This window comes from Mytilus trossulus, chromosome 1 (assembly GCF_036588685.1).
Source record: "Mytilus trossulus isolate FHL-02 chromosome 1, PNRI_Mtr1.1.1.hap1, whole genome shotgun sequence".
Lineage (NCBI taxonomy): Eukaryota > Metazoa > Mollusca > Bivalvia > Mytilida > Mytilidae > Mytilus > Mytilus trossulus.
Window position 1 is genome coordinate 79376004 of NC_086373.1, and position 243793 is coordinate 79619796.

Consider the following 243793-nt stretch of genomic DNA (forward strand, 5'->3'; position numbering starts at 1 on the left):
GTGATATTCCTTTGGCAACATGTTACGGTTTTTATATTTCAAAACTTGTTCGCTATGCCTGTGTCTGTTGTGACGTTTTTGATTTTAACGAACGCAACCTATGTATTACTGGTAAATTATTAAACCAGGGATATCGTTACCATAAATTACATGTACTTAAAACCTTTACTTAATTTTTCCATAGATATAAAGATTTGGTTTTGAAGTTTGGTTGTACCTGTAGAAAACTTATTTCAAACGGGATAGCACATCCTCATTTTTACGGAAATGTTGTTAATCGTGCCCGGAAATTTAGAAATGATCCATGTAAACTTGTTGCTCCTCTAAATAAACTTATTCTTTAAGGTTACCTATTCAACATTGTAATAAGATCATTGAATATTGTTTTTATTGGTATAAATATTGACTTTGTTATCAGTAGATTAAAAGCTAACTAAATATTACTAGTATGTTATATACATATACATTTTCATGGATCTACAATCTGTCGATACCTGTAACTTGGCATTGCACAAGGTCATGTTTTTCTCTGGCTGTTTATGACGTCTTTACACTAAATCCAATGTATTTTGGATGTGTACGGATTGATTGCTTAGTCTTAGAGGCAAGAGTTGTAAATGGCTTTGAACTAGATGTCAGATAACTGCGAGAACTCTCAGATCTGTTCATTGTGTCTTTTTGTATGGGATGTATAAGTACCCGGCCACGTCCACTTTTATTTTTTGTCTATCAGATGAGTTAAGCCTTTTTCAACTGATTTTTATAGTTCGTTCTTATGTTGTACTGTTATACCACTGTCCCAGGTTAGGGGAGGGTTGGGGTTCAGTAACATGTTTAACCCCGACACATTATTTATGTATGTGCCTGTCACAAGTCAGGAGCCTGTAATTCAGTGCTTGTCGTTTGTTTATGTGTTACATATTTGTTTTTCGTTCATTTTTTTTCATAGATAAGGCCGTTAGTTTTCTCGTTTGAATTGTTTTACATTGTCTTATCGGGGCCTTTTATAGCTGACTATATGCGGTATGGGCTTTGCTCATTGTTGAAGGCCGTACGGTGACCTTTAATTGGTAATGTTTGTGTCATTTTGGTCTTTTTTGGATAGTTGTCTCATTGGCAATCATACCACATCTTCTTTGTTTTATATACAGCCCTCGCACGATCGGTTTGTGTACTGTTGTATATAAAACATTACTAACATTGAACTGTACGACTTACACTTCTCCAATGTCAATGCAGTAACATAAACTAATGATTGATACTGTTTAATACATTTCACCAACCTGTAGACGCATGTTTTAACACATTTTACACCTTTCTATCTGGTGTATATAACACATTAGTAATCGGTATTATAAACGCCCCTTGTTTTCATGTCCTGTATATGTTTGTTTGCACTTTACTTCACAAGGAGTTTATAGAAATAAAACATCAGTACAACTTAGATGTAATGATCAAAATCAATCAAGTGAATTATTGCAAAAAAATCTGCTCTTATGTTTTCTATCGTATTGTAAAGTACATATATAAGGTATTAGGAACTAGAGTTTTTTTTTATTTTCCTTTCATTCTGTTAATAGCAATTACAACAAAGAGTTGACTTATGTTTTGTATATATACCAAGATAAACATGCACAATTGTAGTAGTTACATATTTCATCCCGACACGTAAGGTGCAGTAAACTAAAAATGATACAATTCGTCGATGTCTTAACATGTTTTTTTAAGATCAGAAGTAGCGAAGATAGGATAAAGTATATCACTAATTAAAGTTTTACGTTTAGTGGTATATTACTTATTTATTTTACACCACCTTTGCGATTTTTTCAGTATATGAAAATGCTGAATAATGTTGAGGCATGTTTTGTTGTTGGAGTTATTTGTCATTTTAAATGTTCTAGCGGTATGATATAGTTCGTTTCTGTGTGTGTTGCATTGTCGGGTTTTTTTTTTGTTGGACGTCAGTGTTGCTGTTGTTTCGTTGTTTTCCTTTTAAAGGTGATGTGCTTCCCACGGTTTTAGAATGTAATCCGGATTTGTTTTCTCTCAATCGATTTATGAATTTCGAACAGCAGTATACTACTGTAGCCTTCATTTATAGATTTGATAGGAAGTGCATTGTTGTTTAAAAATTTTCAAGGGAAACTGGTCATAAAGCAACAGATTCTACGTTTTTGTCTTTCGTTCGCTTTTCGTTATTTTACCACATGACGTTTACAGTTAGACACCCTTTTGGTTTATTTCAGCAAGTCTTTAAATAGACGATTATTATCCAATACTTTGTTCTTTTTTAAACCTACAGGAATTAGAGGCATTCAGTAAATGAAACGAATGAGTGATTAAAATACAACTTTATTTGTATTAAAGTTATAATTCTTTGTACGTGTAACATCTTATATTGTTTATGAAAACAGCAATAGAATTAAGGACTTCACATAGCTTCCATTTTGGCATTCGTATCGCCGAGTCCATACTATTTCCCCGTATTTGGAATTCATTGCGTGTGCATCAGTTCTTATACTGCAATGTTCTGAAAAAGAAAAAAAAACATGTATGTTTTAATATAACTGAAAAACGTATTTGTAAATCTTTTTAATTTAAAAGGATTCAACAAAAAATGTACATTCATTTGATTGCATACCTCATAAAGTTAGGTTGCGGGGAAGTCATTAAATAAAGTATGTACATACCTATTACATATTAACTAATAAATCTATCTCCTCGGTCGTACAAAGTTTGTTTAAATGTTATTGATATAATTTCAGGTTTTCTCTACACGTCTCTGATGAGTACTTTGTAGACGAACCACTCGTTTGGCGTACAAAATTTAAATACTGATAAATGTGATGAGTTTATTTATAAGTTTATTTTTTAAATTTGTATGAAAATAATGTACATTCTATTTTGCCAAATACTGCATTGACTTAAGTTTAATGAAGCATTTGTACTTACCAGCAATATAAGAACATCAATTGAACCAAGCTGATGTGTGTTGCCTTTCATTTTGCAGGGTTTTGTTAACTAAATGAGTTTTTTCCTTGCTACTCATCAAACATGTATGCTGAGTGATTGTTTTGAGTCCATATTGTTTGTGCATTCATAGCCAGAATCGTCCGAGTCCTGGTGACATAAGTGTCTGCATGCCTCATACTCTTTAATGTCTGTGTCATTCTCTGACATGGTTGAGGTACTTTTTTCACTCGAGGTTTCACTGCTGGATGACACAGTTTACATACTCTTACTCAGCTAACACGTGCTGTCTTTGTTTAAGTATTGAATCATTCGCCATAGCCAGAGTCTTCGGAATCTAGATCTCTTTTGTTCAGGTCGGTGTCATCTTCGGATCCACTACATTCACAAGAATAGTCACTACCAAGTGACATGGTGGACACACTTTTACTCAGCTGACTCGTGCTGCCCTTGAGATAGTCTGCACTGTCATCTAAAGAATCTTTGCTAACACCATACAGCCTCTTGTTTTTCAGCTCCTCGATAGTTTCATTTAAAGTCAGTAGCTGTCTCATTAAGGAAAGATCTTGATCGACAAATGAAGTCTGTAATGGAAAAAAAATGTTGAATTAGAAAAACAATTAGTGTCTTAGGCTATAGTAAAAAAAATATTTAAAGCACTTTATACCTTATCTCAAATTATAATGTAATTAGTACAGTTTCAAGGTAGCAATATATTTATACATATTTGAAAGTATATAATATAGAGTAATATAATTGAGACTGAAAGTACGTTAAATCTCTACATACCATTTCAAGTCGTAATCTATCCATAGCCATTGACATTGAAGTCTTCTTCGGTTCACCTGCTCCATTTTTATTCTCCAACTTTTGCTTCAGGGTTTCAGTTGCTTTCACACGATTAAGGTAAAATGATCTGCAATCATTCTGAAGGTCCACCTCTTTTTCATATTTATCAACAGATGAAGTTGTTGTATGTTTGTTTGTAGACATCGCCTCCAAAACCATATTTAAATTCAGAAGTAAATGTATTTTACACTTTGATAGCAATATTATCACTGAAGTTATAGAAGCTTTAAACGAACCTTTTATACCAAACGGGACTAGAGTTGTTGTGATTGGATGAACTGATCAGGTAAAAATAAAGGTAGGATGTAGGCTAAAAGTAGACACGCTTAGTAATACTTTAAAATTCAAAAGATTTGATTATGAAACATTACTAATTTATTCAAAATTATTATGTTAATTAAATCTTGTTTGTAAATAAATATAAATTTAGATCATGTACTCATAGTTATTATAGAAACAAACCCATATAAAGGAACGGTTTCAATTTCATTTTCATTCAAATTACTGAGAAATTCAGTTTTTCAGCACATACAAAGCAAATACTAGAAACTCACACTTGGAACTAAGAACCAGCAGAAAAAACATTGTCAACGTCACTGACTAATGATCATCAGAGGATACCTGTTCGATTTGTTGCTACTACATTTTTCGGTAGCGTTTCTGGTGGACCTTTTTATGATGTGTACAAAATGCGTTTGGTACTGGAACTGTTTAAAATATTTACTTAGAATTAAGTATCTTATTTATTTTCCTAGTGATTTTATTGAAATTAATGTTGCATCTTCCTCGAGCGAAGATTTTATCCGGCTATTCTACTTCTTACTTCTTCTTACTTCCTTTTAAATGCAGAATTTGTGCTGTAGAAGAGATCGTTCTATGTAGAGTCGCGCTCGTTTGTATATACAACACAAAATATGCACCCAGAAAAAGGACATTACTAGAATATTTCATTAAAGAAGCAGATCATCACATTATATATGACAAAAAATCAATTATGAACCAATGGTGTCAGGGTTGCATTGACAGTTTTTCATCTACAAATGTAAGAAAGCATTACAAACCCGAATTATTTTCGATAGCTACTTCTGGATAGGTAACAAGAAATCTCATACAAATGTTTTATTCTAAAAATGAATATCTACAATAACATTCTTTGGCAGAATAATCTGTCATTATTAGACTAGTCCATGTTTATGCTGCTTGCATAAGAATAATCACAATTATGTTATAATAGTATTTGTCTTACTTTTTATTAAATGACTTAATGTATTAGGATGCTATTGAAACTATTAAGTGAAAATGTCAAAATTAATGGTACGTGAACATAAAATATAAATTGAAAATTGTCTACAAGACTTATTCCTCAATCATTCAATTATAAGAACGGGCAAACCTATAAAAAATTACAATTAAATCTTTTGACACAACATAAGGTACTACTTTCTTTTGAATCAGTGCAATTGTCGTTTTATTGGACCCAGAGCTTTATATCTGGGTTTTTTTTTGTTTATTCTTTGTTATTCTTGCACTATTCTGAAATAGGCGGAATATGACACACTAAAAATCAAAACTCAGAAGTAGAAAAGAGACAAAATCGAAACAAACAACAAACAGCGAATAACAGAAATAACAAAACATTACGCAAAAACCTGAGCAATACGAACTCCATCAAAGCCTTGGTGATCACAAGTTCTCCGAAAAGGTAATCAAATTCTTAACACATGTATTGCCCATGGTGAGTACAAATCTGGTGTCAGTTGTCATTCGGTAATTTCACAATTGAGAGAGGGAAAAAAAGATGACGGTTTTGATAATTGGAATATATCCATGGTCATTTTATATTTTATAACGGCCATAAAACTCGACATGGCATCCTTTAAACATACGAAGGAATGAATCAACTAATTGAAATTAAAAAAGGGGTTTAGTAGAAACTTTGACTTTCAAAACTTATTGACATTTAGATTTTTCAATTGTCTGCTGCTCTACCCAAAAGCCGAAATACATTCATGTCTTATACATATGACTGTGTTCAACTATATGTGTATGAAATTCGTATAAAATAAGTGACCGCTTCCCTTTTTGATAATGTTATGTATAATGAGCCTCTTCTTAAACTTAAGTTTATTTGATTGCACTATGATATGCACGGTCCTCTGCATTATCCAAGTATACATATTATTGATTCTGGTTATAAGAATTAAATATTGACACTAATTAAGGAAGTTTTTTAATTAGACAAATTAATACTGTAGTTATTGGTGATTCATACCTATTGTTTACATTCTGTCTGGTATACAGGTGTAAAAATGTCAGCAACAAAATTCAATCCGGTTGGGATTTTTAATTTTATTTAATTTAGTATTATATGCTTATATATAGTGTATCTCTCATTTCATCCCTATGCATTCCTTTGTCATCATTATGTCATTTAAATATCATTATACAAGTTATCCAAATTTTTGAGAGTTGGATTTCAGACACCTATATATCATATGTGTACTAAGAAAAACAACTATCAAATGACACAAGTAACCAGAAAACAAAGCTGCAAAAGTAGTTTAAACTTTAGTATGATTCTTTTTACTTTAATTTGTTTTCAGTATTCAATTGTTTTTCAACCAAAAAGAGTACAAAAGGAGGTGTTTGATTTCTTACATCAAGTACGGTTTACTTGTGATGGACAATGAGTTGATACTAGTAATGCTAGAAACGCTAAGGGTTGAACAAGTTGATACCAGTAATACTAGAAACGCTAAGGGTTGAACATATAGCAAATACTTTCTTTATAAGAATAAAAATGGTAGCCATTTAGACTTTGTAACACGGTCTGCGCGTTTATCTAGTTTTTAGAGCCATACATATGATGATATTTTAACCCCTTTTTGGTTAGACTGGTGTTGTTGAGTTGCTGTTTCACCCCCAACACATTTCTAATATATCTAGGAATGGTCATAGAAATAGCATCTAATAACTATTAAAGTATGTTTGAACATTGTCTTATATTTTTTCATTTACAAATTAGGTTATAATCAAAAGAATTTTTTCTTTTCATACCAATAGAAAACTGAAAACGAAAACAAATGACATTGTAAAACTGAAATGATATAACGCGTGTTATGATTTAAGGTACATTGTAATTGTTTGTTTATTGTTTGGCCAAACGAAGAATTCATTTGAACTGTACTTGTTAACATACTTATCCTTAATTCAACTCTGTAGTGTTACTGATTAGTTCAACTTCAATGCTCTCTTGAAATTTGTATAGTTCTATCTACGTCAACATTTTGATTTCGTACGTATTTTCATTAAAAATACATGCAACTACTAAATTTGTATTTTTGATAGGTGCAAGCATGGATATATAAATTCAAGCCAAGTTTTTTGCAATTATATGCAGTACGAGAAGAGGTTGATTTACGCGAATATATTTCCTGATTTTTATTTTAACTCATGATCTAAGCTAGACCAGCTTGATTTGTGAATTGATGTTACAGCTAGCCTCTGAAGAATTAGTTTCGAAATATTTTATTATTAATTATGGTAATTCTTATCTCTGCGAAATTCGATAATCGATCTACATATCCCTAACTATAAAGCATTTTGATCGTTTCGCAAAATATTTTAATACAAAATATACTCGATCACTAGCCATGAACTATTTAATATATTTGCAATAAATTTAAGTCGTCCGATTATTTGTGAAAAGCAGGCCTTGGCATCTTTTCACCGAACGAATTGGAAATCTTAAATCATCAGTCTTTTATCTTACAAATCCAAGATTCGCATCAGAAACTAAATGTTTCGTGCACTTTGTTCATAATTAACATTTGAAGATACTTAATTTCTTTCACACAATTAAGAAATTCATTTTGATTTGGCTTCATAAATGGTAAAGTTTTTATGCATAGTTTATTTATCAGTTTTATATGATTTCGTTATTCTTAAACAATATCAAAAGCAGATCAAGTTTACATTCAAACCAACATAGAGTCAGTTTTCATATAAAACAACACATAAACAAACATTACCAAAAAAGGACGGAACAGTTAACTTATTAAAACCTAAATACCCTACCCCGAAAATTCTTGATAAAAATTAGAAATACGATGTTGAAGCTGAGCTGGGAATAATCTGTGATTTGAATTTTCCTATTATATAATGGATTTTTTTTTTTAAACTGGAACAAAGTTAATGCGTCCGCTGCGCTTTTCTGTTTTTGTCATAATCAGAAACGCTTAATTTGACCTACCGAATTAGACTATTTACCGGATTTGTTATCACATAAGCAACACGACGGGTGCTTACCCTTCCGGAGCACCTGAGATCACCCCTAGATTTTGGTGGGGTTCGTGTTGCTTATTCTTTAGTTTTCGATGTTGTTTCATGTTTACTAGTGTTTGTCTGTTTGTCCTTTTTATTTTAAGCCATGGCGTTGTCAGTTTATTTTCGATTTATGAATTTGACTGTCCCTGTGGTATCTTTAGTCCCTCTTTTAATTCCGAAAACTAGTATTCGAAAGCAAAGGATATATGAGAACCCAAAAACAGATGAAGAGCTATATGATCCTAAATATGTTATTTTCGATTAAAAAACAATTAAGACATAGATGCCCTAGTTTTCGTAGAGTTAACACAGTGATTAGCTGTTACTTATATAAATTAAGTTAATTGTACGAAATAAAATAGATAACCATTATATATGTCGTATGTACCAGACCAAACAGGTATGAATCAGTTTGTAACTAGACTTGATGGTTAGCCTACTTCTGTGTTTCATAATTCTGTCATTCAAGTCAAGTTTATATTTTCATACTGGCTTATTTCTTTCAGTAAATATTGTGATTGCATAAACATATGTTTATTGGCCGATATTTTTTCAAATCTTTGTCACTTATTTTCTTAAACTATATGACCAACATACGAATTGCTGACGTTTCAAATGATTGGTGATTCCCATGTATGACCAGTACTTCGTAATTTTCAAACGATGGTATTCTTATAGGTTTTCAATAATTTTGCATTTTCATATCTTTGATCTTCTTTATGTATTTCATTAATTAACACGAAGGGTCATTTTTTTAAGTTGAATTCAGAATACGCTCTATTTCCAGCACGACTTATAAAATGGAAGGTACGGTGTAGTATATGATTTCTGATTTATTTTATTTCTTGATAGTTAGCAGGTTTTATTACGACATATGAATTAATTGTGCATTATAAAAAATGCATTCTTTTCCAATAGATGAAATGTATCCATGATAAATATCGTCCTGAACATGAAATATTTGCCACAGGATGTTAAGCAGCCAACAATCAATCAATCAATCAATCCATGAAATATACATTAGCAATAACATGAATATTGATTCTAAATCAAATACAAGTATTGTCAGGTGTGTGCTGTACTGGAGGACTCATTTCGTTGGTAATAAGTACTATTCATATTTATGAAACAAAGCAAGACCATGGTGATTATAGTTGCTAGCTAAGGGAGAAAAACTAAGAAATTATCAGAATGCAATTTTGCCAAATTTACACCAATTCGCTAGAAAATAGTTTATCCCAGGCATAGATTACCTTAATCGTATTTGGCACACCTTTTTGGAATTTTGGATCATCAATGCTGTTCAACTTTGTACTTGACTTGCTTTTTAAATATTTTGATATGAGCGTCGCTGATGAGTCTTCTGGAGACGAAACGCGCGTCTGGCATACTAAATTATAATACTGGTACCTATGATAACTATTGAAGAAGCCATGTTGCTTTTATTCATATTCATCAAATATTAAATTTTTATGTAATTTTTTTTATAGATATTTTTAAAATTGGTCTAAATGGCAGATCTTTGCTTGATTCTGCTTAAATTTAAACTTTTATACATTCGGGACGAATTAGAGCTTGACAGTTGTATACACATTTGAATATTCATGAAGCCCTGTAGATGTTTTTGAGGTTTTTTTGTTGAGTAACTGTCTCATTGATGTATACCCCAACTTCTCCATTTATTCATACTAAAAACCACAAAGATGATTTATACTTAAGTGTTGTATATGATAAATCAATCTTGGACTTGCCCCCTATTTCAAACAAAGGATTTTTTAAGATCAAATGCAATAGCATACACATTAGGCACGGGGATACATTCTTAAGCACTTAGAGATAAATGTATGTATGAAGTTACATGTAGCAGGATGAGAAAGTCAAATAACACAATTCTTGTTATAATTTTTGGAATTAAATTCCATAAAGTGTATGCTATATTGACGTTACAAATACTATAAAAAAGAAGATGTGGTATGATTGCCAATGAGACAACTATCCACAAAAGACCAAAATGACACAAACATTAACAACTATAGGTCACCGTACGGCCTTCAACAATGAGCAAAGCCCATACCGCATAGTCATCTATAAAAGGCCCCCATAAGACAATATGAAACAATTCAAACGAGAAAACTAACGGCCTTATTTATGTAAAAAAAAAAAATAACGAAAAACAATTTTTTAACACATAAACAAACGACAACCACTGAATTACAGGCTCCTGACTTGGGACAGGTACATACATCAATAATGTGGCGGGGTTAAACATGTTAGCGGGATCCCAACCCTACCCTAACCTGGGACAGTGGTATAACAGTACCACATAAGAAACGAACTATAAAAATCAGTTGAAAAAGGCTTAACTCAGATAGACAAAAAATAAAAGTGGACGTTCTTGCCAAAACTTCCGGGAAATATGAACAGCGTTTTGTTACACATGACTTTTGCCAGAAATGAATTTGTACCTTTTCACCTTGTACCCAACTGAATGGTCCTTCATCTGTTTTAATTGTGCTTTTGATAACTACTTCTTTCTTAATTGATTTCATAAACAAATAATATGTAATGAACAAATGACCATTCTATTCTTGACACGTGGATGTATATATAAAATACAAGTGTTATTTCATTTTTTATTTTGAAAATAATATATATCATAAAATGTTTCATTTGATACATTCATGAGGGTTAACGCCTTCTTTGTATCAGTAAGGTCCTTTGTTTAAGGTCAATCGTATAATTCACTTATATGATTTACTTGGATATTATTTTATCGGATTTGGTGCATCCCAAAGTTCGTAATATGTTATTATAGTTTGAAGAAATCAGTTACTCTAGTTTTATTGACACCTCAACAATATAAGTAAGTTATTGTACTTTTTAAGTTTAGTTGTGATGCTACGGGTTTTTCAGTTCCAAAACACCCGTAAGGTGAATTCAGTACATATTGAAAGAATATTTATTTGTTTTTAAAATCTGGGTATATATACTTTTTTGTAAACTCTTCTTGTATACTTATTTACAATTGTATCTCCCTAATTGTTGAAGGCATTCGAGTAAAATGATTATTGATTGGTGATTGCTTTACGCCGCATCAGCACAAGAAGGTTATATCGAGGCGAGACACATGCTGATAAATGTTAGGAACAAAGAAAATAAAAGTTCTGAAACATTTTATGAAAAACTACATTGATAAACATTCGGTTATAAAACTGCGATTTTAGATGTTATAAAAGAGTTTATTCCATATTGATAAAATTTTAGTAGGTTTTTCTATGTGAATTGGATTTTAGATAAATGAGTATATTGAATTGCAGAAAAGGTATATTCACCGCGCAAAACGTCGCGTATTTTTACTTACATAATTTTATAATTGTCATTGCATACATTTCCCTCGGAAAATGGAATTAAAAAATTGTCTTTTGTTATGGTAAATACGTGGTAAATTGACTTTTGAAAAACTTCGACCGTTGACCTCAGTGAATATCAGTTTTTCAAAAGTCAATTAAGCTACATATTTACCTCATCAAAAGACAGCAAATGTATGTTATTCTATATTTCTAAAACCTTAGTTGTTTTTTCTAAATGAATTGGATTTTGAATAAAATAGCATATTGACCTGCGGAAAAAAGTATATTCACCGCGCAAAACGTCGCATGCCTTTACGTGTATAATTTGGTAAAAACGTTTGATGAACAATTGGTTTTGGTAATAATTTCCATTATATACATTTCTCTCTGAATATGGGATAAAGCAATTACTGTCTTTTTTTTCGGTAAATATTTGGTTTTATTGGCTTTTGAAAAACTGATATTCACTGAGGCTGTACAGATCAGGGTTTACCTGGACAACAGAGATAGCATCGTCACCAGAATGTTAACAGACAATAAAAAAGAACAGTACGTATAATACAATATTGAAAGCATACAAACAAGCAACAGGAACGTCATTTAATCTAAAATAAGGGTACGTTTAAATAGATGTAAGCAAATATTAAAATTAAATCAAAAGTGCTTCATTTGGCATTTCTACATATTAGATGTGTGGAAAAATCAAGCTTGGTTTTTGTACAGAGAAATAAAAAAAATGTAGAATTTAGGAAGTCGATGTTCTAAAGTTTTTTTCCTGGAAAATTCAGCGTTTTTGAAAATGACTTTTGACCTAAATTTGTTTTCCTACAAATAATGTTAATCATGCAAACCTGACTTCAATTTGATCAAACCTTTCTGTTGCGGAACATAATTGGTTACTGTTTTCAAGATGTTCATTGTCAAATAGTTCATGATTTGACAATTTGCTTCTTCGAGCTATATCTCAATTAAATGTTTAAATTCACACATTCAAATGAAACGAAAGTGCATTCGCAAAAACAAATAAAAAAATAAAGACGTGGTATATATTCTCACCGCAGTGTTATAACTTTCGAACCAAGAAGATGAATAAACGACTTAACATAGTTATGGGACAGAAACATGATCACCGAATCTGATTATATTATGATATATTAAGTGATGAGTAACTTGTATATATATTTTTTTTATTAATTGTAGGCAGTTACATTGACAGTTATAAGGAAGTATATTCAATTAAACAAACCAATACTGTACTCTGCAGGTAAAGGTGATTCATAACAAATGTTTACATTGTGTCAAAATTTTCAGCTGTTAATAGAATTATACCACCTTGTTTAACTCCATGATTGATTCTTGATGTTGGTGCCTGTCAAAATTAAGCTGTCAGTCTGTAAAAGACATAGAACTATAAAGGCAACAGTAGTATACCACTGTTCAAAAGTCATGTATCGAATGAGAAAAAAACAAATCCGGGTTACAAACTGCGGAATACTACAAAATTATTCTGTTAACCACTTTCTTACTTCCTACAGCATATGTTATCATGTCAGGAATCCTCACGTAAGAAGTCAAAATAATTTTACAATTATTACATAATTTCCACGCTGAAAGTAGGACAAGTCTTTTTGTGTTTATCGTTCTAAATATTTTGCAATGTCACTTTTAGTAAGATGATCTGGATTATTGTTGAAAGATTTAGGGCGATAAACACACGAACGACTCACGATAGCATGTGATAAGGTTACAAGTATCTTACAAGTAGCTTCTATTTATACACAACCAGCAAAATATGATTCATAACATGTTAAAGTGACATTGCAGAATACAACAAAGAAAATTCGAAAGAAATGTTAGGGTCCACTTCATATAGGTTGCTTTCCTGTATCCCGAACACAGGTTTTCCCCATTTTAAACTAAAAAAACAAATTGAAATAATTGACCCTGCTTTGTTTCATGATTAAGAATAGTCAATGTAGATAGAAATATCTTGTCTTACGGAGGGGTATATCGTACTATATAACTAAGAAATCACTCTGATACAAACAAAATCTTGGAAATTGACTTTAATAAGATGCGTGATTTATTGATTGACAACATATTTGTTACGTTTGGGGTGTGTTATTCAACAAACAATTGACTTTTGCATGGGGAAAACTGTTATCCTCTTCTTGTTGACTTTTTTATACGTATGAAGCTGACTTCAAACATGTGCTTAATAGAAAGAATGAAAATAAACTTCCAGTTCCACTATATAGATATATCAACATTTTAGCAGCACCTATAAATATCTCCCATTGATACTTGCATTTCCTATCATGATTTTCTTGATCGAGGATTGCTGCGTTACAAAAAAAGTGTTTTAACCATGAGTACCAAGTGGGGATGTTAAAATCATCCCTTTAAAAAATTTATCAACGCCATCATGAGTTCTGTTATGAAATATCTGTTTCTCAGATGATGCTCATATTGTTTTAACGACAGTACCGTTTTCTTCTCATAATATATGTCATACCAAATAAGACTTATCATCGGATTTGTACTTTCATGAGCAACGCGAGAATGACACATATATAGAAGGTCCTGGCCATGAAGACATAAAACTTTGCTCAGTGCTTGGAGCACAAAAATCATGCTCGAAACATGAAATCCAGCAATTTGATTGGTTGATTTTTGAGTCTGAGTACAAAAATCATGCTCGAAAGTTTTATGACCGTGAGGCCTGATTACCCTCACAGAGCACCTGAAATCAACATCAGTATTTTCGTGGGTTCATTTTTCTCAGTCTCTGGTTTTCTATGTTGTGTTTTGTTTTTTTATGTTTGTTTTTATTTTGTCATGCCATTTCTTTGTCAGTTTACTTTCAAATTGTGAGTTTGAATATCGCTTTGGTATCTTTCGCCTCATTTTTAAAGCTATATCATACATATTTTCAATAACAAACATGTCCATAGAAGACAAACACTTGCACATTTTTATCATTAAAAGGTGTTCGTTTGCTGCATATCTATACATGTCTGATAATATAATTTAATATTATCTTGTAACGCGGATTCCTCCGGAACAATGAGCTACATGTGTAAAATAATAAACACAAGTCCCATTTTCAGGACAAAAATTATGTAAAATTGTAACAGATTTCGCACTACCTACGATGGAAGTTCCTGACACGACAATATATGTTTCTTTTATGCTTTCCGTAGAAGGTGGTTTTTAGAATAATTTAAGATGTTTTGATATCAATGATGCCACAGATAATTGCATATTATTATTATTGTTACAACAACAAGTGGTCTTCATTGGGATTAGAACTCAAAATATTCAAAATATTGTGTATGTGTTTCTTACTGTTGAGATTTACTGTTTATTATAAGATGCTGGTATCCAAAATTTGTAATATAGATTTGTTCATGGTATTTGATAAGCTATATAAACTTTATATTCTAAACTTAAGGACCCCAATATTTTTTTTCCTTAGGTAAAGGCATTACATATAAACTAATTGGTATGTATTGCCTTTACCCGAATAAAAATTAATATTTCTTATTAAAGAGTACTTCGTTGAGTGTTGTTTAGTTAGGTGTAAAATGATAAGGACAACGTTTCCATCTTAGTGCAAGAAGCAATTCTTCCTCCGATCATTAACTGAATGAGTTATGTGCCATACCAAACGCCCTTCTCACATATGATATTGATTATTTCCATGTACTTTATATTACAAGGAAATCAGTTGACATAAAATATCGGTACAGTTTAGATGCAAATGATACATACAATGCTCTACTGTTTTGAAAAATTCAAAATATGTTACCCTCTTGTTGTCTAATGATAATTTAAAGTACATTTAATTTTTAACATTTGATTAAGTATCATTATAAAAAAGAAGATGTGGTATGCTTGCCAATGTAACAACTATCCACAAAAGACCAAAATGACACAGACATTAACAACTATAGGTCACCGTTGTTTTCTTTTGAATGATGGAATGGAAAATGTCTAAACATTTTTAAAATCATTTTGGTTTGGTTAACCTTTTTGTAAGCCTACACATGTACCATTGAGGAGATAATAACAACTGTAGGGCAATTTACGACCTTCAAAATTAGCAAAACCGCTGTCGTAGTATAGAAAACTGAGAAATGTGAAAAATTTAAGAAAAACAAGAAAACTAACACCTTAATTTATTAAACCTAAAGTAACACACGTATAAACTGCAAAAAAAAACACACATTTTATAATTACATCATCAATATCTAAACATATATCTGAAACAATATACAATGTTTGATCATACATAAACAATGTCGGTGCTAGCTTAATATATATATATATATATATTAAGAGACAATGACTGAATAACAACAGGAGCTGTCGGGTGTGTTGCTCGTTGTGTCATACCCTGCAATTTTCTGGTGACTGTAATTTGCAAAGGTTAAACCGTATAAAATCTGCAAACCCGAGGGAAAGAAATTCTAATCGTTAAACTGTGTACTAGAAAAGAAAATTTTAAAATATTTGTAGTTTTAAGTGTCCTTTTAAAATATATTTATTTTACTTAATACTTTACATAAGAAAACGTTTAGGTCGTTACAATCCCACTGATGATTTAAAAGATATTCTAAATTTATTTTTCATGTCAAAGCCCACACGATGGTAAAGTTTACTAATACAAAATCAAACAATCACACAGGCTTTGTGATTTGTAAGAGCTTAGTCTAGTTTTAAATATTTTGATATGACCTATTAACATATTTTCTACATAAAATGCTACTTGGATTACGAAACATTTTTTTTCAGCAAACGAATGTTTGTCATTTGATGCCAAAACAATCAAAAGGATTTCATCTTTCTGGAATTTACATAGATTTTATTACTAAACATCCTGCGCAAAATATTTCATAGTAAGGATGCTCGATGTTTGACAAATTTATAGAAGTATATAAAGGGTCAAAATGATTAATGAACTTTCAGAACATTTTGTCTGTGAATTACCCTTTATAGCCGTTCAAGAGGACTGTCTTTATTACATGAAAACATGTCTTTGACGTTTAGGGATTTAATCTTCAACTGGCAATACCCACTTAAATACCCAAACAGATTGATAACGTGTTTACGTCTGGCGTATTAAACTATAAGCTTGGCACCTTTGATAGCTATTAACACCACTGGGATATCACCAGCTCAGTAGTCAGCACGTCGATGCTGACATGAATATCAATTATATTTAAGATCATTTTAATAAATTTGCTGTTTGCAAAAGTTTGAATTATTCAAAATACTAAGGATTGTCTTATACCAAAATCGCCAACTGACTTTAACAAACGAATCTTTCTTTTGGTTGATACGATAGCTTTACCCGGCTTTTATGTTTTGGTTATCAGAAGCATCGCAATAACTTTATTAAAGGCATTTGTATCAGCTATAAATCGTTTCCATATTACATTGAATAACTCGGTCTTAATTTTTGTCCTTACTTCCATAATTTTGATAAAAGATTTACTATATACTCTAAGGCTCATTATTTTTTAAACTTTGGATGTATATGTATATTAAGGAAACAAGCTCCCATTCTGATCGGCACGTGTTGTCAATGTATTCAGCATCTAAATACAAGCGTTATTTTGTATTTTGTATTCTGAAAGCAATATGTATTATAAATTAATTATTTTACTTGACACTTTTGGGTTAACGAAGGCAAACACCTTCTGACCAACAATAATACCAATTGTTTGCTGGTTTTTATATGTCCTTTGTTCCAATATTTTGGTAAATTTTTTTGATACAACCGACCGTGCGTGCAATACTGTCATGGATAGTCAAGGTCGTTAAAATCCACAAAAAATTAACCAAATTGTATGTTCATTAACTTCAGTAAAACAAACATTCATAATCGGACAGACTAATATACGAACGTAGCAATGAACGGTCGGATAGATTGAAAGATTATGTATGATACAAATTTACATGTATACATGTTTGTGGATGAGTTATTACTATTCAGATTTGTGTTCTACTGTAAAACAAAATATATTGAATAGGTAATTCATAACTTCAAAATTTACTTGGTATATAAAATAAAATAAAATTAGCTGATCTAAGTAGTATGAACAACTTCTTATGTAGTATGAACAACTTCTTATGAAAATAGGAGGAATGTGATATAATTGTCAATGGGACCAAAATATACCATTTAATTAAATGTTTATGAATAAACATTTTAAAATCTTTCATTTTGTTTCGTAATCAAACTTGGTTATTAGAAGATGTCCTATAGAGATTGATTACTATTTTTTTGTGGTTGGTAAATCTAGATACATGTATCAATGATTCGACATATGGCATGATTTATTTTGTACATCTTTCTGCAAACTAATTTAACTAATATGGAGTGATTCTGTCGTATGTTATTACGTTAGTGCATTAAGTGCAGCAAATCATGAACATTTTAAACGAAAAGTTGACTTTGGATGATTTCATTATTGATAAAGGTTCGTTTGTCAATAGTTCTTTTACATGTCTACTCTGAGATTGACATGAGTTTATAGCTACATTTAGACGCACAGTATGTTTAAAATTAGACATAGCCGGAAAATAAGCACAGGATTGTGGTTTTGACTTGAAATTACAGATTGCTTTTAAAAGAAACGCTGTATAATATTTGGCTGATTGGCTCCAAAAACATATATCTTGATAATATTAATCTTGAGCTTGTATTTCTTAATCTAGTGTTCCCCAACAGTTTTTTTTTCGAAATTACCTTAAGATTAGAAATGTTCAAAGTGTTCGGAATACATATTGAGCTTTCCTCAAATTACCTCCGTAATTGACTTGTATATGTGAATACTGTTTTTAAAGTAGAGCTCAATGGCAGAAATATTCATAAATTAAGGATCCGGTTCATTTCCATATTAGAAAATGTCTCATTTTGTTTTATTTCAATTCGGACTTGATTGGTTATATCTTTGATTTATCTTAAGTCTAGTATTGCAAAATATTTTGTTTCCTGTATCACTATATCTAAATATAACACGTGTTGTTGCAAAAATATGTAAACATGATTTCATTTACATATGTATGTATCTATTATTGAGCTGAGCAGCTTTGTAACAATGCAATATGTATAATGTATCTTGACTGACGGTAGAATTTTTTCAAAGCAGATATGATGCATCAAGTTGACAGAAAGAAAGGTACGAAGCCTGTATTGCTGTATAGAATTCATTGTCAATATTTAACTCTACGACTTATACTACTCCAAATAATTTAGGATATGTCGATGCAGTAACATACACTTATGATTGATACTGTTCAACTTCATTTCATCAACCTGTAGACGCATGTTTTAACACATTTTACACCTTTTTATCTGGTGTATATAACAAACACATGAGTAATCGGTATTATAAACGCCCCTTGTTTTCATGTCCTGAATATGTTTGTTTGCACTTTACTTAACAAGGAGTCTATAGAAATAAAACATCAGTACAACTTAGATGTAAGGATCAAAATCAATCAAGTAAAGTATTGCAAAAAATGTGCTTTTATGTTTTCAATCGTACTGTGAAGTCCAGTAGTACGTGCAAAGAATTATCCACAAGAGTTTTTTTATTGTACTTTCATTCTATTGCTAGCAATTACAACAAAGAGTTGATTACATTTTATATACCAAGATAAAGATAGTAAACACAGTTGTAGTAGTTACATAGTGTATCCCCCACGTTTTGTGCAGCATAACTGAAAATGATACAATTTGTCGATGCCTTGGTAGGTACTTTTTAAGATCAGACGTAGCAATGATATGATATATTATATCACTTATAAATGTGTTAATTTTGGTGGTAGATTTATTAGATATATTTTACAAGTATATGAAAATGTAAATCAAAAGTAATTTTGAGACATGTTTTGTGGTAGGAGTATTTTATCTTTTATTTGTGTGTACTTTGGTATGTTACTAGATTTACTGGTTATAAAGCAACATATGCTGCGTTGTTTGTCTTTTGTTCGTTTTTCGGTTTTGGCCATGGCGTTGATAGTTAGGACTTATAGTTGAATATTCCTTTGGTAATAATAATATTTACGGTACCAGTTTTTTTTTGCACCAGATGCGCATTTCGACAATACATGTCTCTTCAGTGTTTCTCGTGGCCAAAATATTTGAAATCCAAGGCTTATATAAAAGATGAAGAGCTATAATCTAACAGGTCCAAAAAGTATAGCCAAATCCGTGAAAGGAATCAGAGCTTTGCATGAGGGAGATACATTCCTAAATTCATAATAATTTCTAATATTTTGTAACTACTGGGCTGGTGATACCCTCGGGGAATAATAGTCCACCAGCAGAGGCATCGACCCAGTGGTAGTAATAAAATTAACGGCAACAATTTTCTTGCACCAGATGCGCATTTCGACAATACATGTCTCTTCAGTGATGCTCGTGGCCAAAATATTTGAAATCCAAAGCTTATATAAAAGAGGTAAGTTTCAAGAAAGATTGTTATCCAAAAAATTGTACTTTCTAAAAAAAAAGAATTCAATGGCATTTAGTTAATAAGTTGACTGAGTGATAGTAATGCAACTTTATTTGAACTATATCAATAATTGTTTGTCTTGTAACATTTTGAAATGTCAATGAAAACAGCAATATAATCTAGGACTGCATATAGAAAACGGTTGCCATTTTGTCAGTTGTTATTCATCACCGAGTCCATAGTCTAATATGTTCTTCCTACATCCGGTATGATTTATTTGTGCATCAATTCTTGTATTGCAACATTAACGTTCTGAAAAAAGAAATAATTATGTATGTCTTTATAAAACTGCAAACCTAATGTGCCTTACTGTAAGGATTCAACACAAAAATCACATGCATTTAACTACATACGTCATATAGTAAGGTTGCGGTGAAGTCATAAAATAAACTATGTATATATTTATAATATATTAACTAATACATCTATAACCTTGGTCGAACAAGATTTATTTAAATTGAATTGCTATCATGTAATAAGGTGTCTCTTCACGGTCTCTCTGACGAGTCTTTTATAGACAGAACGCCCGTCTTTCGTACAAAATTATAATCCTGATATAAGTGTTGAGTTTATTTATGACCTTAGTTTTTAAATGTGTATAGTCATGATGTACATTTTGTTATGTAAACATAGAATTTTCTTCAGTTTATTCAAGTAATAATACTTACTAGCAATGTAAATAAAACATCGAACCAGAATGTGTGTTGCATCTCATTTCACATGGTTCTGTCAACGCCTTGCGTTTTGTCCTTGCTACTCATCCAACTTGTTTGTTGAGTGGTTGATTTAAGCCAGCAATGTTTAGGCATTCATAGCATGAATCGTCTGAGTCCTGAAGACATAAGCCTCTTCATGCATTATACTCTTTTATGTCTGTGTCGTCTTCAGACATAATAGAACTGCTACATTCACTAGAGGTTTGACTGCTCAGTGACATGGTTGACATACTTTTACTCAGCTGACTCGTGCTGCCATTCAGATAGTCTGCACTGTCATCTAAAGAATCTTTGCTTACGCCATACAGCCTCTTGTTTTTCAGCTCCTCGATTGTTTCATTAAGCGTCAGAAGCTGTTTCATTAAGGAGAGATCTTGGTCGACAAGTGAAGTCTGTAAAAATAAATAAAATCATACTTAGGAGCGTTGAATTTCTTGCAAATTTGACACCATTAAATCTTAAAAGGCTATGAAATATACGATGGACAAATTAAAGTATAAAATACTTTATCTATAACAAACATTACTCATCTTGTTTTAAAAACGAACAGTGGTTTGTAAAGTTTAACACTTACCATTTCTTGTCGTAATCTATCCATAGCTGCTGACATAGATGTCTTTTTCGGTTTTTCCCTGTTCTGTTCTAATTTCCTCTTGAAACTTTCACTTGCTTCTACTCTGTTTAGATAATACGATCTACAGTTATTTTGAAAATCCACTGATTCTTCATATTTGTTTATTGACTGAACTGCAGTTTGGTCACTAGTATTCCTCACTTCCAAAACCATTTTGCAAAAAAGGTAGTCGAATATGTTAAACTTTAAATGTTTAGTGTGAATAATAACACTCTTCGTACCTTTATATACCTGACGTCCCCGAGGCGCGTTATGATTGGTTATAATAGTACAAGCTACGCTGGAGTAAACCTGCTAAGTAATGGTATACATTTAAAATTCAAATGATTCTGATTATTCAAAAGATTATTTAAAATTTATATAAAATTTATTTGCATGAGGTCTTGTTTGTATATAGATGTATTTAGATTCCACATTGTTCTGGTATAGATTAAAACCATAGGAGGTTTACTATACAGTAAAGCTACAATTAATTACACGTTAGATCTAAAAAGACCAAAGTTAATCTTTTTATCAAAATAGATACAAGTGATTCCACATTTGGAACAATAGAAGATGTGGGGTATACATTGATAAGTCAACACCTAAGACAAAACAAGACGTGTAGATATATCACTTGTGTTCTAATTTTGTAGCTATCTTTGCTCTGCGTCGTTTTTCTAATCTGGTATTTCTTTGTATGTGGTAGGAACCCATTTAGTCATCCGAATTAAATTTATAACAAGTCTAGAAACCTGGAGGAATTTTTCATATCAGAATAGTATATACTGTTCGGTAGGAAACTATTGATTAACAAAGGAACTATAAAATCATGAACCGCTTTCAGATGCGAATGTTGCAGTTCGTATAGTATACAATTATATAGTCTCACAATCGTAGATTTGTATGCATAGGTGATCAAACGTAAGGACAACTAATAAAATCTAAGTAATGTTTCGAGAACTCATAAAGATAGAAGTTGAAAGTTAATGTTACATAAAAAAGCATCGTTTATGTAGTATGAAATTTCGAAGATGCACAACATACAATTATACCTGAAATTTCTTCTCCATTAATTCAAGCAAAATGATATATTATTAAGGTATTTACTTTGTTGTAAGTGTTCTTAATATGCAGTTATCAATGACAATCTCATAAATCATTGAGGCGACTGATAAATGTAAAATTTAGCTTCATCATGGTGTAAATCTTTTCGTTTGAAAAAATCTCCCTTTAAAGTGATAAATATCTCTAATGGGAACATTATGTGATTGAGGACAATCTTATATTTTTATAGTTTCATTCTATTTAATATTGATACATTTAAAAAAAAATGCATCAATCTTATTTGATAAAGCATGTTATTTCTTTTAAGCAATTTGCTGAGTAATGTCTTAAAATTGTAAGTCAGTAACCATTCAATGTAGTGTTCTCAGTATCATTCGTTGTATTTACCAGGGGCTCGAATCAATCATAGAGACAAACCAATTCAGAAATAAACAGTCGCATTCTTTTGAATGGCGGTTTGAGTCCGAATAACTGTACAAATTTAACTGGAATTATAAAAAAAAATCAATTAACAACAAACTCATCTTACATTGGCAGTTATAACACTTCTTTTTTACTCTTTAAATATAACTTCCCGAATAAAATACATGGTTGTATAAAGCTCTGGAAAAAAAGAATTAAAGAGGAAGTGAACTGGGAAGTAACATTTCTACCTCCTGAAAGCAATTGTAAACAAGAATTTTCCCTCTAAGAAAAACCCCAAAAATGGTATTTAGAATTTAAAAACGTGAAATACAGAATAATAAATAATATTCTTGCATCAGGGATTAATTAAATATCATTTCCGGAAGGAAACAAGTTGTTACAATTTTTTTTACTATTTGCAAAGGATAAAGATTCAACACTTATTCAACATTATTTTTACGTCCGGTAGGTGTTTGCAGTGGCAGGTGCCGTTTGATAAAACGTAAATAAATTAACAGACTTGAACACGATGACTTGAAGGAAGTTTAGATAATAAATGTTCGGAAAAATCATATGCAATATGAAAACCACATTTAAAATACAAATGACTTTAACGAGACGTGACACTAAATAGAAAAATAAAAAAATCAATTAAAACGTTTTAGAAATTGAAAGATATGTACCATTTTAAATTTGTTTTGGCTGTATTGTTTACTTGTTGTGTATTTCCTGAAACAAATAGTAATTGTGGTTAGTTTTGTGCATGATAATATAAAAAGGGAGACTATATTACTTGACGATTTACATGTAGTGTCAATGAATTTTCCTTGTTCTAATATGATACGTCTCACTTTGTCATAACATTAATTGCTGCGTTCGCGTATATCATACACGTTGCGGTCTCTGAATGTTCTGTCTTTTAATTGTGTGTTTCCTATATTGCTATTAAGTCAATGTTCGAATGTTAATAGACATTGCAATTTGCTATATTACTGTAATTATATATATGTGCAATGGAATCCCTTTTGTGTTTAAATCATAAATATTTATCAAACATGTAACGGTGTTATTATACATATTTATATTTTCAATATATTGTATTGAAATGTAAAAAATGATGGTCACATAATGGCATCGTCTGGTGCTCAAGACGTAACGATTGACATGATCATACTATTTAAAATCACCGTAGTCTGGACACGACTAACATAAAATCTTTCGTGATTCTCAGTTTTCATATAAGTGCCGTGTTAAATATTTGGCAGATTGAACAGTATCTCAGTTAGTAGTTTCAAAAACAATAAGAAAAACAAATATTTGGCCATTTTACAAAAACAAATAGTGAACTCGTCATCCAATGGCTAGATAATGTTCACAATTATATCTCAGAATCCGTGCAATAGGGATTAATTTAGGTGAAAGGTGTAGATATGGTATGTTGCAAAATTACCATTCTCAATCGTTGTCTGTTGACTCTCTCATACGAAAGACCGCAATATTTACGCAACATGTGCAGTATTACGTGACAGAACATTGCTGTATGATAGATACTAATACATATATATCTATAAATATAGACATACAATGTCATTGTTTAAACAAAGGTAGGATGTAGCTGACATATTAAGTTATGGGTATTGGTCTAAATCTTTGGTTATAAATATATGTTATCCTTACTGAAGGACAAACATAAACTGCAACGTTAATATGACATAAAACGTACAATCGTAAGCCCTCCGTACTTTTCAATGACTTATCGCTTTACAGATGGTGTAAACGTTGGTATGAATAGCAAACTGATAACCTTTAAAGACGTTTAATAGGTTTAGTATTGCTTAAGAGTGTTTCTCTGAATAGGTAAAATAAATATATGTGATATCTTTTTGAATTTTCTTTTGATCCACGAATAAATACATATACATATCGCTGATTTTATCAGACCTCCTGCAAGTTTTATCAAAAGAATAAATATTTATATTGTATTTTAAAAACTTTTTATTTGTGATTTAGCACATTTGGCTCCTTGTAAGGTTAAACGTTCGCAATTTGTCTTTTTGAATACAATAATAATTAACTTATATACTTGTACGGCTTTGAAAATTGATAAGGTGTAAATAAATATAATTTGATAATGGTATACTAGAAATAATCTGTTTAGAAAGAACTTGACTTTGCTACTTTGTTATTTATGCTCTTGTGTTTTCTATACGACTTGTCTGAATTGATCTTCGTTATTGATAGTTTCACATGTTTTCGGTAAAACCCTCCATTAATCTAAACGGGTAAAGGTACTGTTATTGAATAATAGTGTTAAATGTTATAATAGTGCAAAAACACTAAGGTACTTTGGGTTTTCAGTAGATTGAAACAGTCACTTATAAACTTGAAAAATAAAGATACCAAAGAGACGCTAATCACAGGAATAAGTTTGAGATGCTAAGATATTATATTTGTATAGTATGTGTACTTATGATATATCCGAGATCTACTGATACACACACTTATTATAAACACTGAACAAATTTTCCAATTTATTCTATATCTTTTTGTCTAAAAGCGAGAGTATGAAACTGTTACGTTAGAAAACATAAAATGGAAACATGCTCGCTATATAAGTTTGTTAATCATAAGTAATAATTTAGTGAAAATTATGGACCAACTATCAAATAACAGAAATTCAAAGACACAAAAATACAACATAGATCAGATTACTAGAAGCAATTATAATATAGGTTTAAACAAAAAAAAGTTGTGTGTCTGAAAATGCTAAGTATAATTATATTTCATAAACAGCAATAGTATATACATCTTTCTTTAATATTTGTTTACATTTTATGTTAGAGTTTCCCGAGGTTGTTTTACAAAATATACGTGTGTAACTTGAGAAGATATACGAGAAGTGAGACATTTTCACAACATATTCTACATACATGTAATTCTTTATTTTAAGCAACACTAGTAAACAATTCTTGTTAAGCTTTTCGATTTACTTTGTATTTCAGGTTGTTTATTTTCGAAAAATGGAGAACCCACCCAGTACATGTACTTTCTATTTTACCTTAGTCATTATTTTCACATTAAAATTCAGACAGCGTTTAAGAATCGCTGCGTCAAGCTACCCGTCCTTTTTGCATATCATTAAACTTCGTGGGGATGTTGATAGATAATAAAACTACCCATCCATATTATTAATAAACAACTTTATAAATAAGAAATATTCACATTTGAATAATTGAAAATAAAACCTGTGACATAAACAACATGTCATGTTTGATTTCTTAAACTTACAAAGACTAACAAAATACTTTCCATTCAAATTTATGATTGGTACTTTTTTCAAATAATGCAGTACTTTGGTCAATCAAATACTATAATAGAGAGACTTGCAAAAAGTTCTATACTACGATATAATAAAATATCTTTGGAATAGTATTGTTATACTGGTATTTCAGTAGACAAACAGTATGTATGTATTGCACATCAAAGTGAAGCGTCATAGCATTTTTGTTTTTCTTACAAATATTATATCTGAATTTTCCACAATCAAAGGCGTTGAAAATCAAAAGCCAAAAGAATCTAAAAAAATTACTAAAAATTGTTTATGGTTATGAGGCAACTGAACATGACAATTTACTTCTTTAGGAACTGTCATGCTGTAAACGACTTCCTGATGTCTTCTTCTACGTTTTTTCTGGTTGCTGTGCTGGACTCATTTGTAAAGTACTTCGTCATTACTTTGCATGGTCCGTATTTCGATTCGATGTTTCCTTGGTTTAGATGACAACAATCTAGTCATTAGAAACCAAAATAAATGAATCGTTGAAGATGTAAAAACTATCAAAAATCACTTAACACAAGCAAAACCAGGCGTATAAAGCAGAACTTAGGATACATGAACACCCTAAATTCTATTTTCTAACTCAGTTCTAGATACCGATTTCGGCAACGTTATTTGCGAGATGACGACAAAACTACATATGTGCATCGAAGACCATATATTTTGGGGGCTGGGGGGACACCAGACTGAAACGGGGAAAACAATTTAAAATATTGTCATAACTTTCCTAAAAATCTTCATCAATTTCACAGAAACAATTCAAACATTAAGAAACACATAGGGCATATCAAGATAACTTGACAGTACAAATATGTAAGTATCCTAGGCGGCAAATAGTTTGGATGAACTGAATGATGATTTCTCGCAGCGACAATTAACAGACTCAAGTAAGAAATGGAAAATGGTTGAATGACTCGTGCGTGTTAACAATAATGAATCAATTCTTTAAAACACATAGTCTGATATGTCTATGACATAACCACGAATATGTTTGTGTTTGCAAAATCAGCAAATTATTTTATTAATGCTTTTTATTTGCCCCGACAATATAATTACAATTATTCACAATCACAATTTATTTATACGATTATATATAGTAATGCATTTTTATAAATGATTACTTTGAATACAAAAAACAAACTTACACGCACATAAAAGAGTGGAGGAAGGACAGCATATATACAAGTTTTAAAAATTTTGAAAAGGACTTTTGCTATCGTTTATGTTATTGTACAGTTTGTATTAAGTATTTTTTATTTTGTACACATTTTTCACATTTGCCTCGATAGTATTTTTATTTAAATGACTCAATGGTTGTAAACATTTCACCGATTGTCTTTACTTGTACATTAAAACATCCTAAAAGTATGTCTATGGTTTTAAGCCCATCGGTGTAGATGCCAATAGTTATCAAAGGTACCAGGATTATAATTTAGTACGCCAGACGCGCGTTTCGTCTACATATGACTCATCAGTGACGCTAATATCAAAATATTTACTAAGCCAAACAAGTAAAAAGTTGAAGAGCATTTAGGATCCAAAATTTCAATGAAAGTTGAACTTTGATGGTTAATGGTAATTTTGATATGCCTGTAATGAGTCGTGATAATGTCAACAGCGGGTTACATTTTGTTTCATTATTTTTTCATTTTTTTTCCACTAATTTTTTTTTTGTGTGTTTTATAAAATTTGTTTTGCGGCCAGATTTATTTCAATATATAGCATTTGTGGTGATACGACCTGCAGATTTTTTACCAATTTGTTGGTGTAAGCTTATTCTTTGATACACATTCATATACAAACAGATATCATACACTGCGGCATTCACTGCCTTCGATTTGTCGTCCGTTCATGTTTATATATTATTGGTTTTTATTTTATCATTTCCAAATATTCTTCAACTGCACTCTTGTTTTTTAACTTGTGGGAAAACTAAAACGTGCGTGAAACACATTGTGGTTTTACGAAAATTTTCATAAATATGTACATTTATTTGAAATCAATCAAACCTGATATAAGATAATTTATTAGGAATAAAACTAATTCCAAATTGTTAATTTGAAGGAAAAAATATTATCCAGATATAAGTTGTAAGCGTGATACATGAGAAAAATAACTTAATGAACGAAACACATGCATTCTTCCATTTATGAGTATCAATATACAATCAACAGTACTGTAGTATATTGCGTGAAATGTTTTCTTTGACCTTAATTTTGTTTACAAAGTTTAATGAAATGGATTTAATTAAACGGGGTGTCAACTCTTTTAAAATTTTCAGTGGAGCCACACAAACAATGATATGGGTTGTTGGGGGGAAATGACAGTATCAATGAACGTAAAACAACTTAGTTTGTACTTGAGTAAATATTCTCCCACAATATTAAGTCCATTCAAAACGTACTGAAGCAACTTTAACATAAAAATTACCCAAAATATTTCTTAAATCATAAGAACACGCTAATTTGGCACGAACAGGAGGATCATTAAAGATAACAATTTCTTCATTATTTCACGTTCTGGGTAGCGGAAAACATATTAATATTAGCAAATGACAGTCATCTATTGTGCTAATGTTAGTATGAATGCACTACAGTTACTTGCTTAGCATTTTTATGTGACGGGGAAATGTGCTTTATAAAGAAAGTCGTACTACACTAGGAGTTTTACAATAATATGTCAATTAAAGTGACATTTGCACTTTTACTAGTCAGAAAAGGTAAATTCACTAAGTAAAATCACAAAAATAGCGAACTCTGAGGTAAATTCAAAACGGACAGTTCCCAATCAAATGTCAAAATCAAATGATAAAAGACATCAAACGAATGGATAACAACTGTTACGCCTTCCTCTAAATTTACAATGAAAACAAAAAGAGTACCATCATCATGAGGTCTTTCATTTTTTAGTGTGAATCTTACTTTCACCCAGTTTCCTCTTCGTTAAAACAAGATCATGAGAACAACTAGTCAGAGATTACTCTGACGTCCGACGGCTGTTTAGCCAGACAAGCTGGGGCCGTGGGACGTCAGAGCTGGTTCCATATCAAAAAGTAGGTATTTGCCCACCCAAAATAGATGCGCTGCTTCCTCGCTTCTGGAGCCGACTGAAGGCCTTGGAATTATATAAATCGGGCATCAATCTCTTCAGTTTTCATTTATCTCTTCATTTGTGTAAGTTTTACCTACCTGCCAAACCTTTATTTTGCTATATTTTAACATTTTTCAAAGAGACCCATGATTTCTCCATTTTTGACTTTCATTTTCAAATGGACATTTAATAATAAATTCTTTTAAAATTTGGCTGAATGGTAAAGAAATTACATGCCAAATACTGCATTCATGTAAGTTCCCTCATAAAAAAGTGACATTTGAAATTATAGTTGGTATTTTGCATCTTTTTATATCTAGTGTTTTTCAATGTTTTGTTTATAATATGCATCAATTCAGTCTATAGCAATGCTGATGTTTGTTCGCATGCAGAACTTTAATGGTTATTAAATATTTGTTCAGTCCTTGAAACAATTGTATACAGTAACATATAACATATATCATATAAGGTAATGAGTAGGGTTTAATATAATTGATGATTCATTTCATTATACAAACTAATAAATTATCATTTCTTTCCTGATATATGTCAATTGAACATGCTATATGCCATGCTTTAATAATGTCAAGATTTTTGACACCTTTAATATTTATTCCGCTTAAGCATTCATAATTAATGTTTACCAAAACATATACAGCATCATTTTCAAAATCACTAGCTTAACATAATAAACTGTTTTGAAAAATTATTGCAATATCAAATCATGTATGGAAAAACATTTTACAAGAAAGGTTTTGAGAAATAAATCATACTTTATCATTTTGTTCTGTTCGAAGTATTATTCTGGATGTACCATCACCAGGAACACTCTTACAATGAGTCTTATGTCGACGAAACTCGCGTCTGGTGTACTAAATTATAATCCTGGAACCTTTGATAACTATTTACGCTATGGGAATATCTCAAATTGAAAATTAAATTTGTAAATTGAAGAAAGACAACAAACACTCAAATAAAAAAAGAAACAGTAAATTAAATCTCCCCCTCCCGAAAAAAATAATAAAAGGTAGAACAACACCAACACTTTGAACAGGTGGTCATATGGCGTGAACATTCTGTTCGATGTTGTGGCGTCAAATTATAGTGAATATTAGCTATGAAAGCATTGGTTTTTAAGCTTCTTTCTCAATCGATTATATAACTTCAGGTCGCTGGACTACTGAAATGCACTTGTTGAGTCGATTATTTTATGGTTAATGAATTAACTGTTCGCACGTCCTTGATTTACCATTTTGAAGACTGCAATAGTTAAGCATAGCGGTAACTTCGTTTTGTGTCTAGAACAACTTTTAGCACATATAAAGTAAAAATACATCAAGTGAGGGCAATCAAATAAAGGCAGCAGTAGTATTCCGTTGTTCAAAAGTCATCACTCGATTGTGAGCAAAAAATTCAGATTACAAACTAAACCCGAGAAAAACACATCCACTATAAGAGGAAAACAACGACAAATCATAAATAAATGAGAAAAAGGCATCAACATGTCCATGAACACAAACGAAAAGTAAGGTGAACTCAACAAAAAATTGATGTGAACTCTAATTCTTAAATGAAGACACCAATATTAAACCACTGTTTGAATCTCATAAATCGAGAAGGAAGACAAATACTGGTAACAAACAAAAACTATGGAAATCGCATGTACTCCAAAAGTTTCGTCGTAAGGGTAAGAGTCTTCTGCTAAGCATATATCCTCCTACACGCAAATCTACATTAAAAATGTCAAAATGTGGAAAGGACACAAAAGGTTAAATAACAGATCAGAGGATTTTTCAGCTCGGAAGAGTCCCAAGAATGCAAAAAACTTCGCTAGAGAGTTGAAACATCCAAACATTGAACATGTATTCGTCAACCAATTCTTAAATTTGACCGTAACACTTATGTAGTATCAAATTCAGTCATTATTCCCTTCTCGTAATACTATTGAAGCGTTTTACTCTTTTTTAAGAAGCACGACCCTCTTTATTAAGAAGAAAGTTTGTAAGTAAACATGCATGAGTGTAACGTATTAATTGAGTTATGCAAAGGCCATACGATGGGACACAGGGTATGGTACTAAGAAATAGAAATTGAAAGTTAACAAATTAAAAAGATTTAATTGGGGAGATCTAAGCACATATTATCGTTCAGTAATATTCAAATCGAAGAATTTTGTAAACTTTACAATTGACTTCCAGACAAATGGAGATATTGTCTCACATTGTGATGCCGTACATCAGTTGTATGTAACAAACGTTTTCATTAGTCTGTTTGCTTGTTTTGATTGTGTTGATTTGTAAGATTTCTGTATTATCTCATTGATGCTTCCAATGTAGTCGGTTTGGTTTTTTGTCAGACATTTCTGATAAGTTTAAACCGCAAAATTAGAACTGCACATACTCATTGAATACATTTTTCTCAATAAATTATGTTTCACTTTAATTAGAAAAAAACCCAAATGATCATAAAAGTCTTAAGGGGAGTTTTGTGGAACTTATCAAACTTCCCTGTAAGTTAAATTTGTAAATAATATTATATTCCTAGTACCTTTGATAACTATTAAATATAATTTTATCTTATTGATCAAGCTTTTATCTTTTTAAAGAACTTTAATTTTTGTTAAAAACGTCTTCCTTGTATACAAAAAGCAAAGGATACAAAAAAGAAAAACCAAACTGTTATACTTATCACGAAACTCCTTCCGTTTACTTTTATTGGAAATATCAGCACCATTTAATCCACTTCCAGTACATAAGTTAAACAATGTTTCACTATACGGTTGATTCCTTTGCAATCTGGCGTACAAAATTGTAATTCTGGTATTTATGATGAGTTTATTTGCTCACATAATCAATTCATAACAACATATTTTTTATCATAAAATATATATAAAGACAAATAAACAATAACAACATAATTAAATGAAAGAGCGACGAGTCATGGGTATTAAATTTCTATATAGTTCGTATGAGAAATTGTCTGCTTGTGAGTATCACTGCTTTGGACATGAGTATTATATTTCTATAAGTCCGGATAAAACATCGTCTATCTAAGACTATCACTACTTTGAATGCTCGTTTGTGGAACCAGAGTGTACATGTATAATGGACATCTGAAATGAAAAGAATAAAATATTATTGATTCTGGACAAAATTGAAACATATGGTTATCTGTAGAGTTGTATGTACAAATATGTTAACCCTTCACTAATTGAAAAAGTCTCAGTCTGAAAAATGATTTATTTCCATAAATTGTATATGTGTAATTATATTACATTTGTATACTTGATTCTGCTGCAATAAATGTATTATCTCAGTCAGTTTTAAGTGACGGTTTCCCATAATTTTGTATTGTAATTAAAAGAAGTTAATAAATATTTTACCTTACCCAGTTCAACTTTCCCCTTTAGCAGATCGACATCCTATTCAAACGTTAATCATATAAAAATACGTATACATTTTATTTCATATATACTTACAATGGACAATGCTGTTGTATAACTTATAGATGTTCAATGTTCTGAGATCAATCTATATCATCTAAGACTAGAATATCGATTCTGCTAGTTATCAATATCCAGAATCAGTAGCAGTATATTGGACCGCTGTTTTTTGGAAATCTCTGCGTCGTTTGCATTTTTACCATTACTATTTTAACTTCAGTGGTCACTGTTCAATGATAGAGTAGACATACTTTGGGGCATATTTGTTTCTCTCCTGTCAACACCATCTATACTTTCCGCTACAGAGTCTTTGCTCACGCCATACAGTCTCTTGGTTTTTATTTCTTCTATTGTTTCATTCAATGTCATTAGTTGCTTCATCAATGATAAGTCTTGGTCCACAAGCGAAGCCTGGAAAAAATATTTCATAGTTTTATTTAAAGGGAATGATATAGCAAGATTAAGTTTACCCGATGACTCATTATCTTAAGAAAGTATATATATATTTACATATACAGTGCTTTAAATTGATCCATACATGACTAAGGTTTAAATTTGAGACATATTGATAACAAAAACACTTATGTGTTATAACGACCATAAAGAAGACATTTCAACCAAATTTTTCAATGTTCTTTTATTTATTTTTCAATGCAATTATTATATATATATTCCTTCATAAACCTATTTTAATAACATAACGTATCGATGCTTGTACGTTACAAAGTATGCAAAATAAGAGTTCGAAAAGGTTGCCAATCGAAAGCAATTATCATTATTAAATCTTCAAACGTAATTTTGTCTGTTATTAGCTTGGTTTTAATTGGAAATCTATAACAGCGGGTAGATTTTGTTAAAAATATAAAGAATGAAAAGGTAGATTGACCATAACAAATACAAGATAGAATATAAGTATTAGTGAACTATTTGTATTGACTCACCATTTCTTCTCGTAGCTTATCCATAGCCGTAGAAAGTGAGGTTCTTTTCCCTGTACCGACATTCTTTTCACTATGTTCATTAAGTGATTGCTTGAAATCTTCTGACGCCTTCTTACGATTCAAGTAAAATGATCTACAATTATTTTGAAGATCCACATTTTCTTCATATTTGTCCACAGTAATATCAGGAATATTCTGATGAGACATGCTTAATTCCAAAACCATATTTATTAGTATACGTGTTGTAGATCTTTATAGTTTAAATACAAGATTAAATGATGTAAGCATTACTTTAGATGGTCTTTTTATACTTCAACAGCTACCCTACGATTGTTCTGATTGGTCAAAACTTACAGGTAAATATTATGTTCACGGTGGAGTAAGCAAACTTACGGTATTCCACTTTATGTAGGACAAATGCTTTTTGACTTAGACAACTTGTTTTTACTTCTTTGGCTTGTATCCAATAGCTGTAAATGTATATTTACCACATGATGGCAAATAAAATTAGGAAAAAATACTTTTAATAGTGTCACCATCTGCTAAGATATCATTATTAATGACGCATTTGCATGCATCCATTGAAAGTTTGATTTCTTCTGATTGATATTATAGTCTTGAATAAATTATTTGGTATTAGATGTTATAGGCTTTGAACTACATGTCAGTTACTTTGAGTACTCTCATATCTGTACTTTTTGTCTTTGTGTCTTTGTTTGTTTGTTGTGTATCGATATGATGAGTTTGTTACTTTTCGACGGATTTTTAGTTCAGTAAAGTGTAAATGTGCCAATCAAGATAACGTACAGATGTACGAATAAACAGAATTTTTATACATATTTTACCAAATATTATAAATCCTTGCCCTGCTTATTCATGCAGATAATCAAATCGGGTTGATTGTTATATGGATACTGACAAAGAAATAGTTCAAAGTTACAAAAAAACACTTGTTTAGTATTAGTAAGCTACAAATATTTTCAATAATTTTGAAGACCTGTTTGTTGATATATAAGCAATATCACACAAAACAATTATATTTTCATAATATTGTGAAACTGTGTTTGCCTTCATAATAAATATGTTTGTTGTTACAAGTTAATATGCCATTTAAAACGTGTTCACCTTTATTTATTTTAGTAAATTATATTTAAAACCCTTTTCAAAGTAATTCAAAATTTAAAGTAATTATTATTAAACTGTTGCGATTATTCCATTATCGACTCAGTGGTCACTATATGGATACTATTGGTCCAATCTAGATTGAGCAGGTGACTTTTATCCAAAAAAAGTTAGCTATGTGCGTTCAAACTAGTATCATTCGTGTCCAGTATCATGCTTATTATTATTAGTTTGGGAATGGCCAATGGCCAGTGTCCGATGGTTAATATAGCCAGTGATTCTTTTGAAAAAAAAATTAGATGTTAAATTACACATTCGCTTAATAGCTAAAAAGTAAAATCACAAAAATACTGAACTCAGAGGAAAATCAATTTGGAAAGTCCATAATCACATGGCAAAATCAAAAAACAAAACGCATCAAAAACGAATGGACAAGAACTGTCATATTCCTGACTTGGTACAGGCATTCTCAAATGTAGAAAATGGTGGATTAAACCTGGTTCTATAGCGCTAACCCTCTCACTTTAATAACAGTCTCATCAAATTCCGGTACATTTACATGATGCGTTAAATAAACAGTCACAATCAATAAAATAGTCAAAATATGGGAACATCAGTCATCATCGTATAACAATTTAACAGGACACAACAACATCTACTATCTACGAACACATGGATTGATTAGAGTGTCTGACGTCAGAAAAATTATATACGTCACATAAATTTGTCGTTCAATGTGCATACAATAGTTATCAAAAGTACCTGGATTATAAACAATTTTAAATTTTACATAGGCAATGAGCGCAGACAGGGTTAAAAAATCAAAAGTATGTAAGAATAAATTACAGAAATCAAACTAGTCCAAAAGTTATACATAGAATTTATGAGAATCCAAAACTTTTAAAAGGAACAATTTAACAGGACACAAAAACCTATCCACGAACACATGGATCTACTTAAGTGTCAGACTTCAGAAAAATTATATACGTCACATAAATTTGTCGTTCAATGTGCATACAAACAATTTTAAAATTTACATAGGCAATGTACGCATAGGGTTAAAAAATCAAAAGACACAATAACATCTACTGTCTAAGAACACATGGATAGATTTGAGTGTCTGACGTTAGAAAAATTATATACGTCACATAAATTTGTTGTTCAATGTGCATACAAACAATTTTAATTTTTTTTTTTTTTTTTTCCCATAGGCAATGTACGCATACAGAGTTAAAAAATCAAAAGTATGTAAGAATAAATTACAGAAATAGACCGAGATTCAAACTAGTTCAAAAGTTATACATAGAATTTATGAGAATCCAAAAATTGTCAATTCCACTACGCCATTGATTGATTTTGACGTTTGTGGTTCAACGTATATAGTAATTCATAATAGAAATTTATCATAATGACATATTATAGACAAATATTATACTGACGGGATCTTTTAAAGTACAGAGTCACGTTATAAGCACAAAAGAAATACAAAGAGTCACATATACAAAACAAATCACCAAAAAATGAAAGCCAATACAAACACATTGACGAGATGTATAAGTACCGAGCCACGTCAAACGGATATCACATAAAACCATTCAACAGTAAAAGTAATCTTAATAATAGATCAAAAACAAATAAAAGAACAATAAAACATGTTGTTAAGATGATACACAACATCAGTACGCAGAATCTATACATCAAGACCATCGTGTATTATTTGAGAAGTTGAGAATGTCCCTCTGTCAGAGAAACTCAATATTATCTATGACCATTTACAATTCAAGTCCTGTTGGATTTGTGCTCTGTATAATTTTGTGTATTTTACTTTAATACTGTCATTTGATATTGAACTCAATTGTTTGATATCATATGTTTTTAAATAAAGTTTTCGGCTTATTTCATGTTTTGAAATAAAGGAAACTATCTAGATTTAGTGGTTGACACCTTATTATAAGGGAACATTATTTGTCTTTACTGTTTGTTTTCAAAGTCTGATTGTTGCGGATTTTTTCCATATGTTATAACACGATAAAACAATCATATCTTATGTCAACAATTAAGTCAATTTGAGGGTTCATTTCAAAGGACAACTTTAAGGCTATCACAATAATGTTTTTTCTATGGACGAAACGTGCGTTTCCATTCGTTTTGTGTGTTTGAGCTGTTGATTTTACCATTTGATTGCGGACTTTTTTGTTTGAATCTTCCTCGGAGTTCAGTATGTTTGTGATTTTACTTTTAAGCGTAATAAATTATTATTCTAGTGTATTTGATGAGTTTATACTACCGACAATAATGGGTCAGGAAATAAAAGGACAAAAAATATGGTGGAAGTATCAATCGGTTGAGACAATGGTTTTTGCATGTCTTTGTGTAAACAATATAACAGTTTGTTCGATTTTAATTTGTTTACTGATATATAGCACTAGCATTTAAGATCAAGTTGATGATCGACATATTGAAAGCTAAGAGAAAAAAGTAAAAAAGTGTCTCTCAAAAAAATAAAGCATAATACTTTCACTGAAATTTTAAATTTTAAACCTGTGAGATATACCGACTTATATCATGGAACTCAATAACCTTAATATACATAACAAGCTTATGTCAAGGTCAGCTCTGACCTACACCTACATTATTTATTTTGTAAATTGTAATTTATATCAATTAGGACACCCTTGACCATAGTCCAATACACAAATATTATTGAAAATTATGTTTTTGTAAGTCATTCAACTATTGTAAACTAAAATTTAATGTCATCGTGTTTTGTGTTTTGAAGTTGTACGAACCCATTAAGAGTTTTTACTTTTGAATTGACAACCATAGTAGACCTAAAAAGATACAACACAAAGCAAATTTTACTTCGACATAATCCATTGCGAAATGTAGAAAAAGTCAGTATATTATATAGACAGAAGTCTTTCATTTGCTGAGCTCTAACGTGTTGATAATGGTCTTGAAACTGTGACAAATAAATATTAAAAACCATTAATAATTATAATCTGTCGTAGTATAATACAATAACATCAATTTGTTATCAATAAATAGTTTATTTCTTGTCGATGACATAATTTTATAAGCTTGAATGCAATAAAGACACAAATCTGTAATTGAACTCGTTCTGGTTTTGCAGAAATGTCGGAAATTCTTAATCTGTTTGAGAGACATTGTTTCAATTTAATTTAAGATGATCATAATCATAACTTGATTGCTTGGCCATTTACGAATGAAGTATATTTAAATTGAATATATACTTTGGCTACATGCCTTGTATATTATGTCTTGAAATACGACTGGTAAATGCTAAACAAAACTTTGTTTAATATTTTAGAACTTATGTTTTATGCACAAATGTTTTACATTTTAATAATTAACCAATCATTCTGTAGAATGATGTAAAGCTAATAAAAGCATATAAACTATTTGTATTGGCACTGCATAAGGGAGGTTTCTATTGTTGATATAAAAATTTAGTGAAAATATCAATGCGACAAAACAATCACGTCCAAACGAGACAAAAACACAAAGCAAACGGTATAAAAATCAGTAAACAGAAAATTTCAGAGTGTTCAAAATTATTCACACCAATATCCCGGGTAGAACTCAGGGGATGTTGATTTTATACAGAGAAAATGATATTACTTGGGTCAATTCTGGCCATTATCCATTGGACTAATATTAATCTCATTCAAGTATTGTGATCAAATTGTTAATGTCATCGTATTTTGTAATTTTAAATCGGTCACAACTTTCACGACAGTATCAAATATGTCCCATATAATACTTCAATGCACTGATGATAGCAGCATCACATATGGTCAATATAATACTTATATGTACTAATCATGGTGTATCATATATTGACAATACAAAACATGCATGGTCTGATCATATATTGACAATACAAAACATTCATGCTCTGATCATATATTGACAATACAAAACATTCATGCTCTGATCATACTGGAAAGTCATGACTATTGAATATAACAAACGACCACTTTCAGTTGTAGGATGCTTTGTGAAAAGCCCAAAGATATCTTTGAAGAGGTTTTGTTTCACCTTGAGATGTTCTCTCATAAATAGCATGTTTATGTCAAAGTTAGCTCTGATCTACATCAACGTTAATGAGTGATTGTACATATTGATATTTCTCAGGTCACCCTGACCATTATCCACTATACAAATATTATTGAAAAATTATGTTTATCTGATAGATGATTCAAGTGTTATGGTCAAAATCTAATCGTCATCCTATTAAAATTTAAATCGGTTTCATTAATAGATACTTTTACTAAATAATTGACCAATTTGATCATTAAAATTTAGTATGACCTCCTTGAATGCTTATGAATGTAAACATACTGTAAGCTTTCGTTGACGTTACCATTTGCATAATGTTTACACTAATAATATAGGATAAATACAATGTGTTTATCATTTGACCACGTACATATTGTTTTTAAGAGAATAACAAAATGAACAAGAACAAGTATCATAATTCCAATAAAAACAAACAAAGATGTTCAAAAAGGCATACATCAAATGTAACAACCTCATGCATTGCTTTTATTCCTGTCTTAGTATAGAACTTGCTTGAAAATAACCACGATTTTCATGATTTCGGTTAATAGAATAATACTTTTACTGTGAGACAATTTTGTTTCGAGGATGAAACTAATTTAAACAAATGTCAAAGTACAATTATAATTACTTTTGAGTTTATATATGAATCTCTTTGTCAGGAGCTGCTGTGCTGGACCACTGGTAATAAAAAAAAAGCTCGTAACAACTCAGTGTGTGTCGGAAAGTGGACTTTTAACTTCCCAATGTATCTGCCTCTATCATACATTAAATAATCAAAATGATTAACTATCATACAGCATTTTATCATAATTTACTTTAATTGTATTCTCGAATGATAATTCTTTTCCTACAAATAAAGAACATTTTAGGAAAAGTGGTTTGAAAATTATCGTAGCAAGCTTATTACTTCTCGCTATCTTTTTTTTAATGTAGGTCGCACCAACATTTAAGATAATCACATTGGAATTCGGATTATGTCTGGTAGAAATTCTTGGCAAAGACTGAATAAACAGTGCCTACATTCTGTAATTAGACTCCATGTTGTCATATACCACACAGCTTTTATGGCATATCGTTGACAATACATACATTAAATATCATCTCAATAATCTTATCGTTTTATATTGGATACTTTAATAAATGTAATACATAAACTATTTTATCTTTTATTTGGTAATTTCAGCTGTTATTAAATTAATCATATTTTTAAAGTTATTATAGTTTACTTTTGCAAAAGAACAAAACAATGCATTGATGGACATCATATAACTGTGTCAATTTAACTGTACTAGACGTGGGCATCGCCGACAATTGTCTCTGCATTGGTGCTCAATGATCAATACCAGACAATTTATAAAATCCGAACCTTCTATTTTTTTTATTTTTTTTGAAAAGCAGATAAAGACTAATTTCACAACCAAGCCTTGACACGAAGTTATGTTACATATGAAGGAAGAACATTTCATTTTTCCAAATGATATCCCAAGTTGTATTGCTGCAAAATGAATAAAAACTATATCAAAAAATGTTATACCGTTTATAAACTGAAATTAATGATTCAATTTTTATAGTTTCGACTAAAAGAATTGTTTGTATATTTGTAATGTACGCAATGATGATGCAACATTATAAAAAGAGGAAACAACCAACACGTATTCGTTGTTCTTGAATTACCCAAAGACAATCATATCATATTCGCTCTGAATAGGACAAGGAGCTATGAGCTTGTTTAAACTGTCCTTTTTAATATATTTTCTTTGATGAACATGAGACTTACAAAAAAAGGATTTCCAGGTATCTTTGATAACTACTCAAACCACTGGGTCGATGCCACTGCTGGTGGACGTTTTGTCCCCGAGTGTACCACCTGCCCAGTAGTCAAAATTTCGGTGTTGACATGAATATATATAATTTTGGTCATTTTTATAAATTTCCTGTTAACAAAACTTTGAATTTTTCGAAAAACTAAGGATTTTCTTATTCCAGGCAGAGATTACCTTAGCCGTATTTGGCACTACTTTTTTGAAATTTGTATCCGCAATGCTCTTCAACTTTGTACTTGTTTGACTTTATAAATTTCTCGATATGAGCGTCACTGATGAGTTTTGTGAAGATGGAACGCGCGTCTAACGTATTTAATTATAATCCTGGTACATTTGATAACTATTACAAAGAAAAAGGATTTTCTATGTATCTGGGGTTTATAGACCAATCAAGTCTACATCGTATTTCAAGTTTAAAATTTCGTGTTAAAATATTATGTATCTCTCTAACGACGATACCGCATAATTCATTCATGTTGAAATCTCTCTTTGTGTATGTAAAACTCTGCTCTTAAGAAATGAAATAAGTAAGATTAAAGACCATAACATCATTGTGTCAAGGTTAACTTTGACCAACACCTACATTTTGTAAATTACAATGGATATTACTTCGATCACTCTTGACCATTATTCGTTATACAAATATTATTAAAGGTTATGTTTTTCTAAGTCGATTAACTGTTATCATCTACATTTAATGTAATTGTATTTTTGTTTTGAAATCGGTCAAACTTATTAAGAGCTTTTACTTTAGTATTGACAAATATGGTTAGCATATCAAGGGTAAACCGTAGAAGGCCTAAATAATACAAAACAAATTAAACCTTTTCTGTGACGTAATAATTTGAGTAATGTACAAACATTATATTGTACCTCATTTGACAGAGTTTTTAACCAAAGTTTGAAGACACATTTCTGTAATCGGACTCGTATTCGTCTGGCAAATTTCAACAGCTCGATAATATATCTGAAATCACTATATCAATTTTGAGATAACCATAGTCATAACGAGATTTATCTGACCATATAATAATGAAATGTATTTATTTCAATATACCTTGGCTAAATGCCGTTTTTTTATGGCTGAAAAAACAGGTGGTAACTGAAAACTCTTCGTAAATGCTTTAGTATGTGACTTATAAAGTACCCACCTCCAATGTGCTAAACTATCAGAATTTTTTAATAATATAGAATCGTGAAGATGTGTAGTGATTCGAAAACATCAAATTTTAAAAATAGATACAAAATTAGTTCTAGGCTTGCAAACTGCTCATGCTGGTATTGCATAAATATTACAGACACCAGTACTTATTTACAACATAATATATATTTAAAGTTTATCGTGTAAATAATATGCTTCTCTCCGATCCCAATACAGCAGAATTCATTCATGTTGAAATGTGTCTGTGTGTATGTAATACTCTGCTTTGAAGAATTAAACTGAGTAAGATTAAAGACCATAACAAGCTTGTCAAGGTTAACATTGACCAACACCTACATTGGATATTTTGTACATTACAATAGATATTACTTTGATCACTCTTGACCATTATAAACCATTATTCGTTATACAAATGTTATTGAAAGTTATGTTTTTCTAAGTCATTTAAATGTTATCATCTAAATTTAATATCATTGTATTTTTGTTTTGAAATCGGTCAAACTAATTAAAAATTTGTCTATAGAATTGACAAATATGCTTCGCATATCAAGGATAACCCGTAGAAGGCCTAAATGATACAAAACAAATCAAATGTTGTCTTTGACGTAATGATTTCAGTAATGCACGAACACTATATTGTACCTCTTTTGATATGTTTTAACCAAAGTTTGAAGACACAATTCTGTAATCGGACTCGAATTCGTCTTGCAAAATGTCAACAGCTTAATAATATATCTGAAATCATTATATCAATTTAGAGATAACCATAATCATAACTAGATTTGTCTGACCATATAATAATGAAATATATCTATTGCAATATATATTGGCTAAATGCCGGCTTTTCTATGTCTGGAAAAACAGGTGGTAGATGAACAACTGTAAAATGTTTTATCATGTTACTTATAAAATACTCAACTTTAATGTGGCAAACTAACACATTTTAGTAATTAACAAAGAATGTTAAAGATGTGTGGTGGTTTAGAAACTTCAAATTAAAGAAGTATAAAAACATGTTCAACTCAATACAGAGAAAACTTAAGTCTGAACGAAATCAATGCCTCCAGGAACATGGGATGAACCAAGGTGCTAAGAAATGTTAACAATGTATGCCTAGTTTCATTTTAACCCAAAGTACAGTGATAAAAAGGAAAGTAAAAATTACAGCACTTCCCAAAAATAAAAATAAAACAAAGTTGTCGTTTAAACAAACAAATTACCAGGATACCGTCATATTTCTCAATTTATATGAACAATCTACCACTACGACTGCTATGACAATCAGTTGTACCTTTTAGATGAATACACATATGCTTTAATATAACCGGAAATTGTAATAACATTTCTGCATAAAAAAATGTCTGTACCGAGTCAGGAATATTGTTTTCAATACGCTTATTGTGTTTGAGCTTTTGATTTTGTCATTTGAGTTACTTTAGAGTTCGGTATTTTTGTTATCTTACTATAAAGTGCTTACAACACTTACTACTGTAATTATAAATATACGATAAATAGAAAAGTGATTCCTTGCGTTTGGGTAATATAGAAGGAAATTGTTGTTTAAACGGAACTAGCAAATAGAGTTGTCAGTTTCAAGCTCGCCGCAGACAGGACACATCGGCATATATTGTTCTCTTAGAGACTCTTTATTATTGGAAGAGAAAATGCCGTCTTTAGAATAAAGCAAGATTAAAACGAGAATGGAAATGGGGAATGTGTCAAAGAGACAACAACCCGACCATAGCAAAAGCAGAAGGTCATCAACAGGTCTTTAATGTAGCGAGAAATTCCCGCACTCGGAGGCGTCCTTCAGCTGGCCCCTCAACAAATATATACTAGTTCAGTGATAATGAACGCCATACTTATTTCCAAATTGTACACAAGAAACTAAAATTAAAATAATACAAGACTAACAAAGGCCAGAGGCTCCTGACTTTCTTTAAAAATAGCCACAAGACTGCCATCGTTCTTATCAAACATGAGACAATCACAAGACAATTTACAGTCAAAGATGTACACAATGGAATATCACTTTATTGAAATCAATCAGTAAATGTTAAACATAAGTATGATGTTACATTTCCGTTAAAGGAAGCGAAATCGCGCGTTGATTCCATACAAATAGCCAAATATAAAACGGCAAAAGGTATGAGATAAGTGCTGGAAAGACAGACGCTTATCAAAAAATAAGTTCCCTCAGAAATTGTTGGAAGGGTCTATGCAAATAGTATGCAAATGTTATCGACGTTTAATCGAAGGATGAAAGAAAATTTGTTTAGTACAAAACAGAAATCAGGAAAATACACCAGGAAAAACATCTTACATGAGAGAAAAAGAATACATTTCCTTTTTGAGTGGTATTTTAACTATGACACTAGGTTGATGAGTGACCAGTCAGAAAAAGAACCATTTTGTTGACCACATGTATTCTTGGCTATCTAAAATACTAAATGTATTGTATTTATGCATGCACTGAAATATAATACTAGTAATTGATATGAGCGTTTAGAGAATACACATTTACACATATTGATGCCATTCTAAAATTTTACAATCTTGTTTGAAACTGCTGTACAGTTCTGTCGATGGTTCACATTGTAATCAAAGCTCCAAAAACTATATTTGTCTAAATATCGATAATATTAAATTTGCCCTGATACAATGAGTTCAACGTTGCTTCTTTGGTGTTTAATTTGGTTTTTTTATATCCGTTTTTGTCATTAAAAGGGAGGGTGTTAAGCAAACGACATTTCATCAATCATTTTATTGAAATAGAAACCAAGCAAACAATTTCTTACTGTAATGAGGGATGATGGACATTACATTCAACCGTTATTAAACAGTGACGAATAGTTTCATAGTGTAATATCCTTATTTATATTATCTAGATATTGTACACCAATAACAAATAGTCAGAGTCAGCAACTTACTAATATAGAATGTGTCACCTTGCAACAATAGGGATATAAATCAGATACACAATAGACAGCAGAAACAAATGATGATTTGCTCTCCCCTTTCATCCGTTTGTACTTTGTCAAACTCGATTCTATTTTTGCGCAGTATCTGAATGATAACTTATTACGTTGTTTTGAACAAACAAAAAACAAGTTCTTCATATCTTGTAATGTCCTGTTAAATCACAATTCAGATTTACCACAAGTTTTATAATAAATGCTAGAAAATTACAATTTGTGTTCAAGTTGTAGGAGCTATTGAACTTGAGCTATCGTTCATAAATGACGTTCATGTATGTGATCTCGTTCGTAAAAGAGGGGGGAATCGGTGGAAATGATTAAAACATGTTTCACTTGCTCTCCTCTGTCGTACAAGCATTTAAAATCATTCTGCTGAAATTTGGATTTAATATTCATTGCAGAATAACTAATCTTTTTCTTAATTTTATATTAAGACACTATTAAAATGTTGTGTTGATTCCAAATGTTTTTTATTACTTGTAATTGAATCAACACCTGTTAAATTTGAAGACCGTCGGGTACCTTCAAATTGTTTGTTTGTTTGTTATTTTTTAGTATTGTAAGTTACAGTTCTCATCTTTACTTCATACTGTGTTGCCATAAATCGCATTGAATATATTATATACTGACATGGCACTGACAATGTATACACACTCAATACTACTTCCATATTCGTTATATTATGAAACCTTTTAATAAAGTCATAAGAAACCTCAAATTAAAAAAAAAAAATGCATGCGGTTTTTTTATAACTCATTGGATAGTTTTCATTATAAAACTTATGTACATATACTTTTTCTGAAGAAAATTCTTTAATTTGTTCATATTTAAAAGAAGTTTACTTTATGTTAAATGCTTCCTCCAGGAAGCAATTCCTCGACATATTTTCCGTATTCAAAGTGATCTTAGTATGACCCATCTCGTAAAAATCCGGTGATCGAAAGACGCATGGATGTCCTTAAAATAAACTATAATTATCTGAAGGAACATGTCAAACACGTTCTCAATATCCATGCTTTTTGTTGATTGTTGACAAACAGGTGACATTCATTAAACTTCGGCTTCAAAACACGAACTTTAATTGCCTGCCATATTTTCACAACAACACTGACCGATTGAGAGAAAAAATGACGATTATGCAAAATTTATGAGAAAAAAAGATAAAATCGTGCACAGAAGAGAAGACTAAGTTTATGATGATTCTATGCAGTGGTACAAGGATCGGAATAACATTATTGTTCACCGGTCACTCGTTTCATATGACTTTAAGAGATTTTTGCCAAATATATTCTAAATCGATTTAGGATTTTTGAAAATCGGTAACCTACTGATACTTAAATTGAGTTATTCTGAATGATCAATTTCATATTATTTCTTTTAGAAACAAACAGCATTGCAATTGTTAAAGTCCGGTTGCGATTCATGCTCTCATCATGGTGTACATTTGTGCGTTCAGAACTTTTGGTCTCAATTGTGCCTTCTAACATATATTCGTAAAACATGTGTAGCAGTGTTTATCTCGAATTTTGCGGGTTTGGTGTTGTTAATATGGGAAGGGTTACTATGTCTGTTAGTTTTTTGTAAAAGTAGAGTCAGTGTATCATGAAAATAACCATACATATAGAGATTGAAAAGGAAGGATATTTCAATATTCGACTGAAAAGAGAATATTGTTCATCATACCAACATTGATTTAATAATGTAAATAAATTCCATAGTATGTTCGAATCGAGCCACATTTCTGAGGTCAACGGTTTATAAGTCAGGAAATTAAAGTTTATCTATATTTGAAATGGAAGCTTGAACATATCAGCCTTAAGCAAGAAGACCACAATGATCTTTGTGACATTGTTAATTTATCAGACAATAGGACAAACAGTACGTAAAGGTTACTGATATATTATTTAACTTCCTAGCTGTAAAAAATTAGTATGGATGCTTGATATTGCAGAATTTAACATAGAAAGCAACACGGACACGAATACATGTTTTTTTCTCCCATGAGCACTTTCCAATAAAAGTGGTTGGAGAACTAGGTTAACTATGTCCCTTTCGCTGTATTGACTACAGTATTTGATACTGATTTTCAGTTCACATTATTTCTGCTCTTGGAGTTAACGTCATGAATTATATCTAACTAGAACATGCATTTAGACCAAATAGAAACCGCTCATTGAATGAACAGAAGTGTTAATGTTGAAATGGTGTAACAATCAAAGACACTGGCATATACCGTATAAAAATAAGATGTGGGTTGATTGCCAATTAGACAGTTCTCCACCAGATATCAACTGACATTGAAGTTAACAAATATAGGTAATTATACGGCCTTCAACAATGAGTAGAACCCCAACCGCATAGTCAGCTATAAAACGCACAGCAGGAAAAATGTTAAACAGTTCAAACAAAAATTGCAGCCAGATTTATGCAAAAACAATCAACGAAAAACAAATATAATATACAGCAACAGACGAAAACCACCCATTTAGATGTGAATATTCTGCACATCTAAATCATTTTTATGGGTCCATTTTGTAAGATCAGTGCATTCAGACAGCCGTTTGTACGTACTATATGCTCAAACAAACTGGACGCGATTACATATTTATACAAAAGACGAGATGCTCGCCTAAGTATCTCGTATACTTCCAAAAATATGTTTTGTATTTTTCTATTTACCAGAAGTTGTTTGTGTATTCAAAATAAACGCACAATGTATACTACAAACTACAGAGAGTAAATCATTGAATTATATTACCATTGTTAACACGATTTATCTCATTTTTTCTTTATTATTGCATCATTCACAGATTGGAAATTAAACAAATACCATTCAATGACCCGATCATGCTAGTTTTTTTCAAATATAATGTGTTCGCCATAACAGATTTTAGTACATGTTTTCCTTGTCGGATCGCAGGTATATTAAATGAAAGAAATATAAATATGGTAAAAACAATCCCTAAAAAGCATTCAGCGAAAACAAAAGCTATATTCAATCTTTGCCAACCCATTTTCATTGTTTCTTTGTTTTTTGTTCTTGCACAAAGCCGATGTATTGAGTTCCTTATTAAAGTGCGTGTTTAGGGGTTCTTTGAAGCTTATAATTATGTTTTACTAATATACTCAGGCGTGAGAACAATTCCAAATATGGACATATGTATTAAGTGTTTAACAAGGGTCTACTTCAAATTTGAATGAAAATGTTATTAAATTCATTAAATAAAAATATTTGTTGGTTTGCCAGGTATATGATCCTCCTACACAAACTATGGTTAGATGATTCGACCTATATCAAACGTAAAGGTGTGGACTTATTCATAAATTTGTTTCGTTTTTAATAAATGTCAGCTTTAAAAATTAAATCTTATTAAAAATAAGCATAGTTTGCATAGTTTATATAATCCTAATGAATTCGCTTTAATTTCATAATCCTAAAGTTGGAAAAACATATTGTGACCACTTGGGGTTTTTTTTAAATGCCTGCTCTGTTTTTGTCGAACTTCAAGTCTTCTCGGAATATGAGTATACTTAAGTACTTCTATCATGTATATAAATATATATGTGCGGAATACATAATTATAACAATTATAATCAGAAATCGTCAAGAAGTGTTCAGATTCTCAAACCACCTGTCATTCTTGACAATTTTGAAAATTTGAAATAAATTGCTGAAGCCATACTTTGTGATCAAACGCTGTTAGTTTAAACTCAGAAAACACACAAATCAAAATCGTCAAAACGTATACAGAACCACAGAAAACAATTTCTTAAATCTCAATAGTATTTGCACAGTGAGTATTTGATTAAAAAAATGGCTTTTGTAACTCGCAATAACTCCGGTATGAGTCGGCCGATGAGTTCGGTCATTTAACTTATTAGTAGATCTTGCCATGTTTATTGCTTGTTTCTTCTATCGAGTGCAATTTTACCAAATACACCAAAAATGGGCAAAACATTATAAACAGTCTACTAATAGTTATGGTCTCGGTTTATCAATTTGATTGCTGATATCTTAATAATTTTAGTGTTTTGCCGAATCACTTGAAGACTTAACGTAATTTAATCAGCAACACAAGATCTACAAGCAAGTCAAATGAGTGAAATCGTCCATTGACTCCTATTAGAATTATTGTCCCCAACTTACAATTGTTAAAAAAAATTCTACTATAACCCCAAAAATGGATCAACCTAAATTTATGTCTGGCTTAAATACATCAATATTTCCATTTAACACAAATATTCTAGTTCTATTGTGTAAGTTTTGTGCAACAATATATGCGATAAAGGTTCCTTGGAGTCTCAAGTTGATATATACTTGCTTTGTCGTCGTGTTTTATGGTAGATTACTATACGAAAACATTATATAACTCCGTCTTGGAATTGAAATATATGTTCTTTGTGGTAATCCAACATAGACCCTTAACTTTATATAGCAGTTTTTGTACAGAAACATATGAAAGAATGTTATCGGGGAGAGTGAAATACATGTTTTACTGTTGCAGTATTCCACTGCAGCATTCATCCTGTCGCAAATTTCGCATCATAATAATCATAGTATAGCTTCTGAATAAACATGCAGTATACTGGATTAAAAAAATGTTTTCTTAAGAAAATATTGCATGATATAATCCAAGATAAATGACTATATGAAGGATTATAAATGCCTTGAAGTCATGCACACCACTAAGTCTAGTTTTACATCATCTTGTGGTAGCTATGAAGTTTTATTCAGACAAGGTGTGCATCTTATGTTATTTATGAGCAATTTCATTTAAATTGGCATATTTGTGGTTTTCAAATTATTCGTTGAAAATAGGTTAGCATACATATTTCTATGTTGTGTGCTTAGGCATTCATAATTTCTCACCTTGAAACTTTATGATCTACATGTTGTTCTTAAACAATATACTCTTATCGTTTTCTTTGATATCGACTTTCCGATATTGAAAATTCTTGCATTGAATTGATTTGATTTGATTTTCTGTGTTTTAACGCCACTTTTAGGCACCGCTTTTGGCTATTTCGTGGCGGCCAGTTTTTATTGGTGGAGGCAGTCGGAGTACTGGAGAAAACCACCGACCTTCGATAGGAAAACTGACAATCGTAGTCAAGTGCACGAGCGGGGTTCGAAACTTAGTGTTGACAGGCTAGTGATTACAGTATAGTAACTACTTAGATCACTCAGCCACTTGTATCGAATATTCAGAATAGAAAAGATTCGATTTTGTTTTTATAGTGATTAGGATTATATTAACCCAATGTTAACTGCTGTGCCCGTATTGTTAATAACGTTGTCTGTTTGTTTTTCTTACCCTTTTTATCAATATAATGGAATTCTATATGACTGTCATACAAGTGAGAGGTGCAGCTAGATATAAAACCAGGTTTAATACATGAGGGAAAAAATAACTGTACCAAGTCAGAGAAAATGGCAGCAGTTGTTTTCATTCGTTTGGTGTTTTTAAGCTTTTTGATAGGAACTTTCCGTTTTGAATTTTTCTTGGAGTTCGGTTTTTTTGCTATTTTACTTTTTTTGTCGCTTATTAACTTCCTGACTGAATTCCAGATATTTGCACTTATTTACAGACAAACCACAAGTATATCTCCAAGCCACATACTGAATTAAGTCTAGTAATCATTATGTGACGCAAGTAAAATGTTTGGTTGAGAAAAAATGTTTGCATACAGTGTGATTATTTATTCTAAATGTCGCTTAGGTCGAACTTATCGTGTTATTTAAGCTTGCAAACATTATATGTCATTTGTGTTAAAACAATTAATTTTATACAATTTGTTCCTTATTTCACACATTGATATGACGTCAAAAAGTGCAATAGTAAAAAAAGAAAGCAAATGAAGTAATGCGGATATTTTGCATAGTATGAGCCTAATGAAATAGAATTAAAGTCCATTGCATGTAACATGTATTCCATTGATGCGCCAAAATGATTTAGGATTGATTATTATAAAACCTTTGATAAGTATTCAGATTTTAGATACCATACATGTTGATGGTAAATACTAGAAGATTAGTAGAAACACTATGAATTATCACAACCGGACTAGTAAACTTCGTACTTCTATAAAGCTTATGCATCTTAATAAAATGAAGCGTGTATGTTGTTGCTTTTATCTCAATTAAGCATTTGTATCATAATGAAACAATTTTATCGCAATTGATAAAAGAACAACAATATCAAACACCACGTGGAAAACTCAAAACGGAAAGTCCCGAATCAAATATGGCAAAGTCAAAACGACAAACACATCAAACGAATGGATAACAGTTGTCATATTCCTGACTGGTACAGGCATTTTAATCTATGAAAAACATTTGTTTCCTTTCCTCAACCTAGTAATATCTTCAGCTATGTATTCAGCAACAAAAAAAAACATTTAAAAAATATTAATTGTAACAAAAAGAATTTATTAAATTCTTTTTAAGTGTCGACTAAAAAAAATACTTCGCGGGCTATTGCTTCTCTTACTGGTTTGCATGTCTAGTACACAAACTATGTACTTTTGTTTCCTTAACCTTTTACACATTATATGGTCAACTTTAAGTGCAATGATGTTTACTTCGTTCAAGTTGTATAATAAAATGACTAAGGCTGTTGTCATCTATTACCGAAAGGACATATTTTGTCACAACGCATATTTACCCAGGAAACCAAATTGATACTTGAAGCTATCTTATATGCATTTGTTATCTTAAAGTGATCTCTGGAGTAACTTGCACTCGGATATAAAACCAGGAGGGCTAGATCATAAAAGAAATCCAATTTCAAGGACTCCTACTTTATTGATGAATGATAAGCTCACAAATACAAAAAATGATAAATTGTCAAAATAGTTAATCGCACTTTGGTATCAATGTCATTAGATTAGTTTGGTTTGTTATTTGACAGGATATGGTTCCTGCCCCGGGAAGTGGTTCCTCGGAAGTGGTATTGCTACCTCAAACCATATCCTTCTTCTTCTTGAAGAGGTTGACCAGAGTTCTTTTATTACACTATGATTTAGGTTGACCAGAGTTCTTTTATTACACTATGATTTTACATGTAAATGCAATTTATAAAATGTCTAGATGATAGTTCGTCCAACCCATAATAGGCGAGCTGGACTTAGGGTTGGTGCACAGGGATAACAAAAAAATGTATCTTATCCCCGAATAAAAAACAATGGTCTTTGCTGGGACTATTATACTAACTTAGTACTAGTATAATAGGCTCAGGTCTTTGCAACAGTCTTTTAATCATACAGGGGCGGATCCAGCCATTTTAAAAGGGGGTTCCTAACCCAGGACAAAGGGGGGGTTCCAATTACATGTCCCCATTCAAATGCATTGATCGTCCAAAAAAAGGGGGGTTCCAACCCCCGGAACCCCCATCTGGATCCGCGCCTGTCATATGTCAACCTTCTGTTTTGAAGGAACTGGTTTAAAAAATAATCTGTAAAGATTTTTATCTATATATCACTATTCTGCTTTCTTAAAATTAATAATTGAAAATGTGAAAGTTCGTTATACACGAAAAGTATAATTATTATTCGGTTCTATATCTTATTGAGTAAGGGTTGTTTGAGATAGTGAAATTAAGAATTGTATAAACCATATAATATTGATTTCAGATCATTTTTATCTCAAGTACAGATATACCAACCTCCGGAAGTATTCTTTAAGGAATGTCTCGAAAGGTTTTCTAATAATAATATTTTCGCTATTCATCTATATACTAAATAACATTTCTACATAAATGACCAATTTAAAACCCTTTCAACCGATTAATGTACCGTGAAATGCGATTTTCCGTAAAATAACCATAATCTGATGCTTGCATCTCAATTAAACAAACCACAAGAACATTTTAAGATAACGCGTTCAATGCATTTTGTTTGAACAGTTCAGTCTATTTCCCACAACAAAGACAGCATACAATCCCCCTTAGGTGTGTATTGTACATCATTTTACAAATATGCAGTAATTGAAGTAGACCTTTTTCCAACCGAGTACATTAGTATACTATATCCTTTCGTGCCGGGAACCAATGAAATCAACTGACCATAAGTCACGTGTAAACAGGTAAGTAATATATTCATTGTTATTGTATATTACCTTATTGTATATTATAGGTTAAATTCCAACAAGGGACACATAAGATATATTTCATAGCAGGTGAAACAGTTGATAATCTCTGTTAAAAAAGCTGCAGATTCTGCAATAATTAAAATGGAATATTTAGACACTGTAGATAAACAATGTGAAGCAATTGACTTTTCAAACTCATGTAGACAATTTTACATGACAAGACTTAAGGCTACGGAAGATTTTAAACGACAAGCTGCACAATCAAATGCATCTTGTCAGCAAGATTCTAAAAGAAAAACAACAAAAATTGATAGTGCTATGGAAACGCTTAGAACAGAAATGGTAAGCTTTTTTTTTTATTTCTAACACACCTTTGTAAATAAATTGTACGTATATGTAATAGAAAAAAATCGGATAGGTAGTAAACTTTTTACTCTAAACTTCATTATAGGTGACAATCTAAAGCAATTGCATTTGTATCCGTCTACGATTTATTTTGTCGTTTCCTCGATGAAATTAATGCAATGCATATATCGTTTGCCAAATAATGGTCTGATATATAGACTTTTTAATTAATATTCCGTTAATGCAATTTTGAAGAGTTTTCTTGTTCACAATTATACCATATCTTCTTATGTTCATATAAGCATCAGTAAGAAGTTTTATATTGCCAGTTGTTACTACAGGTCAACTATGTTCAAAATGTCTTGGTTTTTTTTTTACTTTCGTTTTATTTTGTTAAATATATGTCGACATGTGTTGATTTGTTCACAGTTTAATTGTCTGTAATTGGAAATTCCAGACATACTAGCAATCTGAGCAACAATTGCCCATTAAATCTTTTCCGATTTTATTGTGTTAATGCAACATTGTAACAAACAACTATGATATAGCAAATCTACATAAAAGGATGGCTCACAGGGGGTGTAACAAACTATTATGTAGGTATTCAAACTGGACCATCAAAGGGAAGGTAGATAACACATCAACAATATGTCACACCTGGACAGGTAGATGTCGCAGGTGAAGGGCCTTTAAAGCAATACACAATCTCAATAGACCCTACGTATCACTGTCAATCTCATATTATAATTGGGTATATTATACCTAACTGTAAACGTATGATCAAAGAGTCAGATAAGTTAAATGGATAAAGAACTGTGGAATTCGGATGATATGACATAGAAATTACCTTTTGACCTCTTTTTAAATTAGCTATATCTTTAAATCTTGACATACCCCCTACTTTGAGAATGCATGCTGATACAACAGAAGTTAGCTTCTGGCGACGAAAAACTCAGCTAAATAAATGTAGAACCTTCAAGTGATTCCAGAAATATTGAAATAGACAGTTCGTCCTGTAATTTTGATGTTTGACAAATGAAGTGTCCAAGTTCATGACGTAAGATTCATAAAAAAAAATAAAAATTAAAAAACAATATTTTATGACATGTGTGTAGAAGGATCGACTGGTAGAATTATTTTGAACACAGTGTTCATTGATGTTGTAAAAGACATTACAATCTAAGATAAATTATAGATTTAAACCTATTTGCAGAATATCAAAGATTGATAAAAAATGCTGTATAGGTAAATGCAAGTGTACCGTTTAAATTTTAATATATCTTTTATTTATATATTTTAGGCCTCCTTAATGGACCAAGATTTGTCTCTTATGAAACAACTGTTGACGCTAAATGAAACAATAGAGGAAATAAAATTCAAAAGGCTCCATGGATCTAATAGTAACTCCATGGTAACGAGCTCTTGTAATCTTGACAACAGTGATTGGTATGTGGGTGACAATGAAGTGCAAAAACAAAGTTGTGATACACAATGTGAAAGACTGACAGTTCCTCATATTCCTTCCATCAAAGTTACTTCAGACAGTTGTACAAGTGTAAAAAAATCTCAAAATCTGGACAATTATAAATTCGTAGAAAAAGAAATGGTTATAGATGGTACAAAAAGACGTATAATTCACGGTAGAGGTAATTTCTCTATGGATTCTGGTTATGATGAGACAGAAGACTATCAAACAGATGTCGAAGTGACCTTGTAGTGGTCAGTTGTAGTGGTCAGTCCCCGCCAAAATACAGACATTATCTAATATTCAATCATGTTGGCACATTAGTCTCGCATAAATCAATCAATTGAACACGATCGTGGTCAGTTAGTCTCGGATAATAATCTATAATTAATGAGCCAACCACAGACAGACGGGTAGAACAAGAAAAACAAATCTGGCGGAAGAAGATATAACCGGCAGGTATATTCAAACATTATCAGATAATAACTTAAGTTATCACATATTTAATCTAATTTTCAATCATTGTTTAATATTGTCCAATATAATCACAACCGGAGTATACAGAATTATATACTAGTTAATCTTTTCTGATATTAATACTTTATAACAATAAAGCTTATGGGTATTTTATTATGTTAAATTGTTTACAAAGAACAAATAGTTCATAACATTTCGAGTTTTATGGTTTTATATTGAATAATTCATCGAAATAAGTTGAAAAATAAGTTATGAGTGAAACAAAATTTCAGACTGTTATTAATTTTGTATTTAGATTTCTTCCTTTTAATTCATAATTTAATATAATACTTTATGTTATCTTTTCAGATTACTTCCCCAAAGAGTAGAAGACCGCAAGATTGGATGATACACGGCAATTTCAATTTATATATTTATTAACAATGTTCTAGTCAAAAATATTTATATTAAATCGATTATCTGATGAATTGTAACTCTATTATTTTGTCTGTGTACTGTTGCAATTATCGCTAAATATATAAAAAATAATATTTAGAACCTTTTATGCCATATTTTGGAGATCGGTTCATTTGCACTTTTTATGTGACTAAACATAATTTAATTTATTGAAACTGCGTATTCAATATTTTATTATAAACACACACGTATACTGTACACATGATTCTGGTAATAGAAATATTATAATTATAAATTGAATCTGTCCTAAATCAAGTGAGAAAAACTGAGACATGGTGGTTGTTATTCATTTGATAGCTTAAAACTTGTAAACCAAAAACTAGTAGTTCCAACCCAACGTAAAGTCACATTAGCAAAACTTTTATACGAGCAACTCATCATATCTGGTATAACAGCAGTCATGGATAACACTCTTTGTTTTAAAAAAAGATATGGTTCAAAATTGAAACAAAATCTGAAGACAGGGATACATATTTAAAATTAAGTCCGTGTATATAAAACTGTTCAAAGATGGTTATCACCGCGGCTGTGTTGAAGACCCATTGGTGGCCTTGGGATGCTCGTGTCAGGTTGTTGTCTCTTTGACATGCACATTCTCCATTGCTATTCTCAATTTTATTGTTTAGTTTAGTAAATCTTGTGTTTTCATGGATCGGTCCAATACGTTGCTATATCGTCTTACCAACACATGAACAATTGTGAAATAGAAATAGCCTATAATCATTTCTATATACACTATATATACATTTTCGGAAGTATGCAAACAGGTGCGAGCTTTAAAAACAAGACGAAATGCGATGCTCGCCGGACTTTTCTCTGGTTTCATATATATACATTTACAGATCTAACATTGTTGGGTTGATGTTTAGACGAGTTGTATATATATATATATATATATATAAACGCCTAAAAAGTGTACATAACAACACCAATAACACAAAAAGGAACTATAAATGTAATTATTTATAAATATTTCGGATAACAGATATCCTTCATCAGTATATATGATTGTGATGTTGAATGAATCAATTATCAGTCTACTTAGATTAAGCTGTTACAATCTTGAAGTTTATACAATTAAAAAGGTCAAACCGAACATCAGGTAAGACGCTTGCACAGTTCTAAAAATGTGTTAAACACGACATAGGTTATATGACTATTTACATCAGAGAGTTCAAATATATGCTTTAAATTAAAAAAAAATAATGTGCGATATGAACTAGCACAACTCCAAAGCTTTAACGGTATCTAAAATTATGATGTTACAAGAAAGATTGCGTCAGTTAGAATTCCAAATAAACAGCACTGAACGGTCTAAATTTGTCAATATTTCAGATTTGACAACGGTAGTATAGTTACATTAGAGTCTGATATGTTAATAACCAACGGCCGTTAAAATATAATAATAAATTTTGACTAAAGTAAACTAGTTGAACGTGGCTTGGTACTTATACATCCCTCAAAAAAATAAGCAATCTAAATTGTTATATTCAACAGATTTATTTTAGAGATGAGTAAGGTAAAGAAATAGAAACAGAGGCTGTAATAATAAGTAGTATAACCCAGATGTGAAGCACTGCATGATGTCGAACTACATCTTTTCATTTATCCCATTTGGTGCCAAAGTTGTTAATTTTCTTATCCAGAATCTTTCCCGAGTAAGTCTATCCTCCCTAGACCAAGCAGAGTTGTGGTCAATGATAGTAATGGTCAGTCGATTGAGATCTGCCTTAGTGTGGCCAGAGGATCTCAAATGTCGACTAAGAGGGAGGTCTGGCTTGCATTGGTAGTCGCTACGATGACCGTTCATTCGTTTGTGAAACGGCTGTTCTGACTCGCCAACATACTGTTTACCACATTTACACTGTAGGAGATACACAACATTTGTAGTCTTGCAATTAACATTGCAAAATATAGTGTATTCTGTACCAGTGGAGTGACTGTTAAAAGTCTGGGTAATCAGTATTTGTTTGCAAGTCAGACATCGTTTGTTTCCACAACCCTTACAAGAGCCCACTAACTAAGAGCCTGCTTGATATATATAGCGAGTAAAACACTTACTTTCTAGCAGTGTGCAATATATATATATATATATATATATTGTTATATACATAAGTACGTCAGTAGCATGGGTTCGAATCCCGGCGAGGGAAGAACCAAAAATTTGCGAAAGCAAATTTACAGATCTAACATTGTTGGGTTGATATTTAGACGAGTTGTATATATATTGTTATATATATATATTGTATATAGAAATGATTTTTACACACTCGTGGTCTATTCAAATGTATTCTGTGAGTAGATAAGACCATATTGTCGTGACCTATACCGACACTGTAACGTACGGCTTTCAACATAGATAAAAACGCATACCGTATATATAAAAATAAGGATATGGGGTATGATTGCCAATGAGACAACTATATCAACCAAAGTTCAAATCCAGTGGATTTAAGCATTTATAGGCCATCGTATGGCCTTCAACAATGAGAACACCCATACTGTACAATCGGTTTTATAAGAGGCTGCGACATGAAACTATGAACAATTCAATTGAGAAAGCAAAAGGCCTATAACTTAGTAAAAAAACAATTTACCAAAAACAAATATGACAGACATAAACCAATCACAACCACCGAAATATACAGTGATAGATAAATAGTATTCTACTAGACAAAAGTATCAATCAGTACGCATCCAACGTATTTAGTATAATTGCGTCATATGCACTCTGAGAAAAGTACAACCTTATGCAGTGCTAAACTATTATAGTTCACAGTATCGACAGGTTGCATTGGAACATACGTTTTTTTAATTTTTAGAAATACATCTACTTAGGTTTTTTTAACATTTTTCAATGTTAGTACCGAGAAAAACAATCTCGAAAGACATTGAAAATGTGTTTTATTCAGAAGTTTATTTAAAGGATCAATGAGCTTGCATTGATCTATTTTTAAAATGCATGGGCTCTTTAAACAACATCAGCATAAAAATGAGAATGAAAATCGACAAAAAGAATAACATTATGATACACTAATCCAACAAATACACCAAAATGACAGTTGGATGAATGAATAAATAATATTAATAATGAAAATTTATAAAGCGCCCTATATAAAAAATAAAAATTACTCTAAGCCGCTGTACATTCACATGGTAATTTAAACAAATCAATGACAATAACATAAAACATAAAAAATACATCGTGTCAGATTCAAATACTGAAATAAAAAATGCCTACCATGAAATAAAAGGTCAATACGAAATACATGTTAAAACAAAGAATTAAAAATTATTCTAATATGACGTCCTTATTACGCTTTGTTAACAAAGCCGTGTTCTAATGAGCACAAAAAATATGTTTGACACATGCGCACGCACTTTTTATATTAATGTTATTTCCATCGTTATCCTTTTAAATATCTACATTTAAGCAGCAAGCATAAACTTTATTATATATTTTTATCAAACAACATATATCTATCCTGGTCGTAGTTTTTAAACTTATCAAATATGAAATGTAATATACAAACTCCTCGAGGAGGAAACGGGAACACCCAAACAGTCTTACGGTATTTTCGTACGCTTCGACCTATAAATATACTGTATTTGTCATGTAAGAATCGAAATAATTCCTTCATGTCATGCTCTATGCTCATTTTAACATGGGTAGGCATTATATTTGACCACATTTTACACCTCGCTAACGCTCAGTGTAAAATATCGACAAATATAATGCCTACCCATGTTAAAATGAGCATAGAGCATGACATGAAGGAATTATTTCCTAAACAATATAGGCTAAAAGCATGCGGAAAAAGCAAAAACTCTAAAACGAAATACAAAGAGTAAAAAAGTCCGTAAAAGAGAAGAGAATTCCATCTATATATTATAATTAAAAGCAATGCGATAAAAATTAGTTTTTAGCTGTATTTTAAAACACTCTAGGGACTTGCATTTTTGTCTTAAACTGTTCGGGAGATTGTTCCATAGAGATGCCGCTGCCCAATCAAATTGTCTTTCACCGTACGTCTTCGTCCTCACTTATGGAACGGTGAGTAGTTTTGTGAAACATGAACACAAAGATCGGTTTGGCACGTGTAGATTGACTAGTTCCTGAATGTAAGCAGGGCCAATGCCATTTAAAGCGCAGTACACATAAGTCAGTATTTTGTATTGTGGTCTTTATTGGACGGGTAACAAATGTAAATCAGCAAGTATCGCTGTAATATGTTCATGGTTTCTTGTCTTGGCGATAAGACGAGGTGCTGTATTTTGTACTTTTTGTAATCTGTTAAATGTAGTCTTGTTGATACCGTTCAGTAGAATATTCCAATAATCAAGTCTGGGTGTTACTAGACTGTGCACTAGTGTTTTGAAAGCAGTTGTTGTTATAAAGCTGCGAATGCGACCAATATAACTGATTAGAACATGAGATGATGTTACTTTGGCAAAAACTGCTATGTTCTTTTTCTCTTTGTATGTTGTGCATAAACTGATTTTGTTCCATGGATAGATACCCCAGATCCTTTGTTATTCTATTATATATTTTTAGGTTCTGATGAACAGTATTTGTAACGGACGTGCATAAACACACTTTAGTCCTTCATTGTATGTATAGAAATAATACATCTGTTTCAGAAGTTAGTCATACTGTTTTTTTTAAAGAAAATAATCGATAAAACATCTCGGGGGGGGGGGGGGGTCAAATTCGTGTTGATATTTTATTTCATTTTCCCAAACTTTTATTCCATCTGAAGAAATGGCGTCTTTCTGTGAATATGTCACAAACTAGTAAAAGAAAAGAAAATTGCAATTTGTACGTTGGAAATTTTTTTGCACAAACATTATCAAATCATTTACCCGAAACCTTTGTACCTTCTGATGGTTTCGCTTCTTGTAATTTAAGGACAATGATAATATAATACGGTGAATATAGACTGATAAGCAAATTTGAGGAATAGTTTACGAGCCGATGATACAAAATAATGTATTCCCCGAAACATGGTACCTTGTATATCAATATTTTAGTGTTTTTATGTCTTGATTCTCTTAAATCAAAGTTATGTGGATAATTAAGGAAATTGACTGTTTTGATATCTTTATTTCAAGTGTCTTAGATAATGGACAAAATTTAGGTGGATTTGACAAAATCCACCTTTTTCTGTTTTGTTTGTAAACATGGCTAGCCCAAGGTTAAGCACCGTCCGTTCACATACTACAATTAATCATAATTTACAAGATCTAACGACAATCATACATTATTGTCGCCATTTTGACATCGTTTGTAGTAAAATTGTCATTAAGTTATTTCGTTATCTCTGTTTATACTTGTCCCTTCAGGACCAATCTGGACACACGCAAGTTTACAGTAAAATAGATGCTGTTCATATTAGTTTTTATCTGTTAATAGGAGAATGACACTTGTTAAAGAGAGAAGATTTTGTACTTTGAAAAAAAAATACAATCTGACATTTCTTTGTAACATCAAGGATTTGTATAGTATACAAATCCTTGGTAACATAAAAGAACAAAATAATAGTTATTATACTACATATATTACATAAATATAACGGTGTATATAGATATTTGGCGAAAGATTGTTGTAAGTCGAAATAACATAATATTGTCCATGCCTTCAGTGAATTTCTAAATCTCGACATACCTTTTCATATCATTATCATATATTTTTTTGCCAAAATTAGAGGCAAGTCAGCCCAAAATCTACCTTTTGAACAGGCTGCATTAATTTCAATGCTGTATCTTCTGCACTCACAAGGTAAAAATCCGTAAGGTAGGCTACTATATACTCAATTTATTTCATATGTATATATCCATTAAAAAATGTACTCAGTATAAAACAAAATAAGACAATTTTAAAACAGTTTCATTATGGCAAATCTTGTGGGGTTTTATTTGTTTGGATTTTGATGGTTCTTTATTTGCATTGAATTGCATAGATGAATGCAAGTATCAGAAAAACTATAATAGAATTTTAGTTTTGGTTATAGGAAATTGTTCTTTTTTGTTTAAAAAATATCGAACTTTTTTGGTCAAAATCGACCAAAGTTTGTTTTTTTAAGACAATTATAGTGTGGAAAGGTTTTCAAAAATACGTCGAAATGTTGTAAATTTAAACTTAATTAATACAACGAATTGATCACTACCTCTTTCTAAATGAACACATTATGTGGAAAAGATAAATTAATATTTGATTATAACGATGTGATTTTACAACATGAATTAAATATGCACAATGTTTTCTCTTGGTTAAAAAAAATATGTTTCTCAATTAAACTATTCAAAATGTTAAACGATGTCTTTCTTTCTAGTATGCTTCTCATGTAAAATATCCGAGGTACATCAGTACCATAGGAACACACATAATTGTCCACACTAATCGTATTGTAGTTCCTGTCCCACTGAAGCAGCTATCTTTACCTTCTGTAAATAGACAAACATGCATTTGCTTCAACTTAATGGGGTTTTTTAACCGATAATCCCATTGTTCATGCAAATATTTTTCAATTTTCCGAAACACGCGAAATCGCATCGTGAGAATATTTTTTTTTTTAATTTGCATTACCAAATTATTGAATACATAAAGTACAAAATGTTGAATGAATAAATTGGAATGTTTTGTCACGTTATTTCATTTGCTATTGACTCAATTTGCTTCTTTGTTTTTGTTTTTAGTTTTTGGTTCTGCTTTACTTTTTATTTCTTTTACACCAGTTGTGATACTGTGATAATTTGATTATAATAGGTTTTTAATTGAAAGTACATTAAGCCTGTAATTCAGTGGTTGTCGTTTGTTTATATAAGTGTTACATATTTGTTTTTCGTTCTTTTTTTTTTTGTATATAAATAAGGTCGTTAGTTTTCTCGTTTGAATTATTTTACATTGCCTTATCGGGGCCTTTCATGGCTGACTAGGCGGTATGGGCTTTGCTCATTGTTGAAGACCGTACGGTGGCCTGACTCTGCTAAAGTTGTTAATGTCTGTGTCATTTTGCTCTCTTGTGGACAGTTGTATCATTTGCAATTATACCACATCTTCTTTTTATATGTATTGACAAAGAACATTCGATACTCATTTCTCTCAAAATTTACAGGAACTTGTCAAGAAGCGACAAACAATAATCAACTTTCATCTTTCAATATATATTTTGAGGTAAAATAGAGACACAATTGGAAAGTACCATATTTAAAAAAAAATATCACGAGGCACTGTAGAATAATTTTCATAACAGCGTGAAAAACCGCAATACTTATGTTGGTAATTATACTGAATCATTTTCCTATAACACGTGTTGCATTTTGTCTTCGGCTTCCATATCGATAACAGTGATTTTACTCTCTGACACTCAGTCTGTCAGAGGCCTTCCAGTGGGAATTTAAAAAGAATAAAAAAGTGAAGTATTTATGCAGATGCGCGAGAAGAAAAAAAAAAGGATTAAGTATTCAACATTGAAATCAACACACGAGGTTTAGTTAGGTTTTCTGCTATTTATTCGTATTGTTTTATTCATGCGTTAGAACCTTTGGCGACCCCATATTTAAAGTGCCTATAACACATACGATTTGTAAAGTAGGTGTTACAGACATCTGACCCAGTAATCTGAAAAACCTAAGCGCGCCAAGAAATGGTCTTGTCTACACTGTTATGAAAATGATTCTACTAATGAATTAATGCTTATGGCAGACAACTATATTATGACCTTTAACCTTATAAACAAATTTGTTTCCGACTTCAAATGGTTGTTTTTAAGTTGTCTGTTTTCGTTCATTTGAAAAAAATATATATGAAAATAAAAGTTTACCTTCGCATATGTTTGAATTTTCACAGATATCTTTCATTTCTGTGAGTCTACTATAAGGCAGCTCAGCGCTGTACGTCCTATATAAAGGTGCACTCGGTACAAGCTCTCTTAAGAATAGTATGTACTTTGTATAATACTCGAAGTTGTTTTCAAAACATAGTCCATCACTGTGAGTACCTGCAGAAAAAAAATACATCAGTTTTAACATCAATTGATTCTTATACTCAACGTCTTCTCAACGGTTACAAAGCCATTTTCAAAATCAATTTAGTTTTGAATCAGGATAACATAGTCACTTTGCTTGATTGTCGTCGTCTCGTTTGGGTGAGTATCATACCACATCTCCCTTTTTTGAAGAATGATCGTGTCAAGGGCAATCATACCAGGTTTTCTAATTTGTTTATGTATCTACGCATGATTTCAACAATAAAAGAACGTTGTCGATTGGAGCTCCTTCTGGTAAATGTGAAATAAGACTGTCTTTTTACTTCTGCAAAAACTGTTCTTTTCCATGTGGCGCATATAGAAAAAGGTGTCATATATTTGACTTATATTAGTATAAAATAAGATAGCGTATTCAAGATTTTTCTGCTGTTACTCCAAATAGAACAACAATTGTTTCTCTAATTTTGTGATCACATGTACAAAGGAGCATAACTCAATGACGGGAGAGTGCTTGATCGTGCTCTAATTTTTCTATTTACAGAAGTGTATTTTTATTAAGTTTCCTTATATGTAAAGAACCATAACTCAAATTTTACATATGCTTTCTTTTTGGCTAGTTGTATAAGTTTAATTGATCCAACTTAATGTGTACTCTACATTTATGGATATCTATTGTTCTTTTATCTTTTTGGGTGCTTGTTTGTTATCTATATCAACCGCACTTGTAGTAAAAAAGTTACTCCAAATAGAACAACAATTGTTTCTCTAATTTTGTGATCACATGTACAAAGGAGCATAACTCACACGATCACAGCATCAGCAAAAAAGAAAGATAATACAAATACATTGACGGGATGTTTAAGTACCGAGCCACGTCTTATGAGTATCATCAAAAACAGAACAAACAGTAAACATAATATTAATAATAGAACAAAGACAAAAAAAGAACAATTTAACACGTTATTAAGATGATAAACAACGTCAGTGCACAGAATCTATACACCTAGACCATCATGTATTATTTGTGAAGTTGATACAAAATATTTATCAACAAGGTCTTGTAACCTTCCGATTAAATTTTTTAAAGAAAAAGGACGAGACGTAAAACACTGCGTAACAACTTACAGCCTGAGCAACATGAACCCCATCAAAAACTGGGGGCGCTATTAGGTGCTCAGGAATGGTAAATATACCCTAATCCACTGTTGGTTTCTGGTTAACTGACTTTTAAACAAAACGTACCATATGGCCATTATTGTCGATAATTATAAACGTTTATTTCCGTAACTTTTGCCGTCAAAACGGATGGTTATAAGAACAATAGGTTGTCTCGTCCGTATACTTGAATGTTTCAACTCCGTAGCTCTTGGTCACAGATTTTTTTTCACATATATTTAAAAGGTAACCTAGATATAAAGTTCTACATACCTTCTTTTGGAATTAATACATATCGTTCATTTAATCTCTTGCTGTTCTTAATCACACATAACACATTTGCCTTATAAAAAGTAACATTTTCACCAATGATCGTTGCACCTACGACAAGATGAGATGTTTTAAGATTGTCTTCAATAGATACTGTGTTCCTCTGGCTACAACCATGACACAAGGAAATGGTAAAGATCACTGTTAAAAATACCAACAGGAACATTGTTTACTTGGTTTATTTGTGACCTGGAGGTTAGAAAAAAATGAATGTATTCATGTATTGAGAATTAATACCATGCAGTGCTAGAATTGGTAGATATACGTACATTTGTTCATTACTCAGTATTTTCCACTTTCGTTAGTAAAGAAAGCGTAGCATTGATTCAACTTCGAGCACCGAGTTGAACGTCGCTATGCATTCTCGACAAACACAGATATGCATAAAAACAAGCGCTAAAAGTTCGACATTGAGCAAGAGAGAAGCCCAGGTATGTCATGTTCTATACCCAGAAAGAGTGACTGTGACAAATATCAAACGATTCAAACGAGAACACCAAACGGCCTGTTTTGTGAAACGAAAATATGATTACAGCATGTAACGAAAATCATTGAATTACATGCTCCTGCTTTGAACAAGCATATGCATAAAATGAAAGGATTAAACGTGTTTGTAGGCACGCTAATATTCGGTGGGACAGTGGGTGCAACAGCATAACATAAAAACAATCTTTTTAAATCAGTTGAAAGAGGTTACAAAACCAATGGCTAGATGGAAATCATAAGCTTTGGCTAGCAGCTTATCTAAAGGAAGAAAACCTTGATTAACAAACCCTGGCCCTCCTTGTAAGGGTGTTTGGCGTCAGGCTAATTACCTTGCCCTGTATAAAAAAAAAGATGATTACAAAAACTAATGAAGTCGTTAAACATGCTTGCCCTTCTAGGGTTGGAGCAGAAGTTGTTTTAATGCAAATGAGATGAGATGAGAAACTATGATATAAACATACTTTAGTCCGTTCTTTAACTTATAATGGTTTACTTTTTAAATTGTTATTTGAATGGAGAGTTGTCTCATTGGCACTCACACCACGTCTTCCTATATCTTTTGGCATAAATGAACCAAGATGGAACCAAAGTGGAGTTTTGACACTTGTAACAGGTGATGAGATTCTATACTCGGGAAACCAAAATGAAAACGATTACCACACCAAAGGAGTAGCAGTAATGCTTTCCAACAAATCAAAGAAGGGCCTGGTGGAATGGGAACCAGTAAGTGAGAGAATAATGTGGGTGAAACTAAAATTTAAGTGCCAAAACATAACTATCATACAGTGTTATGCACCAACCAATTGTAAAGGAATGTTTTATGAACAACTACAACATGTTTGGGACAACATCCCCAGAAGAGACATCAAAATAGTCATGGTGATGTGAATGCGAAGATTGGAAAAGAGAACAAAGACAGAGAGAAAACATTAGGAAAACATGGTCTAGGAGAAATATTTAGTAAATGAGAATGGAGAAAAGCTAGTTGAATTATGTGAGATGAATGAGCTTGTGATTGGAGGCAGTTTATTTCCACATAAGAAAATACACAAGGAGACCTGATGGAAAAGCAAAAAATCAGATTGACCACATCATAATAAGTCAGAGATGGAGAAGCTCACTACAAGACGTTAGAGTTATGAAAGGAGCTGATGTCAGCTCAAACCACCATCTTAACATAGCCAAAGTAAAAATAAAACGTGCAAAAGGAACCAAATTCGAACAAAAAACGTATAAAGTATAATGTGGAGAAGCTCAAAGACTTACATCTCAAAGATCAATTCCAAATCGAGCTCAGAAACCGATTTGAAGTACTTAAAGGTGGGCCAGACCTGGACATAAATAATGAATGGGAAGTGAGAAGACATCATCAAAGAAATATGGGAAGATGTACTTGGAAGAAAAACTAACAAAAAGAAAGATTGGATGTCACATGGAACATGGGATAAAATAGAAGAGAGAAGGAAAATGAAGGCAAAGGTAAACAATGCAAGAACAAGTGCTCAGAAACAAAAAGAACAAAACACACGACAGTTTTTCAACAAAGAAGTTCAAACGTGCTGTACGAAAAACAAGAGAGAATATGTAAATGACCCTGCAACAGAAGCAGAATTTGCTGCAAATTAGGGCGACATCAAAACCTTGTACAATATCACCAAAACTCTGAGTTGAAGTAAAACAGCTAAGTCTAAACCAGTAAAGGATAAAGATGGAAAAGTCCTAACCAATCTTAATGAAAAGATGGAAAGATGGAATGAATACTTTGATAATGTCATAAATAGACCAGAACCAGGCCAATCAGTAAGAGTAGAGCCAGCGGTGGTAGATTTGTACATAAAATTAGATAATATCAAGAAATATGAAGTGAAAAAGGCCAGCAAATCACTCAAAATTGAAAATTTGAAGGCATAGATGAAATACCACCTGAAGTTTTCAAATCTGGAGGCAATGAAATGATAGAATACATGTACAAACTCCTGAATAAAATCTGGCAGGAAGAAAAGATACCAACAGAATGGTTAAAGGGTTTGTTAGTGAAGCTTCCAAAGAAAGGAGCTATGTGAGAAATGGAGAGGCATTACACTTCTATCAGTAGCTAGTAAAATACTGTGCAAAATTATACTCAGCCGAATCAAAGATGCAATTGGTCTGGTACTAAGAGACAAGCAGGTTTCAGATTAAACAGAAGCAGCTCTGACCAAATAGCAACACTATATGTACCATAATTGAACAATCAGTAGAATGGCAATCCTCCCTCTACATCAACTTTTTCGATTTTGAAAGGGCATTCGCAACTGCTAAGCCATTATGGTATGCCAAACATAAATTGTGAACATGATCAAGGCGTTGTACGAGGATTTTAAAGTACATGTTATACATCAATCATCATTCACCAATCCTTTCCATGTAAATACTGACGTGAAACAAGGCTACCAACTCTCCCCTACACAACTCTTGATAACTATAGACTGGGTAACTAAGCAAGCACTAGACACTACACCAAGAGGTATACAGCGAAACTTCGTACAAAGGCAAGAAGACCTAGATTTTGCAGATGATCTAGCTCAAGTTAGGAATATGACAATTCTTGTCCATTCGTTTTTGATACGTTTTGTTATTTGATTTTGCCATGTGATTATGGACTTTCCGAATTGATTTTCCTCTAAGTTCAGTATTTTAGTGATTTTACTTTTTATCTCACTGTTTGAAAGACATGAGAGTCAAAACCATCAAACTCCAAAAAACTAGGGCTAAAAATCAACATCAAGAAGACAAAAATTATGAAAGTAAAGACCAGAAAAGGAGGACCAGTTTCAATTGAAGGTATTGAAGAAGTAGACCAATTTACTCATTTAGGAAGCATCATGGATAGAACTGGTGGGACAGGTGCAGACATCAGGACAAGAATAAGTAAAGCTCGACAAGCTTTTGCTATGCTGAAGCCAGTTTGGAAATCAAAAGCATTTACAGAAAACACCAATTTTCAACACGAAAAATCAGTCCTTTTTTATGGTGCAGAGACCTGGAGATTTAAAGCAGGGGTACAACATCAAATCCAGGTTTTTATCAACAAATGCCTTCGCCAAATTTGTAAATGCTGGTGACCAGAAACTATTAGTAACAAATGCTTATGGGAAAGAACCAACCAGGAACTAGCAATTAAACAGCTAAAGAGAAGAACATGACAATTGGATCGGGCACACTTTCAGAAAACCTGTAGGTACCATCACTATACAGGAATTAGAATGGAACCCTCAAGGACATCAGAGACCAGAAGACCATTTCACAGCTGGAGAAGATCAAGGCACAAGCGAAGCAAAAGGAATAGCCAAAATAAAGTAAGATGGAAAGCGACCGTGGCAGCCCTATATTCCACAAGGAACGTAGAGGATAAAGTTAAGTTAATGTAAAATCTTTTATATAAAATACTTAATTATTTTACAGTTACAAAGATGTTATTAGTAAAGTTTGCTGTACCTATAAACATATAAACATATAAACATATAAAAACGGTATTTCACATCCTAATTTGAACAGTAATATTGTACTATTAGTATAGAGGTAATCACTGTGTGAAAATACGTGTACATTAATTGAACCTTTAAACAAACTTATTCGTTCAATTTAACTTATTAGCATTGTAATAAAATCATTGAATATTGTTTACTCTGGCACAAATATCGATTTTATGTCATCAAGAAATTAAAACGAAACTATTCTTTTTAAATGTTTCTTTTTGGGATGTATCAATGCACATTCACGTTCATTTTCTATATAGAGATTGCTTTATCTACATATAACATTATACATATATTTATTATAAGGTTAAATCCTAAATATCGTACTGCCTGTCAATACTTTTATTTTGGCATTGCATTGCACGGCGTTCATTGAAGTCCAAAGCGTTACTACAGACACGCACATAGCGAATGAGTATGTAAACACCTCTATGATAAGATGGTCCCCCAAAAAAAGGAAAATTTACAATAAGGAACGGAAAATCGTTCATTTTATCGTAAATGTTTGCGTAAAGTTGGTCTTGTAAAACTAACAGAAGCTATAGCTAGAAAAAAGACAGTTGCTGTTGTTAATTTTTTTTATTTATTTCAAGTAAGTTTTTTGTCTAAAGTTTGGCAGTTTATTTATAGAAATCGAATTTATACAGGGTTTTATTATTGAGTTTGGTCATAATATGTGATTCATAACAGTACATGGTAGAGTCTGATAGTACAGGGATACTATTGGTGCCCATATGAATACCTAAAAACCTGTCGATAAAAGTTATTGCCGAAACGTATGAAATAGTTACAAGATAAATATCTACCATACGCATTTCATTACAAAAGAAGGCTTTATAAGAGCAGATAAATCCACAATCAAATTTTTTTTAAACGACCAAATTTAGTTAAATAGTAAAAAATAATTTGATAAGATTGTGTGTAAGTGTAGATTAGTCAATTCCTTTATGCTAAACACGTATAAACAGAAATAACAGCGCCACAGTCGAGCACTGTTCTTATAACTTCTATGATGACGACAAATGTGTGTTTTTATTTCAAAATGACGAGTGTTACGATATGGTTACCAATAGTTGCTTTAGCTTATTAATTGGACCAGTAGATTGTTTGAATTATATTGTGTATATACTGTATCTTTGTATATAAAACGAGATTAGGCTCTGATACAATTTTGAATCTTGAATCAAATCGAATCGTTCAATTATTTTACCGCTGCTATTACGCCTTTTGATGACAGTGAAATGTCCAAACGCAACAATTCCTTGCTTATGGTAATTTTGCATCGATATACGACATGAAGGACTCGAAAATTTATATAAAAAGTTGTGAGGTCTTTTAATCTCCTAGAAACTAAGAAGGTTTTTTTATGCATATTATTTCTACAAAAACTGACAGGGACGTTTCATTCTAGATATAACCTCATATATACATTTAGCAAATTAAAATCAGTTTAGAAAATCTGAACTTATCGTAAGCTATGATAAAAAAAAATGAGTGTCGACGGACGGACGGACGAACAGACACCAATTACAAGTCGACGTGACCTTATTAAGGAAACAATAACTAGAGATATGGCATTGAACTACCAAAGCCCTGTTCCCAAAGCAATAAACATGCAAGTACATGTTTGCGAGTTTATAAAAGACAGCGATACAGTTTTCGAGGAACTTGAAATAAAAAATAAAAAAGCAACATCTGATCTTTCATGATTATAAAACGGTATACCAAAAGTTTTACGATCAAATTGAAATAAATAATCTATTCTATTTTATCTCATTTTAAACTTGTGATTACAAGTAAGCTACAAGAAAATACTGTAAAGAATCATTTGAAACAGTGATACTGAACTACATTGTTCAGAAAACAGTAAGATAACTGTACAAATGTATAACTAAACTTTTTTTGTTTGTTTGCATTATTTATTTAATTGAAATGCCGATGAACAGTCTTCATTTAATTATGGTGGTCAGTTAAGACCATTAGGTTATAAGTTACGAATTCCATAATGAACATAAAAACATGCACGGAGGACTAAGTTTAGTATTTGAAGCATATTAGTATCATACTCGCTTGGTTATTCACGGGCCGGTCCATATGAGTATTTAGACTATATAGGTATCGAATACTATAGTACATTTTGATTTCCTTCACATGAACACACTGCTCTTTTTTTTAGCCAAAAACCGCGGAAGATATTTTATGAATTACTTTATCTTTAATATATATTGCCTGAATCTTGGAGTATATGCCTTATTTTGCCTTTACTAGACTAAATTTAAACAAAAACAAAAAACGAACAAACAGACAGACAGACAGACAGACAGACAGACAGACAGACAGACAGACAGACAGACAGACAGACAGACAGACAGACAAATGTTTAATTTGCCTAACACGGTGGCAAAATAAGCAAAATTATTACAATCCAAATACACATAAGATCCAGAACATTGATATGTATTGTTAGGTATAAAAATATATACATGATAATACAACGGAATTGTCATCAGATTTGCACATACAAAAACTTCTTTTTGATTCTTCCTGTCGAATTTCGGTGTTTCTCTCCTAGCATTCCCGCTTTCTCAATCATAGCAAAATAGCCACGAATAGCAATAGCGCAGAAATTATTACTTATAAATACTGTTGTAATTTTGTTCTGAAAATGCTTAAAATCAAAATTCTAGTTTATTTGAAGGGGAAAAAATCCGCTTATCTCTGTAAGATTTAAACAAATAATTCTGATTTAAGCCTTTAGAACAAAACAGTTGATTTCTATTCAGTTTTAGGAAATCTATGACTGCACACTTCATTATTACTATTATTAATAGACCATATTTGCGGTAATTGATAAATTTTGATCTAGTTTTTTTTGTATTCCATTTATTTATTATTGGGTGTTATTTATTTCAAAATTAAATATACATATACTTACAGTATAAATACTGTAGATTTAATTTATCCCCTGGTTTTTCTTCTGATTAGTTCTAAACCTTAAATTACAAATATTTATTTGTTGAATTTTATATATATACTATTTTAAGGTTGTTAAGAACCATCGTAAATAACTCAAAATAGACAGTTCTATAGAAAATCTTGTTGTGCAATTGTCGGTAATAATCTGTACAAGAAAATTAATTGCGATAAGATTTTTATTAACTTGCCAAAATACATTCGACGGTGATGTAATATGTGGAATAAAGTTAACCAGAGTTTTAGACCTTTGGCGTTTCAGTAATTCGTTTCAATTTAATAAATGGATGTGGAAAGTCCGGGTACGTGAATTTTCATCTTTAGGAAAAGCGATAGCAGTTATCTTTCCAATTTCCAAATATAGTTATATAAATGATTTGTAATTTAAACAGTTGGGTCAGATGTTAGAAACTGCCATGCATAGTTATATAAGCTTGTTATTGTTCAGACTGACAATACAGATTGAAGCGACACAAAAATGTCATTGAAAAAATATTCCAATGAGGCAGGTTCCAACTGCAAATTTTCATTAAGAAAATGAACGAGCAAGTAATAAATTCAGCTAACCCAGAAACAATAAGACACCTCGATCTTTATAAATATTTGCTAGCATACCAACAGATAACACAGAAACACAAATACAAATAATAAAAGCTGCTAACATACGCTTAAATAACACAGAAACAAGTAGACGACTCGATCTTTACAGAAAATAACCCTTCACTGCTAGCATACCAACAGATAATACAGAAACACAAATACAAATAATACTGTGACAACTGCTAACATACCAACAGCTAACCTATAACAAAGAAGATGCCTTGATCTTTACAAATTAAAACAACTGCTAATATATCAACAGCTAACACCGAAACAGAAAAAACGCTTCGGCCTTACAAATAACCATTCACTGCTAACATAATAACTGCTAAAACAGAACGAAAAAAGAAGCTTCAAACTTTACCATGACCAATTATAATCTCTGCTGACATATTATCAGTAGCTAACACAGTTAAAACACAGAAACAGAAAGACGCTTCAGCTTTTTTTTACAAATAATTATAGTTTTTGTACTATACATTTTGATTAAACCTGTAAACTTTGTAGACTTCATTTAAATGCTTAAATTAGTTTTCTACTAGAAGAAGGGTTCCATTGTCTTTAGTGGTATGTATAGGTGTGAAAGAATAAATAGTATGTGAATGTTGTCGTGTTCTTGTATAGATTGTATGAGAAGATCAGTCGGGTATATGCCGGACTACAAGATGGTGTACGAATTTGCAGAAGAAGAAAATGCGTGTTATTATTCGCCTTTTTTCAAGAGTTTTCCAATTTAGTGTTTGCAGCATTTCAGTGACTGAGCTGGTGCTACGGTATCTGTTGCGCAAATGTTGTATGTGTACCTTGCTGATCTGCGCTAAACCATCTTTAGTTGGCATGTTTGTGATTTGGTGTGTGCCTGGTTTCACATGATCTTGAAGCTAGGAATTCGTGTTGAAGGGCTTTTTGTCGAATATAAAAACATATACAGAATAAATAAGGCAGTGGCTATTTTGCCGGCTCTATTTAAAATATCTCATGTCAAGCCGGCAAAACAGTCTATATCTATAGAAATGGCTATTTAACCGCACCATAAATATATTAAATTTGTTGCTGGCACTGGAAAATTGGAAACATGTTATGTTCTGGTTCTTATAGGGTAAACGGGAGCAAAGTTAAAAAAAACTTCGTTTACACATATGCAATTCAATGAACTGACTATTATTTCAAAAGCAAGTTTAATGGAAACATTTTTAAATTAAGAAGGTATGTGATTGACTGTGTTATGTTGTATAATGTTTAATCAAATTTTGATGCAATGAGAATTTTAACTTTCATTTTTTTTTATATCAGCATACAATTAAAAAAATGAGATTATATTCGTACATGTATGCATACATGTAGCATTATACTGACTGATTTTAGATATAATTTCAATTACATGTTTTGACTTGACTACATTGCAATAAATGGATGCCAAAAAGTTGGTTTTTTTCTTGTTATAAATTTTTATTTACATTTTGACTGATTAATGTTTTTTAATCGATTATATATATCTCAAATATTGATAGCTGTTTTCTTTTTTAACTACTGTTTTGTATTCCAGTAATTATTTGATTCTTTTATGTTGACAATCTTCATTTTTTATAGTACTTTTCATGTAAACATTAAAATTTCACTCTATTCATAGAACCGCGAAAATAACAAATTTACTCGTCTCTGGTCAGCTGGCAAAATAGCCATTTCTATAGATATATGCTATTTTGCCGGCTTGAATCTGCATGTAGCATTATACTGACTGATTTTAGATATAATTTCAATTACATGTTTTGACTTGACTACATTGCAATAAATGGATGCCAAAAAGTTTGTTTTTTTCTTGTTATAAATTTTTATTTACATTTTGACTGATTAATGTTTTTTAATCGATTATATATATCTCAAATATTGATAGCTGTTTTCTTTTTTAACTACTGTTTTGTATACCAGTAATTATTTGATTCTTTTATGTTGACAATCTTCATTTTTTATAGTACTTTTCATTTAAACATTAAATTTCACTCTATTCATAGAACCGCGGAAATAACAAATTTACTCGTCTCTGGTCAGCTGGCAAAATAGCCATTTCTATAGATATATGTTAATATGCCGGCTTGAATCTGGACTAATTTACAAGTTTAATAATCCAAGCTTGAATTTAGATATTTTAATCAGAGCCGGCAAAATAGCCTAACTGCCTATAATTAAAACAAAGCATTATATGCACATAAAAAACTACGATACAGCAAAATAACGCCAGCACCGTGGCGCCATGACTATTTAGAATTTGTTGGCTCAGTCCGATTTGACGCATTTTTGCCTAATATAAGTTTAAACAGAAGAATTGTCAAAGGCGAAAGAGGTCGTCATAGGTCCAAAGTTCTTTGGAATATACACCCCTTGCATTGTAGCCCAGAAACACTCCAGGACCTCTGTCTCAGTTACATATAATTACATTAGATGTATGTTTCATTATAATACGTTATTCTGATTGGCTAACTAACAATCTCGTGATATTCCTAAATCAATTGCATTACACAATGCAACTTTTCATTCATGATGAGACGAGGTCCCACAATAAAGTGCACAGGTAAATGAAATACAACTTGATAAAAGGCGTGTTTTCATGATCCTTAATAGGTAAAAATGTAATTATAAGTATTGAATGCTCTTTTTTGTAAATTTATAGGGTTGTAAAAGCGTTGACCGCGCGCACATTTTTAGTATGAAGCGCTTCCGCGCTTCATACAAAATGTACTTCGGTCAACGCTTTTACACCCCAATAAATTTACAAAAAAGAGCATTCAATTCTTAAGTGATAACGATTTACGGATATTTGTGTATCCGACATTGATCTAAGTGTTATTTACTAAGGTCATTTTTTGGCACAGATTGCAACTTGATAGGATGTAAGTAAGGCAACAGTATTTTGTTCCTGGTAAGCTGAAGACCGTCGTAACAATGCATTTGCGTCGATTTAGCAGCTTCAAGAAACTGTTATCGTTGAAGTTCCCACAGTCACTCCCAATGCTTCAGCTAGCACAAATAAAGGCGTATCATTGGTACGAATTTATCAAATATAATTTTTCAGATACTAAGATTAGTCCAAATAATTATGACGTCTTGAAAGGCTATTATAATTTTTTTCTTTGACGCCTAAGGCGTCAAAGAAAAAAAATATAATAGCCTTTATAATACAAGACGTCATAATTATTTGGACTAATACTGAGATAGGCTTATAAAAAAAAAAGTACGTAAAATCATAGATATGATAGCTATAGATGAGGGTAACAATGGGGTCCATGACGAATAAGGGTAAATATCTTGTTTAATGACGTTAAAAGCAATAAATAATTTGGTTCATGAAGATTTTTTCTCTCTCTTAATTTTTTATTTCCCAAAACTTGGTGTTACTAGTTATTAAAATCAACTGTTCAACACTTATAAAAATCTTTGTATGCCTTTATGTCCTATTCATAGCTGAGGGGGGCATTTAGTTTTACCCTTGTCCGTCTGTTCATCAGTACATCTGTACACACGTCCCAAAATTGGTATCAGTTCTCTAACTTCAGTTTGCCATAACCAAATGTGAGGTAAGCAGGACCTTTTTCAGAAGTCAGGATTTCAGGATTAATCCTTTTGGGATCCTGGAATTCTTGATTTTAATTTCTTTAAATTCGGGACCTCTGGATTTCATGTTTTTAAGCCCTGGATTTGGGGATCAGGACTTCTCCAACCCTCCCAAATGTTATGCAACTTTATAAACCACAATGCTAATTATTACCACAAAACACAAATCGAGTTTGAAATTTGGTGGGGTCAGAGTAATGCCCCTTTACAAATGAAAAAATTGCAAAAACTTTTCTTGCAATTTTTCGTTTTTGTTCTCTGGCTTAAGTTTGCCTCAACCAAATGCTATGAAACTTGTCCTGTTGTACACCATGCTAATTACCACAAAACACAGATCAAGTTTGAATTTTGGTGAGGTCACTTTTACCGTTCTAGAGTTATGCCCCTTAAGTTAGGGAAAATTGCTTATTTTTTTGTTCTGTTCTGTAACTTTAGTTTGCCTCTAGATGCCTCTAGAAAATGTTATGAAACCTATCATAATGCTTATTACCACAAAGCAGGGCTCAAGTTTTATTTTTGGTGGCATCACCTATATGGTTCTAGAGTTAAGCTGATTTATAAATGGAAAAATTACTGGATTTTTTGTTTCTGTTGTCTAACTTAAGTTTGCCTCGACTAAATGTTGTCACATAAAACGTATACACAATGCTTATTATCACAAAAATCAGATCAGTTTGCCCCAAAAACACATTCACACCCAATCACATTTAACACCTTTCACTTTCGCACCCAACTTTTTGCACCCAAAGTCTGTTCACACTCTACACTTTCACACCCTTTTTATTGGTTTTGTAATAATTGGTAATCAAGTGTTGGTAGGTGATAAAAAAAAAATTTCATTGTTTCAAAATAAAGTGAGATTCCTACAACGTTTTAGTGTCACTGTGTTTGATGAATCTTAATCATGTTTTGGTTAGTTTATTGCTATAATTTTATATTGTTTCAAAATGATGTTTTGATTTAAAATCTTAAATTATGTTTTGCCACCATTTGTAAGAGTATTGCCATTAATTTTTTTTTCATTGTGTCAAAATGAAGTAACAAGAGCTGTTAAATTCAATTATCTATCGTGTTTTTCATTTAAAGTCTTTAATGTTTTACGCATACAAAGCTAATAGTATATTACATAAAAGCAACTTAAAACAACAATAATGATTTAGCTGTGTATAAATATAAATTAGCAGTAATCATACATCAGTAAGAATTTAATAAAAAAACACCAAATTGATAAAAAAAACAAAACAGTTCATATAATAATAGAGTGCAAAAACATGTAGGGTGTGAACAGACCTTAGGAGCGACAGTGTTTTGGTTGGGAACAGACCTAATACAAAATTTATGAAGCGTCACTCTACAGTTCCTGAGTTATGTCACTTTAAAACTTTATATGCAAGAGAGAGCATCATGTATGTACAATGGACACATTCCCAATTTTTTATTTTAATGTTTTTTAATCTTGATTAAAACTTTTTACTTTATATGGCCATAGAAAAAATTGACTCGGTTCGACCTCTTAACAATGTATACACTCAGTAAGCGACCTGTCTCCTCTTGTCAGTAATACAGATCTTATTTTCTGACTGCAACCAATGTAAGTGAACCTGTTTAGTCCATTGTCCTTAATTTCTTTATTTTCTTATTTCAAAAACAGCATAACCTTCTCATTTGTTGACCAATTTTCTCTAAATAAATTACAATCCAACCATTTTTTGGAACCAGATGCTGTTGATTGCTTCCACTTCCTGACATAATTTATCTAGTAAAGATTTTTTCAAAATCTAATTCTTACCTGAAGGAGATGTTTGAAGCTCTTTATTTGATGTTGTAGATTATTAAGAATGTTATATGTAAACATGTAACTTATTATATTTGTAACTTACATGTTTTATATTAATTCAGGACGGACAAGACAGAAAATCAAACAACTTCAGATGCTCCTAACAAATTCACTGAATTAGATCCAGAAGGATGGAATGAAAGATGGAAAAACAGGAATATTGCTTTTCACAAGGACCATATTAATCCGTAAGATTTATTATTAATATAGGTTATACAAAAACATGTAAAATCACTGAAGTTTATGCATCGTCATAACCACATGTTATTATTTTATATGTATAGTTTTATGTGCTGGTTGAAGTTGCTCTTATTATTCTGTCATTTTCTATAGCTATTCTAAATGTTCCATTAATAAATTTGGATGTGACTGTGAATGGACACAACATACCGGTACCTGATCTAGTTAAACTCTCTGTTTAAACATTGTTGATGCACAGATGATCATAACACTGTTGATTACACTTATAGATAGATCTATTTGAAACAACTAATATTTGGATAAATTGTTTTGGAAAAGTAATATGAAAAAACAGCTTCAATACACAAAAAATGATTTGAAGGGTCTTGACATCACAATAGTTATAAAATAAATCTAATAAACAATGAAATGACATGTTGAAGGTAAACATTAAACAAAATACATATTTTGCTTCATATTCAGATAACATGAATATATTCTCGTTATAAAATGTATAAAACAGGAGTCACCAAATCACCACAACAGACCACAGCAAACACAAATACAGGGTACCCCCCACCCCCTAAAAAACAGACAAGCAAACACAAATACAGGGTTCCATCCCCCTCAAAAAAACAGACAGGCAAACAAAATATGTTTAAGATAACTTGACTTGGTGAAGGCACAATCAATATGATATGGGGTTAAGACCAGTTTCACATGGTCACAAACCAGCTTCCCTTTACTGTTTTTTTTCATGTTTGAATGGTTTTATACTAGTCAATTTTTGGGCCTTTTATATCATGCTGTTCTGTGTGAGTCAGGACTCTGTGCTGATGATCGTACTTTGACCTGTAAGGGTTTACTTTTACAAATTTTTACTCTGATGGAAAGTTGTCTCATTGGCACTCATACCACATCTTCTTCAATAATACTTATATATATATATAGAGAGAGAGAGAGAAATGACAAACTTGGTTTAAAGATAAAAGACTGTAACACCGTTGTTTGAGGTCATCAACTGGTTACTTGAAGGTTCGATGTAAACTGGTTTCATGGAATTAGTTCCCCTTGTGCAAATGTAACATACACATCTATGTTTTCATGTCAACACAGAGTATAATAATGGAATCAGTAATAAGTGGCTTTATTTTTTCTGATCAGGGATATATTGTTCTATCTTTTAGTCTTGAATGTATTATCATGATTATTAACATCACATACATCATTTAGTATTTTCAATTTGATTGTAGGATGCTTGAAAAACATGTGAAAAGACTGGCCAACAACAGAGAAAATATAAAGATTTTTATTCCTTTGTGCGGCAAATCATTGGATATCAAATGGTAAATTGTTTTGACTTGTAGCTGGAGTATTTTTTTTGAGGTGTCATCTGTGAAAATGTCATACTTGTTTCATTGATAAGTTATTTACAGGTGTATTTTTTTTCCCTATCAAGAAATTTAATGATATCTACTGAATTGTATTTTATGTTGGTATAATTCTTTTATGATCAAAAATAAATATTTACAGTTTTTACTTGAAAACAATTATTTTGAAATTAAATGGAAAATAGTTTTACAAATGTTATAACATGTTTTGGATTTATTCATAAATGTAAGGAAGGTTGAGATTTATAGATAATCGCCAAATCATATTTCTTATTTTATAACAGAAACCAATGCATACACTGAATCTAAGGCTGGAATATTTGTAACTTATATACTTCACCTTCATTGTAACAGGTTAGCAGATCAAGGCCATACAATTGTTGGAGTTGATTGTGCAGAAATGGCCTTTAAAGAATTCTTTGAGGAACATTCTCTGGAACATACAGTAGAACCAGTGGAGAACCTTTCAGGAAAAGTTTACACTGTAGGTGACTAATTAATTCTATGTTTTAATGTGGGTTTGATATACTTTCTCCCTAACCTTTCAATGATGCAACTAATACAGATTTAAAATTCAATCAAAAACAAATAGGTCAACCAGATTAAACTGCATACTTATTGTGCAACTGCATACTTATTGTGCAACTGCATACTTATTGTGCAACTGCATACACAATGGTAAATAATAAATATAAACTCAGTGGGAAAACTGGTAATTTGAAAACCATAGAAAAGTATCACTACTTGTGGTCAGGATTTTTTTTTGAATTTTTACTTTGCTTACTTAGGTTACCATAACTGACATGATATTATTTTGAAACCCATGCATAAATTCTTATAAAATATAAAAAAAATAAGGAGATGCATGACCTAAATCAGATGTCTTTTAAATTGTTTGATTTGAAATATATTTTTAAATTATTCCAAGAAAAATGTATAATTAAAATTGAGAAAGGAAATAGGGAATGTGTCAAAGCGAAAACTACCCAACCATAGAGCAGACAACAATATAATTGCATGTTGCACACTATTTTTTTGAAAAACTGAAGATTTTATTGCATATTTATTGAAAAAAAGGAAAAACTATATTTTGGATGTTCCATACTAGTCCATGATGTTATCTTGATTTTCTGGCATTAAATGTTTGATCATCAGTGCATCAGTAACTTGATATTAAGGAAGATCGCTACTCAGTTTCAAAGTAACAAGCATTTCACAAAACTAAAATATATTGATAAAATTCTCATAAAGAAACCAATTATCGAAAAATAAATATAGGTCTGTGTGATTGTTTTCAAGATATAAGCCATTGTAATTTTGGTGAAAACTGTTCTCTCTTTATTTTAAGTTTTATCATTGACAAGTTTAAGTTCTCAAAAACTATTAAAAAATAACAAAGATTTTATTAGACTTTTACAGATGACTTGTAATTATATATGTGAAAGATTCATAAAAAGAAAAATGGCAGTTATTGGGCAAAATTTTTGAAAGCATTTTAATGTATAAAACCAGAGGATTCCAAAAAATCTGATGGAAATTCCCAAATATGACAAACGAACATCCTTAAAGGGATAAGTTAATCTTTGATACATTTTATAGTTGTTTGTATATTTCCTGAACTTTGATCTTGTTTTGTATGAGACATTGATGTGTATCTATCATATGTAATGACATTACATGCTATGTACTATTGGTTCTATGTCAAAATAAGGAAAAATGTGTTTAACAAATTGTGCATGTTCATCTGAATAAATACAGTGTAACTGAGTTACTCATAAAATATATTAATTAGTATTGTTGAATATTTTCAGACCAAGGACAAAAAGATAATGTTATACTGTTGTGATTTTTACAAGTTCAGTAGGTAGGTATACTCTTTTAAACAAGTAAGATAACACTTTTATTATCCTGTTTATCTTTATAATTAGATGTTCATGTACATACATATGAATAGGATAATAAACAATTGTTTGCATCTGTTCTATTTCAGAAATCTGATGTTCGATGTTTGGCATCTGTTTCATGAGTGTTTCTCGTTTCTCGTTTTTTGTATAGATTTGAACATTGGTTTTCCTATTTGAATAATTTTAAACTAGTTATTTGTTAGGCCTTTTATAGATTGCTGTTCTGTATGATCCTAGGCTTCGTGTTGAAGACCCTACCTTGGTTATAGAGTCATCTCATTGGCACATCTTCCTATACCTATTTAAAGCTCTATTGAACTATTATCTGCTCACTGAAGAATACATTCATACATGAAAAATAAATGTTGTATACACACATGTATTATTTTTATTTACTTTTTATATATAATTGACAGAAGAAGATTGGAAACTAGCACAATGATAGTTAGTTTGTTGAGCTCTTTTGCCAATGAGGAACACATTGCAGGAGCCAGCTGATATTCAGCAATTCAATACAAAAACCCTGATAATCTACACAAATTAAACCAATATATGAAATCACAAATTAAGCAATATGTGAAAACACAAATTAGCCAGTATGTGAAAATACAAATTAACAAGTATGTGAAAACACAAATTAGCCAGTATGTGAAAATACAAATTAACCAGTATGTGAAAACACAAATTAGCCAGTATGTAAAAACACAAATTAAGCAGTATGTGAAAACACAAATTAAGCAGTATGTGAAAACTCAAATTAACCAGTATGTGAAAACACAAATTAACCAGTATGTGAAAACACAAATTTGCCAGTATGTGAAAATACAAATTATCCAGTATGTGAAAACACAAATTAACCAGTATGTGAAAACACAAATTAACCAGTATGTGAAAACACAAATTATCTAGTATATTTAGTAAAAAAAAAAATCTATATGAAAACACTTATTAACTAATATGTTAAAACCCTCAAAGAATAGATTTACATGCCTAAATATATTTTTCATTTACAGAGAGACAGCAGGACAATTCAACGGCATTTGGGATCGTGGTTCTTTAGTAGCGATTAATCGACAAGACAGACAAAAGTAAGTATTATTATTTTGGGTTTCAAGATAGTGTCTGTACATAATTGAATATGATCTAGTTATGTTATGAAGTTTTTAAAATCCTGATTCTACTGTACAGAACAAAAAATGAAAGTTGTTCTACTATTTAAAATAACAAGGCATTTTTTAATAGAACATAATAAAAAATACATTGCAACAACTTTTCTGAGCCCTTTAGCTTTCACTTTATGAACAATGTTTTGGGTGTAAAATATCTTCATTATTACCGGTACATGTACTTTGAGTGAAATACAAATATAAGGTTGATGATTATAAATTTTGTGGATGTGCATATAATATTTTTATGAAAATTAAGGAAAACTTAATGAAGACTAGACTACTTGATAATAAAGTTTGTCTGCAACATTCCTTTGTTTTTTTTAAATACTAAAAATTTGCCAAAATTTCTCAAAATTGCAGTATTGGGCTATCTTTAGAGTTAAAACGATTATAGTTTGAAGACCTGTAAACAAAACACTCATAATATTGTTGAAACATAAAAGTACACAATTGGATGTGATATTAGTATTATGAATTTAAGTAAAGAATGTAACAGTTTAAAACATTGCATCTCCATCATACTTAACTTTTACAGATATTCCACATTGATGAAATCCCTGATGGCACCAGATTGTCAATACTTGTTAGATACCTATGATTACAATGAAAATTTATGGCCAGGTAAGATATCTATTTTTATAGTCAAGCAGGGGAAAGGAATTAAAGTATTATCATAATTTAGAACATTAATAAGCCATACATGTTTTAATCAGGGGAGACAACTCTTTACAGGATAAAAAATATTCATTTTCCTGTTGTAAACAGGTTTTTTTTTTTGTACAAATGCTTATTGCAGGAATTGCTGTATCAAATAGTTTCATTTTCAAAAAATTACCTTTGTTAATGATATGCAAAGGAAATTTAGTTGGAATTTGACAGGGAAAGTAAAAATGTATATTTTCAGTAACAGTCAATATAAGCATGATAAGAGTGATTAATTGTTGGTGTTGGACACAACTGTTAGCTATTTTAATTATTTTGAGGGGGCAAGTTTCCCTTTTTGCCAGAGGAACCTGAGAGCCTAGAAGAACTGAACAATTAAGATTGAAATCAAACAAACCTGCCACATAGAGGGATCAAACTCACACTCAGTGTGGACAGGCTAGTTATACAATAGATGAAAGGAAATACTTACAGGTACACCACTCTGCTACAGCTGCCCCAAATATAAGAGTGATTTGATTTGATAAATGATTTTCTGTTTTAGGACCACCACACTATGTATCTGTAGAACAGATTCAGTCTTTATATGGTATGTGTATAAATTATAATCTTAGTAAAGCAAACAAAAAACAATATATTCTTTGAAATTCAAGACATAAGTCAGGGGTAACACCATATAGTATTAGATCACCTACACTTATCTTCATGTTTTGAAGTCAAGATTGACAACATCTTCAGTAACAAAGATGTTATATTTAAAGCTCAGTATTATTTTTAGTGGCCAACATTTGCAATCTTAATTTTTTTTTTCAAGTTTCTTTGCTTTTCAACTATTACTCAAAAAAAAAATTCAGTATCAGTGACCATATATTTTGGATTTTTATAACCTCTTAAAGAGATCCAGACAACTTCACATTATATTATTTTTTTTTATTTAAGATCTGTCTTAAGGCAGAATGCTATCTTTAAAAAGTCAGCAAATAAATGTAGATAGAATCATATTCAAAACAGTGTGGCTGTGGTCGTTACAGACAAGCAGTCACCTAATTTGTCCCAGTCAATGGGATAATTTAGGTCGTCAATCAATGGACGCAACCACACTGTTTTGAATATGATTCTATTATTGCATTTTTTATTTCACTTAGGCTCAACAGAAGAATGTTATTTTAGCCTTTATTCAGTCATTTTCTTGACTTTAATGTTTTTCCATTTTTCCGAAAATATGTTTTGTGTTACTTATTTTAAAGAAACTATAAGTATTTTCAATTAAAAACTTGTAACTTTTTTAACCAAAACTCATTCTACAACGTTACGTTTTACAATGTTCCCACCTTCCAAACACCATATTCAGTACTAATGATACACACAGCTTAGACAATATATACAGAGCAGCAAGAGCACCTGTTGTGAGGGATCTTAAAAGTTGGACTGTATGAGGCTTTAATATAATAGTTCTAGTGATTTTAAACAAGTGTATATCACACATGAAAGTTTTGATTTCAATATTCCGTCATGCATTACAGAATCACGTGAATTAAAACCAGACACTAGGATGTAAATGATTGAAATAATGATGTTCAATTTTTAAAAGTCAGGAATTATAGAAATTAGGATTTTATATGATAAAGACTCAGTTCTCGTAATATAAAATTGTAGGAGATACTTGTAATATAGAGGATGTAGATACTGTAGATGCTATGGCAGAGAGACACAAGGAAAGGGGATTAGATTACATCAATGAACGATTACATGTCATTACTGTGAAGAAATAATGATATCAAGGACATTATTTACTCAGATGATTGCATTTAATATCCAGACCAATACAAAGATACTTGAACTCACTAATGTGAAACAACAACTAACAAGTTGTAGTGGAGATTCAGTGTGTATATATAACAACTTGTAGACACAGTTGATATCAAGTTTGCTTGATGAAAATATTAAAAAATGCAGTTATTTAGATTATTTTGAATTGCAAGGATAAAGCTTTTTATAACACTTGCATTATTCAGAATAACAAAATCTGCTTTTTATTTTTAAAAACTACTTAAACAGGGGATCAATAACGGTGCTTGCATATTGATTGTGAAGTGTATTTCATTAAATTTTGAAATATTGATCTTTTTCTGTCAATTCTATATAGAATAAAGTATGTACAGGTGCTAAAGACCCATTGGTGGCCTTGGGCTGTTTTCTGCTCAATTCCATTCTCAATTTCACACATTGGCATGCTAGACATACCCTGACTCATCCAAAAACAACAGCAAATGAGCACACTGTTGGGCTGCTGACTAAATAGGAGGTCAATCTGTTCAGTAATAATGGTGTAAAATCTGATGACAACTTTTATGTTACGAATAACATATTTTGAATAGGCTTAAATTTAAATACAGAGATTGGAAAAAAAACATGAAATCAAATATCCACGAATATGCAAGTTTTCAGCAATCCATGAAAATTGATACATGAAAAAAATGAATCCACAGTATATTCAAATCATATAACCAATTCTAAGTTCTTTGACTACAGTTATTCTGTGTCAGAAACCTATTATGTGTCAAATATTTAATTACAATCCAAATTCAGACCTGTATCAAGCTTGAATATTGTGTCCATTTTTGCCCTAACTGGTTATGATTAGACCTCTGCTGTCAAATCCAGCTGCATTTTGCGAAGCAATTTATTTGAAATTGTAAAAACCTTGCATTAATTTCTAGATTTACAGGTAAGTGGTAAAGTTTAACTCCTCCCGTCACCAAATGATGACAGATATGATTAAATAGTTGAAAGCATAATCTTGTCCTCTTTTCCTAGAAAAAGGATCTATAAAATTTTACTTCTATGACCAAAACTGTCACATATGAAGCATGATTTTCTTATTCTACAGGACAACAAATTATGGGTGGGTTTAGTGTTATTTAGTCATTAGTTTTCTATAATGTGTTTTTGTCGAAAAAGCGACCAATAGCAATCCTACATTCCGTCGACAGCGTCCACAAATATTCACTTTGTAGTTAAAGTTTTTGAAATTTCCACAACTTTCTTAAACTATCCTGGAATTCTACCAAACTTGGACAGAAGCTTGTTTATGATCAAAAGATAGTATCTAAAATTTTGTTCCTGTTTTTCTATATTTAACTTCTAAATGGACTCAGTTTCTCCCCCAGTTAACATAACATAAAGTCTGCAGTTAAAGTTTTTAAAACATTTATTAGATTTCTAAACTATCCTGGATTTTTACAAAACTTGGACAGAAGCTTCTTACAATCAAAAGATTGTATCTAGAGGAACATTTTATATTTTTTCCCCCTCATTATTGTTTATCCTGCAGCTTACAGCCATAAAAGGCGAGATACTGGAACCCTCAGTTTTTATACGACCGCAAATTTTGAAAAAATTTTCGTCGTATATTGCTATCACGTTGGCGTCGTCGTCGTCGTCGTCGTCGTCGTCGGCGTCGTCGTCGTCGGCGTCGTCGTCCGAATACTTTTAGTTTTCGCACTCTAACTTTAGTAAAAGTGAATAGAAATCTATGAAATTTTAACACAAGGTTTATGACCATAAAAGGAAGGCTGGTATTGATTTTGGGAGTTTTGGTCCCAACATTTTAGGAATTAGGGGCCAAAAAGGGCCCAAATAAGCATTTTCTTGGTTTTCGCACTATAACTTTAGTTTAAGTTAATAGAAATCTATGAAATTTTGACACAAGGTTTATAACCACAAAATAAAGGTTGGTATTGATTTTGGGAGTTTTATTTTCAACAGTTTAGGAATTAGGGGCCAAAAAAGGGCCCAAATAAGCATTATTCTTGGTTTTCGCACAATAACTTTAGTTAAAGTAAATAGAAATCAATGAAATTTAAACACAATGTTTATGACCACAAAAGGAAGGTTGGTATTGATTTTGGGAGTTTCGGTCCCAACAGTTTAGGAATTAGGGGCCAAAAAGAGACCCAAATAAGCATTTTTCTTGGTTTTCGCACCATAGCGTTAGTATAAGTAAATAGAAATCTATGAAATTTAAACACAAGGTTTATGACTATAAAAGGAAGGTTGGTATTGATTTTGGAAGTTTTGGTCCCAACAGTTAAGGACAAAGGGGCCCAAAGGGTCCAAAATTAAACTTTGTTTGATTTCATCAAAATTGAATAATTGGGGTTCTTTAATATGCCGAATCTAACTGTGTATGTAGATTCTTAACTTTTGGTCCCGTTTTCAAATTGGTCTACATTAAGGTCCAAAGGGTCCAAAATTAAACTTAGTTTGATTTTAACAAAAATTGAAACCTTGGGGTTCTTTGATATGCTGAATCTAAAAATGTACTTAGATTTTTGATTATTGGCCCAGTTTTCAAGTTGGCCCAAATCGGGGTCCAAAATTAAACATTGTTTGATTTCATCAAAAATTGAATAATTGGGGTTCTTTGATATGCCAAATCTAACTGTGTGTGTAGATTCTTAATTTTTGGTCCAGTTTTAAAATTGGTCTAAATTAAAGTGCAAAGGGTCCAAAATTAAACTAAGTTTGATTTTAACAAAAATTAAATTCTTGGGCCTCTTTGATATGCTGAATCTAAACATGTACTTAGATTTTTGATTATGGGCCCAGTTTTCAAGTTGGTCCAAATCAGGATCTAAAATTATTATATTAAGTATTGTGCAATAACAAGTCTTTTCAATTGCACAGTATTGTGCAATGGCAAGAAATATCTAATTTCACAATATTGTGAAATAGCAAATTTTTTTTTAATTAAGAGTTATCTTTCTTTGTCCAGTATAGTAAGCAAGAAATATCTGCAAGAATTTTTTTTAATTGGAGTTATCTTTCTTTGTCCAGAATCAACTTAAATCTTTGTTATATATACAATATACAATGTATATTCACTTTTTACTACATGTACCAACTGATAAATTTAAATAATCTTTACCATTCAGTGATAACAAGCAGTTTTTTTACATCATGTATTTAAATGAGTAGTAATTGTTGCAAACTCCATTAGAATATTTTAATTGAAATTAGTTTTGGAATAAGGGAAAGGGGGATGTGAATAAAAAATTGGGTTAAATTTTTCTCATTTGAAATTTCATAAATAAAAAGAAAATTTCTTCAAACATTTTTTTGAGAGGATTAATATTCAAGAGCATAGTGAATTGCTCTAAGAGAAAACAAAAATTTTAAGTTCATTTGAATACATTCATTCTGTGTCAGAAACCTATGCTGTGTCAACTATTTAATCACAATCCAAATTTAGAGCGGAATCCAGCTTGAATGTTGTGTCCATACTTGCCCCAACCGTTCAGGGTTCAACATCTGCGGTCGTATAAAGCTACGCCCTGCGGAGCATCTGGTTTTTGTAGTATTTGACTTTTCGTTTTGTCAGTTTGTTTTATGACTTAGAAGTTTGGTATCTTTGGTCTCTCCTATCATGAAGAATTCTTATCACAATGGATAACATTCTTTTAACTGACTTAGATGAATTTTAGCAGAACTTATCAAACCTCTCAGTTAGCTTACAAGTCAAAGAAAATCAATTGTTTAGATCGTTCAAACCACACAAATACAATTAGTTGATCAACAGTTTTTCCTTAAAAGGAATATTGCAAAATTTTAATATAGAGAAAACTGTTTCGCCTGCTACAAAAGTTGGAGAATGAGACAATAGGGATAACAATCTAGCAGCTTAAACTATTTGATTAAGGCTTTATATTACAGAAGGTGGATAACAGATGCTTCATACCTTGTTTAGAGTAACCTTATGTTACTCAGATTCCATGTATAACATGTTCATTGTCCTTGATCTTATTTTCATGCTTCAGTAACTGCTTGACAAAAAAGTGTGTTTGTTAAGTGAAATACTCACTTATGCATAATTGGATAACTATATTTGGTATGTGGTATCATAGATCAGAGGATTCAGTAGTCAAGGTAAAGTTGTGTGAGCAGGTCTGAACCTCAGATATTATATAAGTATTTATGGGTCAACTATATTTGATCTATGGAATGATTGTAAGTTGGGTTTCATTTTAATTTTATGGTTCATTGGACAATGTTAAGTTTTTGTGGATTGGTCTATTTCTATTATACTACAATGTATAAGTAATCAGGTCCCTATATTTGGTGTATTGAGTGGTTGTAGTTAAGGTGAACATATCAGTCTTTAAGGTTTCATTTGACCTTGTCCTCATTTTCATGGTTTATTTGAAAATGTTTTATTCTTGTGGTTTTATCTATTACTAACATAAGCAAAAATTCATTTAAATACTTATTGTATAGAACAATTGTAAGGTGAACATGTATGTTTGACAGGGTTTATATGACCATGATCTAATCATGGTTCATTGGCTGATTTTTCTGTGTTAATATTTGGTGATTTGGTCCTTTTTTTAGGTAATATAGGAGATAGGACTATTATATTTGTTGTATGGATGATTGTAAAATGTACTTGTCTGTCTGGCAAGGTTCATCTGACAGTAACCTCATTTTCAAAGAATATTAATACATGTAGTTGCATGTTTAAATTATATTATAGTGAAACCTTCATATTGCACACTTTCAACATGAATTCAATGATAACTATAACAGACAAACATTTGAGCATGTTCACTCTACTGAGTTTACTCTAATGTTGTGCTGTAACATCACTGTTCCACGTTTGGGAAAGGGTCAAGCACTCAAAAACATGTTAAACCCTGCCACATTGTTCATGTCCCAAATCAGGAACTTAAAATTCATCTTTGACACAAAATCTTTATTTAATATTAGCACCTCCTGTTTTACTTTATGATCAGAATGATTTTCCTCTCCAATTCAATTTATAGAGGTGAATTTATACCATCCACAACTCCACCTAAACCAGTGAATGGATTGCATTCCAACTTTTGCAGATTTTTCATGTCAAAATGTCATTGTACACCTCCTACTTTACTAATCAGCCTGACCTTTTCAGTTTCTTAGACTTTCTGTTATAAAGAAAAATATCTGTTTAACAGATATGTATAGATTATCAGGTTTTCAGCAAATATTTATTTTTGGTAAAACATTTTACATCAACATACTGTAAAAAGGTCTCCACTTGGATTTGATGAGTCAACATTGTCAATGTGACCTACATTGGTCTTTTCTTACCAAAATATCAGATTTTAAAAAATTTAATGAAGATTGGTTTTTTTTTTCAATTGGTAAATCAATGCATTACATAATAGTTATTAAAAGTACCAGGATTATAATTTAGATGCCAGAAGTGCATTTCGTCTACATAAGACTCATAAATCAGTGACACTCATATCAAAATATTTATAAAGCCAAACAAGTACAAAGTTGAAGAACATTGAGGATCAAAAATTCCAAAAGGTTGTGCTAAATACGCCTAAGGTAATCTATGCCTTGGATTGGATAAAACACTCCTCACAAACAAAATCGACAAGTGGGTTCAGTACAATTTATTTCTTTCACATGTACAAAATTCATATAAAATTAAAATGTTGACCATATTAAATTACAGTTTTCTATTTCCGTGTAAAGATGGACTTATGATTTTGATGATAAATACTTTTAATAGCTAGCATGTGAACTTGAATACTTAAATCATAATAGTCCATGGAAAAAACAAAGGTATCATGATGGTGAATTAAAATTGAGTAAAAAATGTAGATAAATATTTGTCTTCATTCATTGTTATTTGTTTCCTGTAATAATCGTAATAGCTCAGATCTATTTTTAGAACTATATGTTGTCCATTTGAAATTGCACATAAGTCTGTCATGTAATGATGAATGATGTGATGAGAAAATGGCCTCCACAGAATGCTGGTCACAACCTAGATTCAAATGTCCATTTTAGTAACAGTGTCTTCTTTAGGTGCTGATTCAGGAGTTTCTGATTTGGCCGGTGGAGATTTTTCTAAAAATGAAAACAATACATTTATTAGCAAATCTGACAAAAAAATATCCAGCTTTCTACTCATAAAATAAAACTTTCTAAAACTGATTGCTCAACATTGATTGTGGTGTAGGTAAACATTATAAATTACATCTTACTTCAAAACTTGTGTTCATCCTTAGAAGAAAAAAACTTTCAGAACAACTTGTACTTATAAAAAAGTCTTGTCTATAACAAAGTTTTTATGTGTGCCATTTTGATTTGACAAGTAAGAATCCATTGATTTTAGATAATTACTGTAAATAAGGTTGCAGGTAAGCTGTGATTATTGAGAAGTCACCTTATATGTACATGAACTGATTTGCAAAGAAAAGATGGTTATCTATTAACAGGAAGCAATGAAAAGATATTCCAATTTTGCCTAAGACTAGATCTGACATGTAAACAGTTCTGAGCATTGTGACTTCAAGACAAACAAGTCAAAACAGCTCTTGCTGGTGAATGAGATATACAGCTGAATAATTATGTATCAAAAGATCATTTGAAATGTGTATGAATTGGAAATATTCAGTGAAAACTTTTCAAATATATTTAATCAAATGCACCATACATTGATGCAGACAGGATAACAAAACATCATATTTTCTCTTAAATCATGAGGTCATTGCCATATAGAATAAGATATTATGGTATTTAATTAACTTTGCCTACCTTTTTTGTCCACTGTTTCTGTTTTTTCTTCCCTGAAATATAATTTTGTCATTAGCATTTAATTGGACAATTTGTTAACTATGTAAAACTTCTTGAATGATAATGCTAAATAATTACCAAGTCGGTTGATTCAAGAAAATTGTAAAAATCCAAATAAAACTTTTCAATAATGAGATTGAAATTTTAAGTACCCAGTTAGGAACGGGCAATTCAAAAGGTATGACATGTAGATACATTGAGATTATTTACACAATAGCTTAAGGTGAATTAACAAGAATGTGTCCAAAGTAAATGGATTGCCCACTCGCACTATCATTTTGCATGTTCAATGGACCGTGAAATTTGATAAAAAATCTAATTTGGCATTAAAATTAAAAAGATCATACCATAGGAAACATGTGTACTAAGTTTTAAGTTGATTAGACTTCAACTTCATCAAAAACTACCTTGACCAAAATTTTAACCTGAAACTCCCATTTTCATTTTCTATGTTCAGTGGACCGTGAAATTGGGGTCAAAAGTCTAATTTGGCTTTAAAATTAAAAAGATCATATCATAAGCAACAAGTGTACTAAGTTTTCAATTGATTGGACCTCAGCTTAATCAAAAACTTTAACCTGAAGTGTGATGAATGGACAGACCCACAGACCAGAAACATAATGCCCCTCTACTATCGTAGGTGGGGCATAAAAACAGTCTAAAAGATACTACATATACTTAGTTTTGTTAGTCCAGTTATTCAGTTAAATGAAGGAATTCCTTTGTGTCACAAGATAAGGTATGCATCTTTATTTTTTTAACTATGATGTACACAACATAAATATGTATGCAAATATTGTATCAGGATTCAAAGATCCTGGCTAAAACTTAAAACATCTACTTGTCAAGAAACCACTGTTTTAATATCATGTCTAATACACCTTCAAATAAAATTATAAATTACGTTTTTTCTTGTGTTGCTTTTGTTTCTTCTTTTGTCTCTGTTGTTTCCTTTTTAACTTCCTTCTTTTCTTCTTGTGTTTCAGCTGGAGAATAAAAAGTAAATATTATAAAGCAATCTGAGTAATAGTGGTATTCAAATAATTTCAAGGATATATAAACCCTTAATCAACACCCTCTTTCATTTTGATGATGTGAAAGTTTACCGATTTTTCAGTTTCCTATCATACATTCTGTGATATTTTCAAAACCCTGCAGTACATAATAGTTCACTTTTCGCAGATATAAGTACAGGTCAAAATTTTTGATGTCAATTCTTGCATGTTTAGATTTATAGTGTTTTTTCTCAAAAAAGGTCACAAATGATTGAAATTAACAAAATATTTTTGAATTTTAATTTATCTTTCTAAGATGAATTACGTTTGCATTCATCAATCCTTGAATGTTTACACAATTTTAGATAAATCATTTTCCAACTTATAAGTGCAAAGAAGTTTATATTTTTAGCTTGTCTTACCTTTCTCAGATGAGTTATTTTTATCATCATCAGTCCTTGGTCGTTTAGATTTAGGTTTATAATTTTGTTTATCTTTTCTGCTACCTTCACCCTCATCCTCACTGTCAGAGAAATCTTCATCACAAGCTATCCTCTTGTCACTGGCTCGGACTGAAAATATTCAAAACAATTCGATAGAGTTACCTTTATTACTTTTACAACTCCCAAAAACTGAAAACTATATTCCTAATCATAAGATGGGAAAAACATCTATCCTACTACCATAAAACAACTTATTTTTGTGAATTCAATATTTTTCATAATTTAGTTCTTGAGAGCCAAGTTACCATACATGTTATTTTAAATTTGTGAGAGAAAAAAAATCAATTTTGAGATATTCAAAACAATTTCTTATCCTGTTATTTTGTCCATTGCATATTATTTTCTTTAAATATTTGTTAAATGATTGTGAAATTCATTAATCTATAAATACAAATCCGACTATTTGTGAACATACTTGAAATTCTTTCATCAGTGTTATCTTTGTCTTCATCTTCATTACTTTCATCATTCAGAGCATCTTCAGGAATGGCTAAAATATAACAGAACTGCTGAATAAGCTTTTTTACATAACTTCAAAAAAAAAATTATAATGGTCACTTTACATTAAGAGTTATTTCTATTAAATTTTCCCCCGATTCAAAAAATACTTTGAATTATAAATTAGTCTTGGAACCTCTTGATATTTTTCAAAATGAGCAGCTTCATCGTTCGTAAAAATATGCATGAAATACTTGCCAAGGGACATGAATCAACCAATCAATCAAATCATTCACACAATACACATCCATAAGCCTTAGCTTTTATAGTATTTTGCAAATGATGTATCTGATTCTTAAATGGAGACTTTATAAAGCTAGTCATGTTCACTTTCCAACATTCACCAAAAAATTACTTTAATAAAGAATTGAATTTAAAGTCATGAGTTCAAACCACAAGAAAGGTTTTTTCTTAATGTTAGAGACTTTTTTACAATGTAATTTCCAAAAATATGGTAATTGTTAAAAGTATTACCTTGCATCTGTACACCAGGAGCATGAGGTAACATCCGAAGGTTTTCAAACAATCTTGTCCTAAAATAAGATCAACAGTTATACACCATGTTGTAAGTTAACTGCATTTTTATTGATAATAGTTAATCAATTGTGGAAATGTTACATACGTTGATATCATAAATTCATTAAATGAGGTTTACGCACATAACGGTAATTTTCAAATAAAATGCTTAAAAAGTGTTATGCCAAGGACTGTGTTTTACTATTTTATTGTTTTATATCCAATGTGCAGAAAAAACTTTTTTAAATATTCAAGGCAACTTACAATAAAAGTCAATTACAATTTGAAGTTAAAACTTACTTGATTTTGTCTAAATATTCCCCAGTGTTCTGGTTAGCCATGTTTGATGGACTGAGATTTAATTTGAAGTCTGGTCCATAATATTCAAAGTAATCATTGTATGGCAATTCTGAAATCATCAAAAATAATTTAATTTATGAAAGCCACTCAATGTTAGGTACATGTATTAAATATATAATATAGTTTGAAGGGTTTAAATTGAAAATATCAAGTTTTCATGCAGTTCAATAAATATGATGATATTCTACATCAGAGTTGTCACTTTCTTCTTCACATGCAGTTTAACAGATGCATCTCTGAAATACAAATCAAAATTTACAGATGTCTAATAAATTCTTTTTTCTTTTCTTTTCATTAAATAAATTCAAACCGGTTACTTCCATTAAACTAAATCGTAACCTTAAATGATTACAAGGACCAAAACAGTTTACAACGTTTTCATCTTTAAGCAACTTCAAGAAATGTTTGGTGTTACACATTTTTTTTATTTACCATTAGCTACATCTGCACCAAGTGCTAATGATGTCTCATATGTCCAACATCTGGCTACATTTCTGATTGTATATCCTCCACCTCCCAGTAGTAACAAAGGCAGATTCCATTTCTTCATAAACTCTACACACTTTCCATGTCCTAAAATATATTAAAGTCAATCAAAATACATTGACTCAATTCATGGCTTCTTTTTTTAACTGGCACATAAATGATAGGACAGAATATTGAATAAAAGAAATCTTTATGCTGATATCAATGAAAGGATTACAATGTGAGTAACTCTAAATTACAGGTTCAGTAAGACCTCTTTTGGCCCCAAAATACTGTAAACCAACTTATTTTCGCGGATACTTTATTTCGCGTATAGCCCTATCTAGCCCATTTCGCGGCGATTAAATTTCGTGAGGAAGTTAATTAAGAAATATTCTAAGTTTTACATATTCGCGACGATTTATATTCGCGATTTTTTTTACCCGCGAAAATAAGTTGGTTTAAGTATACTTCTAAATGCATAAAACGTTGGGTCTCTGTAAAAACTGTTGAAATATAGAAAAATAGGTAATTAGGTAATTTGCATCGTAAATGAACGAGGTGTTACATTATGTTCATTTGCACTGTTTTCTCGTGGTCACGTGATAATCTTTGAAAATGAAAGGCATAATGCATAAACGGATGGGTCTCTATAACTGTGTCGCTCACCTTGGTATATGTGAATTAAACAAAATTGTGTTTAGGTGATTGTGATGTGTTGTACATCTTACTTTACTGAACATTCTTGCTGCTTACAATTATCTCTATCTATAATGAACTTGTCCGTGTCGTTTCAGTGGAAAATGTTAGTAAAAATTTACAAATTTTATGAAAATTGTTAAAAATTGATTATAATGGACAATAACTTCTTAGTGGTCAATTGACCATTTTGGTCATTTTGACTTATTTTTGAGTCTTAAATTGCTGTACATTATTGCTGTTTACAGTTTATCTCTATCTATAATAATATTCAAGATAATAACCCAAAACAGCAAAATTTCCTTAAAACTACCAATTTAGGGGCAGCACCCTAACAACGAGTTGTCCCATACATCTTAAAATTTCAGGGCAGATAGATCTTGACCAGATAAACAATTTTTCACCTTATAAGATTTGCTCTAAATGCTTTGGTTTTTGAGTAATAACCAAAAACTGCATTTAACCTCCATGTTCTATTTTTAGCCGTGGTGGCCATCTTGGTTGGTTGGCCGGGTAAAAAAACACAAACTTTAAACTAGATACATCATTGATGATTGTGGCCAAGTTTGAAATAATTTGGCCCGGTAGTTTCAGAGTAGAAGATTTTTGTAAAAGATCATGGATATTTACGAAAAATTGTTAAAAATTGACTATAAAGGGCAATAACTCCTAAAGGGGTCAACTGACCATTTTGGTCATGTTGACTTATTTGTAAATCTTACTTTGCTGAACATTATTGCTGTTTACAGTTTATCTCCATCTATAATAATATACAAGATAATAACCAAAAACAGTAAAATTTCATTAAAATTACCAATTTAGGGGCAGCAACCCAACAATGGGTTGTCTGATTCATCTGAAAATTTAAGAGCAGATAGATCTTGACCTGATAAACAATTTTACCCCATGTCAGATTTGCTCTAAATGCTTTGGTTTTTGAGTTATAAGCCAAAAACTGCATTTTACCCCTATGTTCTATTTTTAGCCATGGCCGCCATCTTGGATGGTTGGCCGGGTCAAAACACACAAACTTTAAACTAGATACATCAATGATGATTGTGGCCAAGTTTGGAATAATTTGGCCAAGTAGATTCAGAGGAGAAGATTTTTGTAAAAGATCATGGATATTTACGAAAAATTGTTAAAAATTGACTATAAAGGGCAATAACTCCTAAAGGGGTCAACTGACCATTTTGGTCATGTTGACTTATTTGTAAATCTTACTTTGTTGAACATTGTTGCTGTTAACAGTTTATCTCCATCTATAATAATATTCAAGATAATAACCAAAAACAGTAAAATTTCATTAAAATTACCAATTTAGGGGCAGCAACCCAACAATGGGTTGTCTGATTCATCTGAAAATTTGATAGCAGATAGATCTTGACCTGATAAACAATTTTACCCCATGTCAGATTTGCTCTAAATGCTTTGGTTTTTGAGTTATAAGCCAAAAACTGCATTTTACCCCTATGTTCTATTTTTAGCCATGGCGGCCATCTTGGATGGTTGGCAGGGTAAAAAAACACAAACTTCAAACTAGATACCCCAATGATGATTGTGGCCAGGTTTGGTTTAATTTGGCCCGGTGATACAGAGGAGAAGATTTTTGTAAAAGTTAACGACGACAGACGACGGACGCCAAGTGATGAGAAAAGCTCACTTAGCTAAAAACTGTTAAAATAAAGGTTGGCAGGTAGGTGAAACCTACATGTATGAAAAGATAAATGAACTAGAGGCTCTAAAGAGCCTGTGTCGCTCACCTTGGTCTATGTGAATATTAAACATTGTACACAGATGGATTCATGACAAAATTGTGTTTTGGTGATGGTGATGTGTTTGTAGATCTTACTTTACTAAACATTTTTGCTGCTTACAATTATCTCTATCTATAACAGTAGTTTCTGTGGAAAATGTTAGTGAAAATCTACAAATTTAGTGAAAATTATTAAAAATTGACTATGAAGGGCAATAACTCCTTAGGGGTCAATTGACTATTTTGGTCATGTTGACTTATTTTTAGTTCTTACTTTGCTGTACATTATTGCTGTTTACAGTTTATCCCTTTCTATAATAATATTCAAGATAATAACAAAAAAACAGCAAAATTTCCTCAAAATTACCAATTCAGGTGCAGCAACCTTACAACCGATGATCAAATTCATCTGAAAATTCCAGGAAAGATAAATCTTGACCTGATCAACAATTTTACTTCCTGTCATATTTGCTCTTAATGCTTTGGTTTTTGAGTTATAAGCCAAAAACTGCATTTTACCCCTATGTTCTATTTTTATATGTGGCGGCCATCTTGGTTGGTTGGCCGGGTCACCGGACACAATTTTTAAACTAGATACCCCAATGATGATTGTGGCCAAGTTTCAATTAATTCGGCACAGTGGTTTCAGAGAAGAAGATTTTTCTAAAAGACTACTAAGATTTACGAAAAATGGTTAAAAATTGACTATAAAGGGCAATAACTCTTAAAGTGGTCAACTGACCATTTTGGTCATGTTGACTTATTTGTAGATCTTACTTTGCTGAACATTATTGCTGTTTACAGTTTATCTCTATCTAAAATAATATTCAAGATAATAACCAAAAACAACAAAATTTCCTTAAAATTACCAATTCAGGGGCAGCAACCTAACAACAGAATTTCAGATTCATCTGAAAATTTCAGGGCAGATAGATCTTAACCTGATAAACAATTTTACCCCATGTCAGATTTGCTCTAAATGCTTTGGTTTTTAAGTTAAAGGCCAAAAACTGCATTTTACCCCTATGTTCTATTTTTAGCCATGGTGGCCATTTTGGTTGGTTGGCAGGGTCATCGGACACAATTTTTAAACTAGATGCCCCAATGATGATTGTGGCCAGGTTTGGTTAAATTTGTTCCAGTAGTTTCAGAGGAGAAGATTTTTGTAAAAGTTAACGCAGGACGACGACGGATGACAACGGACGCAAAGTGATGAGAAAAGCTCACTTGGCCCTTTGGGCCAGGTGAGCTAAAAAGGAAGAGATTGATGCCCGATTTATATAATTCCAAGGCCCTCAGTCGGCTCCAGAAGCGTTGAAGCAGCGCATCCATTTTGGGTGGGCAAATATCCACTTTTTGATATGGAACGAGCTCTGACGGCCCCAGCTTGTCTGGCAAAACAGCCGTTGGACGTCAGAGTAATCTGACTAAAAGTCAGGCTAAATTACTGAAATCTTCATAATTCTGGCATTTTAGTTAAATTCTAGACTGTTTTCGTGTTAAACAAAAGTGGCCACTTCTGTGTTCATCCTTAATATTGAAATGTAAGTTGTATTTGATGATAATACATAACATATATAAAGGTTGAGGATGAACACAGTTTCGGCCACTTTCATTTTTACCAAAAACCATCAGAAAGGGACATTTTTCTGCATATTTGGTAGATTTTTCATATTTGAGCTTGAATCGGATCGTTTTTAATGACTCAATCAGTTTAAATCTTTCACATAAACTCATTAATTTAAATAAAATAGACACTTAAGTGTTAAAAAAGTGTTCAAAAGCTTTCGTCAGATGAACCTGAAATTTGAGGCTAAAGTTGGCCCTTACCGGACCTTCTTTTAACAAGCTGCAACAAAATGTATTTAATCTACATGAACATTATTTTGAAGATTTTTAAAATACCAATTAAGTTCCAGTGTCACTATCTTTATTAAAATAATATAACATCTTGTATTAGGTTTTTTTTCCCAAACATAACCTGTTACTGGCTTACCTTTCAGTGTAAGGTTAAAACATCCCAGTCTATCACCAGACAGGGAATCAGCTCCACACTGCAGTACAATTGCACTAGGTTGGTACATCTCCATAACCTTTGTCATCACCTGTAATCAATGGTTATATCAATTAAAGGTAAAACCCAAAATATTTCTCCATATTTCTTTTATTTAAATATTCTAAGGACACAATTAGGATTTAAGATCACAAGTAAAGTTGTGTATCTAAGCTCAATTCATCACAATTTAATTTTTTATCATAAAAATTATCATTATTATTTCATCATTTCAGCAGGTTTAGTTGACTTCATCAACTTTTTATACAATAATAAAGGTAAAATAAGCAAGTAAAGCAAGAGACATCCCAGAAAAAGAAGCACATAAAGTATCAAAATACTTCACAATAGACAATTCTTCTGTATACTTACTGGTTTGAATATTGACTCGTATGAATCATCGTCTATACCATCTCGGAGTGGAAAGTTTACAGCATAATATTTACCTTTCCCTGCACCTATATCCTACAACAAGAATTACAACAGTTGTCAAATGTATATATAAAATGATAACTTGGATTAACAAAAATATCTGACAACACAATAAACCATGCAACACATCAATACAATACTTGTATATCTACTGGGATTACAAGTAATAATTGTAATTCAACTTTTTAAATATGTATATATGAAGTGTACATAAATCTTAAAAAACAAACCCAAATTCACAATATTTATACCTCCTTGTTGATCTTGTGGAATTATGCTTGCCTTAAGTGCCAAGGGGTGGATCAATATTTTTGGTCAAACCAGACTTTACAATTGATAATTATTGCTCTCCACATTGCATTTAAGATCAAATCTTGGAATTAGACTAAAGTGTTTATTAGGGTCACAGGGTCACTGGTGACAATGCAAGTACTACCTTGTGAGCTAGCAAGTTAAAATTTCATCTTGGCATGTCCATTCAGTCAAACCAGGAGAATATTGTCAGTACTCACCCTGAGGTCCCCAGTACCAGGGAAATATTCCCCGTATTTATGGAACGAGACAGTCATCACTCTATCTGTTGTATAAAATGCTTCTTCTACACCGTCACCATGATGTATATCAATATCTACATACAGAACACGCTGGTGATATCTACAAAGATGTAAACATGACACATAAATGATCAATCTATTTTGATATTCCAGTGGCTGATACTTGGTATAATGTTATTCTCAATGAGGTTCTAATCTGCTCTGATTAATTATATTTCAATGGTATATTCAGAATTTTTTATTAATACTTTTAACATTATGAACATTTTCAACCAAAAAAATACAGACTTATGGTTGCCTTTTTGAACATTGTTAGTTTATGACAAAACGGTTTATTTATGGTAAGGTTGTTTTCATATCAAATTGACAAAAAGAAAACGCCAAACATTATTATTTCATTTTTTATCAATCATTTTCTAAGTCCACTCAGCTATAATATTGATACTCTAGAATTTGTATCATCTGTGGAAACGAATAACAAGGTACAATATCTCGACGTTGTATTTGACAAAACTTACTTAAGTAATTCTAAGATAGCCAGTACAATATCATTGACATAACAGAACCCTGAAGCTTCTGATTTCTTAGCATGATGAAGTCCACCAGCCCAGTTAATAGCAATATCTGCTGCTTGTTTGTTCAATTTAACTGCTCCAGCTGTAAGCAGAAAAATATAAATCTGTGAGTGACCTCTGAGAGCATACATGTATATAGTTAGTTGTAAGCAATCACAAATAGTTTGTATAGTGTACATTTGATAATTCCATAAGTGAAATTTGTATACACTGCATTATTGGCTGAATTTAATGATAATAAACTATGTGAGAATTCCTATTAAACAATAACCCTATCCCTATTGGAGCCCTAAATTCAAAATCTTAAAATTCAAAATCATAAAATCTTAAAAAAATGCATATGCTACAAATGCAAGTTTCTAACTACAACAGTCAAGGGACTTACTTAAATGAGTGATTTTCTAAATCACTGAGTCATTTTGAAATATTTTATATGAATTAACAGGATTTTTCTGAAAATCGTAAAAATTAAAATTGCATTCAAGTCTACAATGACAATATCGCAATAATAAATGCACGCAATAATTTCTGAATTACAGTAACATTATTTCCATAAAAATTGAAATTAATAGTTGTCTTTCTTTAAGAATCACCTATTTAAGTACAAATGTAGTACAAAATAATCACTAGAAGAAGTGATTTAATTTTACTGTAGCTTTAGATATAGAATACTAATGATCCAGGGACAAATTATGTTTCTAAACTTAGCAGAACCAACATCTATGTTGTCTAGGATGACCAGGTCATTACAGGTGATGACCTTGTACTGAATCTAGGATAATGACATAAAAATCACTTGTTAAATAAGTTTTACACCTCAATTTCCTTCCCAAAAATCACTTCTTAAAGTATCATTATTTTAATAACCCCCACTAATTTCAACACCCCTGAACAGTGAAATTTTTATCGCCAACAGTAGAATTTTATAACATAATCTGAAAGATGAAACCTTGAACTTTACAGGAAAAATACTCCCACTGCTGGGAAAAATCTGTCAAGAAAGTATCAGTTCATTATGTAAAGCCAATATTACAGCATTTTTCAACTAAAATATAATTTGCAGCTAAATGATTGCATCACCAGCATATCCTTGCAACTTAAAAGAAGCTAAAAAAACATTTTTTTTCAATTTTACTAATGAAAAGATAATATTTAAACCTATGTGTTTGAAATTTTGGTAAAACTACAAATACACAATTTCAGACAAAACTTCAAATTTGCTACTCAAATAAGTGATTTAAAAATCACTTATTTCAGTAAGTCTCCTGACTGTAAAAACTTTAAAAATCATAACAAAAATGTCCCTTGTTTATTCTGTCTTGAGATTCAGGGTCAAGAGAGACAATTTCCATATTTTATATATATTTAATCACATGCCAAGGCCATCTTGGACTACATGTACATAACTATGCATAAATGTATGAACTTCTTAAATTGCATTTTCAAAAATATTAAAACAAGAAAGTTGTTCTAGTCAGAGTATATAATACTAACCTACAGAGCCACCAGTTGACAGCTGACAGAATTCATACATTCCATCAAATACAGGGCAATCTTCTCCAACATTAACTGAAAAGATTTATAGATTCAATAATTTGCATTTATTTAATTTTTAATTGTTATATTAAAACATATTACATTGTTTAAGGCCCTAGGGTGACATATACACGTAGGTGGTAATTTCTGTGTCATTTGGTCTCTTGTGGAGAGTTGTCTCATTGACAATCATACCAAATCTTCTTTTTCATACCAGTATTATGAAAGTATTCATAAAAACTTACATCACACTTATTAGCTATGGCCTTCAATAATGTTCAGCTTTGAATTTACATGTGAAAAAAACATAAGCACTGAAGTAGCAGCAACTATTTAGTACACATTTTTTTTTCGGACGATTAAACTACTTGCTAACTTTGTTATTCACACATATATTTATAGTTTTAGTTGAAGATTTTATTATTCTTTGTCATTCAAAATTTAATTTGTTAATAGTAAAACTTTAACAAGTATGGACATGATGGATAAATGGTGAATGTTTCACTACCATGGGACACAGATAATGCACTGACTTGCACATAATATTCTTAAGGGACAAATAAACTCAAGAACTGTAAAAAGTGACACTGCCCAAAGGAGTAGGTTTCGGTAGGGCCCTAAAATGGCCCCTTTTTTGTTGCTTTTATTTCAAATTAGGATTTATTGACCAAATCGCAATGAATCATAGCAAATACATTGACTAGATCAGAAATAAGACACTTTGTTGAAAATTTACTTTTCCTGCGTTTTATTTATGACGTGATAAATAGTACTCATTTGATTTTCCATGAAAAATTCAATGAAAATGGTCAAATTTCCAACAATTATTGTACAAAAATCATAGAGCGCAATAAGTCGACAACAAAGATTTGTTAAGGTAAATTTAATGTTTGTAAAGACATTTTACACGTCTTGCTTCAATATTTAGTTTGTTGACGCCTGCGCTCTATGTTTCCTGGTTCTAAATTTGGGTGAAATCCAACTGATATTGTCAAATTTTGTAAAAATATCTCAGCTTCATCAATTTGGAGTATAAAAATCAAGGCTTTAAAATAAAAATTTGACAAAGACAGTTCTATCTAACTTTCTGACAAGCCTTTAGGTCAACTTAAAACATTTTTATTTTGTAATTTTGAACTTTATAACTGGAGCCAAATATGGCCCTTACTGAACATACTCCTTTGTGCTATATCTGATTTTTGTGGTCAAAAGCGTTGGGTATAAGTTTCATAACATTTGGTTAAGGCAAACTTTAAGTAAAAGAATAGAAACGAGAAATTCAGCATTTCTTTCATTTGTAAAGGAACATAACTCTTGAACTGATACAACTTATTTTAAGCATTGCATTAAAAGACGATTTTTGAATTGATTGATGCTTGCTTTTTGCTGCATTAGCTTTAAAAGGCTATACTGTTGTTGTCAGCTCTATGGTCGGGTTGTTGTTGCTTTGGCACATTCCCCATTTCCATTCTCAATTTTATACTGTGGAGATGTTACTTTAGAGAGATGAATTAGATAACATTATATATATTATTACATCTCTGCATCTGTTTGTTGTAGTCGGACATGTTATCTGGTCTTATACTCCGTAAAAACTTGATGTAGTCATCACTGTGGAACTTGGTCATTTCTTCTTGTGTGGCTTTGTGTGGTCTCTGTTGAAAAATAATAATTTATAAAAAAAATACTTTTCTAGATCTGCATCTCTTTACTTTAATATGAAAACTACATAGTCATCAATTAACGCACCAATGCTCTGAGAAAAATAGCTGAGAAGATTGTGGGTCACAATGTGATCCACCAAAATATTAATGAACTAGGTCAAATGAATTAAGTGCACAATACAATACTATTTACAACACATCATGAAGATAGTTTTGAAGGAAAGGGAAAAAAAAGTTTGGAATATAATCATGATAATATTATTTATACTTGTAGCGACTCTTATAACAACAACACTTTAGGGACTGCTGCAGAAATTGTATTGATTAACATTATTTATACTTGTACTTACATAAATTTCCATCTTCCTATAAAGTCCATAATTAAGTATAAGGTTGTGTGTCATACGTATCCTGTGTGGCTTCATGGGATGACCTTGGCCATAGTAGTAATTTCCAATGTCTCCTATTCAAAGGAAATATCAATTATTCAATTATGATTTCACCTGAGAAACTGAATAAAGATTTTAGTGGTTCAGACTTGGTATCAGAATATTAGATTGGTTATTCAAAACTCAAAACATTAAAAAAAGCTAGAGCATGGTTTTCCCTAAGCAGAGCTCCAGATAAGCTGCGTATTTGCGTGATCACGCAATACAAATATTAGAAAACCCAATGCAATTGTCCATTGCAGGGTTCAACAACCCAATTAATTCAACGGAAAACCCAATTATATGCCAAAACCATGAGTTCTCAACCCTTTTATTGACTACCGTTTGCGTTATTTACCCTTATCTGTTTAAAGTCGTCGCGTAAACTATTTTTATAATATTTATAATTGGAAATTTCCTGTCGTTCTAAATATAGATCCCTGCATCAAGTACCTGAAATGGGTCCCTGTTTGAGTTTTCCCTTGCTCAATAGGCACACATGTTTTTGTAAACATCGATCTTCTCGGCGTTTATCATGTAGTCATAATTTTTTCCATTGCTCGGGATTTATCATTACATACATTGAATTAAAACGAAAGAGAATGTCCGGTAAAAATATTTCATAGAAGCTTGTTTACGGCTTCTTTTGAAAAGCTGAGGGAAAGTTATGATGATAACAAGACTCATCCAGTGTTTTAAGGAAGCGTCCATCAAATGCACGGGCGTGTGTTACGTTCCATAACGAGAACATTTGCTAATAAACACGGGGTTTCATCAAAATCGAAATCAGTTGAAAAAAGTGAAAGGCCAAATCAATTATGAAATGATAAAGCATCAGAAACCAAAAGTTCTAAATAATAGACAACTAAACCCAGATTTATGTAAATTGAATAAAACAAAATCATTCAAGTATAATTAGAGTTTATATACTATTTTTTATTAATTTTACGGTTAATTAATGAATACACATACCATGCACACAGGCACTGATCAGGCACTGCATGGTCTCAGAATTTATTATATGAAGGTATAAGACGAGTGCCTGTGAATACACATATCTGTTTTTGTGAGAAAATACAAAACTGGCAAAAGGTTTGAAACGGGACACAATTTAAACCTACAATTGCTCCTCAGTGAATAAACCAAATAAAACAGCTAACCCTAACCATAATCTCAAACCAAATAAAACAGCTAAACAAAGAAAGAAACATATTTAAGATGGAAAACAATTGGGGTTGATATTGCCTAAATATTCAATATTGTGTCGATGAAAAAACCCAATTCATTAAGGAGCTTGGTGGTGAAAACCCCAATTTGATATTAACCTGAGGGGTGAATTGGAATTGATAATGCAATTAAAAAACTTTATCACCCAATTATATAAGAAAATGGTGGGTAAAAACCCCAATTTGTGAATTCTTATCTGGAGCTCTGCCCTAAGAATTATTTGAAAAATTCAGCAAACCAACTCATCACTTTGGACATCTTAAACATAGTTCTGACAAAATTAATACCTGTCATCTAGCTACTTATTCAAAGCCTCATCATTTATTTTAGACTTACAGTTTAACTGTTAAAAGGAAATACTTGTATAAAGTAAAACAAAATATTATCTTATGTTTCATTTTTTCATATAAATTTCTAATCTGATTAACAAGCCTCTATTTCAGCTTACAATAATTCTCCAAAATCATATTATTAGCTACTGGAGTTAAAAAAATATAAAAATTCATATTTGAAATGAAAAATCACCCCCCTTTCCCTTAAAAATAATTTGAGGAGACAATGACATTGCATAATTTATTTTAGTTTCACAATCCTTTGTCCTTTGGCAGCATAAAATATAAAAGAAAAATGGGCTTCCATAGATTGAATTTTAATGTTTTATCAGCAAGTTCAAAACTATTGATAATATAAGTAATACAATGATTGTTTCATATCATAAGGGTTGAAAAATGCTCTTTCCCTTGAATAATAAAGACAAAAACTATTTTTAACTGAAAAAAAGTGTTTTTAAAAAATTGTTACTTTCGTACGCCGAGCATGGGAAAATGGGCTTCCATAGTTTTTCAAAGGAAATAGGCGCGATTTTGTGTAATTAGTGTTTTTCTGCAAGAAATTAATTTGGAACTATACTAAAACAATAACAATATGGTTTTCATCATAAATTAACATAAAAAATGATTGAACAATACCATCTTTCTGATTTTTTCATCCAAACGTGTGCGGCTTTTTGGGGCCTGCATAGGGGGAATGGACGCTTCCAACCAAAATTTTTCCTATTTAGTGAGTATAGTGCCACTTTCAGTCCCCTTAAAGAAACAATCGATATATTTGAGAGGTCAGAAACTAAAATATTGTTTATGAACATACCATCGTAATAATAACAGACTCTTTTCTTGCTGTGTTGTGAGGCCATTGTTCGAGTCAAGCGATGTTTAAATGCAGCGCCCTCTATTAACAACGAACGATAATCAAGTGTTCTTCCCGGAATAATTTTTAAAATTAACTTGTATTGGAATTTTGACGAATCCGAAACTAGATGTTTAAACTAAAAGTATCCACGAAAACATTTTAATTGATTGATTAAATCTAAGAATAATAAGCCCCTTATTGAATTTAAGATTAAAACAAAAGGAATAATTATTACTTTTAAACGAATTTTCACTGACAGGCACTTTCCGGCCTCAGAGACATAATCTATATATATTTAAAATGTTACAATTATTGTATTATATGTCTCCGAGTATAACTTGTCACAGTCTTAGAATTGTAAAAATTCATGAGGGTCTGAATGGGGGGGGGGGGGGGGGTCTGTTATTCTGTAAACATTTAATTTTCACCCCTTTTTTCTCTAATCTTAAAAAAAATAAGTCTATTGAATTCTTTAAAAGTGATTTTTTACCCCGAGTTTTTTACGCATTATTTTGAGTCTCTATTTTTTTCCCCAGTTTTCTTTAATCTTTAAAAAAACATTCTTTCAAATGAATGAGAACGGTGATTTCCAAACAACAGCAATGCTTTCATTTGTTTCTCAACAATGACGTGTTGATGGCACGGTATTGTTCTGCATGATTAAAGTGTTAGATCCTTGAAGTAACAAGTCCAAGTTTTCATCAGTTCTTTCCAGTGATTTTGACTACATATATATGAAGATGTGGTGTAATTGCCAATGAGACAACTCTTCAAAGAGACCAAATGACACAGAAATTAACAACTATAGGTCACTATACGGCATTCAACAATGAGCAAAAGCCAATCGCATAGTTAGCTAGAAACAGGGGCGGATTCAGTTTTTTTTTAAAGAGGGGCCGTAGTTTGTAAAGATAGCCGAACGGAGCGAGGCGAAATTATTTTTTGGCCCCTTTTTAGGACTAAAAACATAAAATCAGTGAAATATGCACTTTTTAAACGGTTCCTGGTGTGGGGCATGCATATTTTGTAGTTGCTGGTCAGGTGTAAGGGTTGGTCATCATTTAGATGCTGTATCTTCCTATTAATTTCTAATCTTAAATGATAGTTTGGATCCAAGAGCTATGTACTGCTACATTTAATGTGTGATTTGTCAGTAAAACAAAGGCATGGAAAATTTTCGCACGTTTGTCGTAAGTTAAGTTAAAATAACCTCACAGAGTTCTTTTTGTTAACAAGATATACGCTGGGCTATTCGATTGAATTTGGAATAAGACCGACACGAGTTAAAAAAGACAAACAAGCAATTCTTATCCAACTGTTTGGTTGATACGTTTCACCCAACAACATTAAGGGAAGTAAAGGGTTCCAAATCAATCAAAGGCTAAGAATGAGTCTGAAATGACAACGAATTTATGAATGCCCGCTGAAAAATGAAGACATAAAGGCCACACCCAGCAGGCAGGTTGCAGTCTGGTCTTGAAAAAAGTATTCCATATTTATCAGTTCGGCGAAACAGACATTCCGGTCAGACAGGAAAACCCCTGCATGCCACAAAAAAATAGGCCCGCTTTTATTATTAAATAATTCTGTTGGGAATTTTCGTTTTTAAAAGCAAAAAACGTGGACAAGATTGTTCATTTAATGCTAAATAATTCTGTTGGGAATTTTCGTTTTTAATAGCAAAAAAGTGGACAAGAATTTTGTTTTACGTTTTTACGTCTAGAATTTTTGTTTAAGGCAAAAATCAGAGTAATTTTTTTTTTCTCTCAAATATCTAAGACTGTCTCCTCAAATCAAATGGTTCGTACTTACGACTTTAAATCTATATAGAGCTTATACTGACTGGGGATCATTATTCAGCTATATTATTTTAAAATAGGCTGGGGCGTTTAGGGTTAAACATGTTTCCGTAGTTAGATTCTATTGATGTGTAACTTTTTTTTCATGAGAGTGTAATAGTCTATAGAGCATTACTTTCTGTTTGGTGGAATAGTGAAATAGAAGTCAATATATTCGTGCTAAATCCTTTGTCGCTTTGAAGGTGTCATGATTGTCACCCTCAGCCTACACAAGGTGTTATTGTAATTTGAATTTCAAAATGACTGAGAGACGTTTTATTAGACGCACTGCAGGTCAACTACACCATGTATCGAATCACATGACTTTGATAATTAGTAAATTCCAGCGAAAAATATCTTTATAAGTCAAGAATTGTCGTAGTACACGGGAAATGGCAAAGTTCACCATGTTCACGAAGTATAGTCTGATTAATCATTTTTTTTTAAATCCGAGCAAAAAGGGGGGGGGGGCGTACGACCTCTACGCCCCCTCTGGATCCGCCACTGAATTAAAAGTCCGAGTAGAAGTATCGGAAACCAGTTCACATTGACTGAATCCTATAGTCTGTTATCACGAAACCAACAAAAAGGTTTACCAAGTTTGTTTTCACTTTTATCATATTTTTACAATGATAATTTTGATAATTTTCTTTAAATTTTAAGAAGGGGAAATTCTGTTAACAGTTAATTTTTAGCGTTTTCTTTCATTAATCATTCAATATTCATTATATTTTTAGACCACGCATTTCTCTAATCTTTATTTTTTTGCCCATTATTCTCTAATCTTCATTTTTTAAGGGCATTATTCTCTAATCATTTAACCCCATTCATGATGACATGGCTTCTTTTGAATATATCTAATCTGGATAAGTTTTACTGACTAGAGTTTTATCAGTCATGATTAAAAACGTTCGACCACTGAACTTCCTTTTAAATAGTTGTGAATATTTTAAAAGAATGCTATAGTGTCATGAAATATTTTGTTTGACCAGTCCTAACAGAGACATATATATACATATGTGCATAAATGTCTCTGGTCCTAATAAGAAGTCCAGTAACCTGTAATAACTATAGTGTATTTTCCAATTAAAGATCAGGTACTAGTCAACGAGGAAGACTGCGGACATCATACTAATGAAGCATCTTAATAAAACTTGAGCAGGAGTATATGGATATATGGCAATGGACAACTATACCGGTCATCAAAACATAAAAACTACAAGACATGGGGGCATCTTAATAAAAGGAGGAGTATGTGTATACGACAATGAGATAACAATTAACCCCAAAAAACAAAAAAACTACAAGACATGGGGGCATCTTAATTAAAGGAGGAGTATGTGTATACGACAATGAGATAACAATTAACCCCCCAAAAAAACAAAAAAAATACAAGACATGGAGGCATCTTAATAAAAGGAGGAGTATGTGTATACGACAATGAGATAACAATTACCCCCCCCCCAAAAAAAACAAACCCCAAGACATGGAGGCATCTTAATAAAAGGAGGAGTATGTGTATACGACAGTGGGATAACAATTAACCCCCATGAAAAAAAAAAAAAAATACAAGACATGAGGGCATCTTAATAAAAGGAGGAGTATGTGTATACGACAATGAAATAATAATTACCCCCCCCCAAAAAAAAACACAAAAAAACACAAAAAAACTACAAGGCATGGAGGCATCTTATTAAAAGGAGAAGTATGGATATACGGCAATGAGATAAAAACCGGCCATCAAAACAAAAAAAAAACACATTTTAACTTTTTGGGATTCGAGCGTCACTGATGAGGCTTTAATAGACGAAACGCGCGTCTGGCGTAAACACAAAATGAAATCCTGGTATCCATGATGAGTTTATTTAATCCATGATATTATTGTCGATGCAGAATGATATTTTTCACTGATTAAGTGGGGGTCTTTCAGTGATACAATATAAAATTGAAAACTTGACATGACGAATGCAGGGTATCCAATTTCATTTAACGACATCTTGATGTAAAACATGTATGTAGAAACCCTTGTATGTTGAACATTAAATGAAACTGTGAGTTTTCATTTAGAGTTTCAAGTTTTATTAATAAGCTTTACGTAGATGGAATGAGAAACATGTCTCACTCTGACAACACCAAGAGCGAGAAACCAAACTGAAGTGATGATCGACTATTAGTTTTCTACTAGTCACATTCCAAACAATTCAAAATTCCAAAATTGAAGCCCGGATCAATCACCTTATAAACATGGAATCTCGAGGTCCCAAATTAAAAAAATAATAAATCCCGACATCCCGGAATTCGAATACCCAAATCCCGAGCTTAAAAACACCCGATCCTGACGTCCCGAAAAAGGTACTGTCCCCTCTATAAACGTATGCTGTGTGTATATCTTTTTTATAATATCTTTGCATTTCTCTCCCAATTAAATGTAGCTTTATGATAGCAGTCAAGGGCAGACACACTAATAAATAATTATGTTCCTCAGTCAAGGATTATACATATTTAAACATCAATTTAATCCCTTTGGTCGTCTACATAAAGGAGAGCTCGTTGTTAGAAAAAAAATTACTTTATTTGCGATAAAGGTACTAAAAATGGGATATATTTAGTACAATTTGATGATTCTGATGAGAAGGAGTTTAGTCAAATGTTTATGTATATATAGTTAATCCTGATAATAGTTTTACGTATAGTGTTTTGCGGACTGTTGTTTGTTTCTAATCGCTTTCTTGTTTACCATGGTGGCTGTTTGTATTCCACTTCTTTAAATTGGACTCTGTTTTTGAAGAATGCAATGAAAAGGATGAGTTCTTTGTTGTTCACGATTAAAGATATAACTACACAACAGAGACCAAAAGTATGTAAACAGCCAATATAAAAAAGACACATCACGAAAAGACGAACATTGGACAGTCTTCAAAACATTGCATAAAAAACTAAAAACTGTAGCAACACGAAAATCTGTTGTAGCAACACGAAAATCTGTCGTAAAAAGTATAAATTCGGTGTTAAGTCAATGACATGTTCAATATTGTCACAATCGATGAATAAAGGCAACAGTAGTATACCGCTGTTCAAAACTCATAAATCCATGGACAAAAACAAAATCGGGGAAATAAAATAAAACCGTGGGAAACACATTAAATATAAGAGGAGAACAATGACACAACACACACAGAAACGGACCAAGCATCAGACAAAATCCCACGAGAATAACACATATAACATCTAAACCAAAAACATGAATTTGGGATAAACAAGTACCGTGCCACGTCTTTTCTTAATATCTCAAAAATAAGAGAAAACAAACGACATAATATTAAAATGCAACATACACAGAAACGAACAATAATATAACAATGGCCATCTTCCTGACTTGGTACAGGACATTTTTAAAGGGGAATACAAATGGTGGGTTGAACCAGGCCCTGTGGCATGCCAAACCTCGCACTCTAATGGCCAAGTTAAATACAACATTGAAATGACAACACAATATCGCAGGACCACATTACAAACAAATAGGAGAACATACCAGACAAAGAAACACATGACAAATAGACAACAAAAAGAATCGGGTTTATATTTCAATACGTCAAAAACGCCGCGCCTCTTCAACACAAGACTCACCAGTGACGCCCAGATATAAAAGATCGAAAGTGAAAAAAAGTACAAAGTTGTACAGCACTGAAGATCAAAAGTTGAAAAAGGTTGTGACAAATACGGCGTAGTTTTTATGCTTGGGATAAGAACATCCTTATTATTTAGAACAGTTAATGCTATTGTAAACAGTAAATTTTATCAAATGAATATGAAAGAGATATAAATAATGAAACTGAAGTATTAACTAATTACTGAAAGCTAAACCCGAACACATAATGCTAAGACCAAACAGAATAGACACACCCGACTCAGTTCAGGCCTAAACGCAGTAAATCATAAATTTTAAAACTTCACCTTTTCTATTTGGAAGTAATTGTTTCGATAGCTTTCCTGTAAGCAGAATATTCTATATTATTAGCAAAACAAACATGCTCGTGTAATAAGTAAGGTGGAACCCCGGGGTCTAAGAATAATATACAAAAAGTATAATATGTAATACAATGTGTATGTTAATCTAATTGTGTAGTACGATGCTCAAACACTGTCAATTATTAACAATTACCAGAGCTGCACTTTGTAGTCAAGAACTTTGGATGCATGTATATTGATCTGTCATTTTTAATTCAGTAACCCATATATACTACCGAATTAGACTATTAACCGGATTTGTAATAACATCAGCAACACAACGGGTGCAACATGTGGAGCAGGATCTGCTTACCCTTCCGGAGCACCTGTGATCACCCCCAGTTTTTGGTGGGTTTCGTCTTGCTTATTCTTTAGTTTTCTATGTTGTGTCTTCTGTACTATTATTTGTCTTTTTTTTCCATGGCGTTGTCAGTTTATTTTCGATTTATGAGTTTGACTGTCACTCTGGTATCTTTCGTCCCTCTTTTACTTCGATTTCTATAAAGTTACAAATCAAAGCAACGATCGATAGCTAAATTCAGTTAAAACACCGTTCTCTGAAACTATTTTTTATAACCTTTTCTTATCTGGTCTTCGTAGATACTGACAGACACTTACTAACGATCGTTTAGCAAATGTATGTATATTGCAATATAACCCACTAATTGGTTGTTTTAACAAATAGGCAAGATCATATTATCATGATTGTAATTTGTATTAAGTTGGGAATCATCATAAAAACTTTAGTTAATGGTTCTTTTCTTTGTTAACTACCTCGAAATTAGGACAAGAATAATAAAATAATGATGTTTCTTGCAGCCATAAGAGATGACACGCTTAACATATAGTTCGACTGGTTGTTGATCGCTTAAAGTCCAGTGGCAAATATTGCATGCATGTTCATGTCGATAAACTATATAGTTGTCTGGTGAAAGTTTTCTGTCTCTTTTCTAAGTAAACATTTTTTTATTGTATAAAACATAGTATATATTAAAATAAAGATAAGAAATTATATAACAATGAAATACTTTTAACAATTGACAAATATATAACATTCTAATTAGCAGATATTATCCCTGGAAGAACGGGCACTTCTATTTACACCTGAGTTGTCTGTGACGTTGTCTTTTTTGTTTGATCGCTCATTTGTTATTCTCATTTTCTTCGAAAAATGTGGTTTAAGATGAATTGAACGTTTAGTTTTTGCCTTTTCAGATTCTGAATGTTCATTTTCACTCTTCTCTTCTGGTATTTGTTCGCCGTGCAGCAATTTTTCTGTCTCTCTTTCGGCTGCTAGCCTTGTCAATTTCTCATTTTCTAAGACTTGGAGCCTTGATACAACTTGTTGCACTTTTTCATATTTTGAACTCCATACCTGGTCCTCACGCGAAGATATATACTGATCATAAATTCTATCTTGTTCGATTTCTCTCTTCTCTCTCTTTAGATAAGAGACAATTCCAATGATGATTCCAAGAGAATAGAACAAGAGAGTTACTACAATGTATAACAGTGCCTCGATTTCAGATTCTTCAACCACTTTCGGTGTCGTCTGAGTTAAATTAAATGGTTCAGTCGTTGTATTTGATTGATGCGTTGCATTTAGTTTTGCCAGCAGATGAAGGCAATTATATAGCTTTGTAGGAGCCATGATCCATCAGTTTATTTCGACCACCTGAAAAAGTACAATGAAAAATCTAATTAGAATACGAAGCATAATGATACCAATGTACCTCGTTCATGCTGGTTGTCGTCTGTAGGTTTGTAAGAGGAAAATGCAAAATTGGAAGGAAAATGAAAGAAAAGCTCAAAAATATTTTTGCTAACTACTCCTATGGAATGATGAAACCCGAATTGCAATTATGGCCGCTTCCGCCTTACTTTAAAAACATTTAAAAAATACAGCAGAGGTAAAGCAACTTCTTTTACCAATTAACCTCATATGTATTTTGCTCTGTCGCTCTATATATAACTTATAAGATTAAACACAATTTCCCTTCTCCATGCAGATTTTTTTCTTAAAGTTTGTGATTTGAAAATGACGAAACAAACCATTATGAACTTGAATTACGAAGCAACCCAATGAATATAAAAAGATTTTAACATTTCATTTGACCATGTTTTTCGTGTTCTCTCTAGCTCGGTTACATCTGCAGACAAAAACACGCACATAAATACTTGTAATACACACTAATTTATACTTAATTTAAATTAAAGGTTTGGTTATTGTACGATTAAAATACGATATATCTTTGTATTATTCTTAACATTTGTGAAAATACCCCAGAGGTTGTATGCAAATTATTGGAAGAAGGAGAACAACAACATGTTTTCAAGAGAAATAATAACGACTTAGATTGTTATCATTTCCACAATGCTATAGTTAACGAGCAATGATTCTATACATGGAGAGTGATACAAACACTATAAACACAGATATCTTATAAACGATTTCTCTTGTTACTATTCCATTTGGAAAATAGTTCTCTATTTCCATTTCGATTGGGAGTTGTTAAAGTTGTAATGTTGAGACAGAAAGATGCTATCAACTAACATCCCATGTCCATTAACTACTACATCCATTACCGGAATTAATAAAAAAGAATGTGTTGGAGTTCAGTTTGTTCATGTAGATGTGAAATCAATTCTTTAGTTTTATATCCTATTGAAATAATGAGAGATTTTATAGATTTTGTTCATTGTCATCTCACGTGAATGTCCCATATACACGCCTTTGATAAACTCAAGCTCATTTCAAAAATTTCTTTTATAATCTTACTTTTTTCTTTTATTAAGAAGTAGTGCTGTTCTCTCTCTCTCTCTCTCTCTCTCTCTCTATATATATATATATATATATATATATAACCCAATATGATGCATGATATCATTGACAGCTTAAGCACCTTTGGTTTGGAAATAAGAAGGAAATTCATGATCTAAGATTTGGCTTGAATGGATGAGGAGTCAACGATGGTCTTATTACTTACTACTAGTTCGTGTTAACGAATTAAAAGAGACTTGGTGTGATTAGAAATGAGACAACTATCCACACCTCGCCAAAGAGAAAGGACATGAACAACCTTGTATAGGGTTAGCATATGGCCTTCATTAATGAGCAAAAGCCATACCGTATATAAGACTATAAAAGACCCTGTCATGAATGACATAACGTAATGTATTTCAAATTCCAAAGGCCGATTTATGCTCAAAGCAAATCAACGAAAAATAAATATAACAGAAAGCATCCAACGAAAAACAAATATGGCAAACAGCTTATCCAACAAAAAACAAATATGGAAGACAGCATATTCAACGAAAAACAAATATGGCAGATAGCATCCAACGGAAAACATATATGGCAGACAGCATCCAACGAAAAACAAATATGGCAGACAGCATCCAACGGAAAACAAATATGGCAGACAGCATCCAACGAGAAACAAGTATAACAGACATCATCCAAGGAAAATCAAATATGGCAGACAACATCCAACGAAAAACAAATATGTCAAACAACATCCGACGGAAAACAAATATGGCAGACAACATCCAACGGAAAACAAATATGACAGACAACATCGGACGCAAAACAAATATGGCAAACAACATCCAACGGAAAACAAATATGGCAGACAGCATCCAACGAAAAACAAATATGGCAGACAGCATCCAACGAAAAACAAATATAATAGACAGCATCCAACGGAAAATAAGTATAACAGACAGCATCCAAGAAAAATCAAATATGGCAGACACCATCCAACGGAAAACAAATATGTCAGACAACCTCCCACGAAAAACAAATAAGGCAGACAACATCCTACGAAAAACAAATATGGCAGACAATATCCAACGAAAACAAAAATATGGCAGACAACATCAAACGAAAAACAAATATAGCAGACAACATCCAACGAAAAACTATTGTGGCAGACAGCATCCAACGAAAAACAAATAAGGCAGACAAAAGAGGGACGAAAGATACCAAAGGGACAGTCAAACTCGTAAATCTAAAACAAACTGACAACGCCATGGCTAAAAATGAAAAAGACAAACAGAAAACAATAGTACACATGACACAACATAGAAAACTAAAGAATAAACAACACGAACCCCACCAAAAACTAGGGGTGATCTCAGGTGCTCCGGAAGGGTAAGCAGATCCTGCTCCACATGCGGCACCCGTCGTGTTGTTTATGTGATTACAAATCCGGTAAATAGTCTAATTCGGTAGGTCAAATTCATGAAAGGGAAGGGGATTGTAGTTACGACGTAAGGAACATATCCGATATCATATGTGAAACGGTTATTCCATAACGGTCACCCAACTCGTGATGGCGTCTGTAAAATTTACGAAGGGATGATTTCAACTTCACCATTTGGAACTCTTGGTTTAATAGCTTTTTTGTGAGCAGTAACCCTCTATCAAGAAAATCATGATAGGAAATGCAAGCACGGGAATATCGTATCAATTGGGAGATATATACCCCGTATGCAGGTGCTGCTGGAATGTTGCTACTTAGAAATGGAAAGTTCACAATTGGAAAGCTGAAATCATCTCTTTTGTCGAAAAGTTTTGTCTTCAACCGACCCTCATTGTCAATTTCTAGATGTAAGTCAAGATATGAAGCCGACTTAACTGTATCTGTAGTATCCTTTATCTCCAATTCGATGGGATAGATGCGATCCACATAGTCACCAAATTTTTAATTGTTTAGTGAAAGAACGTCATCTATATTATAGCGGAAAGTAGAGTTAAAGGATATTGCTAACTTCTTATCTTTCTTCCTAAGAAGTTCCTGTATGAAGTCAGCCTCATAATAATAAAGAAACAAGTCAGCAAGTAGAGGGGCACAGTTTGTTCCCATTGGGATGCCGACAGTCTGTTGAAAAACACGTCCTCCGAACGTAACAAATATGTTGTCAATCAAGAAATCAAGCATCTTGATAATATCGGTTTCAGAGAATTTTTTGTTTGAATCAGAATGATTCTTTACAAAGTAGGATTTATCCCTCCCTAAGACAAGATACTTGTATCTACGTTGGCCATTTTTTTTTATGAAGCAAAGTAATACCAACTCTTTTGATTTGTCTTTTAGTTTGGAATGTGGAATACTTGTGTAAAGAGTAGAAAAGTCAAATGTTTTAATACTGTTACAAGATGAAAGAGAGTTAGATTGTATGTACTCTAAAAGATCTTTGGAATTTTTAAGTATCCACATCTGATTCACGCCACCTCTAGAATAGGCAGTTTCACAATAACTTTGAAGCCCGTCTTTGATTGCTGATAAAATGGATGTCAATAATTTAGAAAGGGGTTTCGTGGAGCACTTGGAAGACCCACCAATATACCGTTGCTTGTAAGGACACTTATGTAGTTTAGGTATCCAATACAGTGATGGAAGATCCAGTTCTTCATCTTTGGTTGAAATATGATTATCAAGGATTTCCTCTTTGGTAAGTGTCGTGAGGATATATGTTGGGTTTCCAAGTGAATTGTCTTTACCTAATTCGTTTATCAAGCAATTAATGTAATGACTTTTACAAACAAAAACGATGTTATTTGGGGCTTTGTCTGCGGGGACAACAACATATTTATCATGGAGGTCAGATAGGTTTTTAGCAACATTTGGATCTTTGAAGATTGACGTAGCATGGGCATTGATGGACCCATTCAGTTTCTTAATTCTGATTTGTATTAACGACCTCACTGTCTTAATCCATTCGGATAGAGGGTCTACGTCTTCCTTCTCGCGCTTAGCCCATAGCCTGGCATAATCCTCGACTGAGTCCATCAAAATTATAAAGTTGTATTTCCAATTGATGGATTTAGGCTCACGATATTTCGGACCTTTCGATAACACGTTTCGTAGAGAAGTGTTATTAACAATGTTAAGGTCACCGGTAATAACGTGGCCAGCAGGATTATATGTGAATTGGGAACTAGCACAAGTGCAATCAGGAGGTTTAGACTTGAAGTCGTCAATATCGAGATCCTGCAAAACGCGTTTGTAATTGAAAATTTTAGTTGCAATAGGTTTGGTATAGGTATAAGAAATTATTGGTACAGACTGGTTTTTGAAATATTAAAGGAGGTATTTTCGATTGAACTAATTTATGATGAAGGATATTGCCTAGGTTGACGCCATCGAGACCTTTGTTGGCAAAGGAAAGATTTAGAAAAGATCTTTTCTCTTTTTCATCTCTTCCAATGCGAACTGGCTTGTAAAGTCTGTGACTAGCAATATCCGAAATTATAGCTTGTACAACCTTCAATGAAAAACAAATATGGCAGACAACCTCCAACGAAAAACAAATATGGCAGACAACCTCCAACCAAAAACAAATATGGCAGACAACCTCCAACCAAAAACAAATATGGCAGACAGCATCCAACCAAAAACAAATATGGCAAACAACCTCCAACGATACCTATGCACTGGGTAACAGACCCCTGACTAGCGACAAACTAAAAATTGTTAATATATATATATTTCCAAGAACGTGAAATAATTCTTTTATAATTATTTACATGATTTCATTTGAGATGACCTGTAGGTCCATTGGACCGGAAGTATTAATATTTATCATATATTATATGTTTATAATCTGTTCATATTTACAAATGTCACTATAAAAAATAATTTATTTACTTATTACTTACTTAGAAATGCAGACATCATGCACTACATTAAAAATTTGTTAATGATGGGTGCATTGGCGGATCCCGGGGGAGGGTTCCAGGGGTTGGAACCCCCTTTTTTTGGAAGATCAATGCATTTGAATGGGAGCATATAGTAGAACCCCACCCCACTATACTCTGCGTTGGGAACCCCCCTTTTCAAAATGGCTGAATCCGCCCCTGGGTTGGATATTTTATGTTCAGTTGCATATATTACAAGTACATTCAATATAAGACATATCGTAAAATGTAATAAACAGAAAATGTAATAAACAGAAAATGTAATAGCTATATTTTGATTTTAGTACATTTCATTTGAAAAAATGTATTAAAAATGAATGAATTTTTATACAAAGGGATATTGAAACAAAATATACCGCAATTTCGTTATATATTAATCCATCTCCATGGGAATCAACTGCTTTTTAAAAGGTTATACTGTAAAGTTTCGTGTTTCAGGTCGGAATATGCCAACAGTTATCCATTTATGTCATATTATTTTGTTTAGCACAATTAGTATTTTATTTCGATATATACCGAAGGTAAAGTCGTTTGACGACCACCAATTCCCGGTCACATCCCTCTATTCAATAAATCAGATTACAAGAGAATAAAGCTAAAATTTGGGTAAAATATCCCTTTACCTATAGAAATAGATGCTATTTAAAAAAATACCAGACAATTTTATTTAAAACAAATAACCAATTTCGCTAGTGTTCTGTAAACTATAGCCAATCTGTAAAACCTCGTTATCCTGAATTATTAGTTAAATAATTAAGATAATCTATTCTCATGTGTAAACAGAAATTTGTAAATTAGATTTTCATCAAACGTTTCTGCTCTATTTGTAAAACAAAATGAGAACAAAAAGAGAAAGCATTGCATACCTCGTGATCTATATACATCTTTATTATTTGATCTCCTAGTAGTTTCATTGTTTGTCGATTTCCATTGGATAAACATCATTCCACATACCTCTTTACATGCTTATAATTATATTGTATTTTTTTAAATGCCACATCGTTGTACTTTTACACTGCTTTCTGAAGTTTTCTCTCAGACTTTGAAATGTTTGATTTTGTGAGTTGCGCCGATAACAGAATCGTTAAATTCTCAGAAAATTTATACACAGATCCTTTGTAAGGCATTTTATAATTTCTTTACAGTTATAGAGGTAAATAATAAGAACAAAATCGATTTTTATTAAAGAAAGAAACACCAATGCATAATTACATTTATCGATTATTTTTTTTACAGTAAATTTTGATGCACAGTGCACATTCGCATATCAAATAATTATTGCAAGTAAGGTGCACTCGAAATCAACAGGGTTAAGCTTTTATTTGACATTGACAGTTCCTATGTAATGTGTGATGATTATATGTTTTGGGTTAAATCGAGGTTTGGTTTCGGCTTAAAGTGTAGTCTCTAGAAATTCAAATGTTATATTGTCCAGGCACCCTTATTTTCCCTTTTATTTAACTAAGACCTTCTTTGGGATGGTTAACAATTTGCTTTTTTTTTTATCTTCAACAAATTACCACATGTTGTATATATGTGCTGAGTCAGTCTGGCATCATTTGTCTTTATTTCTAATTTTAAAAACAAATTTTCAATTAAAACTTTAATTGTACATTCAATTGGAAAAACTCGGTTCTAACAATTACAAAATGTTATTAAGTAAGCGGTCGATATATATCCATTATATATTATAGATTCAACTTAAATATGTGCGCACTGACAGTTCGAAAATCAAAAATATAACACAAAAACCTGGTTTAGAAGCACGTGTACTACCCATCACTAGGTGTTTCTATTTACACTGAATGTTTATTTTTTCGACAGTGTTTGTAATTAACGTCAGTACACATTCCTAAAGTGAGTTTCTAATTAGGTTTATGATTGCCAGCCGTTTAAGTTCTTTACATTACTGCTGCTATTGATGGTTGTTTTGAAACACACACTGTATCATCGGACTTTAAAAAAGTTTAATTAATGCTTCAAAAGTCAGTGTTTTTTTTTTATGTTTTTGTCCTTTTAAATTTACTTTGTTGATGTCCGTTCTTTTGTAGTATCATTTTTGATGACAATTTGTCCAGCTCGGAGTCTGGTCGAGATACTTTTAACTAGAACCAGTTGTTAACATACCATATATACGTTGGTCCCAATTTTTTTTAAAAGAGACCGCACTGAATGGTATTTGTCATAAGCAATTCTCCGCACGATACCACACGAAGACTATAAAAGCACTGCTACTAATTAGTACTGATTGATGGCGCATGTTCCATATCAGGAAAGTCGCTTCCCAAAACATCAATATAATAATAATAAAGTACTGATTGATTGTTTAATTTCAAAAATTATACTTTAAATTTAAAAGAACAAAAATTTTGGTAGAACATGAAGTGCCGCATTTATATTTCAATTATGTTGAAAATATGATTCTATACAAAACCCGAAACATACACATGACAGGCGCGGATCCAGAGGGGGGGGGGGTCCGGGGGTTGGAACCCCCCTTTTTTGGACGATCAATGCATTTGAATGGGGATATGTAATTGGTACCCCCCCCCTTTTTGTCCTGGGTTAGGAACCCCCTTTTTAAAATGGCTGGATCCGCCCCTGCATGAAAGTTTGTGACTTGATAAACAAACGCGATACATTATATTTTAAGTAGTGTGTATGGTTTCTTACCTCAAGCAGGAAAATACCTTAATTCCACTTCATTATTCTCCTCATAATCGAAAAACACTCTATGTTCAGAGAAAACTTTATCTCTTGTTTTTTCTCGTTAAATTTATATATTCATGTGGTGGAGATAATTAAGAATACTAAAAATGCCATTCTTTGGAATTATATTTAGTTGTTGGCACACGTTAAAGTGAAAATTAGAAGAATAATTAAGTTATTGTTGGTAAAAGTAAATCGTCATCAACTTAGTAAGCTGAGCTTGTAAATAATGCATGTAGATCGCAGCACTAATCGTGTTATAAAAGTTACTGGATAACCCAATCAATACCAGGGAGACATCAAATATGAAAATTTATTTTGATTGGTCCCGTGTATTCCCAAGTTACCCTGCCAAAATCAATTTTTATACACTATACAAATATAATGAATATATGATATTAATGATTACTTATAATTATCCTTTATATCTTTTATATCTTCGAGGTCTATGGATTATTTTATCATTTACTTTTCAAACCATTTTAAAAAATCAATGAATGCGATGTTTGTGAAAATATTTGATAAATAAAAAACTTTATAACATCATATTAGGATATTTTATAAAAAGTCTGCATGCCTATAAAAGAAGACTTTTTGGAGAACTATATATTTTTTCTACATTTTTTCTAACTGTTTATTCAATAAATGTGTGGGTTTTATGGTGTAATTGGGTTGTCTCATTGTCACACTGACATCCCCATCTATTTAACAAACATTTAGATTTTACAGTCGGTCTTTAGAGTATACTTTATAAACAATACAGTTCACTCCGGAAACGTGATAATTTAATAAAATAGTCCATGCCTGGAAGTCCATGTCTCATAAATCATGTCACTCGTTAGGAATGTCTGAAGGAAACACCCCATTGGGAAATCTCGTCTCACGCCAGCGTCGTAGTGAGACGCGACATCATGCGCAAAATTACACTCATAACTCCAATAAGGTCTTGTCACGATACTCAATGATAACACAATTATATAAATAAGAATTATTTCATTTCTATTGCTAATCTATTATTTTATCTCACCTGGGAAGGTGTGTTATCCCAACTGAATATCAATTTTTATCATTTGTCATCATATTGGATTATTATGAATGACCCATTATTATTATAAAATAATTGAAAAATATTAGCAATACCGTATGTATGAATTTATTGAAAGGATGTAAGACTTTTAATTGATTTCTATTTCAATATTTCATTACTGTTTCTGTTCATTTTATTTAGTCGATAAGTATAATACAAAACATGACACAATAAAATGTATGTAAAAGACAACACCGATTTTGGCCATTAAAAATCACAGATCATCATAGGAAAGGGTGGACATTTGGGAAAGGGAAAATGTCAATAATAGCAGCTACCAACCAACGTCAGTCAGTCAAAATAGGTACATAAAGAGTGTCGGCAAAGCCTCGGTTACACCTTCCTTACCGGTAAGCACGAAATGATTCTGTGTAACTGGTTTTGGTTTGTTCTTAAAAATTCCGTTAAAGGGCAGTGTCTGGCCTGTATAAGAACTGCTTGATTGTGAAGACGTGCCTATACTCTAAGATCGATTATGAATAATAAGAATTCATGAACCTTAAGAAATCTGATATACCAGTATTGGCATTTCTGACGTGAAATTTTCAATTGGCATTTATCTGTTTCAGATTCGTTTATCATCCGTTTTATCCGTTATACGTCCGGTAGAAGTTCGTTTCTCCTCCGTTCAACATCCGTTTTATCCGTTAAATGTCCGGTAGAAGTCCGTTGGTGAATTTAACTTCAAGACCTTCAACTGATGTATAACGGACACGTAACGGATACAAAACGGAAACGAAACGGACGAGTACCGTACAAAACGGACGTTCAACGGACATTTTATCCGTTGGACGTCCGTTCAAAGTTTTGAACATGCTCAAAATTTTCCACCGGACAGAACGGACGTCGACGGATAAAACGTACGCTTTAAAACGACCATGCAACGGATATGGACGGACGTCTAACGGATAAGAACGGACGCCTAACGGACATGAACGGATTGAAAAAAAAGTTATCCGCTAGGCGACCGTTCGAGCTATCCGGTAAGGTGTGACCGAGGCTTACAGAATATTTAATTGGTATTATTGTGTTACAAGTGTTCTTTTAATTCGCGTTCATCTGAAAGATGAACCTTTTCTAAGCTTCGTTTTTGTTGTAGCATGTTTTCTGCTAAAGTACTTTTAGTATTCATCTTATGCCTTTTCAACTGATTTTTAGCTCACCTGGCCGTCGTCCGTCGTCGTTATCTTTTAGAAAAATCTTCTCCTCCGAAACTACTGGGCTAAATTAAACCAAACTTGGCCACAATCACCATTGTGGTATCTAGTTTAAAAAATGTGTGGCGTGACCCGGCCACCAACCAAGATGGCCACCATGGCTAAAAATAGAACACAGGGGTAAAATGCAGTTTTTGGCTTATAACTAAAACACCAAAGCATTTAGAGCAAATCTGACATGGGGGTAAAATTGTTTATAAGGGCAAGATCTATCTACCCCGAAGTTTTCAGATGAATCGGACAACCTGTTGTTGGGTTGCTGCCCCTGAATTGGTAATTATAAGGAAATTTTGCTGTTTTTGGTTATTATCTTGAATGTTATTATAGATAGAGATAAACTGTAAGCAGCAATTATGTTCAGCAAAGTAAGACCTACAAATTATTCAACATGACCGAAATGTCCAATTGACCTCCTAGGGAGTTATTGTCCTTTATAGTCAGTTTTTAACAATTTTCATAAAATTTGTAAATTTTTACTAACATTTTCCACTGAAACTACTGGGCCAAGTTCATTATAGATAGAGATAATTGTAAGTAGCAAGAATGTTCAGTAAAGTAAGATGTACAAACACATCACAATCATCAAAACACTATTTTGTCATGAATCCATCTGTTTCCTTTGTTTAATATTCACATAGACCAAGGTGAGCGACACCGGCTCTTTAGAGCCTCTAGTTAGAGTTTGTTCTTATGTTGTAAAGTTACACCACTGTCCAAGGTTACGGGAGGGTTAACGCCTTTAAACTGGTTTAACCCCGCCACATTCGGTATGTGCCTGTCCGAAGTCGGGAGCCTATATTTCAGTGGTTGTCGTTTGTTGTTGTATAATTAGTTATCAAAGGTACCAGGATTATAATTTAGTACGCCTGACGCACGTTTCGTCTACATAAGACTCACCAGTGACGATCATATCATTAATAAAGCCAAACTGGTACAAAGTTGAAGAGGATTGAGGATCCAAAATTCCAAAAAGTTGTGCCAAATACAAAGTACGGCTAAGGTAATCTATGCATGGGATAAGAAAATCCTTAGTGTTTCGAAAAATTCAAAGTTTTGTAAACAGGAAATTTATAATATTTGTTATTCGATTATAATTTCAGTTGTATATGAATCAGGCCGTTAGTTTTCTCTTAAAGGCTTTCAGTGAATTGTTGTACATTTGTCATTTCGGGGCTTTTTACAGCTGTCTATGCTGCATGGGGTTAACTCTCTGTTAAAGGACTTACGCTGACCTACAGTTTTTACTTATGTGTCTTTTTGTCTCTTGTTGAGAGTTGTCTCATTCGCAATCAACATGATCAAGCCACATCTTTTTATTTTAACATTGCCTTTTATAATGTAAATCTATAATTAGCTTATATATAGCAAGTACGCACGGGTGGTTTTTGATTTACGCTATTCCATACTGTTTCCAATTCAAGGGAGGCCGGCTTAACGGTTAAAAATACCTAACCGCATAACCGAATTAACTCTATGCTAACATACATATATTTTTCGATTTTTTTGGCAAGCAAGAGTTGTCGCTCTTTTATAACTGAACATGAGTGGAACACAAAAAGGATTGCAGTTTATAAAACAAGTAGTAGAAGCAAGCGTAAAAACAAGATGCTTTGAAAGTGTGTTAAACAAGGTAAGTCGCAGTTGTAAGCTAAGGGTCGATGCTGTAACGAGAACACGATCAACGATTGAAAAATCTCAATGAAAGCCACACACATTATACGGACATGTCCATGGGAGATAACTCCGACGTTTCTATGGATATTGTTTTGATAAATTGATAAAAAAAAATGTGTGTTTTTTTGGTTAGCAAAATATGTTCTTTGAAACTAAACTCTAGATATGAAAATGATTTATCCAAAGTTTTTCTTGCATGCAGTTGAAGTTGTTTTAATCAGTCAATTAGAGTCTAGCTACTATCATGTATCAGGGAAAACGGTAGATTTTCATGTACAAATGAACAGGGATTCAATTTCAACTAAAAAAACTAAATATTAACTCATCAACTTGACTTGAAAGATTACCGGAGTAATATGCGACATTGATAAATAAATTATTCTTCAAAAACCATTATCATTTATTGACCGTTCTTTATTCATAATAAAAACCTGTTTACTATATGTATGCATGATTGAGAAACCCAAGAACCTGTTCACTGGATGACCACCCATTTAAATCTGAGTAAATATCCCCCGTATGTTACTAACTTGATTATATGGTTTGCTAAAATTTAAACTTGAACGTTCCCCTCAGTACAATTTTGTGGACGTAAAATTGATACACGACCCTGTAAGTTAATCAAATACTATCTTCCTCTCTTATGTATACATAGATCTAAGAAGATGTTTGATTGCCAATGAGACAATTCTGCAGCAGATACCAAATGACACAGATGTTAATTATTGTAGGTCGATCACCATGCAGCCGTCAAAACATATATCGCATAATACATGTAATAAGCAATAAAATGCATCGAAATGACAAATGTTAAAAAGTAAGAAAAAACTCAAACAAGAAAACTACGGACCTGATGTATGTGCAAAACAATAATAAAAAAAAAAAATTCGATATATCATGTATACGGGAATATTTAATTAATTACCAAACAAATCGAAGAATCACATCAACAAACGACAACCTCTGAACAACAGGTTACTTACTTACTACAGTTGTAAACAAATGCAGCGGGTTTGCACTACAATACTTTACATGAGTTATAGATTAATTATTTTTTAAAGCAAAATCCCGATGAGGACACGAAACCATGTATTTGCCAGATGAATTATGGTGACCACTACTTTTAACTATTGTGTTAAATTTCATCTGGAGGTACGTATTTACGCCATTTAATTTACAGTTTCTCGGTATTGTGTTATCAGGTTAAAGTTATAACTGGTGGAAATGGACAATGCGTATGTGAAATGATCGTCACTGAAGATGATCAGAATCGTGGTGGTACATTGCATGGAGGTATGACTGCAACATTAGTGGATGCTGTGTCTACATGGGCACTTCTTACATCCGAAAAACAAGTTGCTGGAGTGAGCGTTGATATGGGAATCTCGTAAGTTTATGCCATATGAAAATTTAATTCAGTTTTGCTTTTCGGATACTATCTTTGAATACAGATCTTCATGATAGGTCATGTCAATTCGTATGAAACCCCAAATTGGCAATGTCAATGACAATAGGCGCATAAAAACATGCATTCTCGATCGGCAATAAAACATTTCTAAATTGGGATGGTTGTATGACTGTGTGAAATGTGCAGTAATGTTTACTATCGTAATGAGAAAATTGAAGTCAGAAGACTCGTTTATATTGAGTGACAAAATGTCTGCATATTAATGTACCTTGGTCTAACTTCAACCCATATCCAACACGCCCTCATTATTCAGGGGCAGTCCTAATTTCTCGATTTTCATTTCGGTCTATAAACCTTGCATAATCTATATTGTATTAATTGTTTTGTTGGTTTTCGTTCTGAATATGCATACAATACATAGGTATATGTCCCCGGACGTTGAGCTAGCAACTAGCAATATATCAGTTATTCCGATGGCTAAATATGATATAGTGGTCTCTTTGATGTTTTATATACATGAGACTTCAAAACTTTAAATCACTCGATTCCCAATGCTATTTTCTATATTGTCTGACTAGCCAAACACAAATGTTCTTCTGTCATGTCTGTGACATTCAAACAGTATTATGAAGTATAAAGAAAAATATACCCGTGAGTTGACTGTAAGATTCTAAGGTATCACCCGCCAATTTAGCAATAGTTAAAAGGTTCTAACAAAATATATCTGAAACTGACATTATCAAGATGTTTGATTTCTTGATTGACGACATTTTTGTTACGTTTGGATGATGTTTTTTTTTCAACAAGCAATCGACTTTCCCATGGAAACCATCATATGCTCTTCTTGTTGCCGACGTGTTCCCTTGTTTACACGAGACTTCTTAAGTATAACGGGGGAAAGCTAGCATTATCCTTTTACCTCAAGTTCCGCTTTGTAGATGATGTCCTTTCACTAAATAATTCCAAGTTTTGTGACTGTGTTGAACGCATTTATTCCTTCAAACCTGAATTATAGGGTACCCCAGATACAGTCAAGTCTGCCTCATATCTTGACTGACATTTAAAAACTGACAATGAGGGTCGGTTGAGAATAAAACTTGACGAGACAAGAGATGATTTTAGCTTCCAAATTATGAACTTTCTATCTATATGAAGCAACTTTCCAGCAACACCTGTATATATATATATATCTCCAAATCAAATGGATACGATATTCTAGAGTAGCATTTCCTATCATAATTTACTTACTAAGAGAGTTGCTGCTAACAAGGAAGCTATTGATCAGACCGGAGTTCAAAGTGGGTAAGTTGAAATCATCTCTTAGAACATTTTACGAAGCCATCATGACTTGGTTGACAGTTATTGAATATTTGTTTAATAGATGACCACGGATATCTTTTAATAGTTGTATTCACAATCCTGTCCTTCTTTTCCTCGATGTTTAAGGGTTTGTACTGACACTAGCAACACGACAGGCGCCTTATGTGGAACAGGATCTGCTTACCCTTCCCGAGCACATGAGATCACCTCCGGTTTTTTTTATTGGGTTAATGTTGTTCAGTATGTAGTTCTCTCTGTTTTGTATTGTATACTGTCTTTTTACTTTATATTACATGGCCTTGTCATTTTGTTTTCGACTGAAGATTTCTTGATTATTGTAACGAATTATACATTATCAGTTTCTAAAACACACCGGCCTCTACTTCAACTTTCAGCTTGAAGTGTTATTGTCCCCCGTTAATAAATCAAGAGAATAAAGTGTTTACACCACTGGGTCGATGCCCCTGCTGGTGGATGTTTCGTCCCCGAGGGTATCACCAGCCCAGTTGTCAACACTTCGGTGTTGACATAAATATCAATAATGTGGTCATTTTTATAAATTTCCTGTAACAAAACTTTGAATTATTCGAAAAAATAAGGATTTTATTATCCCAGGCATAGATAACCTTAGCGGTATTTGGTACAACTTTTTGGAATTTTGGATCCTCATTGCTCTTCAACTTTGTACTTATATACTTATATACTTTATAAATATTTTGGTATGAGCGTCACTGATGAGTCTTATGTAAACGAAACGCACGTCTGGCGTACTAAATGATAATCCTGGTACCTTTGATAACTAATTAGAAACTTCAAGTTTAAACTAAACAATGTAACTGATTCAGACTGTTTACTTTTTTCAGATATATGAAGGCTGCTAAAGTTGGAGAGGAGATACTGATTGATGCCAAAACGTTAAGAGTAGGCAACAGATTAGCGTTTTTGACCGTTGATATAACTAGAAAAGCTGACGGAACATTACTAGCACAGGGAAAACATACTAAGTTTATAGGATCATGACCTATACTGCAGATTGCGTAAATCTAAATGTTCTTTCTTTTTTTTATATTCATAAAAAAATAGATCATCAGAAATAAACATAAATTGTCAGTATTTCAATTTGATCTCCATTTGACAGCGGATCATCTTAATACCGATATCTCGTCTCACTCTCTGTACGTAAGGGAATCTTCACAAATTTTTAAAACTGTATGGTTTTTTTTTGGGGTCCATAGTTCGCCTGTGCAAATTAAAGTCCGTCATTCCTATTGTTCCACTTCGCAGAACCAACATTTTGATGTGTTTTCTGCCCGAATATGCTAATGGACGTTAAGTTAACTACAATTTTAAGATTATTATATAAATCTATTATCATGAACATTTCCAGACGTAGAGCGGCAATTTTTGTTCTGGAAAAAAATCAACTGTCACGCAGATAAATTATGCACATTTGTTTGTCATTAATTGTCTGCTTCACTTAATGTTTCAAATATATAACTTACCTGTCTGGAAGCTGTTTAGATAAGTTTATCTGGTAATACGTCAATAGCTAAAAATCCATCAATTTTAGTAATTTGACTAAACAATAGCCATGTATTGTGTAAAAACTTTACCCATAAATACTAACATTGATTCGAAAAAGAATGAATGGACTAAGATAATTATACATTTAAGTTGCATAACTCACAAAGAGAAAATAAAATTGCACGAGGTTTATACAAAAGAGCTTTTTACAAAATTTTATTCATGGGATTCATATATTAGCTTCATTGTTTGTGTTCTTTTTCTTATTATTATAATCTTTTTTTCTTATAATTATTTAAGAAATTAAAAAAAAGACGCAAATAATTCATTGATTTTACTTGTATTCTGCTATCCTATCAATCTTCTTTATTACAATACCTTCTTGAAGACAAACAAGATATGCATTTGCAAAGTTCTTAAATTTCACTTTCAGATATATTGACAATGTCCTGACAATCAATAATCAACATTTCAATTTCTGAACTTCTGATAAAGGATTCTATATTGACACGATGGATCACAAACATTAAGATTTCAACATTCCAATTGTTTATTTTCCATTTCCTCTGCTGTAACATATCAGTCTGCCAATCTTTTGAAGATTATATCTCATTTAATATACATGCACACTATGCTACGCGCATGTTCACACTATACGACTATCATTCACTGGGTTGTGGTCTTTACATAAAAACTGCTACAACGATTGAGAGATATTGAATAAGTGTGGATTGGCATGGCGATGATGCATACATAACATAAGAAAAAACGTTTATCCTGATGAAACATCCACTCACCCTTTGTTTTTTTTTGGTGGGATGGGATGGAGTGGGTTGCGATTCCTTCAGGTTGTGTTTGTTTCCTTGATGAGTGTCTTCGGTAAACTCCCGTTGTCTTTATTTTATTAGTTATAATGTGCATATGATAAAAAAAATGTGGTACGCTGTATAGATTTGAACAACAAACACGTACCTTGTGATTTATTAAGCTTTTGAGTTGATCATTGTACCTTGAACAATATTACGAAAACGATACTTACCCGTTACCAGGACAAGACATAAAACCCAACACTAGCTTTATTTGACATGTTGCAGACATTCAATATCAAATTAGTATTTTTCTGTTATTTTTATCGAACCCATAGCATAGAAATAATGAATAATAAATTTCAATAGAACCAACAGCCATAGCTTTTGATGTCACGAGTTTAAGAAAAAAAAATAGCAATTAGAATAAAAAAAAGCTATACATGTCCCCTTATGGTGAATGTTTTGAAGAACAATACGAACTTTTCGTTCAACAAATTAGGAACACTTATTGTTAACGGGTGAATTGACAAAAACGATGTCGTAGGTATTTTGTGAAGTCCAAAAAACTAAAAAAAAATATTTTTAAACGAGTCAGTGCCATCACAAATATATACAATCTGTAATGGTTTTTCTTTGAAAAAATATGTTCTGTTCCTAGTTGGGAAAATGGCAATTGTTTTCGTATAGTCTGTGTGTGTTGCATTGTCGTAATTTTTGGTTCACTTCAGTGTTTCTGTTGTTCCGTTGTCGAAATGTACTACTAACATATTGTATTGTTTATTTGCGTAATTCTTTGTCCGATTTTGTTTTGTATTTGCACTGTATTCCTGTCATTTAAAGGTGTCATCTTAGTGTTATGTTTAGAATTGCCATAAACGTACGAGGTTTGGCTAGCCATAAATAGTTATCAAAGGTACCAGGATTATAATTTAGTACGCCAGACGCGCGTTTCGTCTACATAAGACTCATCAGTGACGCTCAAATCAAAATATTTATACCAGGTTCAACCCACCATTTTTGTTTATGTCCTGTACCAAGTCAGTAAAAGGGCCATTGTTATAGTATAGTTCGTTTCTGTGTGTGTTGCATTTTAAATAGTCGATGTTCTCTTCTTACATTTTATGTCAATAGATTTAGGAATTTTGAACAGCAGTATACTACTATTGTCTTTATCTGTATCACAACCTACCATTTTTTCATAAAATGCCCTGTACCAAGTCAGGAAAATTGCCATTGTTACATTATAGTTCGTTTCTGTGTGTGTTACGTTTCTTTGTTGTGTCGTAGTTCTCTTATATTTGATACGTTTCCCTCAGTTTTAGTTTGTAAGCCGGATTGTTTTTTTTTTCTATCGATTTATGAATTTTGAACAGCGATATACTGCTGTTGCCTTTATTTAGCTCTTAAGTAGACGAACCGCTCGTCGGGCTTATTTAATTATAAGCCTGGTACATTTGATAACTTTTTACGCCTTTCATTGTGCAAAGCCATTGAGAAATCCCAGCTTGTCTACTTTCAACATTGCTTAAAGAAAATCGCATTTGACTGGAAATGCTCAACTAAATACAAGGATCTAACATCGAACTAAGTTACATATAGGGAAAATAAATAACCCATATGAACTTATGACCATACCAAAGGCAGATCTATGATGAGTCAAAATTTCAGGTTTAAAGGGGAAAATTCAATAAACACACGCATGTACATTTGTCAATTTGAACTTACTTTTTCCCTTTTAGATTCATATATAAGCCAAGAGTATTGGTATCACAATGTCAGTTGTGCATTGGGCAAATATTTTAATTTCAAAGGAACAAAACGCCCATGAATGCAAACAAATCATATGGTTATGATTCCAGGCATACTTGCCAACACTCTATCCACCTGCCATTAATAAAGATTAAATAATGTAACACGTTTCATATCGACTTGATAGAGCATGCCCATAGACTCGCATTGAAAATTTGGTACTTAATTTTCTAGGTAAAAATTCCAATTAAAAAGGGCATAACTCTGGAAATATATTGAATGGATCGCTTTGAGGTAACGATGTAACAAGTTTCTTAAGATGAAATAAACATTACCACATCTTTTTTTAATATATATATGAGGAGTTGCAATGATAGGTGAACATTAGTGCCTTAAACGATAAACCCCCAAGTATGTCAGAAAGATATGCAATGTGAATTTACATAATCACATGTATGTTTTTATTCTGGAATTTGAACAGACTATACATTTTAGGTTTTAGAGAAGCTTAATTCAAGGCCATCTTACAGCTAGATACGTGAAATTTGGCAAAGCAGTTATAATGATCAGTTGTTCTATCAAACTTGAACAAAATTTGAGAAATGATAATATTTCCTAAGAGCTGGTTAACTTAAATTGTGTTCTTAAAATGTCCTGTACCAAGTCAGGAAAATTGCCATTGTTATATTTAGTATAGTTCGTTTCTGTGTATGTTACATTTTAATATTGTGTTTCTGTTGTATTGTAGTTTTCTTGTATTAGATGCGTTTCCCTCAGTTGCAACATGGATTTGTTTTTATCTCAATGGATTTATGAATCTCGAACAGCTGTATACTACTGTTGCCTTTATTTAACTGTAAAAATATGCACAAAATCCATATGCAACGATGTCCCATTTTAAAAAATATTCTATAAAGATCCTGTCAGCTGAGATGGTTTGGAACAAAATATCTATGACAAGAAAATATATCAAATAGGACATCATTCCCCACTGGCATCATGTTCACAATGTTCACAATGTTTTTGTGTTCTGTTAAATTGTCCCTTTTAAAATTGTTACACGATGATGACTGATTCATAAAATTCAGTATAAAAACTCTTATTTGATATACTAATATTTAGAAATATTTGCATAATAATGAACATATTGACTAAATTTCAAGTTGATGAGACCATAACTTCCTTGTGAAATACTTTAAACCAAAACTTTAACCTGATCAATGAATTGCAAAATCAGAGTTAAAATGCTTATTTTGGCTTACTTATGAAATAATTCACTTTATAGCGAACATGTATTCAAAGTTTCTAGTTAATATGACAATAACTTCATAGTAATCTGACATTAACCTGATTCAAGATGGAATAATGCGGGATGCATAGGTAGGAAAATACAAGACACATTGCTGTTATAAATTGTTAACAGTATACAGAGACAATATATCATGTCTTTCAAGACTTGACTAGTAGCTGTCAAGCCAAACATGCAGTCAAAAAATAATGAGGTATTGAAGGAAAAGCGAGTAAAAATTGAATGCTAATTCAATTATGTCTAGAAAAGTTTGGGATTTCATAAACTGAACAAAGCAGACAAATGAACAACAGCTGATATTTTAAGATTTTAATAATTAGATAAAAAGTATAAAAATTTCAGATAGATCATATGAGTGTATAAAATTGAATACATAACATCATTTACATATAGCACCCATTCTGTTTTACTACATTTTAATCTTTGATTCATTTAAAATATACCTTAATACACATATACAACATAAAATTTAACAAAAAAATTACACAATAAATTACTGTACATGTATAAATACAATTAACAATCACTACAATGCTTGTGATAAAAAATATCACATATATTTTTTCAAAACTGAATAAAAACTTGGTACCAGCTGATATCAAGTTTAATACAGGTTGACAGTATTACTTGTAAATATTGTTAAATATAGCTATCTACCATACTTCAAACATTCTTGGACAAGGAACTATGTAGATGCAACACTACTAGATAATATTGCATATATTTTTTTCTTTGTTTCTGTCTTGGATTCAGATCTAAAAATAGTTTTATCCTGGTACCTTTGATAACTATTTATCCACTTCTGCATACATAATTCTGGCAATTAAATAAGCATAATGAATAAATCTGTCCCACATTTTTCAGTTCTTAGGATTTTTTTCTTGGTTAAAAAGGTTCTTTTTCTAGATTAAATGTGATAACTTTTGTAGAATTAACAGCACATATGAGGCTGACTTATTCATGTATGCTCAAATATTATGGAAAGTATGTAAAGTATTACTAATGAGAAAAAAAAGCATGTCAAACAACCTCTTCTACAAATAGAGTAATTTGTATTGTATCTGTAATAAAACATTAAACTGGGATTTTTAAATATTTTTTTTTAAATATCCAACATGGTGACTGCTATTCACTATATGATTCTGCTAGTTAATAAACAGATGACAATGTATATTACAGTTCAGCATCACATGGATACTGTTATGCAGTGAATCCTTTTTTAAAAGTCCACTTAAACCACTTAACTTAAATGTTGATATCAGTAAAAAGATAAAAAAAACCAAACCAAATTGTACAGTAAAACGTTATCCTGGTAGATAGGTTGGATAATATTTGTCACAAGGAAATTTTAATTTTTAATGTTCAAGCATAATACACTTAAGGAATCTTGTTTTGCTTTATTTTGGATTGGAACATCCAATGAAATTAAACAACATATTGTATTAGATTGAAATACATGTTAACAAAAAAATGCAATTCAAGTATACAATAAAATCTTTTTTTTATTGTAAGGATAGTAATTGCTAAGTTACAGTTTAATATTGTCACATAAACCAACATCCTAGGGCCTATTTAAACATAGACTTACTTAATTACATTTATCTATTTTTTTTAAAGCAAAAACATGAAAACATTAACAATGTAAAATTAAATGCTTCTCCTGTAGGAGACACTCGAAAATAAAAAAAAACAAATAATACTACATAGTTTTGTTTCAGGAATAAAACATAATAGTGCCTAATTGTTATTTGTATTCTATTTACATCATTCACAATTTTTCATGTATAACATTATGAAACAAAGGACGGATGTAAAAAGGCACCAAATGATCACTAAATATATATTCAACAGAAGATTCTAAAAATATTTAAAAGTAAGAAAATGCCTTTATTTTCCCAATGAGGTTAATTTTTCACGAAGATAGGAGTTTTAAATAACTCAATGACTACAACATCAATATAACCACAATACAAAATGTCTTACAATCCATACTTTCTATACTTCTACTTTCTGTTTATAGACAGGAGTATATATAACTTTGAAAGACATGAGGAAATATGTCTGATTGTCATTAGCAAATCACAATAATCTTTTTGATTAACATCAAAGGTTATAAAAGTTAAGTTAATCAATGCCTCCAACCTGTACATGGACAGGTTAAAATAAGAAATCAAACCTAAAAACTGACACTTTCTCATTGATCATTTTGCTTACAATAAAGATGAATTGCAATCATTTAATGTCATCTTATACATAATGCCATTTAAAGTCAATTTTCCTTTTATAATAGAAAAGAATATTTCAGATTTGGTTCAACACAATCTGAGTTTATTATGTTAAAGTTGCTGATTTGCCCTGAGAAATTTTTCGTATATGGATTTCACAAAATCAAAATCCATTTATCTATTGCACTGTGTAGAAAGACTTTCTTAAACTGGACAATCTGTTTTATGGATGTCATATGATTGTACTAGATTGAAAAAGTCCACCGGGGCTGAATTAATCTTAAAGTTCCTCAGACAGCCTTCAAATCCTTGTGTTGTTAATGCTGCTTCCTGTTTCATAGTTGGACCTACAATAGGCAGAATAATAAACCCATTACAAATTCAAAAACATGTATTATTATTATTTTGGGAAATTCAGACAGACAAGGGTAAGATTCTTTGATTGTAAGAAGGTTCTGTCCAAATTTGGTAAAAATCCAAGATGGTTTATGAATCTAATAAATATTTAGAAAACTTTAACTGCAGACTGTATGTAATATTAACTGGAAGAAAAACTAAGTCCACTTATTTATAAAATTTCCTTTAGATACTTGAGATTTTGATCATAAACAAGCTTCTGTTCAAGTTTGGTACTAATCCAGGATAGTTTAAGAAAGTAATTAAATTTTTTAAAAACTTTAACCACAGAATGAATGTAATGTTTCCTGGCAGAAAAACTAAGTCCATTTATAAGTAAAATAGGGAAAAACAGGATTTTATTTTTAACAAAATGTACTTCTGGATACTATCTTATGATCATAAACAATCTTCTGTCCAAGTTTGGTACAAATCCATAATAGTTTAAGAAAGTTAATAGAATTTCAAAAACTTTAACCACAGAGTGAATAATTGTGGACACCATTTGTGGACACCACCACCGACAAAGAGTAGGATCACTATGTCTTGCTTTTACAACTAAAGTTGAAGACTAGGCAATAACAACTCAATCCTGAATAAGCGCAAAAATAAAGGCAAAAAAAAAGTGGCAAAAATTAACAAAATAAAAAAACAAATATGTGCCTAAATACATAAAAAGTGATATATAAAAGTTTGCACATAAATAACTTACTTATAAGGCCTCCAATAAATAAAGGTGCTGAGGTATCTATATGGTATCTTTAAAAGTTTAAACATAAATAACTTACTTATAAGGCCTTCAATAAATAAAGGTGCTGAGGTGTCTATATTGGTATCTTTAAAAGTTTACACATAAATAACTTACTTATAAGGCCTCCAATAAATAAAGGTGCTGAGGTATCTATATCTGTATCTTTAAAAGAACTAACACCATACAATGGATTGTTCCCATCAACTATCAGTTCTATAACATCTCCTGCAACCTCAGCCTCTACAGAGTGCCAGGATTTATCACATAATTCGAACTCAGAGTTCTCTGACACAACAGAATACCGGTCTCTATTAAATACACTAAACTGGATCTGGAAACAAAAATTAAAAAATTATAAAAACAGAACACAACAACGTTTGTTATAAGACGTTTTGAAACAGCTTTAAATAATCTATTTAATCTTCTATCTTTTTCATGTGGTGTTCTTTAAATCTATTATTTTCAGATCCTATAATTGTACAATTAAATGAGACCTTTTGTCCAAATTTGATTGTAATTTTGATGAACCTAATTATGCTGAGAGTTAACACGAGATGCGCACACAGATCCTAGAGCTCACTAGCGTAATTTTGGTCTGATGAGGTCAATTCATGAAATTTATTCCTCTTATGGTTATTGGAAATGATAGATATCTTACTTGTTTTTAATTGGAAATTATACTATTTGTGACATTTGGAATATAAACCTTTTTGATTCAATATAGTTTTTGGATTTATTAATATTCTAACAATGTAGCTTGTGATGGATAATTTTATCACATTGTCTGCAAACACTATAATTTCTCTCTACAAGATGATTTCTGTACAAAATATACCATATCCTGGGGAAATATCTCATTCCAGAACAATAATTAACCTGTCGTTTTCATGAATTTTGTAAACCTTGTTTTTTATAACTTTTTTGTTGAAGTCATTGTTACTAGACAAAGATATGAGTGGAACAGGTAAAAAGTCTGCATTAATCATAAATATAGCCCCATATAAGGGGTCTTGCGCCCTGTTCACCTTTAATCTATAACACTCAAGTCTTACCCTCCCATTATAAAGTTCTACTGTCAGTGCAGGTCCTAGTTCACCATTACTTAGCGATAATATCAATCCTTCAGATTTGTGTGTTCGAAATTCAAAACTAATCGCCATTCGATCACCTACTCTGTAGCTTGTATCTAAAACATAGAAAAGTATCATATGTAAACCTATGGAAAATATTTGTCATAAATTAGTATATTGAGTTCTTGTAAGAGGATTTTATACTGGTAGGATATTCATGAAATCAAGATGTATATATTTCATTACTGTATATACCAAATTTGGCCATGGTAAGGAATATATTTAATAATTGCTTTATAAGTTATATAAGGGTAAACATGTTTCATAAATATAACATATAATAATTCTCATGGAATTCTATGTTTATGTCTTCAGATAAAGATGCATTGATTTATACTGACAACAGACTTACACAGTTAATCAACCTTACAGTTATTGGTAGGTAGATGCTGGGGTTAAGGTGGTACCTAACACTTCAGGGAGATAACTCTGTAAAGTTAGCTAAATGTTTCAATCACGTTGTGTTGTTAAGGGAATATTAAGTTTCTCAATGACCAAAATTGGTGTCTGTCAAACTGCTATATAACAAGTGAAATTTTTCTGATATATATGTATAATCATAATTTGTTTAAGATATTTCTTTATACCCGACACTTGCTGTCTATTCCCCCTCCAAATGTCCTGGAAATTTACACTTTTTTCCCAAAGTTTACATTTCACCATTATAGTAAAATTAAGAATGGAAATTAGTTTGAAATGTGTAAAAAGAGACAATAACTTGACCAAAGAGCAGAAAACAGCAGAAAACTACTAATGGGTATACAGTGAGAAAATCCTGCACCCATAGACAGGCTTCAGCTGGCCCCTAAACAAATATGTGTACTTGATCAGTGAAATTGACTTCAAACTAAACTCCAAAACATATAAATGAACTACTTCAATGAGGAAACAGTCCAATGGTGAACATATAAAGCATTAGTTTATGCAAAATTTCTGAAAAGCCATCTAAAGATAACAGAATTCTCACAATTTCTTATTTTCAGTGAATTAACAGGACAAGATAATAAACAAGGGAACCTCTTTTTTCACATACCTATTATACCATACGCTGATCCTGTGAAATACACTCCAGGTTCTACATTCACGTAACATTTAGTAACACCTTTAACAATCCTTGCATCCTTGATTAATATCATCTGATCGTTGATGTAATAATTCTTTAAACATCCTCGTAAACTGTGTTGAACTAGTTCTGGGCGTGGCCTTAATTCCTCAGAAACACCCCCAACAAATACAGGAGCATTAATGTTAAGTTTTCTTTTTATTGGAATCCTTTTTGTGTTCTTGTCAACTTGTAACTTGACATTTTTTGTTCCCTTTAAAACCTGCACTGAATGCCAGTCTCCATCAGCTGTTTTGATGGTAGAGTTTACACTGTAGAGATCACCATCATATTTAAACATCACCATTACATAGCCTTTATAGATCTGGGCAGCTACATAATCACCATTTATAATGGAAGGATTACCAATAATGAAAAACACACCTTCTTGGTGGAATGTTCTGAATTCAAAACTAATGTTGAACCTAAAAATCAAGGAAATTATTATTAAAAACATGAATAACTTATTTTGATTGCATTACAGGAATTTGACTGTCTATATCCATTACATAAGCCAATAAATTTACATTGTTGTAATCATCAAATAGTTTTTTAATACATATATGTACATAATATTACCATGCTTGGAACCAACAAAGACTGTTTTATTGACACTTATTTAATAACACATAAGTAGATGGAAATGGAAAAGAAGCCAAAGGTTACAATAAAAGCAAGCCAGTGTAGGTTGGGTCTATCTGAAGCTTTTTGTGTTTTCCTAACTACCAATTTTTCTAGCCTGTTCCATAGAAATAAAATAACAAATAAATAACAAATAAAAAATGTGTTAAATGTTTACAGTGCACACTTTACATGTATAAAGGCCTTTCTCTAAGTCTTCGTCAATTTATCCCTTTCTGCACCCATTGTATAAAAGAAATTTAATCATTTGATCACAGTTCATCATTGGTTAAAATGCGATTATGATGTTGAATTTTCTTGCTTTCCTTTGAAATTCCTATTGTGACGGCATGAAAAAAGGAGACCATGCCTTGTGACGTCACATAGAAAGATGTGGCGTTTTAAATTTGAAAATTTAACTGTCTTCAGTGGATAAATATGGTATTACACTTGATGCAGTGGTAGAATCTATATATATTGGATACATTCATTTTCAATCAAACTAGTTGAATCCAATCCAATATTATGGGGACACGACACAGTTTCTGTTCTAATGCCTTTTATATGGTTTTGAGATAATATGAAAAATATCAAAATAAAACTTATGTTTAAATGCTGTAATTAAATTTAAAAAACCTGTAATTTCTAGCAACAAAATAGTCAATTTAGGTTTATGTAAAGCTCTGATTAATGTGCATCAAATAAAAAAATTATAGAATGTCAATATATGTGTATTTGAAATGCCCGGTACAAAATACAAAATTACATAACAATGGTTGGAAAATTAATTTTGGCTCAAAACTAGTAAAAACTTGATATCCTTTTATTGTTTAAGACAAATATTATTTCATCTATGTAGTACCAAGAATTCATAATTTAATATTGCACCGTATAACAAATACATACTAAATTACAAAAAAATAATCACACAAAACTGCACACACCATGCAATATATTTCCTTAATGGAGCTCAAATAAAATGATGAAAAATAACTTAAACAGTAAATTTAATTTTAATTTGGATTGCCTTTCTTATATTTTTTTTTATAAAAGAAATGGAGGAATAATAATCCTGAATGTGAAATGTATTGAGAAAAACTTACATTTGTATTTTAATGCTAACATTGTAAGGGTTATTAAATTACTTACTTAGTTTCTTTTCAAATTGACTTGTTTATTTGAAAAATAAATCTCTTGGTAATTTATTAACTTAACTACACATAATACTAATCAGAAGTGGTCTACAAGGTGTTCACTACAGATATTGCAGCATGGCAGAAGTTTGACAAGTTTTGGTATAAAAAAAGGTAAAAATGTCCTTATCAGGTAAGAAAACAGAAAAAAGAAGAAGAAAGGGTTTGCCTACTTATTGTCTGAATATTTATTCTACAGCAATATTTACAGGAAATCAGATCTTTTGATCGGCTTCTTAGATATAGCCTGTGTGTGCTGATGCTGTATTTTACATCTACCCATAATTTTTTTAGCATTGATTTATGGGCACTTTTAGCTCTTTTTTTTGCATCAAACAAAAAGAATGTTTAATTATGCTTTCAAAGTTTTTGCAGGTACTTTTGATTTGATGTAACCTAAAATGATTATGACACAATACAACTGAAAATAAAACTATTATCATATTAGGATTTATAAATTAATTATCATATTTAAATTCAGTATTATAAATTATAAGTATCTTTTGTTTGTAAGTTCAAAGGACAAATTTATTGTCTATTACTACTTTTGTTCCCCCCATTCCCCCAAAACACTTGGAACTCTTAAAACACATACTAGAGGTACATATCTAGTTTAGTTGAATAATTTGTCCACCGAGTATATAATTGAATACATCAGATACACACTATATAGGTATATATATTATATGATCTGGGGTTACATGTTAAAACCTACCAGATTGTATCGTCACTGAAAATAAAGTCACATGATTATAATGTTAGACCTGTTCTATGTAACAAACAAATACTCTATTTATACCTATACTTTTTTGTGTAAAAAAGACAGAAATACACATCAAAATCAGACACAAAGTTTTCAAGATGACCTATTTTAATATGTTTGTTTCTATTTTGTTTCATCACTAAATATAAATTTAAATGTTTATAATGTCGGAGCTGTTCTATTTCACAATCAAATGCATGTACTCAATTTTATTTGTAGTAAGTGAAAAGACAGAAATAATCTAAATAAAAATCTGATGTAGACAAGATGATCTTAAAATGATTCTAGGCATACAGAGTTATCTGCCTTGGCTTTTTTTCAGAAATATCAATTAGAACCATAAATGTTACAGCTATCAAAAAGGTTTAATTAAGAATTGAATGCTTCTTTTTGTAACTTCATTGGGGTGTAAAAGCGTTGACCGAAGCACATTTTGTTTGAAGCGCGGAAGCACTTCATTCTTAAAATGTGCGCACAGTCAATGCTTTTACAACCCTATGAAGTTACAAAAAGAAGCATTCAATACTTATAATTGCATTTTTTAGCTATGATCATGGAAACACGAATTGTATATTTTTTTTTTATTTAATTCACCTGTGCACTTTATTGTGGGACCGGGATGATAAGTTTTATTGAGTGATGCAATTGCTGAAGGAATAACATGTGATGTTGCAATTAGCCAATCAGACTAAAGAATTTTAATGAAACATACATCTAATGTAATTATGATGTTATGTGTAAGGTCTCTTTTATTCCTAGAGTGTGTCTCTTTTAGGGAAGCCAAGTTCCAACAAACAAATCAGCTACATTTCATAGACAAACATTTATAAAAAGACATGAGCAGAAAATTTGACCATTTGAAAACCATATTTTTACTGAACATCCACATGGTTCTCACTTATATTACTATTTTTATCCATTTCTTTTGTTCTTACCTAACATTAATATGATTCTTGGCTATATTACTTATTTCACCATAACTATCTCCCTCCTCATTACCGAAGGTTAACATGAATGGATCAAGAGCTAGATCAGATTGTACAGCACATCCAGGTGAACTACTACTAGTAGTCGGTATAACCTGTGCTGATTTAGTAACAGGTTTTGGAGTAACAGCAGGAGTGACCGGTGATGCTGGTGTTGTACGGCGATCCAAATTTTGACTGTTATCTTCCGGAGGTTCTGGGATAGAACATCTACCAACATCAGCATTCTCAAACACATCTGTATTCAAATTCAATATTCTGAAAAGAAAAAAAAAGAGTTCATATACAAACAGTTGAATATATTCAAATTTACTGTCACTTTTTTGTTTGCTTTTGTAAAGAAAGGACAATTTTACATTGGTTTTTTTTTCAAACCTCATTAAAAAACAAGTTTTTATTTTCTATTTACATGAAATAATGAGTTTCACTGCTATATTTGAAATAAAATTAAATAACTTTTGACATTATGATATTCAGAATACAGAACTTTTTCAAATATGTGCAATAAAGAATCAATTAGAGTGTTAAAAAAAAAAAAAACTTTTTCTGAAAGTTTCAGATTATAGAACTTACTCTCCGTTGATAACAACATCATTCATACACCCATACAATCCTTCAAAGTTTGGTGCTAGGTCTTGGCTGGTAGGCAGTCCTATACCACCAAGGTATAGCTGTGTTACTTCAATAGTTGTTATACCAACAGGTAATGTTTTCTCACCAATAAATACATCATCAACATATACCGTTATCCTGTTAAAAGAGAAAAAAAATTGCTATCATATCAATAGTTTTTCAAATGAAAGAAAAACAAAATGATATTCTATACCAGTATATGTTTCTCATCTCTGTGGTCTATCATCCCAAGATATTTTATTCACGTATAGTTTAGCAAGCATATATACAATCTATAATTTATTCAGATTCTTTGAAGAATTTTTCTCTAAAATCTTGCTATCTTAAATTTAAGATGATAAGATAGAACAATTGGAATCACATACTATAACATTACAATATCCAACATTTGATCCCACAGCTACATTTATGGGTCAGAAGTCAGTATCTTTGTCTCATGAAACTAGAGGCTCTAAAGAGCCTGTGTCGCTCACCTTGGTCTATGTGCATATTAAACAAAGGACACAAATGGATTCATGACAAAATTGTATTTTGGTGATGGTGATGTGTTTGAAGTTCTTACTTTACTGAACGATTTTGCTTCTTTCAATTATATCTATCATGAACTTTGCCCATTAGTAACAGAGAACTATATTTGGTAAAAATTTACATAAATTTACCAAATTAATGAAAATTGTTAAAAATTGACTATAAAGGGCAATAACTCCTTTAGGGGTCAATTGACCATTTAGGTCATGTTGACTTATTTGTAGATCTTACTTTGCTGAACATTATTGCTGTTTACAGTTTATCTCTATCTATAATAATATTTAAGATAATAACCAAAAACAGCAAAATTTCCTCAAAATTACCAATTCAGGGGCAGCAACCCAACAACCGATTGACCGATTCATCTGAAAATTTTAGGGCAGATAGATCTTGACCTGATAAACATTTTTATCCCATGTCAGATTTCCTCAAAATGCTTTGGTTTTTGAGTTATAAGCCAAAAACTGCATTTTACCCCTTTGTTCTATTTTTAGCCGTGGCGGCCATCTTGGTTGGTTGACCAGGTCACGCCACACATTTTTTAAACTAGATACCCCAAAGATGATTGTGGCCAAGTTTGGATTAATTTGGCCAAGTAGTTTCAGAGGAGAAGATTTTTGTAAAAGATTACTTTAATTAATGAAAAATGGTAAAAAAAATTGACTATAAAGGGCAATAACTCCTAAACGGGTCAACTGACCATTTTGGTCATGTTGACTTATTTGTAGATCTTACTTTGCTGAACATTATTGCTGTTTACAGTTTATCTCTAACTATAATAATATTCAAGATAATAACCAAAAACAGCAAAATTTCTTCAAAATTACCAATTCAGGGGCAGCAACCCAACAACCGATTGACCGATTCATCTGATAATTTCAGGGCAGATAGATCTTGACCTGATAAACATTTTTACCCCATGTCAGATTTGCTCTAAATGCTTTGGTTTTTTAGTTATAAGCCAAAAACTGCATTTTACCCCTATGTTCTATTTTTAGCCATGGCGGCCATCTTGGTTGGTTGACCGAGTCACGCCACACATTTTTAGCTCACCTGGCCCGAAGGGCCAAGTGAGCTTTTCTCATCACTTGGCGTCCGTCGTCCGTCGACGTCCGTCGTCGTTAACTTTTACAAAAATCTTCTCCTCTGAAACTACTGGGCCAAATCAAACCAAACTTGGCCACAATCATCATTGGGGTATCTAGTTTAAAAAATGTGTGGCGTGAACCGGTCAACCAACCAAGATGGCCGCCACGGCTAAAAATAGAACATAGGGGTAAAATGCAGTTTTTGGCTTATAACTCAAAAACCAAAGCATTTAGAGCAAATCTGACATGGGGTAAACATGTTTATCAGGTCAAGATCTATCTGCCCTGAAATTTTCAGATGAATCGGTCAATTGGTTGTTGGGTTGCTGCCCCTGAATTGGTAATTTTGAGGAAATTTTGCTGTTTTTGGTTATTATCTTGAATATTATTATAGATAGAGATAAACTGTAAACAGCAATAATGTTCAGCAAAGTAAGATCTACAAATAAGTCAACATGACCAAAATGGTCAGTTGACCCGTTTAGGAGTAATTGCCCTTTATAGTCAATTTTTAACCATTTTTCGTTAATAAAAGTAATCTTTTACAAAAATCTTCTCCTCTGAAACTACTTGGCCAAATTAATCCAAACTTGGCCACAATCATCTTTGGGGTATCTAGTTTAAAAAATGTGTGGCGTGACCTGGTCAACCAACCAAGATGGCCGCCACCGCTAAAAATAGAACATAGGGGTAAAATGCAGTTTTTGGCTTATAACTCAAAAACCAAAGCATTTAGAGCAAATCTGACATGGGGTAAAAATGTTTATCAGGTCAAGATCTATCTGCCCTAAAATTTTCAGATGAATTGGTCAATCGGTTGTTGGGTTGCTGCCCCTGAATTGGTAATTTTGAGGAAATTTTGCTGTTTTTGGTTATTATCTTGAATATTATTATAGATAGAGATAAACTGTTAACAGCAATAATGTTCAGCAAAGTAAGATCTACAAATAAGTCAACATGACCAAAATGGTCAGTTGACCCGTTTAGGAGTAATTGCCCTTTATAGTCAATTTTTAACCCTTTTTCGTAAATTAAAGTAATCTTTTACAAAAATCTTCTCCTCTGAAACTACTTGGCCAAATTAATCCAAACTTGGCCACAATCATCTTTGGGGTATCTAGTTTAAAAAATGTGTGGCATGACCTGGTCAACCAACCAAGATGGCCACCACCGCTAAAAATAGAACATAGGGGTAAAATGCAGTTTTTGGCTTATAACTCAAAAACCAAAGCATTTTGAGGAAATCTGACATGGGATAAAAATGTTAATCAGGTCAAGAACTATCTGCCCTGAAATTTTCAGATGAATCGGTCAATCGGTTGTTGGGTTGCTGCCCCTGAATTGGTAATTTTGAGGAAATTTTGCTGTTTTTGGTTATTATCTTGAATATTATTATAGATAGAGATAAATTGTAAACAGCAATAATGTTCAGCAAAGTAAGATCTACAAATAAGTCAACATGACCAAAATGGTCAGTTGACCCCTTTAGGAGTAATTGCCCTTTATAGTCAATCTTTAACCATTTTTCATAAATCTAAGTAATCTTTTACAAAATCTCCACTGAAACTACTAGGCCACAATCATCTTTGGGGTATCTAGTTTGAAAAATGTGTCCGATGACCTGGCCATTCAACCAAGATGGCCGCCACGGCTAAAAATAGAACATAGGGGTAAAATGCAGTTTTTTGCTTATAACTATGAAACCAAAGCATCTAGAGCAAATCTGACAAGAAGTTAAATTGTTAATCAAGTCAATATCTACCTGCCCTGAATTTTTCAGATGAATTGGACAACTGGTTGTTGGGTTGCTGCCCTCCAATTGGTAATTTTTAAAGAAATTTTGCCATTTTTGGTTATCTTGAATACTATTATAGATAGCGATAAACTGTAAACAGCAATAATGTTCAGCATAGTAAGATCTACAAATAAGTCAACATGACCTAAATGGTCAATTGACCCCTTAAGGAGTTATTGCCCTTTATAGTCAATTTTTAACAATTTTCATTAATTTGGTAAATTTATGTAAATTTTTACCAAATATAGTTCTCTGTTACTAATGGGCAAAGTTTATGATAGATATAATTGTAAGAAGCAAAATCGTTCAGTAAAGTAAGAACTTCAAACACATCACCATCACATAAAATACAATTTTGTCATGAATCCATTTGTGTCCTTTGTTTAATATGCACATAGACCAAGGTGAGCGACACAGGCTCTTTAGAGCCTCTAGTTTAAACTAGATACCCCAATTATGATTGTGGCCAAGTTTGGTTTGATTTGGCCCAGTAGTTTCAGAGGAGAAGATTTTTGTAAAAGTTAACGACGACGGACGACGACGACGACGGACGACGAAGAACGACGACGGACGACGACGGACGCCAAGTGATGAGAAAAGCTCACTTGGCCCTTCGGGCCAGGTGAGCTAAAAAGTCAAATAATTCAACTGCAAACAGATATAAACAAAATAAATTGCTTAATCACTACTACTCAACCTTAAAAAGCTGCAGACCAAATATCAAATCATTCCATTATAACGAAGCCAAGAAAATAGGAGTAGGTCATGCAAGGGCAGATTTAGGCATCAAATTTCAGGTTCATCTAACGAAAGAATTTGTACACTTGATTTAATTATTTTATGTAAAAGATTTTAACTGATTTAGTAATTAAAAACGCTCCGATTCAAGCTTAAATATGAAAAATCTATCAAATACGCAAAAAAAAGCTCACTTTTTAGATGTTTTTTGTCAAAAATGAAAGTGGCGCATCCGTGTTCATCCTCCTCATATGTTATGTATCATCATCAAATACATCTTACATTTCATAAATATGAATGAACACAAATGTGGCCACTTACATTTTAGACGGAAATCGTCTGAAAGTTAACTAAAATGCTCAAATTGTGGAGAGTTCAGTAATTTAGCATGACTTAATGATGCTAGTACCCGATATATGTGCATTGCATTGTCAAAAACTGCCCATATTTATGTAGCAGAAGCATTCTTCTTTCCAATAAATAACTAAAAGTTTACATTTTAACCATCTTGTAAAACTGCTATATTTTGGGGCCAAAAAGGGGTCTTACTGAACCTAATCCTTTGACAAAAGTGTTCTACCAAAGTTATTTAAAACAGATGGATGATGTGGAGCTGTTACTAGACATAGTTTCACCTTTGGAGATGTAGGTTAAAAGAAATATATTGAAGATCGAAAAGTTGAAACACACAAAATGAAAAAAAATTAGCAATGAGATGGTTGGTCGTGCACTGTCATGGTTATTCCATTATAAAATCTGATCTATTGTATAAGCACATGAATATACTTACATTCTATTTTTCTTAAGAACTCCCACAGTATGTGTTCTGCCATCATTGTACGTTCCTTGAGATGTTATGATCTGTGGTATAGAATTGCCACTAAATCTTCCTTCTATCTTACCATCTGTTAATGCTAAGGTGTAATAGTTCTAAAACAAAGATACAAGACAAACATAATATCAAAATAACACTTTATCTGATTTATTGTTACACCAGGACAGCCCAGTACCAAACGCTGATGTTTTCAAAGATTCAACAACAAATCGATTTTCACATGATTCTAATCATAAAGAAGTTGATGGATAGACATATTGATGTTTCAAGACCAGTTACAAATATAACATGCATGTCAGCTAAAAAAAACCAGTTGATATGATATGAATATGAACCCTGCTTTGAAGTTTGAACTAAACTTACACGATTAACTGGGATTTAAATGTGCTAGTCAGCTATCCAGAAATTTTCAGAAGTGGGGGCCCACTAACTGCCTAAGAGGGGACCCGCTCCAGTCACACTTCAGTGATTCCCTATATAAGCAACCAAATTTTTCCCTGAAAAGGGGGGTCTGGGCGCCCTGCCCACCCCTATATCCACCTCTGCTAGTTCACTAGGTTACAACACACAAGAAGAGATGCCATCCTACAAAGACATATTATTCTGACCCCAATCCCAACAAGGTTTTGCTCTTACTCCTTAATGTTGTGTGCTTTGCAGAGATTAGCAGCAAATAATGATTTTTATTTCTTTGATTTTAAATCCCACCACCTACCACACTGGAGGCAAGAACACTCCATTGTACAATGAGACTTCAGAGGCAGCTACTCATAAAAGAGTTTCAAATTTAAAACTCATTTTCTATTTTCTTCAATTGCTAAATAATCTCCTCTCAGTTATTGATCATTATGATGAGACTTTCTGTGTAATTTATTTTGTTTAAAATGGTTTGTGATTTAGTAAATGACATTCTAGCTCACCATTTACAATACATGTATGCATATTAAAGTTACTTGTATTAATATTGCTACTTTTCCCTTAAAAACAGTTTTTTTTCATGATTGTTTCTTATACGAACCCTGTCATCCACATCTCTAGCCAACAGTAATAAAGCATTTGGTCTCATAGTTCTGAAAGACAGGGTTATTCCCCCTTGACTCTCCAGAAGTGATTGAGCTTTGTAGTAGGCATAACCTCTCCCATAAAAACCAATATTTCTGTAGCCCTGAAACAAAAGAATTTGAAATTATATGATGGTACTGGTAATCATGGTTCTTACAAAGTAAATTATTAATAAACAGTCTCAAAATCCCAAGTTTAGAAAAAAATAGCAAACAAACTTTTCACAAATTCTTGGCATTGTGTAGTATTCTCCATTACATGTAACCTAATGTGTGTTTATATATAAAAAAATAGCTAGTGTGTTGTAAGACACTAATTTCATCTACAGTATAAGAGAACTAACAAGTGAAACTGCGAGCTACTGCTCACTGATGATACCCCCACCGCAAGTGGATAATATTAATAGTGTAAAAATATGCAATTGTTCCGTAAACAGGAAGTTGTAGAGTGATGAATCAGTATAGCTAACTTATATAAATCCTGAAACCAAATTTCAGAAATCCTCGTATTGTAGTTCCTGAGAAAAATGTGACAAATTTCAACTTGGCTATCATGTGTAAAATCATACAAGTGTTCGGTAAACAGGAAGTTGTCAAGTGATCAATTTGAAAACGCATCACACGGTATAGCTGACTTAGATAAAGCCTGAAACCAAATTTCAGAAATCCTTGTATTGTAGTTCCTGAGAAAAATGCGACGGAGAATATTCATGGGACGGACGGACTGACTGATGGACTGACGGAAGGACAGACAGAGGTAAAACAGTATACCCCCCTTTTTAAAAGCGGGGGTATAATTAATTCAAGATTTAAAGTAACATTTTTCAACAAAGACAAACATATATACAAAACAAAATTTGCCCCATATAAAAAGTAATTTGAATGATTTTTAAAAATATTGTAATACATTTGTACAAGTTTGTACTAATCAAACACAAATTCATTTTGCACTTATCTTATTTACTAGTTTAATAGGATATATATATATCATCATGAAAAACAGCAGTAGAGGCAAAATGTGAATTCAACATCCTGTCAGCCTACAGAGGAATGACCCTTAATGTATATATATAACATCAGTTGTTCAACCTGTGAGTCAAATGCGTTTTGTTAAAATATACTTTATCACTTTTTTTGTCTTTTGGAAAACGTTGTTTGTGCTGTATTTAGACCCCTTTACAATGAAATTTGTTTTACATGCACACATATAAAAACTGTGGTTTTTATCCAACGCAATCATAGGTTTGAATGTTGTTTTAATTTAGACTTGTTCATATATATATATATTTGAATTTGGCTACCTCATCTGGACACCCTGCTTGAACCCCAACAATCTCCTCTTGTAACAGGTCCACCCTATTTCGTGATCCTTGGTACTGAATATCTTTCATACAGCCTAAAAATTTGGTGTTGATAATGGTTCCCCTGTAATAAAAATCATAAAATATATTTTACAAGGCACAACAGATATCATTATATTTTACATCATATATGACTTTTTTAATTGGCTAATACGGAATTACATGACATACTTTAATTTTAATGTTTGCAGGAGCAGTGAATAATTGTGAAAATTTGAATCCTCCATTCAATAAACCTTTTATTCCCCAGTTAGTAACCTGTTCAACCCCTTGGTTTTTGCAAGATTTATCTCCAATTAAAAATGATGTCATTTATGCCTGTAAACAAAATGGCAACTGCTAAGTAAAGAAATCCATCAAGTTACGAGGAAGCAAGATCAAACATTGCTTGAAAAATCATCTAATGGCGATGATATTGTAAAAGGTCCTTTTCAGGGCCATCAATATTTACAGAATGAGTCTACCTTTGATATACAAACCAGAAATTCTTAGAAACAAAATTTGTTTTCTTTAGTAAGTGTTTGATAAACTTTTTTTACTCCAGAAGGCAATATATCACACTTAACTGTTTGTTTGTTTGGTATTATAGCCCATTGAGTCAATAAATATCCAAATTTGTCAACTCCTTGGCAACTCCATAATTGATGGCAAACAATTTCAAAGTATAAGAGCTTTCTATCAAACAGACTCAAAGGACTTGCATTCAAAAGCTATCATTGTTATCATATTAAAATAAAATAGTCCCATAACTGCCATTAGTATTATCAGATCAATCAGACAATATAGCATGGTCAAAAGAGCATGATAACAAAAAATCTTTCCAAGTGTGAAAGCTTTATGTGAAATGGTCTCTCATTATTGATGTGTTTCAGAGGGACCCTTAATGGATCAGAACATAAAAAACTTGACGAAATATTTAAAGATTATCGTTGGTCATCTCAACGAGATTGATTTTCTCGCTTGAGCCGGAACAGCGAAAGTAAGAAAAGCAATCCAGTTGAGACGACCAATGATAATCTGTTTTTCACTATTTTACCTGTGATGAATTGTTAACTTTTTTTACAATGAGCAAGTGCACCCTTAGTTTCTAGCGATAATTTTTCATATCATCCTGCTGAGTTGAGAAATATAGATTCTACCACTGCATCGAGTGTTACGATATTTATCCACTCGAGAAAGTATAATTTTCAAATTTAAAGCGCAAGACTGGCACAGCTTTTTAAATATTCAAAATTTATCTGGTGGTGGAATCTGTTTCTCTAATGATTTTCAAACAATACGCAGGCAAACCTATTCCTTCTTTGCGACTGATCTGCAAGATGTGTTCTTTCTATGTGACGTCATCAGGCATGGTCGCCTTTTTTCATGCCCTCACTAAAGGAAATTCAGAGGAAAACAAGAAAATTCGACGTCAATTGGATTTTAACCAATGAAGAACTCAAATCAAACGAACCACACATTGATTAATTTTTTTTTATACAATGGGTGCAGAAAGGGATAAATTGACGAAGAATAAGAGAAAGGAATTTATTAGTCAGTAAGATGAAATGAAAATTTGGTAAAATAGCAATAATCACAAATTTCAAAAGTAAACAATTGCCTGATTTAATATATTTTTTTTTAATTTAATATGTACCTCTTTTTGAATTCTGTAGTGTCAACACTATCTGGATATCCACCAAAATAAAACTTGCTTCCAAGTATATCTAGACCATTGTTATTACCAGGGGCCTCACATGTTATCCTCTCCTCGCCAACTTGTAACAAAGCTATTTTCAAAATAAAATGTATATTAAGTTAACAAAAAAATTTGTAAGGGTTCCGCGGAACCCAGTTATTTTGCTTCTGAAAAAACAATTCATCTGCTGGTTTTTTTTTCAAATGAAATCAGATTTGAAATGATAAACTGGATAGTAAGAACTAATAAGCATTATTGTAAAATTGTATTAATAATAAATAGGGCTAAATATACTTATGATACTTAAAGTTCATTTCTTTCATGATTTTGCTGTTTAACAAATGTTTTCTACAGCTTACAACATATTCATTAATCATATAAAGTCAGGAATATAAGAATTTTTATAAAAACTTTAGCATTCTACATTGTCAAAGTTGAAAAGTAATTTCAAAGAGATGACAGAGTGATATATTAATTTAAAGTTGATGCAAAAGACAAGTTTGTAGAAAGAATGATGTTATGTTTAAGACTCATGCATGCTTGGCATATGTTTAAGCCTAAAAGAAAAAAATTCTGTTTAATTCTTAACTTTAGAATGCAATACATTTTATCATGAAACAGTGACAGAAAAATAAAAGATCTATTTCGTAACAAAAAACCCCAATCATTAACCAAAAATTAACCAATATGATCAGACTGTAGAACATTGATGAATCTTAGCTATAATCTGATAGATGACATTAAAGAGAGATAATCTACAAAAAATACATGAAATCATTTCTAAATCTGATTATATCTCTGTACAAAACCTTTTTCAGAAAACTTTTTACAAATCTTTTTTAATTATATTATGAAGTATATATTTGTTATATTTAAATAATCCAAAGCAGATATAGTAAGCTGTGTATATATTATGCACACTTTGTTAATACCCCTTTTGTCTACACGATCAGCAAGTACATAAACCCATGAATTATTAGTATATGTTCCGTTTGTCTCTGCACGTGCATAGGTGATGCCACCCAAGTAAAACTGCAGGACCAGTTTGCCATTTACAGTCTCTAAAGATATGAAATCTCCCTGAAATTAACATGCATACAAGGGTAGAATATAAACTGTTATTTGTTAACTATTTACAGGAATTGCTAGAGGATCCAAAGAATCTGTAATGCTCATCTTATAGCTGAGAATGAAAATAGGGAGTGTCAAAGTAAGCCAATCAAAGAGCAGAAAACAGCCAATGGCTGCCAAAGGACGCTTATTATACATTACAAAGGATCTATTGCTTACATGCCAGTTTGCCATCATCATTTTTTAATTAGGATATGAATGAAAGGAGATGTAAAGCATGAGACTATATGACAACAACCCCAAACACAATAAAAAAACATCTACAGCTAAATAGCCCAAATTTGACTGACAATAAAAAAGCTAGCAACAAAAGCTGTGACAAGACAACAAACATTGAGATATCAACAAAGATTACCATAGATAACTTTGGAAAAATCAATCAAGTCATGGGTTAGACCAGATTGTTGAGTACTTTACTCCATGCTTTGTTTTCTTAATCAGTGGAAAACTTAAATGTATACAAAACAATGAAAACAAAAACCAGAAAAAATTTAAATCTAAAGTTATTGACAATTTTCAAATAATGATTTACAAGTAGAACAATTCTGGAAACTGACTGGTAACTCAAAGTATGAAACCATTTCAAACATCAAGGAAAATCCCAACTTCATAAATTTATTGATGAAATGTCTTATCTGTTCATTAATGAATAATGTAAATAAAACTATAGAAAAAAAGAAGCTGTTGTTTACAGTAAATTCAGAAAACCCAACTAAATATTCAAGCTTTTGACTTAATTTACAAAAAAAAACTTCAACAGTTGTAAAAATAAAGTGTGATTGACGATGACTGACGCAAAGTGATGACAATTACTCATGTGGATCTAAGGATTAGAAAAAACAAACAATCATTAGTTAATATATCCCTCTCAAATACCACACTAATCCAAATATATTTGCATAAAATCAGATTTAGAAATGATTTTTTTTCATTTAGCAATGTAGAATATCCCAAAAGCGAGGATTCTAAGCTTATTTCTAGATCTACGAACATGACTAAAAGAAAATACATTCTAAGCTGCAAAATATATTTGGATTTGCAAGCAATGTGCTTTAAAAAGTATTGACACTTTTTCTAAGATACAAAAATTTAAGTTTTACTTTTCAAATTTCATTGGAAAATATAATAAGAGAAATAGTTTATTTCTTTGCCTTTCATATAAAATAAAAAAGTAACTTAAACTTTAATCTATTTTACAATGCATCCAAAAATGAAAAAGGTGAACTATTTATATTGATGAAAGGAATAAATCTTAAAAGTTGTCTTTAAATCTTAAATCTGATTCTTTGAAAATTTGTCAATACTTTCCTTTTATAACACTATAAAACAAAGGTGTAAATTGTTAGTCATAACCGTCATAATTTGGTGACATAAAACATGAGATATACCCTGTCGATCAATCCTGTCTGCTACCACAAAATGCCATTTATTATTGTTATATTCAAGGTTTTCTGATAAGGACAGCCTACAAAATGTCACACCACCAGTATATATCTGTAATACCAACTTGCCGTTCTCTAAACCTAAGTAATAAAAGTCACCCTGAAAAGTAAATACACTAGATGGTTTACTAGTGATCGAATATGGACAGTAAATACACTAGATGGTTTACTAGTGATCGAATATGGACAGTAAATACACTAGATGGTTTACTAGTGATCGAATATGTACAGTAAATACACTAGATGGTTTACTAGTGATAAAATGCACAATCTCATTAACATTATTGAAGTTGGGACACTTTTTTAATTTTAAGTCAAACATAGTACTTTTGCTTCTATTTATTTAAGAACACATTCATTATGTGTGATTACCCTACAAAAAGACAGCAATGTCACAAACTGCAACTGATAAGACAATGATAACCAAAAATATACCAATGCATCTTACAAAAGCAATTTAAACTGAAAAATAATCTCTTGCAGCTGATTTTGAAATTAGTCCCAGATATTGTTGATGTGAAGATCTGACATCAATACAGCACAATCTAATAAGAAGCTTGGTCTGTTGTGCTGTAAAGTGTTTTTGATGATTCAGATATCACTTTTTTTATAATGTTGAATGGATGGACATCAACATGTCTGTATTCCCTGCTTTTCATTGCACATATGTCCATGTGAACATATATTTGTTCCTCATAATTATTGCCTTTAAGGACACTAAATACAGATTATTCTGGGTTTATTTTCAGGGCCACAGTTGTCATTCATCTACAGTCAATCTACAGTGCTCTGTCAATTCTGAGAATGTGAACTCCCCTTCCTGGTACGGTGTGTTTGACTCCAGAGAATGTGAACTCCACTTGTGGTACAGTGTGTTTGACTCCAGAGAATGTGAACTCCACTTGTGGTACAGTGTGTTTGACTCCAGAGAATGTGAACTCCACTTGTGGTACAGTGTGTTTGACTCCAGAGAATGTGAACTCCACTTTTGGTACAGTGTGTTTGACTCCAGAGAATGTGAACTCCCCTTGTGGTACAGTGTGTTTGACTCCAGAGAATGTGAACTCCCCTTGTGGTACAGTGTGTTTGACTCCAGAGAATGTGAACTCCCCTTATGGTACAGTGTGTTTGACTCCAGAGAATGTGAACTCCCCTTGTGGTACAGTGTGTTTGACTCCAATCTTAATTGACAATGATTTCCAATTTTCCAGGTGAAGGTCTTTGTTCCTCTCTGGGTTCATTCATCGATACAAGTTGACTGCCTTGATATATTATAGGTCACTGAAAAGTGGCATTCAACGCCAACATACAAACAAAAAATTACTGCACAAAGATTAATGTGATAATAATTAATAAATCTAACCAGGATCTATTTAAGATTTTATTCTGCAACAGTCTTATCAGGAGGATAATGAATTACAAATAGGTTCATTTCTATCAATTTAGTTTGGATAGAGGTAGGGGTTTGACTTGACGTCAAAAATACTAACACTAAAAAGGGGGTGCAGAGGATAGCTGGATCAAAATATAAAAAAACTTGGAATTTGATAAAGACATGGATCCAGTATTATGAGATAATATAATGTTATAATGTTACAATGGGGCTAAATACTTTCCAAACAAAATGCAGTACATCAGTATTTGTTCTTATATCAGTCACATAAAGTACACGTACCAGTTGTTCATTCCCAGCAAACAGCAGTGTAGAGTTAGCCCAGAATGTTTTGAAATGGAAACTTATCTGGAATTCCCTACTGTTATAATTAGGTATTTTGGGGATAGAAGCATATCCTGATCCCAGGAAATGGAATGTTGTCGCTGATGCTGCAGCAGTAGGCCTGAAATAAAATACATTTTGTAAGTTAAATCTAATTGCACTTTCAAATCTGTTAAAATTTGGAGTAATGTTTTTCTTCACATATGTCAAGTTTGCTTTTAAATAAAGACGTTTTTCTAAATTTTATTTTACATAACACTTATATAAATGTATATTTAATGTGCATCCATTTGTTATAGTAAGCTGTAAGGATTAGCTGTTAAAAAAATTTAAATTTGCATAAAAAATATCTCTAAACAATGCAATACTTGTTAATATATATCTATGATTCTCGTTTTACACTTGTGATGCAGAATAAGGAAAAGAATGAAATTATGTTCAATGTTCAGGGGAGATAATTTAAAAAATATTTGGGTAATGTCAAGAAAGCAAGAAGGAAAAAATAATATTTCTTTTATTTCAGGAATATATACGCCTGTAGCTGTTTTACCTGTGTAGTAATTAGAATAGCTATTAAGTATAAGTTTTCTGACTCAAGGCTTAGTTATTCTAATTTTGTGAAATATTAAATTGTATACTTACGCCTCCCTACAACCACCACATAATGGTGATGATGTCTTGAATTCATGTAGACCAATACGAGCCTCATCAAAATGAAGTTCACTTATACAACCAGAAAAGTTTCCATTGGTTACCATAGAGGGTCTCTGAAAAAAAGACAAATGATGACCATGAGGTATTACCATACAGAAGCATTATATATGATAAGTGCACTAGAGGACCATACCTTTTAGCTTTTAACACAATACAAAGAAGAATAACAGTATGTGCTAAGTAAAAAATGTGTGTTCATAAAACATAGAGAATTTCATTTGACTGAATTCAGTGTTTTTCTCGGATTCAATTTCTGATCTATTATTTTCTGAGCTATTGGTAGTTTCTATAACATTTCATTATTGAATATCATTTGTAAACACCTTTTACTGGGAGTTTAATAAACCTGTTCATCAATATCCTTTAAAAAATATCATGTAAACTGATATCAATTTAACCTGGAAGCTAGAAGAACTCATGTATGTATAGGGATATTGAATCTTCTTTATTATCATGACCCCCATAAAGGGGACTTGCCTTACTGATAGATTCAATTCAATTTTGGTACCAAATTCAAACTGCTGTGTACCTTCAACATGATTAATAAGGGTACCAGATTGAAACAAAGATGGGTACCCACAACATGATTAATATGGGTACCAGATGGGTACCAGATTTAGACAGAGATGTGTACTTACAATATGATTGATATGGGTACCAGATACAAATAACTGTGTAGTATCATCCAGTTTTAGAGTAGATTTTATTCCTGGAGAGGCTGTTCTGCTTTCTTCTACATTCAACATATCTTTAACAGGGGATACTTTTAATATTCCAATATTCTGTATTCTACAAAGAAAAATTTAGAGACATCAAAAACAAATGAACCAATACCATGCACTTATTAGAAATCAAAAATAGACTAATTTGCATAGCCTTAATCATTAAAGCAGTCAGTTTTATAAGAGTAATACAATGTATGTCCAAGATAAATCAGTGACTTATGGTGAGAATGTACATCAACTGCATACAGATAAATTAAATACATGTTGTTATTTTATGAAGATGTCTGTCATCTGTTTCAGTTGTTTGACTAGACACTCAGATTGCTCCTAGTTACCAGTGAGGGAAAAGATGGCCTTGAATTTTTTTTATTGCCCTCCAACTTGGAAAATAGCACTAAAAGGTTTAAACAAACCATTTGAAACAAACATGATTAATTGAAGACAAGGTTCATGTATTTTTTTGTCCCGATAATTACTGTAACATTTACCTGAGTGCCTCAACTTTATACCATTTATCTACTTCGTTGACAGCATCATCTTGGTGGATAATCTTCCTGGGACTATCAACCATGGATGGTCCATCACCTACATCCCAACCAAACCTCAAGTAACCTTTAATCAGTTCCACAGACAGATATTCCTGGAGAGGTTACAAAACATTTATAGTACAAATGTTGTTTTATATAAATGCAGTATGATTTATAACTAATTATTAATACAACTTATTGTAAGGCGATAAGTCTATTTCATACCAAATCTCAATAGTAGTCACATTTTCATGTCAAATTTGGTTTTTAACAATGTGGTTTAAATTTGTACCAAATATCAGCGGTGGATAAGACATGTTTTTTATTCAAATACTTAATAAAAAATAAATGAGATATGAATATGAAACAGAATGTACTAGTTCAGCACCCTTGGCCAGATAAATTATCTGTATTTCACAAGGAAAGACTTTTTTTAGATGTGTTATTTTTCACCTTATTCTGAATCTGATCTAACCCATCTTTGCTCTAATCACCAATGCCACATGATCAGTGAAGAAGCAGCAACTATCAATTGTTTGACTTTAATAGTTGGATATTGAACCCAAGACCCCCTGCACATGTCAATGATATTGTATTGAAACAAGATGCAAATTCTGAAGCTACTGAAGAAATGTTTTTATGAAGACCTTTAAACATATTTATAGCCACAACATATTTTAATATCATGGTAAGAAAAGTAGGGACTATTTTTGTCTTTTAACATTTGTCACAGGAAAGACAGCAATATCTTAAATTTGTGTTTGCATATACATGTATTAAAATGCAGCAACAAGAACTTGACAAGTTAACTTGAAAACAAATAATTAGTTACCTGAGTAGATTTTTGGACTAATACAAGCAGCATGTCTTGTGATGTCTGATTAGTTTTAAAGATAAAGTTGATATTATTAGTTGCTGCTTGTTTATATTTTGCTCTGTAGGATCTGGCACATTTACCTCCCGATAACAACGACACTTTCACCTGTAAGTCATAGACATAAATATCAATACAAATAAAAATTTAGTATTCCAACTCACTTAGATTCAAAGTACTAACAACAATAGGATATTCCACTCAGACACAAGAGTCTATATTTGTACAATGAAAATGGATTTGATCACAAGTATACAAAACTGTAGCATAGTTCTTTATCACTAACCATACCATATATATGCTTGTATAATTAAAAAAAAAACATCATAGAGATATAGAATAACTATTAAAACCTATTACAACATACATTCCCTCTTTTATACAAGAAAGAGACATACATATGGATATAAATAAATCTATATGGTTCTGAAGACTATTCTATTTGTAATATCATACTATTTTTTTTAATATTTACATCAATTTTAATTTCTAGATCCAATGTTATATCTTTTTTTTACAAACACTTTAGATTTTCTATTCATTTCATCAGTTTTTGTTTAAGGGGTATACATAAATGGCCAAAACCTGAAGAATAATGTCAAATCAGTACTAAATATTCAAACAAGTAATTAATCATATGTCTATAGTGCCTTCTAGCCAGCACTGTGTTGTATCTAATATAAGACAGATATACTGTAGGTTCTGTAATAATGTTACAGAGTCTGAGACAAGTCTATTACCTTAGCAGCTTGGGCTCTAGCTTGAGCTATGTTGTCTTTCAGTAGTTTTAGTTTACCAATCATATTAGACTCTGCATCTTTTGTCCTATTTTGAGCTGCCTCCACATCATCTATGATGGCTTCCATTCCTTGTATGTTCCTTCTTGCAATATCAACTAAACAATATAAAGTAGAAATTTCACTTAAACTTCTGCATTAGTAGTAGCAGTAATCTTTTTTAAAAATCAGAACTTACATTGTTTATTTTGAATGACAATCCATTATATAGACATTAGTTAATGGATTTTGAAATTTATGCAAAATGGACCAAAATGAAAATATGCTTAACTGATTGTATTTGTATATAGTTTAACCATAGTGAAAAAATTGATGTGTTGCCTATAGAAGCATTTTGTTGAATCACTGAAATAGTGGTAAACAAAAAAAAAATGCAATTCATTTCATTTCTATCCATAAAACAAATTTGTGCAACTTTGAATGACTATAATAGATATGATTTGTAATGTTACTAGAGTTATGTTGTAGTCATCATCCTTAATCCAAAAAGCAGGAACAATTTCAATCATCTCAATACTGCTGCACAGTCCAAAAGACCTGCAACAGTTCACCAGACATATTTGGATGGAGAGTTGTCTCATTGGCACTCACACCACATCTTCCTATATCTATATAACTGCTGGTATTCTTACAATATATTATTTAAAAAAAATAAGATTTCTCATCCCACCACTGTATTAGATAAGCCATCAAAGCCAATCAGAAAGACTATAGGCATATGATATATATCTAAAACAGCTTCCAAGATCTACTGCAGTGTAAACTTAAACAAGTTTAAGAAAATAAGCAAGAATAAAAACAAAAGACTACTTACTGGAATTTTTTGTATCAGTTATATATCCATCCACAGAGAAGTCTCTTATTTCTCTATATTTAGGCCACAACTTGTTGTCAATTTTATCTTTAACAGCATTTAACTTAGCTTGTGAAGTGAGAACCTTATTATCTATCAAGGCTACCACATCTGTAACTCTCCGGGCTCTATCAGAGATACCTTTATTAAAAAACAATATTTTTTTTAAAATGTAACATATTTGTAAGATTTATATTAATTGCAAATTTCAGCTGTCACAAATAAGTTCATGGAAATATTTACAATGGTAACATGCACAATTCATAACATAGTAAAGTATCAAGTAATTATTTCATTTATTCATATAAGTATTAATTATTATGCTTTCACCAGTTAAACAGGGTCCTACTAAAATGCGCCCGGGAGCGCCCGGGTTAAGAAAAAGCGCCCGGGGAAGAGAAAAAGCGCCCGGGGAAGAACAAATAGCGCCCGGGGGGGAAGAAAATGCGCCCGGGGAAAATGTATAGATATTTTATTGGCCAGAGACAACTTTTGTGTCGATAAAATAAGTTATGTACATCGATTTTTTTTTAAATTTTAGACAATTAATTTGCAAATTCAGATAATAGACATTTATAATAAAGCACTATTAAAACAAGTATGAATTTTTCAAAGTTTACAATAATATATGAATGCTATTTCGAAAGACAGATAATAAAGACAGATAATAACAGTTTATGCGGAAGATTTATAAAATGTGAAACTTCAAAAGACATGTTTTTCAAAAACAATATTAAAATGAAAAATGTAAAAAAACAACTTAAATTTCACAGATAAATATTTATCTAATCAAAATTAAAAGAGTTACACATAATAAATCAGCAAATAAAGCAGTACTATACATATACAGTAGTTAAATGAAGGGGGTAAAAAGCAGGAGTTTGGTTTAATTCAAAACTATTCCTGATAAGCATATATATAGACATTAAAACAGTCAAAGTTTTAGTTTTAAATTATAAAAAGATTTAAACAACACTTTCGATGTAGCATCGTACATATCCGAATTTATATTAAGGACAAAACAAGCAATGATTTTTTTAAATGAAAAAAAATATTGTTATAAAATATTATTATTTTATTCCCCCGGGCGCTAATTTTCCTTCACCGGGCGCTTTTTCTTTTCCCCGGGCGCTTTTTCTTTTCCCGGGCGCTCTCGGGCGCTCCCGGGCGCTTTTTAGTAGGACCGGTTAAACAAGTCCCATAAAATAAATTAAGTTATTCAATCAAAACATCATCATTATAAATTAGAAAGCATTTTCACTCTAACCAGGTTTTTATGCAAACTCACAAAAAATGGCATATTTTTTACTTCACAAAAAATCATCTATCAGATTATTCCCCAAAATTTAACATTACAATGTATTTTTTTCTAAATAGGTAATATTTTGACTTTTCACAAATGATTATCAGTATTTGTAACATTTACCTCTAGGTAAGGTATCTATTCCATTTCTAATATCCTGAAGACCATTTCTTATATCTGTCTGTGTATTGTCAACTTTATCAACATCTCCTTTTAAGGTATTTAAGTGGTTGCCTAAACCTGCAAACAATGATGGCTTATTGAAAAAAATATATATAATTATACAAAAAAAGAATACACATAAATTACTAACAAATTGTAATAACATAAACAATCTAATAAGTATTATGTGGTAATGGTCCTATTTGGCCCCTAAATATCAAGTCCATCATTTTTAAATGAAAAGTGTTTCAAGTTAATGTATGAAAGGAAGTAAAATAGACATATTTTGATGGTGTTTTCTTTCAAAGTGTACATGTTTGTATCCAAATAGCCAAAACAATTGAGAGATTTGAGCACAATTTGGCAACATGTGCTGAATTTTAATAACATTGAGACCTTCTTACCAAAGAGCACAGGGTAGAATAAATAAGATGTTCAAGTCAGACACATTATTTGTTATAACATTTCATAATACTAAACTTTTTTTGGTTGATAAATGTGCCTTATGTTTCTGATCCTAAATCTGTGGGTTTTTTTTCAAATTATATTCAGTTATTATGTTTTAATCGATTGTTTGTAATAATTATGAAACCTAAAATAGAAACATAGTCCTCAATATTGATCCCTGTTAACTTATCCTTTATAAGTCTGTCACTTACTTGAAGTTCTATTCTTGAGTTCATTAGCCCTAACCAATAGTCTCCTACTGTCTCTCAATGACTTCTCAACTTCATTTTTTATATCATCTACTCCAGCCTGTAATACACATGCACATAAACTTATATCAATACGTTTTTATACAGAAAAATGTTTTCATTAAATATTGTAAGGAAAATACTGCTTCAATATCCATAATATTAAGAAATCTATCTGAAATATTGATGAAAATTTGACTTTTTCATTTTTTTAAGGATTCAAAGACAATTTAATCAATGAGTGTATTTTGAATATTCACCTGTCCACAAAAAAACAAAAGCTGTTTTAAAGAGTTTTTAAACAAATAAGACTTAAGAATTTTAGCACATGAATGCAGGTCATATCTGCCAACCCAATGTTGAAACCAAACTTGTTAAATTTACAACATCACATCTCCTTGCAAAATTTGATTTTAAAGGGGAAATAACCCAATTATTTCATCGTTTGTTACATATCTTGCAAATATTTTTGTTAAAATAATGGTCTGTTATTTTTTTTATATATTTGTTACAGTAACAGTTTTAATCTACTTACAATTTGTATAGCATCTTCAGCAGCTGTGAGAGCCTCTCTTGCTGCTTTTTCTGCCTCCTCAACAGCTTTGACAATATTACTATACACTCTAGCTGCCTTCAAAGGAATTTCTGCATCAGCTTTTGTTTTCTCAAATGTCCTAAAATTATATATAAGCTTTACAAAAAGGTCATACAAACTAAACATAACCAAATAATTTACCTATTTAAAAGTACAGTTTAAAAAATCAAAATACTGTTTTCTTTATAACACTATCTAAAAACAATGTTTTTGAAAGACCTTGAGTCAATTTGAAAATCTAAGTCTACCTTTGAACATGTGTTAACGGTTGTGAAATTTAGAATTTCCATTCTGAGAATAGCTTATTCAGTTAATGTTAAAGAACACTTTTTGAATATTTATGTCTGGGTGAGTAAGCTTTCAGCATATTTCATTGCTTTGTATGTAAAATGAAGACACAACTTTCTAAGAATTTTACATACACCAAATAAGTAAGAATTCAGCATATTATATTGTCATGTAAAAAAATAGACTTTATATCCGAGAATTCTGCATAATTCAATTACATTTCAACATTAATAATTACACTTAGCCTTGTCTCATGGGTTTTTGTGCTAGTGAGAATGCATTGTGACGTCACAATTTTCATTGAAAAAGCATGCATAATACAAATTCATTTGACCTATGAAAACATGTGATCTGACCATGTATAAAACTCCAGCTTACTTTTCTAAGTATTCTGCTTGGTCCAATAACATTTCAGCATGTTTTATTGCCAGAGCAGTGTAGTTTTCAATCTTAGGTAATTGGTCCCTATAATCTTCTATCCTCTGTTTTAATCTAGGAAGTGCAATATCTAATCTACTTGCTTCTCTTTCCAAGTTCTGAAAAAAAAGATAGGAGTTGATAGTACTCTATGACAAAGAGTATATTCCTTTCAATAGATGAGTTATATTTAATATTAATTCAAATATACTTGATAAAAAATAATTTCAATTAAAATAATAGAACAGAGTTCCTATGTCCCCTGCTTTGCACATAATTCATCTATCCAAGGTACAAGAGAAATAACAAAAAAAAAACATTAAAAAAAAATAAAGGCTACAGAGAAAATATAATGCCATCTCTGTGGTAATAAAATTTTTCCATGGAGCTTAACTCTTTCAAAATATTTAATCAGCAATTATTTTTGAAATGTGTAAAAGACATTGCTGATATAAACTTATAATATAAAATTCATAATATTCATGAAAGTATTTTACACATGAGAGCGCTTACAATGCAATTTTTCTTATAATAAATTCTTTAAGCGACTAACTCTTTTAGAAATAATTGATCGTCACTGATTTTCAAACTCTCCCAAGGTATTACTGATATAAACCTATGATATAAGTTTATAAAAATCTGGTATAAACTGTACATGTGAGAGAGCTAACAACTTAAGTCAGAGAAATGGAAACTGATCCTGGAACATACAGATGTATGTAAGGATGTATAGATATATACATACAGACGTACTTACAAAAAGAATGACATGGATAACACTTTGAGCTCTTTTGCTGCTGCAAGGGCATAAAAAGTCATTTCATTTATATTACTATATTACTGAGACTTACTTTAATGTTGTTTCTGGTCTGATTGAGAGCTGCCCATGACATTATATTCAGAGTATGGCCTTTACCTAATGCAACAGTTGTCCTATCTCCATGGATTTCTATATCATATATAGTGTCCTGAAATTATATTTAAAAGGATTTGTACTACTTTAAAAAGTCATTTAATAAACAAAGTTTTCATTTTCATGCAAAATATACTTTTTCTGAATTTACTAACCAAAATATATGCATAATTTTATACATTACTATGTTCTTATAATTGTCAATAGCAACATAGTTATTGTTCCATTTCAAATACTAAATGAAACCATTGAGACTGAGCTCTCTTAAAATTTCACATAAAATTCTATTTTTTCCAAACCAATTGCATATCAAGTTTTGAGTGACAAGGCTTAAAATTATGGCATTCATAAATTTTTTAAGAAATCAATGCATAATTTGAGATTTTGTGACATCAGACCTGAAAATATCTTTGACAGGATTCATCTAAACTTTGTAAATGTAAGATTTATTTTATAGTCTGTATCATCCCATAAATACATTGACATTCAGGTATTGATGTAGAATGACAAACTACCTGTAACTGTTTTAAGTCATAGGCAAGATTGTAGTTAATGGTGTCAGCTTCTTGTGATTTGTCTTTAGACTTCTGAGACTGTTCCTGCAGGTCCAGCAGACGACTGATGATGTCATCAAGTTTCTTTTTCACTTCTTCTGTCCCATTTATCAGTTTATATTTCATTTTCAGTATCTCTTCTGATAATTTTTCTGCTAACCTACAAAAAAAATCTAAAACTTTGTTAATCAATAAAATAGTCAAAACTGATATTGATAATACTGTAACTCTACATTGTAAGTCCTAACAATATGCACTTATAATCTTATGTATTACTACATGTCAAACAAATATTTGTTGTTACTCATATAAACTGAAGGGTATTAGGTGACCAATATCGTTCCTTATATATCTAGGCCATCTAGTCTCTGATGGATAGTTGTCTCAATTTCAATTATTCCACATCTTTCTTTAAATTTACATGTTGAATGATGAAACACTGACCAAGTCAGTAAATGCTACCTGCTGATAATATTTTTTCTAAAACATAAACAACAGAAAATAAATATTTACTTACATGCTTTCATTGAAAGCTTCAGATATTTTCCTTGTAAAGTTTCTCTGTTCTATCTCCCTCATAATTTCCTTGGCTTCCTCTAAAGCAGCAGTGATGTTCAGACCACTCTCATTGTGGTACAAATTCTTTACAATATCTTCCAACTTTCCTAATTCATCTGAGAAAGAAAAAGCACAATGTACATTGAAATTTGTCCATACCAAATCTTGTTGTAACTGGAAGTCTTTCAAAAACTGTTGTTAAGGATACTGAAGAAATATTACTTTATGAAAATTGAGATAATTTTTTTTATCCAGAGCAAACCTTAATAAATTATCAAGTCAGTAGAGATTATGCAGATTTCACTGTATAATTTAAAATAATAGAATTACTTCAGAGTGCAAGCTGTTATGAACTATTATAATGTTGGTTTCAATTATTAATTAATTCATACTTCATGTACTATATAAGATGTTGTGCTCTTACATATTTGCAATGACTTTTAGTCTCATGTTGGTACATGTATAATGCATTACAATATTTCAGATGAAGCAGTTTCATTTGAGTTCAATTGCCAGAAATCCTAACACCTTTACCAATTGTATTGAGTCCTTATCAAAGTATAACACAGTGTTTTAACATCTTGCACATATGAAACAGCATACCTTTCAAATCTTGTAACATTTTCTCTATACTGTCAGCCAATGCTGTACCATTCTTCTTCAGAATATTGGCATCTGTTTCTATATTCTCTGCTTTAGTTAAGGCTCTCATTGACTGCAATATAAATCCATTCTTATCCAATAAATAGACATAAATGCAACTGTATGATTAGTAAGAGGACAGATGCTAGTTGAATTATGAAAGTTTTTGAAAGACTGATATTTTGTTATTGCTAATTACTGTGCATGCAAACTATTAAATAATGAAACATTTTTCCAAATTTATCAACTCCATATAAAGAATTTTAAGAATTTTAATTATAAAACAAGAGTGCACACACTGAAATGTCTCGCCTTCTTTACTAATCTTTGATACTATCTTGATAGACCTAAATATAAAGCTTTATTACAACTGTCACATAAACTCAACATTAACCACGAAAATGAAACATTGATCAATGAACCATGAAAATGAGGTCAAGGTCAGATGAACCATGTCAGGCAGACATGTATAGCTAACAATTCTTCAATACAACAAATATAGTTGACTTATTGCTTATAAATAGAAAAACAGACCAAAACACAAACACTTAACACTTAGCAATGGACCTTGAAAATGAGGTCAAGGTCAAATAAAACCTGTGTAACCAACATTTAGATCATAAAATATTTCAATACACCAAATATAGTTGACCTAATGCATAAAGTATTAGAATAATAGACCAAAACTAAAAAACTTAACTTTGACCCCTGAACCATGAAAATGAGGTCAAGGTCAGATGACACCTGTCAGCTAGACATGTACACCTTTCAATCATTCCATACACCAAATATAGAAGACCTATTGCATATAGTATATGAAAAACAGACCAAAACACAAAAACTTAACTATAACCACTGAACCATGAAAATGAGGTCAAGGTCAGATGACAACTGCCAGTTGGACATGTACACCTTACAGTCCTTCCATACACCGAATATACTTGACCTATTGCTTATAGTATCTGAGATATGGACTTGACCACGAAAACTTAACCTTGTTCACTGATCCATGAAATGAGGTCGAGGTCAAGTGAAAACTGCCTGAGGGGCATGAGGACCTTGCAAGGTACGCACATACCAAATATAGTTATCCAATTACTTATAATAAGAGAGAATTTAACATTACAAAATATCTTAGTTTTTTTTTCAAGTAGTCACTGAACCATGAAAATGAGGTCAAGGGCAATTGACATGTGACTGACGGAAAGTTCATAACATGAGGCAACCATTTACAAAGTATGATGCATCCAAGTCTTCTACCTTCTAAAATATAAAGCTTTTAAGAAGTGAACTAACACCGCCGCCGCCGCCGCCGGATCACTATCCCTATGTCGAGCTTTCTGCAACAAAAGTTGCAGGCTCGACAAAAACCATTCCTACAGAAAGTATAATAATATTTTTAAAATATGTCTAACTAAAAACTAATGTGTGAGGCTATCTAAGAACTACTTAATGATACCTCTACATTTTTTGTAACTAATTAAACATTGTCATAATTAATTGTCTTAAACTTTAGTGTAAATATATCGTTTCAATAAAAGTTCATATCACTACATGTCACAGCCATCAATATCAGACTTACTTTAGGCATGAGTTTGTCAGCCATATCTTGAACTTCTTTGGTCCGATTCTCTAAATCTAATATTTCAGAAAACTCCATTCTATCAAGCAATTCCCTAAGTTCTTTGGTTTCATTGTGAATTTTTAGTAATCTATTCCACGGAGCAGGAATTATTCCTGTAATATTGACTGTGGAAATATTTCTTTCTAATCGGTCTAATTCTGCCATTAGATCTCTGGTACACCCTTCATCACATGCTGAAAAAGGATAGGTTTAACCTGAACATAAAATACTGTTTCATACATATTTATTATATAGATTAGACTGATTGCTTTCCTGTTTAAATTGTTTTACACTAGTAATTTTTTAGGCCCTTTATAGTTGGAAAGTTGTCTTATTGCCACTCATACTATACCTACTTATGTTTATATACAACAGAACAATCTTATCATCCAAAAAGGCAAGATATAGAAATACAACATGTACAACATTAGTATGACAAATGTTTTTTCCCCAAATTTTGTGGAAATACCTATGAATCCAAGAAAGATGGAAGTTTGATACATTGGATTATTATGTGTGCCATAATTTCAATCTCATTCTAACAATGATTAAACTTTATGTTTAATTTTTATGAGTTTAAGATATAAATGATAAAAAAGAGCTAAAAATTTGATCATTTAGTGTGATAACAAACAAAATAATGCTTTATAGATATAAATGAAGACTTACAAATGCAAACACCATTATCTACTGCATATCTTGGTTGGCACTGATTACATTTATCACCAGAGATTCCAGGCAGACAAACACAAATCCCTCTACTGTCACAACGAGAGGATACAGATCCCTCCAAATTACAGCTACAGGGCTTACAACTTCCGTCTAAACTCCTGGGGTTACCATAATATCCATCCGCACAACTAAAAGTATTTGAAAATATAAAGTATTTTATTAAATTATATAGTTCCAAGAAAAGACATTTTACCCAAGCATAATGTTGGCCTCTCCTGAAATACAGAAATATATATCTGTTCTACTTTGAAAAAAATCTGTTTTACCCTTTCATAAGGCTGGTGTTTCCAAAATAAGTTTAGGTACTACTGTAAATTTAGAAATTAATGCGAGGTTTTTATTTTTGTGAAAAATGCGACTGAGTTGTAAACGCAATAATTTAAACTCGCATTTTAAAATATTTTATATGAATTAAACAGGATTTTTCTCAAAATCGTAAAAATTAAAATCGCACTTAAGTCCAAAATGACAAAATCGCAATAATAAATGCACGCAATAATTTCTGAATTTACAGTATATTAATTGATTTTTTGGGGGTTGAAATCAAACACATTAAGGTGGTACCTAACACTACAGGGAGATAACTCTGTAAAATCAGCTAAACGTTTAAATTACGTTGTCTTGTAAAGGGAAAATTAAGCTTTTCAAGGATAAAAAAAAAGTTTTTGTCAAACTGCTATATAACCAGTGTAATTTTTCTGATAAAACGGTTGGTTCAAAATTTTGGGAAATTTTAATATTTTTGTCAAAGGGTCAAAGTAAATACTCTGTCAAAATTTTAAATAAATTAAACAAGCCAAATTATTTATAGTTAAAAGTGTTGGGTACCACCTTAAGATGTCTTTCTCTTGCATTTAGTCAAAAGTTTTTGACACATCTTGCTTTTTATCTCTTAATAAAATAAGATAAATTAACGGTATATAACCATATGCAAGAAAACTGGTAAACAGTTACATGTTGGCTGTTACGACAGTTTGTACATACCTTTCACATCTCCTTCCAACATACCCCTCAGAACAGTTTGTACACACTAGCTGTCCACTAGTCACTTCACAGGAGGGACTGAAACTATACAACACCAAGGACCAATGAGTATAGAAATACAATTATTAAACCTTTCTAAGAACATCTTTTTAATCATTTCAGTTTGTTATGTGCAAAGTTCACAAAGTTCATATCCTTAGCATTATGGGTGTTGAATTTAAAATGATTGAAAATAAATATCAACTACTTTGTCTTAGATTACTGTAATTTTATATGTATGCAATTCATAAAATGTTGATTTCTACCATTAATTGTTTTAAGTGCATGCTACAAGTCCTCTGGGTTTTTTTGTCACCTATAACTGTGTCACTTAGTATTACAATGAAGTTTAAATGTGAACTCAAACCCAAATTTGATGAAATAAATGACCATTGGGGTTTTACATGCAAGATGCCTCTTATAGTTCTACAACACCTTCAAGGGGGCCTTCAAACATATTTTAATGTTGTTTTTAGGCTTCTTCATACTTTAACAAGCCTTTTGCCATTGTAAAATTAATTGACTTGTTTAAAATTGTGGACAAAATTGCTCTTTTAAAATTTCCATTTGGTAGCCTCAATGGGGGAAATCCCCAGCAAATAGTGACAGTTGGCAGGTATGTATGTGGATAAAACTATGAAATATGATGATGCACTTCTGAGCAGTAGATACAACCATTTTATGAGGATACACACTAAGAATAAATGATATATCATTTGTTAGCTACAATCTTTTTAAGTCTAAATGAAAATCTTTTTTTTTTTGCACCAGATTGGTATAAGTTTTCGGCTTGGTATAAAATACTTTGAATATCTTACTTGTTATTTATATGAGGACAAGCACATGGTTGACAGTCTGATGATGTTCCTCTTGTTGCATCACCATAGTAACCAGGGGCACAAGATTCACAGAACCTACCAACAGTATCATGCTCACAATTCTGAAGAAAAAAATCAATATGTAACACATTGTTTTTACTAAAATTTTTACTAAAGTTTTGTCATATTGTTTTTTTAATTTATGAATCATATCTATACATTTATAATCTGATTATGTAAAAATTTCAAATCTGGAGTGTAACTTCAACCAAGCTTTATACTAAAAGGCTTACCTACTTATACCCTCACACCTACTGCACAGCTATATTTTAATTTGTCTGTTTTAAAAATTCTTGAAAGAATTTGATCAAGGTTTTATATTACAGTCAAACTTGTATGAATGTGTCCCCCTTTGGATTAATCAAAACTGACCACAATCTCTCATGAAGGGGCTTTTTATAGCTGACTATAAATTATTATTTTTTCTTTGGCTGTAAAGTTGACTTGATAATTGCTTACATCCATTTTACTTGAACTCTGGTGGATAGTTTTATCATTGGCTTAGGTGGACCCAATGGGTGGGGGTGCTAGTGGGCCAGGGCCTCCTTTTTAGTGGGAAATTGTTTATTGATTATATAAAGAATCACTGAAGCAGCCCCTTTTCCCTTTTAGGTCAGTCAGTGGGCCCACCCCCTTTATAAAAAAAGTTCTGGTCCTGTTCTTATATCATAAGAGAAGTGCCCTTTGAGCTGATGTTCTAAATGCATAGGATATACTACAGCAGGACAAAATTAGTGTGCCCTTTCTAGCAGGTTTGTCTTTATTATCATATCAAGACTTATAATGACGTGTCACTGTAGCATACCTGACATAGTCCTGTTTCTTTATCACATGTTGAGGCATGCCCATGACAGTCACATAGTTTCACTCCACCAATCACAACAAGAGGATCTGAAATCTCTCCAGTGATATTGAAACGTATCCTATAGTACCCTTCAGATGGATCTTGACAAGACAAGCCAGAGTATTTTGTTGGACACTGGCAGGATTCTATACCATGAGCTGCTTTCCCTGAAGAGGTCCCATTAGCTGGTACTGCTATATCTAGTTTCACAGATGAAAGGCTGTCAATAAATAAAACAAAAAGGTTAAAATTGCACTTAAAGATACATCTGGAATTTCATCAATAGTTATCTCTCTCTTTTTGTTATTAATAGTTTTGGTGCCATCATCTTTATAGATTTCATTCACAAATTCTGAAGATTAAATAGATTTTCATAAGAAGTGTGAACTTTTAATAGGCCTAGATGGTGATCTATAGATGTTATTTTGTGTGTGAGCTTGTTTCAGGGTCAGGAAAGTCTAGTTATCTGAATACCAGTATATAAAAATAAGGTGCACATTTTCAATCTTATACAATTAGTATCGAAAGCTGGAAGGCTCTTGAAGTTTATTACACAGAACAGGTACCCTCTTTTCCCCCTGTCAGTCCCGTAATCTCCCAACTGATATGAACCCTACTATAAGCTAGTTTTGTACTTCATGCAATCCTCTCAAGAAGAGTTTTTTCAAGCAACTACTATGTTAGAATATACTTACGATAATGATTGAATATTTCTATTATGACTTCCAAGAAGTAAAATGTCTGTCACATTTTGTAAAACAACCATAACTAATTTCCTTGTAGCTGTGCCTTCAAAACCCAATACTTTCCAATAACTCTAAAGAAAAAAAGAAGAATTTTACATTTTTAGCAGATAAACAGTAATAATGTATTTGATAAATTATATTATTTCCAGCAACATAATTTCAAAGTCTACAGGTTGCATTTCTGTAAATATTGACCATGCAATTTCCCATAGGAACTCCTTTTACGGCTAAAACTGTACCACTTTTACTATAAAGTTTTGAAAAAAATCTTATTCTAGAATTGAAAGTTTATGTGCACTTCATTTTTTTTCAAAGGTCAAAATATAGGGCTGTGCTGCATATTTTCAACATTTATATGCCCTGAACTTCTCAAACTTTAAACTGACACTAATTTTCTTTACTACCCCTACCTTGAAACAAATTTCTGTACAATTAAAAACCTCATAAGCAACTGGTTTCCTAAAATTTTAATTTTACCTCATGTAGTTTAACTCTATGTGTTTGACCAGTAGTACCAGTGTGTACTAACTGAAATCCATTACCAACTATAACAATTTGTGGACTGATCGTAGAAGTCTGCTGTGCACTAGAAACAGTGTAACTCAGATAACCATTATAGGATAAAGTCTGGAAAATAGGTTTATATGAATGTCAAATAAGACATTAAAGTTCAGTTTTAAAGATTATAATAAGTCATTCACATTAAGTAATAAAAAATGTAAGTCATAATACTGTGCAACTGAATATATACAAATGTACCCCAAACACTAGAAAAAAAAGAAAAAAAAGAAAATAATAGCAACCATAAATTTGTTTCCGATATAAGTGACCAAAGTGTCCAAATAGGACCATAGAATTGCTTAGTAAATCCTTTTTTACAGCTAATTCACTCTTTCATGTGAGGTCATTATATTTTTCTTCTTCTTAAATTTTGGAAATAACTATAATTGGAAAATGACAAACAAAGTTCTGCATAATGTTGGTGTCATTGGATTAATAATAACATCTTACCATATCCCCAAGTGATTCCTTTGCCAAACTCCAGTACAAAGCCCCATCAGGCATCCTAGCAGGAAGTGAATTACCAGGTGGGATGACATTATAGAGTTTATACTTCCTAGGTATAACAATTGGTACTCTGTCATCCACAAATACAGATCTGTCTGGAAAGGTCATCTGCAATAATATTGATACTTTATGTTCTTTTTAACTATGCGGTGTAAAATTTTGTATACATTACACCTCACATGGTATATCCATAGATGTAATACCCATCTATGGTATATCTAAAATGAAACAGTGATAAACAAGATACCTCATTAAGAAGCTCAACATTTTTTTGTGCAAAAAGACAAAGTCAACTATTTTTAAATACCCTTATATTTGTACCTTTATTCATAAAATATAAATTGTTACTTTATGTTTGTACAAAATGTTTAATTCTACTTGTAAACAAATTATGAAAAATATCTCACTTTTACATGGAAGTTTTGAGATAACTCACCTGTGACCAAATATAATTAGCCTGTCTACACTGTGAAGATCTTCCGAAACAAAAACAGTCTGAACATCCATAGGGGTTCTCAGCATCAAAACTAAAGGTCAAAGGTTGACACCGGGAGCAATCCATTCCTTCTACATTTTTCTGTAAAATAAAAATTCAAACATGTATGTGCTTTTTATTCTTAAAGATTAATATGGCTAGTCAAGGCAAGGTGAATGCAATGACAGATAAATAACAAATATTGTAGACTAATGAATATTAATCTGGTGATCATTTACATTGATTCCTTACAACACAAGAAACATCATTATTATTTTCAATCATTTTACTCGTTCTTATGAGTGTACTTATAATTACACTCAACATTTTAACACTGACATGGGACTGTCATTGCATGTAAACTTACTACCAGCATTTACACAAAAACAGTAAAGTTAATACTTACTTTACACTGACACTGTCCTGTACTGTCATCACATTTACACTGACCCTCGGTGTTACAACTGGACAAGTCTGTTCCTTCAGCACTACATAAACACAATAAACATTGTGGATATCGGTAGAAACCATACAAACAACTGTCACACTTGTCCCCTGTGAAGTCTGGCTTGCAGCGACATTTACCAGTGTACAAATCACACTGCTGACTCACTGATGACCCACTCATACAGCCACATGGCTAAAAGGAAATAAAGGAAACATTTTGATGTATAAAGAATTATTCAACAAACAAATTTATATAATATGTTATCGACATTTGGCCAAAACTTATTTATAATACATCATTCATTGCCAATCCTAGATATCAATTTTCATTGATTGAGGAAAAATGGTATTTTCCTGGATATTTAAGTTCAGTTTTGCCAAGAGAACATAGAAAATTTGTACCATATGGAACAAACAAATTCATGGTTAACCTATACCTAAGAAAATTGGTATCGAAAAAACTTTAAAATAATGAATCCACAGTAAAGAAGTTCAGTGCATATTGGCTGTATACACCTAAAATAGTCATTGATCTCAGTTTTTAAAGCATAAAAATAAAGGTCTGAGTAACATACTATTGGGTAAAGACTTGTATTCTCTCACAACTGTGTCTATATATATATCAAGTTAAAGGAATCATTTTCTAAGTTATTTATAAATCAGTGGATATGGGATCCTCACCTTACATCCCTCAACAGGATTATAATCCCAGCTGTTAGAAGCACATCTTTCACATTGCACACCTGTTGTGTACGGTGGACACACACATTCCCCTGTCAATGGATCACAGATATAACCTGGTTTGGTGCATGGTTGACATCCTAAAAGTAAAGTTTTAGTGAAAGATCAGTTTAAAATTACTATAAAACTGGAGAGATATATTTATTTATCAAGAATCAAAATGTTTTTTAATCTGTTTGCTGAGTAAACTGAGTGAAAGTTGTATGGTGACCTATAATTGTTAATGTCTGTGTCATTTTGGTCTCTTGTGGACAGCTGTCTCATTGGCAATCATACCACATCTTCTTTTTTATAACATGGATCAAAAAGTAATTGTCTACTATAGGACATATCTATAACATACAAAGTCTTTTTCTCCACCCAAAAAATTGAGTGGAACTAGTCTTTTTCTCCACCCAAAAAATTGAGTGGAACTAGTCATCTGTTCAAAAAAATGTCTTCAAGGTCTTGTATGTTATTGGAAACATCATGCATAAGTACTACATTCTAATTGTTTAAAAACATCACATAACATCTTATAAGTAAATTAATATTTACTTCTGCATCCATACTGTGAGTATCCAAAGTATCCCGGTAGACATTTGTCACATTTCTGTCCTCCAATACCTGGTCTACAGGGACATTTACCTGTCCTTCTGTCACACTGTCTATACCTAGAACCAACAGGGCTACAGTCACATGGTGTACATCCTCCACCTAGTGGTAAACCCCAATGGTTGTCCTAAAATTATAAATTTTATCAGGTGTCTAAATTATGTTATTTCTAAATATATACCACCTTGAATTACAAGATTTAAAAAATTCAAAAATGCAGATCAACTAAAATTTCAAATATCATCTTTTTATTTCTTCTCAAACAGAAACTCCATAATTTTAACTTATTAGCTCCCTTCCAACTGTAATATTCTGATCTCGAGATGGGAAATTTAAATTCATGATCAGAATAAGAACACACAAATGTATAAAAAAAGAAAAAGAATATAAGATTATGAACAAAAATAAATTTCCATTTTAAGAAAAATATTAGATATCATTTTTATTATAATACTGAATTTACATTGTTTCAAAATTAAATAAAAAAACCTGCTTCCAATTTTTTTCCAGTGAACTTAATAAATATTTCAACTTCAACCTACAACAAAACTGCAATATAATATTCTAATCTAAAAGGTTTGGACCATATTTCAAATCTGTATAACTGATTACCTTTTTTTTTTTTAATAACTTTCTTTTAAAAGTAAGTTAAAGCTGAAAGATAAGTTTGCATGCAAGCAGTATAAAATAGATCAAGATTAGAAAATAGTTTTCACCATTTCCTAAGAAGTCAAGACAATACTAGATTTTAGACATTATCCAACTTCTTTGTGTAAGGTACGAGAAAGAGAATATGCTGTACCAGACTGTGTTTTACTTGCAAGTTCTGTTAAGTTTTGAAAACCTTAAAACAATAAGGATGAAAAGAAGAGAAGCTGAGAAAAAATTACAAAAAGAAATTTCTGAAGTTAATGCATATTTTTGTAACTATATGTATATGCAAAATTTGCTAGCAACTAAAGCCATACTTTCTTGAAATTCATGCACTACATTATAAGAGTAAAGTCCTGCATATTTCCAAATAAAGAAACAAAGGGTTTAAAGAATGATATACAATCAAATATATCAGTATATATACTGACAAATCATATAAAGAAGAAATACCCATATTACTGAAAGGGTTTGACAATAAGACTTTACATGTCTACACTAGTGTGATAACTCAACACTGATATCAAAATCCTCCAAATCTCACAATTATACTTGTCAAAAAAGTAAAAGAGAAGAATCTATTTCTGGCAGTTCAAGAAGAAAAGAACTACTAGCAGAAAGGTTAATATTTGGGACAAGCATTGTACCTGACAACTGTCACATTTAGAACCAATAACATTGGGTAAACAGTTACAATACCCCGTGTTCATACTACACTGATATGTCTGGTTAGTTCCATCACGGTCACACTTACAATCTGATGTAAAACATAGAAGTTTAATTGGCACTGACTGTCATTTAAATTCAAATCAATTAATTAAGTATAAAAAGTTTCACTTTAAAAGTAATCTGAAAATTTTGTGCTACAAAAAACATGTGAAACATGATTAAAATTCTAGAGACATCTGAACTTAAAGCTGGAATTTTCTTATCCAAAAATTTTATCATCAACATTTATAAAAAAGACTTTAAATATATTGTATAAATTAATTCTGACAGAATATTTTGATGGAAAGACATACCAATGCACCCTCTATAAGAAAATCCATAAAACCCTTCCTTGCATGTTTTACACTGAAGTCCTGTTACACCTGTCTTACAAACACACTGCCCAGTGTAGGGATCACACTGGTCCCCTACTGAACCCTGATCATCACAATCACAGGGGAGACAACCCTCTTTCATCTGACCAAATCCTTTCTGTAAAGTCAATACATTATCTAAACTCTTTTAATAGCTACTTTATTTGTTAGACTGGTATCAATTACTTGTATGTTAGCATCAAATTAGAAGAATAATGCATGATAAATAAGATAACTATATTAAATTAAATAAGTTTATAACACACATTATCGCTATTTGTCCACCATTACTGGACATCACAAAGGTTCCCTTAAAATGTTGATGCTACAATAGGAAATGTCTGACCCTGCATAGGAAAAGTGATTGTTGTATGATGTCAATAGTTATAGTGTCATAGATACCCAAATAGCTATAATGTCTATTTAGACTGCTGTGATTTATGTTAAGAGGTTAGTTGTTGTATTGGTATCATATTTTTACTATGTACATGTATTAAACTTTATTGTCTTTAACTTAAATTAGTGAACTAAGCAGGTTTAATTGAATAATTTTTTTTTTAAGATATTCATATTTGATAAGTGAATGTCTGAGCCAAATACACCCATCTCTTAATTTTCAAATATAGGATCCCAATTTTTTTTAAAGTTCATGCTAATTAATGCTCTTCTATAATATTTAATACAAACACCGTAACCTAAACCATTCAGTGTTAATTTATTACTGTAACCAGACTAATTAAAGTATATATTTCAGATGTCATCTTTACCTGACAAAGATCACACTTTCTTCCTCCAAAGTTTTCTTTACATTGACATTGACCTGTATAACGGTCACATGACAGACCAGTTGACCCGTAACCATCACAATCACATGCTGAAATGTAACAAAAAATATATAAATTAAAAAATTAGAAAGATCATGTCATAGAGAACATGTGTACTAAGTTTCAAGTTGATTGGACTTCAACTTCATCAAAAACTATCTTGACCAAAAACTTTAACCTGAAACTCCCACTTTCATTTTCTATGTTCAGCGGACCGTGAAATTGGCGTCAAGAGTCTAATTTGGCTTTAAAATTAGAAAGATCATATCATAAGCAACAGGTGTACTAAGTTTCAAGTTGATTGGACTTCAGCTTCATCAAAAACTACCTTGACCAAAAACTTTAACCTGAAGCAGGACAAACGGATGAATGGACGAACAGACGGACGGACACACAGACCAAAAAACATAATGCCCCTATCGTAGGTGGGCGTAAAAATAAAATATTCCATAGTAGTTTATATCTCTGTAACTATTGTACCTCATAATAACTGACTTTATATCTAAAATTCAGAAAGGGAACGATGGTATAAGTTAACGTTTTATTATTGAACATCAAACTTGATATTTTCCATGTTTTATTGTATCTTGTCAACAGTTACAGATAAAATATTTCAATGCTTTTATAACATAACAGCTTTTAAGATATCATCATCATTTCAGTATTGACAACAAAACTTGATTTTAGTGCATTTGTCAATGAAAGAAAGTGAGTCATAGCAAGTCCTTTTGATGCTGTAACTTTCATAGTGTATTGTGAAAACAGTAATGTATTTGCAAATATTACAACTCAATCTGAAGTCATCATTTCTAGTTTTGACAAAGAAAGGAAGTTTATATTGAACAAGCCTTATCTGGTATATCAAAACCCATAATAAAGTTGTAACTACAATACCCTTCCCTTTCATGAATGTGACCTATCGAATTAGATTATTTACCAGATTTGTTATAACAAAACACAATGGGTGCCACATGTGAAGCAGATTATGTTTGCCCTTCTGGAGCACCTGAGATCACCCCTAGTTTTTGTGGGGTTCATATTGCTTATTCTTTAGTTTTCTATGTTGTGTCATGTGTTCTATTGTTTGTCTGTTTGGCTTCTTTCATTTTTAGCCAGGCATTGTCAGTTTGTTTTTTCGATTTATCAGTTTGACTGTCCCTCTAGTATCTTTCATCACTCTTTTATTATTTCTGAAATATATTTATACTGTATACTGCTTTTAGATGTGCCAATTCAGATATTTTTTTCAGGTTATTCCATACTGAGTGCTAACATTACCTGAGCAGTCCCCATTGACAGCTGTGCCATAGAACCCAGGTTTACACACACCACATCGGTCACCATCAGCATTGTTTAAACATGTCAAACATCTCCCTGACATAGAATCACAGCTGAATGGATCTCTCAAATCAATGTTTCCATTACATTCACAGGGTCGGCAATAACCCCCTGGTATCAAAGGGTCACCATAGTAACCTGCACCACAACTAAAATATTCAACGAATTTTCAAATATTTATTTATTTCAATGGTTTTCAAATGTTACATTTGATAACAAAATAAGTTCATTTATCTTATGTCTTATAATACACAGAAAGTGCATGCGTCAACTATATTCTGATTGAATTATACAAAATTAACCTCTTTTACTAAATTTCAGTTTGAAATTATACTCTGAATCTGAAATTTCTCGATACCTCTGGATATTATTTACAGTCTTTCCAACTGCAAGGAAATACAAATTACTACTGTGGATTCTTTTATTTTATTTTCGTGGGTACCAATATTCATGGATAAAGGAAAACTTGCATGTTTGTGAACATTTAATTTTGTTGAAGTCTTCATACAAGTCTTAAGAAAATTTGTCTTTCGTGGAACATTGAATATTGTGGTTCACCAATGCCAGCCTACAAAATCCATGAAAATAGGTATCCAACATATAATAATGAATCCACAAAACTTATTATAAATGTAACCAGATGCTCCGCAGGGCGTAGCTTTATACAACGGCAGAGGTTGAACCCTGAACGGTTGGGGCAAGTATGGACACAACATTCAAGCTGGATTCAGCTCTAAATTTGGATTGTGAATAAATTGTTGACACAGCATAGGTTTCTGACACAGAATGAATGTGTTCTAATGAACTTCAAATTTTGGTTTTCTCTTAGAGCAATTCACTATGCTGTTGAATATTAATCCTCTCAAAAAAATGTTTGAAGAAATTTTCTTTTTACTTATGAAATTTCAAATGAGAAAATTGAACCCAATTTTTTTAATCACATCCCCTTTCCCTTATTCCAAAACTAATCTCAATTGAAATTTCTAATGGAGTTTGCAACAATAACTACTCATTTAAATACATCATAAAATATTAAGATGTAAAAAAACTGCTTGTTATCACTGAATGGTAAAGATTATTTTAATTTATCAGTTGGTAGTAAAAAGTGAATATACATTGTATATTGTATATACAAAGATTTAAGTTGATTCTGGACAAAGAAAGATAACTCCAATTAAAAAAAAATCTTGCAATTGCACAATATTATGCAATTAGATATTTCTTGCTTACTATTCTGGACAAAGAAAGATAACTCTAATTAAAAAAGAAATTGCTATTTCACAATATTGTGCAATTAGATATTTCTTGCCATTGCGCAATACTGTGCAATTGAAAAGACTTGCTATTGCACAATACTTAATATAATCATTTTAGATCCTGATTTGGACCAACTTGAAAACTGGGCCCATAATCAAAAATCTAAGTACATGGTTGGATTCAGCATATCAGGTCCGAGACCACAATTGTCGTCCCTTGATTTTCGTTGTTCACGAATATAGTCCCTAGTGTTAACAGTGGGTTACTTGCCAATAATTTTTATACCCCTTCCAAATTTATTTCTCCATGTTTAATGCCTCCAATTGTAAGTAGGGGGGTGAAATTACACTGTAAAAAAATTTGGGTCCAGAATTTTACAGGAAAGTAGTGATTCGGTCCAGCTGAAAAAGGTTAAAAATTAGCACTTTGAAAGCTGTCAAAAGATTTCAAGACACCCTAAACACAAAATTGTCCATATTTTGAGTTTGAGGCGATGAAGTTTTCTATAATTTTGATATAATTTGTCCCAAAAGTAGTACAACACACTGTAAAAATTTCATTGAGAAAGCGCAGGTGGGATTTTTTTAATTTTCATTTATGTTCTAAAAGAAATGCACTACGAATTAATTATGTTCTCAGACCATCATATTCAATTTTTGTTAAAATCAAACTAAGTTTAATTTTGGACCCTTTGGACTTTAATGTAGACCAATTTGAAAACAGGACCAAAAATGAAGAATCTACATACATAGATTTGGCATATCAAAGAACCCCATTTATTCAATTTTTGATGAAATCAAACAAAGTTTAATTTTAGACCCCGATTTGGACCAACTTGAAAACTGGGCCAATAATCAAGAATCTAAGTACATTTTTAGATTCAGCATATCAAAGAACCCAACCGATTCATTTTTTGTCAAAATCAAACTAAGTTTAATTTTGGACCCTTTGGACCTTAATGTAGACCAATTTGAAAACGGGAACAAAAGTTAAGAATCTACATACACAGTTAGATTCGGCATATCAAAGAACCCCAATTATTCAATTTTGATGACCCTTTTTTACCCTTGGGGCCCCTTATTCCTAAACTGTTGGGACCAAAACTCCCAAAATCAATACCAACCTTCCTTTTATGGTCATAAACCATGTGTTTAAATTTCATAGATTTCTATTTACTTATACTAACGTTATGGTGCGAAAACCAAGAAAATACTTATTTGGGTCCCTTTTTGGCCCCTAATTCCTAAACTGTTGGGACCTAAACTCCCAAAATCAATACCACCCTTCCTTTTGTGGTCATTAACATTGTGTTTAAATTTCATTGATTTCTATTAACTTAAACTAAAGTTATTGTGTGAAAACCAAGAATAATGCTTATTTGGGCACTTTTTTGGCCCCTTATTCCTAAACTGTTGAAACCAAAACTCCCAAAATCAATCCCAACCTTCCTTTTGTGGTCATAAACCTTGTGTTAAAATTTCATAGATTTCTATTCACTTTTACTAAAGTTAGAGTGCGAAAACTAAAAGTATTCGGACGACGACGACAACAACGCAGACGACGACGCCAACGTGATAGCAATATACGACGAAAATTTTTTCAAATTTTGCGGTCGTATAAAAACTTACAGTTCACAATGTACTCCAACATGTCCTGTTCTGCAGTCTAAACAATGGTAATTATCTTCATTTAGGATGACAGGGTGCCACTCACATTTGGTGGCAAAATTATTTCTGGGATCAGTTGATGGGCAGGCACATGCTTTACAATCCATGGGAGTTCCCTTCATAGGATCACCATAGTAACCAGGTAAACATTGATCACATCTGTCTCCTGTCGTGTGATCCTTACAGACCTGAAAAAAACAATTCTGAATGCTCAAGACTTTACAACAACTAAAGTAGAATTCTAAGAACCACAAATATGTGGCTGAAGGCTGCCTTCCAATGAGGGATTTTATTGCTGTATTGAATACCCCTTGGTGGTCTTTCGCTGTTTTCTACTCTTTGGTCTGTTTGTTTTTTCTTTGACATATTTCCCATTCCATTTCTATTTTCAATTTTATTAATTTTTCACTTTTTCCAATGAAACATGTACAAGGGACCTGACACTTTACCTTTAAATCATAGCATCACTTTTATAAAATATTCCATATTCAAATCAATTGTGAAAGCACAATGGTTAAAAATATATGTATGGCTAGATGGTGCTATAAGGCCCAGAAAAAACATTTAACCGCAAAATAAATAAGACTACAAATTGTTTCTTGATGTTATTTCTACAAACTAACACATATCTCTTAAACATCATTCATAAAGTAAGTTGACATTAGAACAGATAATTGAGCAATAGATATTCATAGTTAAAATTATAATTGTTAATAAAAAAAAAAATCATAATTTTATGACATTTATTAACTTAAGCATGAGTCTTTATCTTTAGCTTCCTTGCACCATCTTTTAAAAAGATTAGTATTGGAATCGTCGGTCAACTTTCTTTACATCCTCAAGGTCAACTTACTATACATTTTCCAGTATTTGGGTCACACTTGTCAGCATGCTGATGACATTGACATGGCTGACATCTTCCTCCATACACAATATCATCTACCCGTCTGTATCCTGGCTCACAACTCTATTTAAAATAAATAAACTATCTCATAACTTGCATGAAAGTAATAAAAGTTAGATACAATCATTCAGGATAGAAATATTCATTTCTGACTAAAATATCTCTCAAAATCAGACTTTTTCAACATGAATGTGGGTACATTGTTAAAACCAAAAACAAGCAACCAGAAACAGAAATATATGGTTTAAAAATATTGAGATGATTTCATCATGTTTCTGGAATTTTTTCCCCCTTATATTTGAAACCCTAAGGAGTAAATTATTTTTTTACTCTTTGGTCGGGTTGTTGTCTTTTTGACACATTCCCTGTTTCCATTCTGAATATTTTTCTCTAACTCTCTAACAAATAAATTAAGTCACATGTAATTATTAATTTATAGATAGTTTTAAGGTAAAAATTGAAGGAAACAGTATAATACATACCTCACACGATAATCCATGATAACCTCGAGGACAATTACATTTCTCTACAGTAGGTAGTGTAAGGTTGCTGGGAGAGGAAGCACTCACTGTATCTAAGGTTACACTTTTCAAACTGAAAATAGTGGTTATAATGAATCAAAACTATTAAAAGGGTTTACTATATTACAACTACAGAAATATGATAAAATATCAACGTCTTTAATTCTATGTTGAGTATAATATGCAACATGTCTTCTTATACTGCAGAACTGCTTTGCTCTACAGTAGGACAACCGGATGTGCCTTTTTGGCCAAAATGTGATTCGGCGGCGCTCAGTAGTCCTACGTGAAAATTGGACTATTTTGCGTCGGCCGACGTCAGCTGAAAAATGGCGCGCTTTTGTAAAAAAAAAATCATTCGTTTATAGCAAAGTACCGGCGGTCAATGCTGTTGATTGTAAGCACATTTATAAGAGAAAAATATATAAGTTTACTTATTATTTTCATGATTGAACAAAAAAATAAAAGAAAATCTTATTTTTTCACATCTGAAGATAGAATTTCGGATTTCGATTTTCTGCACTGTAGAATTAAATAGCGATATTAAAAAGGGGTACAAAAAAAAAGCCTATCCCCCAATTACCCTAAAATTTTTACATCGTAATTTCGATAGTTTTTCACATCGAAATCCGTAAAGAAAAGGGGTGTCCAAATTAGGGCAAAAAATTGTACCCATTTTAAAGTAGGGGTCTCAATTTTTATAGGTTTTTCCTTGCATGGCCGGTAGAATTAGAAATTGGGAAATATTCTGTTTTTAAAGTAAATATTCATTCAACTATCAAGAATAGCTGAATCCCTATATATGTAACCTCTATAAAAATATCAATATATGTCAATAAATTGTAAAATTATAGATTTTTTTCGAAATTGAAGAAGGCGCCATTTTCGCCTATTTGTCTATTACGTTTATTTGTCTGCTATAATTATTAGCTGATTCTAAAAAATCTCCGCCTCGATTTTTTTTATACTTTCATTTTATAATCTTTGGTACATAATGCAGATGTTATGAAAAAATTAGGCACTTCTATCGAGTAGAAATGGAGAACGGTCATCTTTATTTTGTATGTCCCCACTATGGGGGCATGGTCCTCCTTTTCCTTGTTTCTGAAGTACACGATAGCTATTCATCTCTCGAAATTAATTATCAACTAAATATCATTGAAACAAAATGAATATATCTTAAAACATCAATAAATTTTAAGTGCTACTGATTCTTTTAACAAAATATGCCGGAATCGACCCCATCCGATGTTGTGTTAATACATAGATCAACGTTGTCAATTTCCGGCACGAAAAGCAAAAAATGTCAACGTAAAATGTCAGTAAAAGTTGGAATCTTTTCTTCTTTGTAGACTTTGTATAAATTTTGTTTATCTTAATGTCAGGAAAGTCAGGCAGTATGTTGAAACCAAATCAACGTTATACCAAACCAGGCTTTACTTGGTAAACTAACAGTTTAAGGCCTGCATCAACATCACTGAGATTGACTTGTTGACATCGTACTTTAATAAAGTTGAGAAAAGATTCATTTCGTGCATAGTTACCGGCCGCTGAGTTTTTGAAATGAACAACTTATCTGTTTGGTCATATCGATTTCTTTCATAATTTTCCTTTCATTCATTAATACAGTAATGGTTATGTGTTTTGTTTCTTTTTTTGTCAAAAGGGGGGGAGGGGGGCTTGCTCTTTTAATTTTATCAAAGGCATGCGTAATTTTTAGGACTTATGGTTCTCAATTTCTGATTTGCAGTGAAGGTTCAACCTCTTCATGACTTTACATATTTCAAATCTGCAGTTTCTTAGGAAAATGATTATTTATGATTACTATATTAGTATTACAGACGTTTATTGTCGAAATCCGGATATGGTGTACTAAAGAAATATTGACACCGAATGTTTGTGGCACAACATCCTGTCCACAAGTTAACAAAAAAATTGTTTTCTGTGACGTATTAAATTTATATTAAGATCCATTTTGTTACATCTTGTGATCAATTTTATTTGGCAATCGCCAATGGCAGTCAGCAGGGTTAAAGAACATCAGTTGTTCGACCTGTTAGTTAAATGCGTTTTGTTTAAATATACTTTTTCACTCTTTTGGTCTTTTGGAAAATGTTGTTTGTGCTGTTTTTAGACCCTTCTACAACGAAATTTGTTTGACATGCACACGTATAAAAATTGCGTTTTTTTTTCCAACGCAGTAGGTTTGAACGTAGTTTTCAATTTAGACTTGCATATATATATATATAGTAATATACATGTATCTATGCATAGGGGGAAAAGGGGGCAACCAGTTGCTATTCTAGGTGGTGGGAATTCGAAGAGAATCCTGGTGTGTTTGTACTAGTATTTGTCTGTCCTAGGTGCTTTACCTTTATATCCATTCAACAGTAGGCCTATATGTTCATCTTTTTTTGTTTATATTTTGTTTGATGTAAATTATTTCAATGAAGTATGTAAACGTTTGTTGCCAACTTTTTTTTATAAACCACATAACCTATAACATTGAAGATCTATAGTAGGATTTTTTTCTGGATTTACTATTTATTAATCTGCATCCATTGCATCATATGCTTTTATTTTTAATTAAACATATTTCACTTTTGCACACAGACACAGAATATTCCTTTTCAGGTAGTTTTGTGTCATGTTATTTAGGGGTCTTTTATATACATGTAGCTTACTATACATTATTGGTTCTGCTATAATAAATGTTGAAGGCTGTCAGAGATCTATATTAAGTCATTTAGTATCTGGTGAGGAGTTGTCTCATTGGCAATCATACTCAAACTTCTGATTTTCATATTCGAACTGTAATCAAGCCTTAAGCAGGCAAACTGAAAGGGAATGTAGTACCTATAGTATATAACTTATTACAAAAAACTGTTCCACTATAACCCTTTCCTCCATTGAATTTTTTTTTTTTGCATACTTGATTCGCATAGGATTTTTTAATAAAATGCTGAACATATACTTTAAAGTATTATGGGATTGCAAAAAACAACTATTTCATCAAATAAAGGAGTATGTTCGATAAGGTCCTAAAATGGCCCCCCTTTTTAGCGTAAATCTCAAACTCAGATTTATCTACCAATATCACGATAAATTACAGCTAATACATTGACTGGATAGGATATAAACCATTTTGTTGAAAATTTTACGTTTCTGCGTTTCATTATGACGTCACAAGTGTACTCATATTGATTTTTTACGAAAAAATCAATGAAAATGGGTAAATTTCTATAGATTATTGGACAGAAAACATAGAGCGCATACGTCGACAATAAAGATCTTTTGAAATAATGTTTGTAAAGACATTGAGCATGTCTTATTTGAATCATAGCTTGTCGAAGCCTGCGCTCTATGTTTCCTGGTCCTTCATTTGGTTGAAATCTAGCTGATTTTGTCAAATTTCACCAAAATCCCTAATGTTGACCTTTTTTGGAAGTAAAAATCAAAGTGTTAGAATTAAACTTTGACAAAAACAGTCCAGTTTAACTTCCTAACATGTCTTAAAGGCAACTTAAAACATTTATTGTCTTGTAACTATGAACTTTGTAATTGGGGCCAAATATGACCCTTACCGAACTTACTCCTTTAAGTCAGATATTCCTATGATATGCCTTTTAATATTGGATACAAATTTTATTAAGTCAACTGCAGACACTTTGTCATCAAAGTGTTTCAACTGAGGTACTACACAGGCGTCAAAAGGTGTCATTATGTATGATTATGGAGTAAGGGGGTGGCGTCATTATGGAGGAAAGGGTTAAAAATCAATGAAGTATTTTAAATGATATAATGTTGCTAGCCATATGGATATATGTTTTATATGTTGTGCATCTCTTTTCTCCTTTCAGTCACAGGGGCTATGTTCAAAGCATGGTTGTTTATATCATACATTTGTAACTGGTGGTAGGATATATACTTGTAGTAATGCAGTGTTGAATACTGATTCCCCTCTCACTAAATTGATAGGGATAAAACAATTAAAATTCTTTCACTAAATCTCAATTATAGGGCAAAAGTGAAGGAAATCAATCTAAGCACACTATTGTTTCTGCTCTGTCAGACATGTTTTCTGCTCTTTGATAGGGTTGTCTCTTTAACACCTTGCCCATTTTCAATTTAATAGATAATTTAAGTATGTGATATGTGATAAGTATCCAAAAGTGAGCTTGTTTGATCAAATTCATCATTGTGATTCAATTCTTAAAAATAGAGATTTACAACACATGGGTAAAAGGTAAAAGTCTTATTTACCATGAAAAAAGTCATATAATTCTGGAATGGTAAAACTTGAATTAGCAAAAAGGTAAAAGTGAGATTTCTTTAAATTACATGCATGCAAAATAAAAGTGAAACACTTGAGTCCAGGGGGATGATATATTCGTTTTTCAGAAGTATACAATACAAGAGTGCACACGCTGAAGTGTCTCGCTTTTTCTTTACCTATCATTGATATTATGTTGATAGACCTAAATATAAAGCTTTATTACAACTGTCACACAAACTTAACATTAACCAAGTAAACTAAACATTGACCAATGAACCATGCAAATGAGGTCGAGGTCCAATGAACCGTTACAGGCAGTCATGTACAGAAAACAAATCTTCCATACAACAAATATAGTTGACCTATTGCTCATACTCAGTCTCATAGTTTAAGAAAACAGACCAAAACAAAACAAAAACTCAACATTGAGCAATGAACTGTCAAAATGACGTCAAGTCCAAATAAAACCTGTGTGACTGACATATAGATCATAAAATATTTCCATACACCAAATATAGTTGACCAATTGCATATAGTATTAGAAAAAAAGACCAAAACTCAAAAACTTAACTTTTACCACTGAACCATGAAAATGGGGTCAAGGTTAGATGACACCTGCCAGCTAGACATGAACACCTTACAATCATTCCGTACACCAAATACAGTAGACCTATTGTATACAGTATGAGAAAAACAGACCAAAACACAAAAACTAAACTACATGTACATGTATAACCACTGAACAAAGAAAATAAGGTCAAGGTCAGATGACACGTGCGAGTTGGACATTTACACCTTACAGTCCTTCCATACACCAACTATCCTTCACCTATTGCTTATACATGTTGTATCTGAGATATGGACTTGACCACCAAAACTTAACCTTGTTCACTGATCCATGAAAAGAGGACAAGTGAAAACTGTCTGACGGGCATGAGGACCTTGCCAGGTATGACATTTCAAATATAGTTATCCTAATTACTTATAATGAGAGGAAATTAAACATTACAAAAAATCTTAACTTTCTTTACAAGAAGTTACTGAACCATGAATATGAGGTCAAGGACATTGGACATGTGCCTGAGAGAAACTTCTTAACATGAGGCATCTATATACCAAGGATGAAGCATCCAGGTCTTCAACCCTTTAAAATATAAGTCTTTTGAGTAGTTACCTAACCCCACTTTCATAGTGGCCAGATCACTATCTCTTTGTAAAGCTTTCTGCAACAAAAGTTGCAGGTTCAACAAAAATGAGGAATCTTATCAATTATACAACAGTGATATATTGCTTTGAAACTTTTTTTTCATGAAAACAACTGAGTCAATAATCTGATTTTTTTTTTTTGCTAAATAAGGTGATATTTCACTTGTGCACATTTTAATGTTGATGAATCTTGCATATATTTCAAAATCCTCTTTTTACTACACATTGAGCCCATAGTCAGCTTAAGTTTCATTTATTCAATCCTGCATAAGTTCAACAAAAATGTCTGCTAATAAACAATTGAACCACCTCGGTTACCATTCTGTACATGAATATATCTCATTTTTATTTTCATATTCATTGCTGATTCTAGGTATCAAAATTTTAATCCTCCAGTAAAATTCTTCTTCTGACCATGCTGAAAGTGTACTGAAAATGAAAAAAATTACTTTGTTATTAAATTAAGTTTGTTGATTCAATTGAATAGTAATAATAAATGATAAATGATAATTTTAATATATTATATTTCATTGTTATGGGCATCATTGACCCAAATATGGTCTGCTTAAGTCATTCTCTTACATGTATCTGAAAAAATGTTCAAGTTTATTTAAACACTTCTGACATTCTCATGGATATGATGCATATCATGTAAGAGTTAATTCCCTTATATTGTTTTAAATCTTTATTAATGAATTTTAAATTACTGAACCCTTCATTCTTGAAATTAGGTTTTAAATCCAAATGAAACTATCTTAAAATTATACAGCATAGATAATACATGTAGCATAAAATCTTTAAACTATTAAAAGTATACCATTTGGTCTTAAAATCTGTGTATGATTTTTGGACCTATAAACTATAAATTTAAACTTCCATTCCAGATTTATTCCTTTGGCAATTTTTTTTGTCTGACTGTTAAATGTAAAATATTTTCAGTCTATTTCATTATCAAAATAGTGTTAATTCATATTTGTCTATCATGTTTGGTTCCATATTTGTGAGATTGAAATCATAGTGCATTGTAAAATAACCAACTGGTGTTACCCTGAACAGACACATTTGGATTTCTTACCCTAATCATGTTAATATATTCTAGTCATCTTGTTTTCTATTTTAAACAAAATAATTCAACATTCCATTTGATTACTGTTTTCTTGCTGTATGTATATCATACCTTTTATACATGTATATGTGCATGTACTGCAATTGTTTTTGTTGATACATGTATATAAAAGTCCTCTGTTTTGAATTTTTGATTCATAGTGAACATCTTTCTCCATCCTGTAAATATAAAGCAAATGTTCATACAATTACTAAATCTATTATACTAAATTATTCAATTTTGCATTGTTATTATCAACACATGAATACAAATTTGCCAAATAAATTACCAAGAAAAAACATATTTTCTTGATCCAATGAAGACCCATTGGTGGCTGTAGACTGTTGTCTGCTCTTTGGTTGGGTTGCTGTTTCTTTGACACATAACCCATTTCCATTCGCAATTATATATATATATATCTATTATTATAAATTTCTGCTCAATACATTAAAGTTACAGGCAAAGAAAACATGTATTATAATAGTGTACAGTGTACATAAATATATGCAAGCTGATTTTTTTTTACATTTTCAGGGCACTCAACCTTGTTTTAATTTGAATCAATGAACCACCACTGTCATAACACCATTATTTTGATAATATCATGATATCAATCAAGTTGGAGTACATTTTTTGAAAGAAATTAATATTGTCAATGGATTATCATTTCTAAGTAGCATGATAATTAGCATGATTAGTTGTATAAAAATATATGACTATAGCCTATAGGAATAATATAACATAATGGATATAAAGAATCTGTACAGGCATATCAAATTTGTAATAATTCCTGGTAATGAGATACATGTACATGTACAAGCTCTGAAATGGGTGGGTGACCCAGGGTGATTCAGTGGTTAATTTCAATGTGTAAATTTCTTTTAAAATATGAGATATGAATTTAGAGGATGCATGGCTATCTATTATTTTTGTATTTTATGTTTATGAAAGATTTAATTTTTATGAATTTTACATTTTGGTGTACATATGTACATGACATAAATATATATGTGAAATCAGGGACACAAATATTTTTTTTCCTAATGAAATATTATATCTGGTATAAAACATCCACCAGTAAAAGAGGGTCTAGTGGCAGATCCAGAAATTTTCATAGGTGGGGGCCCACTGACTGACCTAAGAGGGCTCCAGTCACGCTTCAGTGATTCCCTATATAAGCAACCAAATTTTTTCCCAAAAAGGGGGAGCCTGCCCCCCCTAAATCCGCCTATGGGGTCCACTTTTGAGTTGAACCCGAGACGTTCATCAAAATTTGTGGTGCCTCAGTAGCCTATATTTTGCAATTTATGGGGCATTGATATTACATGTGTACCCCCCTTTTTCGAGAACTTGCAATCGGCATGAAACGTGATCATACGTGCTTTTGAATTTGATTCATTTTGGTCCGTATTTTCAGTTAGAGATTTACAATGTTCTATTATCTGAGCAAAAAGTGAAAGCGTGAATATTTTCAATGGAGATCGTGAAGAACACCTTGACCAGTTAAAAACGGATGTTGACAACTTGTGTGGGTATAATATTTCCGGAGACAAGTGCGGATACCTTAGATCGAAATCCGAAATGTTATTCACCAGTATATAGTTGATTCAATACTAGTCTATTATAAGGAAATGATGATATATTGGATTTCAATTTTCATGTTTGATTTTATTTTTGCCGTTTAAATCATTTCTTTGGATCCGACTTATTTGATAGTAATTAACTAAAATATCTGGTATAAACCATTACCTTTTGTGTTATTCAGCATAAAGATTAAGCATCCAAGAATGTCATTAATGCAACTTTTCAGCATGGAATGACAAATCCAACGTCAAATAATGGCCGCCATTACGTGTTGACAACGTCGTCTAGTGAACCGTATCACTGAGCGGCGAAATCCTTACTCAGGCGCTTCCGGTTGTCCTACTGCTACATGGTAGTCAAGTAATAAGAGAGCAATGTATACTCAGCAAGATTCATATCACACAGTTTTCCATTTTACATATTATCTAACTCTGAAAAAATATCTATTTTATTCTGCCTTTTGTAGTGACAAGGTAATTTACATAAGAAAGGGAATAGTGTTGTATAGTATACCATACATACTACATAGTTTTCTGTCCTGTACAGTAGGTATAGTGACAAGATAATTAACAAAGTGAGGGGGGAGTGTTGTATAGTGTACCATATACATAATACATAGTTTTCTGTCCTGAATGATCAGTAGAGACACGATTATTAACAAAGTGAGGGGGGAGTGTTGTAAAGTGTACCATATACATACTACATAGTTTTCTGTCCTGTATGGTAAGTAGTTACAAAGTTATTTACAGATTGAGAGAGGAGGGTTGTATAGTACATACTACATAGTTTTCTGTCCTGTATGGTAAGTAGTTACAAAGTAATTTACAGATTGAGGGAGGAGTGTTGTATAGTACATACTACATAGTTTTCTGTCCTGTATGGTATGTAGCTCTGATCAATAGTCTTTCCACATTATATAGAACTGTCATGAAGTCTTGTTTACTAACAGGTTGTAAGTCTACATATCTCCCTCCATCGGTCATTCTTGACCAGTTATTCTCAGTCAAGGTCAGCCTCTCAGTATGGTCATTGTTTTCTCGGACATAGCCTTTACCACTAGCTAATGTTATGTTGCTTCCCTGAAAGCAAAGAGAACATGTTTGATGATTCCTGTTTAATATAGTTAGAAATGGAAGAAATTTAATTTTTGAAAACTTGGTAACTTCTGATACTATTTCTCTTTAGAACACCAGTTTTTCAAGCTCAATATACTAAGATAACTAACATTTTTCTCCAATTAACTAATCAACTCATTATTATCACATGAAATACAGAATTAGAATACATTTCTATAGTTGTACATAACTGCATATTACCAGCTCTACAAAGGAATGACTATTGTCTAAATCTTGCTACCACATATCAACTTTTAAATAAACAAAAATGTTTTTCTTATTTCTTGCAAGTATAAAATATACAGAGACACCAACCTGCATAATAACATTAACATCAAAGATATGTCTCTGGAATGGTACTGTAGTATCTAAATCATACTGTAGTGTATACTCTAATGTTCCTCCATATGATGTTAACTAAAATAAAGAAAAAAAAAACTCAACTCATCAGAATGAAATAGATAAAACTCACATATATCCTCTTTTACAGCTTTCTATCAAAAAACAACTTTAAAAATGCACCCTAAAATGTCTTTTCTAACCTGTATAAAAAACTGAAATTCTCTACTCAATTCTTGTTTATTACAAAAATTGATTAATCAAAGCAATTTTCAATCATTTAAAACTGTGTAATAATAATACACAAATATCCAGTCTTTCTCTTTAACTTGAAAAAATTCTACATTATTATTATCCTTATCCCTTTCCATGCAATGCAAAATAATGCAATAATTATATCCCATACAACTACATGACTACCTTTTTATGCAATAATACCAATCTATTCTTATATAATACAGTACATACTCTGTTTCCTAGATATTTGATTGTAGCTTGCCAGTAGTATATAACATCAGAACCAGTCTGGTCCAATGAATTCTGGGTAGATGCTGGATAAGACAAATACTCCAGCCATCCCTGATTGTTAGGTTGAACAAACAATGTAAAACCATCAGTGTTCAGTGTGGTAACTGTCCATCCACCCATTCCACCTAATAAGTGTGATATCTGTGTCGAAAAAAAGGATATGATAAAATCTGTATTAAGTGTGCTGGGAAAGTCCTCTTGAATAATTTTATTTTGGCTAAGCAAATTGCTTCAAATCTATCATTATTGACCAAATATTTGATCAAAAAGAAGCAAGAAACTAGTGCTGGGCAACCATTATGAAAATAAAATAAAACATTTCAAAATCATGTTGGTTAAACAAAATCAGAAAGAAAATTCTTCCTATACATTTTATATCATAATATAAACAAATCATATAATCTAAAAGCATCTCTAAATTGTTAGAAATAGTTTTATGACATTATCATGATCATGACAAAAAAATCCAACCTTTTCCTTAACTTATACAAATAGTTCCTTACCTTCATCAATCTTAGATCAGAGCTCTGGCATATAGTTGATATACCAAAACAGAAACATTTCCTACAACCATCTCGATTGTTTCTATCTAGATTATAATATCCCTGCTTGCATTGGTCACATGTTAGTCCTTCTACATTTGGCTACAATGTAAAAAAAAAACTTAAATGCATGGATGAAGTTTAACCTAAAAACATAAATAATTTTTTTATGATTCAAACCTTTATATTTCTTATAAAGCCTATGAGTGTTGAGAAATCTTCAAAGCTAAGATTACTTCCAGATTATAATAACAGCATAATGTTAATTATAGTAAATTTCAAGTCTGCATACCTCTCAGGTACAGTCAAGTCAGCAAAACAAATGCCACTAGCTTGCATTTATTACCAAACAATATCTGAGCTATCTCCCCTTATTTTGAAATGTTTAAAAATAAAATGAATCAAACACATATATTGTGTTGGTTTTTTTTTTATAGAAAATACAGTCGTAAATATGATAAAACACATAACAGTCTATATTTGTATTAAAAGTTTTATTCATGAATTACAAACTACTCTTAAAGTTTGCACATTTTATTAAAGATCTAGACCAGTTGTTATCCAAGATGGAAGAAGACTACCCAGCCTCCTGATGCTTCTTATAATTGTGTGTTACTAATAAGTATTTTGAAGAACAAAAATTTTATTCCTGGTATCTATAATGAGTTTTCTGACATGCTACCAGTAAATGAGTGATAGTCAAATAAAAACACTTATAATTCTTCAATCCTGACATTTAAAATAATTTCTGAAATGTCGTAAGTTGTAATCAACAGTGATTCTCACCTTACATATACAATTTCCATCACATCTGGAAGTATCAACTGACCCACTAGGATTACATGGACATGGTTTACAATACGGGTATCCATAGTAACCAAAGGCACAGTCATTACACTGACGGCCACCAAATCCTGGCTTACATATACAGTCTCCAGGTTGCTGAAATATATGAAAACACAGTTTCAGGAGAAAAGCTTTAGATGTGAATTAAACAAAGTTTTGAAGAGTGCTTTTGTTCTTAATTTATCAATATATTGTATCACACGTGACTGCTTTTCACACACAAGCATTCAGAAGTTTTTCTTAAGTTTCATTCTTAACCATGTCTTTTGATCTGAGAGTCAGAACAAGTTTATGGAAAACAACTTACAAATCCTCCTTGAACACGACTATCATCTGTATAACATCTGTCAGTAGAGCCTAATGTTTCTCTACATCTGCACTGCCTACATGGATACCTTGAGGTGTGAGGTATACCAGAGGGACGATAATAGCCATCTATACACTGTTCACAATTTATACCAGTAGTATAGTCCTGAAATAAAATCAACTATTTGTTAACAATATTAGAAGTAATTGGTTGACACTGTAATTGATTTTTGTAGATGCTGATTTTTTTTATGTGACAAATTGAAGCATGGCTTAATATGTTTTGTTGTACAGTTGTGAACTCTTATGGTCCTGTTCCTGTCAATTCCTGTGTTTTCACATTAAACAAAGCAATGCTTTTCTCAGATTTTTTAAGATTTTTTTTTTTAAACTTGATCTGTTGGATATGTACTGATTAATATTCAAGTCTAAAACAACATGATTCATCTATTAATTGAAAATGGCTTTGAATTAAGCTTTGGGAGGGTGTACTCTTGATAGATAGGTCATTTGTGTTTTTTACTATTTTTGAGCTTCTTGCCAGCTGATGAGTAAAGCACTTTCAAACGGTTTGTCTACTACTGTGTTGGTGTGTTATTCTACGATCAAATCCATATTGAGTGCTCTCTCTTTGTTCCATTATTTTGATGTGAGTGGAGTGGAGAGTTTATTGTGCTCCATTTGTTTATGAATAGTTTCCTTTTATTTTCAAATGTAAATTGGAGGAACAGTTCAAACTATCCTTTGAGTTAAGTAAAATGATAGGTGAGAAACCTTATTTGATATAGATTCTTACCCTACAATTGAGACATACACCACCTCCATCATATTCTCCTTTGATATCTAAACTTAAACCTCTGGCATCAACGGTAGCATTGTAAACACAGTCATCTGCATGGTTGTGACAGTTACACTCTGTCAAAATAAACAATTCAAACATCTATTAGATATGGCTTATATTGTGATCAGGTTGGTCAAAACAAAAGACTTCGTGGACCATAGGTTTTAAAATTAAAAAGTTAAACTATACAAATTTGGAGATGAATCAATAATGCACAAACGACTGCATTAATAGCATAATAGGACATATGGTAATTGTAACAGTTACATTCTACCAAAATTTTACACATAATTTCATAATTTCATCTACTTTGCAAGTATTTTTTATTGTTTACCTTAAGTTCACGACATACAATGTTATACTTGCATCATGTCAAGTCTAAATTGGATTGTCAAATCTGTTCATCTTATTGCCTGGTTTAGAATGGGTGCCACTATAAATGCAGGGTTGATAATTTTTTCCATTTATATTTCAATTTATGTTGTAATGTTACATTACTGTCTCAGTTTAAGGTGAAGGTTTGCATAATCTAAAAAGTTTAAACCAGCTGCATTTTTATGCACCTGTCCCAAGTCAGGAGCTGTTGCTCAGTGATTGTCGTATGTCAGTGTGGTTCATTGGTTTCTCCTCTTTTTTATATAGATAAGACCATTGGTTTCCCTGTGTGAATGGTTTTACACTAGTCATTTTGGGGCCCTTTATAGCTTGCTGTTCAGTGTGAGCCAAGGCTCTGTGTTGAAGGCAGTACTTTGACCTGTAATTGTTAACTTTTTATACATTGTGACTTAGAATTGATGTCTCATTGGCACTCATACCACATCTTTGTATCCATATATATCAATATATTCCAATAACTTACTTTCACATCCTTCTCCAAGATGACCTGGTTGCCATTGTTTCTGATAATATCCTGGACAACATTTCTCACAGTTATTACCACAGGTATTGTGGGTACAGTCACATGATAATCTCTACAAATAGAAACATATTTAACAAATTAAGTTAACCAATTATAATCTCCTAAATTAGTATGAACAGTCAAAGTATCTTATTTGTTGACATCTGGAGCAATGGAAACATGAGAGCAATACTGGGCTGATAAAAACTAGGTATGATCAACATGAAATTCTTAACCAAATCTTATTTACATATTAAACTTCAAGATAATTTCAAATCAACCAAGGAAAACTAAAATTCCATATTACTATTATCCTGAGGTAAAAAAAAATTGCATTCCTACAAACACAAATCATTCCTGACTATCCCACTCTAGATTGAAGCAGTTGTCCAAAGCCCAAAACTTATAATTTTCTAAGCTATCATTCAAAACCTTAAAGCTTTAATGTGTATTGTACTTACATCAGTGTTTGCAACAGGTTGACAGTTTACAGCATGACCATAACAAATACACTGTCCACCAATAGATATGTCTTTAATGGAATAGAAATACTGAAAAAAAAAGATAGACAATAGTAAAAGGCATTATAATATAAATTTTTATTCTGTGGATCCATTGTTTTAGTGGGTAATAATTTTCCTGGATTCATGAAAACTTGCATTTTCCTGGATATTTAATTTCATGGTTATGTCTAAGTCTATCTATATACAGCCTTGGGTAAAATATTTGTAATAGGATGAACATTTGAATTTGTGGTTCACATGAACGAAGGAAATCCATGAAAAGTGGTATTCAACAAATAAGAATGCTATAGAAACCCCAAATAAAAAAAAACTAATGGTGCTTTGAAACACCCAAGATATAATTATGTTTATGACTAAGAAATGTTTTACTGCAATGAAATGTACGATTAATATTCTAAAACTGCCAAATTAAAGGTGTTTTTTTCAACCCCTTTTCATATGCATCCGGTTGTGGTGTTCTATGAGTTGTTGTTATTACACAGTGGGATGTTACTGACTATCCTTTTAGGTATAACTGTGTGCCAGCACTTGCCAAATCATACCATGTTCTAAACAGGAATATTGAAATACACACCCTGTTCTAGACACGCTCAGAAAATGTATCCAGTTCTAGACCATATAAATAGATTCTGTTCTTGACCTGGGTTCTAGACTGTATCTTAAACCGTTAATTAAGTGATCCTGTTCTAGACAAATACTTTGTGTCTAAAAAAGACCCTGTTCTAACCAGCAGGACATGAAAAAGCGACCCTGTTTTTAGGCACACTAATACCACTAAAAGTGTAGAAAGTAGCCCCCTGGGGTTTACACCTTAAAACATAAACCATAGTTTTAAGCAAGGGTTTATGTGGATCATTTTAAATGATCAGTCTCTCAAATTGTAGACTCCCTCTTAACGAAAAAAACATTTCATCTATTATTTATTACTTACAAAAAGTAATATGACACTCTCCTGCTGTTTACCTATTATGAAATGTCATACTGTATGACTATGGTATTATTAGGTGATGTTATAATATATATACCGCTGATGACATTTATGATGGAACTCATTCATAATATCACATTTTCTCTAGTATACTGTAATCATTTTTAGGTTATGAAAAATTATTATATTAAAGGTACATGATTTATTACTAAAATAGATCATTAAGAACGAATTATGAGAGAAAACAAATTGTACGATAGTGTTATTGTGTAAAATAAATGTTTATACTTATAGAATCATGTTAGAATATTTATGACTTATTATTTCCCTCAGGAAAGAAGTAGGATTTAATACTTCTGTTGTATTAAAGTATATAAAAATGTCACTATTCCTTATTTAGTAGTAAATGAATCTGACCAAAAAAGTTTACTAGCAAAGGTCAGTTTTACGTATTAATTTCCAGTCTGAAACCACATTCACATGGAAGGTAGATATATTGAGCAACATATCTGTACACTTCAAAATTACAGTTATCCACCATTTAGAGATATATACAGGAAAGGTTTTTCAATGTCTGTAAGGATTTTTTTTTTATGTCAAAATAGCAGAACATGATTAAATTTGATTAGTCGTTTTTAGCTCACCTGGCCCAAAGGGCCAAGTGAGCTTTTCTCATCACTTGGCGTCCGGCGTCCGGCGTCCGGCGTCCGGCGTCAAGCTTCCGTCGTTGTTGTCGTCGTCCGGCGTCGTTTACTTTTACAAAAATCTTCTCCTCTGAAACTACTGGGCCCTGACATTTTCAGATGAATCTGACAACCCATTGTTGGGTTGCTGCCCCTGAATTGGTAATTTTAGAAACTTTTGCTGTTTTTGGTTATTATCTTTAATATTATTATAGATAGAGATAAACTGTAAACAGCAATAATGTTCAGCAAAGTAAGATTTACAAATAAGTCAACATGACAAAAATGGTCAGTTGACCCCTTTAGGAGTAATTGCCCTTTAAAGTCAATTTCTAACCATTTTTCGTAAATTTTATATATCTTTTACAAAAATCTTCTCCTCTGAAACTACTGGGCCAAATTATTCCAAACTTGGCCACAATTATCATTGGGGTATCTAGTTTAAAAAATGTGTGGCGTATCCTGCCAAACCAACCAAGATGGCCGCCATGGCTAAAAATAGAACATAGGGGTAAAATGCAGTTTTTGGCTTATAACTCAAAACCCAAAGCATTTAGAGCAAATCTGTCATGGGGTAAAATTGTTTATCAGGTCAAGATCTATCTGCCCTGACATTTTCAGATGAATCTGACAACCCATTGTTGGGTTGCTGCCCCTGAATTGGTAATTTTAGAGAAATTTTGCTGTTTTTGGTTATTATCTTGAATATTATTATAGATAGAGATAAACTGTAAACAGCAATAATGTTCAGCAAAGTAAGATTTACAAATAAGTCACCATGACGGAAATGGTCAGTTGACCCCTTTAGGAGTTATTGCCCTTTAAAGTCAATTTCTAACCATTTTTCGTAAATTTGATATATCTTTTACAAAAATCTTCTCCTCTGAAACTACTGGGCCAAATTAAACCAAACTTGGCCACAATCATCATTGGGGTATCTAGTTTAAAATATGTGTGGCGTGACCCGCCAAACCAACCAAGATGGCTGCCATGGCTAAAAATAGAACATAGGGGCAAAAGGCAGTTTTTGGCTTATAACTCAAAAACCAAAGCATTTAGAGCAAATCTGACATGGGGTAAAATTGTTAATCAGATCAAAATCTATCTGCCCTGAAATTTTCAGATGAATTGGACAACCCATTGTAGGGTTGACGTTCCTGAATTGGTAATTTTAAGGAAATTTTGCTGTTTTTGGTTATTATCTTTGAATATTTTTATAGATAGAGATAAACTGTAAACAGCAATAATGTTCAGCTAAGTAAGTTTTACAAATAAGTCAACATGACCAAAATGGTCAGTTGACCCCTTTAGGAGTTATTGCCCTTTAAAGTCAATTTTTAACCATTTTTCGTAAATTTTATATATCTTTAACAAAAATCTTCTCTGAAACTGCTTGGCCAAATTAATCCAAACTTGGCCACAATCATCTTTGGGGTATCTTGTTTAAAAAATGTGTGGCGTGACCCCCCAAACCAAACAAGATGGCCGCCATGGCTAAAAATAGATCATAGGGGCGGGCAAAAGGCAGTTTTTGGCTTATAACTCAAAAACCAAAGCATTTAGAGCAAATCTGACATGGGGGTAAAAATGTTTATCAGATCAAAATCTATCTGCCCTGAAATTTTCAGATGAATCAGACAACCCATTGTAGGGTTGATGTTCTTGAATTGGTAATTTTAAGGAAATTTTGCTGTTTTTGGTTATTACTTTGAATATTATTATAGATAGAGATAAACTGTAAACAGCAATAATGTTCAGCTAAGTAAGATTTACAAACAAGTCAACATGACCAAAATGGTCAGTTGACCCCTTTAGGAGTTATTGCCCTTTAAAGTCAATTTTTAACCATTTTTCGTAAATTTTATATATCTTACAAAAATCTTCTCTGAAACTGCTTGGCCAAATTAATCCAAACTTGGCCACAATCATCTTTGGGGTATCTTGTTTAAAAAATGTGTGGCGTGACCCGCCAAACCAAACAAGATGGCCGCCATGGCTAAAAATAGAACATAGGGGTAAAACGCAGTTTTTGGCTTATAACTAAAAAACCAAAGCATTTAAAGCAAATCTGACCAGGGTTAAATTGTTTATCAGGTCAAGATCTATCTGCCCTGAAATTTTTAGATGATTCAGACAACCCATTGTTGGAATGCTGCCCCTGAATTGGTAATTTTAAGGAAATTTTGCTGTTTTTGGTTATTACTTTGAACATTATTATAGATAGAGATAAACTGTAAACAGCAATAATGTTCAGCAAAGTAAGATCTACAAATTAATCAACATGACCGAAATGGTCAATTGACCCGACCCTTAAGGAGTTATTGTCCTTTTAATTCAATTTTTAACAATTTTCATAAAATTTGTAAATTTTTACTAACATTGTCCACTGAAACTACTGGGCCAAGTTCATTATAGATAGAGATAATTGTAAGCAGCAAGAATGTTCAGTAAAGTAAGATGTACAAACACATCACCATCACCAAAACACAATTTTGTCATCAATCCATCTGCTTCCTTTGTTTAATATTCACAAAGACCAAGGTGAGCGACACAGGCTCTTTAGAGCCTCTAGTTGCTTTTATCTTGGTATTTGTTGTCTAGTCAGTTTACAGAAAATCAGTAAGGTATTCCAATGACCCTTTCTTGTTCTGTTTTGAAAAATGTCCTGCAGGCTGCAGATTATTTGACCTTAGAACTACAAGTGTTCAAATTTCTGCAAAATTTGAATTAAAAAAAAACAGTTCTAAAATAGAATGAACTTCACCTATGAAAGTTAGATATTGCATGTAAACTTTTACACTGAAAGATGATGAGCAGAGTATAGTGAAGACTCAATACTTTGGAATCTTGTGGCTACATGATTACTTAAGATTGTATTGAGGAAAAAGGGATGTCAATTTGATTGGTTAACTTCCAGTGATGATTATTTTACCTATATGCAATGAAACATTATGTGAAATTTTGTCCATAGTACTGGACATGATACAAAATACTTCATCATTAGAAACAAAGATAAGTTTGGAACAAGATTTTGAAATGCGCAAATTAAACAATGACTAAGAGGAGAAAACCAATGGTGATATTACACCTTAAGAGGCCTAAAATTTATAGAAAGATTTTACACAATATTATATATTCTACAAATTTTGCATTTATTCATTCAATCATCACTTTTTTGTTTTAGTTTACAGTTGGCACTGTCAGCCTCTAGTCTGATGTACCAGGTTAGAAAAACTATATTCAGACAAGTAGGTATTCGAAAAAATTGTAAGAAAAATATCACAATATTGGTCTTTAGAATAGTAGTTTGAAAAGATTTTGGTGCAGACAAGTGTGTATATCATAGATTTTAAGAAAATGGCATGACTTTTTCAATAATTGTAAAATCTGGGACAAGATAACCCAAAATGACAAATATGTTTTCTGCATCAATAAATCTCTACAATTGTGCACTTTAAAGAACCTGAAAATAATGAAGTTATGTAACAAATGATAAATATCTATCCTTATACTATGACATGTTATCACAAAACTTTACAACATGTTTTCTGTCATAATACACAAAGTAGGTCTATTCTTGACCCCAGAATAAAATTTCTCCACCCTCTTTTCACTTGGTTTTAAATTATCTTTTGAAAATGTTTACAAAGATTTCTTTAGAACAGATAAACTTTCAAATATAGGGATGCATGTCAGTTCAGTGGCACATATAGAATTACAAAAAGTGGGGCACATAATAGAAAATGTTTACAATTTCTCTTCAATACTAAGTTGGCATTTTTTGGTGTCTAATATAATCAACTGCATGTGAATTCATTATAATTAGTTGGATTCAAATTTTCGTGGATCACTTGGGTACAGGTGAACCACAAACCTAAATATTCAACGAAATTGTATGCAGACTTGGGCAAAACCATGAAATTGAGTGTCCCTGAAAATACAAATTTGTACCCACAGGAATAAATCAATCCACAGAAGTCCCTGTATCCTCTAAATCTACTAACTTAATGAAAGAGGTAGTCCTACATCTTCCTAAAGAAAGATATATTCAAAATTCTATGCATGTATTTTTACTTGCAAGAAGTAACTGGAAGGTCCTTAAATAAAATACCAACCCTTTCTGTAACTGAGGGATCTATATATTTAGACCTGAAGTAATGTCTAAGAGTCATCAAATCAGCATTCAAGGTACGAATCTTCTCAAATCTTAATCTAACATATCTGGCTGAGGTAAATTCCTACAAAGACAAAATGTTTTCTTTAATTCAACTTTATCTGTAATTTCAACATTAGCCTGTTATTACAATGCAATACAAGACCAATACCCAGTATGACCCTGTATGACCCTGTATTGCTGCATGCAATCAATTAAGGTAACATATATACTGAAGCATAACTGATCATTTTCTTTCCATGAAGCCAAGAAAACTTTGTACACTGAGAGTTATAAAATTTGAAACTTTCTATAGTCAGAAAGTGGCTGCACAATGGATGTACAAATTGTTCACTTGCTGCTGAAACTGGTAAACCAAATATTATAAAAGTCAAGAAAAATTTGACAAAAAATTTCCTTGTTCATTTAGTGTTGTAAAATTTCAAACCATTGGCAAACAGGAGCTGGCTACACATTAGATGTTAAAAAAATGCTTACTTTTATATAACAGTGAACACATTATGAAGCTGCAGACCAAATATAAAATTATACCCTTTCATAGAAGCCAAGAAAAGTGGGATGCAAATTTTATTCATAAGGTCTTTTGGCCAAATTGACAGACAGAGTTGAGTGGTTGCTAGTTTTGCTCTTGCCATCAGCATTTGCAGGTATTAATACATGGCAGAATATAGCATAGTACATTATCAGTTCTATGGCACACCTCTTATGTTACTCTTACAATTATTCGCCTGTTCTTTGCATATAGTTTTATCTGCCTCCTTTGTTTAATATTTGTACTTTTATGACAATAAAATAAACAAAACATGAAATGTGCATTTGATGCAGACAATAACTTGTTTAAAAGTTATACTGTTAGAGAACATTTTCAATTTGAATTTCCTGTCGTTTTGTGAGTTGTAGCATTTCATGGACATTCTCAAAATCAAAGTGAACAACAAGATTACTTTTCTATAGCACATCTGCTATTTCAAGTTTTGGAGTTTTAAAAAATCCAGGTTAGGAACAAGATTATTGCAAATGTCAATTTGTATGATGTACAATGATAATCATCTTTATTTGGATGAATGAATTTTGCATGTCTGTATCTGTAACAAGCTAATTCTTCAGTTGGCATTTTCTGGGAAGTTCCACATAGGTACCATGATAAGATCAACTGAAGATTGTAATGCTGAATCAGAGACCAAATTATGTCTGTAGACATTTCTATGTTCAAGCTCCCAAAAGCAACTACTAATAAATAAGCTGCATTGCTATGGAAAATTTAAATGAGTTATTTTAACAAACCTAATTAAGGTAATAGCGTATTAGAATTTTTTAAACACATGAGGAAGTTGTATTACTTCTTTCAAAGGTGTTCAATACTGTATACCATAACAAAATAATTTGGTTTCCTTCTCCTTTTTGCGTTGAAAGCAACATCAAGTCTATAAAATATGTAGTTGCTTAAACTTGCTTCCAGTGTAGGTTTTGATCTCAAAAATTTAAAACTAATAACCAGCTACTGTCTTAACATCATCCAGTAATTTATTAGAAGGATCTGTTTCTAGGCATATAATATTCTATTAATTTTTTTAAAACAAACTTACCAATAATTTAGAACTTGGTTTATTTACACCAGGCCTTCCATTGACTAGGGAAACAAAAATCTGAAATATAAATAGATAATCAGACTCTGTTTCTTTATCCATAATTAAAGATATTTTTTTTTATTAAATTCTAGAAAAACTATGTCACTCTGAAGATTTGTTTACTCAGACTCTGTTCTTAAAAAGGGAATGAAATCACTGAACTATCTTTAAAAAATAAGTAATTTGACTGAAAATCAGTTTAGTTTCCAAGCAAGCATAGTTGGCCTTAATTATGATGCTTCTGTTCATCAAATACTAGTAAAATCATATGCATATATAAACCTTGCCAGGACATGTAATTCATTATAAATTCTGGCACACATTTCTTACAGCCATTACCTTAACCTAATAAACTCAGACCCTCCTCTGAGCTGCATCTTTCTCATACATGCAAGGGCCTGAACTCTTAACTCCATAAAAACATGTTATGCTCTTAAATTTTGATTACTGCTCTTTGGATAAGAAAGCCAATCAGCTGTAAGTGTAATGTTAATGTGATAGGGGATCCATGGCTCATTTTGAATGATTGATTGATACTTTTTCATTGACTAGATCTAGACCTTCAGGCATTAATGTAGCTATTGTAGACCAATAGAATAAATGTATTATAATGATAGAATAATTTTGATTGAAAACATTATCACTAATGACGAAAACCATCAAAATCTTGCTGTTAGGTGTGATTTCTTCAGCTGCTTGAATGACCAGTAATTGTTTTACTGAAAAACAACAATAATACATCTGTTCTTTTAATATTTGGTTATTTCAAGAAATATCTTTGCATATCGAAACCAACACCTTTTTCTTCATTCACAATAAAAAAGATTTCTTACCTGCTTTGAGAAGGAAACAACTCATTATAATTACAAAATCTTCTTACCTCCCCATTTTCTAATTTCCTTATTTTGGAGTATCTAGTTGTACATATGACTTGGTCATCTGTGAGGTAGTTAGGTATACCATAAGTATCTGGTAATCCATATTCCCTGAGACAATCTAACCGTGTAATCCCAAAATACTGCCATGGTGTAAAGTTCTCACCATCTACAGATTTTTCAAGAACCCAGTTGCCTGGACGAGGGGCATTAGCTGCTTTTACTATCACATATGCTACTTGATAAACCTGAAAAATACAAGCAAATCTTTAAAATCATTTGTATTTGGCATATCTAAAGGTCGACCCAATACTTTTAAATTTTAACATTTCTTGGTCTAATTACAGGATGATATCCATTTATATTAAAAGGATATCAAGATAAACCATTCATTCATAGAAACAGTTTACCTCATATCTCATTTCAATCCATTTTGAAATTGATATCAGTTATTTTGCAATTTTATCTTTTCAGTTCTTCTGCCATATCAAAAGTAACTGTACATTATCAAAGAGTCAATTTAGGGAAAACCAGAGGTTGCATATGGAATTGTCCAATGTGGCAACTTAAGTTTTAGTATTAATTATATGAATCCATTTTATACTAAACACTGTCAATTTCAAATACCAAACAAATGCAATTAACATGTTTCAATTAATTTGTTCAGGAAATATAGATATGATTCTCTCCTAAATTATATAAGTTTTTCACTCATTATATTTGATTTATAAAAACAATTCTCTCTTAAATTACATAAATTTTTCATTCAATAAATAAAATTTATTAAAACCATAAAATTGAAATAATTGTAAATCATTTGATTAGAAATGTAAATTTCTGTGAATTATGGGTTTGATCAAGCAAAAGCACTGAAAAGCACTAGTTTTTATGTCACTAAAAGTCATGGTTGATTTTAACTTGTCAAATTTAAATTCTATTTGTCAAATAAATCAAAAGAAAAAAGAAATAAATTAAAATTAAATGCATAATTATAATTGTCATTTCCCACCCAAACTGCTTTAATGTCTTTGTTTCTGAAGTTAAATATAAATAGAAATATCCCATAACTTAATGGCATGATATTTAAATGGCAAAATGTCATATGATTTCATAAAACTTTGCTTTTAAACTAAGTTTTCTCAAGCAAAAGTTAAAATGAAAACACATAAAAATAAGAAAAGCTATTAAAAGATTTAATGAAGAAAAATCCCCTGAATCTTTAATGTACACACTTAGATGCACACCTGTTTTATAACTTTAAGAAGTATTTTAATTATATAATAGGTTAAGTACTTTGAGTATAGTTATTCCAGATTTGAAGTTTTACTTTTATAAACAGGAGGTATGGATATTAACAGTCATACCTGATTTTGTGGTTACCTTTAACAAACTTATAGTCTATTTCTTAATTCATTTACCTGCAACCCTGGCAGTCATTCATAGATGTGTGCTTACTATTGACAAAACATTTGAGGTTAAAAATCTCAATGAAACCATTATAGAAAGGTAAATAAGCATTTGTGGGTGTCAAAACTCAATCACAGTGCAGTTTTTTCTACAATGGACTGAATTCCTGTATTTTATTATTCAACTTTAATTAGATGTCATTCTGTGGCATTCTGTTAGACACAAAGGTAGAATTACTTTCAGTTAAGTACTGGTATGCTATTTTGTGTCAAAATGTTAAATACCATTTAAAGTCAATTTTAGCTTTATCATGCTAAAATATCATTAATGCCCACAAGGAACCAAACTTCACTTTTTTGCACTAGCAAAATGAAAACACATACAATGTTTTGAAATATATTAATTATATTCCATTAACAAAATATCATTAGAAATTGTTGGATTTAACAAAATTTTAAGACTGAAATTTGTGGAACATCTTTATCAGTTTTAGAGATTTAATACTAGAAATCATCTAGAAATCATATGACGAGGGCTTTTATGTCAGCTGTACAATACGGATTTCACTACATGGTGTTTATGAAGGCAACTATTTTTGATATGACTTATGCTAAATAGTTTTGTCTATGTAACAGTAAATTTATGCCAATTATATATATATAGCCTATCCACTTTGATGCCTAATTGAGCAATAGAATTTGTCATTACAATAATACATGTCATGTCAAACTAGCCTGTGTTTTTGTTAGAGTTATCTCTAAGATAGGTAAAAAAACACTTTTTTATTTCAAGTGTTCCCAAAGTAAAAAAATCTTTTCTAACTAAATAAAGAATTTTTATCATTGGAATGCTGTACAGAAATGTAGATTAAATCCCCTGACTTTATAAGTGGGGGTTGAAGTAAGAAAATCTTTGTATGGGGGCTATTTACAACACAATAATGACAGACAAAACATCAACTATCAGCAGTTAAATATTAACAAGAGGATCAACTGATTGTAGTATCATCACTATTTTATTGCTCTTCAGACTACTATCAGTTACAATGATAATCTTGATAGTCTGTAAACATTGTAAAAGTTCTCATAACTTTTACATGAGAACTTTTACATAGTCATTAGAAATACTTCTTCATTTTATATGTGGCAGTAAGTTTTTCGTGTGACTTGGAAGCTACACATCCAAGTCTTTGAACTTAAAAGGATTGTGAACTCTCTTTTAAATTTTTTTTTTTTTGTTGTATTGAGCAGTTAACATAAATTGTGACAAAGCAACTGCTGCAATGAAACTTAACTGACCCACTTTAAACTCGGAAAAGTAATGTATGGAAGTTCCTAAATAAAACCACTGAATATTGTCAAATATTGTGACTTTTTGGTTTTTTGTGTCGATGTTTTGCTGTCTCACTACCATATAACTCGTATCTCAAACTTTGTCTATTCCTTTTTATGGAAAATGTATCAATTTAATACAATTTATGAAATGATTAATGGTCTCAGATGAAAACTTTTAACCTCAATATGTCCCCTGTAATTCCTTTGGAATTTTGGGCTTTTCCCCCAAAAAAATCTTAAAGGTTAGATAAAAGAATTGTGCATGCCAAAGTTTTCAATGGAATTGTTTAATTTACAAACATTTTAATTCTTAAGAAGGTAAAAATGACACTTAAAATATGAACTCAGTAACAGACTGCTGTGTTTCTGACTTTTTAACCTTACACAAACTACAATAAGCCCTATAGATACCCAAATCAGGCAAATCCTGGATTCTTATTGACCTTACTTAAAACAATGTTGTTTTTTCTCATTGCTGAAGACTATACATTGACTTGTAGGTAGTTCACATGTGTGTCCTTTTCTGTTTGGTGGATAGTTGTCTCAGTGGCAATCACACCATCTTAATATTTTAATATCTGACAGCATTCCTCTTTAAGCCATACAGTAACACAAAATGTCAACATTTTATATGGTCAATATACAAAAAAATATTTGACCTTTTCAAGGGCAATAATGTTCTACTGTGCACCCTTACTGTGCTAGTGAAAAGATCAAAGTCCTCTTCCATTTAATACGTGACACTCTTTGAAGTAGGTTCAAACATTTTAAATAAAATAGAGCGATAAATCATATGCTGAATATGGCTTTCAAATAAGTTGTTAAAGGGTGAAACGGGTGGATTGATAATTCTTCAATAATCTGTGACAAAAGAGGAAGTATGGATATGTCATGCACTCTATTATGCAAATACTGAACCATGCACTAAATTAAAGGAAAAGTTCCAGATTTATTATGCAATTAAATAACATGTAATCATGTTAAATTAAATAGTAAACTGCATTATAGGTGTCTCTTTCATCTTTTTTAATTATATTTAATTTAAATTTCAAGCGACAGAAGGGTTTTATTATCCTGCCATGGTTAGATCTTAAACAAGTAGTAAGGTCTGTAAATTTACCAATTATCTATGTACAGAATATAGTTTAATTTCAAACTGTTTTATAAGGCATGCACATGGCAATACATATTCCCATATTAACTCTATTGTTGTTTTTTTTGAAAATGTTTATTTTTGCATTTTGCCCACTAAGAGGTTTCGACCAATGACAGAATGAATGTACATTGTAAGTATCAAAAGGATTCCAGCTTTGACTAAGAAAAAATATAAAATTTCAGGATAAAAACAATGATTCTGATAGAACGAGATATACAAGGAAAAAAGTCCCACAAACAGTACAAAAAAGGCACAATTCTATGGTAAATTCTTTTGCGTATATAGATATAAGAGGATGTGGTATTAGTGCCATTATGAGACAACTCCAAATCCAAGTCAAAATTTGTTAAAGTAAACCACTATAGGTCAAAGTACAGTCTTTAACACAGAGGCTTTGCTCACACCTAACTGCAAGTTGATAATTTTCTTCTACATAATTTTACAAGAAAGAAAATGCATACAAAGCAAAATTAAGTTGATGTTATACAAATAGAAAAGATATGACATGAACGTTCATTAGACAGAAGCCACCATTCATTTAAAAGACAACTTTTAATATGTATATATATACAGTAAGAGATATAATGAATACCATTAATAACATACACAGCTGGAAAATTTAATTGAAGGTATATAGACAATTTAAAAGTCATCATGTCAAAATTAAAGTACCGGTATGTTCATAACATTAACTGACAAATTCAGGTCATTTTTTTAGATCTATTTTTGCCCAGACTATTTGTGGCCAACAAATCTAACTGTTTAGATCTAATCCAATTGAAAAAGTTTAAATATTTGATGACTAAATAAAACATATATATAAATCAAATATTAAAAATATTTGAGCATTAATGTATATTTATGACTAACAAATACCTGGAAAAACTTTTCTGTAATTTGTTCCAAAAGATTTTTTTTCAATAAAACATCAATTTTCCTTTAATTTCAATTCTCATTTAATAAAATATTTCCCCACTGGCTTTTCAGATATGATCAAATGTTTTGTACAGTACATTTATTTTAATTTTGCATTAATTGTTTCTTTTAAGTTTATCATATATCATAAAAAATACTTTTTGTTATTAAAAATTACAATGAAATCAATTCAAAAACCACAAAAAGCCAGGATTAACCAATCAGATTAACTGATGTCTAGACAGGCCTTATTTGATACTGGTACAAATATGTTATGTATTTCTAACTAGCTTTTAATGCTCTTTCTTTCCCACCTAGACCATATACTGAACAATAAATGTTTAAATCTGACTACTGATCAAGTGCTTATTAGTAAGAATATATGAGGTAGGCGCATTCACAATACAAAGTTTCATGAGTTGCTTGCAACAATGGACTACCCAATTGATGTGTATAATCTTGAATATTTTCAAATGTCTCTATTTATAAGAATTGTGATGAATGCATCTCTTTATGCTCCCAGAAAAAAAACAGAAGAGCTTAAAAGTTGCTTTGATTGTCCATTCTTCTTCCCTCCTACTGTACAAAACTGAAGCTTTCTTAAGATGTTAAAATGGAACTTATACCTAGAATAGCCTTTTGATTATTGAGATCAAAGTCAACTAATGCTTTTGATATGAAATAAAGTTGGCCCTCTTGTGCCACTTATATCAATTTTTGAAGATTTTATTTTTTTACTGGCCTGCTTGCTGTAGCTTGGACAGATACATGTAAGATGCCTCAGTGATCACACAAACCATAAAAGAGGTAAGCTTTGAGGATTTTTTTTAGGTTATGGCCGTCTACAGAAGGTCAAAAATCAACTCTAAAGTTATTTTTCAAATTTTTAGCCAAGAACCAAGCAAACAGAAAACTCTGGTGTTATCATGAGAAGATTCTTGCAACTGTCGTCAATTATAACTACATAATCAATAAATAGTATAAAGAACAGTTATCAAGTTGACAAAACTACTGTACTAGCATCAAATCTCACAACTACCAGACTACAGTAAGATCCATGGGTGATTGTACAATCACATGGCCTTAAGATAAAGGTTTCACCTCATTCAGGAGAAATAGGATAATAAGCTTCATTAAGGAAGTTATAATAAGATATTGTATCTTGTTCCTAAAATAATTTTCCCATTACATAAGTATTATCATTTTATAACATTCCTATTACATGATGTGTAAGTCAACATAATGGTTTGTGTTAAAACATCTGCCTGACGGTCAACTTAGTCCATTAATAAAAACTTGTATGTACTACTGGTATAAAAGTGCAATTTACAAGCACCTAATGCAGTACTATGCATTGGAGTCTACAAAAATGAAATAAGCTGAAAGGAAAGAGTTCAATGTAATGGCGGATCAAGAAATTTCGAGAAGAGCATGCTTCAGGGATTCCCTACATTATCAAAATATTTTTCCCACAGGAGAATAATGTGTGTACATATTTGGCTATGAAATGGATAAATCCCAAAACCAAAACACATCTCAAGTGACCAAACAGTGTCACATAAGGAACAAATCAACAAATTACAATAAAGTTTAAGGCTGCAAGTTTACCTTTGATTGCTTAAATCCATTTTATTAGAACTCAATTGGATAATTGTCTCATTGGCAATCATACCACATCTCCTTTTTTATATAAGAAAACTGGTAGAGACTTAAAATTTCAGTATTTTGGGTAATATAGTTTTGTTCTGAGCCTAACCTTGGTATGTAGTACTGAGGATACACTGTAGACTGACAAAGTATGCGGGAAATTTACTAACTTAACATAATGTGTAAAGTGCTCCTTAATGGGAGGATTATTTTCAAATTATATACCAAAATTTTAAGTTTATAACCCAAAGTTTGTGAAATTTAATGTCAGGTTTCCAGGTACATGTCTTTAACCATGGCACTTAATAGAAAAAGATATTAATTTCCAAATTTGTATTTAGTTCTATTTTGTTAAACAATATATCATAATAATATGTTGGCTTTAAATTTACCTCGATCAGAATATTGATATGTATAGCACTAATAAATTTGAAATTAATGTCATTAAATCAGTCCCCTAATAGTAAAAAGTTATTCCTGGGTTTTGTTTCAGTTATGTATTACATTGTATCCTTGAGTTGCAGGATTTCTTGGCTGAGTTGAAGACCCATTGGTGGCCTTCTGCTGCTTTTCTGCTCTATGGTCAGGTTGTTTTTACTTGCAGAAATCCTATATTTTGTATAGTACATATTAGAAATGCATTCTTTTAAAATTTGGCAATTTTAACAAAACTTTCTTTAATGCAAATGCAAATCTAAATATAAAATTTTACAAATTGAGCATTAATTGACAACAATAACAATGGATTTTCCTTTAAAACTCTTTTCTGTGAATGAGTTCTTTTCTATCACATTAATTCATGACTTTTTTATGCTTGAAGTTGTCCAGAGTAAAATCTTTTCTGCTTACAAGGGAAACACTTGTGTCTGAGAATTTACCTTATAAATGTGTTTATATGTAATGAAATTCTTTTCAATATTATATGGAGTTGATTTAATCTTAAAGTGATATATTTCTTCAATAAACACAACAGCTAATTTATTTCCAGATAGAGATCAAAACTAAAAGCTTTGATAAATAGATTTAAATGAAAAAAGGAATATTAATGAAATTTGGATTTACCTCTCTGACTTAGTTAAGATTACAAGTGGTATGAAATAAAAACTTCAGACACTATACTATAGTGATTTGTACTTTTTCATTCATCATTTATTTCAGAATGAGATAACAGAAACACCAACAATGACAAAGAATACATTAATAAAACATTCATCACCATCCCTAAGATAATTTAATACACGAATACAGTGATAAGTTTCACAAAAATCTTACATCTAAAGTTGGTCTAAATTTGATAGTCTAAGATGATCTTAAGTTTACTGAAGTGTTCATGACTGACGATGAACTTTAAGTAGTAGGATTTTTTGTAAAAATTATGAGAACCTGATCCTTTGTATTGGGTTTTCTTGACCTAGAGGCTCAATGGATCCTTTGAGTCTAGCGAGCTTAGTAGCTGGCATTCCTCTATGTCATGAGGCAAAATGCTTTTTTTGTTATCATTCAGTTTATATGCTTTGATATAGAAAGGTGTGGAGGAGAGAATACCCCTTTCCAATGGCTATAGATAATTATCAAAGTTAACAAAGGTTCTATAAAGGAAATGTTTATATTGTTGAATGTTTGCAGACACATTAATCTATGAACACTTCAAAAAGCTCTTCAAATAACATTGTAACCTATATTTGTAATCTGGCTTGCAGAATACGATTCAGTGAATGGTCATAGTCAAAATATACCAATAAAATGTATGTCCTACGGTAATTATGAAGAAAGTGTTTTTGATACAATTATATTTTACAAAAGAAAAGACCTGCAGTTAGTTTTACCCAGAGATCCCAGGATAAGAGGATTACAAATTAACAATTATTTCTACTTCAATTGCTTTTTAAAGTTTTTGAAATATATGCAAACATAGATAAGCTAAATATAAATATGTTTATGTCCTTAATGGCCTTACATTGTAATAAAAAAAGTTTTATACATTTTACATTTAAATGCATTTTCTAAAGAAAAAAGTTTTAAAAAATGAAGACTACAAATAGTTTTTGCATTAATTTAGGATTAGTCTCACTCATGAATGGCACGCTAACCAACAAGGAGAGTGAACTTGAAAAAAGACATTCTGAATTTCTTGTCCAAAGTCAGGCATATTAAAATAACTCTGACAGAGGTTATTGTTGCTGTATGCCTTAACTCTTTTGGTTTATTGTATTTAGCACAAATCAGGCTGTTTAAGTTTTCTCTTTTGAATTGATTCAAGTTTTGTCATGTCAAGCTTTTTATAGTTTAGTTTATCATATTAGTTTTGCTCATTGTAGAAGGTTGTACAGTGCCCTACAGTTGTCTACATTCTCATCCTTTAGTCTCTTGTAAATATTTGTCTCATTTGCAAACATTACCACACCTAGTTTCTACTATCAACTTCCAATTTTTTTTTCATTCTCTTATACAGGGCAACAATTTTTTTTCACAATAGCTGCTTTTTCAATTTAAAGGTCAGCCTTAAAATTAAGTTATATAATGATGGGCTGATACAAAATTTTGAAGGCTATCCTTATCCAGCAATTGCAATAATAAATAAATTATTTCTCCAGCAGATCAGAAAAGTATTGGCTTACTTAGGCTTCCTAAATCCTTGATATTTATTACAATGATACAAGTCAGTAATTTTGTCACGATGACACACAGTTATAGAAAGTTGTCCCTTTCATTCCTAAATTGGCAAAAGATTTGTTCAAATTTACAAACTTAGGCAGTAACAAAAATAGACCATTCATAAAATATGAAAATTAATACCTGTGTTGTAATGATTGATCTGATCATAAATGATTTCATTTTCATTTTAATTTATCTAATGAAGAGTGAAACACTTATTACATTACATCACAGTAAAGTCAGTTTATTATATAACTTGTTTCCATAATGTATTACAGTAAGTTAATAGATTACACATAAGGGTGACCTGGCGAAACTAATAGCAAGGTCTCAATGTTTGTGAAATAAAGCCCCTGCATTAATTCAGTTTATCAACAAAAAAGTTAGCTTTTAACAAAAGTCAGATAGTAACTTATTTTTAAAATTTGAGAAAAATGAGAAAACATAAATATGGACATCCTACTACTATTTTTCAGTTTACACATTATGTTTGATAGTATAAATTCACTACAGGCACAATGTGTGGCCAGTGTTTTATGAGAGGAAATAACATATATATGTAAACATATAATAAGATTGGAATTTCAAGTTTTAGATTAAGAACTTTTTTTAAGTTAGAATTAAATGTGAACACAGCCTACATATTGGAACATTTTTCAGCCTATTCACTGTACTGTATCATACTTTGATTCTAAGTCTTAATTAGGACATTCATGAACATGTACCTTTCAACAATAAATCAAATCTACATATATATATGTATTAATATTAAAATAATACATGCATTCACTGAATACAAGTTAACAAGTGCACCATAAGAGCAATGTAAGGACTTTCAAGAACATATTGTAAAATTATACTTTCTGTTCAAAATAAACTTTTTTTATCATTTGATATATTACTATTTTTCCTTTTTAGATTGGATGGGGAAGCTATTTACTCATACAGTGCCCCATGAGCAAAAACTAGGACTGGAACTCCACAATGTCTTTGAAAATGTGCACATATTTGTTTTATATAAGCCATTAAAATCGTCAGTACTGGACAAGAGAGTCTAACTAAAATTTTGCAGATTTACAAGTTTATCATGTAGACTGCTGTTGTCTTATATATGCAGTTTGAAACTTTCTGCAAATTGAATAATGTTCAATATTTAGGACACCTACATGTAATGTTGTCTGGTTTTGGAGTGTTTGATCAACACTTTATTTTTCAACACACATATATTTTATGACTCAAGCAAACAGGTAAAGAAAGGATGGTTGTCTTTTTGCTGATTCACAAAATGTAAATTCAATACTGATTAATAGTTAACAGTTCAAAGATCGAAATCTACATTTCAATCTAATGGAAAGAATGAATATAAAAAGACAGTACAATAAATTATAGCTGTTCAAAAATAAGAATCATTTATAATTGGTGAAGTCCCATGATGATGTAGTGTTTAAAAATAATCAAGTTCAAAATTGATTTACAGCTTATTCTGTTTTAGGTTGCCATAATATATTTTCAACTATTTTAGATTCAATTATCCGTTGGATACCAATTTTTGTGGATTTCGTTGGTAAAGGTGAACCACGAAATCTAATATTCAACAAATGACAAGTTTTTCTATTGGCTTGAATGCAGACTTTGGCAAAGCCATGAAAATACTGATGAATATGTAAGGATTACTAATACATGTACATGAACATTGGTACCGACGAAAATAAATGAAACCACAGTAGTCTTTGTATGCCAAAAGGGCAAAAAATAAAATTAATCAACCTTTAAGATATCTGATTTTAACTTTTAATAAGATACAGCAACAGATATTTCAGTTCCCACATCTTTTGTCATACATCTTGTTCAATTCTTTCTATATTGGATATCGAGTACCTATAAACAGATTCTTGGAATTTTCAAATAAAGCTCAAAGATTATTCTGGATTTTAATGACACTGTCTAACATTTCTTTCTTGGTAATTCTGGTTTTGCCAGCTTAAACTGCATAATAAAGTAAATTATATTAACTTTACTTCCATGAAAAATGTTCATGCATTCAAGTGGTAAGAGTTTCTCTTATATACCAGATGCTTATTGAATCATTAACAAGCACTACAAGAAACTTGTAACATGCATACACTTGCGTGCTAAGCATACACCCATCGTAATTCAAAGTATCCAAAAACAGGAAGTAGCTGTCTGACAGATCTGAAAAGTTTTCACACCTGAAAACTTATCACCCAAAGGCTGCTGACCAAATATGAAGTCATACTGTTTATTCCAAGTACTGAACAAATGTGTTGGAAAGACTAATGAATGGTTGGGCTGATCTACAAGGGGGATGAAAAAATAGCACCTTTGTTAGAGTGAGGTTATAATAATATCTGTCTATGATTTCATAAACACCTTACACCAAAGGATTTTCTATGTGCATTATATTTTGGATTGAAAAAGGCATCTCTTGTAAACTATCTTCTTAAGATTGAGATCTTAGTTCCTGTTTCATTCTATCATTTATCCATTTCATCCAACTTTGATTTCTTGCTTCAAACAATTATTCTTAATTTCTGGTATGTTTCATTGTTCCTACCTGTTTTAAATCTAGTGTAATTGTGACATAGTTATATTGGTCACCATTGGTCAAGGATGGACTTTGCCACCATCTGTTACTACCATCGATGGCATTCCAGATAGGATGGCGCTGACGTCTATCTTGGCTTCTTGCATCACATACATCACAATGCCGATTTTCTCCAGGAAAAAGTTTGACATGTTCCACTAATTTACAGAATTTTTCTTTTCCCTGAAGTCCGCATGTGGCATTTGCTGTTATATTAGAACGGGTGGCCAAGTTCAGAATATCAGGAAATAAAGCTTTAGCATCTGAAATTACAAAAAACAAATAGTTTGAAAAATCTCAAATATGTAATTATAAATTTGGTACATCACCACTATTTCATTGCATAAAAACAAAGTTACTAAATCAATCTGTTCGACAAATCATCACTGTTTCCTTGTATCAAACTCTACCTCGACTTCCTCTACCATTGTAACAAAAATACACTGCGGTTTGTGAAAAATACATGTTTTCAATAAGCTTTTCTTTTATATTTTTGCTACTATATATATATATACTGTGCAAATAATACATAAAAAGTAAATGCTATGAAAATTGCTGAATGAAATGTCAACCTATCATACAAATAGAGAAACTCAGAATAACCATATAGTCTGTTTGTAAATGTACTTTTAATAACTGGAATAATATTTTTCAATGCATTTTTATGAATGGTTCACCTTGAAAATGCATTAAATATGTGTCACTGTATCTAATTAAAACACAAAGCTCATTATAAATGTCTATTATGTTTAGAATTCAAGTAGTGTACTAGCTTAGAATGATAAAAAAAGAAGGCCAAGTGTGGCTAAAAACTTTCTTAAATTATTGTAATTGCTAACATTCATTTCATTTGAACTTTGGTGGATAGTTGTCTCATTGGCAATCATACCACATCGCCTTATTTTTATACAAGTTGAATACAACTTCAATTTTATAACTATCATTTTTTTTTTATATCCATTTACTTTAGATATAGATTGGGTAGCCTTTTACCTGTTTAACTTTGAAGAGAGAACATTTTAATTTATGAGATAAGCTTCCTTTACTATTAATGGTTGTATCCCCAAACAACTGACGATAAAAACTTAAACTAAATAAACATAGAACTGCAATAACCAGCAGTAGTACTAAATTAAACAGGCATTCTGCCAGGAGTGCAGCTGCACTTCAATAACACAATTTATGAATTTGCAAGTTGTCAAAATTAATATATACCTATTCTGAGAACTAAAATAACATGTATCTATACATAGATCAATAAACTGATTATAATGAGGCAACTTTTTCAAAAGTATACTTACTTAAGTGTTTACCTAAATCTAATAAAAGCTGTCCATTGGTCTAAATAGTGATATGTTTAATTGAATGCAAAACATATCTATACATTGTATTAAGTTTAATAATTTACAAATCAAATGTCATTTTGTGTCAGTTATAACTAAGTCTTTAAAACAAAATCTAGTTTTATATAATTAACCAATATACAATGACCCACAAAACTTTAGTCTCAACCCAATTACTGAGTTCCTCTTTCAGAGAGCAAACAGTTTTTTTTTCATTAAAGATGTCTTTATATAAGACTTAAACTTAAGCAGTTGTTTCTTGTGCATCATAATCCACTTGAAACCTGGCAAGCTCATACTCATTTCAGATCTATTACAAAAGCTTATGTCCATAACATCAGTTTCTAATACCGCTCTGTCAAAATTAGTTGAAACATTTCTTCACTTTTCTCAAAACATTAAAATACCATCAATTTAATTAATTACTTTGTTTTAAATAATGCATCCAATAGGTTTTTAGTTGCAGAAACTTTTTATTATGTGCTGTTGGAATGCTGAAGTAGGTGTTTCTAATTTTGAAACCATGCACAATTCGATCAGTACTTGTTTAATTAATCAATTACTGTTTTTCTCCCACCTTAAAACGTTAACTGTCTGGAAATTAATCAAGAGAATTGTACCCACTGATGAGGAAATCAAATTAAACTTCGTTAACTAAAGGTCAAACTAATTCAATATTTCGCAACAGTCAATGAAATTATGATGCAGCTGGGAAAAGGTACAACACATCTAGGAAAAAGTGAAGATGTCTTATGATAAAAGTGTGGAGGTAAATCATTTTCCACAATTCTTCTAGAATCAAGAATCTTAAACTTTAGATGCAACCTAACCTAGGCAACTATTGAAAAAACTTGTCAATCTTATGTACGTCATTGAGCAATATTCTGACTTTGTACAAAACACAGATTTTTTATAAACTATTTAAGAGGATGCTATGGGTGCTATTTAAAAGCTATACTAATCATAAGCTGGCTATTTGGGGAATAATAAGACTAGTAAACTGACTAAGAACAATAAATGTTGGTGTTTAATGCCACTTTCAAGCAATTATTTAGCATTTATAAGCTCAGGTTATATGCATATATGACTTAAACATGCCCTCCTGAATATGCATGTAATATTTGCTGCTGCAAATAAAAAATGTCCCAGTTTTTTTTACAAATTGTTAAGATATATATACAACTAATGATTTTTTTGGTTTTTATTTTCTTTTTGTACTTGTTCATTCTCATGTTTTCTGCCTTTGTACAATAATGCTTCTTGTGGACCAATTTGGCAATGAACAATTTGTCTGTTTGTTTTATATAACTGACAACCTAAAATTGTATGTCAAAACTGCAACCCACAATATACCCCGCCACCAACAAAGGCTTGACTTGCTAACAATTTATCTAGCTATATTCATATCTAAGAAGAGAATGACAATCTCTTTTATATCAATATAACTGTAGGTGTTGAGATCTCCACCTAAGGTGGCCTATTAATACCCTCAAAGGTACTTTACTAAATCATCCATTTTACCTGGTTACTTGACCTAATTTTATCTACCTATAATTTATAAATCTGATTTCTAAATATGACATTTAAGATGACCGCGATAACATTTTCACCTCATACAAAACATTTACCATATGAATATACAATTAAAGTTCACTATAATACCATTTTGGCACACCATTTATTTAACTTAACTGAAATTTAAGCAGGATTTTAACAGTTTCTTTTCTGATCAAAATGCATAAGTGCATTAAAGTTATGTTTGTAAAAATGACATTACATGCAATAGGTGCATTTAAACATTTATTCATATCACCATTTTATGAGATCTTTGACCTTTACACAGATTTTTTACACAGAAAAGTTCAAACATTTTTGTATAAGATTCATGTTGTCTATCCATTTGAACCTAATGCTCAAGTGCTTATTCCAGAGCAACACAATACAAATATACTGGGATTGAAATAAATGCGTTTTAATAACTAATATTATAATGTATGAAATTACATTCATTGGACCAAAGGTTAAAGTCCAGTCTATCTTTATGTTGGAGAGATATGAGAGCCTAGACTTTTATGTTAAGGAGACCAGAAGTCAGGAATAAAAATGTTATGAAAGGACCGTCCTGATTAAAGGCCAAACAGAATACGAAATTATGTGAAACCTCAAAATTTAATCAACTCACAATTTGCATTAAATAATGAAGAAAATGCTGTATCTTGAATCAATCATGCTAAATTACTTAAAATGAAATTAAAATTTATGAAAGATAAGCATTTTATTAGTTTTTGTAATAAAACTTCAAATTTGCAACTTCTGTTATGCTGAAAAAACATACTTAATTTAGCAAGTGTTTCTTAATGTGAGTATTATTTTAAATTTGTTACTTCTTTTTTTTGAAGAACAAATGAATAGAGATAAAACTTTAAAGATAAAAAAATATATGTCTTTGACATAAGGTAAATAACCCAGCTTTTCGTCAAAAGTTTATGTCTCATACTACACTCACCCCATCTCTCTTACACTTCTTTTATTTCTGTAACCATGACTGTTTGTTTTTTTTGTTAATTTATTATTTAAAGTTTTGCAAGTGAACTGTTAAACACTAACTCATTTCTTCCAATACAAAAAAAACAGTAAACATTTGTAGGCATATCAAACTGTCAACAAAGAGATTATATGTAACAATGATACCCTTTTAGAGGGGCTTTTACAAATTGGTACATTAGTGTTGGTATAACTAAATTCCTTTTCAAATTTTGTTAGCTTAAATTTGAAAACAGTCTGAAATCTGAGATGAATAATTACAACTATACTTATCCAACCAAACTCAACTTGCCTATTAATTTGAAATAGAGTACATTTTTTGCAAATTCCTACTTTATCCACTCAAATCTAAACGTCCATTTAACGATAATTATTGTGGTACAGTATTGTAACATATATTTAGTGTAGAGAGCACCTGTCTCTATAGGGGTACTAAATAATTGACCAATTTGTCACAGTCACCCCCTAGAAGTCATACATCACCTCATATAATCATCTGATCAAATTTCAAATCTTTCTACATGTTTTAAATTTCATTATATGGACCTGTCTTCGTGACTATAGTGTCTTGCCTAGCTCTGTTATTTCATTGATGTCAACCCTACACTTTTAAAAAGGATGGCCACTTGCTACATTGTTAATATAGTTTCAGCATCTATAATTTCAACAATAAAGTCACTTTGCTAGACAACTGTTGATGTTCAGTTTATCAGAATGTAAAGAATACCAATAACATGAGAAAGGGGTTGACCTCTCTTAACAAAATCAACACTTCTAGAGCTTTCTTCAAGATTTAATAGAGATGTAGCTTAGTACAATACATAGAAGATTTGACCTCTGCCGTCGACCTCCATTAATCTTTGTGTTTGAAAATTATTTTCTTCTTCTTCGATAGGTATATATACAGTGCAGGCGATTTGGTGTCACGATATCTCAATAGCATGGGTTTGAATCCCAGCGAGGGAAGAACATAAAATTTGCGAAAGCAAATTTACATATCTAACATTGTTGGGTTGATGTTTAGACGAGTTTTATTATATATATATATAAATGTGTGTACAGTGCTTAGGCTAAATTATAACACAGCTAACATAGGCCCTATTTACCAATAATTTTCTATTTCTTATAGACATGATAATATCAACTACAGATGAGTACTTCAAATATTTTTTTGAGATTTATTTTTATGACAGGGCCTTCAGCAAAATGACATAAACATGGCAAAGTGACTGGACAACTGTTTCTGACTACATACATTATATATCTCTAGTAACTGGTCAGCACTGGCCATTATATCTACCATACTTTAATCCTGTTATAAAGATTTCTATGTGATAATCATTTCTCCATCTGCTTTGAGGCAAAGTTAATGGACAATAAAAAGTATCTGATTATTAAAGCATACCTTAAATATATCAAATTAGATAGATAAATTAGCTGAGAATGTATCTTATATTTCTCCAGAGGATTATAAGGGTGATTGGAGGTATATTCTGGAACCAAAGTTAACTCAATTTTAAATAAACAGAGCACATATAGTTTATCTTTTTAAACTGTGGTTAGATAATCTTCTTCACAGTAGTTATATAATATCATTAAACTGTGGTTAAATACTAGAAATAGGCACACGAAAATTCTCCCCCATCATCAAATACTGGAAGGGTCATAACATCTGCCCTTTACAACCTCTCTGATAAAATATGATGACTTTGTAATTGACAGTAGACCCTTGTTAATATTATAATAATTATTTTATGATAGCCTAACCATTTTTCTGGATAAATAATTATCAAATTCTTATGAATCTGTAGTAATTGATGGGTTGTGTTGCTGTACTGATCAGATACATTGTTTATCTTTCTTTTTATTCTTTGATCAAAGAGTAATATGAAAGAAAACATCATTTTTTCTCATATTTCAGAACTCAAAATAGAATGAAACAGGTAAATATCACAGATGTTCAAGACAACTATATATTTCCCAAATTTTCACTTTCATTTTGCTTTTTTGTTTTGTTTTCCAAATTATTCTGAATTAAAACTTGTTAAAGCGTTTCTTCTATATTATCTTTTTCAGTAAAGCCCTTGTAAATAGATAAGAAAATAAGACATTAAAATTGCAAATTACACTATAAGTGCTAATTTTCTTGCAAATTATTTTATCTATTGTAAAAAAATAATCACTTTAAAAGTTTTAAAAGCCAAAGGAAAAACTATCAGTTCAATATATATAAATCTATTTTACGATTAAGATAAATATTAGTTTTGACATTTATAATAACATTTTTACACCTCCTGGTGGGAGTAATTCTAATGACAATCTAATGTTTGTTATTGGGTAACCAATAATTGCCCTCTCTTTAATACATTTCTCTATTAAAATATTTTATGTGGACATGTAAATTGCTAGGTTAATTCAATTATCACAACAAAGAAGGTAATGAAAATGGCAAAACTTTGGAGATGATTGGACTGAGTTCAATGACCATCTGTATGAAGGCCACCTATATAGTAATACATATCAAGAACACTTTAATTACTGTGTCATACCTCCGCTGGTGGACAGTTAGTCTCTACAGTAAAAGTATCACCAGTACTTCAGTATAACTAGCATACATGTGGCTTGAAACCATGGATATCGCTTTATCTTACTTTGCTGTTTCAAAATCGTCTTAAATTATGGAATGTTTCTCCCTCATGCCTAATAGCTCTAATTCAGTGTCCACATTTGGCTTTACTTTTGGTTCTTTTGGTTAAGAATATCTAATTTGTCTGGTTATATATAATAAGAGTTCAATAACATTCTTTTCTGCAACCCACCTTGCAAGACCCTCAGATGCTTAGTCTATGTTTAAAAAAAACACTCTTTTTCTGCAGTCTTAAAAATCATACATAGGTAACATTCATACCTATTTTATACATCATGTCATGTATAAGCCCCCCCCCCCCCCCCCCTCAATCTTCTTCTACAAATTCTCTCCATTTTTAATTTTTCATATATTCAAAATCATTTAAAATAACAGGAATTTTAAAATTGAATATGAAGAAATTTGACTGGGATCATAAATTAAGGCAGATGGAGATACATGTACCAAGCTGGTCGGACCACTCAAATGTTTTCTTGCAAATTCCTTGCATTGGTTATAAATATGCTGTATATATACATTTAGGTAATTACATAATGATCTAAAAGAAAGTTAAAAAAAAATCACTGATCTGAAATAAGCAATCTGTTTGCTCAATTAACAATTATGACGTGCCAAGACGTTGAACCTCAAAGTGTCAATAAGTTTAATAAACAGCTTTTTTTAATCATCAAAAATTTTTAATGACCAGAACACCTGCAAATTTCAATGTCAGGTGAAAAACTTAATCAAAGTTTAAGAATTTAATTAGAATTTTCCTATTGATATAGTATAAAATGTGTAAATCTGCCACAAAATAACAGGCCTCATCATACAATATAGATAATTATCTTACATAGCCTATCCTTACAATCTCAACAACATATGGCTAATCTTAGATTAAAGTTTAAATCAAATTAAATCAAATGAAGTAATTTTCAAATGTTACCTCATTACAGATTATAACATTCATTTCTAATTCTCCTGATCACCTTACATTTACTAAGTTATTAATGGAAATCAGGTCAGGAATGGTCAACTTAACTGGGACATAATTGTGTAAAATTAAAAAAAAACATGTCCTGCTAAGCAATATTTTAAAGAACCAAGGGGTAAAACAGTTTTGTCTTAAATTAAGTGCAGCAAAATATTAAGAAAAAATTGTTTTAGATGGTTTCAGCTATCTCTAAGATTCAATTGGCCTCATTGCTCTAATACACATTGACCTATAACAGTTTACTTTTACAAATCATGAATTGGCTAGAGTTTTCTCATTGGCACTCATACCACATCTTCTTATATCTATTGAATTGATCTAACTTTTGTTATTACATATGACTGTGTATAAATACTATTTATGGTAAAGGTGATTTATACCTTTTTTCATTCTGTCTCTTCTCTCAACTTTCTAAATAGTTAGTAAAAACAAACTCCTTTAATAATTTTACATTTAAAAATTATAGAGCTATATATGTTGAGGTAACAGCCCATGTTTGGAGATTGCCAAGTGCCGTAAGTTGAACTGGTCCAAGAAAAATATCTATCCAGATCAATCTTACCTTACAGAAGCATTCATTATTAATTTGTCATAGTTTCCTGTTCAATCCAATTTATGAAACATATTACCCAGTTGTGGATCCAGAGGGAGGGTTTGCGGGGTTGGAAGTTGGAACCCCCGCCCCCAATTTTTTTTGGATAATCAATGCATTTGAATGGGGATATATATATAGTAGGAAGTTGGACCCCCTTTTTATCCTGAGGAAAATGGACCCCCACTTTTAAAAATGGCTGTATCTGGCCCAGTTACCATCTTGATTAAATTTACTCTCAAAGATATAAATTGCTGAGGACCCTTGAGAAACGGGCCTTTATTGCATGGAGAACCTAACTCTGAGAAGAATTACTTCAAGAGATAAAAATCTTATCAATGTTAGATTATGAGCTGATAAAAACATGTCTATTAACCTAATTCTACCCAATACTTCTAAAGATGGACTCAAATTCATAAATTAAAAATTACGTCTTTTGTTTGTTTTTCTATATGAAGACAATACTAGGTGTTGTAAGTTAAACCTGAGGTGAGAGATGGGTATTTAACCTTTGGTACTTTGATCTGCCTGTCTGACACAAGTATTAATTATTCACGCTGCCCAAAGCTTTGATTCTTTTTTATCGACAACCAAAGTATATTTTATGCTCAAATAAATACCTGTCATAAGGCTTTATTGACAAAACAGATCAAATCTTACCTCCCATCTCACAGATTAAAAGGACCTAGTACACCTACAAAGATTTTCAAGTAGAAAATTAAAGATTTAACCTCTGTCAAAGGAAACGTATATGAAAGGAGCAGTTTTACACTTAGATTCAACATTTGTTTTATCCAATGAACCTATGTTTATATGCATTTACATGTATATATGTAGAATCAATAGGCAATTACCATACTAAGTTTAAATGATAAAATTGAGAATAGAATTTGGGAATATTATGTCAAAGAGACAACAACCCAACCTTAAAGCGGACCAACAATGGGTCATCAATTCAGGAAAATCCATCACCCAGAGGTGGTCCTCAGCCACCCCATTAATAAAATTGTGAACTCAGTTCAGTGAAATTGGACATCACACTAAACTCCAAAACATATAAATGAACTGAAATTCAAAAACACACAAGAACACAAGAATCCATCTAAAGTACTTGGCAGTTTAATAACAATCCTGTTAAATCACCAATCTTTGTTACAATATACAATACAGTATGTACATGTACCGGTAAACCTTATTGTTTTGCAGGATTAAATTAGTTATAGTATGATTGCAAATGAGACAACTATCAATATAGACCAAATGACAAAGATTTGTGCAGAAAATAAAAGTTAACCATACCATCTTCAACAATGATCAAACCCATATTGTATAGTAATCAAATGGTATAAATGACAATGGTATAACAGAATGTGAAAACAATTCAAAAGATAAAACCAACAGCCAGATCTATGCTAAAAGCATGTTTTTAAAAGCAAATAAGACACACAGTGACAGTAACAAACAACAACCACTTAAAAACATGTTGACCTGTCTTAGAACAGGAACATGAAGAAAGTTGCAATATCTGTACAGTTACATGTACAAATGTAACAGAAAGACTTATTGCCAAAGCAAATGAACATAAGGGACCTGAATTTGCTTTGATCCTCGGAATTATTGCAAGATTCCTTGCTTTGACTACTACTAGCACTGCTTCAACCAAAACTTGACAGTTGTGATCAAATTATTGCTTTATGAAACCATAGGTATGTGTGGATGTTCAACAACTGTTCTATAAAAACTGCTGCAGATCCAAGACATGAATGTATAAGGTCATCCATGCTACACTAGTTTTAATGATTTTCCTATCACTTTTTAAAAATTTCATGAAAAAAGGGACACTGTTCAACCATATAGGTTATTCTTATTCCTCTATTATGTAACAAAATTTAATGACTATTTTACTTATTTTTAACTTTTGTTTTCTTTAACATGATGATAGATTATACTTTAAGTGTATCATGTATAAAGATGGACTTAAATAAAACTGCTAAGTCAGCAAAATTAGAATTTTACATGTATGGTTTATATTTGACATTTTAACTTCAAATTCCTTTTTATGTACTCAAGTCAAACATGAGAGTTTTAAACAAAGAAATGTGTATTGATTTAACTGTCCAGTGTTTGTTTAGAATGTTTGATAATAGGCAGACAACATTAATGTCCATTTAAGTATTGTTAGCTAGAGAAATTCAAGTGTCTTAAAAATTTAATAATAAATCATTCTATTCATGTAAGCTTTCTGTCAAAAATATAAACAGTAACTGGAAGCCCTGTATAACAAATATGGTCATCAACTTACAGATGGATTATGGACATAATCATTGACCTATAATAGTTTTTCTTTTACAAATTGTGACTAGGATAGAGAGTTGTCTCATTGACACTCATACCACATCTTCTTAACAGCCTATTTCTGGCAGCGTTTCCAAATCATGGCTAATTCTAAAGCATACTTTTTTTATTATTTAAATAAATCTGATCATTCTACTTAGTAATGTCTGCAATGAACTAAGGAATTAAATCCTGTTTCAGCCATTATAATTTTTTTTTACTCCGAACCACATGAAAGATCATGAAAGTCATTATGAAAACAGAAACTTTCTGACTCATATAATGACTTTTAGGCATGGAAAGATTTTCTTCAGAAGAATTTGTGGTAATACACCTTTTCTATATAAGGATATGAAAGCAGTGTTAATCCACCTACGATATTACATGTATATCCCATATAGGGAGAAATTATATCATTGAATAAATAACATGTAGTTTACCTACATATCATTCAAAAACATCTACAGCTTAAGTTGATCACTGGTACAGGATCATATAGAGGTATAACAATACTATCTACATGATCTTGGTTTTTACCCAAAGGTCAAGATGTCCTTAACTGATAACCTAAGTCCATCTCAAGAGGAGATTATCAATATCTTCATATTCAAGTACAATTTGACAAATGTGATTAGAATAAACTACATGTATTAACCTCTTATGTGATCTACTGTTTCAACATTGTCATTGAACAACATTGACCCCTTGTGTTGATGCCAGATGGGTCAATATCTCGTTGACATGTATCTAAAAAAAGAAATCACAATTTTGTTGGTTTATGTTTCTTCAAAATTACTGAAATTTGTATGAAGTCATCCTATTGACTTTGTATTTTTCTGTGGTTTGTTTTTGTTGGTGGAGGTAGGAGGAAGAAACCTTGAGAGAACCCCAAAACTTTGGTAAGAAAACTGGCAATCCTAGTCAATTAAAATTGGAGCTGAAAGTACCTGCTGCCACATGTGGAATTCAAACTCACAACCTCAGGGATGATAGGCCAGTGATACAGTACCAGTAGTTTAACTTATAACTTAGACCACTGGACCACCAGGGCCCTAAAATATCTTTCAAAAGCTATTGATCTGCTGGCCAATGCATTATGTAAAAGGTTTTAAAAAATTACTTCAAAAGAGGATACTTCTGGTGTGATAAATAAATTACAAGATAACAATGAGAAAGGATTTTTAAAAAACATTGCCTTGAAGTGAGGATTTTCATCTTCTGACAATTATATATATCAACAGAGCTCAGTGTGACTTTCCAAATTTTTTTCAAACTTCACTGCTTATCCCTTACCTTGAAGCTTGTCTAATTAACACCAAATAGGATGAACATTCTTAAAACACTAATCTACCTCAAGTTATTTTGGTGCCTAATACAGCCAATAAAACCTGTTTCTTTTGTGGTTAATCTTGGGTTAGCAATCATAATCCAGCTAACTTAGATTCACACATAGGGTGGTCTTCATTTACAGATAAGACAAATTTTAAGAGTATCAAAAATTTCTATCACCTGGCAATTTTGACCACAATATATTATACTCTGGTCATTATCCTAGTTTTAATTTCAATTTATGAGGATCAAATTCATTTGTTGCTCCTGTGAAATTATGAGATTTGAATGGGTTGATTTAATCTTCAATGGCTTACTAACTTGTGAAGGGTATTATCCTTTATAACAGCAGTAGACCACATAAGCACACCTCTTGATATGATGGTCATAAAAACTTTAATAATGTTCCTTTAACATTAACCCTGAGAAAATTATTCTAAAAACTAATATCAATGATTGTTTTTCTCTGCTCCATATGCCTTCATTGTGTATTTTTCTCAAATTTGTTTTTTAATCATCCTAAAATTAGATGACCCAACAACAGATTTTATATTGCTAAAACAGAATTAAGCATATCAATAGGAAAACATATTATAAATGCATCTAGCATAACAATGTGATTTCATTTCCTCACTGCAACCACTGGGTGGCATACTGGTGTTGTATAAAATAAAAGTATGTTGTGGAAAAACTAAAGGTCACCATACCAGGCATTATTGATATTCAAACAAGAAAAAAAACCTTGAGTGACATTTGTAACATTCATATCAATACACCTTTTAATTTGGAAACTATAACATGTGTCACCAAAGAGTTTATATAAATATAAGGAGTTCTGATATGATTGCCAACGAGGCAACTTTCCATAAAGACCAAAAGGAATATCAGTGGCATCCAGGGGGGGGGGGGGTCCAGGGTTTGGAACCCCCTCTTTTTTTTGGCCGATCAATGCATTTGAATGGGAGCATATAGTTGGACCCCCCCCCCCTTTACTCTGGAGTTGGGAACCCCTCCTTTTTAAAATGGCTGGATCCGCCACTGAATATGATGCTATAACAGTTACTTCACATAAAAATTAAAGAACTGACTTCATTACAAAAATTACTGGCTACAATTCTCATTACAAATGCTGACTTCTTTGGCCTGTCTTGCAAAAAGCAATTGTGTTTATAATTAATAAAAAAAAAATATTATCGAAATTCAACTCCACCAACTTCAGTCTTGTAAAACAAAATAAAATAAAACAACTATTCAGGATGAAGCACATATCTAACAATATATATCAACCAATAAAACAGATAAGATTTTTCATAAAAGCTAGAACGTCATACTGCCAGGGGTTCAAATTATCCAAGGCTTAAGTCCATGACTTTTAAATGCCAAAGGGACTGTTCATAATTTTCAAAAGTCTAGCTGCCTTTCAGTCATATATTACTTAACTTGGTACTCAGTGTACAAATGTGTGCCTGAAACATATCTGAGTAGGAGTATGATAAAAGTACTCCAAAATGTTATAACTGTAAGTATGATCCTCCCATTCCTGAGAATAATTTTTATCACATGACCTTTAATTTTTGCAAGGTGCACCTTTGATTTGAAAGTTCCAAAAGCCCTGGACCATTAACCTTTCAAATTTTAACCCCTCATACAGCGATAAGGTCACAGTAAAAACATTAATACAAAACAAGAAACTGTGAACAAATTTATTTTTGAATCTGTCATACAACAGATTAGTTAATCTGTCATTTTAAAAGTAAGTTAATAGGTCAATCTTATCAGCAAATTTATGTTCAATGTTATCATTCATCAATGTATTTTCTGGTCATTACCTTCAAACAAGCACCTGTCAATCAAATGATTTAAAACAGCTGTCAAAATTTATTGCAAGGTAAAGTGTTCACCAGAGAACCCTAGACATACAACAAAAGGCCTGTACAATAATGATGGTAAAAAAATCAACAAAACATTACTAATTGATCTTTTCCCTGCTACAATTTGCTAAAAATACTCATGAAGAAAGTAGCATCTTAAACTGTATCATTGATGTTCAATCATGATATTTTTTCTACAGTATCATTAGTGGTATTAAATAAAGCATTCCAATTTACTTAAACTGCTTTAGGACTTTCTATAAGAGTGAACTTGTAAAATGCTTAGTAAAAACCCATAATTTAAACAGTGCTTGGACATAACAACAAACTGAAGCCAAGAAGTTTAAAGAAATTTTGAAGTGTTATATTCTTATTTATAGGTTTAACGTATTACATAGAATCTAATACATTTGTACTTCAAAAAGAGAACCAAAATATTATCTACTCACATAAAAGATACAAAATACTTATTTCATTCTTTTGTTTAATTTACCTATTATCATGTCGCTTGTGATCTTAGAGGTGTTTTTTTTAAATTCTTTTGTGTACATCAATATTTGGTCTACTATGTGAAGAAGCAACCGCTACTAGACTAGAAGTAAATTAAGCCTGATCAAATGTTAAAATAGACACAGAGGAGGATTGATACTGTTTTTTGGTAGACTTTTATTTTTTGGATGATTATAGTTATACTTTTTTTTATCATTATCATATAGGTTTTATACTTCAATCAGACAGCAACTTTAAAACACAATGTAAAAAAAGCAGCATATGCTTTTAATGTTCTACTATATAATTTGTTCAAATAACCTGATTTTCTGTCAGTCAGGTTTATTGTGTGAAGAACAAGCAGGGTTCAGAAAAGGTTATAGTACGACAGATCATATTTTTAATTTGAAATGTTTGATTGATTTATACTTACATAGAGGTAGGAAATTGTATTGTGTATTTGTTGACTATCAAAAAGCTTTTGACTCTGTCAGAAGAGTATATTTATGGCAAAAACTGTTAAAATGTACCATTGATGGCAAAATGTTTAAGAATATAATCAGTATGTATAACAATGCAAAGTCTTGTGTGAGACAAGGCAACTCTTGTTCAAACTTTTTTAAATCCAATGTTGGTGTACGTCAAGGAGAAAATCTATCTCCTGTATTGTTTGCCATTTTCTTAAATGACTTGGTCGAATTTATGTCACATTCATATAATGGTTTAGTTGATATGAGTATTGCAGCACGTCTTATTGATACTGATGAAGTCGCTGTATATTTTCGTTTATATTTGTTATTGTATGCAGATGATACTGTAATTTTAGCCGAATTGGCAGCAGAGTTACAAGCCTCATTAAATGCCATGCATTTAAATTGTCAAACTTGGAAAATGCAAGTTAACATATCCAAGGCAAAAGTTGTAATATTCTCAAGATCTAGACTTAATACAGATAATATGAACTTTAAATATAGTGGTGAAAGCCTCAATATTGTTACAAATTTTCAATACCTTGGTATTATATTTTCATGTAAGGGTAATTTTAATGACGCCAAAGCACATCTTGTATAGCAAGCAAGAAAAGCCATGTTTATAGTCTTAAGAAAGGCTAGGAAGTTGAATTTACCAATTGATATGCAATTAGAACTATTTGATACAATGGTTGTACCTATTTTGTTATATGGTGCAGAAGTTTGGGGTTTTGAAAATTGTAATATTATAGAAAACTTGCATATGCAATTTTGTAAAATAATTTTGAATGTTTAAAAAGTACTGCTCATTGTATGATTTATGGAGAATTGGGTAGAATACCATTACATATTCTTATTAAAGCTAGAATGGTTGGTTTCTGGCAATTATCATGTGTGGTAAAAGAGAAAAAAAATCATATACACTGTATTCTATATTGTATCAGCTTAGTTAAAGGGGTATCTACCATTCTAAATGGTTGTTAGAAATTAAAAATACTCTATATGAATGTGGATTTAATTTGATGTGGGATAATCAAATAATTGCTAAATCTGATAATATTAGTAAGAATGTCAAAAAATGTTTAAGTAATAAATTTATGTTGAACTGGAGTAATAATGTTATGAATTCTGCAAAATGTCTTAATTACAGAATATACAAGTCTGATTTTTGTTTTGAGAAATATTTAACTGTGTTACCATCTGATCTAAGAATGTATTTATGTAAATTCCGTTGCCTTAGTAATAAATTGCCCATTGAAACGGGGAGATTTTTTAATATTGATAGATCTGAAAGACATTGTAATCTTTGTAATGCAAATGAACTTGGTGATGAGTTCCATTACTTATTCAAATGTACCTTTTTCAACAATGTTAGAGCTAAATTTTTACCTTTAGATATATGTAAAAACTCAAATGTTTTAAAATTTAAAGAATTGATGAATACATCAGATTTATTCACACTTACTGGAATAGCAAAATTTTGTAAAAGTGTTATTAAAACAATTTAATACATGTACTTAATCATGTATATTTTGTACTTACTGTCAAATATCTGTATTAATTATATATACTATTATTGCACCTTTGTTAACCATGTTCTAATGTAAATATGTAAATATGTTCATACTTTTATAGTTTGTTAAAAATGTTGTACTAACGTACCCCATGTGGGGGCTTTAGTGAAATAAAATGTCTAAAAAAATGTCAATGTCCAGTCATATAAATAGGTCTTGCCTACTTGAGCTAAAGTCCAGTACTTATTGGTTCTCAAAGTAAAGAGATTGTATCTCTGATGTGGTTATTATATAAAATAATTCTGAAACTATATATATAAACTTGCAGCAGAAAACAAACTCTGTTTGTCCAATAGTACAATATATACTTTCAGAATGATGTTTTAAAATATTGTAAAAACCATGTACACAAGCCATCTACATGCAATTGTACATTACTAAACAGCATCATCTTGTGTGATCATTAAATTAAAGTTCAGACAGCTTAATCTGATAAATTTGTACCAATTTAAAAACAATTACTGCATTAAGTAAAACTGTGTCAAGAACAACCCAATGACCAACTTAATAACTTACATAATCTAATAGATACAAAAATAACTTACTGACATCTAATTGTACAATTGGCTTCCAGACTTCATATATATTTCACCAGGCTTTAGTATTTAAAAACTAGGGATATGAATAAGAACAAATTCAATTGTAATGCATGTGTAGATGAAACTTAACAAAACAACAAATGAAGATATCTCAAGATCAAAAAGTAGTCTTAATAAATAGATTGATTCATCAATTGGTATTTAATATAAAAATGAATATGGGGTATGATTGCCAATGAGACAGCTCTTCACAAGAGACCAAATGGCTCAGAAATTAACAACTATAGGAAAGTCAACATACAGCCTTCCTGGTCCACAGGGGGGCTTGGAGGCTGAGTGCCCCCTTTAGCGGGAAAATTTTTGTTGATTATATAGGGAATCACTGAAGCATGACTGGACCAGTCTCCCCCTCCCTCCCACTTAGGTCAGTCAACGGGCCCCCATATAAAAAGTTCTGGATCTGCCACTGCTTACTGTTTGATTAAAGATGAGATTGTGAATGTTTATATATAAAATATTGCTTCAATATAGAAATTAAGCTGGGTGTAACATGCACCTAAAATCAACGTCTGGTTACTTTCAACTAAGATTTGTTAATACACCTCTAATGCTTTAGTTTCACAGAAAATTACAACTAGTTAACACATAGTTTATTCTAGGCTGGTGGGCATATATGTTGTCTGTACAGCATATTTGGAGTTTTTAAAACACATTTTGATCTATGGCCTTGGAATTTTAATGTAACAATTTTGTTTTGCCAGTAAAACTTTAATTTATTCGTTTGATTAATGAGATGACTATAAACTGAAAGATTTTTCTGCTTGATAATGCGTTTTCTCTTTATTTGAATTTGAAGGAAACAAAAATAATATGTTGAAATGTAAAAACATCCATATACAATTTAGAACAACCAAACAAATAAATTAAAACCTTGTTGTGAAGGGATAAATTAAATTTCAGTACAGAAATGCTTGTAATACATACAATGTACATGTATAAAATAAAGATAAGTAGAGAATAACTGAAGTGCAAACTTAGCAGATTATATTGGTTTGTAACAATGCATTTAACAGGTGGTTTAACCCATCTGAAAGAAAATCCAATAATTAGTTTTAAGTATTTAAGAAATGACCATTGTTGTTAAAATGTCATTAAAAACTTAATAATGAAATTTTAACCAAAAAAATCAATCAATAAGTTTAATATAAAAAATGTATTAGAAGGCAACAGAATTACACTTCCATACTTAATTGATAGGGGATGTAGTTAGGGTTCTGTTACCCCAACCCTTTACATACAACTTAGATTTTTAGAATGTATATACTTTTTCAACCATTAGTATCTGCATAAGTTAAAATGTAACCTTTTCTCATAGAGGTCGTTGGGTATTGTGTGTGGTGTTAGAAAGGGAAATACTGAAGTGTCCAAAAATGGGAAATTTGTGGATAAAAAAACAGTCAACACCATGAAAACTACATATATGACAAGAAATGGAAACTTATCATATATTTCTGATAGTTTTCCCCCACCTACATGTATACAAAAATGTGACCTATTCCAGCGTCAAATACTATCCCCGGGATCCTATCATTATATCAGAGACATACAGTGTATATACATTTGTAATACAATTGGAGACATATAATACAACTGTATTATATGTCTCTGATTATATCAATACCTCTTCTGTCCACCGCCTTGTAATATTTGTACAGATACACAACTAGTGGACCGTACCAGAGACATTGTATTATATGTCTCTGACCGTACTGAGACTATCCCAGAGGAACCAGTAATGACGCACCTAACGTTGTATTTGTCTCTGCATTTAATCAACCATTTAAAAGAAGTAGAAAAACGGAATGGAATAAAAGATTGATTACTTGTAAATATATTTCAATCATTAAACAGTAGATATTTGAAACATTAAAAGCAATAAAAATCATGTTTGCTAACATTACAAACGGACTGTTAAAAAATGATGGGTACCAGTAATGACGCACTGTAAACAAACCAGTAAAAAACACTTGCTCGTACCTGATAATCGAAAAATTGCTTCAATCTGGATTCTTTAAAGTTAACACTGTTCAACAAATTCTATTTTATTTACAAATTTTGAAATTTTCATACAATTTAATGATCATAGGGAAAGTAGAACAAAATTTTTAGCTATTTTTTTTTCTTTCAATTTTATTATAAAATTGTACAAAATTTATGAAACTGATATATATATTCCATATATTTGAAAATAAAAAGTAATTGCATTCATAAAACACCAATGACAACAATACATTATCAATGTTTACCTCATACATTGAATGAAAAAAAAATCGATAAACCATAGAAAATCATATAAGCGACGATCATTTGTTCTACTGTGATTCCCGCTTAAATGTAAAACCATATCACATGACAGTCATGTGATTTCAAAAACACAAAATGGGGAAGCATGTGGTTCATATTTTTATTGGCCAAAGAGGATGCAGTACTGATAATCATCCAGGGAAGGGTAGAATGTTTTTGACCTTAATAAAATGGCGGAAATTGCATTATCTTTAATATTTCAAGTAATAATAACATTTCTGGGCAGAGTTTTAGGCATCTTTGTTGTAGTCAGATGACCTTCACCAACATGTTATGGAACGGTAAATCTTGATGACGTCACGGCTTTTGTTTAGAAATATAAAACCGAAAACTAAATCGGTGCGTCATTTCTGGTACGCGTCAAAACAGGTACCAAGACGATACTATAACACGTAGTATAATTTGGGAATCTGCAAAATATTGCATCATTCTAGTTTGACTTTAATAACCCATCATGACTTTACCCTGCAGGTTGATGGTTCTGTGTGGTATCTTCGTTCATCAGTCATCTACGTGTATTTATTGCTTGGGTTAAGGAATTGTATATTTAAATATACAATTCCTTGCTTGGGTGCAATACAAGTGTTTGTGATAAAACCGGAAAGTTGTATTCTAAACTCCGGACCAAGCCGTCATTTTTTTCCGGGGAAAAATTTGCCGGTTTTTATTTCAGTAATAGCGTTATTGTAAACTTATCAAAGCGAATGTAATCTGGTATAACTACTTTACGATCTTTCCGATAGTAAAGCCACATTAAATCTTTTATTATTAAATATTTTGATTACTTTCAGTTAATTTAACGTTAAATATATAATACAGGTCCAAGGTATAAATTGACTAGCCGTTTGACAGCCTTCGATCTAGATTGGATTAACTATTCCTTTTATAACACACTACTAGCATGACATAATAAAACTAATTATATTAAAAACGTTAACGTTTCTGAGTCCATGGTCATTAACTGGTCCGATCAAAATTTGTGACCTTTATGGCTTACAGTGACACATAGAACATATGTGGCATAGGCCATATTGTTCACTTCCCAAATGCTTTGTTCACTCATAGAGATATAATAGCCATTGCCATTGTATGAATGGTTCACTGTATGTTAACAGTAGACTTTTGAAAATATAAACATACAAGGAGAGGGTTGCACGTGTAAGCTACGAACTGTATATTTCCATAAATGACGGGGTGGAGGCGATACAGGTTTACATTGAATCATAGACAACTAGCATGGCAAGAAAAATATTTTCATTTTCAATTTTGACTACGAAATTTGGGTGTGAAAATGTCGCGTATAAGCTCCTACCTGAATAGGAATTAAAAAAAATATACATGTGCTATAGTACATATGCTTACTAAGAAAACTAAGAAAATTAATACATCTATAAAATCATTACTATGTTTACCGTACCACAGTTCAGAAACCATTTACTAGTATATCGCAGTAAATAAAACATAAGAGGAAGACCGGACTACAACCTAGTCAGTGTAGTTGCGTATTTCAGACTTAGACCTTACCAACGACATGCCATGGGAGTCAAACGAAGATAAGACCAGCTTTTTTTGTGGTATTGTAATAATATAAAATAATAATATTTTACTCCGACGTGATTTGTGTTGACTATAGGTATATTCAAGAAGTCAAAAAATCATTGGCTTGATAACAACACCAACAACAATCCCTTACTAACATGCAGAATAAAAGCAAAGGTGGCCTTTTATAACCGACTATATATACGGTATAGTTTTTTCCTCATTGTTGAAGATGGTAATGTTGCCTGTAATTGCTGACATCCATTTTATTTGAAGTATGGTGCGTGGTTGTCTCATTGGCAATCATATATCCACATCTCCAAATTGTTATAAGACCCACAGTCAACGTTATTTTGTCCGTCTCGCCTTAGTCTCGTGTCGATAACAAAGTTAATAAACTTGTATAATCATTATGACATTGTATAATATTGACATATATACTTTAAGCAGTGTGATATTGACTCTCCAGTAGGTTTACTTTACATGATGTCTTTACTATACCTTCGATGATCTTTATGATAATAAAACCTAATTTATGTAAATGACATGTTAATATTGTCTTATGTGATACGTTCGTTGTTTCGTCACTGGTATCTGTTTGTAGTCGGATATTCCAGAATAGAATATCAAAAAAAATCTTATATATTCCAAACGGACATACTCGGCCACGGTCTCTCAAATTAGACATTGCTTATATATTCTAATGCTGAGTCGAGATCGCTGCTGGTGGTCTAGCTAGCCCCTGAGGGTGTCAGCAGCTCAGAATTCAGAGACTTATAACATAACCGTCCTTAATTCTACGTTAATAAATTTAGAAATCATAATAACTAAGGTTCTATATAACTCATCCAGGCAAAATTGACTTTGGTGAATTGACTACCTTTTTAGACCCTTTTTATGAATATAGCTCCTTCAGTGTCATTGGCTATCAAAGGCTTGTGCGTCAGCATTTATGATCACTCAGGATAAATTCAGACAAACGTATATATGCGTATTGATGGAAATCGGGAAAAAAAGTGAAAAAACCAATTAAAGGCTGGGTCAAAAAATCAAGTTCGACTTCGGAGGGTTTTTAAATTTTTGGTTCATGTTACTCAACATGTCTTTATAAGCAAGCAGGCATGAGCATTCGCCAGCTAAATATCAGCGAAAATGTACTAAGGATATTATAACAAAACATAAATTATACGAAACATAATTTTAGTCTGTAGAAACACCTCAAGAATCACAATGCGGATTCCATTATTATCCTGTAATTCCAGTTTGTGGTTTATCTTTATCAAACAAATATATCAAACGATTTCTGTTTGACCAACATAGTTTATCACAGTAGAATTACATAAAGGTTGACAAACTTTAATAATTCAACTGTATACCGTAGCTAAATTTAAACCCATACATGCCGAGACATCTAAATATATTGACATGCTAGACCAAAACACAAATATAAATGGTCATATATCGTTTATTTTAAAAATTCGTGCAGAAAATATAAAATTATTTATTCTGAAACTAAAAAGTAAAAATAATCACACAATATTTATTTATATTTATTTCCATAAAAAGTGTTTATATGTTCGTTCGTATGATACATCTGACAATAGCACTTTCACTCACCCTTCGTTAGATAAATACTGTTCTTAGTAAATGCTGACAAAAAGAAAACGAATGTAAAATATCAAGAGATTATAAAATCACTTTTTCGTTTAAAAATCTAAGGCTATAGCAAGAGACCCAGTAATATATCTTCATCCTTTAAGGGTTATACATATACAATGCAAATAAAAATTTACATGTATTTCAGTTGCACATGTAGTAAAAAGAAAAGTATTTTAAAAATGCAGCGCAATTTACATCTGAAATAACAAATTTAGCCTATGAAATAATAACTGTATTGTTGCACATATAAATCTGATTTACCTGGTAAATGATAAGAAACTCACCTTGTCCTAAAGAGAAATTAAATTCCAAAATAAAAATTAACACAACGTAGCAAAATTGTCTGATGGAAATCATTTTTGGTAATTATGCCTTAATAAATGCTTGATTCAGCAACATTCTTAGACATTTCTTCACTTTCCTATTATGCTAAACACCTATGTGAGCAGACGCCTTCATTGAAGTGCAGAATTTAAAGGTAAGACAACTATAGCCTGTTTCAGTTAAGTAAAATATCGTGAATTTAAAATAAAAAAATATCGGAAGTAAAGTTTAGGATTAAAAAACAACAAGATTAAAATTATAGCAAAGTTGTCACATTTCTGCTAGGTAAATAATACGTATATGTAACATGAGAATAATATATATCAAATATATATTTTGAAGCTATTTCATCAGTTTAGTATACGTATAAAGAATATTACCAGAGTACAATTTATTAAAGAAAATAGTACCATAGTAATATAATTAACAATGAGAAACCCGTTCTGAAAATACAGTCATCTTCGTCCTCCAAATACAGAAATTCATTGCAAAAAATAAATCACCATCAAATTCAGTGCCCCCTTGACAAATTTGTGTAATCCTAATTTCAGAAAAAAAATAACAAAAGATAATGAAAATATGCCTGGCATCGTATCTGGACTTTCAGGTCTTTTGTTATATTTTTGTTCGCGCTGTAGATTTCTGTCCTATTTGCGTTAAAAAAAAATACATATTAAGTATATTATAATCGTATTTCATACTGCCAGGAATATTGACTTAGGAAGTGACTTTTGATTTAGATATACTGTTCACAGATATTGCGTTTTATATGGAATGGTAGGTACTTCTCGGGTTTTTTTCTGATTTAGACTGTGATTTTAATCTCAGAGATATTTACTGTTTTCATACCATATGCAACATAAAATACTGTTAAGGTCATTTCAGTTCCAGAACCTTGGTGTTGCCCTTTAAAGAGTATAAATGCATAAGCCTGCTATACTGTCTTGTTTTATTTGTTTCGATGATTCGTATATATAGTAGCGAATGACTAATGGAGAT

General features: G+C 31.5%; 10 protein-coding genes and 1 long non-coding RNA gene across 13 annotated transcripts; 3 read left to right on the forward strand and 8 right to left on the reverse strand.

Annotated features, from left to right (window-relative positions):
- Window positions 1-3222: 3222 nt before the first annotated feature.
- LOC134710300 (uncharacterized) lies at window positions 3223-4018 on the reverse strand. Its single transcript, XM_063570608.1, has 2 exons — window positions 3760-4018; window positions 3223-3554 (listed from the first exon to the last, which is right to left on the reverse strand). The coding sequence occupies exons 1-2, from the start codon at window positions 3976-3978 to the stop codon at window positions 3279-3281; spliced, it is 495 nt and encodes a 164-aa protein (XP_063426678.1). The 5' UTR covers window positions 3979-4018; the 3' UTR covers window positions 3223-3278.
- Window positions 4019-20059: 16041 nt separating this feature from the next.
- Window positions 20060-21580, reverse strand: LOC134710310 (uncharacterized). Its single transcript, XM_063570619.1, has 3 exons — window positions 21317-21580; window positions 20695-21134; window positions 20060-20278 (listed from the first exon to the last, which is right to left on the reverse strand). Exons 1-2 carry the CDS (start codon window positions 21527-21529, stop codon window positions 20877-20879), a joined length of 471 nt encoding a protein of 156 aa, XP_063426689.1. The 5' UTR covers window positions 21530-21580; the 3' UTR covers window positions 20060-20278; window positions 20695-20876.
- Window positions 21581-32069: 10489 nt separating this feature from the next.
- On the reverse strand, window positions 32070-33902 carry LOC134710318 (uncharacterized). The gene is made up of 3 exons (XM_063570631.1): window positions 33639-33902; window positions 32734-33108; window positions 32070-32367 (listed from the first exon to the last, which is right to left on the reverse strand). The coding sequence occupies exons 1-2, from the start codon at window positions 33861-33863 to the stop codon at window positions 32914-32916; spliced, it is 420 nt and encodes a 139-aa protein (XP_063426701.1). The 5' UTR covers window positions 33864-33902; the 3' UTR covers window positions 32070-32367; window positions 32734-32913.
- Window positions 33903-52922: 19020 nt separating this feature from the next.
- On the forward strand, window positions 52923-55657 carry LOC134686472 (uncharacterized). Its single transcript, XM_063546142.1, has 3 exons — window positions 52923-53240; window positions 54544-55167; window positions 55534-55657. Exons 1-2 carry the CDS (start codon window positions 53040-53042, stop codon window positions 54958-54960), a joined length of 618 nt encoding a protein of 205 aa, XP_063402212.1. The 5' UTR covers window positions 52923-53039; the 3' UTR covers window positions 54961-55167; window positions 55534-55657.
- Window positions 55658-61971: 6314 nt separating this feature from the next.
- On the reverse strand, window positions 61972-72099 carry LOC134710320 (uncharacterized). Its single transcript, XM_063570646.1, has 4 exons — window positions 72054-72099; window positions 65058-65303; window positions 63465-63641; window positions 61972-62085 (listed from the first exon to the last, which is right to left on the reverse strand). The coding sequence occupies exons 2-4, from the start codon at window positions 65278-65280 to the stop codon at window positions 61982-61984; spliced, it is 504 nt and encodes a 167-aa protein (XP_063426716.1). The 5' UTR covers window positions 65281-65303; window positions 72054-72099; the 3' UTR covers window positions 61972-61981.
- A 3347-nt stretch (window positions 72100-75446) lies between these two features.
- LOC134686484 (probable thiopurine S-methyltransferase) lies at window positions 75447-85477 on the forward strand. Of its 2 annotated transcripts, none has more exons than XM_063546160.1 (9): window positions 75447-75579; window positions 78200-78325; window positions 79571-79663; window positions 80063-80192; window positions 81520-81572; window positions 82626-82700; window positions 83317-83402; window positions 83989-84033; window positions 85101-85477. In XM_063546160.1, coding segments are annotated over exons 1-9 (726 nt in total). In that variant the 5' UTR covers window positions 75447-75577; the 3' UTR covers window positions 85217-85477. The 2 variants fall into 2 exon arrangements, with proteins under 2 accessions (XP_063402230.1, XP_063402223.1); XM_063546153.1 differs by having other exon boundaries at window positions 75529-75732.
- A 5394-nt stretch (window positions 85478-90871) lies between these two features.
- Window positions 90872-107642, reverse strand: LOC134686501 (probable histone deacetylase 1-B). The gene is made up of 16 exons (XM_063546172.1): window positions 107483-107642; window positions 105032-105144; window positions 104555-104672; window positions 102976-103050; window positions 101425-101563; window positions 100865-101006; window positions 100293-100385; window positions 99864-99972; window positions 95380-95520; window positions 94888-94996; window positions 94546-94604; window positions 93989-94063; window positions 93493-93642; window positions 92980-93061; window positions 92037-92068; window positions 90872-91346 (listed from the first exon to the last, which is right to left on the reverse strand). The coding sequence occupies exons 1-16, from the start codon at window positions 107526-107528 to the stop codon at window positions 91270-91272; spliced, it is 1560 nt and encodes a 519-aa protein (XP_063402242.1). The 5' UTR covers window positions 107529-107642; the 3' UTR covers window positions 90872-91269.
- A 6723-nt stretch (window positions 107643-114365) lies between these two features.
- On the reverse strand, window positions 114366-123020 carry LOC134710328 (uncharacterized). Its single transcript, XM_063570657.1, has 2 exons — window positions 122747-123020; window positions 114366-115045 (listed from the first exon to the last, which is right to left on the reverse strand). The coding sequence occupies exon 2, from the start codon at window positions 115019-115021 to the stop codon at window positions 114431-114433; it is 591 nt and encodes a 196-aa protein (XP_063426727.1). The 5' UTR covers window positions 115022-115045; window positions 122747-123020; the 3' UTR covers window positions 114366-114430.
- Window positions 123021-126596: 3576 nt separating this feature from the next.
- On the forward strand, window positions 126597-131254 carry LOC134710336 (acyl-coenzyme A thioesterase 13-like). The gene is made up of 3 exons (XM_063570669.1): window positions 126597-126716; window positions 127963-128147; window positions 130352-131254. The coding sequence occupies exons 1-3, from the start codon at window positions 126627-126629 to the stop codon at window positions 130506-130508; spliced, it is 432 nt and encodes a 143-aa protein (XP_063426739.1). The 5' UTR covers window positions 126597-126626; the 3' UTR covers window positions 130509-131254.
- A 3993-nt stretch (window positions 131255-135247) lies between these two features.
- LOC134696039 (laminin subunit alpha lam-3-like) lies at window positions 135248-243090 on the reverse strand. Its single transcript, XM_063557631.1, has 62 exons — window positions 242755-243090; window positions 220174-220466; window positions 208490-208732; window positions 207568-207627; window positions 205923-206045; window positions 200134-200223; window positions 199634-199745; window positions 198730-198848; window positions 197935-198099; window positions 197568-197723; window positions 196743-196883; window positions 196180-196380; window positions 195688-195789; window positions 195116-195336; window positions 186048-186159; window positions 185515-185628; window positions 184623-184849; window positions 181678-181886; window positions 180343-180449; window positions 179516-179693; window positions 179141-179250; window positions 177786-177969; window positions 177189-177328; window positions 176467-176700; window positions 176022-176162; window positions 175529-175693; window positions 174995-175144; window positions 174467-174588; window positions 173733-173991; window positions 172868-172989; window positions 172011-172094; window positions 170964-171154; window positions 170253-170488; window positions 168632-168743; window positions 167988-168144; window positions 167432-167630; window positions 166855-166971; window positions 165965-166122; window positions 165239-165377; window positions 164668-164764; window positions 163970-164086; window positions 162505-162684; window positions 161634-161788; window positions 160852-161001; window positions 159981-160132; window positions 159406-159556; window positions 158696-158820; window positions 158012-158174; window positions 156283-156436; window positions 155452-155558; window positions 154696-154843; window positions 153722-153854; window positions 152026-152149; window positions 150682-150828; window positions 149619-149758; window positions 144620-144796; window positions 143996-144304; window positions 143013-143027; window positions 140415-140908; window positions 139304-139437; window positions 138366-138582; window positions 135248-137451 (listed from the first exon to the last, which is right to left on the reverse strand). The coding sequence occupies exons 1-62, from the start codon at window positions 242825-242827 to the stop codon at window positions 137309-137311; spliced, it is 9798 nt and encodes a 3265-aa protein (XP_063413701.1). The 5' UTR covers window positions 242828-243090; the 3' UTR covers window positions 135248-137308.
- Window positions 191806-194594, reverse strand: LOC134686510 (uncharacterized). 2 transcript variants are annotated; one of them, XR_010101619.1, is made up of 3 exons: window positions 194423-194594; window positions 192746-192852; window positions 191806-191997 (listed from the first exon to the last, which is right to left on the reverse strand). It is a non-coding gene; the product is annotated as an uncharacterized LOC134686510 (long non-coding RNA). The 2 variants fall into 2 exon arrangements; XR_010101617.1 differs by lacking the exon at window positions 194423-194594 and adding an exon at window positions 194052-194402.
- Window positions 243091-243793: the final 703 nt, after the last annotated feature.

Bases quoted from the DNA above. Each gene is read 5' to 3' on its own strand.
- LOC134710300 (XM_063570608.1), bottom strand. From the start codon at position 3,978: ATGGTTTTGGAGGCGATGTCTACAAACAAACATACAACAACTTCATCT. The intron at 3,555-3,759 runs GTATGTAGAGAT...TTTCCATTACAG, and splicing joins ATAGATTACGACTTGAAATG to ACTTCATTTGTCGATCAAGA.
- LOC134710310 (XM_063570619.1), bottom strand. From the start codon at position 21,529: ATGGTTTTGGAAGTGAGGAATACTAGTGACCAAACTGCAGTTCAGTCA. The intron at 21,135-21,316 runs GTAAGTGTTAAA...TTATTTTTACAG, and splicing joins ATAGATTACGACAAGAAATG to ACTTCACTTGTCGACCAAGA.
- LOC134710318 (XM_063570631.1), bottom strand. From the start codon at position 33,863: ATGGTTTTGGAATTAAGCATGTCTCATCAGAATATTCCTGATATTACT. The intron at 33,109-33,638 runs GTGAGTCAATAC...TATTTTTTCCAG, and splicing joins ATAAGCTACGAGAAGAAATG to GCTTCGCTTGTGGACCAAGA.
- LOC134686472 (XM_063546142.1), top strand. From the start codon at position 53,040: ATGGAATATTTAGACACTGTAGATAAACAATGTGAAGCAATTGACTTT. The intron at 53,241-54,543 runs GTAAGCTTTTTT...TATATATTTTAG, and splicing joins AAACGCTTAGAACAGAAATG to GCCTCCTTAATGGACCAAGA.
- LOC134710320 (XM_063570646.1), bottom strand. From the start codon at position 65,280: ATGTTCCTGTTGGTATTTTTAACAGTGATCTTTACCATTTCCTTGTGT. The intron at 63,642-65,057 runs GTATGTAGAACT...TTTTTTCTGCAG, and splicing joins TGTATTAATTCCAAAAGAAG to GTACTCACAGTGATGGACTA. The intron at 62,086-63,464 runs GTAAACTTTTAT...GTCTATTTACAG, and splicing joins AAATTCAAACATATGCGAAG to AAGGTAAAGATAGCTGCTTC.
- LOC134686484 (XM_063546153.1), top strand. From the start codon at position 75,632: ATGCATTTGCGTCGATTTAGCAGCTTCAAGAAACTGTTATCGTTGAAG. The intron at 75,733-78,199 runs GTACGAATTTAT...ATATTAATTCAG, and splicing joins CAAATAAAGGCGTATCATTG to GACGGACAAGACAGAAAATC. The intron at 82,701-83,316 runs GTAAGTATTATT...TAACTTTTACAG, and splicing joins AATCGACAAGACAGACAAAA to ATATTCCACATTGATGAAAT.
- LOC134686501 (XM_063546172.1), bottom strand. From the start codon at position 107,528: ATGGCCTCACAACACAGCAAGAAAAGAGTCTGTTATTATTACGATG. The intron at 99,973-100,292 runs GTAAGTATACAG...CATTGATTACAG, and splicing joins ACGAGTCAATATTCAAACCA to GTGATGACAAAGGTTATGGA. The intron at 93,643-93,988 runs GTATGTTCACAA...GAATATTTTCAG, and splicing joins CACTGATGAAAGAATTTCAA to TCCGAGCCAGTGACAAGAGG.
- LOC134710328 (XM_063570657.1), bottom strand. From the start codon at position 115,021: ATGGCTCCTACAAAGCTATATAATTGCCTTCATCTGCTGGCAAAACTA.
- LOC134710336 (XM_063570669.1), top strand. From the start codon at position 126,627: ATGAGTGGAACACAAAAAGGATTGCAGTTTATAAAACAAGTAGTAGAA. The intron at 126,717-127,962 runs GTAAGTCGCAGT...TTGTGTTATCAG, and splicing joins TTGAAAGTGTGTTAAACAAG to GTTAAAGTTATAACTGGTGG. The intron at 128,148-130,351 runs GTAAGTTTATGC...TACTTTTTTCAG, and splicing joins AGCGTTGATATGGGAATCTC to ATATATGAAGGCTGCTAAAG.
- LOC134696039 (XM_063557631.1), bottom strand. From the start codon at position 242,827: ATGATTTCCATCAGACAATTTTGCTACGTTGTGTTAATTTTTATTTTG. The intron at 200,224-205,922 runs GTTGGTATTTTA...TTTTTTTTTCAG, and splicing joins ATCCCTCAGTTACAGAAAGG to TATTTCTATTCCATTAAAGA. The intron at 196,884-197,567 runs GTGAGAATCACT...TTTACATTGTAG, and splicing joins ATGGAAATTGTATATGTAAG to CCAAATGTAGAAGGACTAAC.